This window comes from Balaenoptera ricei, chromosome 2 (assembly GCF_028023285.1).
Source record: "Balaenoptera ricei isolate mBalRic1 chromosome 2, mBalRic1.hap2, whole genome shotgun sequence".
Classification (NCBI taxonomy): Eukaryota; Metazoa; Chordata; class Mammalia; order Artiodactyla; family Balaenopteridae; genus Balaenoptera; species Balaenoptera ricei.
In genome coordinates, this window is record NC_082640.1 from 172265385 (window position 1) to 172553742 (window position 288358).

At 40.4% G+C, this 288358-nt stretch overlaps 2 protein-coding genes and 1 pseudogene across 7 annotated transcripts; 2 read left to right on the forward strand and 1 right to left on the reverse strand.

Moving 5' to 3' along the window:
* Positions 1-33341: 33341 nt before the first annotated feature.
* GALC (galactosylceramidase) lies at positions 33342-200643 on the reverse strand. Of its 6 annotated transcripts, none has more exons than XR_009500974.1 (20): positions 200073-200643; positions 183408-183476; positions 183084-183147; positions 181397-181510; positions 179228-179367; positions 177297-177335; positions 172790-172920; positions 165384-165539; positions 164303-164427; positions 162800-162927; positions 157910-157999; positions 157103-157189; positions 154889-155039; positions 153698-153878; positions 149590-149753; positions 148094-148170; positions 142098-142481; positions 139820-139875; positions 109475-109584; positions 33346-33420 (listed from the first exon to the last, which is right to left on the reverse strand). XR_009500974.1 is itself a non-coding variant. In XM_059914777.1 (17 exons), exons 1-17 carry the CDS (start codon positions 200265-200267, stop codon positions 142335-142337), a joined length of 2058 nt encoding a protein of 685 aa, XP_059770760.1. In that variant the 5' UTR covers positions 200268-200643; the 3' UTR covers positions 140923-142334. The 6 variants fall into 6 exon arrangements, 1 of the variants encoding a protein (XP_059770760.1); XR_009500975.1 differs by lacking the exon at positions 33346-33420 and adding an exon at positions 108491-108722; XR_009500976.1 differs by lacking the exon at positions 109475-109584 and having other exon boundaries at positions 33342-33420.
* A 20318-nt stretch (positions 200644-220961) lies between these two features.
* Positions 220962-222030, forward strand: GPR65 (G protein-coupled receptor 65). The gene has a single exon (XM_059915810.1). It carries the CDS (start codon positions 221005-221007, stop codon positions 222028-222030), a length of 1026 nt encoding a protein of 341 aa, XP_059771793.1. The 5' UTR covers positions 220962-221004.
* Positions 222031-250401: 28371 nt separating this feature from the next.
* On the forward strand, positions 250402-250845 carry LOC132360187 (trafficking protein particle complex subunit 2-like; annotated as a pseudogene).
* Positions 250846-288358: the final 37513 nt, after the last annotated feature.

Here is a 288358-nt window from a genome sequence, read left to right on the forward strand (position 1 = left end):
ATGGACACTTCTCTTTGATATCCTATAACTTAAATACTGTGATATAAACATAACTATTATTAATACATCTTACATTAGATGGTAAGGGAATGAGAGAGGAAAGAAAACAAAAATATTATATATCTGAATACACACACGCACATACATACACACAAATGAAAAATTTCATAAAAATTAGGAAGAAACATTAATAAAAATTACAGTCTTTGTTTCTGCAATTGGCCACGTGGTCATAGCTAGAACGTATAACCACTTTCTTCCACAACCCATTCCATATTCTCTTTGCCTCTGCAAACATCTCAGCTGGTCATGGTTTTTAGCTTGGTGAGGTGACCCAAACCTTCATTCCTAAAGAGTCTGGGCCATTAGCAATCTGGTTTGAATTAGTCATTGCGTTTTCCATTGACTTGAATCACAGGTCATGGTAGTACTAAGAAACAACCTAAGGGATCTCCTGTATCCTAGACATAATCTTCCTTAGCTTCACTGTGTAGTAGCAGCGCAATTTCCCCTTGGTAGTCAAGATCAATACACCCAGCCAGCACAGGACTCCCTTCTTTGCCTGTTGATTCAGAGGCATGAGGAACAAAAGTGGCTTAGTAGCAATCTTAACCTCCAGTTCAGTGAAATCACCATTGTGTCTCCTAGTTGGAAGCATTCCTCCCTTTAGAACTAAGACCTCTAGAACAACAGAGAGTAAGATCACAGGGACATGAGCAAAAGTTTTGGTGAGGATCATTAGGGATGATAGTAAATAGTGCCATTTCCATTTCTACCCCTTGTTTCCTGACATGTTAATACTGGCTATTAGGAAAATGGCATCATACATTAGATGATGATTTAGAGCATATATAGCCTGCTGGATAACACTGTTCCAGCCCTGCAAGGTATTACCGCCTCACTGGCATTGTAACTGAGTCTTCAAAAGGCCATTTTATTGTTTAATCAAGTCACCTGCTTCAGGAAGATGGGGAACATGGCAAAGCTCATGATTTCCACAAGCATAGGCCCATTGCTGCACTTCGTTTACTATGAAGTGATCAGAAACAATTCTGTGTGGAATACCATTATGGGAGATAAGGAATTCTGTAAGTTCACAGATGGCAGAAGCATTGTATGCATGGAAGACAATCCATGTCCAGGGTAAATGTCTGTTCTAATAAGAACAAAGCACTGCCCCTTCCATGGTGGAAGTGCTCCAGTGTAATCAACTTGCCACCAATTAGCTGGTTGATCACCCTGGAAAATGGTGCCATACTGGGGACTCAGTGTTAGATCTGCTACTGGCAGATTGGGCACTCAGTAGTGACCATAGTCAGGTTGACCTTAATGAGTGGAAGTCCATGTTGCTGAGTCCCTGCCACTGTACCCGCTCTGTTCATGAGTTCATTGCACAGTGACAGGGATGGCTGAGGAAAGAGGCTGACTGGTACCCATGGAACAGGTCATCCTATTCTATTGATTATTAATATTCTCCTCTGTAGAGGTCAACCGTCAGTGAGCATTCACATAGGACACCAATATCCTCGTGTTTTTCACCCATTCAGAGAGATTCATCCACCTATCTCTTCCCCAGATATTGTCACTAACTTTCCAGCAATTTTTCTTCCAAGTCCCTGACCAAGCCAAACCATTGGTGGCAACCCATGAATCAGTATAGACTCATACCTCTGGCCATTTCTCTTTCCAAGCAAAATGAGTAACCACTGAGAGGATTTCTTTTCGCCACTGTTCTTCAGGGATGCTGCAGGTGTCCACTTGTGAGCGGTGCCTGATTATCATGCAGAATTGTCTATAAATCAAAATTTTTTTCTCTTCTTTGGTCAGTTGGTTCTAGGGAACTCCCTATTAGGCCATTGGTACAGATTCGGAGAAAGAAGGTAATATAGCAAGAATAAGGACCATGGGCATTTGTGGCACTTCCTCATGTAACTTATTATGCCTTCAGGGTCTGATCTTGTACATACTACTTCCATTTGATAAGGGAATGCATTCCATCTTGGCTTGGGTAAGTCAGAAAACAGCAAATTCATGATGCACAGGTCAGGTCAAATGGAAACTTAGTGACTTATGGTTAAGCATTCAGCCTCTATTAAGGCCCTGTAGTAAGCCAAAAGATCTTTCTCAAAAGGAGAGTAGTTATCTACAGAGGAAGGCAAGGCTTTGTCCCAAAATCCTAAAAGTCTACACTGACCAATCAGCATAGTATCATCAGCATAATGGATGTGACGTACAATGTGATGTCTTATAGAGGGCAAAGTTGGTCAAGGTCCATGCAGACTAAATTATGACATAGGAATGGAGAGTTGATATACTCCTGTGGTGGGACAGTGAAGGTGTATTGTTGGCCTTGTCAGCTGAAATCAAACTGCTTCTGATGGTCTTTACTAATGGGTATCCAATAAAAGGCATTTTCAGCTCAAGAGCTGCATATCAGGTACCAGGAGATGTGTTCATTTGCTCAAGCAATGAAACCACATCTGGAACAGCAGCTGCAATTGGAGTGACCACGTGGTTAAATTTACGATAACCCACTGTCATTCCCCAAGATTCATCTGTCTTCTACACAGGTCAAATAGGTGAGTTGAATGGAGATGTGGTGGGAATCACCACCCTTGCATCTTTGAGGGCCTTGATTAGAGGCACTAATGACTGCAGTCCTTCCAGGAATGCAATATTGTTTTTGGTTCACTACTTCCTTAGGTAGCAGCAGTTCTAATGGCCTCCACGTGGAATTTCCCACCATAATGGCCCTTACTACACAGGTCAAGAAACTAATGTGTGGATTCTCTCAGTTGCTGAGTATATTCATTTCAATTATGTATTCCAGAAATGGGGGGAAAAAAACCACAGGATGGGTTCAGCAACTCTCTGAATCCACTGTGTTCTGATCTGCACTAAAACTCCGTTGACCACCTGGTCTCCATAGCCCCTGTTCTGTTTGCCCACTGTGATGTTTCAGGTCTTCTGGAATTAGTGTTAGTTCAGAGCCAGTGTCCAGTCGTCCCTAAAAGGTCTGATTATTTCCTTTCCTCCTTTTCTTCTCTTTTATCCTGGTAAAAGATCATAGATCCCTTTGGGGAAGGCTGGGAAAAAGCTTGAAAGTATTAGCTTTTGGCAGTATAGCAGGGTCCTTTCTCAAGGGGTTCTGGCCTTAACTTGCTCAAGTCTGGGAATTGACTGAGGACCCCTGACTCTCTTACTTTCCTAGGGCCGCCATAACAAAATACCACAGACTGGGTGGCTTAAACAACAGAAATTTATTTTCTCAGAGTTCTGGAGGCTGGAAGTCCAAGATCAAGACATTGGCAGGAATGGGTTTCCCTGAAGCCTCTCTAGTTGGCTGCAGATGACCACCTTCTCTTTGTCCTCCTATGGCCTTTTCTCTGTGCTCACACATCACTAGTGTCTTTTCCTCTTCTGATAAGGACACCACTTATATTGGATTAGAGCTCCATCCTTATGACCTTATTTAACCTTGATTACCTCTTTAAAGGCCCTATCTCCAAATTCATTCAAATTAGAGCTTAGGGCTTCGACCTCCAATTTCAGAGGGACACAGTTCAATCCATAGCACTCTGTTTCGGTGATTCAAGTTAGACTTCTTTTCATTCAGCCTAGAACTCCTCAACTTATACAGATCAAGTAAGAATTTAGTAGAATGTCCATCTATTCCTTTTCTAGAGACACCATGATCCACTAGCCAGCACCATAGGTCTCTGTGAGTCAGATTATTCTAATTACTGTTTTGAAGGCAGCAGATTCCATTGCACTTTCTGGCCTAAAGAGAAGGGTGACCACAGAGCTCTTCAAGGACACTGGGACTGCCCTCAAAATTTATTTCTCACAGTCATCGTGAAAGGTGTGTCCTCTACATCCTCCCCGGGTGGATGAACAGGTCTTCTTATGTGATAAATCCACTCTAAAATTCCAACCTCCCTAAGCCTTTAAATACCTTCCTCTACAATACAACAAGGCAGTTCTGGCATTTCAACTTAAGTTAGAGCAGGCAACTTTTTGGTCCACATTTCAGCCAATCAGACAAACAAATCTAAAGCCCTTTCTAAATCCTCAAGTTAAAAAATTGAATGCAGAATCTCTGCTCTGTGGGCACATGTCAATGAATTCAGCCTGATTCAACTTTATGTTCCTTCCAGTTTATCCCACACATTTAATACCCACTCTCACACATAAATTGGAAAAATCATGCAGTTCTTTCGGTGTGTATTGCATCTCCCCATGCATCACACACTACATATCACCCTCTGGAAATTGAGTTTAGTTATAATTTTAGAAGCAAAGAGGAGTAGGGTGTATGTCCTAAGGAAGATCAACAGTGCCTTGCCAGGGAACTACCTCAAGAGAGACCATTACAGATTCTTCAGACAAAACAGAGTTAACCTCCTCAGACAGAGAAGGGAGGGTGGTTTCTACTGGCAAAGAAGATTCAGCAGAACTTAGGAGTTCAATAACCTCAGGGTCATTGGGATCTGTTTGTAGATCCTCATTCTAATTTTCAGGATCCCATTCCTTCCCAATCAATGCTCTCACTTTAACAGAAGAAACTCTATAAAGTTGGGAATTCAGTTTCTGTTTTATTATAGCCACTCACAGGATGAAACTCAGGGTTTGGCTTTCAGAAATCTCAGCCCTCCACTATAGAAGATAAAGGTTGCTTCCAGGGCAGATTTAGAAGTTTTCAGGTCATGCATATGGAGCTTGAGCTAGGAATTCAGAGCTCTGAGTTCATTCTTTTATTTCTCCAGTTTCTCCAGGGTAGTTAGGAGCAAACAGCCAATCTCATTATATATCTTAGTTTGACTAAAATGTTCTAAGCTATCAAATACATGGTCACTGATAACCTTGCCTTTTATACACACTTGATAAGGAGTATCGAATGATGGTATTTTGTGTATTTCTATTGCTATATCATGCCACGGACCTCCAGTGCCCTCTTTACCACTGAAAATAAGTTATTAGTGCCTTTAAATCTAATCAATCTAATCAGATTAGAGAACCAATTCCAGAAAACCTAGAATAATTCAGAAACCTATCCTAAAGAATCTGTGCTTCTAGAACCACTCTTGCTACCAAAATCTGTATCCGTCAGGGTTCTGAAAGAGATGGAGAGCCAGTTTAAAGAAGATAGATTAAAGAAAGTTAGAAGAAAAGGAAGGAAGGAAGGAAGGAAGGGAGAGAGAGAGAGATGGAGAAAAAAATTAAGGACTGGCAAATCTGAAATCCATATGGGAGGCCAGCAGACCAGAAACCTGGGCAAGAGGTGACGCTGTCATCCACAGGAGTAATTTCTCCCTTCTCAGAGAAACCTCAGTTCTGCTCTTAGCCTTTCAAATGACTGGATGAAGCTCACCCAGATTATGAAGGATAATCTCCTTTACTTAAAGTCCACTGATTGACTGCCCACAACTACAAAATACATTCAGAGCAACACCCAGATTAGTATTTAATTGAATAACTCAGTACTCTTGCTTAACCAAGCGGAGACATAAAACTAACCATCACACTATTGTCTGCTCAGAAAAGTTGGAACATTAGAACATGTGACATTTAAAGAAAATGAAGTCCATGTGATTGTCCCTCATTCCAAGTACTGCTCTGGCATTGAACTCAGTCCAGGTAATTCTGGAAATAAATCAAAATCCAATAACTGAGATGAAACCAATGTTGATCTGTCAAAGACAACACCAGAGCAATGAGACCTGCCTCTCAATATAGTTAAGCCTTTGGGAATGGGCATTGGTCACTCAGCGGGTGAGTATTAAGGGGGCTTCCTGCCCTAAAGTAGTTCTGTGACATTAAAGCACACTGTTTCCAGGAGTCTCTTTTCAAAACTATTCCTGAGAGTGTTCATATTATGTCATTAGTAAGAATTATATAGAATATTAAACAAGACTTTTGGCAAGAATCCAAGGAAATAAAACACATGAAAATGTGGGTTCTTTTTTTTATCAAAGCAGAGAAAGGTAGGAGGTGGCCCTTGGTTGAACAGCTATTTAACTTTAAGACTACATTACATCACTTTACGTTAATTCATCTTATCCTCAAAACAACCAGGAGCAAGTGTTATTATCACCATTTTAAGTAGGAAAATTGAAGCTAATAGTTGGTGCTGAAGGTTTCTCCAACAGTCTGGCTCAGGATACACTTTCCATTACATCTAGTTACCGTCCAATCAGAATATATCCCCAAGAGATGCAGAGAGAGCCTGGGGGCAGGAGGAGGAGAGGGAGGAGCAGGGAAAGGAGAGGTCGAGAAGAGACCTGGAATCTTTTCCACCTCTGGCGTTGACTGCCCGGCTGTAATTCCATCCGTCTCCAGAGAACAGGTAAGTCATCTTTGGGGATATCCAATCACGTCCAACCTAACAGCAGCCCAAATTCACAAAGCCTTCTATACCCTCCCAACAGCCAGTTCCTGCCAGTCTCAGCCCTAATATTTGCAGGGCCTGTTGCAGGAGTACAAATGAAGGGCCATGCACCATATCTCTAGACTTTTAGATGTGAGAAACGAAGCTAACAACTTTTATGTGAGACATATTCTATCTGCCTACCTTGACAAGCATGCCTTCATAATGACCTAGAAGGCCAGTTTAACTTCACCCATCGCAGACTCGGAGTTTCATGCTAGAGCAGGGTGGCAGTGAGGGGGAAGCTGGTCTGGCCCTCAGCCCAGAGCCCACCTCACTTTTCTCCTACCCCCACCTCCCTGTTGCACCCTGAGAAGCATCACACGCACATGTGCGGACACACCATCCAGCGGCAAAGCTTTGGGCACACCTCTCCTAACAGCCTTCCCCGGACCATACCAGGGACCTAAAGATTTCTACCTGCAGAGTGGCCTCACCACCTCAGGAGGATGGACTCCTGGAATAGACCCTGTAAGGGGGGCTGGGACTATTTGAGAGGGAATTCCAGGTACCAGGCTGCTTGAGAAAGATCTAGAAGGGATGAGTATAGCATAGCTCCTTGCTCTCGAGCTCTGAGCCCACTGGGGAAAGACACAGATGGAAAAGGACCAGAGCAGGACCCTCTAAAACTTGCGAGCAGGGGCAGAGACCCCTTTTGCTTGAGTAAAGCACAGTATAAAGACTCAAGATGGCCTGCCTGATAAACTGCAGCTCCCAGCCCCTCGGCTACTACTGTACCCGGCCCCCTCGCTCAACCTGCCTCTCTCACTCACTGCCAATTCCAGACCCATTAAGACAATGTATTGTCGCAATGTTCATTTCACAATAACGTACGCAAGGCATGATTTCACAGTCAGCAAGTCTAAGTACACTCCCAAACCGCTATTGCTAGAAGAAATGGTCTGGTGGGGTTTTGCACTGTAATATTTATTGTGGCAATAACACAGAGCCTCCCACCAACACACACACACACACACACACACACAAACACACGCATATACATACTGCATCTGCTTGTTCCAGAATCCAAAAAAAGGGAGCAGCATATAAAAAGAATACATTTGATTAAAGTCTCTAAGAACAGGCTTTCCCTTAAAAACAAAAAAGGAAAATAACTAAAACAGCCGAATTTGGTTAGGCTTTTATTTCTCTGGATCACAAGGCATAATTTTGTTTAAATAGGATCTTGGAAGGTTTAGAAAAAATTTGTAACTTTCCTAAATATTTCTGGGCTCCTAGAATCTCAGGGGTTGATTCCTGATTCCTAACATTCTAACTAGGCATTCTAGCCTCAAACATTGTAATAGCAGAGTTTGCATATTGGGAGGGATAACTTCTGTAGTTGTATTATGGGAAGTTGCTGGCCAGTGCCCTGCAGATGTTCACAAAACTCACAGAGGAGGTTGTGGAGCCCCTGAGCCCTGTATGTGTGTCCTACTCCTGTCTGTCCCACCAGGACATTTTTAGCACTTTTAATCTTTCTCATCACCTTGTCTGAATTATCTCTTTCATTTTCATCCATGATTTATTTTTATCACATGGGGTAGTCTCTCATTTTCTATTTCTTGCTAAGTTACAATGACGTTCCTATTGTAAAATCATTTTTTTTTTTTTTAATTTGACCATGCTGCAAGGCTTGTGGGGTCCTAGTTCCCCAACCAGGGATGGAACCCAGGCCCTCTGGGGCGAAAGCGCGGAGTCCTAACCACTGGACCACCAGTGGGAACTCCCGTAAAATCATTTTCACTGTCACGTGAAAAGCCCACATATGGCATTCTTAAGCCATGGGCACTAGGATGTGTCCTGTACCCAGGAGACAGCCTGTCTCCATGCCTTACACCATAAAAATCACTTCCTTATTATAAGTAAACACAACAAGAATTAGAAGCTTAGAAACACCACGCAAAGAACCAATCATTCATTGGGTTAAATGAATTGATCCCTACCCCTGGAGTGAAAGAGACGTTCAAAAAACATTAGTTTCTTCCCTTCCACTTGAGTATAATTAGTTAAATGTGCACTAGTAGATATGACATAGGTGCTATTGAAATCTGTAAGACCAGGGCTCAAATTCTACTATTTGCTGTCCAGCCTTGGGCGAGTTACCCTCCCTGAGCCTCAGTTTCTCCATCTGTAAAATGGTACCCACCTCAAAGGGTAAAGAGGTCATAGGTATGGGATCCTTTGGTAAGTGCCAGACACAGAGTTAAGGACTCAGTAAACTTCAGTATAGCTGAGTACATGCAGTGACACAGATCAAGTTTCACATACTGACCCTGTCACTTACCAACTGTGTTACCTTGGGCAAATTAACCTCTCCAAGAATTATTTTCTTAAAATAATAATTCTTACCTCACCAGTTTTTTATGAGGTTGATATTCAATAATATAAGAAAAGTGCCACATTCAGAATGTGGACATATTAAGCGTTACTAAATGATAGCAATTATTAATACATTTTTAAAGGAGAGATTAAAAGCTACCAGGGGAAGAAAACTATTAGATCCCTATATTGCAGACTCATATCATTAAGTTGGAGAGAAATAGGCACGATTCAGAATCCAAAAATAGAGGTAATCTGAAAAGCTGTTTCAGGAAACTTTCTTTGATAGATTCCATAAGATAGATAGATAGATAGATATTCCATAGTATATTTTATATATATATTATATATACACATATACAATATATATATATATGTATACACACAGAACACTAGTGCCCTAGAATAAGTGTTGAAGTGAATTGGGTGAACCCTGCAAGTTCCCCTATCAAAGCCCCCATCACCCTGTACGGAACAGTGAGCGTTCTTGAAGGCCCAACATAATACCCTTTCTCCCTGGATGTTTACCATAGAGCCTGGTTCACAAAACTACTCAGTAATTTTTAAATAAATGTTTCTGCCTCTGTAGGTCTGTTTCCCTATCAGAACATAAGTGCCTGAAATGCAATGTCTGTATTCCTTGCATCTGATACAGAACCTGGCACATAGTGGGTCCTCCACAAGCCTTGAACCATTAATTCATTCATTCATCTCAATCAATTTAACTAAATTAATGAAACTGACAGCACAGCATTATGTGTGTCACTGGACTCCTCTGAAGCATGGGAATCCAGCCACGGTATTTCCTTGTTTACATGCCTATCAGTCAAATGCGAAACGGCTCGGCTGTACAGACAGTGGTAAAGCAGTCTTGCTATTGCTCTCTCCTCCTACTCTTGTAACAAGCATCTCCTAATAGACGTCCCTTTCAGCAAGCTGCCGCGTGCTGTGAGTGCACCAGATAAGCCGGGGTGGTAATAACAAAGCTAATGTTTCAGAGATTAAGTCCTAGTAGCCCACGAGAATGTTGGGATGTTAGAGGCAGCAATCTCCCTTGTAAGCAAGCACTCAAAAGAGGAGCGGGAGGAAAGGAAGGGGCTGCATAATGATCCAGGAGAACCTGTCTCTGTGTTTCCAGCCCAAGAAGTTAAGGACGCGCAATAGGGGGTAAGACCCGTAGGGGAGAAAGCCCAGGAACTGTGAAAAGGGCAAAGCTTCACCATTCAGAATCTTGTGTTTACAAAAAACAAAAATAAAATTATAAAACTGTGACTTTTGAATCATCTTCATTTCTTTGACAAGAAATCTCATTGTTTCACGGTCCAGTCTTCTCTTCCCCTCCTCCCCCAGGACTGTGTCTAAGTTCTAGGGGGGGTTGTGCAGAATAAGGGTGTTTGCAGGTTCTAGAAATGGCTGCCTGGACCTCATTTGTGACCTGCCCGCCCCGGCATGGGACATGTCCCTGTCCCCAACTGGTGTCCTGTCCTCAGTCTACACTGCTCAGTGCAGCATCGGCCCTTGTTCCTGACGTCAAGGCTTCTTTGGGTCCTGCTCTCTCTCCCTCATTTTCCCTGATCCTCTCAGGGGTAGGAGGTCTCGCTGCTCCTCCATCAGCCCGGGGTCAGACAGCTTCTGTGAGGCTGGCACCCTTTGCCTCTGGTACCCTACTCTCGGGTGCAGGGGGACGACTCCGTTGATGCCATACCTGCTGGGGCTGGAGGGCTGCGTGAGTGAGGTTGTCACAGCGCCACCTGCTGGACATCTGTGCAGCCACCTCTGTTCTGGGGCCTAATGCCTCCCGGACCTGTACCTGAGATTCCGCCTCTGGATTGCAGGCTTTCTTTCCCCTCTCAAATCCTCCGAACCCAACTGGGGTTTATGTAAACCTACCCCTTCCCTGGTAAAAAGCTCAGTCCCCAGAGTGAGTCTTTCCTCTTCCTTCCCTTCTATTTCCCCTCAGCCCAAGACTCCTGAACAGCGAAGCTGGTCCTCTCTCTTTTGTTGCTGATTTTCCTCAAGCCTGAGGTCTTTGAGACTCAGAGGCAAAAATCGGGCTCCTTTGTCATGTTGTCTGTCACGCCCTCCCTTCCAGAGGCCATGAGGGCTGCTCCGTAGGGCAGCTGCCTGCACTGTGGATCATACAAGAAAAAGCGGGGGAAGTCCGCACTCAGAGATGGGAACAGCAGCTCCGACTCACCCTGGTGAGGGCACACGGCCATCCTAAGCAACCTCCCCACAGAATCTCCAATGGTTCAAGCTTCATTTTCTCTGTCCCACGAAAACAGGGCATTCCAGAATGGGTCTAGCTGAAGAGTGGCTTGAAATCAGACGTTAATAGAGGATGCAGATGAGTTGGTGTCATTCAGGAATCCTGACGATGAGGCTGAGGCCAGGCTGAAAGCTGCAGATAAGGCGCCAAGGCATCAAGTCCCACCTGCAGGTTGGGGTGGGCGCCAGAACCCACACTAAGCAGGCGGAGGGTGGTCAGGTGGAGGCAGATTCCAAAAGTAAAAAGACTTAGGTGAGAATTTAAGCCAGAAAAATGGACAGGATCTGGAGTTCTGAGCCCTAGGCTGGGAAAGAAGACCTTCAGATTAGCACATCGATGCTGACCCCTGGAGAGGCTCCTTCTTTGTTCTGCCCTGGCTTGACGTGACCTTCCCAGGGTAGGGAGAAAGAGCTGCAGGTCTGAGCTCAGGCTCGGAGGTCGGAAAGCTGTGGTTCAAATCTCAGCTCTGCCCCTGACGTAAGCAGGTGTTTTAACCTCTTGCTGCATTTCTGTTTCCTTATTTCTAAAATGAGGTGAACTTTTCCCCCAGCTTCAAGTTTTTTGAAGTTGTCATACACACACACACACACACACCTTATACAAACAGACTCAGTCACCTGCTCAGCCAGTGTTCTCCCCTCAGCGAATCAGGAGCTCAGTGGCTGCTAAGTAAAATCAAAACAACTTCCTCTGGGCTTCCCCCATGGAGACATCAGTTGGCTTCCCCAGAAGGGTGACGTTGACTCTCTTCCTCCTTCCTGACATCTTCTGCAAGCCTTCAAGAAAATTAAACTCTTGATTTTGTTCCCTGACAGTCACAACGCCACCTAGAATTACAGTACTAAAGCTATAGTTTCATTTAGGGAGCTTTCCTAATTATCTGGGTGGCTGCAGACTCATGATCAATCTCGGACCTACACTAATCATCATAAAAGATAACGGCCTGCCATCTAAATGCACAACACATGCCCAGTGGAGGCCCATGGTGGAGGTGAAATGGCACATGATTATTAACTCATCTCAGAGATTCATGATATCCTTTATTTACTTTCTCTGTTTTTTCCCCTTATGAAGACCTAACACGAAGAAGCAGCACTGAACAATGAACAGAGCCTTGGGGTGGGAAAGGCAGAAGCAGGAGATCTGGGTGCTAGGCTTGGCTTGCAACCTTGAGCATTCACATCCCCCATTTGTACGTGGGCAGATTGAGCTGGATCAATGGCTCCAGTGTCCAATCAACAGAATCACTTGTAGAATAACAACAGTAAAAAGATTCCCAGACTATCTATCCACCTCAGCCCAGTTGTATCAGAATTTCTAGAGCTGGTGCCCAGGAATCTGTATTTTTCAAAGTTCTCCAGGAGATTCTTAAGATCTGTCATGTCTGAGAACCACTGGACTCTATAGATAAAACCCAGACCCTTCAGCTTCTGTAATCACCTTCCATTGCATTTACATTTTTTTGTGCTGCCATTATGAGATCTTGTTACAATGGGTAGGGTCCTTCAGTATTTATTATCAACTAACTCAAGTTGGGAGAGCTGAATGGTCCATCTTACAGGAAAATAACTTCATGTCACATAGAAGATGTGCTGGGATGGTTCTCAGAAACTTGAGCGTTTATTTAAGTCAAAAATGTTCTCAAGAGGTATTCTATTAGCATTTTGAGCCACTTCACCTTTTAGGAAACTGTTCCATGCATTTTAGGACATAGAGCACACCTGACTTCTATTCCCTAAGTACTTAAAACACCCTCATATTCACCATGACTATCAAACATATTTCTCAGATGAGGAAACTTATGCCCAGCTTGGGGGTGGTGGGGGAGGGAGGAAGTAATAATAACTCCTACCTTACAGGAATATTTTGAGAATTAAATGAACAAACGCATGTAAGGCACTTATTAGCACAATGCCTGGCACTAAGAAGTGTTCAATAAATGTTTATTATTATTATTCCAGAAACAATAAATTTTTAAAAAGATGAAAATTGATCTACGAACATAAAATAGAAATTACAAACCAGTCGAAAATTGATCCAGTCTTCCAGGCTTGGTACAAAATAAGACCATACTTGTCCATTCATACAGGAATCCTCTTCCCCTCAGCCCAGCCCCCCATCATTGTGTCCTGCCACCGTCAATCTAATACAATGTATATATATAGGAATGTGCTGCCCAAGTAACACCTTAGGGATAATGGAAAGAAATGGAATTTTCAGTAAGCTACCTCAGTACGTATTAATATCATATTTTAAACTAAATTTCCCTGACTATAATTTAGCCCCCTTCCTATTTCCTTTGCCCTCCTATACGGTGAGGAAAATTGCCTTTCACTATGTCCACTACATCAGCACGCCTATTTATAGAGTTATTTCTCCCCCAAGTCTTCTTGACACAAGGCTGAACATGTTCAGTTCTCTTACCTCCTCCTCAAGGGTCTTATTTTTAAAACATTTCATCATTTTTGTTGCTCTTCACTGAGCTTCCCTGGATCTCTCACTATGAGGGAATTTGTTTCAAATTGCATCACTCATGAAAGAGAATTCCAGGGTGGAAAAAAATGTCAAGCCAACACTGAGCGCTCACGTGGCTCTTCACACATTCAGGGGTTTGGCTCTCATTATGGGATGGCTGTGGATGCTCTTTTACAAGTTGGCCCCGAAGAACCAAGAAGAGAATATTCAATCAGTAGTAAAACACTAACACTGCAAGAGGGAATCACTGCACATGTTAGCATTAGTTCAGATATTTAATAGATCAGCGTAGGATAAAGAAAAATTTAAGAACAGTATAGGAGGACTCCATTGTTATGGTTATAATCTTTTTACTGAATCTGCACCAGTGAAAGATAGATTCTGAAGTGTAAAATCAAAATGAAAACAGCAAGAACCAATGGTTCCAAGAGAAAAGCACGTTTCATAATTGAAATCAAGGTGGTAACACAATGAAGTTAATGGAAATATCTCAGGACTGAGGGTAAGGAGACTATAATACTGTGTTTAATATCCTAGAATGGGTTCATATTACCTATGTGGCCTTGGGTCAATTACTTAAACTTCCTGAGTGTCAGCTACTTTATCTGTAAAAGAAGAGGTAATAGGATTGGCCTAAATCTTTCAGGGTTGTAAGGACTGAATGACACAATGGACACAAGGCAACAGTAGCACACAGTGGGTATCAATGAATGGGTATTGTTATTATCGTTGTCATAAGTATTTCTAGCAATGGGAAAGTGTATAGCACAGTAGGAGGTATATATCAATAGTAGGTGCGTATGTGAGTTCCTCAGCTATGAACTCTCCATCTCATTAGCCTGCATGGGCTTCATTCAACTGCTTTACCTACAAGTGAAAAAGCTAATGAGAAACAAACTAAATAAAAAGAAAGGTGTTTGAGAGGAGGCAGTCAAGATGCTCCTTTTATTATGTTTAGAGAACAACGTATGTGAATCTCTCCTGTGTTCTCATTCTGTCACCTTGAAGTTCAATGACCAGGTGCTAGGAAAATTCATTCTGCACTAGAAGCAGGACATCTCTTGCTTCTAGTAGAATTCACTTTGAGTCGGGATTTTTTAGAGCTCTGTCCAGAGTGAAGTCCATGCAGGATCTTATTGTAAGATGACCTCATCTTTATCTTGTTTCCACAGACAACTCCTCCAGTGCCATTTTCTGAGGCCCCAGAGTGTAATCTATGTATTTACTGACTGCCAAGAAATTCAGCTCTTTTCCTTCCTCCAGTTGCTCACTAACTAAATTGATTGTTCTACTAAGTCAGGCAACACCTCGTTTTTTTTATTAGGACCTGGTCTCTGATCACACATCTTAAAAGCATTGAAAAAGTCATTAGGCATTTACGTCGGAAACCACACTGCCTCATTCTACGCTGCATTCTCTATGCTCACTGGCAAGGTTAAATAAGAAATGGAACACTCAGGGGAAAAGTCTTCCCAAACATCTGATTCATCAGGATACTCTGTTAAAACCCCTTATTTTATTTGTAATTAAAAATAGACTTTTGATTGTTTTTGTCATATTACAAAAGCAATACATGTTCCTTACAGAAAAACAAATACAGATAAGCAAAGAGAAGGAAAAATATCCACAATCTTACACAAACAGATTACCAAGTTTAACTCTAAGGGTGATGCATTATTTATGGTTGCTGTATTTATCAAGACCAAAGGGGGCGCCAGAGAGTAGTACCAGAAAAGGGCCATTTTCCCACTACGGGAGGAGGGCAGGAGAGATTCACAGTAAGGACCTTCACCCATGGCGGATGGATGTAAAAGACTGAGCTTTCAGACTCTGCTTTGTCAACTTTCCCTCTGCGATATGACATCCCAATGCTAAAGTCTCCTGCACCCGGTAGCCTAGCAATTGGTAGTATCTGGGAAGGATGGAGGGAACCATGGAAGGAAAGTGGCCTTGGTGCCACCACTTCTCCTCCAAGGCACGATGGTGGTAACAGCAGCACAGCCAGCAAGGGTGCTTGTCTCAGAGTTCCAGAAGGTGACCAGCAAGGAGACACTAGCCCAGAGCAGAAAGCAGCTATTAAGAGAGAGCAGAAGTACTGCAGGCAACATGTTTAATGAGGAAAAAGATGAGAGAAAACCTCCCCATTTTCAAAAAAAAACACACTGAAAAAGAAGTCACATTTTGAGGGTGTAAAGAGACTAAATCTTTAGTCTATTACCACAGAATACAGCCCAACGAGGTGGCTGGTGCCCGTGTTCCACATACCTTTTTTTTTTTTTTTTTTTTTAACAAATCATTCTTTTTTTAATGTATTTATTTTATTTTTGGCTGCATTGGGTCTTCGTTGCTGCACGGGCTTTCTCTAGTTGCAGCGAGCGGGGGCTACTCTTCGTTGCGGTGCGCGGGCTTCTCATTGCGGTGGCTTCTCTTGCTGCGGAGCACCGGCTCTAGGCACGTGGGCTTCAGTAGTTGTGGCCCGTGGGCTCAGTAGTTGTGGCGCACGGGCTTAGTTGCTCTGCAGCATGTGGCATCTTCCCAGACCAGGGCTCAAACCCATGTCCCCTGCATTGGCAGGTGGATTCTTAACCACTGCGTCACCAGGGAAGCCCCGCATACCTTTATAAGGTAACATTCAACTACTTTCTGTGAAGTGTGAGTGAACAAGCTACAGTGCCATGGTAGATGGTTTCCAGAGGTGGCCACGTCAGTCCCTTGCACGCACATGATGCCTCACCCGTCAGGAGGGAGAATCTGTTTCCCCTTGAATCTGAGTGGCCTCATGACTTGCCTTGAACAATAGAATGCAGTGGAAGTGACACTGTGCCAGATGGGGGTGCCGATGGCCCCTAAACAAAGACTACCAGGAACACACCTGTGGTCAAAGAAAATTGGGTTTGTTGACCAGCTGCAAGGAGGGAGAATGCACACCATGGGGAGGCAAGGAATGTCTCCATAAGAGGGTGTTAGAAAGGACTTATTATAGAGACTGGGCTTGCAGCGGGCGATTTTGGAGAGTTCAGGAAGTGGGGCTTGTCTCCGGGATGGATGCTGTCAGAAAGTGGGGTAATCCTACGATTGGGGAACCTTAATGATTTTGATCTAGAAGCTAGAAAGAATAGAATGAGGCATACGTTATAATTAGAGAAGAAGCAGCAGTCACTGGGAGTAGCCACGATGTTCTTAGTTTTGTCTGCATTTGGACATGATTATGGAGTGTTGTGAGGCTTTAGGGGTTTTGGGCTTTGGTTTTGGGGTTTTTCTTTGGCTTTTTGTCTTGCTCCATCTTGGTCACAGAGTGACCTTGTCTAATGTTAATCTTCAGTGAAAATGTTTATATTTAATAGAAAAGACCATGGTCTAACAGTGAGCGCAGGGCAGCTCCCAACATCAATGTTTAGCTGAGAGCGCCCGGCCGGCTCCCAAAGGTCAAGGATTCTTTCTCTCTTTGGAAGGGACGTAAACTTTAAGGAGCCTGACAACTTCCACTTTTGCTTGAGATAAACCAGCCACCGTGTGAGAAGTCCAATTACGGGCATACCTCGTTCTCATCTTATTGCGCTTTGTTTTACTGCGCTTTGCAAATATTGCATTTTTAACACATTATAGGTTTGTGGCAACCCTGAGTCAAGCAAGTCTCTCGGCACCATTTTTCCAACAGTATCTGCAGTCACTTCATGTCTCCATGTCACATTTTGGTAGTTCTTGCACTATTTCAAACTTTTTTGTTATTATATTTGTTATGGTGATCTATGATCCATGATCTTTAATGTTAATTCTTTTTTTTTTTTAATAAATTTATTTATTTATTTATTATTTTTAGCTGTGTTGGGTCTTCGTTTCTGTGCAAGGGCTTTCTCTAGTTGCGGCAAGCGGGGGCCACTCTTCACTGCAGTGCGCGGGCCTCTCACTATCGCAGCCTCTCTTGTTGCGGAGCACAGGCTCCAGACGCGCAGGCTCAGTAATTGTGGCTCACGGGCGCAGTTGCTCCGCGGCATGTGGGATCTTCCCAGACCAGGGCTCGAACCCGTGTCCCCTTGCATTGGCAGGCAGATTCTCAACCACTGAGCCACCAGGGAAGCCCTTTAGTGTTATTCTTGCAAAAAGATTATGACTCACTGAAGTCTCAGTTGAAGGTTAGCATTTTTCAGCAATAAAGTATTTTATAATTAAGCTATGTGCATTGTTTGTTTAGACATAATGCTATTGCACTTACTAGACTACAGTATAGCATGAACGTAACATTTATATGCACTGGGAAACTAAAAAATTCATGTGACTTGCTTTATTGCAATGTTTGCTTTATTGAGCTGCTCTGGAACCAAACCCGCAATATCTCCAAGATATGCTTGTACGTTGAGACCACTGTGCTGTAAGGAAACCCACACTAATCACATGGCAAGACCATGCTGAAGAAAACCATGAAACCCAGCTGAAAGAACTGCGGCCCTAATCATATGGCTGTAGTCAAGCCATCCCAGGAAGCGAATGTGAACTTCCTTAGCTGATCTTGGAGCAGAGATAAACTGTGCCTTCTATGCCCTAATGGAATTCCTGACCCACAGAATTCTGAGAAATAAAATGGCTATTGTTTTAAACCACTATGCTTTGGACTAATTAGTGATACAGCAATATATCATGGAAATAAGTAGCAACCAAGGTTCTATTATGCTGGTAAGATAGGCCTTGCTTTACCTAACTGAAAGTAAAGAGTTGGACACTGGGAAGACCATCATTTAAAAATTTTTAAAGATTAATCTCAGGTTGATGCGAATAATAATTCCCTCATCTTTATGTATAAGAGCAAATTTCACTACATTGTATCTCCTTGAAGAGTGTGACCATACAATCATCATCTAACTTTGTACCTGTGAAAATATATAGTACACCATTGTGAGAAAACCAGGCAAAAAGAAGGCATCTAGCAACCTGTTGAAATCAGCCAAGCACACCCCAAACTGCAGAGATGAGGGTAGATCCAGAGTCACCACGGGGTTTTCTGACTCAGGCCAGATCAGCCCTAGGAGGCAGTTCTGAAAATGACGAGGGAATGTGCAAGAGATCGGAGCCAATATTAAGGTCCATTCCAAGAAGGCCTATCATGATTGGGCCATGTCCAGAGCTAAGCGTGTCCTCCAGGACCAATCCAGAAATGCCAGGATCGGGTGGCCCTCAGCTTCAGTGTCAACTCGGCCACCCAGAGCACATCCATCACATCACAACAACAGCCCCATTTCACCCAAGCCTTTCTCAGGGCCTCCTGAGAGACTATGTTCTCCACACTCATTATTTTCCACTCCAGAGCACCATGGCAGCCAGCAGAAAGTTGGGAATTTCTGGCTCAACTTCAGCTGGCATGTCAGCTAGATTCAGTGGTGGCTGAGTTCTAATTACAGCAGAAATGGAGGGAAAAACATAGGCATATTTTTCAATACCAGGCTGTGTTTGCAACAGGGGTAGTTTGGGTGGGAGAGGTTATCTTTTGCCTTGTGGATAAAATAAGTTGTACATGTAGCAAAAATGTGGACTCAGACAAATTTCTAATACTTCCTTGTTGTCATTTCTTTGCCTCCCTTCTCCCTCTCTGGGTTCTACCCTTGTTCCCCTCATGAGCATTAGCTCTTCAAGAGCTTGCTACTCTCTGTGCTTGAGTTCAGCATAGTCCAATGAAACATAGTGCAAGCCACAAATGTGAACCATCTGTGGAACTTTAAAAGTTATGGTAGCCATGTTGAAACAAAGAGAAACAGATAAAATTACTTTTAATAACCTTTTATTTAACTTAATATATCCAAAATGTTGTCATTTCAACATGTAGTCAATAAGAAAACATTTAATGAAATATTTTACTTTTTTTGGTTGTTCTTATAAAAATCCAGTATGTGATTTATACCTACAGCGCATCTCAATTTCAAACTAGCCACATTTCAAGTGTTCAGTTGCCATATGTAAATATGGCTACCATCTTGGACAGCACATCTCTATTTAATTGAAATTTACCTGTCTAGTATTCCCATTTCAATGTTTATCTGGTAATTCTGTCCAATAAACTAATCCAACTATGAGATAGACTCACCTGCAATGCAATATATTGGCATGAACAGAAGTATACAATGCCTTGATAAACATTTCCAGAATTATGGCAATCTATCAAGTGCTCAATCACTGTGTCCCTCAAATCATACAGGTGGGCTTCTATGCCTATATATGATGTCATTATGAAGGAGAAAATAAGAAGCCTAAGAAAAATTTTTACAGGGCCCAGAACTGATCCTGATTGGGTTTCACTTTAAGGTGATTTCTTTTTGTAGAAGAATTTGCAGAGTAATAGGTAAATATCAATACATCCCTGAGGAATCTCTAAGTTATAACAATGGTATACATTTTAAAAACTTACCTTCTAAAAACCCAGAGAGTCTTTAAGAAATTTTCCTGAGCAAAGCAGCAATATCTGTAAAAAGCATAAATTGGAGAAGGGCACATCAAAAAGCATGGAGGACACCATGTGGTTGTGAGAAGAGCATGAGCTCTGAAGTCAGGCAGACTTGCATTTACCATGCAAACATGGGCAGATCCCTCCTGGGCACCAGTTTCCTTGGGAGGTGGAAAATCGCATTTTCCTTGCAAAGTCACCGAGATCTGCATATGCCTAATACCATGTGCGACCCTAAGTAGACACTAAATGCTTACTTGCATGTTGTTCTAGAGTGAAGATCGATCATCTTTGCAAATTTTTTTTTATTGTAGTATAGTTGCTTTACGATGTTGTGTTAGTTTCTACTGTACAGCAAAGTGAATCAGTTATATGTATACATATATCCCCTCTTTTTTGGATTTCCTTCCCATTTAGGTCGCCACAGAGCACTGAGTTGAGTTCCCTGAGTTATAGAGTAGGTTCTCATTAGTTATCTATTTTATACATAGTATCAATAGTTTATACATGTCAACCCCTATCTCCCAGTTCATCCCACCCCCTCCTTTCCCCCCTTGGTATCCATACGTTTGTTCTCTATGTCTGTCATCCTTCCAATTTAAATAGCTACTGTTTTGGTCTGTGAAAACCCCAAGAGTGAGACAGTAAGCCATAGTGCATCATCTGCCCATTCAAGCCCAAATGCTGTCCTTTGGGCAGCTCCAAGGCAGGCTGGGGAAGGTCGTTTCAGAAAGGTCAGCTCCCTTGGGAGCAAACAAGCTCTCACAAGCTATGGTTATCTTCTCAGTCATAATCCTGGTTCCAGGAATCAGTATTTTCTGGTTAAAAAACACTGCAAACAAACTATTATTTTGCTACTGACACAAGTCATAGGCTTTTGGCCAGCCTGTGGAGTGACGTCTCCTTGGCCGGGTGTTCACCCTCATCCAATCAGCTGTGGCCGGGCTGGGGGTGGGGTTCTGAAGTCAGCTAGATGTGTGGGCAGGAATTCATCGCAAAGGTGAGAAGGTGGAGTGGGCAGACAATCTCCTGATTACTGTACAACATCCCACAGATGAGGGAACTGAGCTCAGAGAGGATAAGTAGACTTGTCCAGCTCACTCCTTGAGCTCAGGGGCTGTGTCTGGCTGCCGTTACGGGGCCCTAGTACCCCCTCCGCACCCCACTGCCCGGGTTACTGAAGAGTGCTGCAAATATTTGTTGAAAAAATAATCGCAAGGCCAAGGAACTCCAAAACTCAAGCTTGGTCTCCCACGCCTATTTTTCCAAATCTTGGCTGTACATTTGAATCACTGGGGGGTTTTAAAAACTGCCACCCCAGAGACGAATCAAGCTTTGGGATATTTAAAAAGTCTCCCCAGATGATGCTGGTACATCCAGTGTTAAGAACCATTGCACTAGTTCAGTAGTTCTTAACCTTGACTGTACATTAGCATCATCTGGGGGGCTCTTAAAATCCAATTGCTCAGGCCATACCCCCAGGCCTACTATGGTTCTGATATGCAGCCAAAGTCCAGAACCCTGGTCCAGAGCAGCTCTTCTCAGGTTTCAATTTGCACTGAATCCCCTGGGGATCTTATTAAAACGCAGACTCTGGGTCAATGAGTTTTGGATGGGCCTGAGAGTCAGCATTTCTAAAAAGTTCCCAGGTGGGACTAATGCGCTACTGATCTGAGAACCACATTTTGACTCTAAGGTTCTGGGAAAGCTGCTTTAATGAAGTCAAGAATGATCTTGATTTAGTTGCTTATCTATTGATTGTAGCAAATGGTTGCTTCCAAGCCACCTTAAAGATTCTGCAATGATCATTTTCAGGAACTCTCTTTCCCCTAATAGCTACAGTGAAGATGAATTTCGTGAATTGTTCATGTGGAAGTTGGGGTTGCTGAGTGGTTAGGAGCACAGACAATAGGTCAGATATCCTGGCTTGGAAACCCGCCACTGTCACTTAATAGCTGTGAACTTTGGGTAATTTCCTAAACTGTTCAATGCCTCAGTTTCCTTATATGTATATTGGAGAGTTTAAAAAGTACTTATATGCTCAACCTCACCAATCGCCGGTGATGATGTTACTCATAACAAATCAAAACCACAATGAGGTAACACGTCACCCTTTTTAGAGTGGTTATTGTCAAAATGACAAGAGACAGCAAATGCTGCCAAGGATGTAGAGAAAAGGGAACCCTTGTGCACCATCGGTGGGAATGTAAATTGGTGCAAACACAATGGAAAACAATATGGCAGTTCCTTTAAAAATTAAAAATAGAACCACCATATGATCTCGCAATCCCACTTTTGGGTATATGCCTGAAGGAAGTAAAATCACTATCTTGAAGACATATCTGAACCCCCATGTTCACTGCAGCAATATTCATAAAGCCAAGATATGGAAACAATCTAAGTGTCCATCAGTGGATGAACAGAGATATAGATATAGATACATGGAATATGATTCAGCCCATAAAAAGAAGGAAATCCTACCACTTACAATAACATGAGTGAAACTTGAGGGCATTATGCTAGTGAAATAAGTCAGACAGAAAAAGAAAACACTGTATGGTCTCACTTATACGTAGAATCTAAAAAAAGGCAAAATCACAGGAACAGAAAGTAGACTCTCTGAGTAGAGTTGCCAGGTCCTGGAGGATGGGTTAAATGGAGAGATCTTAGTCAAAGGTACAGACTTCCAGTTATAAGATGAATACGTGAGGGACTGCAGCATGGTGACTGTAGTTGACAATACTATACAATATACTTAAAAGTTGCTAAGAGAATAGGTAAGTTCTCAACACACACACACAGGCACACACAAACGGTAATTATGTGAGGTAATGGATATGTTGACTAATTTTACTGTGGTAATCATTTTGCAGTGTACACGTGTATCAAATCACCACCTTGTACATCTTAAACACACAGAGTTATGTGTTAATTATATGGCAATAAAGCTGGGAAAAAGTATCTATGAATAAGTACTTATGGATATCAAATGAGTTAACACATGCAAGAGACATAGACCTGTGCTACACTGTAAGTGCTTAAGTAAGAGTGAGTTTATTGCTATTTTTCACTGAGCATTTGCTGATCTTTCTGGAGCTTCAAAGGTCAACAGCTCTGGAACACGACCACTTGGATTCAAATGCCACCTCCACTTAACTGTGAGGCATGGGTGATGTACTTTTCCTCTCTGCACCCCGGTTTCTTCATGTGAGAATGGAAATAATGATAGCATCTGCCTCTTAAAGCTGTTGCAAAAATAAATTATGTGCAATGCACTTAGACTAGGGCCAGACGAAAGGTAAACATGCAACAAATTTTGTGACTGCCCTCGTTATCGTTATTAAAACCGTGTGCCAGGCACGGGGGAGACATAGGTAAATGAGGAACTTCAAGCAGAGCCCTTGTCAGAGCTAAAAGGAAACTGCAAATGTAAAACATTTGATTTAATGAGTTTTTACGGTATCCAGTCATCCTTGAAAAGAAAGTAGGAAAAAGGAAATTCTGTCAGTTAATATCTCCTGTATCTAGAGTCATTCTCCTGGTTTACGGCAGTTATTTTTCCTCTTTGCTTTAGGCCTCTCATTTGCTTAAAACTGATGGCTTGAGAAGGGAAATTCATCTGGATTCCTTCACCGAGCTGACAGTCCACTGCCACTGTTATTACAATGATTTATCGGTATTCTTTCTCTGCTGCTTTTGACAAGAAAAGAAAGGGGTTTGCTGTCTTAGGCTTTGACTTTGATAGACACATTCCCCCAAAAAAGCAGCTTATGTTTTCTGATCTCACATCCTAAGAGCTATATTCTCTGGTCCAGCTAAGCCAAAACCTCCCGAATATGCCCTACATAAAGCACAGACTCCTACTTATGTAAATAATTACCAGATATGTTACACAGAAAAAAAACTCGGTCTATCAAATAGTTACCAAATAGTAATGACTACCATGCTTCAGCCTGTCTCCTAAGTACCAGCATATTTATGATAGAGATTTGGGGAACAAACGCCCAATTCCTGGGAATATCTGCTTTTTACAGAGCACACTTGGTAATGACTCTTCCCTGGGTTCAGCAGTGCTGAGAAAATAACCCTTATGGATAGGGATCGATGCCAATAAATGACTAAATAGACATTTTTCGTATTATTTGTATTCGTTAACACACACACACATTCACCTGTGTAAGCTGGCAAAAATAATGACTGAAAAAGAAGCTGGGTATAAGTGTAAGCTGGAGTTTGAGATTTATCTGTATTCATTTCCTAGGGCTACCATAATGAATCACCACAAACTTGGTAACTTAAAACAACAGAAATTTATTCCCTCACACTTCTGGAGGCCAGAAGTCAGAAATCAAAGTGTGGGCAGGGCCGTGCTCCCTCTGAAGGCTCCAGGGGAGGATCCGTTCTTCACCTCCTTCAGCCTTCAGTGAGCCCTTGGCTTGTGGCTGCATCACTCCAGTCTCGGCCTCCCTCTTGGTATCCTCTCTGCGGGTCTCTCTTTTGTGTGTCTCTTACAAAGACACTTGTGAAAATCCAGGATGATCTCTTGAGATCCTTAATTTAATTACATCTACAAAGACCCCTTTTCCAAATAAGGTCACATTCAGAGATTCTCGGGATGCGAATGGAGATATACATTTTAGGGGCCACCATTCAACCCTCTACAATATCCAAGGAACAAAATGATCTGTAATCATAATTAATTAAAAAGTGATTAAAATATCTGTCATGTCAGGGACCCTAAAGTTACAAAATAGTGAGCAGGAAAGACGGGAGGGCAAAAGACCCGTCACTTGGACAAGGTGTAACCTCAGCGCTAATGGTCTCAACTCTTGGATATTGCTTCATTTTCAGATTACAACCAAATAGGACCATTTTTTAAATTGATCCCACCACAGCAGATCGGAGCAGCTCATGGATTGTCTCCACCTCAGATTTCACGAGGAACACATTTACTTCCCTGTGCATTGCAGAGAGACCAGCAAAGCCACTGAGACACATCTCAGCATCTGTGGGGTCTCCAGGTCTTCCACTGTGATGTACAGTCCAGATTCTTAAATGCTTGCATGTCCTTCTCTCTCTCCCTCTGTGCCCTGTGTCTTCTTTCTGTGGGTTTTCTGCATAAATCAGGAAAGAGAAAGAAACTAACAGTCCTCTAACAAAGCCATACTACTTCCATTCATCTGTGACTCCTAAGAAACCATGAAAGAAAATACGGTAGTCTACTCCAGAAAGAGAAAATGTTTAGGAATTTAAATATGGGTTTTGGAAAATTAAAAATAACCCTTATGTTTCAAGAATAGATAGTCATTACTTTTCCCATCCTATAGATGAAGAAAGAACCTAGGACTTAGAAGGTTAGGTAACTTCCTCAAGACACAGGGAAGCTGGGAGCTGGGAAGAAAACACAGCTCATTTGGTCCCAAACCCCTTCTTTTGGGAATCAATCTGACAACTGTTTCTGAACTCCTCTTCCAGGTGTGTGAAGGCTTTCAGGCTGACTCTGGGGTGTGCAGGAGGAAGAAGGGGAAGTGGAGTGAAGAGCCATTCTCTGAGGCATCTGAACAGAGGGAGGGACCCCCCTGGTGCAAAGAACAGGGAAGGGGCTGATGGAAGAACGCTGAGCAGCCTATGCATATGGCGTCTTTACTCTAATGGGAATGATTCCCTAGGCTTGTTGGGAAGACCCATATAATGGAGTCCAGAAGCAATCACATGACTCCTGGGACCCTGGATACCACGTGCTCTTAATCCCTGACCAACAAGCTGCACTGCTCTTAAAAGAGAGAGGCTTTGGCATTTCACTTCATGCCGCCCATTCACTCAGAGGGGAGGGCTGTGAGCCCAGGGGCCAGGTCAAGACACTGCTGGGCACAGACGGTGTTGCCCCATCATCCCCAGCCAGCCAGTGTCCAGGGACAGAACAGCTCCACTCTCTGTAGATGTCCATCTCCTGAATCCTCCTCTCTCAGCAGCCGAGCCCAGGTCAACCAGCCAAGAGTCACTTTTGTCCAATAGGGTACTCTGTGCAAAAGCGCACCCAGCATCAAGCTAATGACACTTATGCTGCAGGGACCCTTGAGCAGCAGGGACCTCTCTCAAGGGGGCCACAGGCCTTTCATATCCATAATCTTTTTTTTTTCTTTGAGTCCCCCAAATTGTAGCTGCTTCAGGCCACAAAAACCTGTATCTGTCACATCTCTTATGCTACAGTCATACCTGGTTTCATCGGGCTTTGCTTTGTTGCACTTTGTGGATACTGTGTGTTTTACACATTGAAGGTCTGTGGCGGGCCTGCATCAAGCAAGCCTATCAGCACCGTTTTCCCAACAGCGTTTGCTCACTTCCTGTCTCTGTGTCACATTTCGGTAATTCTTGCAATCTTTCAAACTTTTTTCATTACTATTATATTTGTGATGATGATCTGTGATCAGTGATCTTTGATGTCACTATTATAAGAAGATTACAACTGAAGGCTCAGATGATGATTAGTATTTGTTAGCAGTAAGGTAGTTTTTAATTAAGGTATGTGCATTGTTTTTAGACATAATGTTATTGCACACTTAATAGACTACAGTATAGTGTATACATAACTTTTATATGCACCGGGAAACCAAAAAGTTCATGTGACTCGCTTTATTGCAATATTCGTTTTCTTGCGGTGGTCTGGAAACAAACCCAGAATACCTCTGAGGTGTGCCTGTATATCCAATGGCCATTATAATTTATAGAGCACATAATAGGGGCTTAATAAATATTAATCAAAATAATATAGCATCTATTATGCAGCAACACTAGTCACAGGCACAATCTTTGCCTTAGAGAAGTCCAAAGTATAGTGGAGAAGAGAGATAGAACAGAATAATCACCGAAGAAATGTAACATCATGGCTCAGATAAATACCATGCAGCTGCACAGTTTTAGGAAGGGACAAGTGGAGGACCCGACCTTAGGCAGAGAGGTTTCTGAAGAAGCAACAGTGGAGCTGAGATCAGTAGGGAGTAAGAATTAACTGGGCGGACAGCAGAGGAGTGGGGAGAGAGGACAGAAGTGCTATCAAGGGAAAGAACATGGTGTGTCCAAGGAACCGAGAGAAGGCTAAGTTTGCTGCAGCCAGAGAGCGAGCCGGATCTTGGCAGTAAATGAGTCTGGGAGGCAGGACCTCGTCAGCCATATGAAGGTCTTTACCTTTAGTATTATGAGAACAGCAGGAAGTGAGGAAAGGCATTTAGTTGGCGTGTTGGGGTGCCGGTGGAGAGCACGGATAAGAGGAATGACATGATCAGGGTACAGCAGGTTCCAGAGAAGTCAGGAGGTGATAGAGAAGAGCTCACAGGGGAAGGAATCGGCTGAAGGCAGGAGGAGGGACATTCCTCTGTTGTAACAGGAGCGGAAGTGGAGGAGATGGAGGGAGTGAGTTTATAGGGGAAGAAGGTACCCTCTGATGCCTTTGTTTCCCTGCTGAGAAGAAGGGACATCAGGAAGAGGGGGCAGAGGTTTGTGAAGAATGTGAGATGATCTGAACCCTGCAGACACCAGGCCACGTTGTCAGCAAGATCCTCACGCCAGCAAAAGGCTTTTATTTCCCAGACGCCCCCCGCCCCGCGCCCCCGTGAGGCCCTGTGAGGCTTCACGGCTCTTTCCCACAGTGCTCTTGGCTTGTGCAGAAGGATTCACACTAACGGAGGGCCTTGGCAGGAGGACTTTATTTCAAATCTCCAGGCAGGTTTTTGTTTTGTTTTGTTTTTTGTTTGTTTTTGTTTTGTCTCAGCAGTTTTGGTGATGTTTAAGCCTCTTGGAGGCAAATGGTTTCTCACGTCCAAGAAAACCACCAGTTTTTCTTGAGGAAAACTATAAAGTTATACTCACCTGAACACAGAGATTTCAGTGGCCCAGCGGCACGTTCTCCGTGGTGGGGTAAACGGGTGTGTACAGCTGAGTCAGAAGCACACTTCGCTGGTCCCTGGCTGGTCCCTGGCTTCGGGGAGGGAGAAACGTCTCTGTGGTCTGTTTGGATTCAGATGACACTGGGGCTATGACCTGTCACTCGTTCTTTGGGGATGTTTGCATGCCTATTTGCATTTTTATTCTGATTCAGGAGGCCAGACTAATACATAAGGGTGCAAATGGCAAACTGCCCGGGGCATGCGGTGATGGAAGTTGAGAAGAGGGAGAGGAGAGGGCGTGTTGCAGAGGCCGCAGCAGCCGTCAGGGAAGTTTCTAAGGAGAAGAAGGTACTTGGACGAGGCCTTGAAGGACAGAGAGGGTTGGGACGTGTGGGGTTAGGACAGCGCATTTCCCATGAAGGGAGCAGCTTGCCTTGATCTCTCTGCACTCTGGTCTGGCTCCGTCACTTACTGGCTATGTGACCTTGAAAAAGATGACTTCACCTCTCTGTGCTTCCTTTTCCTTAACTGTGACAAGGTCATATTCATACCGCCTGTGAGGCTGCACTGAGGCTGAAACGAGGTCATTCTTACAAAGGTCTTACCACAGTTCTTACACAGATATGAAGTATGCTGAAAATATTACCAGTATTTTTTTTGCTTTTATTATTATTATGTGTTAGGACATTAAACGCCAACTACTCTCACATTCCAGAGTGAACTTTGAGAGCACCCAGCGCGACTTGCCAGGAGGGTGTAAAGGGACACTTTGCAACTCCTAGCCCCTCACCTACACTGAGGGTAGGTCTAAAAAGGATCACAAACAGGCAGTTCCAGGAGAAGAGGAGGGTCTCTTTCAGAGAGCTGTGTTCTAAGTTTACTCTCCCAAGGGTAACGGTGTCCCTCAACTCCAGCTGGGGAAAGGGACTGCACCAGGACCCCAGGGAGAGCTTGCTATGTGTCCCCCGCAGATGGGGACACAGGAATCTGGTGTCTGATTCACAGCTGAGAAGCACAAAGAGCACAGACTTCTCTTTTCGAGCGGTGGAGAGGAGAGGCGGCGCTGGATTGGCCTGCCTCCCAAGAGCTCACTGGGGCAAAAGGCACCAGTTTCCCTGTTGACCACACCCAGGCCACATGCTAGAAGGAGCTAGCAAGAGGGTCCAAGAGGGTTCCCGGTAATGAAAACCTCAGAGAAATAAGCTGGGAATGCCTAAGATTGAGGAAGGAGCCATACGTGACAAACTGGAACAGAGATGCATTTGCCCATATAGAGGAAAAACTAGGTAAAGAATTGCTAATCAAGGTATATTTTAGGAGGCTGGGAGGAAAGGGTGTGGGAGGGAGGAGGCATTCTCTGAGGGAAGAAATTGGAAATCAACCCCATGAGAGGAAGAATCCACTGTTAACTGGCAAACCCAACTCAAGAAAATTAGTTTAGTGTATTAATATAGTAGCTTCCTATTGCTGTTAGACAAATCACAAACTTAGGGCTTAAAAACTACAAAATTTATTATTTTACAGTTCTGGAAGCTAGAAATCTTAAACTGTCTCAATGGGCTAAAATCAAGGTGTCAGCATTAGCAGCTGTATTCCTTTCTAGAAGCTTTCAGGCAGACTCTAGCGCTTCTTGCTTTTTCCAGCTTCTAGGGACCACCTGCATTCCTTGGCTCCTGGCTCCCTTTCATCCTCAAAGCCAGCAATGGCCAGATGAGTTTTCTCCAAGTCACATCACTTTGACACTCTCTCCTGCCCCCTTTTTCACTCACAAGGACCCTTGTGATTACTCTGAGCCCATCTGAATAATCCAGGATAATCTCCCATCTCAAGGGCAGCTGATTAGCAGCCTTAATTCCATCTATCACCTTAATTCTCTTTTTTTATTGAAGTACAGTTGATTTATAATATTGTGTTAGTTTCAGGTGTACAACATGGTGATCCAGTATCTTTGTAGATTATATTCCATTATAGGTTATTACAAGATAACGGGTGTAATCCCCTGTGCTATAAGGTATATCCTTGTTGCTTATTTATTTTATATATAGTAGTTTGCATCTGTTAGTCCCATACCCCTAATTTATATCCCCCTCCACTTTGGTAGCTACGAGTTTGTTAATTCTCCTTTACTATGTAACCTAACACATTCACAGTCTCCAGGGATTAGTATTTGGACTTCTCTGGGGAGCCATTATTGTGCCTACCGCAGTAAGAATCTCCTTGCCCTTTAACTCCTCTCTCTGACTTAAACTCAACCCTGGAGGAGCCAGAGGCAGCCTGGCAAGCGGTGCAGAAGGAGGCTTCGAAACAGAAAAGGAGCATCTGTATATCCACAGCACCAGCACAGTGCCTGGAATACTGTGAGTTATCAGTTAAATGAATATTCAGTGAACACATGCATCAACATCCCACAGTAACTGCGGGCCAAGTATGATTCCTAATGGAAGCAGCTCTCATTAGATGCCCCCAATCAGATCTTCCATCTCCCAATAGGGAAAACACTTTTTCAAACCTCAAACGCTCTCTTATTCTGTTTTAAATTATAGTCATTATTTTCACCCTGAACTCCCGAATTGTGTAATTATACCTTATAACATATGGCACACCCATCTCCCTGAGAAGAGGGCCCCATCAAAATTTATAAGGCAAAGAGTTTGCATCTCTGATTTTAAATGGGCTTAACCACTGAAATTAAAATAGTTTTTCTATTCCAGAGAGAGAAGCGTGTTTAGAAATTCCAAGAACGATCAGGGCAGCGATACCCTCCAGTCAATGTCGTATTCAATCTCTGCTCCACTGGAACCGAAGGTGAGGTGGAGGCATGTGTGGGCTCCTGAAAGAGCAGAGTGAATATGTCAGCTGATCAGAGCTGACTTTTGATTTTTCACAGGAAAGGGAGAACAGGGCAACATGAAAGACTGAGAGCCAAATACAGAGAAACAATAAGGTGCCTCCTGAATGAAGAGGTAAAGCGACCTTCTCAGAGAGAACCTGAAAGTCAGCGCATAACCATGTCAGCAGTGCCACCCAAACCCATCACCCAGCTGCAGGGGCTCAGAAACATTCAACAGTAATGGAGGAGACATGGGAGTTTCCTCAGGCCTGACTGTGACTAAAGAAAGCTTTAATCTAGGCAATTCCAGCAAGAAGAATAATGCTAACTAGATGGTCTCTGTAGGTCTAGAAAGGAGAGTCAAGGGCAACAATGTGTCAGGGTTTAGCCAGGGCAGAGAGACAGTGCCCAGCAGATGACAGAGGTAGATCCCGTTGTAGGCCAGGGAGGTTCATAAGATCTTCCAAAGGCCTGGATGAATGGTCCATCAAAAGCATCTATCCTATGCTCACCAAACAGTGTTCTGATTACCAATTTAGTTTCACGGATTTGAGGAAAGAGTTTGGAATAATCCAGGAATTAACAATTAATAGTCTCCTCTAATTTAATAAACTTGTATTTTAGTTTATATATCTGATCTTAGGACAGCCTGAGTCATTCTCTAAAAAAGTCTCTGGGCTTTCACAAATCCACCATACTGTGGCCATCCACTGAGGGCCATCCAGTGTAGCCAGTCACAGCTGTCTCTCTGAATTCTACTCTTGATTCCCTGAACTTTGATCTATAGATCATTCAGAAATATTAATATTCTGGTAACCACACACACCTCATAGAGAACTCCTACTCATCCTTCAAGGCCCAACTTAAATGCTACACCACTGAGAACTTTTTTTGGGCTTACCCAGTACTGCTGGGGACCAGGGGGATGGAGAAGGGAAGCAAAATATAATTGGTGGAATCTTAGAGATCCTCTGGTTTTCAAACCTTTTCAGCTGAAGAACCCTTGTTCAACCACAAGAGGATATGGAAGCCAATATGTAAAACATAAAAAATGGATCTCCTCTGGTTAAAGAAGGAATAGGAGGCTCAGTAACTGATCCCTGGGCTTCCTCAAGGTACCCCCATCACAGGGAAACCTCTCACATCACAGTTTGAAAACCACTTATCTAGTCTCTCACTTTACAAATGAAGAAATTGATACAGAAGCTGATGTCAGAAAACAGTTTATACAATTGTTTCACGTGGTTCTCCCAAACCATAGACGATAAATAACATGCCATTAATACTGTCCCTTTCCAGCCTTGGCAGGCACAGCTAATCAATCCCAGATGTGGCCTCAGAATCCTTCTCAATACAGAGTCCCAGTAAGCTGCTAACAATTTACCATTCTTATTCTAAATATTAATGTATATATCCTAAATGTTAACATATATTATTTTATATCTATTATATTATCAACTGAAATCACTAATATGTAAAAATATATAAAAGGCTTAATATGACACCTAAGCTAACAGAAATTGCCTTTATACTTCACCTCTTCATTGAAATAATGGCCTTAAATTTTATATTTTGGTAGTTGACCTTCCAAATCTAGTGGTATTAAGTAAACAATTACTATATTATTACATTTTCTTTACTAGATTAAAACATAAAAATAAAGGCGCTGGATCTAGTTCTTGTTGGTATTGGGTAATGCTAGCTCAAAAATTAAAATGCTGGGAGGACACCATTACTTTGAACCGTCTCGGGTTTGGTTGATTCAAGCTGGAAGTGAAAAAGCATGGCAAAACATTCCAAAATCTGATGCTGGCTTAGCCATTCTCATTTTCTAAATATTCACTGCTTCCTCATTACGATTTGCCTTTGTGAGGAGAGAAATGAACGTCCTTTACCAATCAGCAGAGCTGATTTTCACATATCAGCTACGTTCAAGGCATACGTGAGCTTGAAGGCACAGCAGACAGCACGCCAGCTGGATCTGTGAACCAGTCTCTCTCCTTAGATTCCTGTGATGGCGTTCAGGACATGCTACCCCAAAATATGGCATCTTGTTATTAAATATCTTAAGCTGAGGAATTTTTTTTTTAATGGCAGAAGCAGGAAGGGCACTCCGACCTCCCCCTTCTCCCACTCTTCTTCCCTGAAACAGGTCGTAAAACTCCCCTGTGAAAGGTGCCCTCTCTGTTCCAGGAGAAGGGAAGACTTTACCAGAAACAGGGAACTGGGGGGCCGAGAAATCTGTCCAAACATACCGTGTTAAACTAACCTTTATCTTCCTAGTTACTTCTTCACCATTTACCACCCCCAGCCCAAACTCCTTTGTCTTGTCAATTCCTCACAAATTTATTGTTTCTTTGTCTAAATGATATAAAAGCTTCCTGCTCTGATCACTTCTTCAGGTCTTTACTCTCTTGTGAAGGCTTCCATGTAAATGTAAAAATTCAATAAAATGTCACACTTTTCTCCTGTTAATCTGTCTCTGTCGATTTAATTTTCAGACCCAGCCAGGAACCCTAAGGAGGTAGAGGAAAACTTTCCCTTCCCTATACCTGCCTAGGAGCTTTGCAAAGGAAAGTGTTCCCTCTTGGAAGAACTTAGGAGAAAGTCATTGCCCTCCTGACCACCTCCTTTCTCCACCTCTCCCTTGGAGGAGGGGTCATTCATCTGCTTGGGCAGGTGAGGACAGAGCACTTATACCCACCTGGTCAAGTCTTCACCTGTCTCTCTCCACCTGTCTCGCTTGCTGAGCTTGCTTGAAGGGAGGCTCTTCCTGTGTCTGGGCTGGAGAGTTCAAGGGCAGGTGGAGGAGAGAGCAGAGAGAGAATAAAGGGGAAGCCCTTCTGGGCCTCAGGTTCAATTCACAGTGATGTCCAATCCAGCCTATCAGCAATACAAATGACAGACTTTGACTTCTTGGGGACCCTCAGTTGCAGAATTTGGAGGGGAGAGGAGAGTTATCACGTAGTCTCTTCCGGAGCTCCAGCACTGCCCAAGATGGGGCTCTGTGCGCATGGTGTCTGTGTGCATGTGTGCTGTCAGCCATGGTTCTAGACACACATAAAAACTTCCAAACTTCTGGTAAGACAAACTTCAGGTGGTCTTTATTATCAACGAAGCTCAACCAATCAAGGAAACTTCCATTCTCCCCAAAGAAGAGGTTGTCCAATGTGATCCTCCGTCACCTCCACCAGCAGCACTCACACCTTCCCCCAATACACAGCTTTATGGAGCTTTACCAGCATCGCTTTATTCCAAGTCACAGCAGGACCACGCAAGATAATCCACCCTCACACTGTCACTGCCCTCGTGATACATCCGCTGCCTTCTCCCTGATTCAGCTTCCCATGTCTCTTATAAGGCTAGACTGTGAAACTAAGACTTCTGCTCTCCCATCCGCAACAGCTCCATGCTCTCTTCTGGGTGTGTCTTTGTCTAATCATTACTAGGAGTGATCAGGTACTATCTCAGCCCCCTGAAGCTGACCACAATCAGAAAAGATGGGACTTTCCCTTCTCTAGAATTAGGACTGGGCAAACCTTCCTGCCACTCGTCTCCATTTCTAGCAGCAAATCAGGTTTTTGGCTTTACAGCATGAGCCTTCAAAAGACTGATTTCTTGGGAGTATGACAAAGTTCTCATTAGCTACCATGTATATTGATATATACACCATGGTGAGGAGTGGGAGGAGCTTCAAATCTTCAGGTTACCTCTTAAATCAGAATATACATCCTACTGCAACTGTTTCAGGGCTAAAGTATCTATTATAATAAACTTTCTTCCAAAAATCTGCTTTTCAACTACTTTGAGCCCTAATTCATGCATTTTTTTTCTGGGATCTTGGAAAGCTTTAGGGAAAAGTTTTCACTTCTGTTTTTCATAACTTATTAAATATAAAGAAATATATCCATAAAATAATGCAAATTCAAATAGTACTAGATGGCTCAAAATAAAAAATAAGTCTTCCTTCCCTCTTTGCAACCAAGAGTCCCACTCCTCAGATGTAACCACTCATAAATGCTTCTTTTGTGTAATGCTTATGGGCTTACCAATACTAAATCATATGCTTTATTTTTTAATCTGCTATATTTTATACTTTACTTTTTAAATTTGCTAACTGTAAGCCTTATATATGGATTCCCTGAAATGAAAAATGAGGAGTTTTTAGTTCGTTAATACTGCCTTCCCTATTCATCTTCAATATTTCTGCCAGTCACTTTGTTTTTTAATTTTGTAGGTTATGTTCACAAGTCTAAATGATGCATTTTGAGTCTTTGAACCATTGACTTTACACAATATCTTGACCCATTAACTTCAGACAATATGTTAGGACGAGGAAATTAGTGCCCCTACATTTGCCTTAACGTCTCCTCATAGCCTTCCAATTCCTGCCTCCCCATCTGCCCCTTAGTCCAACATGCTGTTAACTTTACATGCTCAATGTCAAGGTTTATAACATTTACATCAAAGTCAAAATATAACTAAGGCTTTCATGCTTTATTTATAAGTTGATTCTACATTGAAAGCCAATAACTAGCATTAGCAATATATGATTACGTATACATTATTCACTGCAGACCATAAAATACATAATTGGACCAGCAGAGAAAATACTGTAATCCTACACCACTAAACGTGTTCTGCTTATGTATCCAAACCTCAGAGGAGTAGAGAAGGAGGACCAGCATATTCCAATTATACATATATAATAATTACATATATAAAATAATTTAACAATATACTTTCACTGTATTACTAAGATCACCCAGTCTTTTCATTCCACTGTTGGTTGAAAGGACCAGCTTTCTTCATTCAGCTCTCCAGGAATTTTACTGTTCCCTGTTTTTCCTTGTTTGTTTTTGTTTTATTTGTTTGTTTAATCTTTACAACTTTATTATAAAAAGAACTATTGATTAAATCACAGCACCAGTTCACATATCTTTACATTCTCTTCTCTTACTTTGAACATTCATGGGTTTTGGTAAAGTTGTGTTCAATTATTTCTTATTTTATCTTTAAAAATAATTAGTATTAATTTATTTTGGCATACTTCTGAATCCTTAAGTGGTTTTTGTTTTGTTGTTTTGGTTTTTTAATGGATTAAAACATTATATAATTTTCATGTGTGCAATATTATATTTCAATTCTTATATACACTACAGCATGCTCACCACCAAAAGTTTAGTTTCCATCCCTCACCATAGGGTTGCCTCCCTTTACCCATTTCACCCTCCATCGATCCCATCCCCCTCTGGTAACCACTACTTTGTTCTCTTTATCTATGCGTTTGGTTTGGTTTGTTCACTAATTTTGCTTTGCTTTATTTTTTCTACATATGAGTGAAATCATGCAATATCTGTCTTTCTCTGAGTTATTTCACTTAGCATAATACCTTCAAGGTCCATCCACATATGGCAAATAGCAAGATTAGCAAGATTGCACCCTTTCTTATGGCTGAGTAGTATTCCATTGTGTATATAGCACATCTTGTGGTATAGCATCACCTACTGGAAAACAAAAGAAAGCCCTCTACACCGTGTTTTTTTTTTTTTTTAATATCTTCATTGGAGTATAATTGCTTCACAATGGTGTGTTAGTTTCTGCTTTATAACAAAGTGAATCAGCTGTACATATACATATATCCCCATATCTCCTCCCTCTTGTGTCTCCCTACACCATGTTTTAAAGTGGACTGACTTGGGGACTAATGCATACTTATCATCCTAGGATTCCTTTTTATTGTATTCCTGGGTTGCATCCACTTTTTCTTGCATCCATGTCTTCAATTTCCATGGATTTTTAGATTATTATTATGAAACTTTTGATTTTAAGATAATTGTAGATTTATATGCACTTATAAGAAAGAATACAGAGAGATCCCAGGTAACTTTTACCCCAAAGTAACATCTTGCAAAACTACAATGCAATATCACAACCAGCATATTGACATTGAAACAATTAAGTTACAAAACATTTCCATCATCACAAGGAACCCTTATGTTGCCCTTTATAGCCACATTCACGTCACTCCCACCTTAACCCTAAACAACTGATAATCTGTTCTCCATTCCTATAATCTTGTCTTTTGAATCATGTTATACAAATGGAATCATATAGTATATAACCTTTTGGGATTGGCTTTTTTTCACTCACTATAATTTTCTGAAAATTCATCCAAGTCTCTCTCTCTAAAAATAGGTGAGAGATAGATAGATAATAGATAGATGATAGATGATAGATGATAGATAGATAGATAGATAGATAGATAGATAGATAGATAGATATGTAGAAATATAATTATATACAATACAATTTGTTCCTTTTTGATGTGTTCCTGGAATAAACCCTATGTGGTCACTCTTATAAACTACTGAATTTATTTGTTAAATTTTGTTAGGGATTTTTGCATGTATATTCATTACGGGTATTGGTCTCTAGTTTTCCTTTTTTGTACTGTCTTTGATTTTTGTGTCAGTGTAATACTAGGTTCATAAAGTGAATTGAGAAGTGTTACATCCTCTTCTATTTGTTGGAAGAGATTGTGTAGGATTCTTCTTTAAACATTTGGTAGAATTCTCCAATGAAATCATCTGTGCCTGGAGATTTCTTTTTTGGGAGTTCTTAAATTATAAATTTAACTTTCTTAATAGTTATAAATTTATTCAACTTATCTACTTAATATTAATTGAATTCTGGTAGTTTCTGTTTTTTGAGGAATTGATCCATTCCATCTAAGTTGTCAAATTTATGTGTGTAGAGTTCTTATTGTTCATAATATTCAGTTATTATCCTTTTGACATCAGGAGGGACTGAAATATTCCCTATTTCATTCCAAATATTGACAATTTGTGTCCTCTCTTTTTTTTGTCAGTTTTGCTAGATGATTATCAATTTTGTTGATTTTTTTAAAAGAACCAGGCTTTTGTTTCATTAATTTACCTCTGCTGTTTTTCTGTTTTCAATACGATTGATGTCTGCTCCTTCTCTTTATTTTTTTAATAAATTTATTTATTTATTTATTTATTTATTTAATTTTTGGCTGCGTTGGGTCTTTGTTGCTGCGCGCGGGCTTTGTCTGGTTGCGGTGAGCGGGGGCTACTCTTCGTTGCGGTGCGTGGGCTTCTCACTGTGGTGGCTTCTCTTTTTGCAGAGCACAGGCTCTAGGCTCACGGGTTTCAGTAGTTGCAGCATGCAGACTCAGTAGCTGTGGCTCGCAGGCTCTAGAGAGCAGGTTCAGTAGTTGTGGCACACCGGCTTAGTTGCTCCGCGGCATGTGGGATCTTCCCGGACCAGGTCTCGAACCCGTGTCCCCTGCACTGGCAGGCGGATTCTTAACCACTGAGCCACCAGGGAAGTCCCTGCTCCTTCTCTTTATTGTTTCCTTCCTTCTGCTTCCTTTGGATTTATTTTGCTCTTCTATTTCCAGTTTCCTAAAGTAGCAGTTTAGATTATTGATTTGATACATTTCATCTTTCCTAATATAGGCATTTATGTTACAAATTTCCCTCTGAGCACTGCTCTAGCTATGTTCCAAAACTTTTATGTTGTGCTTTCATATTAACTCAGTACATGTACTTTTTATTTCTTTTGTGCCTTCTCCATTGGCCCGTAGATTATATATGTTATTTAGTTTCCAAGTGTTTGGGGAGTTTCCTATTATCATTCCACTACTAGTTCTCATTTAATTACATTATGGTCAGAGAACACACTCTGAATGATTTTAATTCTGCTAAATTTGTTGAGGGTTGTTTTATGACTCAGGATATGGTCTATCTTGGAATATGGTTCATGGGCACTTGAAAATGATGTGTATTCTGCTGTTCAGTGAAGTGTTGTATTAATTTCAGTCAGATTCTGTTGATTGGTGGTGTCAAGCTCTTCTCTATCCTTGCTGATTTTCTGTCTAGTTATTTTTATCAGTTTTTGAGAGAGGGTGTTGATGTTTCCAACTACACTTGTGAATTATCTATTTCTACTTTTAGTTCTATCAGTTTTTACTTCACATATTTTGCAATTCACTTGTTTGGTGCATATACATTGCATATTTTTAGGCCTTGGTTGTCTGACCCTTTTACAATTGTGAAATATTCCCCTTTGTCTCTGGGAATTTTTGTTGCTCTGAGGTCTATTTCATCTGATATTAATATTTATCTGATACCTTTTGATTAATTTTTGCATGATATATCTTTTTCCATCTTTTACCTTCAATTTTCCTATATCATTATTTAGTGAGTTTCTTGTAGACAACATACAGTTGGCTCAATGTTTTTTAATCCACTCTGCCAATCTCTCTAATTAATGTAATTAGACTATTTACATTTAATGTAATTATTAATACATTATGGCTTAAGTCTGCCATTTTATTTTTCATCTTCTTCTCTTTCTCTGTTTTTTCAGGTCTCTGTTTTCTTTTTCCTGTTTACCTGATAGTTACTTGAACATTTTTTTTAGAATTCCATTTTGATTTTTCCATAGTGTTTTTGAGTAGAACTCTGTATAACTTTTTAGTGGTTTTTCTAGATGTAACTTTATGTGTATGTAACTTAATTATCACAGTCCACTGGTGTCATAATTTTACCAGTTTGAGTGAAATGTAGAATACTTTCCACCCTTACATCCCTTTACACCTTCTGTTTATAGCAAAATTCTCTTAAACATTTCCTCTACATGCATTTAGAACCATATCAGACAGTGTTATAATTTTTGCTTTAAACATCAAACATAACTTAGAAAATATAATAGGAGGAAAATCTATTATATTTACTTATATTTTTGCTTACCATGTTCTTTCTTCCTTCTTAATATTCCTTTTATTGTTTCCTTTCTCTTAAGAGATCTTAAATTCTTATAAGCATTATTTTAGGGTAGGTCTCCTGGTGAAAAAATCCTTGTGGCTTTCCTTTATCTGAGAATAAATAGATTTTCCCTTCATTTCTGAAGGGCATCTTTACTAGGTATAGAAATCTGGGTTGATAGTTCTTCTCTTGCAGCATTAAAAAATACTGTACCACTTCCTTCTGGCCTTTATAGTTTCTGATGAGAAATCTCTCATTCAAGTTCCTGTTCCTCCTTAGGTAATGTATCATTTCTCTCTAGTCACTTTCAAAATTTTTTTCTTTGCTTTTAGTTTTCAAGACTATGATGTGGGGCTTCCCTGGTGGTGCAGTGGTTGAGAATCTGCCTGCTAATGCAGGGGACACGGGTTCGAGCCCTGGTCTGGGAAGATCCCACATGCCGCGGAGCAACTAGGCCCGTGAGCCACAATTACTGAGCCTGCGCGTCTGGAGGCTGTGCTCCGCAACAAGAGAGGCCGTGACAGTGAGAGGCCCGCGCACCGCGATGAAGAGTGGCCCCCGCTTGCCACAACTAGAGAAAGCCCTCGCACAGAAACGAAGACCCAACACAGCCAATAAAAAATAAAAAAATAAAATAAATAATAATTAAAGGTGCTAATAATTTAAAAAAAAAAAAAAAAAAGCCAGGGGGGGAAACAGTGAAATCCCCTTAAAAAAAAAAAAAAAAAAAAAAAAAAAAAAAAAAAAAAAAAAAAAAAGACTATGATGTGTCTTGGTGTGGATTTCTTTGTTGTTTATCCTATTCTGAGTTTTTCATCTTCTTGAATCTGTAGATTTAGGTCTTTTGCCAAATTTGAGGAGGTATCAGCCATTATTACTTTGAATGCTTTTTCAGTCCTGCCTTTTTTCTTCTTTCCTTCAGTTCTCCAATGATGCAAATGTTTACTCTTTTGTTTCCTGGTTCTTGGTATAAGTGTTTTGAAATCTGGACATTTCGGTTATGTCATGATACTTTGGATCTTATTTAAATGCTTCAGGTTAGCTGGCATCACTCTGGCATGGGAAAGGGGAAGCATCATCTTGTTATTGCCAACTGGCAGTAAAAGTCCAGATTTTCTACTCAGCCTCCAAAGATACCTAAGGAAGGGTGGTCCTCATCACTGCTGGGCAGGGTAAGAGATCCAGCTCCCCACTAGGCCTCCGCTGATCCTATCCTGGTCAGGAGGGGTAAGAGTGTCTTGTCACTGCTCCCCACATAGTTTTCTTAACACAGAGAATAAGGTAAGGGGTGGCCTCATTACCATATGACGATGGTGAAAGTTCTGGCTCCCTATTTGGCCTTCTCTGACACCATATTGACGGACTCTTGGGTTGCCTCATTACAACATGACAAAATAGGAAGTCTAGACAGTCCCTGCTGATCTTCGCTGGCATGGTTGGTGGTGGGACATCAGGTTATCTCTGTGTTATTTAGCTTGGGAAAAGCAGTTACTATCTAAAATCTTCTGTCTTGCTAGGCTTCCCCTTTTTTGGTCCTTTGTCTAAAGAGAACAGGCTTTGGTTAGGTCTCTCTTTTTTTCTGTCTCTCTTGTTTATGTTACTGGGTGGGTTATCAGCTTCCTCAATCCCTGGGATATATGAGGCAAAAAAAAATGTTTCAAGTTGTTTTGCTGGTCCTTCCAGGTTTCAGAGTTTTCTTCTGTTTGTTTTATATATAATGTTCAAGATTTTTAGTTGTACTTAGTAGGGGGAATAGAGAAAAGTGTGCCTACCCCGTCTTCTGAAAAACAGAAGTCCGAATTTCTTTTTAATTTTACTATTTTTTTCAGACAATATGTCTAGGTAGTAAAATATCTGAATCTTTGCATGTAAAAAAATATCTTTACCCTTACTAAATACATAATTTATCATGACACTAAAAAAGACTTCTATGCTCAGGGACTTTTAGTTTTAGCTCCAATATATAAGGAGATTGGAAGTTGTCACCCATCTTTACAATGTGAAAAAAAAATGGGAAAACTGAAAATCAATGACTTGTGGACCCATCAGAGAACTGAGGTCTCAAGGAAAACCATCACCCTAAAATCTGGGGAGATGAGTGAATCCAGAGAGTCACAGCAGAGATCTGCTTACCTGGAGTAGAAGCCACTGAAGCCATAAACTGATAGAAACACTTAAATGGTAATTTTGATGAGTTGCTGGAGGCTGGATGTACTAGCATTAGAATGAGAAACTCCTAAAGGCCACAATCTTAGGGGTGCCCTCATACTTTCTTTGGTTTTACCTCTTAGAGCTCCATCATGTTCTCATGGTGAAGAGCCAAGAAATATCCCCTAGTGGCTCTTACAGGAAGAGGGGAAAAGTTACCATTGTCAATATTCTCCATAACAAAGACCAGGAGAAAAGACTTCACCAGAGTCTTACCCCTCTTGATGGAAGGACAATCTCCCACTCCAGCCGTCTTGTCTCACCTAAGCAGCAGGGGAAAGCTAAGATACCCTTGTGAAAGTCACAGCCTTGAGACACAAACCCACTATAACCAACTGAGATTTAATCATAAGATTATATGATTATAATTCCACATACCTAATCACCATACCACAAGGGTTCCAATATAAAGAGCAGATTACAGCTGAAAGAATTGCAAGACACAGACTCTCCCTGAAGAGGAGTGCTTACAGAAGCCCAAAACCAACAGGAGAGACAAAAACTAGGATGCTAAAGGAATTTGAAGTCTCAGGCACCTGCAGCTACAGCAAACAAACACAACTCAGCTCCTCACCAAATTAGCATAAAATATCACACTAAAGGCCTATTCACCTCAGTTTCTATTATCCAACATCTTGGGCTTTCAACAAAAAATTACACAGCGTGCAAAAAGGAAAAAAAAAGTCTGAAGAGACAAAGAAAGCATCAGAACAAGACTTAGATGTGACAGAGATGTTGGAATTATCATACAGGGGATTTAAAATAACTATGATTAATATATTAAGGGCTCTAACGGAAAAAGTAGACAACTTTCAAGAAGAGATGGGTAGGGCTTCCCTGGTGGCACAGTGGTTGAGAATCTGCCTGCCAATGCAGGGGACACGGGTTCTAGCCCTGGTCTGGGAAGATCCCACATGCCGCTGAGCAACTGGGTCCATGAGCCACAACTACTGAGCCTGTGCGTCTGGAGCTTGTGCTCCGCAACAAGAGAGGCCGCGACAGTGAGAGGCCCGCGCACCGCGATGAAGAGTGGCCCCCACTCGCCGCAACTAGAGAAAGCCCTTGCATGGAAACGAAGACCCAACATAGCCAAAAATAAATAAATAAATAAATAAATTTTTAAAAAAAGAAGAGATGGGTAATGTAAGCAAAAGTGACTATGCATGTTCTTACGACCTCCTGCCTAAATATTAATAGTGTCTCCTTTGTCTTTCAAACCTGTCCAGGAAAAAAAAAAAAAAAAAAAACCTGTCCTGGATTAGGTAACAAAACACATGGTCATCCTGCTGATATGTCAACCTAACAGACCTCAGATGTTTATCTCTAAAAACATTTAATTCAGTTTTACTTTTTGAAAGCTTCTTGAAGAATAGATACTCTACTGCTGCTGATTTGGGTTCTTTTGTTTTGTAGCAAAATTTGAAACTTTCCAGGTGTCTTGATTATCCATCATAACTATCCCAGAACGTTCCCTAATTTGTAGAAATCGAATTGTTTATTGTTTCAATTCTTCACCCAGAAGTCTAACAGTCCTTAAATGGAGCCATAGATAATAGAAGATCATTTTTCTAAAAGGTATAAAAACTACTAACACAAAGTATAGAGGATACCAAGGTATAGAGGACTATTTGCTTACCCTCATTTATCTGGCAACTTCTTCCCTCCCACTGCGGCTGTGAAAGCAGCTATTTTGTACAATAAGGCCCTGCCTACTGCCTACAGTTGATTGGTCCAGAGGCAGATACTTGACCTACTCTGGGCCAATCAGAGTCAACCTGAGTCCTTCCCAGGAATGTATTTATTGGATCTCAAAGAGAGTCTATGATTCTCTGGGTACTTAAAGCTCCATGATGTACAGCTTTGGATGTTGTCTGACCTGGTGAAGAAAGAGAAAGAGGGAAGGGAGGGAAAAAGAGAGAAAGAGAAAAAAAAAGAGAGAAAAGACTGAAGTCAATGACAGCAGGAAGTAAAAACTGGAGACAAAGGAAAAAGCCCTGATGACATTTAAACACCTGCTTCTAGTCATTTCCGAGCCTAGCTGCCTTCTTATCTTTCTCCTGTCCCTTGACTGTTTTTATCTTCCACAAAAAACCCAGATTCCTGCCAATAAATTCCCCTTTTTCTTTAAGTAGAATGAGTTTGCTTTCTGTCACCTTTGATCAAGGAGTCCTAACTAATACAAGAGGTTAATGTATATGTCCCATTTAAGAAGACTCTTATGGCAGGAAGTTCACAGAGAAACTACACAGTTAAAAGCCTCTACTTTTCAGCTGACATGCCCTCTGACCATCTGCTGCAATTTCTCTACTTATCATTTAGGAATCTAAACACAATTTTTTATATCGTCTCCTCACTTTCTATGTATCTCTAGAATCATTCAACCACCCTTATCCTTTCAACAGTTTCCATTAAGGAAAATAGCAGATACTTTTAAAGAAAAGGGTGTTTGACTTCATAATCCCCCAGATTAAAAATCTTTCTTTCTTTCTTTCTTTATTTCTTTTTTTTCTATGAAGACCATTTCCAGCATTTACTTTTAAAGCGTCAAGTCCTGACTTAGAAGCTCTTAACTCCTTTGCAGGTTTTGTTTTGGGTTGAATTGTGTTCCCCTCCCCAAATTCATATGTTTAAGACTTAACCCCCACTGCCTCCGAATGTGACTATATTTGGAGATAGGGTCTTAAAGAGGTAATTAAGTTAAAATGAGGTCACTAGTGTGGGCCCTCATCCAATATGACTGGTATCTTTATAAGAATAGGAAATTAGGGCAGAAGTGTACAGAGGGAAGATGATATAAATGCAGGGTGAAGGCAGACATCTACAAGCCAAGGAGAGAGGCCTCTGAAGAAACCAACTCTGTCAACATCTTGATCTCAGTCTTTTAGCCTCCAGAATTGTGAGAAAATAAATTTCTGTTGTTTAAGCCACTCAATCCAGAGTACTTCATTATGTCAGCCCTGGAATATGAATACCATCTCTATTAGTGTTTTCCAGAGAAACCAAACCAATAGGAAAGATGGAAAGATGGAAGGATGGATGGATAGATAGAGAGATAGGGAATTGGCTCATGTGATTATGGAGGCTGACAAGTCTTGTCTTATGATCTGCAGTCAGAAGCTGGAGATCCAAGAGAGCCAATGATGTAGATACCCACAGGCTCAAGGCCCAGGAGGAGCTGATGTTTCAGTTCAAGTGAAAAGCAGGAGAAAAGTCAATGTCCCAGCTCAAAAGCAGTTAGACAGGATTTCTCTCTTACTTGGACAGGGTCACCCTTTTTGGTCTATTCAGACCTTCAACTCATTGGATGAGCCAATCTCTTTAGGAGGATGAACTGCTTTACTCATTCTAACCATTTAAATGTTAATCTCATTCAGAAACACCCTCAGGGACACACCTAGAATAGTGTTTGACCAAGTATCTGGGCACCCCATGGCCCAGTTAAGTTGACATATAAAACTATCACATCATCTTATAAAATGAAATCTATAACTTAACTTAACCACCTGATATCCCAAATTATTGTAAACAAATTCCACCCAAGTTCTTTACAAGTACAGTTGATCCTTGTCAACGTAGGGTTTGGTGCACCCACCTTCCAAGCAGCTGAAAATCCACGTATAATTATAGTCAGCCCTCTGTATCCATGGTTCTAAATCCACAAATTCAACCAACCTCGGATTGTGTAGTACTGTCGTATTTACTGAAAAAAATCCATGAACAAGTGTATCCGCGCAATTCAAACCCATGTTGTTCAAGGGTCAACTGTACATTAGATAGTCATTTAAGTAGTAAAGTCACCTGATACCACCAGGATCCATAGATTAAGCCACCAAATTACGTAAAGTTCCAAGAGAAGCTGTCCAGCTGGTAACTTTAATTTCTGATTCTGATGCCATGAGGATGCATCAGAGGTAACAGACCTGTGAGGAGAGAGCTCTTGTGCAAGAGGAACTTCACTTTTTAAAACCCCCTTTACTCTTTTTCCTTTAATCTAGTGTATCTTATGAGGAATAAAAGGAGTTTTCATATTAGAATCCTCATCAGCAGCTTGGCATATGCCTCACTGCCTAAGAGGGCAATCAGCAAAGCCGTTCTCCATTCCACTTGCCCCTGTGGTTTGTCAGCACTCTTGTCCACTTATTTTTGGCCACCATCTCCCTGCAGCATTAACATGTATTAGGGTAATAGCTAATTATCAATTGCAGCCCATGAAACGTGGTTAATTGGGCATAATATGCAGGTCTGGGTAAAGACAGACTTGGCTAGGAACTTTGTGAATTATCAGAAAAATTATTAGACCAGTGCTTTACAAGCTGAAAATGCCAGAAGTTTAGCAACATGGGAACAGAAAGACCTGGCATCCTCCCCTAGATTCATTACTTTCTGCCCCTTAAGTACCCTGAACTTCTTTCATCCCCAGACATCACACTACTTATTATTTCATCCTCAAAGTGCCTACTCGCTGAAACTTCTTTAGGAAATAAGAAAATGATCGATTGTTAGAGATGTCCATTTTGTTCTCATATCCAACACCACAAGTCTATTCAAATACTTGAACTACCTGGGGAAATGCTAGATCATTTAAAATAATTGTCAGCCAAATATAGGTAGGGATCAATATATACAGAACTCTTTGAGAAAAAGAGAAAGTGGCTGAAGAATCTGTAAGCTCACCCAAAAGATGTTGAAATAAATGGGATGGTTTGGGCAAAACTTTCTCCTGGCCCTGTGAATATCTTGGTGTATAGGTTGAGCATGCATCAGACTTGCCTGGGACAGGCCTGGCTTGCCCATGATCTCCCTTTGTAGTTATTAATAGCACTTTATTTCACTCTCAAAATTGCTTTCATTTAGATGATAAAATCTATGGTGGTCCTATTGATTTGACCCTGTAACAGAACCCTTAAGGAAATAGGCTCTCAAGCAAGAGGATAATCTTCCTGATGGGAATTTGAGGCTCACCTCAGATCAGACCCACTAGATGGCTGCCCTTTCCAGCTATTCATGGGCCAGATTTAGCCAGTCTCAGCAAGACAGTGCCAAGAGAGATTTGTGACCCAGCTCAGGCTCTGACACGGAGAGACCTCTGGAGCCCTGGAACACAGCGCTCCATGCAGCTCCTCCTCCTCTGACTTCTCAGTGTGAGTGTCCCTCACAAGGTTCTGCCTTGTCGTTGCTTCTCTGTCTCCTCCACAGTGTTCACTGGCCATACTACCTGAGATGCCAATCTCTCTGCATCTCTCTGAATTATCCCCTTAATCCATAGGTCCAGCGTGGCTCCCAAGTCCCAGCCCCAGCTCCTACGCCAACAGTACTTACCCACCGGAATAGCCCAACTCGCTTTTCAACACGCCTGTGTCTGAATTCATTCTTTCCCACAATACACATTCTCCTCTGGATCACTACTTCTTTTAAATGGTATTCGTTTTTTATTTATCCTCCTTAAAGTTATTTATGCCTTTCCCTCTTCTTTTACCTGTCACACCCCCATCCAATCCTCCACAATTTCTCTTTAATGAGTTCTCACACATGTATTCTTTCTCTCTCTCATCACGACTGGCACACTGACCTAGAGCTCCATTTCCTCAGTTGATGGGACTCCCGTTATCCTGCTGTGGCCTTCTTGCCATTCTCAAATTCGTAGCACCAAAGCATTGCTTGGTCATGACACCCTCCTGCTCTAAAAGGTTTCCCATGAATCCCATTTGCTCACAAAACGAAGTTCAGGGGATTTACTCAGGGAACCAAGACCCATCACCACCTTGCCCCAGCTCCCCTTTGGCTGGAATTCCTAAAACTCCCACCTTGAAGAGAGAATTGCGATGACTTGTGTTGTGTGCTGCAGTTTACAAATGACTTTCACAGCCACGATCTTAGCAGCTCAAAGAACAACCTGTGAGGATAGGGGCTTCAAGCAGGACTCCCAACGTCCCTCGTCCTTCTCAGCATAGCCCCCAGCAACAATGTGGGAGAAATAATTAGCTTTTCATTGACATGTTACCTGGCATTAAGTATATAAGATACTCTGTTTAGAAACCGTAACCTAAAAATAAGAGAAATTGCTACCTGCTTCCTGGCCCCCATATTTCTATAGCTTCTCCAGCCTCAAAGTATATTTCAAAAAAACCCACAATGTCTTCTGGTTATTTCGTTTATGACACACATATGGACACATGAATTGCAACAAGTTTATGTAAAGCTAATTAATATCTTTAAACAGTTTTATATGTATGGAAAATTGCAAAGGTGATACAGAGTTCCCTATACCCCACAGCCAATTTCCCCTATTATTGGCATCTTATAATTTGTGATAATTAATGAAACAATATTCATAAATTACTATTAAATAAAGCCCATACTTTGTTCAGATTTCATTAGTGTTTACCTGCTTTACTTTTTCTGTGCCAGGATACAATCCAGGATACCTCACTATATCCTGTCATAGTTAGGCTCTTCCCAACTATGATAGTTTCTCAGGGTTTCCTTGTTTCTGGTGACCTTGACAGTTTTGAGGAGTGCTAATCAGGATTACATAAAATGCCCTTCGATTGGAGTTTGTCTAATGTTTTTCTTATGACTACACTGGGGTCATGGGTTTTTAGGAAGAAGACCACAGGGGTAAAGTAACAGTTTTCTTGCATCCTTGCTATTAGCATGACTTATCCGTGTTGGTGCTGACCTTGATTACTTGGCTGGGATGGTGTTTGTCAAGTTTCTTCTCTGTAAAATGACTCTTTTTTCCGTACTTCCATACTGTTTTCTTTGGAAGCAAGTCACTCTGCACAGCCCACCCTTAAGGATGGAGAGTCACACTACATGAACTACAAAGAATCTACATAAATTATTTTTAATTCCTCTCTATGAGCTGTCTCTTCCTCCCATTTATTTAATTATTCAATCATTTAGTTATATCATTATGGACTCATGGATATTTATTGTATAATTTGGGTTATAATGAAATACTATTTTATTATCTTATTCATATTGTTCCAGTTTTGGCCATTGGGAGTTCTTGTGTCCCTTTGACATATGCCCCTCATTATGGTGTTTTTTGTTTGTTTGTTTGTTTGTTTTATGAGCACTTCCTTACTTTCTAGCACTACAAGATGATCCAGGCTCACCCTGTGTATTTCTTCCTCACACCTAGGATCAGCCATTCCTCCAAAAAGCCCTGGATCCTTTTACTGAAGAATAATATTAGAAACCAAGATTTGGGCACTAGATGTGTACCAACTAAATTTGGATTAATCCAGATCCAAATGAATTTTTAAGAAAGCTTTGAATACAAGATTATTTCTTACACATAAGTGGTAATAAATAGGTAAACTAACTTCCTTATTTTATCTACAGGTATGAATCAATTTTGGCCTTTTTTATAAGGGGGCTTTAATCATAGCTCCTACTGATTGGATAACACTGGTGAGGTAAATAAAATTAAAATGATAATGATTACAGCTATAGGGAAGACATTAAGCTAAATACTATATACACATTGTCTTATTATATCCTAATTATGTCTTTGAGACTTAGGCATTATTATTATGCCATTTCATAGATGATAAAAGTGATATCTGCCTTGATTATCATTCTGAGAATGAACTGAGAAATCATTGTAAGCCCCCAACACAGAGCATGTAGCAGTTGCCCAATACATCATTATTTTCTCACTCCTTTGCCTCTAGATAAAAAGAAAATAGGCAAACCAGTAACACATTAGCTATAAAAGTTCAGCTCAGTTCTGTGAGATGAAAAATATAGGGGTTATATTAGCTCATTTGTTTTCTTTGCTGCTATATAAATGTGATCTGATTCCCAAGAGCTAAAGAAATCAACCTGCTCATAAAAGATCTCAAACAAAACAAAGTCATATTTATCTGACAGTCAACTCTGTTTACAGAGTTGTCTATTATACAACCCAAATTCTCAGATATCAACAAAACCTATACAACAATTTTGTAGATATTTACATAGTCTAAGGCACTTTTCCAAAACTTTAGTATTTGAATTAAGATGGAGAAAACATTAAATGAATCCACAACACCTCCTAAACTTATAAAGTTCTGAAATGGTACAAAGTTACAAAATACCTACATAACATGCAGAAAAGGTCTGGAAGATATGCCTCTCCATGGGAGTAATTTCACTATTGTTATAAATCTTGGGCTAAGAGGTTGAACCACATGCAAATTTGCAGGCTTTCTTAGAACAGATAGAATATTATGAAAAGTGAAAGGCTTCTCATTCTCCATTGTTTCTTCCAACCATTTTCTCCTCTTAATGTATTAGGAAGACAAAACTTGAGAGTTGAAGGAAAAACTAAGGACATATATCTTGTAAGCAGCAAGAGTGGCATCTAGAATTTAGATCTGCTCTGAAAACACTCTTTTTAGAGCCTCTGTGCTGCCTTCGCTTCAGCAAGAAGCTTTATTCACTACAGATCCAATTTCAAACTTTTGGAAGTGGCATTCTCCACCTAACGAGCCCTCGACTTCCTCTCTCACACTCCAGATCAGATCATCAGTTTACAAGGAGGCATAAGCCCTACGTCCACCCAAAAGTCGCCCCAATGGGCACTCAACTCCCAGTCTTGGAACTCCCCAGATTTTCTTCCTTGGACCAATTGGCCATACACCCTTTACAACAGATGTACGTCCAGTGCCCCAGATAAATTATAAGGTCCCTCAGGCGTGTTGCTGTGTTTCAATTCTCTCACCTACTAAGCCTAGCCCAGACGGTCTCAATAAATATTTCTGAGTCCTTTTCATGGATTGATTATTCCTGGGGTTATTGCTATGGTCTTTGGAGGAAAAACCAGGGCAAGGATGTTTCCTACCCTAACTGTAGGCTGGCAGGGGCCTCAGAAGGTACCTGCCCTCAGCAAAGGTTTTCTCTAGGCTGGCATTTGGCAAGCTCCAGAGCTCTGAGAGTGTTCCTTTGATCAGATTCTTCTGCAAGAGAATAATGGAGCTTAAGACATTTTTTTTTAATAAAAGATCATAAAAAGTGAATTTAAAAGCAAATGGGCCAAGGATTTTCCCTGGGAAGTCTTTCAATTTCACACCTAGCAAATTCCTATGGTATGGAACTATTAGAAATGCTTTTTTTTAGTCTCTTTATACATATTTATTATGTTCCTCTGTGGCTTTGTTATTGCTTAATTTGACACCAAGCCTCCAAAGCCACATCTTCTTTCTTCTTCAACTATTAAACAGGGGCAAAATATTTTAATCATGAAGCTCTGTATAATTTAAAGATTATCTTCTGTCTGCGTGAGTTACAGCAATAATCAAAGGGAGGCTGGGGATTTATAAAACTAAGGCACTAATTTTTTGACAGGTGTTCTGTTTGGTATGGAATTAACCTCTCTTCACATCTTATACATACATAAGAGCAAATCATTAACTGTATCCTTGGTACACACAGGCAACAAAGAGGCAGAATACACTAGATGAGAACTACCCCAGCACAGCCCTGAGCCAGGCTCAGTTCCTCATGGATGAGAGGAAAAAATGATGGAGGATTCTATCAGCCAAAAAGAAGATTGGGAGTGGTTCCTGGGACCTGTACTATCTCCCAGTGTCCAACCAGTTTAGTGCAGTGATGAAAAGCACAGCACCTGAAGTCAGACAGAACCAGGTTTGAATCCTGGAACCACTACCTGCTAGTTCTGTATCCTTTGGAAAGTTACATAACCTCCCAGAATTCCAGTCTCCTCATGTATATGACAGTGACATTCATCACATCTACCTCTGGGTTGTGTAAATGAGGTAACACATGGGTAGCACTTAACAAGTACCTGGCAAATAGCAATTGCTGAATTAATGACACTTCTTCTCTGGCAACCTCATTGGTATCTTGTTATCCATTCAGTTGTTTGTTCACTCATTGAACAAATAGTTTTTGAGCCAGATACAAAGTACCAGGTAGTGACTATGTCTTGGTAAATAAGATAAGACTTGTTCCTATATTCATGGAACTCACCATCAGGAGGGGATATATGCATAAAACAGTATACAATATTTAAAATTATATATAACTATAAGTACATGAAGATAAAATAATGTTAAGTGAAGGAAAATAATGGGGGGAGGGAGATGTACTTAGATAGAGTACTATTTCAGTCAAGGTCCTGGCAGGAAGCAGATGGCAAACTCAAGCAGAGTAATTGAGGAAAGTTTAGAAAAAGACTATGCATAAAAAAGTGTGAGGAGAGTTGAGAGAAGCTAGCAAGGAATGGTGAAGTTCCTTGGTGGGGGAAGGAAGAGAAAAGCTAGCAGTTTACGTTTACTAACCCAAAAGGGCAAGGGGAGGAATTTGCCTGTGGTTGTAGAAAACATCCCCCTGGCAGAAGCTTTCAGTAGAGGTACACAGCCCACCCGTGTGACTCATCAGAGACGTAGTCCAAGGAGTAAATACCCCAACCTCTCTCCACCCTCTGACCTTCTGAACCCAAGAGGAAGCCAGAGGGCATGGAAGCTTCTTAGTACCTCTCAGAGCATAGAACTGGGTAGAGAATGGTAGAAAGTGCATCTGAGGAGCAATCAGAAATAGCCATCACAGGCAATCAAGAAAGGCTTCTTTGAGAAGGAGACCTATAAGTGGAGGAAAAGAGATTAGAAATGAACCAACCAAGCCAAGTCAGGGAAGGATATTCAAGATAGGTGACTGCACGTGTAAAGGCCCTGAGGAATGGAAGTTGGTGGGTCAAGGGACAGAAAGAAGGTCAGTGGAACAGGACCACAATGGGTTAAGGGGAGAAAAGAGCGTAAGGAGTTTAGAGAAGTTCTCAGGGACCATTGACCTACCTGGATCCTAGATCAAAGCAGAGAGATTTTCCTTCCCCCTGATTTTTGGCCTCACAACTAGTAGAGGCTGAATATTTAAACTTACTATAAGTTAAAACTTTAAGAAGCCTCCTGAAAATTTCTATTTCCAAATAACATTCTATCCATCTGAAATACTGATTCTTCTCCTCCAATCTATGCCCAGGGCTGACTCCAAGATCAAGCTTGAAAATAATGCTTCCTTGAAATCAGCCTGGATTAACCATATTGATGAGAAGGATAGGTATCTGAAGCAATACCAGGTTGTGCTGAAAAATAGTCCAGGGAACGCTGATTAAAATATGCCCTTCCCCCTTCGGTGGCAACTAGGAAAGTGGAAGTTCACCAGAGTTAGTGACATCTGATTTCTTGCCTTACCATCTGAACCCAGGGATGTTCCATGATAGTGGTAGTATGGGCAGTAGCAGAGGGGTCCTCAGATTCCAGGTACCTTCCATGGTGATACAGGCAGGCCATGAGCATGGACCAGGACTACAGTAGCTGGTGTCATTGAAGAAAGATTTAAAAAAAGTAGTCACATCAAGAGGTTGCAGTAGAAGTGGTGGGAGTAGTTGGTTAAGGATGAGAACTGGACAGAAAACTTTATTAGAGCTGACTGAGCAACAGATGAGAGGTGGAACGGTAGTCGCAGATGTTGGAGTATTTCCTGATTCTTCATTCCCTCCTGTTATAGAATTAAACATCCATGATCTTTGTCCTGTAACTTAACAGCATCCCCCAATACTGTAGGCTGAGTATACTTCCCTGCCTCTTTGATGTTAGGCTTAGCCATGTGACTTGCTTTCATCCGTGGAATATTAGCAGGTATAATGGAGCAGAGGCTTCAAATGCACCTGCGCGACTTGGCTTGATCTCCTGTAACCCTGTGATGTCCCAGGAGAAGAGCATGCCCCGAGATTCCACATGAGCAGACCTGAACCTGGCTGGAGTCCAGCCTGACTCATCCAAATTCAGCCTAGATGAGGCAAACTTCAGCGGACCTGCAGATCAATGTTTAACATACAGCTTTAGGTGAGAGGTTTGTTACTCAGCAGACACTGACTAACACTAGATTTCCAGCAAATGTGTGGTGGCAGAGACTGGGGTTGGTGAACAAATATGGGCAGGCTGGGGTGGTTTCTAGCATATATACATGTCAGACAACACAGACTATTACCTCAGAAACTGATTGACTACATCCTTCTCGGGGCTTCATCTATTTTCAGTAAGTTCGTGCATGTAAGAGCACGGCACTTCAACCAAAACAACTATTCCAGAGCCAGAGGGATTCTACTGACATCAGTCAGAAGAAATACTGGGATCATGTTTCCCTTGTTCTTTGTGGTCCAAACTGTTCATTCCAAGCCATATGATGTGCCAAGATCTTATTCCCTCCTTGGGGTCCCCACATGTCAGGTAATTGCAGGTATTTCTTTCCTCCCAAAGTGCTTAACTTCCCACCCACCCCCCAGAGCCTCTCTTAAATAAATCAGACTGGCTGTATCTTTGGCCATTCACATGGTTTTTGTTCCCCACTCCACCCATCTGGCTACATCTGGCTCATACTTCACCATATTCCTTCAGACATGATCTCACAAGAAAGACACCAGAAAGTCTCTACAGGATGTTTGCAATAACGCACAACGCACAACTCAGGTGAAAATATCTCATGCTTTCCTTTGAAACAGCTGTAAAAGGCATTGGGAAAGAGCTTAAATTATCCAGATCCTCCATTTCCCTTTCCCTACTGAACCCAAAATACAAATAGCAAAAGGAATAACTCTGAGAGCGTCCAAAAGAACTCATACTAATGTGCTGCCCACTGGTTGTCTAAAAGCCCCGCTATGCACCCGACACCACTGTGCAAGGCGCTAGAAGGAGTAAGAGGAAAAAAATAAATAAATGTCCTGCCCTCGAAGAATTCATAGGTAAAAAGAAAACAAAAAGGCTTAAGCAAATGCTACTGTTTAATGATAACAACTGACAATAAACTGGCCAAGGCCCTTTTTATAGAATATGTCATTGAACCCTTGCAAAAAGCCTGCTATGGACCAAATGTTTGCATCCCCCCCAAATTCATGTGTTGAAACTCTATTCCCCAGTGTGATGGTATTTGAAGAAGGAGCTTTTGGGAGGTAGTTAGGATTAAATGAGATCATGAAGATGGGGCCCTCATGATGGGACTAATGCCCTTATAAAAAGAGAAGACAAGAGATTCTTTCTCTCTCTCCCTCTCCCTCTCTTTCCTCCTCCCTCCCCGTGCACCCACTAAGGAAATCCATGTGAGGACATGACCAGGAAAACAGCCCTCACCTATGACTCGACCATGCAGGCATCCTGATTTCAGACTTCCAGATTCCAGAATTGTAAGAAATACATGTTTGTTTGTTGTTTAAACCACCTTGTCTATGGTATTCTGTTATAGCAGCCCGAGCTCACAAGGACAATGCCCATTTTATAGCCAGGACAGTTGAGGCTTGGAATGGTCTAAGGAACTCAGCTAAGGTCACATAGCCCAGAAGCGGTTGATGTAGAACTTAGGCTGGATTCCTGACTCTGACCATGAAGACCATGTGCTTAGCCACTGCCCTTCCTACCTCTGCATGGTCACATTGCAACAAGACAAGAGCCCCAATGAAAGTGTTTACCAAGTGAGTTGACCATACAGAGGAGATAGTGGCTCTCTGGGGGTGGATAGAACCATATCACAAAGATGAACAATGAGTAGAATATTGAAGAATGTATCCAATTTTACAAATACAAATAAAAGGAAAAGGCATTTGGTCAAAGGGAACAGTATTTGCAAAAGCAGGATGGTATAAAAGATCATAGACCATTCAAGGAGATTATTGGGAAAAGGTGCCGGGGGATTGGGGGTAGACAACAAATAGGAAAGGATGACTCAGACAGAGATAGAGAGATAGGTTGGTACCCAACTAAAAAGGACTCTGAAGCATCTTGCAAATTAAGTTCTTAGTGGCCTTCTAGGGATCATTTTTTTCTTTTATTTTTTCCCCTGAACTATCCTAGTTGGCATTTTTTTGAAAATGAATCTCATTTTGCTGTTTATTACCCATATACTGAACTTGTCTATATCTCTTGGAATAAATTCTATCCATCATTCTTATTGGGTTTATTCCAGCATCACCCCAGTTTGTATAATTTGCAAATTTCATTAACAGTCTCTTTACTTCCTCTTGGAAACCATTAATAACATTGTTGCATATGGTCAGGCTTAACACCAATCTCTTTTGCACCCCTACTAATCAACTACCTCTGGCTGGATGTCACACTATTCATCACCATGCCTTATTTACAGACCCCCTGAAAATTATCAATCCCTATGACACTGTTCATATCCAAGCCAGTGTCAATTAATTCCATAAGTAAATTTTTGTGACGTGGTATCAAATACATTACCAAAATCAAGATGAATTGTAGTAACTTTGTTCCCCTCCACTGTGAATTTTAAACAGCTTTCAGATCGGTCCTAGATGATTTATTTGTGGCAACACCAAGCTGCTTATTCACTCATGATTCCATTACTTCTTGGATGTTCTGGGCTATTTTTCTCCATACAATTAAACTTCCTAGAGGTAATCTCAGGGATCATTCCTCTTTTGAAAAGATAGACGAACACATTTGTTGCTGGCCTGAACTCCTGTGATCTCTGCAAATATGTCAAACGTTTAAAAGGCAATTCCTTTTTTCCTCATCTGGCAGCTTTTATGAGGTAGCTGGGTGCCTATACTAGCGCTGAGCTATTGCCCCAGTAAGGTGGTGTTAGGTGTCACTAGCTGGGGCAATGAGCATGTGTTACTGCTTATGGAGACAAACATCATGGTTTCAGGGGCTCCTTCAGGTCTACCTGTGCCTCCATTCCGGAATTTATTCATTCACTCAGCCCTGGGTGCTAATAATCTACAGCATGAAATATACCTGGGCAATGTACCTCACTGCCAGTCAGTGCTCAGCAGATGCTGTGGGCTTTGGGGACATAAATAAAATCAAAAGTAAATGATTAGGAGTATAAATCTGCTCTTTAAAAATTAGAATGTATCCATAAGCTGAATCCAAGTGATTTTTGGCACCGAGAGCATCGTGCTTTGTTGTACTTCTTTCTCATTTGTCCCTGACTTTGACTCCCACCTTCACCATCATTGACAAAGATAATTGATAGACAATAAGATCTAAGTATGAACATTAACAATTTCTATCCAAATGTCCTTTTTGTCTCAAAATAAGAAAGGAGAAAATATGCGTGGGAAAAGCTTACAAAGGGAAAGAAAAAAAGGGACCATTGGTTGGACACGCTTGTGAGAAGGAACAGTTTACAATGAATTACATCAAAATTCAAGTGGGCTTAGGTAGGGCTTCAACGATTTTTAAAGAATCATTCTTAAACCATCCAGGCTACATCTCCCAAGTATTTATATGACCACTTTGCTGTTGACTCATCCTGGTAGACACAAGAGACAAAGTTTCCAATTTGCACACTGTTTACTGCTGAGACCAGGCTGCAGCAGGCACTTGGTAAAAGCTGCCCTAAGTGCTTTTCTGAATAAGATTGGCCTCCCTCTAATACATGATTTAGAGCCCTGGGGCCTCAGCCCATGACTAGGAGAGGCTGAAATAAGTCAAATGTGTCTTTAAAAAATTATGTATATGGCCACATGAGTGTGTGTGTGTGTGTGTGTGTGTGTGTGTGTGCACGTGTATTTTCTCTGCCTCTGTCCACCCGTGATACAATGTGATTGTGTTCATGGCAGCTGACCTTTTACTAGGACAGAACCACATAAAGTCTCAACTGAGCCTCCCTCAATCTAGTACCTAAAGGGTGTGGCTTTCACTGTAAAGCAGATCTTCAAGCCTGTCTCTTGCTAGGGCACAAGCCTCCGGCCTCAGCTTGGCTGTCCTCATGGGACATGTGTGGCCACTTCATGGAGCCTGAGCTACTGGACACTGTAGGATCACCCAGCACACTGCACACATGAACTGCTTTGATCCCACAACCCATCAAGAGATTAAATCACCTCACCCTCATATTCTTCCATATATGCATTTGTCAGCTATGTTTCGAACATCTATTATATCACTAGACACTTTGGTGCCCCAGAGATGAAGATGGTTTGGTGTCTACCCTCCAGGAAGTAAGAGTGATGGTGGGAGGGATCATAGGACACATACACCCATAGAGAAAAACACACAAGGCCAGATGTGGTGTAATGAGGATCGCAAACATGGGATTGTGAGAATTCAGGGGAGGAAGAGGGCACAGCTGGCTTTGGGAAATCTAGAAAGGCTTCCTGAGGGAGGTGGGATTTAAAGGAACACTCAGCAAGTTGAGATGGGGAGGAAGGCTTTGCAGCTGGAGAGACGTTCGTTCATGGTGAATCTGGGTCCACTCAGAGAACAGTGAGCAGGCAGATGTGATGGTCTAAACTGAGTGAGTGTAAATGGGTGACATTACAGGGAAAGGCTTTGAATGTCAGGCTGAGTCTGAGTTTAATTCAACTGGCAGAAAAGCTTTCAAGGAGGTATAATTTAACTACACATCCCCTGTCATTAGAGTTGACCTGTTGACGCATGTTTCCAAATCCTGTGTAAAACTGTGCTCTTCATGCCTTTTCTGCCTTCATTCATGAATGCATAATTTACAGTGCTCCATTATGGAAAAGGTGCCACTAGGGTACCTACACAAAGACAGATCACATAAATTCTGTCTTCAGTCTTACTCAAACGAGACCAGTGAAGGTGGGTTCAACTGGGTTAAATTCTACATGTGCTGAATTTAAGCCAGTAGAACCCAAGCCTCTTACCAACATCCCCTTCTCCCTTGCCTCCTAGGGAGCACGTTCCCCTTGCTCTTCTCCAGTCACCTTGAATACCTTTCTCTGTCTCCTTCCTTGTGTCTCATCCCTCTGCCTGCCTTAGAGTAGATTTTCTTCTATTCCAGAATCCAACCACTGCCCCTTCTCTCTTTTCACACCTCATGACCCCTTTGAAGAAGCTCATCTATTTCCATGGCTTCACCCGCCATCTGTGTGCCAATAACTGCTGTCCAGTTTTAACCTGTCCTCTGACCTCTGACACATATTTTCTAATGCCCCCTGATTATGTCTGCCAGTAAATGCTTCAAAAACAACACGTTAAAAGCCAAGGTCTTTCTCTTCCCCTTCGAGAGTCCAGCTCTGCTCGAACCTGTTTTCTTAATGACTTCCTGCCTCAGTTAATAGCATCATTGTACACTGCAGTGTTCACACTACAAACATGAGAAAACCTGTGAATCCTCCTTATTCCTTAACCCCACATACTACTGAGGATACTTTCAAGCATCTGTAGAATCCATACTCTCTTTTCATCCAAATCTGAGCGTGTCAACATTTGTGTCCTGAGTTATTCCAACAGTCCTATGATTGGTCACCATATCTATGGATTTCCCTACTTTAATGATGAACTGGTGCAAGGGTGATCTCTCAAAAATACAAACTTAACAGCAACACTAGGTGAAACCAGACTCCAAGATTTTTTTAATCCTTTTCAAGGGGACACCAAAAAGAAACTGTCATGATTCAACAGTACGATGTGGAAACGAATCAGACCTGGTCCCGATCTTTAAGCACCTCCCTCCTCTGGTCTGGTGGGAGGTAAGGTGAGGGAGACAGACAAGGAAATGATTGGACTACATTGTAATTAGTACTATGAGAAAAATATGTATAGGATGCTGAGCTGAAAGAACACCCAGAACATTCAGATGAGAGGGTCCAGGGAAGATTTTCAGAAGAAATAATATCCAATCTACACTCTGAAGAAGGTGTAGGCACCAACTTGGCAAGCTGGGGAGCTGGCATTCCAGCAAGAAATGGCATCCGTGGTATTAGGAGAAGTACAGACAGACCCAGTTGTGTGTGAAGCAATGTCCTAGAAGTTTGGCATGGCTGCAGGGAAGGGCTCGGGTGGAGGAAAATCAAAGGCTGGAACTACAGAGGACAGAGCAGCCAGGTGAGGAAACATCCTGTTCACTAAGCAAAGTAGTTTAGATTTTGCCTCCTCATCACCATCACACTAACTCTGGTTGGTGATTCCAAAAACTAGAAATGCCTGCAATATCTAAACACTAAAATTTGGTATTCTTTTTTAAATCATTAAAGAGAACAAAAGAAAGAATAGAAACACTAATAATAAATAGGACATTAGGTTTTTAAAAATGGATTTCTAAAAGAATCAAGTAAGACAAAAAATGAAATACACAGGGATTGAAATAAAAAATACAATGGGAAAATTAAGCAACAGATTAATGAAGAGAAGGCATTGACACAGAAACCATCAGAATGGGGAGCTTCAAGATGGTGGAAGAGTAAGACGCGGAGATCAACTTCCTCCCCACAAATACATCAGAAATACATCTACACGTGGAACAGCTCCTATAGAACACCCAATGAATGCTGGCAGAAGACCTCAGACCTCCCAAAAGGCAAGAAACTCCCCACGTACCTGGGTAGGGCAAAAGAAAAAAGAAAAAACAGAGACAAAAGAATAGGGATGGGACCTGCACCAGTGGGAGGGAGCTGTGAAGGAGGAAAGGTTTCCACACACTAGGAAGCCCCTTCGCGGGCAGAGACTGCAGGTGGCAGAGGGGGGAAGCTTCGGAGCCACGGAGGAGAGCGCAGCCACAGGGGTGCGGAGGGCAAAGCGGAGAGATTCCCGCACGGAGGATCGGCGCCAAGCAGCACTCAGCAGCGCGAGAGGCTTGTCTGCTCACCCGCCGGGGCAGGCGGGGGCTGGGAGCTGAGGCTCGGGCTTCGGTGCTAGCCGGGAGGGAGTCCGGGAAAAAGTCTGCAGCTGCCGAAGAGGCAAGAGACTTTTTCTTCCCTCTTTGTTTCCTGGTGCGCGAGGAGAGGGAATTCAGAGCGCCACCTAAACGAGCTCCAGAGACGGGCGCGAGCCGCGGTTATCAGTGCGGACTCCAGAGACGGGCATGAGACGCTAAGGCTGCTGCTGCCGCCACCAAGAAGTCTGTGTGTGAGCACAGGTCACTCTCCACACCGCCCCTCCTGGGAGCCGGTGCAGCCCGCCACTGCCAGGGTCCCGTGATCCGGGGACAACTTCCCCGGGAGAACGCATGGTGCGCCTCAGGCTGCTGCAACGTCACGCCGGCCTCTGCCTCCCTCCCCCGGCCTGAGTGAGCCAGAGCCCCCGAAGCAGCTGCTCCTTTAACCCCGTCCTGGCTGAGCGAAGAACAGACGCCCTCAGGCGACCTACCCGCAGAAGCGGGGCCAAATCCAAAGCTGAACCCAGGAGCTGTACGAACAAAGAAGAGAAAGGGAAATCTCTCCCAGCAGCCTCAGGAGCAGTGGATTAAAGCTCCACAATCAACTTGATGTACCTGCATCTGTGGAATACCTGAATAGACAACGAACCATCCCAAATTGAGGAGGTGGACTTTGGGAGCAAGATATATTATTTTTTCCCCTTTTCCTCTTTTTGTGAGTGTGTATGTGTATGCTTCTGTGTGAGATTTTGTCTGTATAGCTTTGCTTTCACCATTTGTCCTAGGGTTCTGTCTTTTTTTTCTTTTTTTTTTAGTATATTTTTAGCGCTTGTTATCATTGGTGGATTTGTTTTTTGGTTTGGTTGCTCTCTTCTTTCTTTCTTTCTTTCTTTTTTTATTATTTTTTAAAAAATGTTTTAATAATTTTTTTTCTTTTAATTTTAATTATGTTATTTTATTTTATTTTACTTCATTTTATTTTATCTTCTTCTTTCTTTCTTTTTTTTCTCCTTTTATTCTGAGCCGTGTGGATGACAGGCTCTTGGTGCTCCAGCCAGGCATCAGGCCTGAGCCTCTGAGGTGGGAGAGCCAAGTTCAGGACATTGGTCCACAAGATACCTCCCAGCTCCATGTAATATCAAATGGGGAAAATCTCCCAGAGATCTCCATCTCAACGGCAAGACCCAGCTCCACTCAACGACCAGCAAGCTCCAGTGCTGGACAACCTATGCCAAACAACTAGCAAGACAGGAACACAACCCCATCCATTAGCAGAGAGGCTGCCTAAAATCATAATAAGGCCACAAACACCCTAAAACACACCACCAGACGTGAACCTGCCCACCAGAAAGACAAGATCCAGCCTCATCCACCAGAACACAGGCACTCGTCCCCTCCACCAGGAAGCCTACACAACCCACTGAACCAACCTTAGCCATTGGGGACAGACACCAAAAACAACGGGAACTATGAACCTGCAGCCTGTGAAAAGGAGACCCCAAACACAGTAACTTAAGCAAAATGAGAAGACAGAGAAACACACAGCAGATGAAGGAACAAGGCAAAAACCCACCAGACCTAACAAATGAAGAGTAAATAGGCAGTCTACCTGAAAAAGAATTCAGAATAATGATAGTAAAGATGTTCCAAAATCTTGGAAATAGAATGGAGAAAATACAAGAAACGTTTAACAAGGACCTAGGAGAATTAAAGAGCAAACAAACTGTGATGAACAATACAATAAGTGAAATTTAAAATTCTCTAGAAAGAATCAATAGCAGAATAACTGAGGCAGAAGAACGGATAAGTGACCTAGAAGATAAAGTAGTGGAAATAACTACTGCAGTGCAGAATATAGAAAAAAGAATGAAAAGAACTGAGGACAGTCGCAGAGACCTCTGGGACAACATTAAACGCACCAACATTCAAATTATAGGGGTCCCAGAAGAAGAAGAGGAAAAGAAAGAGACTGAGAAAATATTTGAAGAGATTATAGTTGAAAACTTCCCTAACATGGGAAAGGAAATAGTTAATCAAGTGCAGGAAGCACAGAGAGTCCCATACAGGATAAATCCAAGAAGGAACACACCAAGACACATATTAATCAAACTATCAAAAATTAAATATAAAGAAAAAATATTAAAAGCAGCAAGGGAAAAACAACACACAAGGGAATCCCCATAAGGTTAACAGCTGGTCTTTCAGCAGAAACTCTGCAAGCCAGAAGGGAGTGGCAGGACATATTTAAAGTGATGAAGGAGGAAAACCTACAACCAAGATTACTCTATGCAGCAAGGATCTCATTCAGATTCGACGGAGAAATTAAAACCTTTACAGACAAGCAAAAGCTAAGAGAATTCAGCACCATCAAACCACCTTTACAACAAATGCTAAAGGAACTTCTTTAGGCAGGAAACACAAGAGAAGGAAAAGACCTACAATAACAAACCCAAAACAGTTAAGAAAATGGTAATAGGAACATATATATAGATAATTACCTTAAATGTAAATGGATTAAATGTTCCTACCAAAAGACATAGACTGGCTGAATGGATACAAAAACAAGACCTGTATATATGCTGTCTACAAGAGACCCGCCTCACCTAGGGACACATACAGACTGAAAGTGAGGGGATAGAAAAAGATATTCCATGCAAATGGAAATCAAAAGAAAGCTGGAGTAGCAATTCTCATATCAGACAAAATAGACTTTAAAACAAACACTATCACAAGAGACAAAGAAGGACACTGCATAATGATCAAGGGATCAATCCAAGAAGAAGATATAACAATTGTAAACATTTATGCACCCAACATAGAAGCACCTCAATACATAAGGCAAATACTAACAGCCATAAAAGGGGAAATCAAAAGTAACACAGTCATATTAGGGGATTTTAACACCCCATTTTCACCAATGGACAGATCATCCAAAATGAAAATAAATAAGGGAACACAAGCTTTAAATGATACATTAAACAAGATGGACTTAATTGATATTTATAGGACATTCCATCCCAAAACAACAGAATACACATTCTTCTCAAGTGCTCATGGAACATTCTCCAGGATAGATCATATCTTGGATCACAAATCAAGCCTTGGTAAATTTAAGAAAATTGAAATCATATCAAGTATCTTTTCCAACCACAACACAATGAGGCTAGATATCAATTACAGGAAAAAGTCTGTAAAAAATACAAACACCTGGAGGCTAAACAATACACTACTTAATAACCAAGAGATCACCGAAGAAATCAAAGAGGAAATCAAAATATACCTAGAAACAAATGATAATGGAAACACGACAACCCAAATCCTATGGATGCAGCAAAAGCAGTTCTAAGAGGGAAGTTTATAGCAATACAATCCTACCTTAAGAAACAAGAAACATCTCAAATAAACAACCTAACCTTACACCTAAAGCAATTAGAGAAAGAAGAACAAAAAAACCGCAAAGTTAGCAGAAGGAAAGAAATCATAAAGATCAGATCAGAAATAAATGAAAAAGAAATGAAGGAAACGGTAGCAAATATCAATAGAACTAAAAGCTGGTTCTTTGAGAAGATAAACAAAATTGGTAAACCATTAGCCAGACTCATCAGGAAAAAAAGGTAGAAGACTCAAATCAATAGAATTAGAAATGAAAAAGAAGTAACAAGTGACACTGCAGATATAGAAAGGATCATGAGAGATTACTACAAACAACTATAGGCCAATAAAATGGACAACCTGGGGAAGAAATGGACAAATTCTTAGAAATGCACAACCTTCTGAGACTGAAACATGAAGGAATAGAAAATATGAACAGACCAATCACAAGCACTGAAATTGAAACTGTGATTAAAACTCTTCCAACAAACAAAAGCTCAGGACCAGATGGCTTCACAGGCAAATTCTATCAAACATTTAGAGAATTGCTAACACCTATCCTTCTCAAACTCTTCCAAAATACAGCAGACGGAGAAACACTCCCAAACTCATTCTACGAGGCCACCATCACCCTGATACCAAAACCAGACAAAGATGTCACAAAGAAAGAAAACTACAGGCCAATATCACTGATGAACATAGATGCAAAAATCCTTAACAAAATACTAGCAAACAGAATCCAACAGCACATTAAAAGGATCATACACCATGATCAAGTGGGGTTTATCCCAGGAATGCAAGGATTCTTCAATATACGCAAATCAATCAATGTGATACACCATATTAACAAATTGAAGAAGAAAAACCATATGATCATCTCAATAGATGCAGAAAAAGCTTTTGACAAAATTCAACACGCATTTATGATAAAAACTCTCCAGAAAGTAGGGATAGAGGGAACTTTCCTCAACATAATAAAGGCCATATATGACAAACCCACAGCCAACGTCATCCTCAATGGTGAAAAACTGAAACCATTTCCACTAAGATCAGGAACAAGACAAGGCTGCCCACCCTCACCACTATTATTCAACATAGTTTTGGAAGTTTTAGCCACAGCAATCAGAGAAGAAAAAGAAATAAAAGGAATCCAAATCAAAAAAGAAGAAGTAAAGCTGTCACTGTTTGCAGATGACATGATACTATACATAGAGAATCCTAAAGATGCTACCAGAAAACTACTAGAGTTAATCAATGAATTTGGTAAAGTAGCAGGATACAAAATTAATGCACAGAAATCTCTTGCATTCCTATACACTAATGATGAAAAATCTGAAAGCGAAATTAAGAAAACACTCCCATTTACCATTGCAACAAAAAGAATAAATATCTAGGAATAAACCTACCTAAGGAGACTAAAGACCTGTATGCAGAAAATTATGACACTGATGAAAGAAATTAAAGAAGATACAAATAGATGGAGAGATATACCATGTTCTTGGGTTGGAAGAATCAACATTGTGAAAATGATTATACTACCCAAAGCAATCTACAGATTTAATACAATCCCTATCAAACTACCAATGGCATTTTTCACAGAACTAGAACAAAAAATTTCACAATTTGTATGGAAACACAAAAGACCCTGAATAACCAAAGCAATCCTGAGAAAGAAAAACGGATCTGGAAGAATCATGCTCCAGACTTCAGACTATACTACAAAGCTACAGTAATCAAGACAGTATGGTACTGGCACAAAAACAGAAATATAGATCAATGGAACAGGATAGAAAGCCCAGAGATAAACCCATGCACATATGGTCAACTTATCTTTGATAAAGGATGCAAGAATATACAGTGGAGAAGACAGCCTCTTCAATAAGTGGTGCTGGGAAAACTGGACAGCTACATGTAAAAGAATGAAATTAGAACACTCCCTAACACCACACACAAAAATAAACTCAAAATGGATTAAAGACCTAAATGTAAGGCCAGATACTACCAAACTCTTAGAGGAAAACATAAGCAGAACACTGTATGACATAAACCACAGCAAGATCCTTTTTGACCCACCTCCTAGAGAAATGGAAATAAAAACAAAATTAAACAAGCAGGACCTAATGAAACTTAAAAGCTTTTGCACAGCAAAGGAAACCATAAACAAGATGAAAAGACAACCTTCAGAATGGGAGAAAATATTTGCAAATGAAGCAACTGACAAAGGATTAATCTCCAAAATTCACAAGCAGCTCATGCAGCTCAATATCAAAAAAACAAACAACCCAATTCAAAAATGGGCAGAAGACCTAAATAGACATTTCTCCAAAGAACATATACAGATTGCCAACAAACACATGAAAGAATGCTCAACATCATTAATCATTAGAGAAATTCAAATCAAATCTACAATGAGATATCATCTCACAGGGGTCAGAATGGCTATCATCAAAAAATCTACAAACAATAAATGCTGGACAGGGTGTGGAGAAAAGGGAACCCTCTTGCACTGTTGGTGGGAATGTAAATTGGTGCAGCCACTATGGAGAACAGTATGGAGGTTCCTTAAAAAAATAAAAAAAGAACTACCATATGACCCAGCAATCCCACTACTGGGCATATACCCTGAGAAAACCATAATTCAAAAAGAGTCATGTACCACAATGTTCATTGCAGTTCTATTTACAATGGCCTGGACATGGAAGCCACCCAAGTGTCCATCAACAGATGAATGGATAAAGAAGATGTGACACATATATACAATGGAATATTACTCAGCCATAAAAAGAAACGAAATTGAGTTATTTGTAGTGAGGTGGATGGACCTAGAGTCTGTCATACAGAGTGAAGTGAGTTAGAAAGAGAAAAACAAATACTGTATGCTAACACATATATATGGAATCTAAAAAAAAATGGTCATGAAGAACCTAGGGGCAAGACAGGAATAAAGACACAGACCTACTAGAGAATGGACTTAAGGATACAGGGAGGGGGAAGGGTAAGCTGGTACAAAGTGAGACAGTGGCATGGACATATATACATTACCAAATGTAAAATAGATAGCTAGTGGGAAGCAGCCGCATAGCACAGGGAGATCAGCTCGGTGCTTTGTGACCAGCTAGAAGGGTGGGATAGGGAGGGAGAGTGGGAGGGAGATGCAAGAGGGAAGAGATATGGGAACATATGTATATGTATAACTGATTCACTTTTTTATAAAGCAGAAACTAACACACCATTGTAAAGCAATTATACTCCAATAAAGATGTTTTTAAAATAGATAAATAAATAAAATAATCAAATGCAAAAACAGAAAAAAAGAAACCATCAGAATGTGCACAGGCATATAAAGATGAACAATGCCAACAAGAGATTCAATTGATAGTGAAAAGAATGAGACAATCTAACCTATACCCAATAGCATTTGCAGAAGAAGAAAATAAAGCAGGAAAAAGGCTACATTTGAATATCCTAGAACTGAAGAAAAAATTAAGTTCCCAGATTGAAAACTGAAATTGAGTTCTAATTTTCATGAATAAAAACCATAAGAGAAAATTATTCTTTTCAAGCCTACATTGATCTAATAATTTTAAAAAATTATTCTGTACAAGTCCACAAAAAGGGATCTTGACAAATTCCAAAGACTCAACATCATACAGATCAAGTTCTTTGTCTGTTCTTTGACAATAATATTTTTTTAAAAAGCAATAACAAAGAGATGGTCAAGGGATTTGGAATTTGTACCCAAAGTTTTGGACAGCCATGGAGATTTGAAACAGGAAAGTGACCTGACCAGATATTATGTTTTAGAAAGTACTCTCTAAATATAGCATGGGGGATGGCTCTGAGAATGAAAGCCTGACTGGAGGTAGAGAGGGATCTAAAGGAGAATAGCTGGGACCAAGACAGGCACAGAAGGGGTGGAGAGAGGGGATGCAGAGAGGCATTTTAAGAAGCTAGAAACTGATGACTTACTGATTGGATATGGGGTGGGGGGTGAAAAGGATCTACAACTTAGACTTCTAACTGGATAAATGGATCTGTGGGGTCTTTCAGGGAGGTAGTAACCACAAAACAAGTGAGCACCACTGTTTGACCCCAGCTCAGAACACTGCAAGATATTACCTTTCACATTTCATGTAAGTGGTAACTAAAGACATGAGTTCAGATGAGGTTACCTGGGAAAGCACGTGGAGGAAGAGCACAGGACCCAAGAGCACTCTGACAAACACCAACTCTCAAGGTCTCAGCACTCTTGAAAGAGATCGAGGAGGAATAGCGAGATTCATGAGCAGAACCAAGATTTCACAAGAGGAGGGAAGAGCACGTGTAAAGGAGGACCGTATAAACAGAGACTATTCTCAAGAGGAGTCACACAAACCAAAGAGAGAGTGTGTCCATTGGATTTCCAATTTCCAAGGGTCTTGCTGAACTCGGCAAAATGGCAGGAGTGGACATGGGAAGGGTGTGGATTGAGGAGTGAGTGGAAGCTGAGGAACTGTAAGTGGTAACTGAGGTTACTCTTCCATGAAGCTTGACTGTTCAGGGAAGGAGGGAGACAAGGTAACAGCCGGAGTTACCTTGACTCCAAAGAACACCAATCCTTTCAAATGGGTGAACCTGAATATAGTAATTTGTTGGAAGGAAGTAAGGGAGGGAGAGAGGAAGGAAGGAAGGAAGGAAGGAAGGGACGGAGGGAGGGATGGAGGGAGAAAGGAGGGTCATTTCACCGAGATTTAGTTCCTGGTAGAATTTTGTTTCTGCAGATAAATTTGTATCTTTCAGAAAACTTACATTATACAACTCATCTCATTCTCATTCTTATATTGTTTGAAAAAATGTGTAGGAGTCCTCCTATTCCAGTGCAGTCAAATATTTTCAGTGTGGGTGCCTACAAGCATCTACTACTTAACCTTCATTCAGGTCTTCTAACCCTTGCTTTATCCTTCATTGTGATTCCAACAGAGCATCTTTAAAGCACTTACGAAGTGGACAGCAGAATTCAAACCAGGGAAAGGACGGTGGTGCTTCTCCTTCTGTCCTCACTCCAACGGAGAAACAATTCCTCAACAGATTAAATGAATTTCACTAAAGCCCACCTCTCCTGGGAGTAATTGAATTGTAGGGATACAATATAAGGTGGCCTGCCTGATGGTCAGTTACAGATTCTTTTAATAGGTAAATGTAAGGGCTCCATTTTTTTTTTTACCTAAAGCCTTTTCCATCAAGAGTGATTAAATAAATTCAATAAATGATGACATCTTAAAGTTCAGGGAACATTTTTGTTTTGTTATGTTTTTGCTTATTTGTGTGTTATAAAAGTGACAGAAGGCTTATACAAGTGTTCACCCCATTCAATTGTGACTAATATTTATTCGTGAATACAATAGAGGTTTGGGGTAGAGGTTTTAATGGGAAAAGCAGAAAAATACAGTATTAACAACCCACTTAGAGTCATGATTTATTTCACTGATTTGGATTTTCAGCCCTTTTCTGGAAAAAAAATTGTAAATATAGTTGAAAGCATTTATCACCTGAGATACACCATTTGGAAAAGAAAACAGGAGAACGTATTTTTAAACTGTAAATTTCTACCACGTTCACCCCTCACATAAATAAGCAGCCCCCCCAGCCTTTGCAAGAAATATTAAAGTTCATTTAAATTGCAAATCTGACCTTATTAAAATGGCTTTCTCAAAGAGCCATAAACAAATAGAGTGCATTAGTAGTACTGCCAAACAACAGAATACATTCTCAACCAGTTCTGTAATTAAAGTGGAAAATAGAATTTTCACGGTTCTTAATGACTCAGAGATGAAGAAGAAAACATGTTATGACAAAAACTTGAGGTGGGGAGAATGCATCCATCTGGAGGATCCCTCCAAAAAAACCTCTCAGCACAATTACTCTTTGAAAGCCAATATAAGTTCCTATGAACAGCTTGGAAACATTATTATATTGCTGCTAAGTTAATGGGTTTTGAATACTTTTTTCCTACAGCTACCACACTCCCTCTTAATGTTGGAAGCATAGCCATTAAGATTTACTATGTTTAGGGTAAGAATAAAAATGAACAATTAAGAATGAGCTGGTAGCTTCAAATGGCTAGGAAGAGCTAATAAATTTCAGAATTAAAAGCCAAATGGGCTGGGCTGGTTACCAGGTTTATGGAAAATCCACACCTGAAGGTATATTTAAATTAGTAAATTGTCAGCAAGCAAATGGTTTCCTTTTACTTAGAAAAATAATCCGCGGTGCAGTAGGTCATAGAAATCAGATGGAGTTGAGTTGAAACTTGACTTGGTTCTAGCTGAGTTTAGCAACTGTGGAGTTATGGCTAAGTACTTCCAGGCAGATCCAGACCAAAGTGATGAGTTGTGTTTTTTTGTTTGTTTTGTTTTGTTTTGTTTTTGTTTTTTAATAAATAAAATAAAGGTGCAGATTGGACCACAAACATGTAAAGCTCTGCATTGACTTGAAATGAAATCACCCCCAAAAATACTCTAACTTCTTTAAAATTCATTATGTCCTATTTAGATGTGTTTTTGGTGCATTCATTGATTCATTCAACAAATGCTTATATAATATCTACTCCGTCCTAGATCCAGAGTTGGGTGCTAAGAATGCAACATGAACGAAACAGACATGATTCCTGCCCTCACGAAGTTTAGGACTAATTTCATATGATCTGTTTAAGAAGGCAGGATAAGTTTCACCTCTTTTTATAAACATTTCTATCAAAAATAGTTAAAACAAGTTTGATGCTTAAATAAGTTGTTTGCTTTATGTTGTATCTTTAATAAGAGGTGATTAGAGCGTGTGTACATTTCAAAGGCATTTTCATTTGTGGATATTCTCGGAGATTTTAATGATTCCAAGTCCCTTTCTCAGAGAGCAGTTTGACTCAGACAATCTGACAACCACCCAAAGACCTATGTACCAGAATGAGAAAGGTTCAATTGAGACTTTCTCTGGATCTGTCCTGGTAAGGTGTCAGGCACCATGAACACATTACATTGTATCACAGGTAGACAGCAGAGAAAATACACACACACTCACACACACACTCATGTGGCTGTATATATAATATTTTAAAGACATACTTGACTCATTTCAAAGTCTCCTAGTGATGAGTTGAGGCCCCATGGCTCTAAATAATGTATTAGACGGAGGCCAACCTTATTCAGAAAAGCACTTAGGGCAGCTTTTACCAAGTGCCTGCTGCAGCCTGGTCTCTGCAGTGCCTAAAGGGTGTGTCTCTCGCTTTAAAGCAAATCTTCAGGCCTATCTTTCACCAGGAACAAGCCTCTGGCCTCAACGTGGCTGTCCTCATGGGACGTGTATGGCCACTTCATGGAACCTGAGCTACTGGACACTCTCTAGGACCACCCGGCATACTTCACACATGAACTGCTTTGATCCCAAACACCATCAAGAGATTAAATCACCTCACCCTCATATTCTTCCATATATGCATTTGTCAGCTATGTATCGAACATCTATTATATCACTAGACACTTTGGTGCCCCAGAGATGAAGATGGTTTGGTGTCTACCCTCCAGGAAGTAAGAGTGATGGTGGGAGGGATCATAGGACACATACACCCATAGGGAAAAACACACAAGGCCAGATGTGGTGTAATGAGGATCGAAACATGGGATTGTGAGAATTCAGGGGAGGAAGAGGGCACAGCTGGCTTTGGGAAATCTAGAAAGGCTTCCTGAGGGAGGTGGGATTTAAAGGAACACTCAGCAAGTTGAGATGAGGAGGAAGCTTTTGTAGATGGAGGGATGTTGGTGGGTGTTGAATTTGGGTCACTCGGAGAACAGTAAACAGGCAGACGTGATGGTCTGAACTGAGTGAGTGTGTAAACTTGCCTTGTGTCCACCAGGATAAGTCAGCAGGATGGTCATATAAATACTTGGGAGATGTAGCCTGGAGAGTTTAAGAATAATTACTTAGAAATCATTGAAGCCCTACCTAATCTCTTCACTGCATTTGCCCACAGCCCTTGGTAAATAGACGTGCTCCCTGAAGTTCGCTATTCACCAACTTCCTATATTGTCCCAGAACTAGCATGTGAGGCCAAAATTCCAGTGTCACGTTAACATTTTACAGCACGCTGTCCTGAGTGGACATAGAAATGTCCCTTAACTTTCCTGGGCCTCAACTTCCTTATCTGAAGTGAGAAAACAACTCCAATGTCCTGTTATTGTTCAGAAGACTACATGCACTAATGCAAGAGAAAGCTTGTGTAAATTCCCATCTGTAGATGCTGTTGCTGCATCTACCACTTTCACAAACTATCATAGTGACCACAACTACTATGGCTACCTCAGATACTACAACTAGGATTATAGAAACCATGAGGAACCTTGATAAAGCAATCTAAATTAACCCAGAGGACCTTAACCTGAGCCCATTTGCATGGGTCATTGCAATTTCCTAGAGTCAGTGCACTGGCAACTATGCAAGTCTCCTGGAAATACCAGGGAATTCTACAATCTGATGGACCCTGTCAGAACAGGGAAATGTAGGGGAGGAAATATTTTTCCTCTACTTAGCTTAGGTTCTTCGTTAGGGGTCTGTAATAAAAATAGATGCACCAGAGAAAAACAAACATGGTTATCAACATGTGTATTGCACACATAACACATGAGAATAGCCAGAGATGAGTAACTCAAAGATGTGGCTTGGAATTCAGGCTTACATTGCATCATCAACAAAGAACAATAAATCTATAGAGATATGACAGGACAAAGGAAAGCTATTTTAGGCTTCTAAGTCTGGCAAACTGTGGGAAGGTAAAAATAAAGGAAACTGATAGTAGATAAAGGCTAGATAGTAAAGTTATGTAGATACCTCTGGTGCCATCTCCAGGCTGATAAGGGTTTCAAGTCATCTCCCATGATTAACTTTTGTCCTTCCTGGTAGAGAGGGGAAGAGGGACATCTTTGAAAATGTATGTCCCACTTTTAGGCAAATGGGGGAGGGCAGGGAGCTTTTCTTGTATCTGCTTCTTCTCAATTGCCTTCAGCTCAAAATAATCCTTATGCCAAAGTGGCATATTCTGGTTTCCTTCAAGGACAATGGCTCCCTGCAAACCACCCAGCTGTATGTACTCAGCTGCTGAGCATGGCCTCAAAGTAGGCTGAGGTTGTGTGAGATAATAGAAAATACATATTGGTCTCTGACCCCAGCTCCTGGCACAGAGCTCCTGAAACGCTTGTGATTTTCTGGGTGATAAGAGTATCTTTTGTTCTAAAAAGGCAACTCTGGGTAGACTCCTGGATGGTTTCTGGATGGCAACTGGTCACCAGAGAGAGTGAGCCATGATTAGAAGCTTGGAATTTTCAGCTCCGTCCCCATTCTCCTGGAAAGGGAGAAGGGCTGAAAAGGGAGTTAATGAATGATCATGCCTGTGTGAGAAAGCCTTCATAAAATCCCAGTAATATGGTGTTCAGAGAGCTTCCACATTGGTGAACACGTGGAGGTGCTGGGAGAGAGGTACCCAGAGAGGGCATGGAAGCTCCACACCCTTTCCCACATACCTTGTCCTATGCACCTCTCCCATCTCGATGTTCCTCTGCATCCTTTATCATATCCTTTTATAATAAACCAGTAAACATGAGTAAACTGTTTTCCTGAGTCCTGTGACCCATTCTAGCAAAATAATTGAACCTAAGGAGGGGGTCATTGGAACCTCCTATCTGTAGTCAGTTGGTCAGAAGCACAGGTGATAACCTGGACTTGCAACTGGGGTCTGAAGTGTAGGGTGGGGTGGTCTTGAGGGGCTGAGTCCTTAACTTGTGGGATCTGATGCTATCTCTGGGTAGGTGGTGTCAGAATTGAGTTGAATGGTAGGACACCCAGCTGGTGAGAGCACCCCTTGTTACATGCGTGGGGACTCCACAAACACACACATTGAAATACGGTCCAGGAAACCAAAAGAGGTTTCAACCAAGCCACCTGGTAGGTGTATCTCTCTGACACTGACGTAGCTAAAGACAAATCAACAATCTTCCCCAGAATTTTCCGAATATCTGCCTTCATGCATGTGGAGTTGAGTGTCCTTGTTTGAGTGTTTGAGCCCACTCAGTTCAATAATCAAATGTGAATTGAGCATCTCCCTTGAATCATACTAGAGAGTTAGATTTTATTATAGGTGCCACAGGGACCCATTGGGAGTTAATATATAAGCATATGTACCCAGGCCAGTATGTGTTCAATTACTCATAGCTCCCACATAATAAAAGATTTGAATACGACAAAGCTACTAAAACAGAAACAGAAAACAGAAAAAGAAGCAAACCACCAGGCTAATAGAGTTACTGAACGTAAGCATTTCATTTTGTTCTATACAAGCAATTCAGAGCAAGGAATGTGCTTTAGTTCTTGTCATTTTTTTCTCTCGGTAACACCAGGAGAGAAAGTTTCAAATGACTAATGACTGAAATGGCCCCAGATTTCTCATTCAGAAAGGACCATTCTCTATGTTTGAAATGTAATGAGAAAAATATCCATCAATGCTAAATCGCTTGAGTGTGGCTATTCCCAACTAATAAATCACAAACCTTTGTCAATCTGTTGATCCCAAAGCCTGACCTGGGAGATTGCCATGTTCCTCCCTTTCTCTACTCTGTCCACACAGTCCCAGGCCTCACAGGCAATTGCCACGGTGACCCCCAGGCCCCAAGCTCCCTCCTCCATTTATAGATGGATATAAATATGACTCATGACTCATGGTGCTATTACTACATCAAATTACTACCAAATTATAACCACCATCCCGATCTAACAATGTCTTTTATTATCACTCACAACTCTATCCTCTCAATGCAACCCAGTAATGTCAAGACTCAAGGAAATCAGGAGGTAATTCACTGTGAGAGGAGGCTGGAGAAGCTGTTTGAACAGAATTCCAAGTGATCTGATTATCAGTGTTAAAGGTGAGGGAAATTGCTTCTGCTGTAGTTTGCCCGAAAGCTATGGGCGAGTACGTGAAACTGGGAAGGGAGAGAGAGTTTGGGGAAGGAGGCAAGTACTCCTTCGGCATCAGTTACCTCGGTAAACAGCCTGTTGACTCCACTCAGGCTGTGAATGTGCCCTTTCTTCTACAAATTCCGGCTCAGGAAATAAAATCAAGAGACTGGAACTGAGGGACAACAAGAGGCAAACTTGATTTAAGCTTTGATTTTCCATGCAATACGGCTTGAAAATAGCAATCTCTATGACTCCTTGAGCAGATAATAAAGGACGTGATGCATTTCTCAGAAGGCTTAGAAAAAGGCTCCCCAGTACAGTATATGATTTGATTTTCTAGAAATTCTGAAGAAAACACTCTTCCCATCCATGCTGCTATTTTTCTACAACTTATGCCACTTCCTAGAAATGCCTACTAAGCAATAGCTACAGGATAAGGCTATGGTCTTATCTGAAAGCCAGCTGGGTCGGCAGGTATTTATTACCTACTGTAGGCAGTGTAGGAGCCAGGAAAGGTGGAACTTACAGAAGAAACTCAAACATTCTTCTCCCTGGAGAAGTTAGGTCAGGGTGGAGAAGCAGCACCTACATATGTGAACTCAGAGACCAAAAAAGATGAGCACAGAATCTAGTAGTGGGGATCACGCAAGGTGTATGTGTAGTAGAAATAAAGGTGGTCAGGACAGAAGCAAGGCAACAGGAGAAGGCGTCATGGGCCGGGCAAATCTGGGTAGGGTTGGAAGAATGCACAGTGTTCTGCTGCTGGGGTTCCGGTCACTATCTGGGGGCTTCCCAACCCAGAGTTGCAATCTACCCACAGTCACAGGAAGCTAGACTCAGACTTCCGGATTCCGGACACCTGTTATGTGTCTTTCGAAGAGCCTGTCCAGGACCACAAAATCCCTACCTACTCAAAAATCTCAGGGTGAGCAAAACTGGGCACATTCCAACTAATGGGATGGTGTATAGTGGCAAAAATTATCCAGGAGGTGGGGGAATGGGGCAGAATTTGACTAGGTGTTTTTCAAAACCTCAAAATATGCCTTCTTTGACTCAATAATTCTACTTGAAAGAATGTATGCTAAGGAAAAAACAAGCCTGTGCATAAAGATTCAGCGGTGTCTATTTTTGTATATATAATGAAAAGTCTGAAGCAGCGTAAACAACTCAGAACAGGGAATCTGTTAAGAAAATTATGCCACACTGAAATGAGGCGGTATTATTTAGCTATTAAAACTGAAACAGATAAATAGGCATCGGCATGAAAAGATGTTCATGACATATTAAGCATTCTACAAAAGTTTCTGTATAATATGATTCTAATTTAATTTTTTTTAAAGTGTGTATAACACACACACACACACACACACACACACACACACACAGACCACACTGTTATGTGTCCTTGTGTGTGTGTCTATAATTGCAGATGTGATACAATGTCAAGGTGGTTATCTCTGGATTGTGGGATTAGGGGTGCATTTTATTTTCAGTTATCTTTTTATTTAATGTATTATTTGTTTTATTTATTTTCTATTTATGTTGTTTCTGTTTAATTATCTGCATTTTATGATGTTATGACATGCCTGCTTTCCTTTGAATATTAAAATAAAGTACTTTTTATTTTCAAAACTGTTACAAAGCATACTCTCAGGGGAAATTAATAGATGGAGCAAGTCTTAGAGCCACAGCAATGAGCCCACAATATGGTCTGTGAGGGCCACAGGTGGATGTACAATTGTAATTCAACTCCAGGCAAAAGTGCAGCAGCAGAAACGAAATTCATTTTAATTCTCAGTTGGTCGGCTTGGCCATTTCATCCAAGGCACCACCCTAAAGATGGGCTGGAAAATACAGTTCACAGCCACTGGAGCTCAACAGACTGTAATGACTTCAAGTCATTGCTTGTGAGTCAGATGAAAACGAGAACAGATGCAGCAGGGGCCAGTCAGGTAGGAAGGCGGGAGGTCAGGCTTGATTTTGTTGGACCTGAAGAGAGCTTGAAGTCCATCGCTTACCCTGTGTGAGCCAACAGGGAAAGGATGATGGGAAGACCCCCTGGAACCCAGCCGGAGCCTTCTTGGTGGATGAAGCGCCCGCCCTCAGAGAAATGACACTATTACTACACAGCTTAATAACAGTTTTTAGAAGGAATGACAGAAAGCACATTGAAACCGCATTACCTACTGAATGGGGAAAAAAATAAATAAAGCAGAGTTTATTAACTGGTGGAGAAAATGATTACAGGGTAAATAAAAATGACTCAGGGAAATGGAGATGAGGACGAATTAAGGAAGAAAGAAAGATATTTCAGCCAAAGAGGATCTGTGAAATGAGGTGGGGAAGGTCAGGCTGTCTACGATGAAGCAGAGAGGAGAGGTTGGCTCTAAACACAGAGTGAAAACTCCTTAACACAACGGCGGGTGAAATGGGAAATAAAGGGAGCTTGCTCGTGCACACACTGTTGCGAGGTGCAGAAATCAGAGCCAGGCAGAAGTGACACAGGAAGGGGTGAAGGCCTTTATGAGAAAGAATCTACTTGTGGGCTGGAAAATGGCAGAAAGCAGACTGCACGGAGAAAATAAATGGCTCCTTCGAGCAGTTTCTTACATACCTGTCTGCTATGGAACTGAGGAATATAACCCACAGCCTAGTGAAGAAATAATCCCCATAGAGCCCAACTATCTGCCAACGCTGCCTGAGGGCTTAGGACTTGCTTTTCTTTTATGCATATTCCCGTCCATCTCCACTGCTATCCTAGAAGAGATTCTCTGGAGATAAATCGTGTCTCTAAAAGTCCCATCAGAGACACTGACCCCAATCTACCAAGATCTTATGGCTTTGGACATATGGGTGTACAAATTCCTACTCCACATGGCATATCCCCAAGTCTGGCATTTTATCTCAGATTTTGTTGGTGAAAGGAATAATATCCATGCCCCAGCTACAGCCCTTCCAACATTTATCTCCTTCACTTGAGAGACACCTTACTTTCTGTACTTTTGCTGGTGCATAACTCACGAAAAGTAGCCTGGACTGTCAACAACCAGGCTTTTCACAGCCTTGAGCCCTTGAGGCGATGCTCCCTCTTTAAACTACCAGGTTGCACCTTGCTACCTCACAGACTAAACTCCTGTGGCATTTCCTCTCAGGAGACTTCTGGGTCACCCCTTCCTTACTCTGGGTAGTGTTCGTAGTGACCTGTCGTAAACTCCTGCCATTACTGGACTGACAGTTCCCTGAGACATGGATCAAGTCTTTTTCTACGTTCACGTTTGTCCACCAAGCCTAGAGGCTGGCACTTAGATGATGCCTAATAAATGCTTGATAAATAAGTGAGCAATTGAACATCTAAATAGTTTCCTCTCAGAGCCACCATCTCCCTCCTTTTGTGCATGTTTTGGGAAGAATAATACAGATTCAGGGAGAGAATGACTGACATATTCTTGTACTGGTGGTCTCCTACCCTTCCCAACCTCCTTGCTGTTTACTCATCCATAGAGTATGTATAAAGTGCTTACTGGGCTCAAGGCCTCTCTCTGGCACAGTGGATCCCAAGTGCCCTGCCCTTTAGGAGTCTATAATAGAATTCCAGAATGATGGTTCATAGTACTCATGCAGGGTTTAAATATCAGCACTCAATTATTTGACACCTGCTACTAACTCCCAGCTGGTCAGGCCCCCTTGGCTGCCCTTCAGACCTTGCCAGCCTCGTGAGCATTTTGGCCCCCTGGTTTCCAGTGGTTAAGCCCCGTTCCATTACCTCTCTTACTGCGGTGCTCCTTCATAAATGGATCTTCTATATAAGTTACTTCCCTCCAAGCCATGCAGCAGTATAATTCCCTTTTCCAGATGAGAAAACTAAAGCACATAGACATTACAAAACTCACTACAGGGCTCATGGTTAGTGGATATCTGAGTTGGAATCAGAACTACTCTTTCTCTCTCTCTCTTTCCCTCTCTCCTTAGATCTCTTAACCTTTTTCTTTGTGACTCCTTTTAAACATTAAAAACACTACACAAACCAGTAAGATAGCTGTCATAAAACAGAATAGCAGGTGGTAAAGGCCAAGCTAGTGGCCTAGGTAATAATAGCTCTGTGTTCTCAAGTTGGAGAAATCACTTTGGCTGAGGGAAGGGGCCGGTCTCTTTATAAACTAGTTTATGAACTCTGCACTTGGAGTCACATTGTCAGGACAGGGAAGGATGGCAAACTGCTTCAGAAGGAAACAGATCAATGCTGAGTCCCTGGGAAAGGGGTTTGATTTGTTGCATCCTCACAAAAAGAAGTGTCCCAGTGAGGAGTTGATATTTCGAGATATTGAGAGGCTTTCTTTGGCAAAACCTACTTTGCTGAAGAGCAGACTGAAATCATTGAGTAAGAAAATATCTGAGATGACAGTGGAGTAAATGTGGCATCACCTCCTGACGTGACCACATCTCTGCCAGCTACCGAACACATTTCACTCGGCTGCTTTATACTGACAGAAGGAACATGTGATTTGACCTGCATGTTAACACAACATTGTAAAGCAACTATATTCCAATTAAAAAATCTAGAAAACAAGAAGAAAGAAACTAAGCCAGAAAAAAAAATTAAAAGGGGGAATAAAGGAAAAACAGAGAAAACAAAAAAAAGGAAAGAAATTTGTCAGCGCTAAAAAATAAAAATAAAGCAAGACTCCAATGGAACAGCCACTCAGCTACGTGCATAAACGAGAGACCCTGTCGTCAACTTCTATTGTGTTAGTTTGGGTTCTCCAAGGTATAGATGCCAATAATGGGATTAGATGAGCAAGAGATTTATTGGGGAAACTGCCACTGAGGGAAAATGGGAAAGGAGTAGGTGGAGGCTGGGAGAGCTGTCAGACCACAATGCAGGTCTGACCCGTCTGAAAAAGAGACAGAAGGAAAACGTTCGGGTGAAGTGTCTTGGACTGCCATGCAGTCTAAGGAAAGTTCCATCAGGCTGTCAGGGAATCCTTGAGCCAATGTTACCTATCAGAGGAGCGCTGCATCTTGCAGAAATGGAACTGCATCTGTGTCCCCACTGTGCTCAGCCATTGGCTGGAAGAGCCCAGGGAAATCTTGTGGAAATAACAGCTAAAGGTGTCCATGGAGCCTGTGGGCCAACTGTGAGCTAGACTTTACCCAGGACATCATTTATTACCCCGTCACTGTAACAGGGAGCCATGATGTGGTAGGCAGAATTCTAAGATAACTCCCATGACATCACCCTCACATAATCTCCTCCCCTTGAGTATACGGGATACCTGTGAATATCATGAGCTATCACTCCTGTGACTATGTTACATTATAGAGCAAAAGGAATTCTTGCAGATGTAATTAAAGTTACCAGTCAGCTGACTTTTGGGTTGATCAAAAGGGAGATTATCTGGGTGAGCCAGCGTTTTCTCCAGCTGTGGCAGAGGAAGGAGTGAGAGTAATTCAGAGTCTGAAGGGGAATTCAACTTAAGGGATTCTGCCACCACTGTGATGAGGTAAGATGCCCCGTGATAAGGTTGATGACAAGAAACTTGGCCCCTAGTAGCTGAGAGCAGCTGACCTCTGACAGCCAGGAAGTGGGGACCTCAGCCCTACATCACAAGGAACTGAATTCTACCAACAACCTGAATGCACTTAGAAGCACACTCTTCCTCAGAGCCTCAGAAGAGACTGCGGCCACCTGAGACCTTGAGTGTGGGTCCCTGAGCAGAGAATCCAGTTGAGCCATGCTGAACTTCTGAGCTAAGAAACTGTGAGATAATAAATGGCATTGTCGTAAGCCACTGTGTAAGTGAACTGTTATACAGTGAAAGAAAACTAATATACCCTTCCCCTCTCCTCCCTCAAACATACAAATTAGTTATGTATGTATAAGGGTAGTTACATAGATAGATAGATAGATGGGTAGATAGATAGATAGATGATAGATAATAGATAGATGATAGACAGATAGATAGATAGATAGATAATGCTTAACAATGTTCTCAAAAGCTCGTGTCCTCACACAGGTTACTTAAGCTCTCCCACAACAGTTTCCTTATGTGCAAAAAGTGAGGATGAACAAAAGCAAAAGACAGGTTACCTTGTTAACTAATCTCTACGTTTCTTTCCAGTTCTAAGATTATCAAGACTCTATTGTTGTAATGACGTGCATAACTTGACAGATCCCATTTTAGTTTACTAACCTTCCTTTATTAATGTTTATTCATAACAATTTTAATAAAAATAGTTACCCTTTCTTAAGCCTTTACTGTGCACCAAGTACATATATCATTTCATTTACTCCTCACCAAAATCCTATAAAGTAGAAATCCTATCATGGAGAATGTAGAAATCATCCACTTTCTTATAGGTTTGTTTGTTCACAGTATTAATCAAGCACCTACTATATGCTGAACACTGATATGCTGAACACTGAAGCCCTAGGGATACAGTGGTAAATAAAGCATTAAAAAAAAAATCTTGCTGCTTTCATGGAGCTTATTCTACTGGGAAAGCTAAACAGTAAATGAGTAAACAAGTAAATGAATATGATAGTTTCAGATTTGATAAATGCTATGAGGGAAATAAAGCAAGGTAATGGGACAGTGAGTGACTGAGGTAGAGGGTAGCCTCTTTGGGCTGAGATCTGATTAATGAAAAATATCCCATAATGCAGAGTTCTGGGGGAAGAGCAGTCCAAGCAGAAGCTACCATGAGGACAAAGGCCTGAAGCAAGAAAAAGCTTCGCATAGTTACAAAAACAAGGGTCAGTGCAGAAGCTGAGGCTCAAATCAGCTAAGTTGCCAGGTTCACCCAGCTAGTAACTTGTAGAACTGGGATTTGAATTCAGGTCTAGCCCCTGGGCCTGGGATATTACCTATAATGCTCTTCAGCAGGGGGTTGGCAAACTGTGGCCCCTGGGCCACATCCAGCCCATCACCTGTCCTCGTATAGCTCAGGGGATACGAGTGGCTTCTACGTTTTTTAAATGGCTGAAAAAGTCAAAAGAAGAACAATATCTCATAACATATAGAAGCTCTATGAAATTCAAATTTCACGGTCCATAAATAAACTTCTGTTGGTACACACCCATGCCCACTGGTTTATGAATTGTGTTTGGCTGCATTGGCACTGCAATAGCACAGGGGAGCAGTTGTGACAGACACTGCAAGGTCCACAAACCCTACGATATTTACTATCTGGCCCTCTACAGAAAAAGTCTGCAGACCCCTGCTCTATAGCCTCTTATCACACCATTTAAATCAGTAGGAAATATCTGCAACAGTGAACCACTATGATCCCCATTGTAAAACCTGGGAAGGAGATCCAGGAGCCAAGCTTTTCCACTGCTGGGGCTTACAGGCAGGCAAGAGCAGCTGACAATCTGTAAATAGAGGTCTTGTTTTATTGTTAGGATTATTTGTGCTACTTTGTCATCACCATATCTTCAGCCCTAAAGGGATGATTAAGAGAGGGGAGAGAATGAGGAACAAAGAGATAGAAGAAAAATACACAGGATAAAAAGGAGCATGGTCACACTTCCTAAATGGGGGGAGGTGAGACAAAGCACTTATGATCATGAGGAAGAAAGTTAGGAAATACAGCATATAATTTTTTTAATTTTTCTTAAATTTTTTAAAGTTGATTTACAATGATGTATGTTGTGTTAATTACTGCTGTACAGCAAAGTGATTCATATATATATATATATATATATATATATATATACACATACATATATATATATACATTCTTTTTTTATATTGTTTTCCATTATGGTTTATAATAGGATATTGAATATAGTTCTCTTATCCATTCTATATATAAAAGCTTACATCTGCTCCCCCCAAGCTCCCCCTCCATCCTTCCCTGCCCACCACCCCCGCCTTGGCAACCACACGTCTGTTCTCTATGCCTGTGAGTCTGTTTCTGTTTTGTAGGTAGGTTCATTTGTGTCATATTTTAGATTCCACATATAAGTGATATCATATGGTATTTGTCTTTCTCTTTCTGACTTACTTCACTTCGTATGGTAATTTCTAGTTGTATCCATGTTGCTGCAAATGGCGTTATTTTGTTCTTTTTTATGGCTGAATAGTATTCCAATGTATGTATATGTGTACCACATCTTCTTTATCCATTCACCTGTCGGTGGACATTTAGGTTGTTTCCATGTCTTGGTGATTGTAAATAGTGCTGCTATAAACATAGGGGTGCATGTATCTTTTTGAATTACAGTTTTTTCTGGATATATGCCCAGGAGTGGGATTGCAGGATCATATGGTAAGTCTATTTTTAGTTTTCTGAGGAACATCCATACTGTTTTCCATAGTGGCTGCACCAACTTACATTCCCACCAACAGTGTAGGAGGGCTCCCTTTCTCCACACCCTCTCCAGCATTTGTGATTTGTAGACGTTTTAATGATGGCCATTCTGACTGGTGTGAGGTGGTACCTGATTGTAGTTTTGATTTGCATTTCTCTAATAATTAGCAATGTTGAACATCTTTCCATGTGCCCATTGGCCATCTGTAGGAAATACAGCGTTTTAAATGGACTCCCAGAAGACCCTCTGAGAGTGGCTTTGAAGAATCACAAGGAATCCTGGCCTCATTACTTACTGGTCAGCACAATCGTGTTAATGACCCTAAGCCCCAATTATCTCAATTGCAAACCCTATTTGGGGAGGGGCCCCTGCTGTTCATTCTCAAATCACCCTCTACGTGCAGCCTGGCACCATGAGACCTGTGTGCTCACCTTGTAGACCCAGCATCTGACCTATTTTCTGCTTATGGGTAGGCACTTAATAAATGTAAGCTGAATGACTAAAGGAATGCTGTGACAATTTAATGAGATGCATGTCAAATTAGACCTAAATTAGATGTATGTTACAGCCCATAGCCTATGATTAAGTCTGTTCAAGAGCTGGATACATATTAGTTTCTTTTCCCCCTTCTCCTTCGTGTTTGAAGGAAGCCAAATCAACTTGCCCCTCTCCTTGCTGGCTGTTGCAATTTCACAAGCTTGTCATGCTAAACACCAAAATGCCACCTGCTGAAGTTTCATAAACCCTAGGGAAAAAACTAGACTCAAAAGCAGTTTCTTTGATAAATTACCCTGGGCGTTTCTTTCAAAGCTGTTTGCCGATGACATAATCACTCATAAGAACTGACTCTCGTTCTCAGCTACCATTCTCAGATACAATGACTTATTTCCTAGAGAAAACTGAAGAAAGAAAAGTGTGTCCTCCTTTTCTGCAATTCCTCATGAAGAACAGACATTCTCCTTTTGTTGTTTTTGTAACTTACATGGTCTGGTCTCAGAGTAGCAGGGCTGAAAGAATGAGTACAGCCACTAAAAGAGATTTCACAATAACTCCCATTCTTTATGTGAATTTCCAGACCCCTTGTAGATCACAACAAACTTCCTTTAAAACCCCCCTTTTCCTTCTCCCTTCCACTTCCTTCTCCAATGGCAGCTGCTCCCACATCTGCACAGGTGAAACTGGAGGTAGCTGAGTTTTACTTGTTTTAAAGGCCAAAAGGAGGTCCTGAAAAATTAGTGGTTTGTCTTGCCACTTACCCGCTGGGATACTTTGGGAAAGCTATGTAACTTATCCAAGCCTCAGTTCGCTCATCTGCAAAATGGGCATACCGATGCCTATATCACAAACTGTCATAATGAACAGATGAGCTAATGGGTATGTAGGCAAAGTGCTTAATACGTTGCACTCACTAACTAGGGCCTTATTACTGTCTTTGAAAATTATGTTAATGATGTGATTAGAAGAAGTCTCATGCTATCTAATAATAGCTTTCACTAACTGAGAGCTTACTACAGGCAGACGTCGGAGACATTGTGGGTTTGGTTCCAGACCACCTCAATAAAGCAAATATCAAAATTAAGTGAGTCACGTGAATTTTTTGGTTTCCCAATGCGTATAAAAACTATGTTTACACTATACTGTAGTCTATTAAGTGTGCAATAGCATTATCTCTAAAAAAAACAATGTACATATCTTAATTTAAAAATACTTTATTGCTAAAAAGTGCTAACCATCATCTGAGGGTGGAGGGTTTGAAATACTGCAAAGAATTACCAAACTGTGACAAAGAGACATGAAGCGGGCAACTGCTGTGAGAAAATGGCACCAATAGACTTGCTTGACACAGGGTTGCCACAAACTTTCAATCGGTGAAAAATGCAGTATCCAGGAAGCACAGTCAAACAGGTCTGTCAGTATGTTTTAAGCACTGTTCTAGGAGTTTTTTCCATGTTTTTATGTTATCCTTGCAACAGTTACAAGAGGAAGTTTTATCATCCCCAGTTTACTGAGGAGAAAACTTGGCCAAGTTTATCCACAGGTGAGCACTGGGGTTTGAACCAGAGCTACACTTGACTGCCAGTCTGGACTGCTCGCCTTGAAAACACCACTGGGGTTTATAGTCCAGAGAGACTCACAGAGACACTAACTACCAACTGGAAAGAGAAAAAAGGTTCTGACAGTAATGACATGTGTTCTTATTAAATGTTTTACAGTCTTTTGCTCTGATTTCCAGAAAAGTGAGCTCCACTCCTTGGACAATTTGCCCACACTTCCATAAATTCTCAATAAATATTCATTTCACATAAACAGAAAAAAAGAATCATGCAAATGATTTTGTGTATTACAATGTAATACAACTAGGCAAAATCCAAACACTAAAATAACAAAGCATAGAAAAACAAATGGAAAGAAATACTCCAACATGTTGATAATTGTCATGTTCTAAAAGTGATTCCTACCCTACTTTCTATCTTCCTGTATTTTCCAAATTGCCTATATATTCCCATGCAGCACTTTTATGAAGGAAAAAAATATTCTTTCATAAAATGAATATGACCTGTTTTATCAGTTGATTGCACAGAAACCAGCATTTCTCTTAATATCTGAACTATACAGTGGAGGCCAACTGCTCTTGTTTAAATACTTCAAAGTTCCCTTAAACACATAAAAAATTAACATCTTCTACTTAAATTCAACAATCTATTCTCTTCCACTTTTCACATGTGCTGGTTTAAGCCTGACGTTTAGAAACCGCTTGAAACCGTTTCTGGAATGGAATCCCGCCCAAGAAATAAAAGTTTATTTTCTCTCTGGTTTTATGCCATTGGACTGCTTTGCCCTCTCTCATCCAGTTGTTCTACAAAATTCTTGCATATGTTTACTAGTCATTACCATTGTGCTAAATACTAGACAAACATCAAACTGATAATAGAGACAAGTAAACTATATGAAGTGTCGTTCTGCATCAGACCTAAAAGCCAGCAACACACCACAGTCAGAAAGCTTTGAACAGTCATCTTCTAAAATGTGCCACGAGTGGGACTAGGTGCTTTCACAGATTGTTAGTATTCTGAAAAGCCTGTTGTATTAGTCAAGGCTCTCCAGAGACACAGAACCAAGAAGAAATATAGATAGATACGAGAGAGAGCGAGATTGAGTTTAAAGAATTGGCTCACACAGTTGTGGAGATGCAAGTCCAAAATCTACAGAGAAGGCCGGCCACCTGGAAACCTAGAGAAGACTTGCAGTCCAGTTCAAAGGCCATTTGCTGGCAGAATTTCTTCCTGCTCAGGGGAGATCAGTCTTTGCTCTATTCGGGTCTCCAGCAACTGGATGAGGCACCTCCACATCATGGATGGCCATCTGCTTTACTCAAAATCTACCAATTTATTGCTAATCTCATCTAAAAAATACCTGCGTAGGAACATCCAAAATAATGTTTGACCAAATATCTGGGCACCATGGCCTAGCCAAGTTGACTCATAAAATCAACCATCACACCTGTGATGGCAGCCATGGTTCAGAAATGAACCTCAAAGCATCTCTAATTCCCCTTACAAAACCCTTCTGTAGTTGCCTTTTATTAATATTTTCAAAACCCCTGTGTCATCTGTTTATATTTCTAGGAATGAAAATTCTTGAATATAAAATTCAAACATATGAAAAGAAAGCTGTCAACACTGAAATACAGAATAATCTCATTAATTAGATTGATTCTGCAAAAGATCCATCAGAGAAAATAATCCTGAATTATTGGATATTTAAAGATATGCAAGCTTATTAAGTCCAGCTATATATTTTAGCCCAAACAGGATTGCTACAAAGTAGCAAGTCAATTTCTTTCAGGATCTGCTTTAATAATCAGATTTAAATGATCAGTAAACAGCACATCAATTACTGATATGGAAATAGGTGCCGAATGGATTTTCAAATAATGTGTTCTCAGGGGAGGTCAACCATGTACTCTGCAGCTAGTTTTTGTTATTGATAAATGTAATTTTTCAAGCTTATGTCTGACTTGAAGTAGATTCTACATTAGTGAGGTCCAAATTATTAATGTTCTTCTAAGTAGGGGTAAAGCAGGGTTTGCCTAACAATTTCACTGGGTATCTGGGCTTTTTTTTTTAAGACACAATCCTTTCCATTAGTGCAATTCCAGGGAAGAAGCCAGAAAATGCCCCTTGTCTTCCACCATGAGGGATGCCCCTGTAAGAAACTGGTCAGTGGAATTCTACAGGGGAGAAATATCTCAGAAGGACATAGAAGCAAATGTCTAGTGCAGGACCTGACTAAGTGGCCGCTGGATCAGAATCTGCATCTCCTACAAGGCCAAGCTGAAGAATAATTTGCAAGTTGATTCGAGTGCAAACCGGTTTCACGATAGGCTCAAGGGAGACAGAACAAATGAGGGCAGTTTATCAAATGGAGAATGAAGAGTTATTCTAATGATAAAACTAGATTGATGGAGTCTCCTTCCAAAGAAGTTTTCTTTCTAAAATTCCAAAGCTCTTTCACAAACGTGACTTTGTTCACGTGGAGTTTGTGGTCACCCCCTTTTAATAACAGTGAGATAGTCAAATGAAAAACTCTTTGAAACCTCTTAGCACATTTTACATACAGGACTTGTCCAGGCTCACTCCTCTGCATTACCACACTTCATGCTTTTCCTTGATGGCCAGTCACTGCCCATTCAAGACTCCATTTTTCTTTAAAGCTTCAAATAAATAACTTATAACACAATCACTACAGTTGGCCACACTCTTCTCGATTTCAGTTTATCCTATTCTTCATCCTTTTTGCCTTGAACCACACTGACTGATGACGATCAACCTCACATCCTCCCCATAACATGCTGGCAAAGAGACTGGGACTCCATTTCCGATGAAAAATTGCTGGGTAAACATGGGTGTGGTTTGAGGCCCTCTGCAATTATTCTGCTTCTGGATACGGCTCAGAGCTGAACAGCTTTGAATATATTTGTTCAGAAAGGCCCCCCAAATTCAGGAGCAGGCGTTTCCTGGGCATCTCCTGGGGTGATGAGCAGAAAGTAGACTGGGGTCCAGGAAAACTTTGCTTCAAACACTTGCTTTGGCACTGAGTAGGTTAAGTTATTTCGGCAAACTGGAGTCTCAGTTTCATTCCTTGTAAAATGGGGATAATTCCACATGTCTTGCAGGCTTAACTAGAGACACTATAAACATAAATGGCTGAGCGCAGTGCCTGTCACATAGTAGGTACTCCGTAAATGTTGAATCCTCGATATTAGAAAAGGAAAAATTGGGCTATAGAATTCAGGTAGTTTGAGAGAAAGGTTGCGGGAAGAGATCTACTGAAAAGAAAATAATTTATTCTTCATACTGATGCAGCATTTTTATAAGAAGTTTGACACATTCACTTTCGGTTTTAATAAAGAGAAAAAAGACATATTTAAACTGGCTGCCTGTGAATTCAGCTCAGCTCAGCTCAGCTCTGTCCCTGAAGGCCGTGCTGACTCAGAAAAACCTGGGCTCCTCAGGGGGTCTTTCTGTACAAGAAGCAGAGAGAAAGACGCACATGTCCTCCTAGGCAGGGGCCAGAGTGGTCTCAGAAAGCCCTTGCTGACACCAGCTGCCAACACCACGCTCTTCCCACTTTTCTTCATGGCACCACCTACCTGCTTACCTTCCCCGCCTCCACAGGTGATTGCTCAAGTCACCTGGAACGTTAAAAGGCTTCCACCATAAGGGCTCAGAACATCAAAGACCATCTAAACTTGGGCCTTCCTCACTGATTGTTGGAACATGTCTGCCCACCTGCTTTCAACATCAGAGCTAAAAGAATCATCTGGCAAAGGCAACCCCCGAGAGGGAAGAGCCTTGCACATTCTCTAACGCTGAACTGTTGATTGTACAGAGGTAGATGCTGAGATTCGTTTGATGTATTTATGGCCCTTACTCTTTCTCTTGCCTTCAAAGAATGCGATGACCAAACACCACAAGGCTTCCTCAGAAACTCACCGTGGCCCCAATAAATACATACAGAATATGACATTTCTTTGACATTTATTGGCTTCCCTGAGGCTCATGGTATATGAAATACAGGCCACTTGAATTTTAAACAGTATCCTACTGACCCAGTTTGGGTTATTGTTGAAAACTACTTTACCTATGGACTATCCCCCCAATACAAGTAAAATAAAAGAAATGGGTATCGAGGAACTACACACATGGATATTGGCAACTGCTTGAAAGTTGATGGAGACAGACGCCTATTTCTTCCCCGAGAGATGGAGAAGCAGACCCGCAGAAGGTGATCCCTCTTCCAGGAGTCTGACCTTCCATCTTGTAAGAAGGAGCCCGTTGCTCTAAAGGTTTAATGGCGTCACTTCATTTGGGGTGAATTTAACAGACTGCATTAGCCAGTACGTAAACGCCCTCCCTTCATATAGGTGACAACTGTGCTAAGAAAAACTAACATTACTGCAGGGCCCAGAGTCAAGTTTTTCCACTGGAACCACCTGCACCAAGAGTTAACCTAAAATCCCCCAGGAAAAGCGCTAGGCTGCAGCATTGGCATGCTTCTGACATCTTGCACCAATATGCTCCAACCCACCGAGGAAGCCATAGCTCATCTTCAAATGGCTGAGTTTTCTACTGCAACTCTTAAGAAATGCTATTTGTAATTGTAACCAGATTGTCCCCCCAAACACGCCATAGAATCTGGTAATAAAGGTAATGTTCTTCTATAAAACAACAGTTTCATAAAATGATCAGAGCCTGGCCCGGTGTCCTAAACACTTACCTACCCCCTTAAAGTGTTGGATTAGATTAAAGTGCCATGGGGACATAACTGATGTAATGTTTCAGAATCATAAATGCAGGGGGAGGGATTTTTAAAGCTGGATAATGGAGAGAATGGAATAATGCAATAAAAGCTGGCTCAAACGCTGAGCCTGTGATGCTTGATTTATTGTTTTAATATAATGCTGTAAAGGCCATGCTTGATTATACAGCAGTATTTTATTTATCTGATAGCCATGATCCTAACAATGGGCGTTTAACAACAGCTTTATACAGGGGATGGTGGCACACACCGATGAAGCTGGTTTCAGGATGTTCCCTGAGAAAGGTAACAAAGCAGCAGGGAGAGGTCCCTGAGAGCCCCTCTGAAAAATAGAATTCCTCACCTCTCCAGCATGGCTCTGTGGCTTTAGAACTGCCCCTCAACCCTGCAAAGCTCAGCAAAGTGGACACAAGATGGAGACCTGGGTGAACAATCACAGCCCTGGCCCTGAACTTACAGTCTGGGTCCTCCCTGAAGCTAGCATTGGGGAGCATACACAGCAAGGGAGAGAGTGCCCCAGGAAGGTAGGGAGAAAGAAGCACCCCCATCTTCCCCATCTCCCTAAAGGCCCAGCTCTGCCCTCTTGGAATGTATGAGAGAAAATGCCAAGCCGTGGGGCCAAAGTTCCACTTCATTCTGGGGAGCTTTTCAAGTTGTCCTCAATTGAGAGAGGGAGGATCAAGCTTGGTACATTGGCTGACATCCTTCTTTCTTAAAAAATTCAAAACCCACCACCTGTGAGCTATTTCCAGCAGTTCATTGTCAGACTGTCCAGTGGTGGGGTTTTTGAATGAACTACCGTATATAACCAGTATTGTTGGAACAAGAGAGTTTCAAAGGTTGTAATCAAAACTCAGAGCTTCTCTTCAGAATGTATTCAGTGGGAGAGGTTTTTTCTTTGCAGTTGATGGAGGTCTGTCTGAACCCTGGCCCACAACTCATGAGCCTTAGATGATAAAATCCATCCAATCACTTCTCAAATACCATCTCAATTCAGAAATGGGAAGGTCCGGTTCTAGACAATAGTCACGTGTGACTTGTTTTCGAATCTTCTCCCCTCGGCAAGCCAGTGTCTATTGCACAAAGACTCTGTCCCTCTAGAGGGTCCTCTTGGGTTGTCTCCTTCTAAATGACCTTAGACCCAATATTCCCACCAGTCTGCGTCTCTGGCCAACTATTCATGTACTTTTCTTTGACCTGCTTCCCTATTTCCTCCTCCCTCCTGCCCCCTCTCCCACGTCAGACCCACCCAATCTCAATGTGCCCCCAAGTTGCCAGCACAGACAATCCACTCTCCAAGTAGTCCCACTGAAGCCCCCAGTTGTGGGGGGAGGAGGGGGAGGAGTTTGGCATCAGCTGTCTCCAAAGAAATCCTCTTCACAAATCCGCTCTTTCTACCCTTTACATCCTACGGGTGGGTGTGCCCACCACCGAGCCCCTGCTCCTTTGAAAATCTGCATTTAGTCTGGCATCTCACTTTGGAATTTCACGTCTATGGTATCCTGATGCCTTTATTGGAATTTCCAGTTTACTTCCTATCACATGTGCGCATTTGCCAGCACATGCCAAGCATGTGCTTAATAAATAAGTACTTACTAAATGCATCTACCTATAGTAATAATGTGAACATAAATTACAGCACACTAAAAGCACATCAAGTGATATCAAGTCTGAAACACGATCAGGGCATGTCTCCACTTGGCTAAAACCCTCAGCGGCCTCTCATCGCACTTAGGATCAAACGCCCTCCCTATCACACACCGTCCAGCTCCTGCCTGACTCCCAAGCGTCATTCCCTTCCCGTCTCCATGCATTTTTCCTCCAGCCTCACGGGGCTTCTTACGCTGTTCTTTCCCCAACACCCCAAGCTCTTCCCCATCTCAGGGCCTTCGCCCTCCTGCTTCCATGGCCGAAATCCTCCTCCCAGATCCTTGCTCTCACTCAGATTCCAGCCCAAAGAGGCCCACCCTGCCTACCCAACTGGAGTAAATTTCTCTGTCCCACCCCCTTCCCAGGCACAAACAAGCCCATTCTTATGAAACATTTCCTTCCTGGCATTTACCGCACTCTGAAACCATCTCTTAAATTTTCTGTTTGCTAATAGCGTGGACTGAATGTTAGTGCTCCCCCAAAATGTATATGTTGAAGCCCTAACCCTCAATGTGATGGTATTTGGAGGTGGGGCCTTTGGGAGAGAATTAGACTTAGATGAGATCATGAGAGTAGGGCCCCTACGATGGGATTAGTGCCCTTATAAGAGGAGGAAAAGAGACCAGAGCTCTCTCTCTCTCTCCCTCTCTGCCATACGAGGACACAGTGAGAAGACAGCCATCGGTAAGCCAGGAAGAGGGCCCTCACCAGAACCCAACCTGGTGACACCTTGATCTCAGACTCCAGCCTCCAGAATGGTGGGAAATAAATGTCTGAGTTTAAGCCATTCAGTGTGGTATTTTGTTGTAGCAGCCCGAGCTCACTAAGACAGCTTGTTATCTGTCTCTTTTCCTCCCCCAAGCAATGAGTGACTCCCTTACAATTTCCATCCAAAGAAAAACATCTCCCTCTTCCCAAATGCATGATGATCTCCCAAGCCCATAAGCTATGATAAGGGCATAATAATAACTGTTAACATGTATTGAGTACTTATGTGGGAGACAAATGGCTGATGGATATTAACCATTTAACAAAACCTTATAAGGTTGTTACCATTATTATGCTCATTTTCTCCTGAGGAAACTAAGGCACAGAAAGGGTTAGTAAACCTGGTCATGGTCACACGGCTAGTATATGGTGGTGTCAGAATTTGAACACAGACCATCTGGCCCCAGAGCTTCAATTGTTACCCACCGTGCGGTGTGCTGTCTTGTACTTCTCACCACCTCTGTGAGCAGGAGGGAGGTCCGCCAGAGGGGAGACGGACACAGTCATCTCCCACCACCACACCCACTCTCTGCCTTTCCAAATTCTCATCACAGTTACAGATTTAAGGTTGAATTTAAAGGCACAGAGCAAAGGCACAGAGCAGTCATAAATTTACAGATGTAAGACGCTAAGATTTTCCCACTCAAATTCTTATTCGCTTAATCATCATTTTATGATGTTTCTCTGAATTTTTTTCTATCAACATCTGCTTGGCACTAACTTGAATGCTAGTCTATGAAATCAGTTAATTGCTTACTGGCGGTGTCACCCGCATGTGCGTGGCTCAGCCACAGGATGGATGTGACTCCCACATCAAGTCAATAAGAACATCTCCCGCTCTCTTCTCTTTCCCTTTCTTCTGTGTCTTTCTTATTCTGAGAGAAAGCAGAGCAGAACTACAGGAGTCGGACTCCAAAACATTTATTTCTGGGCTCTATAAAAAGAGTAATAGTGACCATTTACTGAGTACTTCTTGCAGAGAGGCAGTGGAGGACAGTGGTTAAAATCTGGGCTCTAGGGCTTCCCTGGTGGCGCAGTGGTTGAGAATCTGCCTGCTAATGCAGGGGACACGGGTTCGAGCCCTGGTCTGGGAAGATCCCACATGCCGCGGAGCAACTAGGCCCGTGAGCCACAACTACTGAGCCTGCGCGTCTGGAGCCTGTGCTCCCAACAAGAGAGGCCGCGATAGTGAGAGGCCCGCGCACCGCGATGAAGAGTGGCCCCCGCTCGCCGCAACTAGAGAAAGCCCTTGCACAGAAACGAAGACCCAACACAGCCAAAAATAAAAATAAATAAATAAAAATTTTAAAAAATTAAAAAAAAAAAAAAAATCTGGGCTCTAGAGCCAGAAAGGCTTTGAACACTCACTTGAGATTTTGAGAAAGTTATACCCCTTCTCAGTTCCCTCATCCTCAAAAATGGGGATACATCCATCATAGAATATTTTGAATATTAAATGAGTTAAAGTATATAAAGTGTTTAGAACGGAGATGGTATACAAATGCTATATAAGTATAATAGGCCTGTCAGTTTTGAGCTAGAGAGTATAAAAGAGAGGAGTGTCAGAAGAATGGGAGAACCCCAAAAAGAGTAGGAGAGGGGCTCAACTGGCTTGTGGATTAGTACAAGTTGGCCGAAACATAACCCCAAGAAAATGCAATTACAGATAAAAAGTTTGCTGAGTTGAGATGAAACATTACAGCACAGGGCAGAGAAGAAAAGAGAAATTCTTTCATTTAGGGGTGGTACAATTTTCCCTATTGTCTTTCATTTATAATCAGTTTCTAAATGCTCATGTGTCCCTCCCAAATAGGCGTCCAGCCAGTACAAGAATCATGCTCTACCATTCCCCGCCCCCAAGATGTCCATGCCCAAATCCCCAGAACCAATGAACATCACTTCGTATGGCAAAAAAGGACTTTGCAGGTGTGATTAAGTTAAGGAGTTTGAGAGGGGGAGATTATCCTTGGTCATGCAGGTGGGCCCAAGGACTCACAAGTATCCTTATTAGATGAAGATCTGAATACGGAAATAGACAATTTGATGATGGAAGCAAGAGACTGAGTGCTGGGAGGAAGGGATCACAAGCCAAAGAATGCAGGTGGCCTCCAGAAGCTATGAAAGGCAACAAAATGCATTCTCCCCTAGATTCTCCAGAAGGAACCAGCCCTGCCAACATCTGAACATTAACCCACCAATTACTTAAAGTGGTTAAGTAATTTGTCCAAAGCTGTAAAGCTAATTCCTAGCCAAACGGGACTTCAAACCCAGTTTGAGTCCAAAAATAATTACATTGAATTTAACATCTAAAACTATATAAAAGATAAATTTTCTCTCAGTATTCTTTCTTATACTTTGGGAATCTATTATCACATGTCTGCTGGTGTGTGCTAGCAGAGGACCACACAAAAGAACTAGAAAGAATTGATATTAACAGCAAAGCTCAGGATCATCAATGCCCAAGATACAATTGCTTAATTAAAAACCCTAGGTATTTGGACCTGTGATTATAATGTTATCATGTTTTATGGAATGTATCGTTTTGTTATATTCAATATTTCTAAGCATTGTAAATGGGAACAGATAAGAGGTGACTTACATGCAAAGATGCTCATCATTGCTAATTATTAGAGAAATGCAAATCAAAACTACAATGAGGTACCACCTCACACCGGTCAGAGTGGCCGTCACTAAAAAGTCGACAAATAATAAATGCTGGAGAGGGTGTGGAGAAAAGGGAACCCTCCTACACTGTTGGTGGGAATGTAAATTGGTACAGCCACTATGGAGAACAGTATGGAGGTTCCTTAAAAAACTAAAAATAGAGTTACTATATGATCCTGCAATCCCACTCCTGGGCATATACCCAGATAAAACTCTAATTCGAAAAGATACATGCACCTCTCTGTTCATAGCAGCACTATTTACAATAGCCAAGACATGGAAACAACCTAAATGTCCATCGACAAATGAAGATGTGGTGTGTGTGTGTGTATGTGTGTGTGTGTGTATACATATATATATACATACCTATAAAATATGGAATATTACTCAGCCATAAAAAAGAATGAAATAATGCCAGCAGCAACATGGATGGATCTAGAGATTATCATATAAGTGAAGTAATTCAGAAAGACAAAGACAAATACCATATGATATCACTTATATGTGAAATCTAAAATACAACACGAATGAACTTATCTATGGAACAGAAACAGACTCACAGACATAGAGAACAGACTTGTGGTTGTCAAGGGGGAGGGGGAGTGGGGGAAGGAAGAATTGGGAGTTTGGGGTTAGCAGATGCAAACTATTATATATAGGATGGATAAACAACAAGGCCTTACTGTATAGCACAGGGAACTATATTCAATATCTTGTGATAAATCATAATGGAAAAGAATATATATATATGTATAACTGAATCACTTTGCTGTTCAGCAGAAATTAACACAACACTGTAAATCAACTATACTTCAAGAAAATTTTTTAAAAATAAAAAAATAATAATAAGGTGTGCCTTTTGAGGTTGCCATCTATGTAGAAGGCCCCAGGCCATGATAAACATTTAATTATAACAACTGTACAAATACACCAGTGATTTTTATTTTCCTCATTTTACAATTGAGGAAACTAAGGCTTGGAGAGCTTAAATAACTTGCTTAAAGTCACCCATTTTATGAGTGGCAGAGTCTTGGGTGGAACCAAGAGCAGTCTGCTTCCAAAATCCATGCTCTCTTCTGTAACCCCACTGAGCGGGGAGAAAACTATCAAACTCTATCTGCCGTCCCCTCAAAATACTGTCATCCAGAAAAGCGTTCCACCCCATCCTCAGTCCCTGATGATGACTCAGTTTGAGGGTAGCATAACAACTAGCTCTGGGGAGAGATGGGGCAGAAAGGCTGGAGGCAGAGTGAGAACTGCTCAGCCCATCGTTTTGTGCTGCTCTGCAAAGAACACGATGACTTCTTGGGATGAGCTAGAAAAGCATTCATTTTGTTGAGCCCAAGTCTGTCTGCACATGACCTCAACCCCGTTCCCGTTCCCGATCTCTGAGGTCACAGAGAACAAACCTATGCCCCCTCCAGGCGATGAAGCGTTCCTGCCTCCTCCCTGTTTTTCTTTGTCTCTGAGCTAATCACATTCCTCTTTTTCAACCACCCTTGGTGAGACCAGGTTTCTGTGTTAGGATCTGTCAGAACCGGAGATGACTCCCTAACTGGCTGCCGCCTTGATTTGATTCCTGCCGTCTCAGCAAGACAGACGCCTCGGGACACAGAGAGAGAAGCTGGTCACAGATTCGGGGTTTGCTTTTCTTTTCCTTCAGTTACTACTCAAGACAGTGCAATGCAATATCTAGCTCTTCTAATCGCTGCTTCCAGCCCACGGTCAAGGGAGTGATGACTTGAATGAAGGACAGCCGTGGTCCCCTAAGCTGGCACCGCTCACTTACACACAGGGGGCGACACACAGTGGTAGCCCACACCCCGCAGCCAACCCCATGCATGACCAGGAAGCTGCTTCAATGGGGTAGGGGGAGCATGACCTTTGGTTTCCTCCCCAGGGCAGAAACATTCCTGTCTCATCCAAGGCATTCAGGGGAGGTTCCTGTCCATCTCCAGAGATGCAGGCAGACATAACTTCCAGACACGGAGCCCCCTGTCGCAGGAACGCCATAAATATCCCAGGGGAAAGGCCCTGAGCAAAGGGATAGTGACCATGCTGGGTTAAGCCAGTTTGTTCTCATGAAAAAGGAAGAGTTATTCCTTCCAGGTGAGCCCCTGTGGGGTCTTCAGGCCCCTGAAGGGAATCTGACCCATGATCTCCTATAACAGTTTCCATTTTCACCATCTTGGCTCTTCTGTAGAGAATACCATTTACGATGCCCTAATTCACAAAGCAATACAATTGAGATGGCACCACCTCCTTCAAACAAAATCCCCTAAAACATACCTGTGCTAAAAGAAAAGCGCATAGACTTGATCTGGATCTTATCACAAAACAACCGATTTCAACACATATTGACCTAGGATGATGCTACCACCTTGCAAACCAGATGCAGGGCTCCTGCCAAGAAATCTCTGACTTTCCAACAGTACGCTCTGGGCTCCAGGGTCCTCATGGACTTTGGTTCTGTAACCATTTCCACCAGGGTCTGGGAGCCCTGAGGTCTGTGGAACAAGTAGAATCAGGAATCTGGGGTTCAGGTCCTGTCTCTGCTTGTTTTCATTCTGAGATTTTGCACAAACCCCTCAGGCTTCTGAGCTTTGACAACCTCATCTGTGGAACGACTATCACTTCCCACAGCAATACTTGCCTCCCGGGTTATTGTGAGAAGTAATGACGGAAGCACTGTGTCACACAAACATAACTTGTGGGATATGATCAAGGGGCAGATTCAGTTCTCACCAGCTCTATGGGTTCATCTCCCAGAACTGGTTTTTTCTTGCCCCTGTATCAGATTTAGGGCAAGTCTCATGATTCTTCCAGACACCTTAAAGTAATGAAACAAGTCTTGGTTGGGTAATTCATATCTTTGGGTCTGAATGTATAAATAAAACTTTTCACTTCTTTGTTCACTCACAGCTTCTCTGTGTTCACTGTGGGCAAGAAGATGGGCTGCCTGCCTGGGAGGAGGTAGCGTTTGCCTTCTCTTTCCCATCCTGCACATTCATCCCTTCTCCTCAAGCTTGTTAATCATGGTTTCTGACCCTTCTGGATCAGAGCTTGAGGGAGGGAGGGAAGAAAAGGAGTTTCATCTCGGGATGACCTGGCGTGAACCCCCAGCTTCCCTCCTGGGGCTCTCCCCTGAGCCTCTGAAACATGCTCTCCCTGGCCCCATAGCTGGGGGTTGCTCTGCTGTAGTTCTGTTGACTTGGACAAATGCCTCTCTTCCAGCCGACATTCACACATCCTGCTTTAGCCCCTGGAAATCCAGACCCCCCACTCCTCTCTGGTGGGAGCCACCTCACCCCTGCTGGTTTTAACATCCTGGTTAAAACCTAAGACAGCCCCACCGTCCACAAGCTCGGCCCCATCTGCTCCATAGGGCCCGCTTCCTTTGCCTAGAGAAGTGCTGGGAGTGCAGCTGACCCCAAGGCAGCCGCAATCTCTCCATCACTCCATCCTCTCAGCAACTGGCCAGTCTCTCGCCCTCTGGGATCCTGGAGATGAGTCGTGTACCAGTCTGTGGTATCCACCAAACTGCCAGAGACACATAGTACATTCTCTGGGTAGACTCCTTACAGCCCTCCTCTCTGGACCTGAGGTGAAGCACCCTTATGAGACCAACTCACCACCCCCCAACAACTCCATCTTCAGTTCTCTTTTTCATCTCCTACCCTCTTGCCCATCTTTCCAACTTCTTTGAGGCTGGAGGTGAGTGGTTAGGAGGAAGTCAGAACCCAAGTTTAGTTCACAGTCTTGCCTGTGGTTTTCCACCTTACTTTGGATGGTAGCCTCTATTAACAATAATAGTAACAATGGCAGCCAATACTGATCAGTCACTAAGATGTACTGGGCACTGGACCAAGTGCTTTATGAGTATTCTCTCATTGAATCCTCACTACAACCCATGAGGAAGTTGTGCTGTTTGCCTCACTTGACAGATGAGGAGACTGAAGCTCAGAGAGGACCAGGTGACTTGGCTGGGATCACAGAGTCCATAAGGGGCAACGGTTGGATTAAAAAGCTCATTCTGAGGCCAGCACCCCAATCACTCTCCTCATTAGACACTAGAAGGCTTGTGTAACCATCAAATCAGTCATTTATTTGATAGTCTATGAGAAAGCCTTTTGTAAAACGATAAAGTATTCTTCAATTATTTATATTGTTATTGTAGTTGTAAAAAACAGTAATTTTTATTATTCCCTTCTATTGGTACGGCTTTGGGCTGCTTATATAAGACACATTAAACACTCCAAAATGATTTAAACTGAGGCTGGGAATTGGGAGGTGATAGAATAAGTGTTACAGCAGCCATTAAAATGTCTTAAACATTAAGATTCCTAAAAATGGAATATTTAACTATATTAAGATCGCCAAGTGAAACTGGCTATTTTCCCAAGCACAATCTCTGGTAATTGCCACTTGACTGAATAGTGAACCGAACAAACTGACACGTAGGCAACACAAATGATGTTCAAGCCCCCCCCCCACACACCATTAGGTACATGGAGCTTCACTGATTGCTCAGAAAAGATAATGCCTATGCTTTGTTTTGGATACATACAAACATTAGAAATATTTGCACAGGTTTCCCCTCTACCTAAAAGAATTTAAAAAGAAAGTTTTCCATTCAACCATTACATGGGTGAAAAGGATAATAATGTCAGCAGCTAACAGGAAATGAGTCGCTGCTCTTTGCCGGGTGCTGGCCTGAGCGCATCAAAAGAAAGGCTTCCTTCAACCTTCTCAATAATACTCTGAAGTAAAACCAGGAGGATTCCCGAGTTACAGAGGAGGCTTAGGATAGTCACCATGGTAGGCAGAATAATTCTCCCCAGAGATGTTCACATCCTCATCCCTGGAACCTGTGAGTAAGCTACATGGCAAAAAGACGTTGCAGATGAGATTAAGTTCAGGATCTTGACATGGGGAGATGATGATAGATGATCCAGGTGGTAATCACAAGGATCCTTGAAATCACAATGGAATCACAAGGAGACTTAAAATATGGAAGAGGCAGGCAGAGGGTAAAGTCAAATTCAAAGGCAGATTTGAAGATGTTACATTGCTGGCTTTGAAGGTGGAGGAAGGGGCCATAAGCCAAGGAGTCCAGGCAGGCCCTAGAAGCTGGAAAAGGCAAGAAATGGATTCTCTGCCAGAATCTCCAGCAGGAACACAGCCCTGCTGACACCTTGATGTTAGCCCACTGGGACCCCTTTTGGACTTCTGACCTCCAGAACTCTAAGATAGAAAAACTGTATTGTTTTAAGCCACTACCTGTGTGTAACTTATTACAGCAGCAATAGGAAACTAACACAGTCACCTCACATTAGTAAACAATGGAGGCTGGATTTGAACTGTGGTGTGCCTGACTCCAGATTTCATCCTGTGCTTCCTCACTGTTGTGGTTTGAATTGTGTCCCCGCCTCCCTACCCTCAAAAAAAAAAAATAATAATGTTGAAATCCTAATCCCCAGTATCTGTAAATGTTACCTTCATTAGAAATAAGGTCTTTGCAGGTGATCCAGGTAAATTGAGGTCATTAGGGTGGGCACTAATCCAAAGTGATTGGTATCCTTATAAAAGGGGGAATTTGACCACAGACGTGCACAGAGGGAAGATGATATGAAGAGACATAGGGAGAAGACAGCCATCTACAAGCCGGGGAACGCCTGAGGCTACCAGAAGCTAGGAGAGATGCCTGGAACAGTCCTCACACCTTCAGAGGGAGCATGGCCCTGCCAACAACTTGACTTTGAACTTCCAGCCTCCTGAACTCTGAGACAATAAAACTGAACTGTTCTACGCGACCCAGAGTGTGGTACTTTGTTTCAGAAGCCCTAGGAAAATAGCACACCCACAGTGCAGAACAACCTCAAGGCACTTGAGTCTACAGTCTAAGGGAGACACATTCTCCACAGCCAGCATTAAGGAAGCTACTAATAAGAAACTGGAAACAATACCAACTTACTTGTGTGCATAAGTTTTTATTTTATAGGCACTTTTTACCAGTATAAACTTATCTGATCATACCACAATCATGTAAGCAAGGCAAGGATTGTGTCTCTAGCATGGCTCTCCCATAGCAGTATGTATGTTTCAGACACCAGCCTTAGACTGTGCAAATCCTGCCCCAGTCACTGACTCAGGAAAGTTACTAACCTTTGATAATCCTCGGTTTCTTCATCCGTGCAATAGAAATCATCATAATAGTTCCTGCTTCATGAGGTTCTTGAGATGGTTAAATTAGAGAACACATGTAGAGTTCTTCATCCAGCCCCGAAGAAGCCCCCAGAAAACCCTTTTATATGATAGGAAAACTGAAGCTCAGAGAAGTTAAGTGATTTCCCTAAGGACATTTGGCTTCTAAGTCACAAAACCAGGACTAAAATCCAAGGCTTCTAAATACTAAGGCAGGGGCTTCCCTGGTGGCGCAGTGGTTAAGAATCCGCCTGCCAATGCAGGGCACACGGGTTCGAGCCCTGGTCCGGGAAGATCCCACATGCCGCAGAGAACCTAAGCCCATGGGCCACAACTACTGACCCTGCCTTCTAGAGCCCGTGAGCCACAACTGCTGAGCCCGAGTGCCACAACAACTGAAGCCTGCACGCTCTAGGGCCTGTGCTCTGCAACAAGAGAAGCCACCGCAATGAGAAGCCCGCGCACCGCAAGGAAGAGTAGCCCCTGCTCGCCGCAACTAGAGAAAGCGCATGCGCAGCAGCGAAGACCCAACGCAGCCAAAAATAAAATAAATAAATAAATTTATAAATACCAAGGCAGAACTCTTTGCACCATAATATCCTGTCTCTCTATTACCTTTCATTTTCATTATTCTTTGGGTTTAAATAAATCTGAACCTTTTTATCTTTTGAGCAATTCTAAATTTAGTTCTGCTTCCCATGCCCACCCCATCAGTCAAGAAAGATTACAGTTTCTATAAACCACTGTCTTCTTGCCCAATTCTTTTACAAGACCCTTTATGCCAAGAACTAAGTCATCTTATTGCCCAACAGCAAAGTAGTTCTCTCAAGATAATTCCTTCTCTAGATAAAACACCGACACGTAAAAAGATGGAAGACACCGCAGCCCCTGCTGCCAGCCCCCAAACTGCTGACTCCCCCAAACCTGCCATATTGTATTCCAGAGTCACCATGGTTTGGCAAGGCAACCCTGATAACTCACGAGTTCTTCTGGTGTTTGTAAATAAACTCAGCACCCTGCAGATTGAAAAGCTGCCTTGGGACCTCACTTTCCCCTTATTATATTTTCTGCATTTATCCAACCATCTCAGAAAGTGGTTCTCCTTAAAACTATGAGATGCAGAATGAAAAACCCATCGGGATTTAATGACCATATTTCAGCATCTTATTGCTTAAAGGAACTTGGCTTTTTCAGCACTTTTGCAACTGTGCAAACAGCAAGCAGATCAAAAAGGTAGAAGGAGAATTTGATTTTTTTTTTTAACCTCCACAAACCACCCATCAAAGTTAAACTATTGATAGGGAGAAAGGAGAAGGTAGGAAGAACCATGGGTGAGGAGGATTGGAGAATATTAAAAAAGACAATCTCTCAGTCTAATAAAATACAATTAACTGAATTTCATCAAGGCCTCTATAAAAAATACACAAAGAATCAATATTAGGCATAAAATCCAAAAGTGGGTTGTTATCTCTAAACCAGAGAAAACATTTCATTAAGCTGAAGGGTTTTATACTCCCATTGGGAAAATTGCTTTTTCCTCACACCACTCCTTTGCTCGCTACAGAAACTCAATTGAAAAGTCAATCATCGAAATCACTTAGCAAATGTCAAAAGGTACTGCCACTTTCTAAATACATTTGTTTATGGAAAATTCAACCCCTAGAAACCCTGGCACCTTTCCTCTGAACTGACTCACACCCCTTCAGCATTTTGCTGTTTTTACTTTTTTGCAGATTTCTTTTTCTGTTTGCTTGTTTTTGTTGTTGGAAACAGAAAGCCCGTTTTATAAGGTTATGGCGAACAGCTTTTCCCTCTAACACTTCAATGTTCTTTCATAGCCACTGCACCGCCGAGCCCTCCTGCTGCCCCGAGTTATAAATAAGCATCGCTCTTAAGTCCCACTCGCCACAGCAAGAAAAGCCTGTTCCAGGCTAATCACATGCAGGGTAGTCCTTCCATACGTCTTCTCTGGAAAAACCTGTTGTTTAATTTACCCTCTGCCCAGTAACAATACTGGTTTGGTTTCAGGTCCTGCCAACCCCAGCTGGACAAGGCACGCCCCCTCCTTCACGACTCACCAAAACACAAGTGGAACAGATACACAGAGACCCCAGGAGCAGAATGTGAAGATCAGGCACACACACACAGTCAAAGCTGCAACTTAAAGAATCACTGGAGACCTCAAGTCCTAAAGTCTTGAACCAGATGGAGCATGATGTAAGATTGCTGTGCCTGGATACCAATGACCTGACTCCTAGTAAATAGTAGCCACAGTAAAATAGCAGTTGATGGGGTACCTCCGATGGGCACTTGACATGTTTTATCCTTCTACTTCTGAATTCTTTCTTCACTGGCAGCTGGGGCAGATTGCTGCATTTTCTGGACATAGTGTTGTTAAACTCACATGTAATACATCTGAACACGCTTTATGAACTATCAAGTGCTTTAAGACAGGAAAGAATTATTTTGCCTAGCACAGCTTGCTCTATTTGTCACCAGTCTGTGTGTGTATTCATTTATTCAGCTAACTAAATTCACCAGACTGTCTACATATTTCGAACATTTTGCCTTGTCCATGTGGATGTCTCCTAAAGATGACAGATGGTGACAATAGCGGACAGCTGCAGGACAGTCCTGGCCCCTAAAGAACATGTCTGGTGTCGGTGTTCTCCTAATAATCCTTAAACTTGGAAAGCCACCTCTGATGCTGTCAGGTCCAAACCCTTTTCCTCATCACCCAGCTCTTTCCAAAAGAACTTTCCATCATCAACAGGGAAAGTATCTAAATCTTAAAAGGACTTGTAAAAAGGAATTTACTTAGTACTGAAGGACGTACTTTACCTACGTGTCGTGGTATATTTCATTAGCGTGTAACCGCCATGAAAACCTTGGTCTGCATTGCCAACAGCTCACACGGCCTGGCACTCACTGAAAACATAATGACTTAACATATTGCATCCACGAAATATCAAAAATCGGACTATAGTTAATATTAAATTGTGGTAGAAAAAGAAGCAATTGACTACTACTATCATACAACTGAGTGAAAATTAGGATTGACCAGTAATTAGCAGGATCACAGAGGTGTGGCTAATGTACACTAAAGCCATTTAATAAATTAGCATTTGAAGAACAAAGGCAAACATTGGGATTATTCAAGTAAGGGTGGTGGCAGCCAGCAAAAGACTTTTAGTCATAGCATTAAACCTGCGTAAATCACACATGGATCTGAGTAATGATAATACGAATTATGGTAAGAAAGCCAATATGATACTTCACACAATAATAGTAAGAATTATATATTAGATATATGTAAATATATAGTTTAGTTTATAATATTTTAACAGCATATTCGTATCCATAAAACCTTTGACTTCCAACCTCTGATCAGAGTAATAAATGCCCTTTCCCGTGCCAGAGAAAGCTACTGAGACTTTAACCATAGTCATGCTGTCATCTAGTGGACATCCCTTAGAACTGCTGTTCTTCCATCTCCTGGAAATTGTTAAGAAAGGATTTAAAGTGCTAAGGTTCGTGTCAGACATCGCTTTTCCCTTAGGAGGTTAATTTGTGGAATTCCTTTATAGATTTCCTAGAGTGTATTTCAGAGAATTCTTACACTATCCCTTTCTCCTGTCTTGGTAGAAAGATATTTTCAAATATGTCAGTGACACTCGGTGAGTCAGAATAGAATTTCTGTTTATCTGCTTTTGTCTAAAAATGAGACGCTTCTCACAAGAGAGAAGATGTCCCCTGGAAAGAAGCACCATCAGAGGGGCAATCGCCTGCCTTTTGTTGAGCTCCATGGCATGTCTTTGAGGAGCTAGACCTCAAACGGAAACTCTGGCCAATCGCTTCCTCTTTTTTTTTCTTTTTGTTGTTGTCCTGAGACATTTATGAACATTGTTGTGTGACAAAAGTGCTACTGTTTGGAAAGAGATGTTTTGCTTTAGCCCCTTTACATGCATGGCTGCAGGACTGAGGTCACACCACGGAGGAGGAAGGACGTGAATGAAAAAGCAGAGAAGCTGGGCTCCTTCCCCAGCTGTGCACCCTGAAGGAGTCCTCTCTCCGAGCCTTAGTTTCTCCTTCTGCCAAAAGGGCAGGGGCATTAGATGATGAAAGTAACTCCTCACTCAAAAGCACATTCAGGTACATCTACCTACATAGGTGAGCTTTACTGCCCTATGAACAAAGCAAGTACTGTGCCAGGATTACAAACATATATAAATAGATAAACATGTAATATGAATAAATACATAACATACACAATGTATTAATTTATACATTGCCTGCTATACATAAAATAATATATAATGTATAAATATTTACATATATATATATGTGTTTGCCAAAGTGATAAGCCAAAATATGCTGTCTTTTTATTATTTTAATTAACCTATACATTTTCGTGATATCTCCTGTGCACTAGAGCAATGCAAGTCTCACACGGTGACCATCAGAATGCTTTGGTTGACTTGGTCTCCGCTTGGGAATGGCAGCTAAGGTGGCTTCCTTACCACAAACTGCTACAAAGGCCATTCTCCGTGGATCCTGCAGGCTTTGCAGAGGTCCTCAAGGGAAGAACTGTTTTACCCGCACACCCCGGGGTGCTCTGTTCTGAAATTCATCACCCTCCAAGGCAACACTCCTGAGGATGTGACCAACCACTGCTGAGCCCCTGGGGCCATCTTGTCTCTGTTTGCTCTGCGGTGTCCCCATTCACTCAGCAGGAAAGGCGAGCTTTTGGTTTTAATTGTAATACAGAACTGGCCCTTTACTGGTCGAAGGCTGTTCACAGGACTCCCAGAGGCACTCAGATGGGTGCCCCTTAAGGATCTGCAGCTCCCAGCTTGGGGAAGCCTCGGGAGCTGGACACACACACACACACCCACCCAAGGTGTCAGCTTCTTGACTTGGGCTACTTACGCCACCTCTCTGTGCCTTACTTTCTGCAAATAGTACTTTACAGGATTAAAAGAGCTCACTTCGAAAGTAGCAGAAGCAGAGGGTGCCTCCAAGATGCTGACTCCCTCTCCTCCTTACTGGAAGGAACTTCTGCCCCTGTTCCCTGGGTCTTTTCCTTCTCTGCTGAAGTGAGTAGGTCCACCTAGAAGGCAACCTTAAGGTTCCCTCTGCCTCTCTCCATAACCTGCAGCCTTGTATGCCAGCCCAGTGGGGTGTTCTCCTTTGGAAACCCCAAGCCCACCCCCACTGCTGCTGCATCTCCTGAAGCACTCAGGAGCCCCAGTCTTCCCTCTTGAAACACCTCAGCTACAAAGCCCTCTGCCCAGCTCTTTCAATTCTCCAAATCTAGAATCCCTTGACTCCTTCTACAAAGGATATTCATCTTAGGTGGCCGAAATAGCTCAGTTGGGAGAGCGTTAGACTGAAGATACTCATCTCTGCCATGTATATAAAAACCAGAAGCAATCAAAATGACTAAAAACAGGGACTATTAGATTAGGGTCCACAACCTCAACTGAATGTAACATGGCCACTAAAAATTACAATTATGAAGCCACAGAAAAATACAGTACATTTTACAAAATTGCAAACTATAGAATAATGCTTTGAAGACTGATTATGACGATGTCAAAATGTGCCTATACATGGGCAAAGGAATCCAGAAAGAGGAAAATTGCTTTGTTGTCAGGATATAAGTATTATGGCGAATTATTTTAAATTTTTAAAATGTCCTTTCCATTGTTATAATGTGTTCTTATAACAGATAAAATTTGACCTAACAAGCACGAAGAGCAGAATTTATTTAAAATTTCCATCTTAAATGGTTAAAATAAATAGAACACTAAAAATAACAGTGTTGAATTAAATACACGTACTACAAGTTTATAGTAATGATAGCTCTCATTTCCAGAGTACTTAGTATATGCCATGCGTGCATAATCTCATTTAACCTGATAACCATACTTACAGGATTAATTTACCTAGTTTCACACATGAGGAACCTGCAGCCCAAAGAAGGGAAGTGTTGTGCCCAAGATCAGAGAACAAAAGGCAGAGGTGAGGGAGGTCTGTTTGGATTCCCAAACCCAACGATGGGGGGCAGGGGGCGGTCACTTATATTGCATGATTCATTGCTAACGCAGCCGAGCACCTATGGAGTATTAACATAAAAGTTTGGTAAAGTTTTCTGCCTTGTTTAACAGAGCAAGCATGCCCAAATACTTCATTTGGGTAATTTATATTAGTGGAAAATGCTTAAAAGCAGATTACACTTTTCACTTTGCCTATCTCTGAAACGCAGTTAATGGGCTACAGGTAAACTATGTGATACTTATTAAAATGGACTTTTATTGCATCCTAAATAGCTGTGGTAGCTTCACTGTGAATTTTAAAAGTGCACTGCTTTTATTTTCACTCTGAAAATATAGTTTATATGATTCCTTGCTAATCCATTTCTTATCTGATTAGTATTTGATGACTCAAGTTCAGCGGCTGACGCATACTAATGATTCTGTCTACAACAGTGGAATAGGGAAGGGGTGGTGTGACCCACACGAAAAGAGTGCCTGTGATGTTCTAGACTAATTCACATCTGCAAAGCCATTTAAGTCTTCGAGAAAACACTGTACTCGTGTTTTGTCATTTGGCCACTCAGAACCTTGCATGAAAATATAATTCATCTTACACAACTGGTGTCCTAGACGTTCCAAGTAAAACAAGTTGCTGTTATTGAATTATACTTTTTGGCCCCCGAAAAGTATTGAAAGGGCCCTGCATCCCAAGCCACTACAGAAATCACACCCTCACCCCCAACAATTTTGTCTGCTAAAATTAGGTTAAAGTGTCTTTGATAAATGAGGAGACGGGAAGTTGTCATAAAGATGATAACTACAGAGGAATATAACGGTAGAAGAACAATCCAGATTATTTGCTTTGTTGAGAGTGGAGGGCAATTATGGTCAGATTATCAATCTTTTAGCCTCAGGCCTTTATATTCTACCAAAAGTTAATGGAAAATCCATAACACATGGAGAATTCATCACTGGCATCACCATGTCCCTGATAATCCAGACAAGATTGGCTGTAACTCCCATTTCATTTCAACCATCCACAAGATTTCTGGGGATTCATGCCTTTCCATGGCCTCTGATTTAGAGTCCTGCTTCTGCCGAATTTGCTAAATTTCTGGATTATCTCCTCATCTGATCCCTGTTCTGCTCGGCACCAGCCCTCCCCGGGGACATCGCAGTTTCCTGCATCTGCACAAACCACCTTTTCTCTTTTTCTGTCTCTCTCAATTTCTCTCTCTCAGACACACACATGCTTACATACATCATACATGCATACACACAACCATGCCTGCATTCACATGCACACACATGCACGTATACACTCACACAAGCACACCACATAGAAAAAGCATACGCTTGGGTGCACAGTATACTTCACCAAAGATTTCAACAAATTGGGAAGGGGGGAGAGCTACATTACTAACATGCAGCCCCTTGGTGTTGAGCATTTGTCATCTCTGTGCATAAAATCCCTTCGAGCTCCTTACCAACAGGGGTACCATGATGGTTAACTGTATGTGTCACCCTGACAAGGTCACAAGATGCCCAGATATCAAGTTAAACATTATCTTGGGGTGTGTCTGTGAGAAGGTTTCTCAAAGAGATTAGCATTTGAATCGATGGACTAAGGCAGATGGCCCTCCTCAGGTGTGGGTGGGCATCATCCAATCTGTTGAGGGCCTGCATAGAACAAAAAAGTGGAGAAAGGTTGAATTCACTCAGCCTGACTGTTTGAGCTGGGACATTGGTTTTCTGTCTTTGGTGCTCCTGGTTCTCAGGCCTTCAGACTTTGACTGGAAACTCCATCTCGCAAAGAGCAGATCATAGGATTTCTCAGCCTCCATAATTATGGGAGCCAATTCCTTATAATAAATCTCTTTCTAGATTTACATATACATGTACATGTACATATACATATACATCCATACCCTGTTGGTTTTGTTTCTCTGGAGAACACTGACTAACAGAATAGAAGCACCTCATACTTCTTTGGCCTCTGGCCCCCTCTCCAGCTTCACCCTCCCTTCTCCTTCTCCCCAAGTCCTGATACCTATACACAACACTTTTGAAATTCCTTGGGTTGTCTTGACTCCTAAAAACCCTCAGTGCTTCCACCTTCATTCCCAGATGACTTCTCAAGATACTTTCCTAAAATAGCTCCCTTCCTGGGAATATTTCCAGTAGCAGATGTTAAAATAATACATTCTTTCCCTACATGCTTCTCTCTTCCCTACTTTTTTCATGCCTATTTTCTCCCTGACCTACTTTGTCCTGGTAGCCAGGACAATAAACAAAAGCCATATTCTGGATTTGATAAAGCCCAGTAACACAAAGAATCATTAATTAAGTTTAAAACCATTCTATCTTTATGGGTATCCCACTAATCTAAAGGACTTCACTGGCCTAGGTTGTGTTAAACACAAAGAGTTTACCTGTATATTCCTTGGCTTGGGATCCAAACCATCCAGAATCCCCATCGATTCCATGGCACTCAGTTCTATTCAGGGACAGCTGGTCAACCCTCAACCACAAGATTTGAAGCCTAGAAGGCAGATGTTCAGTAACCCAAGAAGAAAGAAAAATTAAGAAAATAATCCCATTTACAACTGCATCAAAAAGAATAAAATACCTAGAAATAAATCTAACCAAGGAGGTAAAAGACTTGTACTCTGAAAACTACAAGACATTGATAAAAGAAATTGAAGATGATGCAAACAAATAAAAACATATATCATGTTCATGGATTGCAAGAATTAATATTGTTAAAATGACCATAATACCCAAAGCAATCTACAGATTCATGAAATCCCTATCAAAATATCAAGGGCATTTTTCACAAAACTAGAACAAATAATTCTAAAATTTCATGGAAACACAAAATAACCCAAATAGCCAAAGCAAGCTTTAGAAAGAACAAAGTTGGAGGTGTCACACTCCCTGACTTCAAACTATCAAACTATACTACAAAGCTGAAATAATCAAAAAAATATGGAACTTGGGGGGACCTTCAAGATGGTGGAGGAGTAAGATGTGGAGATCACCTTCCTCCCCACAAATACATCAAAAATACATCTACATGTGGAACAACTCCTACAGAACACCTTCTGAACGCTGGCAGAAGATCTCAGACTTCCCAAAAGGCAAGAAAATCCCCACGTACCTGGGTAGGGCAAAAGAAAAGAGAAAAAACAGAGACAAAAGAATAGGGACAGGACCTGCACCTCTGGGAGGGAGCTGTGAAGGAGGAAAAGTTTCCACACACTAGGAAGCCCCTTCACTGGTGGAGATGGGGGGGTGGGCGGGGGGGAAGCTTTGGAGCCATGGAGGAGAGTGCAGCAACAGGGGTGCAGAGGGCAAATTGGAGAGATTCCCGCACAGAGGATCAGTGCCGACCAGCACTCACCAGCCCGAGAGGCTTGTCTGCTCACCTGCCAGGACGGGCAGGGGCTGGGAGCTGAGACTCAGGCTTCGGAGGTCAGATCCCAGGGAAAGGACTAGGGTTGGCTGCATGAACACAGCCTGAAGGGGGCTAGTGCACCACAGCTAGCCGGGAGGGAGTCCAGGAAAAAGTCTGGACCTGCCTAAGAGGCAAAAGACCATTGTTTCGTGGTGCACGAGGAGAGGGGATTCCTCCCCTGTGTGCCCACAGAAGTCAGAGCACTGCCTAAACGAGCTCCAGAGACAGGCACAAGCCGTGGTTATTAGCTCAGACACCACAGATGGGCATAAAACGCTAACGCTGCTGCTGCAGCCACCAAGAATCCTGTGTCCAAGCACAAGTCACTATCCACGCCCCCCCAGGAGCCTGTGCAGCACACCATTGCCAGGGTCCCATGACCCAGAGACAACTTCCCCAGGAGAACACACGGTGCAACTCAGGCTGTTGCAATGTCATGCCAGCCTCTGCCACCACAGGCTCGCCCTGCATTCCAGTTATAACTACTGTACCCCATCCTCCCCCCAGGCCTGAATGAGCAAGAGCCCCCTAATCAGCTGCTGCTTTAACCCCATCCTGTCTGGGTGGGAATAGATGCCTGAGTGTGACCTACATGCAGAGGCAGGTCCAAATCCAAAGCTGAACCCCAGGATCTCTGCAAACAAAGAAGAAAAAGGGAAATTTCTCCGTGCAGCCTCAGGAGCAGCAGATTAAATCCTCACAATCAACTTGATGTACCTGCATCTGTGGAATACCTGAATAGACAATGAATCATTCCAAAATTGAGGCAGTGGACTTTGGGAGCAACTGTAGACTTGGGGTTTGCTGTCTGTGACTGATTTCTTTCTGATTTTTATGTTTACCTTAGCATAGTTTTTAGCGCTTGTTGTCACTGGTGGATTTTGTTATTGTCTTTGTTGCTCTAAATTTTTATTTTATTTTTTCATTTTAATAATTTTTTTTCTTTCCTTTTTTCTCCCTTTTCTTCTGAGCCATGTGGCTGACACGGTCTTGGTGCTCTGGCCTGCTGTCAGGCCTGAGTCTCTGAGGTGGGAGAGCTGAGCTCAGGACATTGGACCACCAGAGACCTCCTGGCCCCATGTAATATCAATCGGTGAGAGCTTTCCCATAGATCTCCACCTGAACGCTAAGACCCAGCTCCACCCAACAGCCAGCAAGCTCCAGTGCTGGACGCCCCATGCCAAACAACTAGCAAGACAAGAACACAACCCCACCCATTAGCAGAGAAGCTGCCTAAAATCATACTAAGTTCACAGACACCCGAAAACACACGACCAGAAGCAGGCCTGCCCACCAGAAAGACAAGATCCAGCCAAACCCACCAGAACACAGGCACCAGCCCCCTCCACCAGGAAGCCTACACAAGCCACTGAACCAACCTCACCCATTGGAGGCAGACATCAAAAACAATGGGGAATATGAACCTGCAGCCTGGCAAAAGGAGACAACAAACACAGAAGTTAAAAAAATGAGAAGACAGAGAAATATGCAACACATAAAGGAGCAAGGTAAAAACCCACCAGATGAAACAAATGAAGAGGAAATAGGCAGTCTACCTGAAAAAGAATTCAGAGTAATGATAGTAGAGATGATCCAAAATCTTGGAAATGGAATGGAGAAAATACAAGAAGCGCTTAACAAGGACCTAGAAGAACTAAAGAGCAAACAAACAGTGATGAACAATACAATAAATGAAATTAAAAACTCCCTAGAAGGAATCAATAGCAGAATAACTGAGGCAGAAGAACGGAAAACTGACCTGGAAGAAAAAATTGTGGAAATAACTACCCGCAGAGCAGAATAAAGACAAAAGAATGAAAAGAATTGAGGACAGTCTGAGAGACATCTGGGACAATGTTCAATGCACCAACATTCGAATTATAGAGGTCCCAGAAGAAGAAGAGAAAAAGAAAGGGTCTGAGAAAATATTTGAAGAGATTATAGTCAAAAACTGCCTTAACATGGGAAAGGAAAGAGTCAATCAAGTCCAGGAAGCACAGAGAGTACCATACAGGATAAACCCAAAGAGAAACACACTGAGACATATATTAATCAAACTATCAAAAATTAAATACAAAGAAAAAACATTAAAAGCAGCAAGGAAATAACAACATAACATACAAGGGAATCCCCATAAGGTTAACAGCTGATCTTTCAGCTGAAACTCTGCAAGCCAGAAGGGAGTGGCAGGACATATTTAAAGTGATGAAAGGGAAAAACCTACAACCAAGATTACTCTACCCAGTAAGGATCTCATTCAGATTTGAAGGAGAAATTAAAATCTTTACAGACAATCAAAATTTAAGAGAATTCAGCACCACCAAACCAGCTTTACAACAAATGCTAAAGGAACTTCTCTAGGCAGGAAACACAAGGAAAGAAAAGACCTACAAAAACAAACCCAAAACAATTAAGAAAATAGTAATAGGAACATACATATCGATAATTACCTTAAATGTAAATGGATTAAATGCTCCAACCAAAAGACATAGACTGGCTGAATGCAAACAAAAAAAAAGATCCATATATATGCTGTCTACAAGAGACCCACTTCAGACCTAGGGACACATACAGACTGAAAGTTAGGGGATGGAAAAAGATATTCCATGCAAATGGAAATCAAAAGAAAGCTGGAGTAGCAATTCTCATATCAGAAAAAATGACTTTAAAATAAAGACTATAACAAGAGACAAAGAAGGACACTACATAATGATCAAGGGGTCAATCCAAGAAGAAGATAAAACAATTGTAAATATTTATGCACCCAACATAGGAGCACCTCAATACATAAGACAAATGCTAACACCCATAAAAGGGGAAATCAACAGTAACACAATCATAGTAGGGGAACTTAACACACCACTTTCACCAATAGACAGATCGTCCAAAATGAAAATAAATAAACACAAGCTTTAAATGACATATTAAACAAGATGGATTTAATTGATATTTATAGGATATTCCATCCAGAAACAACAGAATACACTTTCTTCTCAAGTGCTCATGGAACATTCTCCAGGATACATCATATCTTGGGTCACAAATCAAGCCTTGGTAAATTTAAGAAAACTGAAATCGTATCAAGTATCTTTTCTGATCACAATGCTATGAGACTAGATATCAATTACAGGAAAAGATCTGTAAAAAAATACAAACACATGGAGGCTAAACAATACACTACTAAATAAACAAGAGATCACTGAAGAAATCAAAGAGGAAATCAAAAAATACTAGAAACAAAGGACAATGAAAACATGACGACCCAAAACCTATGAGATGCAGGAAAAGCAGTTCTAAGAGGAAAGTTTATAGCAATACAACCCTACTGCAAGAAACAAGAAAAATCTCAAATAAAGAACCTAACCTTACACCTAAAGCAATTAGAGAAAGAAAAAAAAAAAAAAAAAAAAAACCCCAAAGTTAGCAGAAGGAAAGAAATCATAAAGATCAGATCAGAAATAAATGAAAAAGAAATGAAGGAAACAACAGCCAAGATCAATAAAACTAAAAGCTGTTTCTTTTTTTTTTTTTTTTAATAGAAACATGCAGTATCTATCTTTCTTCTTTTTTTAAATTAATTTATTTATTTTTGGCTGCATTCAGTCTTCGTTGCTATGCACGGCCTTTCTCTAGTTGCGGCGAGCGAGGGCTACTCTTCATTGCACTGCGCGGGCTTGTCATTGTGGTGGCTTCTCCTGTTGTGGAGCACAGGCTCTAGGAGCACAAGCTTCAGTAGTTGTGGCTTGCACGGTCTAGAGCACATGCCCAGTAGTTGTTGCGCACAGGTTTAGTTGCTCCATGGCATGTGGGATCTTCCCAGACCAGGGCTCAAACCCGTGTCCCCTGCCTTGACAGGTGGATTCTTAACCACTGCGCCACCAGGGAAGCCCTAGAAGTTGGTTCTTTGAGAAGATAAACCAAAATAATAAACCATTAGCCAGACTCACTAAGAAAAAATGGGAGAAGACTCAAATCAATAGAATTAGAAATGAAAAAGGAGAAGTAACAAATGACACTGCAGAAATACAAAGGATCATGAGAGATAACTACAAGCAACTATATGCCAATAAAATGAACAACCTGGAAGAAATGGACACATTCTTAGAAAAGCACAACTTTCTGAGATTGAACCAGGAAGAAATAGAAAATATAAACAGACCAATCATAAGCACTGAAATTGAAACTGTGATTAAAAATCTTCCAACATCAAAAGCCCAGGAACGGATGGCTTCACAGGCAATTTCTATCAAACATTTAAAGAAGAGCTAACACCTATCCTTCTCAACCTTTTCCAAAATATAGCAGAGGGAGGAACACTCCCAAACTCATTCTGTGAGGCCACCATCACCCTGATACCAAAACCAGACAAAGATGTCACAAAAAAAGAGAAAACTACAGGCCAATATCACTGATGAACATAGATGCAAAAATCCTCAACAGAATACTAGCAAACAGAATCCAACAGCACATTAAAAGGATCAGACACCATGAGCAAGTGAGGTTTATCCCAGGAATGCAAGGATTCTTCAATATATGCAAATCAATCAATATGATACACCATATTAACAAACTGAAGAATAAAAATGATATGATCATCTCAATAGATGCAGAAAAAGCTTTTGACAAAATTCAACACCAGTTTATGATAAAAACCCTCCAGAAAGTAGGCATAGAGGGAACTTACATCTACACAATAAAGGCCACATATGACAAACCTACAGCTAACATCATCCTCAATGGTGAAAAATTGAAACCATTTCCACTAAGATCAGGAACAAGACAAGGTTGTCCACTCTCACCACTATTATTCAACATTGTTTTGCAAATTTTAGCCACAGAAATCTGAGAAGAAAAAGAAATAAAAGGAATCCAAATCAGAAAAGAAGAAGTAATGCTGTCACTGTTTGCAGATGACATGATACTATACATAGAGAATCCTAAAGATGCTACCAGAAAACTACTAGAGCTAATCAATGAATTTGGTAAAGTAGCAGGATACAAAATTAATGCACAGAAACCTCTTGCATTCCTATACACTAATGATGAAAATATCTGAAAGTAAAATTAAGGAAATACTCTCATTTACCATTGCAACAAAAAGAATAAAATACCTAGGAATAAACCTACTTACGGAGATAAAAGACCTGTATGCAGAAAACTGTAAGACACTGATGAAAGAAATTAAGGATGATACAAACAGATGGAGAGATATATCATGTTCTTGGATTGGAAGAATCAACATTGTGAAAATGACTATACTACCCAAAGCCATCTACAGATTCAATGCAATCCCTATCAAACTACCAATGGCATTTTTCACAGAACTAGAACAAAAAATTTCACAATTTGTATGGAAACACTAAAGACCCCAAATAGCCAAAGCAATCTTGAGAAAGAAAAACAGAGGTGGAGTAATCAGGCTCCTGGACTTCAGACTATAGTACAAAGCTACAGTAATCAAGACAGAATGGTACTGGCACAAAAACAGAAATATAGATCAATGGAACAGGGTAGAAAGCCCAGAGATAAACCCACACACATATGGTCACCTTATCTTTGACAATGGAGGCGAGAATGTACAATGGAGAAAAGACAGCCTCTTCAATAAGTGGTGCTGGGAAAACTGCACAGCTACATGTAAAAGAATGAAATTAGAACACTCCCTAACACCATACACAAAAATAAACTCAAAATGGATTAAAGACGTTTAAGGCCAGATACTATAAAAGTCTTACAGGAAAAAATAGGCAGAACACTCTATGACATACATCACAGCAAGATCCTTTTTGACCCACCTCCTAGAGAAATGGAAATAAAAACAAAAATAAACAAATGGGACCTAATGAAACTTCAAAGCTTTTGCACAGCAATCGAAACCATAAACAAGATGAAAGGAAAACCCTCAGAATGGGAGAAAATATTTGCAAACGAAGCAACTGACAAAGGATTAATCTCCAAAATTTACAAGCAACTCATGCAGCTCAATATCAAAAAAACAAACAACCCAATCCAAAAATGAGCAGAAGACCTAAATAGACATTTCTCCAAAGAACATATACAGATTGCCAACAAACACATGAAAGAATGCTCAACATCATGAATCATTAGAGAAATGCAAATCAAAACTACAATGAGATATCACCTCACACCGGTCAGAATGGCCATCAACAAAAAATCTACAAACAGTAAATGATGGAGAGGGTGTGGATAAAAGGGAACCCTCTTGCACTGTTGGTGGGAATGTAAATTGATACAGCCACTATGGAGAACAGTATGGAGGTTCCTTAAAAAACTAAAAAGAGAACTACCATACGACCCAGCAATCCCACTACTGGGCATATACCACAAGAAAACCATAATTCAAAAAAAGTCATGTACCACAATGTTCATTGCAGCTCTATTTACAATAGCCAGGACGTGGAAGCAACCTGTGTCCATCGACAGATAAATGGATAAAGAAGATGTGGCACATATATACAATGGAATATTACTCAGCCATAAAAAGAAACGAAATTGAGTTATTTGTAGTGAGGTGGATGGACCTAGAGTCTGTCATACAGAGTGAAGTAAGTCAGAAAGAGAAAAACAAATACCGTATGCTAACACATATATATAGAATCTAAATAAAATTTTAAAATGGTCATGAAGAACCTAGGGGCAGGATGGGAATAAAGACGCAGACTTACTAGAGAATGGACTTGAGGACACAGGGAGGAGGAAGTGTAAGCTGCGACAAAGTGAGAGAGTAGCATTGACATATATACACTACCAAATGTAAAACCTATAGCTAGTGGGAAGCAGCCGCATAGCACAGGGAGATCAGCTCAGTGCTTTGTGACCAGCTAAAGGGGTGGTATAGGGAGGGTGGGAGGGAGACGCAAGAGGGAGGAAATATGGGGATATATGTATACATATAGCTGATTCACTTTGTCATACAGCAGCAACTAACACAACATTTTAAAGCAATTATACTCCAACTAAGATGTTAAAAAAAAAAAGAGGTACAAACCGCTTATAATAAATAAGTCACAGGGATGTAATATACAGCATAAGAGATGAGTTCAATAATGTTGTAATAAGTTTGTATGGTGACAGATGGTTACCAGACTTATCATGGTGATCATTTCATAATGTATGCAAATGTCAAATCACTATGTAGTACACCTGAAGCTAACATATATTATATGTCACTATATTTCAATTTTTAAAAAAGACTTCAGGTATTAGAAATATCTGGTAAAGAATATAAATTATATTTGATGTTTCTCTAAAAGTAGGAATTGAAACATAAATAAGAATAATCTAACAAAATGACCAGCATAAAAGTTTTTAAATAAATTAAGAATATGCTCGTACTATTAAAAATATTACCTTGTGATGATGGATGTTCATACATTAGGTTTAAAAATAATCTTCTCTCCAGAAAGCAGTTTAGTTTTATTAATTTGGGGGGGAAAAAAAGCATCCCTGTAATAGTTTATTTAATGATTTAAAAGATAAAATTCCAATTTTCATTTGTTTCTTTAACTTGCCAGCCAAAGAAACACATAGCTGTTACATTCGCTTCTTCATAAGTATGCCAAAAGTAAGTGTATTGGATATAAATTGAATAGCCCGAAATACTGAATTTAACGGAAGAGATTGTTTTAAACAGGAAGACACGTGATTATCTTCTGTGAGCTAGCTTATGCTTTTTTCCTTTCCTGTTCTATTGTCAGAAACGTTGTCCTCAAACACATGTGAATTCTACATCTCTGACCAAAGACCTAAACTCTTCTCTGTTTACACAGAAATAATTCCCTAGGTTAATGCCTGCAAATTACATTTATTAAATTAAAAAAAAAAATCCAAGAAGACTGTTGGGGGGCGTGGAGTGCCAAGTGCATGATTCCGTGTCAGAACAGAAGCCTGCCCCAGACTCTTCTTAGGGGGAACCAGAGGGGATCATGCCAGCAGGAGGGATTTCAGGATAATTCAGGAGAAGTGGGCACGGAGGGGACAGCTGGAGTGTCGCTTTCAAACCTCAGTCCCTCATGCCAGACACCCGAATAGAACAGAGTAGGAAAAAATTGAACAAAAGCATGAGCAGATGTGAGCCCAGAATGCCAGGTGTCATCTTTGTTGTGATGGAAAAAGGAGAGAGGAAGGAGAGGACCAACTCCCTGGATCCACGACCTTAAACATGGGGCCAGTTCTCGGTCACAGATACTCAAGATGATACACAAAAAGCCTGCTGCCTCCAGTTTCAGGGTTTCTCCCTCGGTCTTTCTCCTCTCGCCGGCCTCCTCGCGCCCCCGGGCCCTTCTCTCTCACCTCTGTCCACCCTCCCTCTCACCCCACATTTGCTCTGTGCACACAATCACAGGCTCAGAAAAGACCATTCCTGTTGCTCCTGCCTCCATGGGAAACTGAGGATGCTTCCCACAGCCCTCAGGGGAGCTGCGTTTTCACCCTGTAAGGGGAAAGCTGCTCTCTTGGCCAGGAGAGTTCATCCTGCCCCAGGACATAGGGAAAGGGGGTGGAGGGTATATGATGTGCCTGTATTTTTGTTAGAAAATGTTCCTCTTTGTTCCAGAAATCATTCTCTGGCTCTGCTGGCTTCCTTTTTTCAGTACAAAAGGAGTCAGCTTAGCCAAGGATTATGAGCAATTTGGGAGGTACGATTTCCCTGCCAAGTTGCAAAGAAAATGCAACTGGTGAGGCAATAAAAGGATCAGGGAAGAGTGATGGCCTGGGAGTTTGCTGAAAGCAGCAGCCAGAACCACAGGGGGACATGAAATGCAGAGTCCAAGAGGCAATGCAAAGAGCTCTCCAGCTGAGCTCCAGCATCTAATCACAGGAAGCCCCGGGTGCAGGGCTTAAGAAGCAAATGTTCTCAGCCTGCATCCCGGTAGCCCCACCGGCAGCCCCACCAGCAGCATCGGGCATGCCATTCATGTCCCCCGCCCTGAGCCGGCTCTCCCTTGCCTTTCTGCTATCACACTGCCCTCCCCCCACCCCACCCCCACCCCTCAGCCTCCTTGGCTGATTTCTCCTCTCCCTGCTCTCCTCTTCCTGACCTCCAAACTCAGAACATCCCAGGGCTCAATCCTTGGACCTCTCTTCCACACAATTCTCACTCTTTAGCTGATCTCATCCACGCTGCAAGGACCATCCACATGCTGATGACTCTCCCCTTTATCCCCGACTCATCTATCCACCTGCCTGCTCAGCAGCTTTATTTGGGTGTCTGACAGGCATCTCAAACTTAACATGTCCCAAAGAGAACTCTTGGTCTTCTGACCAAAACCCATACCTCCTCCCCTCTTATTCATCTCAGTAGATGGAAAAACCATTCTTCCAACTGCTCAGACTAAAATCTCAGAGTCATCCTTGAACTTCCCTCTTTTATTTAGACCATCAGCAAAGCCTATTGGTCAACTTCTAAGTCTATCTAGAATGCAACCGCTTGTTACCACCTCATCACTCCCATCCCGGTACCAACCTCCACCTTTCTGCATCTGGACCATCACAATAACCTCCCTACTGGTCTCCAAGTTTCCACCCTTTCTGCAATGTGCTCCACTGGACCTGGGAGTCAGAGCAGACCATTTCCCTGTTTAAATCTTCCAAGGATTTCCAATCTCACTCAGCATAACTTCCTGCACAATCTGTCCTCTGCTGTCCACCATGTCTTGTTTTTATTCTTAGCACTTTGTCATACCCGCCATGTTAAATATCTGTTTTATTGTCTAGAACAGGAATCAACAAACTACAACACCCAGGCCAACCATCTGTTTCATAAATAAAGTTCTGTTGGAGACAGTCATGTCCACTCTTTTATATTTTATCTATGGACGCTTTAGTACAGAAACAGCAGAGTTGAGAGTTGTACCCAGAGACCCATGGCCTGCAAAGCCTAAAATATTTATGGTCTGACCATTTACACAGACCATAAATATATTGACAGACAGCCCCTCACACAACTCCCAGAATTCCCCTGGGGAGGAGACGCCTATGGCTTAGACAGTGCAGAACATTACAGTGTGGGTACTTGAAAAGGAAAACATGACCTTATTTTGGATCACATTTTTGAGACCAGGACATTTACCTTATAATAAAATTAGCAATTTAAAGGTTATTATTTTAATGATCACCATCGAGTATTCGTGTATTTATTCATTCAATATATATTGATTGTGTGCCTGCCATATGCCCATTATTGGGCGGGTAACAGAGATAGAATAATAAGCCCAACAGACATGGCTGTGTTTTTGGAATCTTGTGGTCTAGTGGAGAAGGCAGACAAAAAACAGAAATTAAACAAATGTTTATGTGCTTGTAAATTCTACGAAGGAGAAGCACAGGGAGGGAAACACAATGAAAGAAAGAGAGGGAGGTAGGAAGGAAGGGAGGGAGGGAGGGAGGAAGGGAGGGAAGGAGGGAGGAAGAAAAGAAGGAAGGGAGGGAGGGAGGAAGGAAGGGAGGGAAGGAGGGAGGAAGAAAGGAAGGGAGGGAGGGAGGGAGGAAGGAAGGAAGGGAGGGAGGGAGGAAGAAAGGGAGGGAGAGAGGGAGGGGGGAGGAAGAAAGGAAGGAAGGATGGGAGGAAGGGGAGAGGGAGAAAGAAAGGAAGGAAGGGAGGGAGGGAGGAAGGAAGGAAGGAAAGGAGGGAGGGAGGGAGGAAGGGAGGGAGGAAGGAAGGGAGGAAGGGAGGGAGAAAGGAAGGAAGAAAGGAAGGAAGGAAGGAAAGGAGGGAGGGAGGGAGGAAAGGAAGGGAGGAAGGAAGGAAGGAAGGAAGGAAAGGAGGGAGGGAAGGAGGAAGGATGGAAGGGAGGAAGGAAGGAAGGAAAGAAAGAGAGAGAGATGGAGAGGAAGGGAGGAAGGGAGTAAGAAATGAAGAAACAAGAAAGAATGGATTCTGCAACTTCTCCACACTCCTAATTTCATCCGACCCACTGTGATTGTCTGGTCTAAGGAACGTGCCTTATTCATAGCTAATTGGCTGGGTAACTCCATCTTACATTCCTAATCAATCTCCTTCCTTTGATCCGGAAAAGGACCCCACTCTTTGCAGGCCCCCAAGGCCCATTCCACACAATCATGACACCACACCCATACAGTAAGGAGAGATCTTCTCTTCCCAACCTCATTCACCAGACCGGGTGACTTCTAGGTGACTTGCTAAAAATGGGAAGATGATCCAGCCTCCCAGCAGCCTCCATGACCATGACAGTACAGTTCCATGGATTCATTAGCTGTTTTATAAATATATCCAAAGAAGCCGATTCTCTGGTGGTCCCACTCAGTGGTGATACGAACATGGAATGGACTTATTTTCTCCAGTAACTTCCCTGCCCCAAAAGAATCTGCTCTGCAAATATCTCCCTGCTGGAGAAGGGGATTGTAATAATATCTCAGCCCATTCCATCACTTTTTGGTCACTTTCAATTATTAGAACAATATAGTTCCAGTTCCTGAAGACTCAATCTTCATTTTAACTCTTCAGACTCATACTTGATTCAAAGCCCTCTCTGCAAGGCAGCCTAGATCCTCTGCCCTGTGGGTCCCCCCCACTCTCTCTGTCTCTTTTCTGTTTCCTACTGCTGTGGTGTTGGAACAGGAGGACAGAGAGCTGCCTGGGGCCGAGGACCAGCCCCTCTCAGTTGGTGGCCCCTGTTTCTCTGTCAAAGGCTGACTAGACATCAGTCGTCTCCAGGGGATGGGGCTTCAAAACGGACTCTCAGGAGCACATTTGTGGATTCTTGTGAGGGAGAGTAGTCCTCAGGGCCTCTCCCCCCAGGAAGTCCTGCTGGGTCTGTCCTTATCCCGGCTCCCTCAGCACCCCCAGAGGAGGCACCCCAGAGGAGGCTGCAGGGACCCATCTCCAGTAGGTACTCTCTCTCAGGGAGATCTGAGAAAGGCAGCCAGCCACCCCTTCTGGGCCATGTCCTAGAACAAAGGATGTCCCTGCCGGGCCCACAGAGGTTGTGCAGGCAGCTTCAGCGGAGCTGTCTCTGGGAATTCCACCTGCACAGCCCAGCAGCCTGGGAGCCCAGGCGGAGGAGACCACTAGTTCCCACACTAGTGGGAGACGGGATGGTTTAGACTCCTTCTTTGGATTTGGGAGCCTCCTACCCCTTATTTTGGGACAGAGAGCAAAAGGAATAGTCTCTCTTCACCAATAATGCTCACACACACATACACACATCAAGAGGCTGCCTCTCCCTTGCCCCCAGCCCCTCTCCACAAGGAGAGGGTTAGGGTGACAGGATAAGGCCACTTCTCCAGCTGGTGTTATCTTGGAAAGCCCTGCAGTGAGGGGCTGGGTCCACCTGCTAGCAGTTCTCTGAATTTGGAACATGGGGTCCTTAGCATCATTGGGTGTCAGCCGTGGGGCTTTGTGGGCAATTCTAGGGAGAGATGATTGCACTCCACGGCCAACACCAGGCTGTTACACTATTTTAACAGCTCAAGGCCAAATGGGTGAGAGCATCAGAATTCAAACATATCACACTGAAAAGATGGGAAAAGCCCAAGGGAGGACCCCCTGGTTCCCTGGTTGGAGCCATCAAAGCTCGGTGACATCTCAGCTGGTAACAACTCATCTGTCAGCAGCTCAACCACACACTCACTAACAACCAACAGAACAGGAATGTCACCTTAGGTGGCACCAGCAGGGGCACCAGACATGGGGGGCTTGTCTCCCTGTTCTCAGTGCCAGCCACACCGAACATTCGACAGTTACCGAGTCCCAGAGTTGGATGGGCACTTGGGAATCAAACATGGACGGCACCCCACCACCACCACCTTGAGTGACTGTGAGCCTTAGGGGGGAAATGGATCCAACAACAAACCCCCTCGCCATAGGGGAAAGCGCCACAGCAGAGGCTGGCAGCTCCCGAGAGAACCAAGAAACCTTCTCAGAGGCATAGCATATGTCCTGATTTTTGAAGCATAGCTAGATCAAGAGGGAAATGTCAGGAGGAGATGAGCCGAGGAGACAATACATCAGCTTTTCAAACAAGACTATAAGGGGGTGTCTGCTTCACCTTCACATGCCCAAGACCTGAGGACCCCGGAAATCACCTCCACAGACAATAAATGGATACCATTATCCAAAATGGTCCATGCCAGCCACCTTTCTGTATTTGAAAAGCTTTGGAGTGGGACAAGAATTACACTTCCTGGAAGTTGATTCTGACCTAGAATTAGAAACAATTGGTGGCAGTTCTAGAAAGGCAGATTTGGGGCTCAAAACAACTAATTTCTAATGATCGTAACTTTCCTACAATGAAGACATCTCCAGGCAAGTAGGGACACCTATCATTAGAGGGATCAGGCAGCAGCTAAACCATCACAGGTCAGAGCTGCAGAAGCAGGGGTTCTCCTCTCATCCAGCCTCCGAAACACCTTCCAAGTAACTCGAAGATTTGCTGATTCTGTTCTGAAGAGAGTACCACTCGTTTGGATGCCTCATTTCCAACACGTGTATTGAACAGTAATCTCTAGAGTCCACAGATCATCAGAACAGGAAAAATCTGCCAAAGAGCACTGTTTATGAAAAGAGCTTATATGTCAAATTATTCATTATTTGCCTGCACCTATGGCCAAAGGACTGGAATTCTTGCTTTGAGGCTTCAGTGATGGAGGAAAGAAGGTTGCTGTCAAAAATATTTAAAATATAACTTCTTATTTTTATGTCACTAATGATAAAGAGAGGCGCTTTCTTCCCGCAAAACTACTTTTTTTAACTTTCCATTGTGGTTGCCATGGTGATTTGAGCTGGTGCCTGACTCCTGCTATGAGACCCGGGCTCCCTGCTGTGGTCCAGCGTGTTCATGGCTGACACTCCCAGTTTCTCTTCAGGGACCTTGGGGTTCTGTTTGAAACGCTACATGGTACATTATAAACACACATACCTACACATACACAAATACAAGACAGTGCAAAGTAAGTAAAATCACCAGAAATCCCATTCAAAGAGGACTTCTGTTAATGTTGTGAACATACTCTGGAAAATTCTCTTGTTGCCTCTATTATTTAATGTGTGTGGGCTCACATGTACACCGCTTTTTACATAAAATGGATCATAATGTACTTGATCTTTTGAAACCTTAATTTATCACTTGAAATGTCATGTGATGGTCATTGATCTTGAGCAACAAACATAATAACATCTAATATTCATTGAGAGCTCAAAAGGAGACATTGTATTAACTCATTTAATTCTCATAAAACCCCAGTCAAGAAGGTTATCTATTATGTCTACTTTGCTGTTATTATCTCTATTTTCCAAATGGCAAAACTGAGTACATTCCAAGATCTCAAAGCTAGTAAGTGGTAGAATCGGGGTTCAAACCCAGGCTCTCTAGTTCCAAAGCCTGTGCACTTAATTGCCACATGACACTGTCCCTGAGAATGCCCCTCTTTTTCAAAGGCTATTTTGTGGTGTAAATGCACTGCCATTTATTTCCTCAGTCCCCATTTGATGGGCATTTAGTTTGCAATATTTTGCAACTGAAAGCAACACTCTGATAGCAGTACTCTGATGCTTGGATATGCCTCCTGTTACCGTCGTGAGATGATTTCCTTCTTTGGCAGAGACTCCTCAAAGCAGGATTGCTAAATCAGGGGATTGATCTGCCTTTTACAAAGGTTTTCTGACCTTACAGTGGAATGAGGGTGCCTCTTCCGCCCACATCCTGGCCGATACCAATTTTGTCATTGGTAATTTCAGTTGCAGTTTTTGACTGTAAAAAGGTTGACAGCTTTTCATTTCTATTGACCTCCTGGTTTTCTTCTTTTGAGTTACATGTCTTTTCCTTTGCCTGTTTTTTTAAATTAGCACCCTTATCTTTTCCTGGTTAACTTCTCACAGCTCTCACTGTGTACATGCCAGGGGGCATCAATATGGGCAGTAGATTGGCTCCTTCAGCACCTACCCTAACCTCCTCCTGTTCCAGGAGAGCTGAAAACCACACTTTCCAGACCCCCTTGCAGCTAAGATTGCAAATGTGCTATTGTTCTACCCCTGGGACATGCTGGCAGGAAACTTGAGAAATTGAGTCGGCACACCAGGTACATGTGGCATTCACGTTTGTTGCTCTGGTGTCACTGGGCTCCATGGGGCTTGTGAGTCAACAGTGCTGGCTAAAGCTTCTTGATCTTTGGCTCACAACAGTGACCCTGGGATCCAGTGACCATGGCAGGAGACAGCAGCTTCCTCTGCAGCTTCCTGGGTGAACCAGAGCAGCAGTTGCCCTGGCAGGCCAGCTCTGAGATCTCCTCCGTCTGCCCTCCCAACAATTCAGGAACCGCTTAATTCCTTGTATTAAATCCCTTCCTGCTTAACGAGCCAGAGTGGGTTCTATAATCTGCAACTGAACCACTAAATGTTAAACCATGCTAAACATGTCTTAAAATATTTTTCCAAGTTTGCCATTTAACTTACAATACTGTTTCTGCTGTTCCCTTGCCATTTAAACAATATTTTGTTTGTAGTCATATTTTAAAACTCTTTATCTTCATTTATGGCATCCCTGGAAAAAGTTTTTCCATGGCAAGTTGATAAATGCTATATTTTCTTTCAGTACAATTATTACTTACTATTTGCAATTTGTATGTGTGTATTGGAGGAGAGAGGGGCACAAGAACTATGACAACTGCTGTAATCAAATAATCCCGGTGATTTTTAAATGTCATCTATAGACACTTGAATGCAGACTTCATTCTATCACAAGGGTTGGCAAATTTTTTCTGTAAAGGAACAGACAGTAAATATTTTTTGGACTGCTCAAATGGTCTCCGTTGCAACTACTCAGCTCTGCATTTGTACCATGAAAGTTGCCATAGATTATATGTAAATGGATGGGCGTGGCTGTATTTGGCCTGCTAGTCTTAGATTACCTACCCCTGTTCTACATCCCCTATTTGTTTATTCCTGGGCCATTATCATGCTCACTGCATGACTACAACTTTAAACTCTTTCTCATTATACTTCTTTACAAGTCTTTTCTGGCTATTCTTGAATATCTATTTCTCTAGAGGAACTTTAGAATTGTTTTTTCAAGAGAAGAAAATCTTACTGGAATTACAATCAGAGAATTGCTTAATTCATTAATAAATTTAGAGGGAATGTCATCCTTACAAAAGTATCTTCCAATCTGCATTTATTCAAGTCTCCTATTATCAAGAATTTTGTTCCTAAAGGGGCAATGTAGGCACAAAGTCCAGTCCTAGTACTATCACTTCCTGGCGGTGTGACTTTGGGCAAGTTACTTCTCTGTGCTTTTATTTTCTCATCAGTAAAATGTGAATAGTAGCATTTCTCTTGCAAGGTGTTGGGAGAATTCAATGATTTGCCTGGAACATAGAAAGCATTGTTCACCTGGTGCTCTAAACTTGTTGTCACATCTGTTAAATCATATTGGTTATTGCTGTGGGCATCCCATCTATTTCTAACTTTAAAAACTGGTTCTAGTGTTTCACCATCAAGCATAATGAAAACCTATTGAAATTTCCCTAATGTGATCTATTACTATTTTACTGTTTTATTTATCCAGAATATATACTGACTTTTATCAAATGCCTTTGCCACATCTATTGAAATCACCATACTTTTCCCTCTTCTTTATCCATCAAAATAGACAATTACTCTAGCAGATTTCCCCTATTGATCCATCTTTGATTTGTTAAAATGAACCTCTCTAGGCCACGGTGCTAACCTTTTATGCATTGCTATGCTTTAGTTGCTTATGCTTTATTTGGGAATTTTATATCAGTGTTCTTAGGAAAGATTAAATTGCTTAACTAACTGTTTTGTTTTTTTTTAAACATATTTATTGAAGTATAATTGCTTTACAATGGTGTGTCAGTTTCTGCTTTATAAAAAAGTGAATCAGCTACACATATACATATATCCCTTAACTAACTGTTTTTAAGAGATACCCTCACCCATTATTTTATACCAATGGTGTGCTTGCTTCAGAAAGATAATTCAGAAGCTTTACTTCTTTTTCTCTGTTCTAGAACCCTTTTAAACAGCCTTGGAACCATCTGGTCCTCAATATTTTAAAATTATCCAAGCGGACACTGTTTGTGCCTGATGTTTTACAGCAAATGGCTCAATTTCTTCCATGATAATTGATCGCTTTCTTTTTTCTTTTCAATTCATCTTGAGTCAGTTTTATTAAGGCCATTTCTTACAAAAGCATTCATTTAGCCTATTTTTTCCACTTGTTAGAAGATAATCTGTGCTCAGATTTACTGGTTACAGAAAAGCCATAAAAATTTTCTAGTTCACATTTGTTTAGCTTTAATTATTTCTTTCCTTAGGTTTATTCATTAAGTTTTAATTAAAAAGAAAAATAGTCCACTGTTATATATACCTCACTCTGTGATTTCATAGAAGCCTTCCGTGCCCTGTCCTCCGCACCCCAACCGAATGCACGGTCTTTAACAGTCCTTACAAATGCCGCCCAATATGAGCAGAAGCCCCCAGGCTACATGAGCCAGGACACAGGAAGGGGAGAAAGGCAAAGAAAAACAATGGTCACTGGGGCAGGAGCCCACAAGAATGACTCTCAACGCCGACTACACATCAGAATCACCTGGGATGCTTTTAAAATAAATGCCAGTGCCTGGACCTCTCTCCAAACTACTAAAACCAGACCCTTAGGGGTGGAACCTGGGCATCCATATTTTAGGTGTCCTCAGATGATGATTCTATGTGCACCCATGGTCCAGAACAACCAGGCTCTAGAAATATGGAGGGAGGGAAAAAATAAAACCTTTAAAGGAATGTGGCATCATGGTCTCCAACCCACATCCACTCAAAGACTTGAGCCCTAGATCAAGTCAGTCCCATGGATCAGCTTTAGGGGTTCTGTTCCAGACACAGTGGCTTAGGTCTCGCCGTAGGAGTCTGACAAACAGGATCTCATCCTCACCACCTAACACAGACTTCTGGCATTAGTAATGCCTCAGGGGGAAAATAAAAAATCCCATACACAAAAATAGAAAAATTCTGTCCCAACAAGGTGGAAGAGCAGTGCCTGAGGCATAGAAACCAGAGTCAGTTCTTGGGGCTCACTGCTCTCCTCTGCGTCTGCGCAAAGGCACCATTTCCTCTGAAAGGTTTAGCATCATGGGAATAAACCCTGGAAATAAGATTTCAATGTCTCTCATCTATGATCTAGAAGTGATACGCCACAGGATGGCATTTTCAAATGGAACATACGGTTCGGAAGAAAGTCCCTTGACTCTCAAACAAGATAAGGTAGAAACTTTATTGCACAATTATTCTCCACTCAACCTCATTCTTTTCCTCCCCAAATACCCAACCATCTTTAACTAACCCAGCAGGTCAGTCTTTTCCTATTTTATTCTTCCATTATTTTTTAAGGCTCAGTAACTTATCTTTAGTGCTGGATAACATGTCAGCTAGTCAGGCTTTTACAATTCCCCACATTTAAGCTAACAGTAGTTTTATACATTTCATATGATAATCAATGGCAACCCCGAAACCTCCAGCCTCCCTAGTAATTCAGGATGGAGTCAGACAGAGTAATCCACGTCCTAACACTCACTATGTTTCTATCCTTGGGCACGTTTTCAAATTTTAGTTTTAAATATTACCTACATCATGGGATAGTTATGAAGATGGAATGAGATAACTCATGAAAAGTGCTTCAGACAGTGCCTGCCGCCTCGTAAACCCTACGTCCACTCATCCAACAGCTATTTATTTGTTGTGTTCTGTAGTATGCATCACGGACTGGGCTAGGCACAACGGATAGAGTGATGAGGAAAATCAAACTTGATCCCTGCTTCCATGGAGCTTACAAACTAATTCTCAATAGATGCCGGCTTTTATTATTTCAAGATGCTAAGAGTGGGAATGATCCTTTCGCTGCTAAAAATAAATAGTGTGAGCGGTACAGTAGGAATTTGCAGCTTTTTACTTGGGCTTGCTTATTCCCAGATGGCAGGTATTTGCAGAGTTAAGTTTCATGGAAAGAAACAAATGCAGCCCTGAAGGGCTGGATAGCTTTCTGACTTCAATTAAACTTGAAATGACAGGGTTTGGGGCAGGGGGTGGGTACAGGTATAGGCTGAGACAACCAACTTCCTGCTTCCAAGAAGTCTTCGCAGTGCATTATAACTTTTAAGTCACTTCGCGTCTCTGTGCTTTAGTTTCTTCCTCCGCCAAATGAAGATAATGTGCCAGACTCTAAAATCCCTGCCAGCTCCAACATTTTCCAGTAATTTTAAGTGTGTGTATGTGGCTTTTGTTTTTCCCTAAAAACAATGATGATTCAGGTCTGCCAGATTTAATATAGCAGTACTGAAAATCACTAGGCAAAATGCTTTTCCACAGATTGAGATCTTAAATAACACTAACAAAGATAAGCACCAGGTGGCAGAGGCTGGTAGCTGTTGGCCCCAATATTCACTTGCCCTTTCTCCTGGGCAACTGAACCCAAATTTATTTGGAGTGTCAAAGTGCACAGCTAAAAGACCTTAATTCCCAGCCTCTCTGGTGACTCTGGCTAGAATGTTACTAAATTCCAGTCAATGACATGTCCATTGGTCTTTCCAGTACACCTTCTCAAATGGGAAGGGCCAGGCCCTTTTTCCCCTCAGGAAGAGCAGTCAACAAGAAGCATATATGGGAAGAAAAATGCTACTGAAACATGCAAAAGAGTAATTTTCAAAAGTCAATTATTTTTAGCAAGCTTTTTACTTAAACATCACCATAAGCCAACAAGCCATATGCACTCTCTTTAGAGGATTAGGTAAATGGTTCTTACACCCTTTATACTGCTAGGGGAGGGAAATGTCATCACAGAGTAATTGTAGGCTTTTCATTCGACTTTCATTCACAAATGTTTATGATCATTGAAGGTTTCCCATACACTCTTCTATCCTCTATAAAAAATAGCCAAAAATCCTTGTGTCTTAAGTTACATTTTTATTAGAAAATGTAATGCAGTACTCCAAATGGAAGATTTTATCTACTTCCATTTAAGAATGCCAAAATGCACTTCTATGATAAAGGCATCTGTATTAGAGCTCTCCAGAGAAACAGGACCACCATGATGTATACATCTAGAGAGAGAGATCTATTTTAAGGAATTGGCTCGCACAACTGGGAAGGCTTGGCAAGTCCAAAATCTGCCGAGTAGGCCAGCAGGCTGGAGACCCAGGGAAGAGTTGCAGTTTGAGTCCAAAAGCCATCCACTGGCAGATTTCCCTCTTCTTCAAGGAAGTTCAGTCTTTTTTTAAATTAAGGCCTTCAGCTGACTGCATGAGGCTCATGCACGTTATGGAGGGTAATCTGCTTCACTAAAAGTCTACTCATTTAAATGTTCGTCTCATCTAAAAAATACCTTCACAGAAACATCTAGAATAATACTTGACCAAATATCTGGGTATCATGGCTTAGCCAAGTTGACACATAAAATTAAACATTCTAGCATCTTAGGTAATTTTCTTTGCAAACCTTAATTATTTGCGAAGGTAATCACAGTTTATGTAAATCTGTCACAGAGGGTATGCAGGAAGAGACTTTGGGAGGCTCTGTGGCCTGGACTGGCCAGGGGAGGCTATACCTGAGAAACTGATCTTCAACTTACCCAGTCTTACAGGAAATTCTCAGATGATCCTGGGGTTGTTACCAGTTACACAGAAGGAGTAGCCAGGCACACCTCTAGTCTCCAGAGCAATTGGAAAGAGACAAGAGGGTAGAGATACCCTGAATCCCATTTGTAAACAATCTGACCATATTCCCACCCCTGTTAGACAGTATCAAAAACAGCTGAGAAATCTTATGAGCCTTCAGGGCCAGAAAGTGTGCAACCCCACCTGGGAGGATGCCATAGTGTCCCCCACACTGAAGAGCCATACACAGGTAAGTTTAGTATCATTTACATACTTTAAGGGAAATTGTATCCTCTGCCTATGTCTAGTAGGGTCTTGCAATTGATTGGCTGACAGCCTGTTTGTTATGAAACAGAGCAGTAAATCCACTGCAGCAATATCATAAATGCCAAAGTCCACACTGATTCCCAAAGCACATGATACCACCTTGCATATCAATCTTTAACACGGGCTTAAAAACACTCCCCACATTGTGTTCAATACCTACCACACAATTCAAAAACATTAATCAGTGCAATCTGTTAAACAGATGCAGAAAGTAATAAACTGTCTTTCCAGTATAATCTTCAAATCGCTGAATTTCATGCTTCCCTCCCTCAGTGAATGTGAAAATTATAAATATCCTGTTGGAATAAAATCACTTCAAGCTTCTCGCCCAACAATCCCCACAATTCCTCAAAGTGTTTGCATTTTTTTCTAGTTGAGTAACAATTATCAAGTATATGGAGCATCAAGTTCAATTTTTTTGGAGAAGGAAGGAAAGAGGGAGGAAGAGAGAAGGAAGGAACAATAAGGTGGAAAAGGAGGGAGAAGGAGGAGGAGAAGGAAGAGGAAGGAGAAGAGGAAGAAGGAGGGGGCTGAGGAAGAAGGATGAGGAGGAGGAGGGGGAGGAGAAGGAGGATGATGGTGACGTGATGATGAGGAGGAGGAAGAGGAGGAGAAAAAGAAGGAGAAGAAGGAGGAGGAGGAGGAGAACGTGTTTTAAAACAGCTTCAAACTATCCATGGGCTAGAATAAAGCAAAAAGGCTATTTTCAGAATAATAAAATCAAATTATAATACTTCTGACATACAGAGAAAACAAGTATTTCTTTCAAGTGAAAGAAAAATATCAAGATAAGAGAAAAATCAAGTGTTAGAAAGAATCCACCTATGAGCAAAACTGGGGCTTCTAAATCATGCCTCTTGATTACCGCTTGACTCTAGTCTAACTTACCACAATGTTTGGACGCCATGATAGTTTGAAATATTACTAATAGTCCTGTGAGAATGATAAACTAGTCTTTTTTAAGCAGGTCACATATCTCGAAGAATGGCATCTGCCATAAAGCTTATCTATGTTACTTTAGAAGGAAGTAAAATACCATTTGCAAAATGATTTCACTCGAGGAAGCCATTTTGATGGAGTGAAAACGTACAAGGCATTGTATGGTCATCTGCACTATGGGAAACAATGGATAGCAAACCGTACTGATTTGGAAAAAAAATTACCTCTTCAGGTAAGCAAGATTTGAATTAAATAAAGAAACGCAGATTTACAAGCCACAGAATTACAGAGCAAGAGCTGGAAGGAGTCTCAGCAAGCAGCCTCGCTTCTCTGCTTATAGAAACAGCAGCTTCAGCCCAGAAGGCTTAAGAGATTCAATCAGCCAATGAGTAAGAGAGCAGGCGTTGAACCCAGACCTTAGGACTCACGTTCAATACCGTTATCGTGGCGCTCCTCCAAGTGTGACTTTTAGGTGTCTGCTATGATCTGAATGTTTATGTCTCCCCCAAATTCATATGTTGAAATCCTAATGCCCAATATGATGGTATTAGGATGTGGGGCATTTGGGAGGTGATTAGGTCATGAGGGTAAGGGATTATTATTTTCATAAAAGGGCTCCAGAGAGCTCCCTAGCCCCTTCCACTGCATGAGGACTCAGTGAAGAGCCGCTATGAGCCAGAAGGGGAGCCCTCACCAGAAGGGGCGCATGCTAGTGCCTGGATCTTGGACTTCACAGCCTCCAGAACTGTAAGAAATAAATGTTTGTTGTTTATAAGCCACCCAGTGTGTGGTGTTTTGTTCTAGCAGCCAAATAGCTAAGACAGTATGTGAAGTAACTTTAGCCATTTACAAAGTGTTTTCATCTAGAGGCTTGGTTTGTCTGCTTTAATAAATACAATTCATGGTTCCCAGTACCCATATATAAACACAGTGTATCAAATCAAACCTGACCAGAAATCAAGTCCTTGCTGAGCACCTATTAATACTGTGCACCAATACAGGGAATGCAGAAGCATGAGACATTCCTCACCCAAAGGGTTAAAAGCTACTCGAGAAGATCATACTGCCACCTGAAACAGCGTGAAAGTTATAATGACATGTGGTTCATATTATTAGTGTTAAAAGATTTTGGAAAAGACCATGAAGGCTAAATATTAAACGAATGGAGAGTTCCATTTTCAGCCATGAAAGAATAGTAACTAGAAATGGACCAGTCCTTCCGCTGTAACCGACTGTTTCAGAAAGTAGACAACACACCCCAGGACTGTGATCCCTGAAAGAAGGGAAATAAATGAGGCAAGCCCTGTGATCCCCTATTTCTACGTGGAGGAATTTATCAGATTCCAGTACACAGAGGGGAAATACAGAGTATGGGGGCGGGGTCTTATAGAGCCGTGGAGATAAGGTTCAGAGTTGAAGGAGGCTGAGACACCTGAAATTTGCAGTGCAGAGCACCTGGGAGAAGGAGGCTACGCAGAATGAGGTCCAGAAATCTGCAGAGGGGTCCATTTGCATCTTTGGCTCTAGGCTAAGCTATGTATTCATAGTGTGAATCTCCATGGGCCAGGCAAAGCATCACCAGGGAGAGAATAGTTACAAAGGACCTAGTAGCTGAACAACCAATAAAATTCTCACAGAGCTGGGAGATCCTCAAGATCTGAACTATAGTGGAGCTGTATAGTGGTGAACTCATTCAACTCCCAGAGAATTCCACGCTTTAAGAACAGAGCTACTCCAGACCTGGAGTAAAGGCTACTCTGGATCTGCCCTGACAAAGCTCTAAAAGCTCCAAAAGAATCAAACTGTCAGAGCTGAAAGGAGAAATAGAAAACACAATTGTATTCAGAGACTTTAACACTCCCCTCTCAATAATTTATAGAACAAGTGGACAGAAAATCAATAAGGACATAGACTTCTTAAACAACACTATCAACCAACATGACTTAATATTTTAAAACATTACAGTCATACACGGCAGAATCTGTATTCTTTTTCAAGGGGACATCAACTAAGATAAATTGGGTCATAAAACAAGTTGATATATATTTTAAATAATTGAAATCAAACAGAATATTCTCTGACCAAAGCATATTCTCTAACATAATGAAGTTAAATATCAATAATAAAAAAGAAATCTAAAACATCCTCAAATAATTGGAAATTAACCACCATGCTTCTAATTAACACAAAGGTCAAAAAACACAAGGGAAATTAGAAAACATTTTGAACTGAATGAAAATAAAAACATGACATATCAAGATATGGGAGATCCAGTTACATTAGTGGTTAGAGAAAATTTTAGTATTAAATGCCTATATCTAAGAAAAAGAAGATCCAAAATCAAAAATCTAAGCTGACATCTTAAGATGCTAGAAAAAGAGAAAATTAAACCCAAAGTTGAAGAAAATAAATAACAAAGGTACAAGCAGCAATCAATAAAATAGAAAATAAAGAAACCTAAGGAAAAAAATCTAAGAAACCAAAATCTCGTTCTTTGAAAGATAAATAAAATTTACAAAACTCTAACTATACTAATAAATATAAAAAGAGAAAATGCACAAAGTGGCCATATCAGGAATGTCTTACAGACAATAAAAAGGAAATACTGTAAACCAGTTTATGCCAATAGACAATTTATATAAAATGGACAAATTCCTTGAAAAACACAAATTGCCAAACTGACATAAGGAATTTAAAAATTGGAGAACCCTGTTTCTGTTACAGATTCTCAGCCCCAACTCCTCTTCTTTGACCTGCTTTGTGATACTGGAGCTGGGGCCTGTTAACACTTCTCTTTTGCCAGAGAGCAAGGAGGGTAACGCAGGGACATTCAGAGGAAAGGAGCTTTCATCCTTGAGACCATGTGCTTTCTTCTTCCTGCTCCTGTGGTGTGGGGCTAATAGCAGTCCTGGCGACACCCTGTGATGCACCCCTTCCAGTGAGGGCTGGGACAGCCAGTACTTACCCTCCAGTGATTTTCACCAACACTCCAAGAGTTTTCCCAGAAAGTTTCACCAGCACCACAAAAGGTAACTTTCTAGAGAGTTTCAGCAGCATCCCGGGAGGCAGTTTCCCAATGAGTCTCAAATACAGCCCGGAAGGCAGTTTCCTGCTTGCCAGACCCAGTGCTCACCATCCCAGCAAACTCCTATGCCATCCACAGTGCCACAGCCGTACCGCCTCCAATGAGATCTGAATCCCAGCCTTGCAAGGAAGCCCTCTTCCAAATGTGCTCCTTCCTTGAGCACTTTGCCCCAGTCAAGGAAGTGGCTGGTCTCTACATCTGCCATTTCTGTATTCTTTTGGGGTCTCCTTACCCCTTAGTAGTTAATCCTGTTACTAGTTAGTAACTCTTTACGTTAAGTTTTTCCTAGTGTAGCTTCTGCCTCGTGACTGGACCCTGACCGATACAACTGATGAATTCCATCTAAGATTTAAGAAACTCACAAACTCTTTCAAAAAATAAAGAAGAGGAGGGAACACTTCCCAACTGATTTTATAAAGCACCATCCTGTTACCAAAACCAAACAAAGACATTATACGAAAAAAAAAAAAAACTAGACCAATATGCCACATAAACATAAGACACAAAAACCCTTAACCAAATACCCAGAAATCAAATTCACTACTATATAAACAGGGTAATAAACCCCAGTTGGTCATGCTATATCTCAGGAATGCAAAGTTGTTTTAATATGTAAATATCAAATATGTGATATACCACCTTAATAAAATAAAGGAGAAAAATCATATAACTATGTTATTAGGTATAGGAAAAGCATTTAATAAATTAAATCTCTATTCATAATAAAATTCTCAGCACACTGTAAATAGAAGGTAACTTTCCTTAGATAAAGGAAATCTACAAAAAAGAAACTCTACAGCTAACATCACACTCAATGACAAAAGACACTTTTCTCCTAAGATCAGGAATAAGGTGAGGACATCTGGTCTTACCACTTCTTCCCTGCCTTGTACTGGAAGTCCTAACCAGTGCAATAAGACAAGAACATCAGAAATAAAGCAGACATACTGGAAATGATAGGGACAGAGTAAAGGGACAAACTAGGTAATTAAATAGTTAATCCCATTAGGGTATTGTAAGTAAAAAAAAAAAAAAATGTATGGGAGGCCCCTGTAAGTTAATGATCACTCAAGAAAGCAGGTTTACTTAACCACAAAACCAAGCAGGCCTGCCTAGCAGCAAAACCATGCAACAAAAGCACAAGACATGCCCCAAAACAATAAAACAATGGTGGCAGGAGACTCACATCTTGCCCAGTGAGCTCAGTAAGTTAATGATCCCTAGGACATGCTCTCTGCACACATAAAAAACAATAATTTATGGAAAGGTGCTCATTGTACAGAGACCTGAAATAATTTTTACAGTCCTGGCTTGACCATGTAAGGCCAAAAAACTCCCCTGCCCAACCTGGAGGAGAAGCTGATGATGAAAGCATGACGTCTACTCAAGAATGAAGAAAGTGGTCTTTTCCCCTCCCCAATTTTCCTTTGATTATAAAGCTGTAGCCCACCAAGTTCTAGGGCACAGCACCCTCTTGCCCACCCACTTGTAAGCCTCAAAAACGTCCTGTTCTAATAAACCACTTCTTATCTATCACTTTGCCTCTCACTGAATTCTTTCTGCACTGAGACATAAAGGACTGGGCTCCTCAGAGCCCCCCGAAACGACACCTATATGTTTCAGAAAGGAAGAAGTAAAACTATCTGTACTCACAGATGATATTATTGTACATGTAGAAAATTCTAAGGATTTTATTTTTTTTTAATGCTACTAAAATAAGTGAATTTAGAAATGCAGTAGGACTGCAGGTTGACAAAACAAAATCAACTGTATTTCAATGTATGCAAAACAAAGAACTGAAAAATAAAATGAGAAAACACCATTTACAATAGCATCAAAAAATAAAAGATTTAAGGATAAATCTAATAAAATATGTGTAAGACCTGTACACTGAAAACTACAGAAATTGCTGAGAGATATTATAGAAAGCCTAAAAACATGGAGATGGAACATGCTCACGGATTGAAGGGTCAATATTATTAAGATATCCATTCTCCCCATCTGTACTTTCAGTGTGATCCCAATCAAAATTCCAAAAAGGCCTTTGCAGAAATGAGTCTAAAATTTATGGAAGTGTAAAGGACCTAAATTATCCAAAACAATTCTGAAGAACAAAGTTGGGGGATTTAAACTGAGTTCAAAATGTACTATAAAGCTATAGTAATGAAGACAATGTGGTATTTGCCTAAGGATAGACACACAGATCAGTAGAACAGAATAGAGAGTTTATTATTGGTTGTACACATATATGGTCAATTGATTTTTGACCAAGAAAGGTCTTTTCAACAAATGATGCTGGAAAAACTGAATATCCATATAGGAAAAAACTGAACCTCAATCCTCACCTCTCATCATGTACAAAAATAATGCAAAGTGGATCACAGACCTGAATGTAAAAGCTAAATATATTACACTTCTCGAAGACAAAAGAGAAAATCCTTGTGAACTTGGGGCATACAAAGATTTCTCAGAACACCAAAAAAACACCTACCATGAAAGGAAAACATGATAAATTGGACTTCCAAATTAAAATTTTGTACTCTTCAAAAGACATAGACTTGGAGAAAACTGACAAAATACATAACTGATTTAAAAGAAAAATTGCACCTGGAATGTATAAAGAGCTCTTACAACTCAGTAATAAGACAGAGAACCACATTTTTTAAATGAGCAAAAGATTTGAACAAAAAAAAAAGAAAAAGATTGGAACAATCATTTCACAAAAAAAATATATGAATGAGAAATAAGTCCTTGAAAAGATGCCCAGCAGCTAATGCACCTACTACAAACTCACAAGAAAGGGTTAAAATTAAAAAGAATAACAATAGGAAGCACTGTCAAGAATGCAGAGCAACGGAAACTCTCAAACATTTCTAATGGGAGTGTAACATCATACAATTATTTTGGAAAACAGTTTGATAGTTTGATAGTTTCCTATAAAGTTAAACATACACTTTCCAAAAAGATCAAGCAATTTCACTCCTTGGTATTTACCCAGAAAAAGTGAAAACATATGTCCACACAAAGACTTGTACACAAATGTTCACAACAGCTTTATTTGTAATACCAAAACTTGGGGGGACAAACTGTGGTACACCCCTTCAATGGAATACTCTTTGAAATTAGGAGCAAACCTTTGATATACACAGCACATAAACAAATCTCAAACACTTTATGCTGAGTAAAAGAAACCATTCATAAAAGGGTACAAAGTGTATGATGCCACTTTTATAATGTTTTGGAACAAAGAAAACTTATCAACAGTAATAGAAATCAGATTGATGGTTGCCTGGGATCGGGGTGGGGATGAGGGGAAATGACTGCACAGGTATACAAGAGAACTTTCTGGAGTGATGGAAATGTTCAATATCTTGGTTATATCCATTTATCAAGACTCATTGAACTGTAAACTTAAAATGGGAACATTTTATTGTATGTAAGCTATACCTCAATAAAGTTAATTTTAAAAAATATGTAGGGACCTAAACTGGAAATCACTTAGACTTGGTTTTAATTTTAAAATTTTCTCTGTAATCTGATTTACTCTAATATTTAGCTTCTTGTCTCCAATAGTAATACAAAACTTCATGTCAGTTTAGTCTACATTAAATCACTACAAATTCCAAAATTGTAGAATTAGTTCAATAGTTTTAAACTTTCATTATAAAAAATTCCAGAATTTACTTTATCCACATGAATAATTGATTTGCTTCTAGGAGGTACACTAATGATTAGATATAAATTATACTGCATGAGAAATATGCTCACCTATACTTAAATATATTTGTACTTTAACAAAAGAAATGCTTCGGGGCTTCCCTGGTGGCGCAGTGGTTGAGAATCTGCCTGCCAATGCAGGAGACACGGGTTCGAGTCCTGGTCTGGGAAGATCCCACATGCCGCGGAGCAACTAGGCCCGTGAGCCACAATTACTGAGCCTGCGCGTCTGGAGCCTGTGCTCCGCAACAAGAGAGGCCGCGATAGTGAGAGGCCCGCGCACCGCGATGAAGAGTGGCCCCCGCTTGCCACAACTAGAGAAAGCCCTCACACAGAAACGAAGACCCAACACAGCCATAAATAAATAAAATAAATAAAGATACATGAAATTGCTAAAATTAAAAAAAAAAAAAAAAAAAAGAAATGCTTCTAACCACACAAAATATTAGAGGATGATCCAATTCTATGAACTAGATAGGTGTTCCTTTTATTCCAGGCATGAGGAGATAAAAGTGTTCATTAGTTATTTTAGTTTGTCACCAGTGCCACAAGAGAAGACAGACCATGAAAGGCACAATGAAATGAAACACAAGAAAACTGCTACAATTTTACCTTTGGACCCACTCACAGCACTGGCTACATAGGGTTTTCTTCCTCCTTCCAGTCACCTGGGAAAATAATCACAGAGAGTTATAAGGGTCACGAGACTAAAAGTCGGACCCAAGAGAATTAAAAAATGCAGATAACCTAATTAATCTGCTAATATTTATTACTGTAGAAATAGCTTTAGAGGTAGTTTATTAATGGGGCATTTTTCAAATCATCCCACTCCTTATATCCATAATTCAAAAGCATCATCTTAAAAAGGAAAAGAAAAAATACTTTTTAGAGTGTAAGCATAACATGTTGAAGTGGTTTTCAAAAAGCAGAATTTCCAAATTTCACAATTTGTATGGAAACATAAAGACCGCGAATAGCCAAAGCAGTCTTGAGAAAGAAAAACGGAGATGGAAGAATCAGGCTCCCCAACTTCTGACTATACTACAAAGCAACAGTAATCAAGACAGTATGGTACTGGCACAAAAACAGAAATATAGATCAATGGAACAGGATAGAAAGCCTAGAGATAAACCCATGCACATATGGTCACCTTATCTTTGATAAAGGAGGCAAGAATATACAATGGAGAAAAGACAGCCTCTTCATAAGTGGTGCTGGGAAAACTGGACAGCTACATGTAAATGAATGAAATTAGAACACTCCCTAACACCATACACAAAAATAAACTCAAAATGGATTAAAGGCCTAAATGTAAGGCCAGACACTATCAAACTCTTAGAGGAAAACATAGGCAGAACACTCTATGACATACATCACAGCAAGATCCTTTTTGACCCACCTCCTAGAGAAATGGAAATAAAAACAAAAATAAACAAATGGGACCTAATGAAACTTCAAAGCTTCTGCACAGCAAAGGAAACCAGAAACAAGATGAAAAGACAACCCTCAGAATGGGAGAAAATATTTGCAAATGAAGCAACTGACAAAGGATTAATCTCCAAAATTTACAAGCAGCTCATGCAGCTCAGTATCAAAAAAACAAACAACTCAATCCAAAAATGGGCAGAAGACCTAAATAGACATTTCTCCAAAGAAGATATACAGATTGCCAACAAACACATGAAAGAATGCTCAACATCATTAATCATTAGAGAAATGCAAATCAAAACTACATTGAGATATCATCTCACACTGGTCAGAATGGCCATCATCAAAAAATCTATAAATAATAAATGCTGGAGAGGGTGTGGAGAAAAGGGAACCCTCTTGCACTCTTGGTGGGAATGTAAATTGGTGCAGCCACTACAGAGAACAGTATGGAGGTTCCTTAAAAAACTAAAAATAGAACTACCATACCACCCAGCAATCCCACTACTGGGCATATACCCCAAGAAAACCATAATTCAAAAAGAGTCATGTACCACAATGTTCATTGCAGCTCTATTTACAATAGCCAGGACGTGGAAGCCACCTAAATGTCCATCGACAGATGAATGGATAAAGAAGATGTGGCAGATATATACAATGGAATATTACTCAGCCATAAAAAGGAACGAAATTGAGTTATTTGTAGTGAGGTGGATGGACCCAGAGTCCGTCATACAGAGTGAAGTAAGTCAGAAAGAGAAAAACAAATACCGTATGCTAACACATATATATGGAATCTAAAAAAAAGAAAAAAAATGGTCATGAAGAACCTAGGGGCAAGACGGGAATAAAGATGCAGACCTACTAGAGAATGGACTTGAGGATACGGGGAGGGGAAAGAGTAAGCTGGGACAAAGTGAGAGAGTGGCATAGACATATATATACTACCAAATGTAAAACAGATAGCTAGTGGGAAGCAGCCGCATAGCACAGGGAGATCAGCTCAGTGCTTTGTGACCACCTAGAGGGGTGGGATAGGGAGGGTGGGAAGGAGGGAGATGCAAGAGGGAAGAGATATGGGGATATATGTATATGTATAGCTGATTCACTTTGTTATAAAGCAGAAACTAACACACCATTATAAAGCAATTATACTCCAATAAAGATGTTAAAAAAAATTATTTTAAATAAAAATAAAATAAAGGTAATACGAACAACAACAACAACAAAAAAAGCAGTATTTCCAGTGTTCTTCAGCTTCCTGTTACAGCAGCATTACCCACGACGAGGACACCAGCTCACTAGATACACAGTCAGCATGAATAGATACATCACAGTGATGATCAAGTCCTTGCCATCTGCATGATCATGTGCAAATAAGATGACGAGAGCTACCTCAGCATTAACACAAGCCTTCGAGGTCTGAACACCCAAACCACTCTGCAGGATGGGACCAACGTACCTAGTGTCCTATCTACGGGACGTATCAGGTCATATTAAAGATTCATCTGTTTCCCCTTGGAATTCTAAAAAAAAAAATCTTCAAGATGATCAAGCAAAAATATATTTTTCTCCTCATTTACTCTTCATTATTTGTAGCTTCCAAAAGGCTCCTATATTGATCCATCAAAACCAGAAATGGCTCTGAACCAAAACCAAAAAGAAAGAAAATCCAGAGAGTGTTCTATGGCACTCTGTATTAGTGTATGGCTTCCACACGAAAGTTATCAAACTGTGCAAATTCAAAGGAGTGAGTTCCAATCGCAGCCCAGCCATTCTTCGGGAAGTTCACAGAGACATTCTTCCAGAGAGGCTTGCCATTCAGCGTGCCAGAAGAGAAACCACCCTGGAGTGGGGAGAAACACATCCCTTAAAAACATGTGAAACTGATCCTCTGAAGTCTGTTTCTTAATGGATGGCCCACCTACTTAGTGCAACAAATATCCTTCTCACTTAAGATTTACCACAGCAAAATGATTCCACAAGTTTGAGCAAAAGTTTGAAATACAGAAAAAATTTTCTCAAAGGAGATTCTTAACTATTTATATAAACAGTTTCCAAGGTACAAGAATACCTCAATAGTTCCTTGTACTCCACCAAAATGCTGTAAAACCTGCAGAAATGTAACACTTTTCATAACATTATGATAAAATTTTAGATAAAAGCTCACTAAAATAAAAAAACATTTGTCATTTACACGTAGTAGCATGTACATGCATTGTATTGACAGCTTACAGCCACCAGCTCTTCAGACAGGACTGCTGGGGTCAAAGTGTTTTATTTATTTATTTATTTTAAAGGCTTTTCTTTTTTATTTATTTATTCATTCATTCATTCATTCATTTGGTTGCACCAGGTGTTAGTTTCCGCTTGCCTGCTGCAGCTCGCCAGCTCCTTAGTTGTGGCATGCGAACTCTTAGTTGTGGCATAGCATGTGGGATCTAGTTCCCTGAGCAGGGATCGAAGCCAGGCCCCCTGTGCTGGGAGCGCAGAGTCTTAACCACTGCGCCACCAGGGAAGTCCCTCAAAATGTTTATTTAAGGTCTTCATTAAGGAGCCTCAGCCCAGCTGGGAGAGGAGTAATTAACCTTTGTTTTATCCTCATGTACAGAATACCACTTCAAAGTTGTATCAAGAGCCTACCCATAAGTTAGAAAAACAGTAACCATCAGTTAAACTGATGACTGGGGAGAGGCGGGGGGTTGAGTGGATAGAAGAAGAGAAATATCCACAGAAACAACTTACTAGTCACTGACAGAGAAAGATAAAAATAATGTCCTCCTCAGACAGCTGCCATTCCTACTCAGCTAACCTGGCACACAGCTCTTACTATCATTATTATAGCATGCTTATGAGCATATATCCACAGCACACTCATTCCAGCTACATTTAAAACTAGCTAATTTCAAAGGGTGAAGAGCGAAAGATCCAAAGGACTAGGCCAAGAATCAAAATAAAATCTGCTCTTAAGTCATAAAATTATAATGGAAGGGGCCTTCATTTACTTCTTTTATTTTATGGATGGAGACACGGTGACTTAATGAGACTAAAAATCAAAGTCACAGATTTACCAGCAACGCTAGGACTTGAATTTGAGTTGCCCAACTCCACATTCAGAGCCACATACATTTCTGTTACTACACACCTGCACAGCTACCTTCAGCTCCAGAAGTGTTTATTGAACATCTTCTGCCACTTAGGGGATAGTGAATATTAACACTGAGCCAAGGAGCTTATGTACACAAATTATATTAAGCACTAAAGCCCATCCTCCCCCTGCCCCTCACCCCCCAGGTGTCAGCCAGCCTAGCCTCTGGCAGCTCGTCACACAAGGCCAGTCACAGCAGTGCCCTGTGCGCAGACCGCTCTTCCCACCACTCAGCTCTCGGCTCAAACATCACCCACTTCAAGAGGCCTTCCCTGACCTCTCTATCTAGAGAATCTGGCAGGGAAGCTACTTTATCTCATTATCTCATTTTTCCTTCATAATTTTGTTTATTTGTTTATTTAGAGCAGGAGTGAGCCAACCATGGCCCACAGGCCAGCCACCTATTTTTATAAATTAAATATTATTGGAACACAGCCACCCCCATTCATCTACCTACAGTCTACGGCTCCTTTCTCACTACAAAAGCAGAGCTGAACAACTGCAACGTAGACCATAGGGCTCACAAGGCCTAAAATATTGACTCTTTGGCTCTTTAAAGAAAAAAAAAAGTTTAATAATCCCTGTCCTAGAAGAATACAGGCTCTGAGAGAGCTGGAACCTTGTCTGTCTTGTTCACTGCTGTATCCCCAGTACTTAGAAGAGTGCATGTAACAGATGCTATTAATAAAAATGTGTCGAATGAAGAATAAAAAACATCTAACTCTAGAACAACCTACAGAGCTTACCTCCATTTTACAGATAAGGAAACAGAGGCTCAAAAACGTGAAATAACTTGCTGGAAGTCTCAGCATATATCAGTAAGGAAATATGAATGCTGACCTGTCTGGTTCCTAACACACCTACCTACTCCTAAGAATATTAACTTGACTCATTAAAGTGCTCACCACATATTGGGTACTGTACCAAACTTTCATGTATATATATTTATATATGATACCATTCAATCTGCATAAGGGTGTGTCTTCATGAGATTATGATGGTAAAACAGAAGCGGAGCAACATAAAATATCTGCAAGTGACTATTAATAGACTTCAAAGTGTATCGTTCTAACCCCCACGCAACAGCACTAAGATAAAGCATCTGATGTGTGCTGAGAAGAATTCAAAAATGGCCAATTTCAAAATCATAAAATCCTCATATTAGCAGTAATTTGGAAAATGAACATCATAAAAGATGTTGTTTTGTTTTGTTTTTCATTTATGCAACAAATATTTATATGCCAAATGTTGCTTAAATCCCTGGGAATTTAGGATGAACAAGAAAAACAAGGTCCCTGCTCTTATACAGCTTACATTCTAGTAGAAGGAGACACACAAACACACACAATACCTAAGAGCTAAGCGATAAGTGGCATGTGAAGAATTAAAACAGGCTGATGTGATGATGGGTGCCTCAGAGACCGCTCTGGATTATGTGCACAGAGTTGAGACGCAAGGGAGAAGCAGAATGCCCAGAGTTGGTGGAACAAGAAATAATGGGGTAGGGGGTGGAGCAGGTGTAAGTCACCAATATCTCCGTCCATCCCAGTAGCAAGAGCGGAGCTAATTTCTGAAAGTAGTAAATCACTTTATATAAAAGACATACCAGAAGAAAACAGCTGAAATAGTTCAAAGTGGCTGTGTCAGAGGAGCAGAACACAGAATGGGGTGAGGCGGCAGGAACAGCCGTGAGGAAGGAGGCAGGTGTTTTCGATAAGCCCTTTTTTTAAAACATGTATGCAAAATATCTAATAAAATTAAGGAAATTTACCTTTTTAAATCCTATTCAAAATTTCAAAAAATTCATAAAATTACTAAAAATAAGCCTAACAAGTAAGGTGGAAGAACTACAAAAATAAAACTGAAGGACATAGTGGGAGATCTTAATAAATGGTAAGATGCAGCATGTTCTTGCTACCATGTTCTTGAATGGGGAAACACACTATTCTTTTTTTTTAGAAAAAAAGTCTTTACTGAATTTGTTACAATATTGCTTCTATCTTATGTTTTGGCCTTTTGGCCACAAGGCATGTGGGATCCCAGCTCCCCAAACAGGGATCGAACCCATACCCCCAACATTGGAAGGCGAAGTCTTAACCACTGGACCCCAGGGAAGTCCCTGGAAACACATTATTCTAAAAGAACATATTATTTTTGCCCAAATTGATGTATAAATTCAGTGTAATGCTAGCAGCATTTTTCATGGAATTGAAAAGATGTTTTAAAAATTCAAATAGAAGAGTAAATATGCTATTGAAATAGCAAAGGTAATTTTTAAAAAGAAATAATGAGGAACTTGCCTCACCGGATATCCACTCATTCATTCTACAAGGGCTCTTGCTCTGGCTGTGTGTGCACCAGGCACTTTTCTAGGTGCCAGAGAGCCAGCAGTGAATAAAACAGACGCCTGTCATTAAAGGAGCCTGGTTTTAGTGAACAGAGCAGGACAAACACACAGCGATCAACAGAACATGTAAGATGTCAGGAGGTTAACAAGAGCTTCAGAGAAAAATTAAGGAAGGGAAGAGGGGCAGAGAGTGAGACGGGGTGCTATCTTATATAAGGTGGTCAGGAAGGAACTCTGAAGGAAGTAAGGGAGTAAACCATGTAATCAAAGATTTTAGAAAGTAAACACAATTTAAGGTGTGATGTTGGATAATAACAAACAAAGCAATTAAACAGAAAAAAGGCTCAGAAATAAGCCTATGTACACATGATGATTTGTTATGTCGAAAACATGGCTTTTAAATCATGGGCAAAAGGACAGTCTATGTAATAAATATGATGGCTATCCACTTGTTTTTAAAAAATTATGTTGGGCTCTTCTTATGATCCACAAATACATTCCAGATGGACTAAAGACTTAAACATTTAAAAAAATCCTAAACTTTGTTTGGTTTTGGGGAAAAAATGTTCCTGACCTTGAGAAAGGGGAAGGCCTTCTTAAATAAAACATAAAAGCAATGAAAAGAAGTGAAATATATGACAGTAGCAAAATTTAAAACTTCTATTCACGAAACATACCATAAGCAAATTGAAATACATGTGACAGAATAGAAGCAAATATTTGTGACATATATAACAGACAACGAGTTACTACCCAGAATATATAATGAATTTATACAAATCCATCAGAAAAAGACAACACAATAGGAAAATGAGGAAAGAGTGTGAATGGGTAACTTCAGAGAAGAAAAAACACAAATAGCCAATAAACATAGTAAGATGTTTAACCTCCCTAATTATCAAGGAAATAAAAATCATGTCCATTAATTTGAAAAAAATCTTTAAAATCAGTAATATCAAATATTATTATAACTGCTATAAAAATTGATATCGTTTGGCTAGCAATAGGGGCAGGATCTGTTAAAATTTAAAATCCAATTCCAAGACCTAATATCTGCCTAAACAAATAACAGCACATGTGTACCCCCAAGAGGCACATAAAAGATGCCTCCCCTCTATCTGCAGGTAAGCCAGCCCTTACTGCCTCAGTTCACTGCAAAAGGGAAGAACTAGGAACAAGGTTATGCCCATCAAGTGTGGTTATAGTTATATAAACTGTGTTACACCCAAACTGGATTTTCAGTACATATTGTTACTGCCAGAAAAATTAGTACTGTCACTTTTGGTGGTTGAGTAAGAGAAGAGAACAAGTTCAAAAAGTTATTTGAATTCCATTTTTTATCTCTATTGTAACCTAAACAAAATTATGACAGAACTGTCTTGGCAGAGAGCAGTATATTATACAGAAGAATTGATCTACACAGCATCCCTTGGAAGCATGTCAATCAATAACTCATGATCAACCAATAATTTTGACAAATATTTTTAGATTTCCATGATACTACAGTCAATCTGATATCATCTCTGACAAAGAGTCATGGAAACTAACTTCTAAAAAAGTGTGCTTATAGCTGAAAACCAAATCATTCTTAACCATCAAAAAATAAATGTATGTGACTTTGCTTATACCTATTAGCTCCAATAATAGTCTTGGTTTAAGAAAACTTGAAAAAAAAATAGTTCAATTATTGACTCTGCCAATTACTCCTGAGTTTAAAAAACAAAAACAAAATAAAAAAAAAAAAAAAAAAAAACACTGGGGGTGATAAAGTCAGCTGCTTCTCGGGTGGGTTTACCCAGACACACGCTATCATCCCAGGGACTGGTGGTTTGCTGGTATCACGGCAGACTCTCTGCCTATTTTCCACTATTTATCTTACTTTCCCCTTTTGATAACCGAAAACGTTAGAAAAGCACAAGAAAAGAATATTTTTACCTCAGGCATTCTGATCAGCAATACTTACATTAATAGTTAAAGTGAGTGTATACCATTTTTTTGCTGTAACGTCAGCATGTCCTGAAGTATATATGATCCATCCAGCTGTAACACAAAGAGATTATCCCAGTTGATGTATTTTTAAAATCTAAATCACAGAATCCCGAAACTCAGTGGGGGTTCTTAGGTGCATTTGTATGTAAATAAATAAGTAAAGTCAGCCTTGATAAAGATCGACATTTCCATACCTACAATTGACTTAAAACAAAACACCCTTCATTCAGGCATCCATCCAGCATGCAGAGAGGTCCTACTCTGAGCCATATGTGAGCTCACAAGAGAACGAGCAAAATAAACTTACAAACCAAGCATGGTGCAATGACGCATTAGCGTGTATAGTTCAGGTCTGCATGTACACCTGGTTGGATTGAATATGGAGGATAAGGAGGAAGAGTCAAAACCTACCATAAGATTTCCAGCTAGTGTACCTGGCTACGTGGTAATAGCATTCGCTGAGAATTAGAGAGAAAATAATAAGCTAATTTTTGAATGTATTACATTTGAATGCCTGAGAGAAAGCCAGGATGAGCTGTCCAATGGGCAGTTTAAGACACAGAGCACTGGGGACTGAAGTCAGAGATTTAAATCCCTAGTTCCAATTCTGCCACTACCTCATTTTGGGACCTTGGGTAAAGCAATTAACCTCTCTGGCACTCTCTTTTGGATTGGAAAATGCAAGGTACCTTCCAGATCAGTCATGCTATGATTATGCAATTCCTATTCTAATGTCCTCATTACCCACTCCCTCTTTAATTTTTATTTTATTATTGGAGCCCTTTTCACCTTAGGAAGAGGCAAAGGGGAACAAACTATAGGAGAGAAGATTTTTTATTAATGCAGGACAAAAGTCAAGAGACTATGAATCAAGAAGAGTCACCACCAATAAGGTCTAGTTTCAACAGAGCGGTGTGTACCCAAACCAAAGTGAAGTGGATGGAATTCAACTTGAACGGATTCTAAGCACCTATTCTGGATAAAATACTATTCTACATAAGACAAGGACTGTTAAGATGAATGAGAAAAGTCCAGCTGTTTTCAAGTTATTGACTAAATTAGGAAATAGGAATTCTCCATCTTAAGCAAATCAATCCTTCCTTTTGTATTTCCATAAGCACACAAGCAACATTCTTATAGTCCTGCTTTTATTTAGTGTTTCCTGAGTATTCTCTCCCTACTACTACCACCACACCCCAATCTCTGGTAATCCTACTCTGACAGCCTAGCTCAACTCTACAATACCCAAAAAGCTTTGCACAATTTTCTCTTTCACTGAGCTGCCTCTGTCTGTACTAATTAACACTATAATTTTGAATCGTTTGGCGTTTGCTTACACATGTTGAATCTCTTCTCAGTTAGATGTTCGAACACGATGAGGTATAAAGCTCCTTCATTACTCCCATAAGTAACAAACAGATATAGCAACGTATCACGTAGTAACCATGTGCTATAGAAGAAGCCACTTACCTAGATCACCTGTAACTCTGTAGATTCCATTTGCAAATATCCAGAAGAAAACTCCCCTGGCACTTCTAATCAAAATACCACCTTTATTCACTCTTCCAGCAATGAACACACCTCCCTTCTCAGGGGTCTCTATGTACACATCACACTTTACCGTCAAATTGGACCTGCAGAATCAAAGTGTTAGTGCTTTTAATTATGTCATTTCAAATGTAGCACAAATGGTTCATTTCACAGTCACATGCTTCCAAACTTCTAATCAAGGTATGTGATTTGCTAAGTCCACACTTATACAGGGATGGGCTTCATTGATGATGGTTTTTTAAAGTTTTACATGACTGAAGTCAAGTCATTTCATTGTCTCTTTTAATGACTTACTCTTGGAAAATAATATTTACTGTTTTTAAGCTTCTTAAGAATATATTTCCTATCTTTCTTAATAAAATAATTTCTCATTCTAAGAATATAAGAAGCAGCCATTTTTTCTAGGAATACGTAAAAGATAAGTTTCCACATAATTCTGAACAAAAAGGTTTATGACATTTCCATCAGCAAAGAGAAGCAGTGGAGACTATGAGGAGCCTCTGGGAGAACAAAAGCTGCTTTGAGGCTAATTTTTACATTTAACCCTAACAAGACACAGCCAACTCTATGTTGACTCTACAGTAGGGCTTTTCAGGCTTGAGCAGTATTGCAATCACCCTGGAGGGCTTATTCAGTTCAGTGTGGGGCCCGACCCCTCAGGGTCCGATTCAGTAGGTCTAGGGTGGGCCCCTCGATGTGCAAGTTTAACAAACTGCCAGGCGATGCTGATGCTTCTGGCCCAGGAATCTCACTCGGGGGACCGTTTTCCCCTACAGAGTACCTAGGTCTGTGCAGAGGCAGTAAAACCCCGGTTTTGGTATCACTGGCAGGAGATCAAAGGACGAGAAAGGTTCAGCCAACCAGGAACTACCAGAGCTTTAACAATGAGATCTGCTCCGGGCTTCCTTTTACAAATGCTACTGGATTCCTTCTGCAATGATACAACCACCCCAATCCAATACGACCTCTGAAAATAATTCCCCTCCCACTCAAATTCTAAGTGCAAATGGAAAAGAATTAGAAAGCTTGCACACAGTCAAGTAATAAAGCAAGCAATTTATCTAAAATAAAACTAAGAATGCCAAGAAATATATTTTGGAAATGGGGAGAAATTGGATCCAGAATTATGTGACTTTTACATTTCTCAGAGTTTCCTGTCAGTGAATTTTGCACAGTGAAATTTTACTTTGTAAAGGAAAACATAAAAAAGAAGCACCTACAGCAGGTACACAACAATCAGGAAAATCTACATTTAATCATTTAATCAAAGCTGGGCTACTTTACGGGAAAATCAAATGCTAAGTAACTAAAGCCCAGTCTCTCTTGTATGTCCTGCCACAGCAGAGGGAGTTTTTCTCTCTGTAGATTATCACCAGCATGAAACCACCAAGGATCAGCCTTGTTCCTTACATCCCCTACCTCCCTGCTGGCTCATCAGAAGTTTGAAAGTGCTACAGATCCTGTCAGCACCAAAAACTTATTCTATTTAGAGTCAGAGTGAGAGAAGATCAAATGCTTTCCTTTTTCACATCACAGTCCAGAATAAGTGATTCTTGCATCACAACTTACAGGCAATTTTACAGATAATGAATAAAATAGAATAAAAGTTTGGTTTAGTCTTCCACAGCCATAATCTCTTGGAAGTGCTGAGAGAACAAAAACCAGCCAACATAATGAAGCAAATTTGATCAAAAGGATGCAGAATTCAGGTCTGTGCAGCGAAAGATAATTTTGTGATTGTCCTCAGATCCCAACCAAAGCTAACTAACAAGATGGAAATCTTTAACAGCTTTGGTAAAGTCTACCATTTATAGTCAAATTACTGTGCTGATACTTAACTAAATCTAAATATGAGAGAAGGTCTGTCGTAAACATAGTTCTAAGAACTGATGGCACCGTGCTCACATAGAGCCGATTTACTAGAATAGCACTATGGATAAACTCCACTGACTTACTGACTTTCCCTTTCCTACTCTCAGGAAGAAGACAATGATGAAAACAAGGCTGTGAGGTATAGTCCAAGAGCGTGGGCTACAGCACCAAACAGACCTGGCCTCTTGCCCTGATTCTGGAATTTAAAAGTATGGGATCTTGAACAAATCTTACCCCGAAGCCTCTGTTTCCCAGTCTATACGGTAAAGAGGATGCTACCTTTGCCAAAAGGTAGCTACGGGAAGCTCATACCAGTGTTTAGTGTTACCCAGTTTTCATTCCCTCCTTTCCCTGCAATAAATGGGCATCACAGCCAGAGAACAGGAATGAACATGGGATGTGTGTACATCTCTAAACAGATCTGGCTCCCTTGAATCCAGGATAGGATAATGGGAAATAACACAAAATAAATAGGGTGAGACTAAATTTTAAAAGATCTTGGAAGTCAGGCATAGAAGTGCAGATCTGGTTCGGTAGCAGGAAAGAGTCACTGCATATTCTTGAGCAGAGAAAGAACATGATGAAAGTAGGGCTTAAGAAAGACGAAAACAGTCCTTTCTTGACATGCATAATTGCCATTTCGTGGTTCTTTTGCTTTCAGAATATGTCACTCTTTCCTTCTCTCCCCACTTTCCCCCATCCTCCTCTTCTCCACCTCCTTACACACTGCAATAGTAAAGATTGAGTATTGCTATTTAAATACTGCAAAACCTTCAAAGTTATGAAGAGTTTTGTCTAATCTGTAGATGGTGCTCTACATCATCTCTCTACTACTACAATGAAAGAGTCTCTCAGTTTTTCTGGAGTCCCAGCCAGAAACAATAGATTTGGGGTTTAGAAAGAGCCCTATGTAGTGTTCATGAGCGTGCGGGATATGGGCTGTCACAGAAACTTAAAGGTTTTCTATGGTGGCTGGCTTCCAGACCGGTGATCAAAATAACAGGGTCCATCCCTTAGACATTTAAACGCAGCCACCTGTCTTACTGTAAGACCATTAGTAACAAATGAGGAAATCACAAACCCCGCTGACATGACCAGAATGTCCAGATAAAGTGTCTGGTACAGAGATGTTGGGATAAACAGTATTTCTGTTGTAAAAAAGATAAGCCATTGAAGTTATTCTAAATTAAGCAAGAATTCTTTACTCTACCCCCAATAACTCTCCAAGGAGCTGTAAGGGTTCTAGAAACTCTGGATAGGAGTTTCTTAAGACTTACTATCTGAGCTTGGGCCTAGAATTGGGATTTATACCAGGGAGTAAGGCAATACAGAAAGGATAGAGACTTTCTGCAGCATTCTACAGATAAACAATTTAAAGCTCTTTTCCAAATTATCTTCCCTTCCCTGTCCAATTTCCAAGCTACAGATATGGCTATTTGGTGACCTGACATTAATAGTTACTATCACTAAGCCTGAAATGCTTGTGTTTTATGTTTCACAGTAGCATTACACTAGTTAAAAGAAAAAATAGAAAAGAAACACCTAAAACAGTTATAATTAGTCAGTACATTGGAATTCCATAACTGACTTCTCAGTTTTGCTTTGGCCATTATATTTTGCGTGAAGAATAAATACATCTTCTCTCTTTATCAAATGCCTAAATAAAAGAGTGGAATTCTCTAGCCAACTAAAAGCTGATTTGCTTTTTACTGTTGCCATCTACTGTCACCTGGTAAACAGATTTTCCACAAAAGCTAAAACAATGTAATTCAAGTATGAATCCAGCAGGTGGCAACACCATTTCAACAAATCAACTCTCCGGCAAAAACAAAAACTTAAAAACGACATGCAAATCACAAAGTCTGCTTATAAATAAATTTTAAATTATAACTGGGTCCAAAAGTCCTCAATTTTTATATCAAAATCAATCTGATCCTCCAACAATTACTATTAAATTGGGGCAAATCTGAGGGAAGGACACTTAGGCAATAAAACAATTGGCTGGTTTATGGCCACCGCGATATTCAACAATTATAACACACCTATCAGGTTCTTGGACAGGAGAACTGTTGAAAAGTCCTGGCTTCAGAATGTACCTGACGACCTTACAAGGTTATTTCAGCCAGACCTACATAAGGATGTCAATTTTACATACCATTTGTAATCTCCTATAATACTGATGGTGTTGAATGCATCAGCAGCCCAAGTAATGGGCCTTTGATTGAGAACCTGGCGCAGCGTGAAGCGATGCTCTCCAGGGTCTTCAATATTCATAAAGTATTCAAATACACCAGTCTGATCAGCAAAATTCGGAGCTTCACTAAAAAATGGGTAATCTGTTCAGAACACAATAAATTCTTTGTTTAGTATCAAATCTTACAGAATCTCTCCTCTCTGATATTTTCTGGTACATTTTGATATACTTTTGAAAAGTTTTAAATAAGTAAATGATACTTATAAACAGTCAAAGTTTAGGGTTTAGGTTACTAAAGAGCTATTGACTTTTATATCATCTTTATTAAACATCAATGGGATCAGTTTGACCTACAGACTTTACATACTTAATCCATGCAACTGCTTAAGAGGAAAGATCATGAGTTCTGGAATAAGTAGACCTGGGTTCGGATTCTAGCTCAGTCGGTTCCCCAGGCAAGTTGCTTAACGGCCCTGAGTTAACAAGTTTTCAGCTTCTCAAAGGTATGAAAGCAGTATGCATTCAGTAGAAACTGTACCTCAACTTCTGAACTTTGATCAGGATGCCCTCCTGTGACGCCGGGGAGTGGCAGCGAGCTGCAGTGAGCCACACCCCCGTCAGCCATGCAATCACGAGGGCGAACAACAGATACACTCAGAACCATTCTGTACCCAGACAGACACTTTGCTTTTCTCTTTCAGTACAGTCTTCAATAAACAACATGACATATGCCACACCTTATCAGGCTTCGTGTTAGATGATTTTGCCCAACTGTAGGCTCACGTAAGTGTTCTGAGCACAGGTAAGGTAGGCTAGACCAAGTTCTGAGGTTTGGTATTTTTGACTTATGATATTTTCAACTTACGATGGGTTTACCAGGACCTAACCCCACCGTAAGTTGAGTAAGGCCTGTATAACTTTCATTCCAACCATAACCTCTACATTTTTTCTGGCACTGAAAATTACAGGACCCTCAAGTTGCGATTTATTTTGAAGTAACACAAAAATTAGCTCCCGTTTACCACGTAGAGATTTAGAGCTAAATTAATGTAGTTCTCACAACCACTCCATCAGGCACCGGTTTGACAGGGAGAAATCTACCCACGACTGCTGAAAGTGGAAACCAAGTTAAGTTTTAGCACAAAAACGTACCGACATTGAAGTCATCCTTATAGACGCGGGGAAAGGGCTGGGACCTCGGAGGCAGCGGGTGACTGCCTTTGCTGCCGGTGCTGAGCGTGGTGAGCGTGAGCAGCCCGTCCTCCTGCAGGTCCAGCGTGAAGCGGCCGCCGCTGTCTAGGAGCTGAGAAAGAAGCGATGCTGCGTTCAAGCCAAGGGCTTTGGCTCATCCCATTCGGGTCAAACAGTTTTTTAAAAAATAAGCTTAAGACAGGCCAAACTCATTTCTTTTAGAATTTCCTAACTACTTGTGAAGGACACACTCAATATCAAGGCCTTTGGAATCTTTTTTCTTAAGTTATTTATAAGACTTTATACAATTAAACATTCTAGAGAGGATATGAGAAGAATTCCTTTTCACAGAAGGAAGAAGGACTAGATGATCCCCAAATCCATTTCCATAACTCTGTCTTTTCCATTAGACTGTACTATCCTTAAAGCCTGTGTATAATTCAATACATGTAACTAAGAGATGTGCTTATTTATTTTTTAGGACTTTGCTAAGGTAGAAAAATCCATAAAATCTTATTGCTGACTCAGCTGTTAAACACAGAAAACGTTTACTATATAAAAAAAGTCCTACTCATTACATGTTCAATACGTATTTCAATTAACAAATTACATTTATGTCACATTTATGACCTTGGCATATAAAGCCATAATCTCTTCATCTATAAAATGAGGGGAAGAAAACATAGTTCATAGGGTTATTGTGAGGATTAAATGAGAAAATGTTTATAAAGTTCTAAGCTCAGTGAGTGACCTACGAGAAACCTTCCCTACATCATAGGTGTCCTATGGTAAAAGCAGGCTTCTGAAGACACTGAAGTCCTTTGCATAATTGACACAGGCACTAAACATTATGTCCACTTTACGAAATCTGAGTAGCTCTTTATTTCTACTTTATATTAGAAGTGTATATCATACCTTTGCTTTAATAAATTGTTGGTCAGATCTATGAAATATCTAATACCATATTCTGGCTTAGGAAGAACTCCAAATGATATTATTTTTCCTATGGGGAAAATCAGTTTTATTATGCTGTTTCTAGCAATGTGTTGTGCAAAAATTAGAGACTATTCCTTTTTTCAAATTTAATATACAATGGGCATTCAATTATTGATACTGACTAGTTGAGTCACAGAACTTTAATAATTACCATAAAAAGTAGCAGATTTGTGTCAGTTAGGTGAAGTGATGTGCTTGCATGGGCCAATTCATTCTTTGAAACATTTACTCATGAGAAACCACCATTTGCTAAGCTCTACACTAGGCACCGGGAAAAAAAGGTATATAAGGCTGGGACCCAATCCTCGAGGCATCCAGTGTAGTGGGGAAAGTGTTTACTAGGTAAGTACATATCCCTAGGTGGCTATGACCTAAGGCTGGTGGGGAAGGCTTCAGAGGAAGCAACACTTGGGCTGAGTCTTGAAGGATGACAAAGATATGAACAGAAGGCATTCTAGGACGAAGAAAAAGCATGTGCAAAGTCACAGAAGTAATTAACTTGGCATGCCATGCTCTGAAAAATGCAAGATGTTTAGTCTGTGAGGAAAGGTCAGTTTAGTAGGACATGCATCTAGAAAGGAAAGCAGTCTTTTACCTAGTGAGGTGATAACGTGGGTCACACGCCACACTAAGGAATGTGAACTTATAGGAAAAATCACTAAGGCATTTGAGCAGGGACTGACAAAAATCAGATCTGCATTTAGACGCATCATTCTGGTAGCAGTGTGATGGGTGGCGGGGAGACTGAAAAAACAAGAGATGGTTTCCGAAATCCGAGAGAGACATAATGAGGAACTGAAACAAGCAGTAGCCGTGGGAATGGAAAATAAGGAATGGGTAGGAGAAATATGTGGGTGATACTGTCTATACTTGATCACTGATGGTATACAAAGAGTGAGTGGGAATGACAGTCTCAAACGAGACTCAAATTTCTGACTTGAGCAACCGAGTGATGGTTGGTACCATTCACCAAGACAAACTAAATACCAAGAACAAACACATCTACTAAACCATACTGCCTTGAAGAGGACTTCTATTTTAAAAAATGGGGGGCAAACTTTACCTCTATTATGCTTCAGCCATAAAATCAGTTATGAAATTAAAAATTAATTCATTAATCAAATTTCTGTTCCCTTTACTGTTGCAATGCTCACACTATAGGAATTTATTTAAAACTACCCATAGAGAATCCAGTTGTTTGAAAAGAAATCTCTCTGATGGTTTTCCAAGTTTGGTATACCACACCTGCAGCTCTGGTATTGCACTCTAAGGAGAAAACACAAAGAAAGCATAGTTGAGTGATTCATCATCTCCTCTGAGGATTTCTAAAATTTGTACCAGCAAGAATGAACCAATGACAACGTGCATTCTATTTCTATTTACCGAAAGATCCACCTCAAATCTTAAATAGTAAACATTTTGAAAGTAGGAAGACATTATTCAAGCAAATACTTTATTTCCTAAAAACACTGGAGATTTTTGGCAAATGTTCAAAAAGATTTTAGTGTCTTTGCTTCAAAAATACTCATTATTATACCTATGTAAAAAGCTTTTTAAGAATTTTCTGGCATGAAAAAACAATTCTTACACGATTAGTAGAAAAGAGCACTGTATTTCTGTATTCAAATCTAACAATAGGTAGAAATAACAAGAATCTTGACTCTTTTTTTTGTACAGAGTACTGTAAAGATCAATGTTTGAAAGTTCCCTCAACTGCACAAATTATGCTCTACCAAAAAGGACAACTTTCTTGCAAGTGACCTTTGTTAGGATTCTTCAAAACCACAAAGAGCATTACCTCCTAGTGGCTTCTGTATGTTTGACTCAAACTAGTCGGGAGACATAAGACACCAAGGCATTTACCCATTCATACGCAAATTCTTAATCACCTGTAATGTAAGACTTCACTTAAGAACTGCTAGCCCATGATAAAATATATAAATTCTCAAATCAAAATCAAAATAAAAGTTCCACTTATTTACTTACAAAAGAACCCTTAAGAATGAAGGTAGCAAATTGTTGTGAAACATTGAAATAGGGAAGAAGTGGTCGTATACACATGGAATGCTTATGACTCTGAGTAGAAAAAAAAAAGAATCATGTAAGTTATCCGAATGATATACAAGCCATTTTGGGGGGAAAAAAACAAACAAACATTTAATGCCTATAGATTAGCAGAAATGACACATAATAGGTGACAAATAACAGTTTATTTCAAACTTTTAAAGACTTTCTTCTTAAAAACCTTTATTGAATGCCTATTGTGTATGCCTAGTCAAAGTAAACCTCAATGGCATTTTGACTGAATCAAACTTTGAATTCCAGTCATTTGATGGCACACAGATTAATTTTTATGTTCTGTTTTCCAAGTAATATACATCAAAAAAGAAGTAAATCTTGGGACATTTTCACTGAAAAGGCATCTCACCTATATATAACCTTCAAATACACAACTGAGGTCAGCTAAATACATATAACAAATCTCACTGCCAGCATCATTTTTTTCAAAATAATCACTACAATGGGCTGGGATCAAAAGAAGTCTGAGACATCATCCCTACTTTAGGGGATTCAACAATCACAGAGGACTTACAATATAAGGTTCTGGGACAGGCTTTGTGGGAAAATTTTAAATTACAATTATAGTTAGAGATTTCAATACCTTTCCTCAATAACTGATATACCACTAGACAGAAGATCAACAAAGACACAGGTGATTTGAACAACACTACCAAGTAACTTGCCTGGACTGACATCTATAGATCACTTCATCCAGCAATTGCAGAATGCATATTCCTTTCAATTGCACAGGGAACATTTACGGAAGTACACCATAATCTTAGCCATAAAAGAAGTCTCCATAAATTCAAAAAGATTCAAGTCACAGAAAGTCTGTTCTCTGACCACAATAAAACTAAATCAGAAATGAGTAACAAAAATCTCTGGAAAAATTCCAAAATATTTAAAAACTAAATAACAAATTTCTAAATAATTCATGTCTCAAAGAAAAAAATTAAAATAAAAGGTGAAATTGGAAAGAATTTTGAGCTGTATGAAAAGCAAAACACAACACATCAGGATTTGTGGGATGCCACTAAAAGAGTAGTTAGAAAAAAATGTATAGCACTGAACACCTAGATTAGAAATGAAGAAAGGATTTGAGACTTTAGCTTAAGATACTAGGAAAAGAAGAGCAAATTAAAACCAAAGTAAGCATGGGGTATGTATGGGATTAAGAGATACGAACTACTATGTATAAAATAGATAAGCAGCAAGGATATACTGTACAGCACAGGAAAATATAGACATTATTTTTTAATAATTTTAAAGGGAGAATAATCTATAAAAATACTGAATCACTATGCTGTGCATCTGAAGCTAATATAATATTGTAAATTGACTACATTTTAATTAAAAAATTTAATTAAATTTTTAAAAAAACAAAGTAAGCAGAGGAAAGAAAATAATAGAGATGAAAGGATAAATCAAACAAAAAACAGAAAAACAAGAGAGAATAATTGAGAAACAAAAGCTGACTCTTTGAGAAGATTAATAGAATTGAATAAACTTCTAGCCAGACTAATTAGGAAATCAGGATAAAAAGAAAACACAAATTGCAATTATGAACATTAAGAAAGGTGACATCAATACAGAGTATATAGATATTAAAAGAATAGTGGGGAATAATATCAATAACTTTGTGCCCAGAAATTTAACAACTTAAACAGACAAATTTCTTTGAAGACACAAAAAAAACCCAGTGCTCACTGAAGAAGACATGGACAAACTGAATAGCCCAATATCTGTAAAGGAAGTTGCAACTGTAGTTAAAAAGTTTCCCACAGAGAAAATTGTGGTCCCAGATGGCTTTACTGGGAAATTCAAGTCGACCTGGGAGCTTTGCTCAAACAGGAAGTAAGAGCTAAGGCAGAGTTGTAAACCACCTGCCTGAGTATTGAGGTATGCCCCAACTATGCACACAGAGCCCATCAGCAAAGGCTGGAACACTTGCTAGTTCCAAACATAAGGAAATCTGTACAATCATGATCTGACCACTAAGATAATTGAGCAGAGGCTTCAGTGGCCACAAATGATAAAGCTTACAAACTACAGAATTTGTTCAGGAAAGTCACAAAACAAATAAACAGCAACAACCACGACAAAGAGCAACAACCACAAATGCTAGATAGGAGGAAGAATCTGATCTCCAGAGTCTCCATGTTATTTTATGTAATGTGTCTAATTTTCAACAAATCATTATGAGATTTGCAGAGAACCAGGAAAGAATGGCCCATACACAGGCATAAAAGCAGTTGACAGAAACTATGTCTGAGAAACCCCAGTCATTGCTTATTAGATATTAGACTTCCTAGACAAAGACATTAAATCAGGTATTTAAATATGTTCAAAGAACTGAATGAATAATGAATAAAGAAGAGATCTGCTTCCAGAATGGCAATGGGAGGAGCTCCATGAACCTGCTCCCAGTGAACCTGGTGAAAATTATTTAAATAATAATTACAATAAAGTCTCTGGAAATGGTCCTAAGGCCATGCAACAAATATAGAAACATTTATTCAATAAAATCTACTAAAACTCATGGCATTTAAACCATGATCCACTCCCTCCCTGTCCCTCTCAGCCTAGAGTGACAGAAACTCCATGCCAAGTAGGTACAGCCAAGAACACAGGGCTCCCTCACTCCCAGCTCCCAGGTGAAGACAACAATATCTTCGTGAGAGAAGCAGAGTATCAGCATTTCTCTCCCCCCTTCCCCTCAGCTACCTGATGCTGAGGACAAGTAGCCATAAGTGTGGCCAAGAGGCTGAGGGTTCCCTTCCTCTGCCCAGGTTCCATTCACAGACTCACCTTAAACAAGGCACACTGAGAATATGGGGGTTCCAAACCCCCACCCAGCACCATACTCCTAACTCAGAGGTGTCACTAAGAGAGAAACGCACCCTTGTCCCCATCCCCAACTCCAAGCTTCAGCTCAGAGATTTTGTCCAGGGAGAGAGACAGGTCATAAAACAAAGAGTTCAGAAAGTCTCCCCAAAGAAATTGATTGTACTTAATGCAGAGCATGGGGAAGTTCAAGAGTAAGGGTGCTCTTAAATTATTTATTTAGTGGAATAAACTTCACTAAATTACTCCAGCTAATCACTAAGCAAACAAGCAAGCAAACAACAAACCCCAGGAAAGGAGGGAATCAGTACCCAGAGTTACCACAATATATTATATAAAAGGTCTGCCTTTCAACATAAAATTAGGAGACATTCAAAGCAACAGAAAAGTGTGACCCATACACAAAAACTAGGCAACAGAAACCACCTATGAGAGCAAGCAGATGCTGGATTTAACAGTTGAAGACTTCAAAGTAACCAATATAAATACATTTAAAGAACTAAAGGAAACAAGGCTTAGAGAAGTAAAGGAAGATATAATCACAATGTCTCATCAAGTAGACAATATCAATTATGTGACAAAAAAATTTTTAAAGAACCAAATGGAAATTCTGAAATTGAAAAATATAATAACTGAAATGAAAAATTCACTAGAGGGGTCAACAGTAGATTTGAAATAGCAGATGAATTAGAGGATTTGAAAACAAGTGATAGAAATTGTGCAACCTGAGGAACTGAGGGGAAAAAAAAAACAAAAGATAAAGAATAATGAACAGAACCTCAGAGAAATGTGGGATACCATTAAATACACCAAAATATATACAATGGGACAGTAGAAAACAGTGGAGAAAGGAGCAGAAAAAATATTCAAAGAAAAGTAGCTAAAAACTTTCCAAATTTGATGAAAAACATTAATCTACAGATCCAAGAGGCTCAACAAACTCCAAGAGGAATAAATACAAAGAGATGCACATACAGACACCCAGTAAAAATGCTGAAAGTCAAAGAAAAGAAGAAAATCTTGAAAGGAACAAGATCATTTACAAGTGAACCTCAATAAGATTGACAGTTGGTTTATCACCAGAAACAATGGGAGACAGCACATTCAAGGAAAAACTGTCAGCCTAGAATTTTATATTAAGCAAAACTACCTTTCAAAAAATGAATATCTCACTGGAATGCAGTTAATATAAATCTGAAGTAGACTCTAATAAGTCAAGATTTCTACACTAAATCCTGGAACAACCACTTAAGAAAATAACTCACTAAAATATAGTAAAAAAATAAAATAATTTAAATATTACATCACAAAATATTGACTTATTGCAAAAGAAAACAGTAACAGAAGAATAGATGAACCAAAATAATGAGATGTATAGCAACTAAAAAGTAAGCTGAAAGATGTAAATCCAACTATATCAATATTAACATTAAATGTAAATGGATTTAAGCAATTGAATCAAAAGGTCAGACTAAATTTTTCAAAAAGCAAGATCCAACTATATGCTGTCAAAAAGAAAGACAACTTAGATTCAAAGAAACAAACAGAGGAGGTTGGATCAAGATGGTGGAGTAGGAGGATGCGGAGCTCACCCCCCCCCCACAAACGTGTCAAAAGTACATCTACCTGTGGAACAATTCTCAAAGAAAACTAACTAGGAACTGGCAGAAGAACTTCTATACAACCAAAGCTGCAAGAAGGATTTCCACGTAACTGGGTAGAATGGAAAAAAAGGCATAAGGTTGGGTCCTCCACCCCTGGGAGGGATCTGAAAGGAAGAGAAGGTTTGCTCTCAACCTGGAGAGTGAGCAGGTCAAGCCACAGACTGGCTGTCCCAGTCCTGGGATCCTATGCAGAGGAGAAAAGCTCCCCTGTTTTTTTTGTTTTTAAAAAGGTGTTCAGTTGTGTTTTATGCTATATTTTCCAATACTAACAAAGTGAATTAATCCAATAAAAACAACAAAGAATTACCATAGTTTCAATGATGATGGTGAGGTTACCTAAGCCATCCGTCAGAGCTACATAGCTTCCTCCTTTTTCTAAATGGCCAACTGTCTTCAGGTAATACCAACCTGGTTGAGTAAACTGAGTGGTATGAGCTATAGACAAGCAGAGAAAGACCCAAATAAGATTAAAATTGTGATAATAGGATTTCATCAAAAAATAAAAAGCTGTTTACTGATTTGAGTCTGAAAGAAAACAGAACATGCCACCCCAAAATGTGCCACTTTAGCATGTGGATTATTTTGAGCTGATGGCAATCAAGACCTAGCAGACAAAAGAAAAACTTTTCTCTCTCCTTTAACTGCCTGAAAGAATTTAGATAGGGGACCTGGCACAGAAAGACAGCTACTACCAGAGACAACTTTGTATCTGAAAGATTCACCTGCATGGCAGGGAAAACATCTGCTCTTCTCTTCCTGTGAACTGTCTTCCTCCCCTTTGAAGCTCCAGGTCCCTATTCCATTCCTTAGCTCAGGATGGCATTATAAACCTCAATTGCCTGACTGCAAATTTAAGTCTCATATTTTTATGTACAAAATTAAATGTAGTTTTTTTCCTGGTGATCTGCCTTATATCCATTTAATTATTAGATTAGCCAAAGAACCTAGAAGGGTAGAAGGAAAACTTTTCCACCCCAAGTCTGATTGAGTCTAACAGCTATTTTCTATTTTGGAGAAGAATACTTGCCAGTCTCATGTTTCAACTTCTAGTTAAATGGTACAATTATGGGAATATTCTTAGAATGACTGGTGAAAATAAATGAACCACACTCTGTCAGTTCAAGACTACTGAGTAAACCTTTTTTTTCCAAGAGTAAAAAATAAAGTTATCCCCTCCCAACTTTTGATGATCTCTATTTAACCCATCCTAATATAACTACAAAGAATATGGTTTTTAAAAAGTTAACAAAATATTCCAAAAACTAAGCTTTATGGTTTCAAACAAGTTTATTTCCACAATATGTATTTATTGGGCACCTCCAAAGTTGGTCCTGAAAATGTACTGAGCAATATTCCTTGTCCGTTTTGAGAGGTGACACAATTAACCGGTGACAAAATTAGAAAAGTACATTAGTTCATGTAGATAATGTGGGACCAACTATTTCAACATTTAAGGGGTTAACCAACCAGGATATACAAATCCAACTTAACATTTCCATATTTTTGAAAGAACAACCTGAGTTTAGAATAATGTCATGGTTACATAATGTCATGACTACAAATCTCTGAGAAAAATATATCAACTAAAAAAAAGCCTGGTCTTAGAATAATTGAGAATGGAATACAGAAAGTAGCCTAGTTACCCAAATGATTCTTACAAAACACTATGACATATCTTGCTTGAAACAGAGACACACTTAAAACTAACACACACGCACACACACAGTGTTCATATAATCCCCTCTAAGTGTTTCCTGCTTTGTCTCTTAGAGAGGAAGTTAGGGATTGAAAGGTGGAATCTGAACCATACCTGCTATCCAGATAGGAGCTTCTACTACATAGTGCCCGCTCCAGGGCTCCTGAGCAGTCATCAGTCCACAACGCCCGTACGGCAACTGTTCATAGTAACTAGCCACCAAATTCCAAGCAATTGTGCTAAAAGATTTGTTTGATAAAAAGGAAACACCAAAGAAGCTTGTAATAAAAAGGTAAATATCTACAAGCCTATAGTAAAAAAGACCTTATCAGAGTTTACACAAATATATGTAAATGACAAAAAATTACCACCCAAAACAAGAAAATATAAGTTGCCTAAAGTTCACCCACATTTTGAAGAATCAAGTGTTGGATGCATCTAAGTATTTTTAATGGTGAATCATATAATAAAAAATACAAATGTATATGAGGTGTATAATTTTACTGACGAATGGTGTAACCAGAAGATGAATCATGACCTACCAGTACCAGACATGTCACAAATGTGAGTCAAATACAAATAAAGGCTTTATCCATACTTGGCTTTCCTTTTGACGGTCAGCATTCTAAGTGCCCCAATTTCAAGACATAATTTTATGAACTTCACTCTGAGCTGTTGCAAAGTTTTACAAATGAGAACTCTTAGAGTCAGACTGCCAGGGTTCAAATGATGGTGTAGGCAGATAGGGTAAGGGTTCCCCAGAGGAAGAGAACCAGACATAACTTTCTTGACATAAGAGAAGCCACTTTAGGCCTAAGCCATTTTGTGATCTAAGCCTGGCCACAATGCTTGCCCTTACAGAACAGGTCTCAGTAGTAAGTGATTTTAAGGGAGTAAAAGAACATAAGAACAAACAGCTATTATCAGGCCAGGGAGATAACTTAACCATATCTGAGACAATATATCAGACTCCAAATAAGCTCTATTATTTGCAGCTTCTTGCTTTTTTTTTTTTTTTTTTTTTGAGTTGACACAGCTTAGGTATAGATATAGGTATAGATGAAGAAAGTAAGGCAAATGTTTACAATCATTGAATTTAGGTTGTGAGACTATGAAAGTCCATTGTACTTTTTTCTACTTATTGTGTTTTGAAATTTTTCAAAATAAAAACCTTTAAAAGTTTCTAATAACTTACGCAGTCATGTAGCCATTGATATAATTCTGATTCAATATGCGACCCCAGCAGCCTGCACCCACATCACTATTTAAAGTGCTAAAATCTTCAGAAGACCAAAGCTTCTTCCCAGTCAACCTAGCATCCTTTACTGTACGGGTCCCAGGGTAATGAGCTCTAGAAAAGAAAGGGTGGGAGGAAATGTAAAAAGGTCAGAACATGGCACTTGTAACTATTTATTGAGTGAATAAAAATACATATCTTCTCCAAGATTTCTATTTTAAAATAATGGGCAGCTTCCAGGTGGCTGTCAGACTGTAAGCATCCTCTTCCCACCCTTGTGTCTCAGAACACCCTTAGAATGAGATAAACCTATAACACACAGAATGGGAAGGAAGATAGCAATGGATGAGAAATTTCTTTCTGGAAACCATAACATGGAGGGAAGCATGTTGACAGGTGGAGGCAGCAGAAGAGGCCTAGAACACTCCAAAGATGAATGAGGTGGAGACAGGATTTAGACTTCCCAGGGGAAATAGAGAGCTTGGACAGTAGGAAGGAAACCAAAAATAAGACTAATGAGTCTATTATGTAATGTAGTATCTCCTCCCCTGCTCCCACCCCTCGTAGACAGAGAGGCATTTATTGTTTATTCCCAGGTAAAAAGAAAAACACTAAAACAAACAAAAATGCACAGAGAATTCTTCTTTGAATAAAAAGAATAAACTATCTTGGGAAAACTAGAAGTTATTATCCCAGAGCAGTGTAGTTCTCAACTTGAATGCTTTTTGCCTGGTGGAGAAGGCAGGGCAGGGCAGGATTTGCTATTGGCATCTAGTGAGCAGAGGCCAGAGATACTGCTAAACATCCTGTAACACCCATGACAGGTCCCAACAACAAAGAATTATCCAGTGAAAAATATCAGTAGTGCAGAGGTTGAGAAACCCTGCACCAGACTAATGAATCCCTCCCTTGTTCTAGCATTTGAGAGGAGTCAGCCTAAATATAAATGTATATTTATTGTTCCAAGCGTAAAATACTGCCATAATGATGATTGTGGAAGTGACTGATTATTGAATATAAAAACAATTAAGAAATTTCAAATGGAAAATAGAAAATAGACCAACAGTTAGTATAAGAATTAGAGAGCACATGAACCAAATAACTTTAGGGACAGGAGTTATATTTTCTAGGCCAACAACTATTTACAAATAAGTTAACAATAATACAAGCAGAATAACGCAGATTGGATTATATCATAATTCTAATCTTTGTCGTTTGGTGTACTAGTATTCATAACATTAAAAGAATGATTGTGAAAACCTATTTTAGTTTTTACTTATTTAATTCCATTTAGATCATGAATCTTTTAAGAAAAAAATATCCTACTTGGGAATTAATTATACTAGTAAAGACGAATTAAGGCACAACATTAATTTGGCATTCCAGGATTTCATAAGGAAGAAATGGATAAATAATAAAGAATATAAAGAATTAGGGAAAAAATGAGATTCCACCAAGATTTTGTTGAGTCACTGAACCCAGTTGAAAACAGGCATCTATTCAGTATTGTAAACATATACAACAGAGACCCCAAGAGCAAGCCAGCACCTAACAGGGTTAAGAAATTATTGTTTTGGTACTACAATTCCCAACTTGGAAAATCTGACTACTATTCTTTGAAATTATATAATTTTAATAAACTTTTACATTTTAGATTTATTCTATATCCCAGAACTTCATTCTATGGTATGATATTTGGTTTTGACATCTCAACCAAATACTAATTTTAAGACTCATCTAGTTATCACTCAGCCAAATGTATATTTGGTGTGTCTCTGGTAAAAAATACTTATATAAAAAAAACAGGCTGGAAAATAATATATTATGTTATTAATGATCTCTAGATATTAAGATTATGAGTAAGTTCTAACTCTATCTTTATGGTTTTCTACATTTTCCAAATTTTCTACAATGAGCAGGCACTATTTTTAAAATCTGAAAAAGTATCTCTTTTAAAGTTACAGAAATAGGTATTATATCCCTCATTCAGAAAACAATGAAACTGTTACATTTTAAACCTGATTGATTTATCAAATGATCTGAGAAAAGAGGGGCAGAACTGATACTAAAATCCAGGTCTCTCCCAATGTCCAGATCCATAGTTCAACAAAATTTAAAAGTTCTTTAAGAATATAATTTTTTAAATGCATATAATTAGGCAAAAACATCTCCAACATTTCATGGCATGATTTTTCAAACTTTAAATGACAAGATTAAGATCAATGAAAGTAAACCCAAGTTTATCCTAACAGAAAAATATATGTGTATTAAAAGAAAAATAGAACTTATGAATGAGGTGGATCATGGTAGCCTACTTTCTGAAACTCCCCCAGCACTCCTCCTGAAACCAAACAGACCAACCTGATGACGGAAAGTAAAAACCCACAGACAATATCCGCATCAAAACTAGGTGACAGGGAATCCCCGCAAGCCTTGCAGCATCAGGCCTGGCCGGGATCAACACACAGAATATGGAAACAGTGGAAGTGAAAGGGGACTAACAGGTACTCACCCACCCCCAGGAGCAGACTCTATCCTGAATGGAAGAATTGAGGACAACTGGCTAAAGTGAAAATGTCTTCACAGGCTTGAAATTGGGGCCAAGTGCCAAAAACAGTAAATTCACTAAGAGATTAAACACAGTACTGTGACAGTTTAAACCAGATTTGTCCAATAGAAATGCAATGTGAAGTGTACAGATAATTTTACATCTTCCAGTAGCTACATTTGTTAAAAAGCAGAAGAGAAATTTTAATTATATACTGTTTAACCCAATATATCCAAAATATTATCATTCAACATAAAATCAATATAAAAATTATTAATAACTTACTTTTTTATATTACATCTCTACAATCCAATGCATACTTTACACTTATAACATACCTACATTCAGACTAGCCATATTTCAAGTGCTCCATAAACACATGTGGCTAGTGGTTACCATATTGGACAATACAAGTTAAACCCTTAACTATTTCAGAAATAGGTAGCAAACAGTCCTTTCTGCAATGGTAGAGTTTCACCTTAAGAATAAGCTGCTTAAATTAGAATCCAAATTGAATAAGACAGGAACACCTTAGGATGAGGGAGAGACAACATTTAGACAGTAGGGAGAATGGGGCCCAGAGGAAGCAGACCCCAGAAAGTACTGTAACTGCAAAACAAAAATCTGCAAACATAGCGCAGGTCAAGCACAACATGAATGGGGCAGGGAGGCATACTCTTTCTATGGAGGTGGGAGCCACAGAATAAACATCTCCTAAACAAAATTCCATTGTACCACAATAGCCAAAAATTGGAAACAATCCAAATGACCTTTAACAAAGAATAGATGGATAAATTGTGTTATATTCCTACAACTGAATTTGAAACAGCAATTAAAATCAACATGAGTTAATCTTATAAATATAGTGTTGACCAAAATAATAGATACTCTAAGATGCCATTTAAATAGTTTTTAAACAGGAAAAATTAGTCTATGATAATAGAGGTTAGATTAGTAGTTGCCTTTGGTGCAAAATGAGAGGCTACTGATTAGAAAGATTTCCAAGAGGAGAGCTTCATAGATACTGATAATTTTCTATTTCTTGACCTAGGTGGTAGTTGTATAGGTATGTTCACTTTACAATAATTCATTAAGCTATACTCTTATGATCTTCTGTATGTATGTATGTATGTGTGTTTGTATGTTATACTTAATAATTTGTAAGGAAATGAAATTATTAGACAACAGAGGTATATAAAACTAAAGTGAGAGAATTACAGAATAATTATTTTAAAAAGAAAAAGCATTTTAGAAATGACGACTAAAGTAGAAGGAACACAGATTAGACACTGTCTAATAAATAAAGAGATAAAAAAGATTTGAGAGAAATATAGAATAAAGACAATATGCAAAGGAGATCCAATATGTGTAACTGGGCTTTCTACAAAGAAAACCAAAGTAATGGAGCAGGATGATTATTTAAACTAAGATTTAAGTAAACCTTACTGAAAAAAGAAAATACTGAAATATAGATATTCAAAGGGTGCACACTACTTACTGGGAAATGGTAAACAGTATAAAAGTAGTAGACTCTGAAGTTATGGAGAAATATTCTTTGGACATACCAGAATTATGCCAAGTCATTTATAAGAAAAAATAAGTCTGGCATCAGAATTCTCAACAGCAACATTTTATGTAAGTAACCAATGGAGCAAATTTTATGATACTCAAGAATTAAGAAAATATGAGTCAAGGATTTTATACCCAGCCAAACTGTCCTTTGAGTCTAAAGGCCACAGATATATAGTAATAAATATGTAAAAGCTCAAGAAATATTGTTTCCATTAGCACTTTCTGAGAAATATAGCTCCTGACACTCAAGAGACTAAAGGAGATACTTCAGCAAAAGACTTACAGGTGAGCATTGAATATGCTTAACAGTAGAGCTCGAATAAAAGAAAGGGTAATTAAATAGTACATAAACATTACATTTTCTAATAATGTATAACTAATATAGTTGACACAAAATAAAAGGAGGAAAGAAAGTGAAATGTAAACTAAGTTTGCCAGTTAGCTGGGAGTAAAAGATTACAACTTGCAGCTGACAAATCAAGATCATACAAGCTTATGTTCATGTAAAAGCACAAAGATTAAGAAACTCTGGTAATTAAAATTCCATTGTAGGAGAGAGGGGGAGAAAGAAGTGGTTATAAAATAATTTTAATATTAATTATAGTAAATGAATAGACAATATCTAAATAGAGAACCAAGATTATTAATATAGAGCAGATCTCAACTTCAGCACTACTGATATTTTGGCTGGATAATTCATTGTTGTGGGGGAGTTATCCTGTGCATTGGAGGATGCCGAGAAGCAACCCTGGCCCCCACCCATCAGATGCCAGTAGCACCTACACCAGTGACAGTTAAAAATATTTTCAGTTATTGCCAAATGTTCTGTAGGAGGCAAAATTATCCCCAGTTGAGAACTACTGGTATAAAGGTATCAGCATAAATGTAATCAATAGAATCAAAACTTGTTAAATAACAAAAAAGACACTTCATTTAAAAAGAGCAAAGAAAACAAGTCACATAGCAAAAGAATGTGTGTGGGGGTGTATTATATATATATAAATATATATATATATATATATATATATATATATATATGGTACAAATCATTAAATAAGAAACACAGTAGAAAAGAAAACAAAACCTTCAGTTATATCAATAAATATAAATGAGTTAAACTCACTAAAATATGAAGATTTTTAGAACAAAATCTAAACCTATGCTATATGCAGCATCACCCCTAAAACAAAATTACCTTGAAAGGTAAAGAATAAAAGTATGGGCAAAGATCTATCAGGCAAATACAAATGAAAAAAAAAAAGGCAGAGTTCTCTATCTTAGTTACATGCAAAGCAAAATTCAACCAAGAAGCATAAAGACAAAGAATGACTTTTTCTAATAATAATAGTTACAAACCATAATAAAGATAAAACATTACTAATACCTATGTACCAAATAACACAGCAACAACTTTCAAACAGCAGAAATTGCATGAGATTGAAAGGAAAAATAGAAACTCACTAATAAGAGGAAACTAACACTCTTAGTAAACGTGGATAGTTTAAGTGAGCAGAATAATTAGAATACAGAATAGTGAAACAATGCAATCAGTAAGGTGGATAATACACACTCAGTTCTCGTATCCTGATAGAAAATATACCCTAATATAATAAGATAAAAAGAAGACCTTGGGAAATTTTATGAAAAAAATTAAATAATACATTCAGCATCAAATGACCACAATGCAATAAATTAGAAAATAATGATAAAAAAACAGACTCTATGAGATAGACCTAAAGCAGTGCTCAGAGGAGAATTCATTGCATAAGATACCAACATCAATAAAGATAAAATGAATTAAACATCCAACTTCTTCATGAAGATACACTGAAACCCATACTTTCATTTATTTTTTCCTAGCCAAATATATTCAAGATCAACACAACTTTTTTCCCTCAAGATTTGAGCTATTTATGCAAGTTTTAACAATAAAGGCAAAAATTACATTCTAATTTCAATGTATAAAATATTAAAATACATTTTACTTTTCTTGCCAAAAAATAAATAAATAAATAAGCCTAAATCTAATCTAATCACGCCTCTACCAATTTCTAACAAGAAACAGGACAGATGAGCATTTTAAACTTAACTACAAAGATGAAATCAGTAAAATCCAGACTGTGAGAGCTTTACAGGACAAACAATCCAGTTTCTTCAACAAATAAAAGGGAAAAAAAAGAGATGGAGCAAGAACCAAAAAATTAGAAAAGACTTAGATATCAACTAATCATAATGTATGAATCTAAATTGGATCCAGATTCAATCAAATAAAACTATAAAATAATAATAACAGATATTTGATAATATCAAGAAACCATCACATATTTAGATGTGATAATGGTATTATTTATGGTGAAACGAAAGAGTTTTTATCTTGAGAGATAAATGGTAAAATTTTTATGGAAGAAATAATATAATGTCTGGGATTTGCTTCAGAATAATGTGAGGAGGAAGAAAAGAGGAATGGATAGGCATGTGAATGGAGAATTGTTCATGGGTTCATAGTTATGGAGGTTGAATGATGGGAACATGAATATCTACCATATTATTCTGCCTACTTTTGTGCACACTGAAAATTCTTCGTTAAAAAAAAAAGCACACATAGTTCAAGTACAGCCTTCACACTGAATAAAGAACAAACCCCACATATATATGTATTCTATTTTTCAAATGTTTATATACATTATCATGATAGACAAAATTCAAATACACTTAAAAAAAAAAAAAAATACTGCTGGAACCCAGTGAGGTCGAGGCCCCAAAGGCTGAAAGGCAGAACTGGACTAAGGAGCAGGGTCAAAGCCATACTGCTAAGGATATGTGACAAAAGTCACGGTCAGTGATCATACCATACCATTTACCTAAGTGTTCATGAACGCCCAAGCACAGGAAGTCTGAGGGTTAGGAACTAATTTCACAACACTGCCTTTATAATTTCTAAAATGTAAACACTACTCTGCCCCTTAATCTAAACAAAGCCATGTTTTATTACTCCAAACATTAAAACAATATTTTAAGTTACCAGTACATTATTCCATTGTCATAGAAAGATTCCCTAAGTATAAACACTTCAAAGAAAAAAGGAATGAAATATCATTCATACATGCTTTGGTTAAATAAATACAAGAAAGCTACCTTCTGAAAATATAATCAAATAGGGAGAAGCAGGCAAAAACAAAGGCACAGTCAATATCCACAGCAAGCAATCAGAAACTGTTAGTTTTCAAAGTAAAACATTCCTTACCCTATAACATCAATCACCTTCAAGAGCTCAGAGTCAAGCAGCATAGAAGCAGAAATGGGCTCCCAGAGATTATCACTTGCTATGATTTTCACTTGCTGGAGACCTTGATAGTTCAGCATTCTTCTTAACACCTTTCAGAGAGATAAGCAGAACACAGGAAAGATTAAAAATGAGTTTTCAGCGGCTGAATTACAACGAAGAAAGCTAAAATGTCTTCAAACTCAGCATCCTGGATGATAGTGTCAATATGATTCCTCAAAAGAAATGTGCCTCGTGTTGGGGGGGAAAAGTATTATCACTAAGATAATCTACTTCATGGGAATGTAAGGAGAAAATAAAAAAACTGAAGAGGTAAAAATGTTTTAGAGGGATTTTTCCCTCTGAATTTAAAATTATGTTTAGCCATAGAAAATTTGGGTGCAAGGGTGGAAATTTTTTTAAAAAAATCAGAGCAGTACTACCCATAAAAAAAACACTCTTATCCTGGTATGCATTCTTTCATGAATTCTCTTATGCAGACACAATAAATTGGGATCAAATTAAATATACCATTTGGTAAATAAAATGCTTTAACTTAGTTTATTTTGAGTATTTTCCAATGTCTTTAAATATTCTGCCATTACTGAAAATATTACAGTTCTTAGTATTTTGTACCATACTAGAAGTAGAAATAAGAAATATTCTGCTGTTACCCTCAAGTCTTTAATAGGTATACACAAGACAGGCAATAAAATCTGCCTGTAGGACTATCCACCCACCAGATTAAAAGTAACAAGCTAAACTGTAACAGGAAGTAAATGAACAAAGCACAGAGTGCCTACTCTGGTATTTAGTTCTGTACCTGGGCCCCATGAGGACTCCAAAAAAAGCACAAGATGGGGTCCTCACCGTTAGGTGGCAAACACTCACCAGGACACTAAAACTAACAGAATGTCCTAGAAAATCAAAGAGTAGTATATACTGAAATGTATGGATTGCCAATACATAAAACAAGACAAGAGAAAAGAAGACATTATTTCACCTAGGAGAAGGAGGTTCAGATTTTGAAACAGAAGTTTTTGTTTTTTTTTTTAAATAGATCTTTACTGGAGTATAATTGCTTCACAATACCGTGTTAGTTTCAAAACAGAAGTAGTTCTTTTTTTTTTTTATAATGAAGCTGCTTTTCTTTTTTTTTTTTTTTTTAATTTTAGGGAAGGCTCTTTTATTTATTTATTTATTTATTTATTTATTTATTTATTTATTTATTTATGGCTGTGTTGGGTCTTCCTTTCTGTGCGAGGGCTTCCTCTAGTTGCGGCAAGCGGGGGCCACTCTTCATCGCGGTGCGCGGGCCTCTTCACTATCGCGGCCTCTCTTGTTGCGGAGCACAGGCTCCAGACGCGCAGGCTCAGTAGTTGTGGCTCACGGGCCTAGTTGCTCCGCAGCATGTGGGATCTTCCCAGACCAGGGCTCAAACCCGTGTCCCCTGCATTGGCAGGCAGATTCTCAACCACTGCGCCACCAGGGAAGCCCCAGAAGTAGTTCTTGATGAATGGGTGTGAATAAACCCACTGCTATACCCCCAAGCACTCTGAACTGTCAGGTTCATAGTAGCACGTGCTCAATAAACATTGGTTGAATTAATTAAGGTAAGAAAGAACAAAGAATTTCACAAGCTCTCTTTTCACTTTCTAACTTTTCTGAACTAAAGAAATTTCCAATTAATGTGCTCTTTTAGGAGGCAAATAATGAATCAATTCCACTCTGGAAGAAATCTGAACAGATCCTTAATAGTAAATAAAGACCAACTCTCAAGATTCAGTAGGATTGAGACTCCCAAGCTCTCTATTAGGAGACCAATCTTGAGTTTCATCACCCTGAAATTCTTTCTTATTCTTACAGAGAGGAAGGAGAACAACTTAGTCACATTTGCATTTATCGCAATATTATATCTATTTTTCTAGTGCTATTCCTAGACCATCACCTCTAAGATTGCTTACTTTTAAGTAAGTATATATTCAAATAATACTCCAAAATATACAAGTCTATAAGCTGTGTTTTACAATAGATTGCCAAAATCAGTATGAATAGCAGCATTCTTTGAGCAAAGTTTCATCTAATGTATTCCAAATGTTTTTGCTGTGGAACCCATCCCTTTCTGCCCCCTAAAAAGCCTAGATAGAAACCCTACCTATAAGATAAATGAAAAGGAAGCTGTTCTGATTGGACTGAATGAGGGTCCAGAGACTCACACATCCATTTCCATCCACCACCCTCAGATCCTAGACAGGATTTTCCAGACACAATTTAAAAACATCACTGAAAACCAGAGTAAATCATAAATACAATGTAAATAGCAAAAATAAAAAGAAATAATAGGCTTGCCACCTTTACATACATTGCTTGTTTGTACTGTATTTATTTCTACTCTTAAAAACAAATCCTCATTATTTCCAGGGGCCATCTTATTATACTATATGGAATATGTATTCATTAAGCTTATCGAACCTGAACACCTACATTCATCTGCCATTACTGAACCCTTTCAATAGGCATTTTAACAAACAGGACACAGATTCCAATAAAATCTTGCTACAAAAATGGCAAATGCAAACTAAAATTATTTCCTGAGACATGTTACTGCAGGTAAACTAAAGTTTCAGGGAAAAGGAAATGAAGTCTGAACTGTTTGAAACACTGATGATGAGTCTTAGAACAGGAACTACAGTCTTTCAAATCAGGTAAGCTGAATTAGAATGCAATGGAATCAGTAACAGACTCTTAATAGTAAAAAAGTAAATAAATAAAATAAAATAACCACCTTAGTTGCAGACCATTAGGAAACTTTCCAAAAGGAAACTAAATTCTAATGCTTCTCATGTTTCCATCAAATGAAATGAACACAATTAAAGAGACATGTATAATCCCAAGGAGAAAAAAAAAAAACTACAAAATGTCAAATTTGGGAAAAGGAAAGTCCATGACTGCAGCAACATGGTCCACCTGATGATAGGGTTACCCAGGACACAGCCACTAACTTGGCTTCTGCTCTGTCCTCCTGCTGCTCTCATCAGACCTATACTCACAGCAGTCATAACTTTCTATGAACAACTCTCGTGCTTCAATCTTACACTAGTTCCACTGTCCCACCTCCACACCACCACACTCTCATCACTTCACTGGTAAGGCCTACAGCATGGAGTTAACTTTGAGTTACCTGGCTCTGGCTGCATTCAGTCCTCTAAATCTATGCCTTCTCCTCCCCACAACTAGTGATTAAATTGTGCCGTTACTGCAGTGAACATAATGGCCTACTGATGGCTCAGTGCCCCCACTTGTCTAATCCATCTTTCTCCACTTGCTCTTCCCCCAAATCCCTTTACCTCCCAGTCTTCACTTCTTATCAAAGGCATGGCCCTGCCTTAGCAACTTGGGGAGTTCCTATCCATCCCACCTTGAAGATTCCAACTAGTCTTCCAACAGACTTCCCAAATCCACTCATGCAGAGGTGTCACCTCCTCTCTGTACCTTCTGACAACCCTGTGCATTATTGTGCCAAAGAAATTATAGCTGATATCTTAGTTGTTCATATGGGACTCTAGTCCCCAGATGTTAACTCTTTTGGGGCAGAAACAGTACTTTTTATCCTTGTATTCCAAGCATGTACACAATGCCTGACAAACTAGGTGTTGAGTAAATGCTTCCTGGTAGACTGAATGAATAAATAAATGAAAGAAATTTAGTGGATATTACCTGCCTAAAAACATAAGACACTCAATTTAAAGAAAAAAATTTTTAAAACTGAAAGAAAATATAACCACAAAATTATATTTCTTAGAGAAAAGACACATAAAACAAGACAAATATAACCATAAAGTAAACTAAAGAATATCTCCACCTGAAAAGTTAAACTGCCATTTGTTTTCCAATGACAGAACGGGTTATTATTCTCAGGTTTTCCTTTACTGAAAAATAGAAATAATAGTAGTTACCTCATAAAGGAGGTAGTAAGAATTAAATAGAGATAAATATTTAGGGAAAGTGCCTCAAAAAGTAACACACTTTGCAAATGTTACTTGGTACCTATTTGCTAATCACAAATAGAAACATCCAACACACTCCAATATAACAGGCATTCCAAAGAAAACAAGAATGAGATTATATACTATAAATTTTGATATATGACAGTGAAAGAAAAATCTACATTTCTTGAAGTCCTAAAAATCTAAAATGATACAATTGTTTTTATAACGATTATCATAATTCCACAAATAATGAATATTTAAGTAGGAAAACTCAACACAACTCTACGGACAAAGGCAATTTGGGGCATAGAGGGAATTACATATGCTTTAATCAGGAATATAAATATTATTAATATTTTGCTTGAATTTTATGTTATAACTAGCAAAACAAATAACTGTGCTATAAAAAATACGGTGTTCCTACTACTAATTTCCATGGAACCATAAAGGAATTTTTCACTAATAACTTAAAGATAAAAAGATTTTAAAGTTGTACAGACCTTGATATAATTGATGTCAAATGCCCTCTCATTCCAAATCTGCAAAACAGAAAGTCAAAATGTCAGAATTGAAAGTTTTTGTATCAGAAAGCAAATATTATCATTAATATTAAACTTTCCCCATTAATATTATCTCTCATCATCTTTCTTATCATCTGAAAATCCATTTTTCTTACTTAAGGGAATGTCCTGTTATAAAATTGATAGATATTTACAAGACAACATAATTTTTAATTAAAATATTATTTTTAAAAACCTTAAAATATTAGGTGGGTATTTTTCAAAAAGTCACTTAATTCCAGAGATTTCTAAAAATGGAATATCCATTCAATCATTCAACAAAGATTGACAAGGCAATGTAAGCCAAGGACTATAGCAGGCACTGGAGACCTAACAGACATGGGATTGTTATAATAATTCTTATAAGACCCCTACACACACACCCAAAAGCCAAGTATTAATAAGGACAATGTACAGGAGTAATATTTTTAGCGCACACACAGAATCACAACGATGTGCTACATAACAAAAGCAAACTCTTAATGAAGACAGATAAAAGGAACATGCAGAAATCTCTCAGGCTTAGAATCATGTAGCAGGAGGTTTTAGAGTTGAAAGAGAACTTCCACGACTTTCAGTTTGCAGCTGAGAGATGGGCCTAGCCTCCAGGTACTCTTTTCAGCCTCCACTGATACTGGAAAGTGTTCTTATCAAAGAAGCTTCCTCACCATAGATTGTGATTATCAAGAGTCTAAAAGAGATGTGAATAACCCATTATTTACCAGAAACATTTTCTAAGTGTGACTTTACCATAGAATGCTGCTCGACCCAAACCTACATTTAGTTTCGCTATGGGTTAAACATACCCTGACATTTAAGAAAGTTCTCAAACAATTTTGTTGTAATCTGGGGAAGGATAACAAAAACAAGTATATTCTTGCTTCTGGCTTCCTAGAGCCCTTGGCTCATCCTAATGTCCTATATCATGTCCTGTGATACTGTACTTTATCTGTTCCAGTGTCTGCCTCTCTCACTGAACTCCTCAAGAGCTTATTAATCTTGGTATCCCTAAAACATAATAGTCACAATGCCTGCAACACAATAGAAGCTCAATAACTGCTTGCTAGTTGCACAAAAACTTTTAAAATCAGTTTTGACAGACAGCATATTAACAAGCAAAAGTGTATAGAGACCCACTATAAGTGTGTGTGAGGCTCTATGGGGTACAGTGCAGGGCGACGTATCCCTCCAGCCTGCCAACAGACCAGCTAGAAATACAAGATATCATGTCTTACATTCTTAAATCATTAAAAGGTGTTAAATAACTGTTTAGGAAAAGGGTAGGCAGATTTCTGCCACCTTGCCAAATCTGGCCCGCCATTTGTACTTTTTACAGCCTGAAAGCTAAAAATGGATTTTAACAGTTTTAAGTGGTTACATTTTAAATGGTTATATAATTACCTACATAATATCCTTAATATTGCCTTTTGATCCACAAAGCCTAAAATATTTACTCTCTGGCCCTTTAAGAAGAAGTCAGCCACCCTCTGGTTTAGGACCACGGAAGACTCATGGAGCAAAATGAGAGTAATCATTCATTAAACCATACAGTAAACACAATATTGTTGTAAGAACTAGAGAAACTAGGGAAAGCTTGGAAGAAGGAGAATTTGAGCTGGGGTAGTACCAATAACAAAAACAAAGAAATAGTTCCGGGAGGCATATACTAAGTACAGTTTTCGAAAGTGGGAAGAATTTGGATGGGCAGAGAGAAAGAATAAATGGTGACATGTAGTTAATTTGTTAATAGACACCAATAGAACAAATTAGTCTCATGACACAAAGTAGTCAACAAAGTGCCACAAATTACTTTAAAAAATTGTAAATAAATGTCCAAAGGTTAATCATGTTCTAAAAAATATATTACTAACTCCGATATAATCAATGTTCAGATCATGATAATGCTTGGCGCCCACAATCCAGGTCACGACGTAGTAGGCAGTCAGCTGAAGATTTACATAAGGCCAGTTGAAACCCTTCCCCAGCCATCCAGGGAACGACCATGGCAGCCCTGCAGAGAGGAAGAGGCAAAGTTGGAGTAGGTATAACAGTGCTGGCACTATTAAAAACAAAGCAAAATAAATCAAAAAGAACAAACACAGGCTAAGCCAAAAGCCAATAAAGATCTGACTAAAGGAAAGATTACACACCATGCACAAATTCTCAAAATCCCTTCCAGTTTATGAACACAGTAATTCCTCATTGATCCCAAGAGTCAGGTTCCATAATTCCAAATGCTCTTTCAAGAAAAAGAAATAAAAACAAACACCTCTCTCAATGATATTTACCAATATAAAGAAATGTAACCTACAATTTAACTTAACTTCCCCACCTCCTGCTAAAAAGATATGCAATGTTCAATTTTTGTTCTCTAAGGTCAAATCAAAGAGTTTTGAAAGGCTTATGCTTAACTATTTCTGTGAGGTAAGTACAATACAAATTCCTTATTCACTAGTGCATCTTCTTACAACTTGAAGCTATTTAAAGACTAATTAGTCAGGTAATCAAATTTAACAAAACTAGTTTGTCCTATGTCAATACAAATGCCATTGACTCAATAGGGAAATATACCTTTGTTACACGATATAGAACAAATAATCCACATTCTTCCAATACCCCAGTTATTATTAATCAAAAAAAAAAAAATGAGAAGAGTAGAGAAGCACTAATTGTGATTCTAAATCCTAATTCTCTTACTAATATATTAATATTAAAATAAGGTCAACATTAAGTTCCTTAACTGTTAATATATATTACCAATCTAGTTCACCACTGAAAAAAATTAAAATCAAAGTGACAAAATGCTTATTTTTCTAAACTCTAGAAGAATGCCTAAGTGTATCTACATAATAAATGTGACATTAAAATAATGGAATGTTTTAAGACAATGAAATGCCAAATACATTCTGAAGGCCCACCACGTGAAGTCTTTGTTAGGACATGGCTCAGCATGCCAGATTTTCTGCATTTAAATGAGAACTGACCTTGAAAACAGCACAGTGGGCAAGTATGTGCTGAAGTCAATGATGCTTTTTTACTGCTCAAAACATTTCTGGAATCTCTTACAAAAGTCCATTTAGAAAGAACACACTGACCTCCTCATTTTTTTTAACTTAGAAAAACTTATGCTTGTCCTTTAACTGGATGGTTGAAAATGATTTTAAAAATAACTTGAAATTAAGTCCTATAAAATGGATCTCATTAACTCGTGTAATTTAGCCTGAATGTGTAAGCCTGTTTAAAAGAATCAAATTCAAAAAAAAAAAAAAAAAGAATCAAATTCATTTCAAATGATAAAAGTAAGTCACCACTGTGTATGTGTGAAATCTTCTATAGGTCTGTGCACTGCTACAGGAGAACAGTGCAAGGAGTACAGTCCCATTTAAGAAACCATCCTGCCACCGGAATCTAAGCTCCACGAGGACAGGAACTGGGGGGCTGGATTGTTCTAGGCACCCCCAATGCCTAGAACAGTGACCACCACATCCTTGAGGTTCAAAACAAACAAACCTACAAACCAAAAAACACTTTTGTATGTACCTCATCTAGAAATGGGGTCTACTACTGCAGGTAGCACACAATTTTTGCAAATAGTTGGGATATACTGCTGCATACAGTATACAATTGTATAAATAGTATTGCCCTTTTACAAATTTTGATGAGAAATTTTGTTCAGGAAATTAGTATAGCACCACGAAAAAAACAAAAAATCAAAAACAACAGAATAAGGTTCTAAACCTGATTCTGACATTTACTAATTTTCTGACCTTAAGTCAGTGGTGTAAGCTCTCAAAGCCTCCACTGTTTCTGTAAAATGAGAAGAGTAATGTCTTACTCCAGAGATATGATAAATATCAGACACAATATGTATGAGCAAAGAAAGAATCATGCCTGGCACGTGCTTTGCTGCTGGTAGCATAGTGGTAGTATTAACAACATTATTAATACTACAGTATTAATAGATACTCCACATACATGATTCAGAATTTAAAAATTAAAGGAAAACAGACTACAAAAGTACATCAAACTTCACTTCTTACCCATGAGTGTGATATTAGGGTTCCGCTTCTTAGCTTCCTTCATTAACCACCACTCATATCCTCGGAAATAATTCTCATCTAATTCATAGTGCATGTGGGAGGGCTCGGTGCCATCTGAATGGGAGAGAGCAAAACAGAAAGGAAACTATCTGTTAATGGTGCTTTGTAGGCCACTCTCCCCTACACACATACACACATTTCAGAGAAGTAGTATCCCAGATCCAATCCTGATGTAGGGCACATAAGAATCATCTTATATAACTTAAGGATGGATGATCAAAGCATATTATTTCATTTTTTCATTACCATAAGCATCATAAAGGTCTTAAATAATAAAACCATAAGTTTCTATTGTAAGCAGTGTTAAGAGAAGTGTTATCAACTCATATAACTGAAAATTCCTAGGACTATATTCTGCTGGGATTTGGTCTCTCTGGGGTTTTCAAATCCCTATGTCCAACTTTAAGTTCAGATCACCTCAGCTTCCAGCTTCTCAATCCTAGATGTGAATCCTGGGCTCCAAAGCCCCAATTTCCATACCCCATGCCTTGAGCCTGTAACATGCCTTGTTAAATCAAGACAACGGAATTTTGAGAAAAAAAGGAACAAGTACACTTTCCCACTGTAAGAAAATTCTATACTAACCTCTACAGGGTGTCAAGGTAGGTAAGTGACATCAGTCCTCACGTGTTACCACATTTCACAAACATCTGCCCTTGTTAAGAAGGGCCTCAGAAGGAGAGGGGCCCTAGCTCTTTTCTTCTTAAAGGTAAACATCAGAATTCACAAGAACTACCTGCTTCTGTATCTCTACCTCTAATTTAGCTTCAGCAAATGAAGATGGCCAGTCATTATCAATTCTGCAAAACAGGGTTTGACAATAAAATGCATGTCTTCTTATAACAGGTTGGGGATAGTTTTGTTATGGGATTTTCTTTTGTTTTCCATTTGCATTGTTTCCTTCAGCATGAATTAAATACCAATTCCACTGCACAGATATATCTATTTAACAAAAGTCACTTCCAAGTCACTAACAGGTACACGGGTATATAGACAATACTCTAAGGTTCACTATAATGGAATCTAACTGATAAAAAGTAAGTTATATACAATCACTGAGAGAATTTTCTTCTTCCTGAAAACCAGAGACCTATAAATTTTTTAATTGACTACATGTACTACACAAAGCCAAAATTATGACAATGAAGATTGAAAATTTAGTGGTTAAAAATGATTTTATTTTTAAAAGACAAAAAAGCTGTATCTCTGAAATATCTCTGAAATTACTTATATTTTTGCCACATATTTTATTTAAAGCTAATAACATCTTACATATTTTATACATTAAAATATTTCTTTTTTTAACTTCTGAGTAAAATTCCAAACTCTCCCTATGCTCTGTCTAGTAAATATTAGTTTATAAAAAACTGTGGATTTGTTTACTACTTAAGTACTTCAACTAAATAAGCAATCTAAAATCCACAAGCTGCTTTGTATGGAAAAAATGCATATTTCGATATAATATTTTAAAAATAATTAGAATGAAGAAGGAACAATAAAGAACAATCTAAGCAGTAATCAACAACAAAAATGTTGGCATTCTTTATATTCTGAAACCACAGTCCATAAGTTTAAGTATAGGTTTAAATATTGGGGGAAAACGATGCCATTCCACAAATACTCCTACCTGTTGTCTGCCCATCACCACCTATTTCAACTTTCAGAATATGCAAAGAGGCACCGAAGTTTGGCTGGGGAAAGAAGTAACAATATTAACACTGTGATTCATTGTACGAAGGACAAAACACTTTAAGACAATTACTAATCACTGCCTTTGGTTTTGCAGATGAGAAAACCAAAGCAAAACTTCAAATAAACAGCATCTTATTCTAAAAGTAATTTGCCTAGTTTTTTAAAAACTAGAATTGTGAAGGTACTAAAGACTACTGGTGAAATTCACCACAGTTTCTAAGATATCACAGATACCATTAAATAATTATTTTTTCATTACCTTAAAGAGATAATCCAGTATTTGAGAACGATAGGGCTCTGGGTAATTTACTAGAAGTCGGGAGGTGGCCTAAAAAATAAAAAAAGTTTTCAAACGTATGAATAAAACAAATCCAATAATGAATACCTTTTCAGAGTGCTTATGCATGCCATCTAGCATGCCCATATTTAGCCAGTTCTTGGGCAGCGCTGAGCTGTGGAAAGTCATTTCCCAGGTTATCTGTTTGCCTGTCTTGGTTTTGCCCATCATTGGGCAAATACGGCTGTTGTCTGTCCCATAGCTAAGACATAGGTTCCAAGCAACAACCAGGTTTCTCTTCTACTGAGATGAGGGTTGGCTGGGAGGTAAGCTTGCTAAGTCTATTGATGAATCTCATTATTACAAATTTATCTTGAGGAGCTTGACTCACAGAGTGGTTTTTAGAAGAAATGAAACAGTTTCTCTGTCTTAAGGCTGTTTGTCAACTACAATATCTGGGGGCCAGAATGGGAAAGATGAATCTCAGGTAATTTTTCCCCTCAACATCTTGCAAGAAAATATTACAAGCAGCACTGCTTAAAGGAACCTCCACTCTCCTCATTCTTATTAGAGATTTATAGGTGTTACCTCTTGCTATTAAGAATGACCACACAGTGATTCCCCAGGCCAGGCTGTACTAAGGAAACCTCACACAAGACTTTCCATCAGAATGGAAAAAGAGAGGTGGAAGATGCAGGAAATAACACTTGATCACACCTAAACCATGGCTGATGACTGCTTCAACAAAGAAACCACAAAATCAGTAACCCAGCAATTATGTATACTTTGGGGAGCAACAGGAGCTAGGGCAATAAAGAGATAGGTTTTAACATGAAACAACCAGCACCGTGCCAGGTGCATGCCAAGGGCAAGACTTGACTTCCATGGGGCTTGATGTTCTATTTGACTCTCATATATGCTACCGCTGACATTCTGGTGGTGTCTCAGACCCAGGACCTTCCCAGCCCCTGCCACTGACACACAGGCCCATGGAGCTACTCTCTAGCCACCTCAAGCTCAACACATCCCCAACCAAACATAGCACTTTTTCCTAAATCTGTTTCCTTCTCATGTATTTGCTATCTTAGTAAAGAACAACACCTGTCTGAGCCATAAATTTAGGGTCACCCTTTCATCAAACTTTCCATCTATCTTCAGTCACCAAGACCTCCTTAATATCTCTCAAATCCATCCCCTCATCTTCAACCCCACTACCTTCATCTAGGCTCTCCTCAATTATTAGAACAGCCTAAATGGTTTCAGGGTCTCCCATCTGCCTCCCCATATTTTACCCTCCATACTACTTGCCAGATTAATCTTCCCAAAACAAAAACCTAACCATGAAACTACTCTGTTTAAACCTGCCAAGACTTCCCTCCCCCAAGAGCTTTCAGGATAAAGTTCAGATTGTTCAGTTTTATACCCAAATCCCTTAATTATTTGGATTCTAACTCTAACACTTTACCCCTTATCACTCTCACACCATCTATCTAGGTCTAACAAACTAATTTTTCTCTTTCTTCTGTCTGGAGTGCATTCTACACCCTCATTTGGCCAAATCCAATTCATCCTTCAGCTTTCAGGTCAAACGCCACCTCTTCAAGGAAGAATACCTTCTTGACTTAAGTCAGGGGTCCCCAACTCCCGGGCCACAGACCGGTACAGTCGGTGGCCTATTAGGAAGGGGGCTGCACAGCAGGAGGTGAGTGGTGGGCGAGTGAGCAAAGCTTCATCTGTATTTACAGACGCTCCCCATCGCTCGCATTACCACCTGAGCTCCACCTCCTGTCAGCATCATGGTGAGTTGTATAATTATTTCATTATATATTACAATGTAATAATAATAGAAATAAAATGCGCAATAAATGTAATGCACTTGAATCATCCCGAAACCATCCCCCCTCCCCCGGTCCATGGGAAAACTGTCTTCCACGAAACCGGTCCCTGGTGCCAAAAGGGTCGGGGACCGCTGACGCAGATTGGACTGTGGACTCCCTCGGCACAAGGTCCACGTGGCTACCATAACTCTTCTGTCCCTGCACCCTCATCACTGCTTTACTTTTCTGTTTCACCTCTAAGTTCCTTGAGGACAAGGACTCTGTCTTATTCAAGTTCACATCCCCATTTATTCTATTATTCAATAACCATTTATTTAATATCTTTTATGTTATCATTTGTCGCACTGCACAGGCAACATAATATAGGCTTTGCGTCCATGAAGCTGGTATCCTGATTACATCATTTACAAGCAATGGGACCAAGGGCAATTTATCATAAAGTGGGTTATCTTATTCATTCAGCTGTCCTAAGACTAAAATAAGGTATATGTAAAGGACTTAGCACAGTAGCTGGCACATAGTAAGCTCCCAAGAATTGACAGGCACTGTATACACAAATTGTTTTTAAAAATAGAGTCACTTTCTCAAAGAGCTTACGGACTAGCAGAGGCTCAAATAGTAAAGTGAATGACTGCTGTATATGCACACTAACCTATCCTTGACCCCAGGTAAACAATGCTGCCTGCTCTGCATTATGCTAACGATATACATTGTTGTTAGAACAATGTGTTTCACTGTTTGGCGGTTATTTTGCTCTCTGTGCTCTTGTATCCCTAACACAGAAAGTGCCAACTTTGAGTAACCACACCACATCATTACTCTATCGCAAGCCTATAGTCACACCCAATGCAAAAGCATTAGTCAATGGCAACAGTCAGTTAGGAGCAGTACAGCCAAACGTTTAATTGTACCATGAAGCAATAACAAATTACCAAATTACTAATCACGCTCCCTGAATAAGGCCTGGAGCTCTTTACAAGCAGCCCAGGAAGCCTTAGCACAGTAGCTGGAACATAGTAAGCTCTCAACAAATGGCAGGCATTGTATAACCAAACCGGAACACGTTTTTCATTTAAAATCCTTGGAATAACTTCCTCCCCACTAATCTAGGAAACAGAATGATATTAACCAAAATTAGTCATGTGACAGATGCCATCCTGTGCTTTGACATCTATCCTCACAATGTTCCTACCAGGTAGGTATCACCGTGTCCCCAGAAAAAAACCTGAGATACAGGGAGGTTACATAACCTGCCCAAGGCTGTACAGTGAGTGGCATGGCCCAGAACAGATCCCTAGCAATCTGCTCTTAAGTCCACGTGCACCATACTGCCTTCCCTATCAAATATCAAGATTCCAAACACTTACTGCCACAAACTGTGCTAGGTACCAGGGACTTCAGAAAGAAGTTGAAAGTGGTGTACAAATATAGTGTTGCAACCATTTTCATTCAATCGGCATTTACCGAACTTCTAAGATGAGTGATGCATTACACATAAGGACACTATTAGAATAGATAACAGTCTCCTATTCTGAGTTATGAAACAATTCTTCTCATTTTAATAATTTTAAACTGAGTTAATAAACATAAAATAACAAAACATTTCCATTTTCAGCAAGTTAAACAATGGATTTAATATCAAAGTAAAGATATTAGGACATTATGAGTCCTCATTTTATGAAATACTGGCTATTCCAGGTTTAAACCACAAAAATAAAAAGGAGGATGGTAGTAGTAAAGAATAAATACATTAGCCCATTAGTCTACTGTTTACCTTGAAATATGCACCAGCACCTATGAGTGAGGTTGCAACATTAGGAAATAAAAGTGTAAAAATCAGCTGGGTTAGGGAAAAGATTTTTTTTCCCACAGTAGAAGGTCACATCTGTGATCAGACTGCAGACCAAGTTATCCACTGGGTTTTCCTTCTTGTAATGCAAATGCATAACTTAAGCTCTGATCGCCGAGACATCCACTTTTCAAAAATAATTATGTTTTATGGTATGTCTACTTAAAAATAGTCACCCAAATCTCATTGGTAACTTGAAACCTTAGAGTTTTGCTAAGTTAAATGATGGAAATTCATTAAATATATAGAAAATTTCCAAATAATATAAAATGCTAAAACATTAATTACTGAACATAGGTTTATCTACTTTTGGTTTCTTATCACAGAGAAACAAAAGATATTTAGATCTGTTAGTAAACATGTCTTGTGCTACAATGAAAAACTGTACAAAAAAAGAAGCATATGCTTCTAGAAATTATAAAATGTATTCATAAATTTGCCAACCTACAGAATACTGGTATAACAGCTCACAATTGTTTACTTCCTAGTTTTCACTAGAAATTAAGGTTTATAAGAGTCAAGCATTCTAACTAATATATGTAATTAAAATACTAGAAATAATAAGAGAAACAATTCTATCAAGGAAAGTAGGATGTATTTTGGCTAAGAAAAGGTATGAGGTAGGGAGATGTATTTTTGTTAGGGAAATGAAAGTAATTTTGTCCTAAAGTAGACAAAATGAATGGATATAGAAGCTGGGGAAAGAGAAAGACAGAGAGAAGAAGAGAGGGAATTTTACCTGCGTAGTCAAGCTAGCTAAAAATGAAATAAATTTATTAGAAGGATTTTTTAAAATAAACTTTAATAGTGTACTTATGTAAAACTAAAACTTAATTATCTTTCATCTGCTAAAAAGACAAATTTTTATTAGACTATTGGTCTGCCCTTGATAAGCCTGTGAAAGGTTTTTCTTTACCTTTTAAGTAACCTGCCTAGGAAATAAAGATTCTGTGTTTTATCAAAATAATATTCTATGCTTCACATTATCTTTACTGAATCTTTAATTACTTAAAAAAAAAAAACAAAAAACCTGAGTCTTCTCTATTAAAAGAGCTAAGGTTGTGTGTTTGGGGTGGGGGGGGGGCGGTTAAACTGGGATTAAAATAAGTAACTTTTTGTATTTGCCTGTGAAGTTCTTGTCATTTTGGTTAAATGGATAACTAAGTATTATTTCACAGTGACCAACAATCCTATTTAATCAAGTGTTTTAACACCTTTTGATATTTTGACAAACTTCCCAAAATCAAATTCTAAATGAAGTCTTTTTGACCTCAAAATAACTTTGAGATTTTCCAGATGGGCCCTGGAACATCTCAAAAGATGTGGTCTTTCTCCTTATAAAAAGACAGACATTAAACTAATTAGGCTTATTTGGTATGTTAAATTGCATGGGAAGCACTGTCAAAGACATAATGCTAAACCTTCTTTAGGTTATATTTGTATTGATATATGTTACTAATATATGTGTTTCAGAAATTACATGAAATTCCTAGATACCTGCTATATCCTGGTATAATGTTATCACTTGTAATTCTAGTTATTATATTAAAATGTTGTATGTCACAGAAATAACCTAATTTCCTTGTCATTTGCATTATAATAAACTTTATCAGATCTTTAACATGGTCGTGTTTAAGTCTTTTTGCCATTTACAGACAGTTATTGTTTTACTCTGATGCTTTTGCAAAAGTGTTCTTCAAAAAGCACTTCATCTTCAAGAAGACTTGTGGAAAGGACTCTAACTTAAAGTACAGGATTCTGATAATTTTCAGATCATATTGCTCAACTGGGTAAGAATTTACAGAACTCTAAGGTAAAAAAAGATTCATAAAACTGCTAACTAAAGATCAAGATCAATCAGAATTAATTACAAGGAACTGAATGAACTGATGAGGATAATTATAATTTTTATGATTTTTTATCTGAAACATTGTTAGTTCTTGAATGGTTTTTTTTTTTCCCCCCAGACTTAAGGAAACCTTTTTTTCTAAGCTGTCTATGACTTACAGCAATTTGGTAAAGTGTACCCTTGTAAACAAAGATAAAACAAATTTCTCCCTACCTGATCCCTTAAGAATTTAGAAACTCTTAGTGAGTATTCTCATTTTCATAGCAATATATTTATTTGCATAAGTTCCTAAGAATCTGTCCTCCTTGTAACAGGACACAATTGGAAACATTGATTATATTACCAAGGTTTTAACTGGAATGTCATATTTGAGAGAGATGCACATAGACTCAGATATGACCAGGCAGAATTAAGGAACTAAGGTTGACTCATGGAGCCAATAAAGCTCCTTGGAAAAATCAGCCTGGCAACTTGCTTACAGAAGCCTTACCAGGTGAGTAAGGAAGGTCGCTTCCTGGCAGATGTAGGAACCTCAGGATATTTGGCAGACCTCGAGAAGAAAGGAATTCACCCAAATCTATCAGTACTGCAGGGAAAGTCTGATGGTAAGCTCATAGCTTGGCTTCCTACCTTGAGAGAGACTTCTAAGAGTCCAATCTGTGATTCCTTGTGTGAAGGTCCAGCAGAGTATACTTGAAAGAGCCTATATGGTCTATCACTATTCTTGTTGCACTTAATAAATAATAAATAAATTAATTATTAAATAATCAGGCCAGACTTATTTTGCAAGTAAATTAGCCTTATTTGGGTTATCTCTGATAAAAGGTGGGGGGAAGGGGAAACTATAGGACACCCTGTGGATATCAGATTTTAGTCCTGTTAATTGCCTTTGAGGTTTGTTTTCTACTTGTAAACTGGACTGAATACTGAATTCTTCTCACTTCCTCTAATATCTGGCTACAACTCTCCAGATATTGTTTCCAATTTTTTCCCACCTTTCTGACTTGGAATTATTGAGAACTAAAATTGCCCTTTTCCTGAAGCCATGCAAGCTAAAGTGGGACAACTACATATAAACTCCAGAGAAATCACTACAACAGTTCATGTATGAACAATCTTCGTGCCTCTTGCTGTATGGACCACTCAGAAAGAACCCCACCACCACCAGAGATATTCAAACTACAAACCAGGAAAATCTATGACCACCACCATCTGTCCCCACCCCGTCTGAAGATGCTTCAAGTCCTACATCTAGAAATCTCAACTGGCTACCCTCAGGACTCAGACTAGGTTTATAATCTGCTCCAACCACTAACCATTGTTTTTCTTTTGTTTCCGTAGAAATGCCTCTTATGAAATAACCTGAATCAAATATTTGCACCATAGAGGCCTAACTTTATAAACACACCTGCATCGCTGCCTCCTCAAATGAGACACAATCCTTTAATTGAACTGACCTATTCTAAGAGAGTGGTTGGGTGCGATATGGAGCAATCCACCAACTCAGCACAGACTGAAACCTACTTACACCAGATGTCCCAAGATGTTAATCATAACATTTTCTAATCTTTGAACGGATCCCTAGGGCCCCAAGATCACTGACCTCGTTTCAAGGTGTGACCCTTTAAGCTTGGGTCAATGGCTACCAGCTGGATTTCAGGACTATCGTTTGTACAATATAATTATTATAGGAGTGCTACTAAAATCCTTTCTAGGTTACAAGAGGCCCTTATCCCTGACTTTTAGTAAATCAGCTACTCGGGCAGTTAACGTCTTCACCGCTGACTCCGATGCCCAGGCACCAAGGGTGGATTGCAGTGCGGTCCCCAACAGCCGGTTGCTCCTTGTTTGTAACGGGCAGGACTGAAGCTCTGACTGCAAGGCATCCACCCAGAATTATCCACTTCACAGGCACCTATCTCAGATAAACACACTGCCAGCCACAGAACCAGATAAAGAGCCAGGCCGGGGTTGGCGGGAGCGGGTGGGGGGGATTCTTTGTTTTAGCGATCTTGGTTGATTTCAATAACTGACCATCATTAGGGTCACTTATTTTTTCTCTTCCTGCACTAAATTTCTACTCTTAAGTTTTGAACTCACCAATAAAAAGTAAGCCCACAAAACCCTAGGCCTCACCCTTGGCCCTAATGAAAGCAGAACCCCAGGCCCACACCCCCCTCTCTACCTACAACCTCCCTGTGTGGCCGAGGTATGCCAAGTGCTTTCCAGGACCTGTGAGTAATAAACTTTTTATTTTCAAAGTTTTCTGACGGTTATCACTGAGGGCATCTTGCAATCATAGTAAAAAGCACACAGAGAAGCTTCAAGATGACAGAAGAGTAAGACGTGGAGATCACCTTCCTGCCCACAGATACATCAGAAATACATCTACATGTGGAGCAACTCCTACAGAACACCTACCGAATGCTGGCAGAAGACCTCAGACCTCCCAAAAGGCAAGAAACTCCCCACGTACCTGGGTAGGGCAAAAGAAAAAAGAAAAAACAGACACAAAAGAATAGGGATGGGACCTGCACCAGTTGGAGGGAGCTGCGTGAACACAGCCTGAAGGGGGCTAGTGGGCCACAGCTAGCCAGGAGGGAGTATACGGGAAAAGGTCTGGAACTGCTGAAAAGGCAAGAGACTTTTTCTTGCCTATTTGTTTCCTGGTGCACGAGGAGAGGGGATTAAGAGCGCTGCTTAAAGGAGCTCCAGAGACGGGGGCAAGCCGCGGCTATCAGTGCGGACCCCAGAGACGGGCATGAGACGCTAAGGCTGCTGCTGCAGCCACCAAGAAGCCTGTGTGCAAGCACAGGTCACTATCCACACCTCCCCTCCCGGGAGCCTGTGCAGCCCGCCACTGCCAGGGTCCCGTGATCCAGGGACAACTTCCCCGGGAGAACACACGGCGCGCCTCTGGCTGGTGCAACATCACAGTGGCCTCTGCCACCGCAGGCTCGCCCCGCATCCGGACCCGTCCCTCCCCCCGGCCTGAGTGAGCCAGAGCCCCCGAAGCAGCTGCTTCTTTAACCCCGTCCTCTCTGAGCGAAGAACAGACGCCCTCAGGCCACCTACACACAGAGGCGGGGCCAAAGCTGAACCCCGGGAGCTGTGCGAACAAAGAAGAGAAAGGGAAATCTCTCCCAGCAGCATCAGGAGCAGCGAATTAAATCTCAACAATCAACTTGATGTACCCTGCATCTGTGGAATACCTGAATAGACAACGAATCACCCCAAATTGAGGAGGTGGATTTTGGGAGTAACGATATATATATTTTTTTCCCCTTTTCTCTTTTTGTGAGTGTATGCATATGATTCTGTGTGTGATTTTGTCTGTATAGCTTTGCTTTTACCATTTGACCTAGGGTTCTGTCCTTTTTTTTTTCTTTTCTCTTTTTAATAAACTATTCAGCACTTGCTATCATTGGTGGATTTGCTTTTTGGTTCAGTTGTTCTCTTCTTTCTTTCTTTTTTTTTTAATTACTTTAAAAAAAATTTTTAATAATTATTTTTTGGTTTTTATGTTAATAATTTTTTTATTTTATCTTATTTTATTTTATTTTATCTTTTTCTTTCTTTCTTTCTTTTTTTCTCCCTTTTATTCTGAGTGTGGATAACAGGCTCTTGGTGCTCCAGTCAGGCGTCAGGGCTGTGCCTCTGACATGGGACAGCCAAGTTCAAGACACTGGTCTAACAGAGACCTCCCAGCTCCACGTAATATCAAATGGCGAAAATCTCCCAGAGCTCTCCATCTCACGCCAAGACCCAGCTCCACTCAATGACCAGCAAGCTACAGTGCTGGACACCCTATGCCAAACAACTAGCAAGACAGGAACACAACTCCACCCATTAGCAGAGAGGCTGCCTAAAATCATAATAAGGCCACAGACATCCCAAAACACAACACGAGACATGGACCTGCCCACCAGAAAGACAAGATACAGCCTCATCCACCAGAACACAGGCACTAGTCCCCTCCACCAAGAAGCCTACACAACCCACTGAACCAACCTTAGCCACTGGAGGCACACACCAAAAACAACGGGAACTATGAACCTGCAGCCTGCAAAAAGGAGACCTGAAAACCAGTAGGTTAAGCAAAATAAGACAAGGAAACACACAGCAGATGAAGGAGCAAGGTGAAAACCCACCAGACATAATAAATGAAGAGGAAATAGGCAGTCTACCTGAAAAAGAATTCAGAATAATGATAGTAAAGATGATCCAAAATCTTGGAAATAGAAATGAGAAAATACAAGAAACGTTTAAAAAGGACCTAGAAGAACTAAAGAGCAAACAAACAATGAGGAACAACACAATAAATGAAATTAAAAACTCTCTAGAAGGAATCAATAGCAGAATAACAGGCAGAAGGATGGATAAGTGACCTGGAAGATAAAATAGAGGAAATAACTATCGCAGAGCAGAATAAAGAAAAAAGAATGAAAAGAATTGAGGACAGTCTCAGAGACCTCTGGGACAATATAAAACGCACCAACATTCGAATTATAGGGGTTGCAGAAGAAGAGAAAAAGAAAGGGACTGAGAAAATATTTGAAGACATTATCGTTTAAAACTTCCCTAATATGGGTAAGGAAATAGTTACTCAAATGCAGGAAGCACAGAGAGTTCCATACAGGATAAATCCAAGGAGAAACACGCCAAGATACATATTAATCAAACTATCAAAAATTAAATACAAAGAAAAAATATTAAAAGCAGCAAGGGAAAAACAACAAATAACATACAAGGGAATCCCATAAGGTTAACAGCTGATCTTTCAGCAGAAACTCTGCAAGCCAGAAGGGAGTGGCAGGACATATTTAAAGTGATGAAAGGGAAAAACCTACAACCAAGATTACTCTATCCAGCAAGGATCTCATTCAGATTTGACAGAGAAATTAAAACCTTTACAGACAAGCAAAAACTAACAGAATTCAGCACCACCAAACCAGCTTTACAACAAAGGCTAAAGGAACTTCTCTAGGCAGGAAACACAACACAAGGAAAAGACCTACAATAACAAACCCAAAACAATTAAGAAAATGGTAATAGGAACATACGTATCGGTAATTACCTAAAATGTAAATGGATTAAATGCTCCAACCAAAAGACACAGACTAGCTGAATGGATACAAAAACAAGACCCGTATATATGCTGTCTACAAGAGACCCACTTCAGACCTAGGGACACATACAGACTGAAAGTGAGGGGATGGAAAAAGATATTCCATGCAAATGGAATCAAAAGAAAGATGGAGTAGCAATTCTCATATCAGACAGAATAGACTTTAAAACAAAGAGTATTACAAGAGACAAAGAAGGACACTACATAATGATCAAGGGATCAATGCATGAAGAAGATATAACAACTGTAAATATTTATGCACCCAACATAGGAGCACCTCAATATATAAGGCAAATACTAACAGCCATAAAAGGGGAAATTAACAGTAACACAATCATAGTAGGGGACTTTAACACCCCACTTTCACCAATGGACAGATCATCCAAAATGAAAATAAATAAGGGAACACAAGCTTTAAATGATACATTAAACAACATGGACTTAATTGATATTTACAGGACATTCCACCCAAAAACAACATAATACACTTTCTTCTCAAGTGCTCATGGAACATTCTCCAGGATAGATCATATCTTGGGTCACAAGTCAAGCTTTGGTAAACTTAAGAAAACTGAAGTCGTATCAAGTATCTTTTCTGCCCACAATGCTATGAGACTAGGTATCAATTATAGGAAAAAATATGTAAAAAATACAAACACATGGAGGCTAAACAATACTCTACTTAATAACCAAAGGATCACTGAAGAAATCAAAGAGGAAATCAAAAAATACCTAGAGACAAATGACAATGAAAACACGACGACCCAAAACTTTTGGGATGCAGCAAAAGCAGTTTTAAGAGGGAAATTTATAGCACTACAATCCTACCTTAAGAAACATCTCAAATAAACAACCTAACATTACACTTAACACAATTAAAGAAAGAAGAAGAAAAAAACCCCAAAGTTAGCAGAAGGAAAGAAATCATAAAGATCAGATCAAAAATAAATGAAAAAGAAATAAGGAAACAATAGCAAAGATCAATAAAACTAAAAGCTGGTTCTTTGAGAAGATAAACAAAATTCATAAACCATTAGCCAGAATCATCAAGAAAAAAAGGGAGAAGACTCAAATCAATAGAATTAGAAATGAAAAAGGGGAAGTAACAACTGACACTGCAGAAATACAAAGGAACATGAGAGATTACTACAAGCAACTATATGCCAATAAAATGGAGAACCTGAAAGAAATGGACAAACTCTTAGAAATGCACAACCTTCCAAGACTGAACCATGAAGAAATAGAAAATATGAACAGATCAATCACAAGCACTGAAATTGAAACTGTGATTAAAAGTCTTCCAACAAGCAAAAGCCCAGGAGCAGATGGCTTCACAGGAGAAGTCTATCAAACATTTAGAGAAGAGCTAACACCCATCCTTCTCAAACTCTTCCAAAATATAGCAGAGGGAGGAACACTCCCAAACTCATTCTATGATGCTACCATCACCCTGATACCAAAACCAGACAAAGATGTCACAAAAAAAGAAAACTACAGACCAGTATCACTGATAAACACAGATGCAAAAATCCTCAACAAAATACTAGCAAACAGAATCCAACAGCACATTAAAAGGGTCATACACCATGATCAAGAGGGTTTTATCCCAGGAATGCAAGGATTCTTCAATATACGCAAAATCAATCGATGTGATACACCATACTAACAAATTGAAGGATAAAAACCATATGATCATCTCAATAGATGCACAGAAAGCTTTCGACAAAATTCAACACCAATTTATGATAAAAACCCTCCAGAAAGTAGGCATAGAGGGAACTTACATCAACATAATAAAGGCCATATATGACAAAGCCACAGCCAACATCGTCCTCAATGGTGAAAAACTGAAACCATTTCCACTAAGATCAGGAACAAGACAAGGCTGCCCACCCTCACCACTATTATTCAACATAGTTTTGGAAGTTTTAGCCACAGCAATCAGAGAAGAAAAAGAAATAAAAGGAATCCAAATTGGAAAAGAAGAAGTAAAGCTGTCACTGTTTGCAGATGACATGACACTATACACAGAGAATCCTAAAGATGCTACCAGAAAAGTACCAGAGCTAATCAATGAATTTGGTAAAGTAGCAGGATACAAAATTAATGCACAGAAATCTCTTGCATTCCTATATACTAATGATGAAAAATCTGAAAGTGAAATTAAGAAAACACTTCCATTTATCATTGCTACAAAAAGAATAAAATATCTAGGAATAAACCTACCTAAGGAGACTAAAGACCTGTATGCAGAAAATTATGACACTGATGAAAGAAATTAAAGATGATACAAATAGATGGAGAGATATACCATGTTCCTGGATTGGAAGAATCAACATTGTGAAAATGACTCTACTACCCAAAGCAATCTACAGATTCAATGCAATCCCTATCAAACTACCAATGGCATTTTTCACAGAACTAGAACAAAAAATTTCACAGTTTGTATGGAAACACAAAAGACCCTGAATAACCAAAGCAATCCTGAGAAAGAAAAACGGAGCTGGAAGAATCATGCTCCCAGACTTCAGACTATACTACAAAGCTACAGTAATCAAGACAGTATGGTACTGGCACAAAAACAGAAATATAGATCAATGGAACAGGATAGAAAGCCCAGAGATAAACCCACGCACATATGGTCAACTTATCTTTGATAAAGGATGCAAGAATATACAGTGGAGAAAAGACAGCCTCTTCAATAAGTGGTGCTGGGAAAACTGGACAGCTACATGTAAAAGAATGAAATTAGAACACTCCCTAACACCACACACAAAAATAAACTCAAAATGGATTAAAGACCTAAATGTAAGGCCAGATACTACCAAACTCTTAGAGGAAAACATAAGCAGAACACTGTATGACATAAACCACAGCAAAATCCTTTTTGACCCACTTCCTAGAGAAATGGAAATAAAAACAAAAATAAACAAGCAGGACCTAATGAAACTTAAAAGCTTTTGCACAGCAAAGGAAACCATAAACAAGATGGAAAGACAACCTTCAGAATGGGAGAAAATATTTGCAAATGAAGCAACTGACAAAGGATTAATCTCCAAAATTCACAAGCAGCTCATGCAGCTCAATATCAAAAAAACAAACAACCCAATTCAAAAATGGGCAGAAGACCTAAATAGACATTTCTCCAAAGAACATATACAGATTGCCAACAAACACATGAAAGAATGCTCAACATCATTAATCATTAGAGAAATTCAAATCAAATCTACAATGAGATATCATCTCACAGCGGTCAGAATGGCTATCATCAAAAAATCTACAAACAATAAATGCTGGAGAGGGTGTGGAGAAAAGGGAACCCTCTTGCACTGTTGGTGGGAATGTAAATTGGTGCAGCCACTATGGAGAACAGTATGGAGGTTCCTTAAAAAAATAAAAAAAGAACTACCATACGACCCAGCAATCCCACTACTGGGCATATACCCTGAGAAAACCATAATTCAAAAAGAGTCATGTACCACAATGTTCATTGCAGCTCTATTTACAATAGCCAGGACATGGAAGCAACCTAAGTGTCCATCAACAGATGAATGGATAATGTGGCACATATATACAATGGAATATTACTCAGTCATAAAAAGGAACAAAATTGAATTATTTGTAGTGAGGTGGATGGACCTAGAGTCTGTCACACAGAGTGAAGTAAGTCAGAAAGAGAAAAACAAATGCTAACATAACATAACAAATGCTAACACATGCTAACACATATATATGGAATCTAAAAAAAAAAAAAAAAAAAAATGGTCATGAAGAACCTAGGGGCAAGACGGGAATAAAGACGCAGACCTACTAGAGAATGGACTTGAGGACACAGGGAGGGGGAAGGGTAAGCTGGGACAAGGTGAGAGAGTGGTAGTGTATATATGGACATATACACACTACCAAATGTAAAATAGATAGCTAGTGGGAAGTAGCCGCATAGCACAGGGAGATCAGCTCGGTGCTTTGTGACCAGCTAGAAGGGTGGGATAGGGATGGAGGGTGGGAGGGAGACGCAAGAGGGAAGAGATATGGGGATATATGTATATGTATAACTGATTCACTTCGTTATAAAGCAGAAACTAACACACCATTGTAAAGCAGTTATACTCCAATAAAAACGTTAAAAAAAAAAAAAAGAAGCACAAGGGCCAGTCCCTCCACAGCACTGGTTATCAATAGGCTGAGACCAGCCCAAAACATCCACCCAGCAAGCAAGCATTCAAGCTGGTTCTGAATTGCATCTAAGGATACAAGCACCAATCTGACTCAACCCAACAAACAACCCATTCAACCCATTCAAGAGTTCTGCCTTACCATTTTCAAATAAAATCAGTTCTAGCTATGATCTGGGGTATAAAAAAGAAAATCCCTCTCACCCAAAGATATGCCACCATAAACCCCATGGACCCAAAAGCTATAAACACAAGGGGATAAAACAAAGACAAGACAATGGTTACAAAGAGCATGAGACAGGACTAAGTAAATTGTTAGGAGCCAAGAACAATCATGCTACTGTGGCCAGCTCCCAGGCCTAGGAGCCACCCATCAGCATGACTAGGGAACTAAGGAAATTACCAGCTGTGCCCACACAAATTTTGCATTAAGCTGGAATGGCCCTCATGTCTCCCTTAACATAAGTATTTTAGAATGCCCAGATAATACGAACTTATCCCAAGTGACACAGCCTAGAAAAGACTAAAGAGACATGCCAATTAAATGCAATAAGTATCCTGGATGGGATCCTGAAACCGAAAAAGAGCATTAGGTAACAACTAAGGAAATATAAAAGGAAGTACAGACTTTCATTAACGTAATCAATATTGGTTGGGACAAATGTCCCGTACTAATGTGGGATGCTGGTAACAGGAGAAAACTGGCTGCAGGGTATATGAGAACTCTGTATTGTCTTGGGAACTTTTCTGAAAATCTAAAACTATCTTTAAATTAAGATTTTATTTAAAAAACAAGAAACCGCTTGCTCCAGAGATCCTTGAATAAGGAAAATAGTTCCCTCAACATTTAGTATGAGAAGCCACTGGCGCATTTGTTAAAAAGCAGATTCTCAGGCCCCACTCCAGAACTGTAAAGTCAGAATGGGAGCTGGCGGGGAGGCCAGAGTCTGCATTTAAACAAACGGACCAGGTGATTCTTATGCATCTTAACGGTGGTGAGTCACTATCTTGACTGGTGACCCATCGTTTCCCTCTCCTCACACACATAAATAGCCACCAATGAGGCATTGCCCCTTCCAGAGGGCAACTCACCCCCTTAGGCCTTTGCCATCCGAGGGGAAAACAATCCTCCAACAGTAAACAATCCTAAACTATCAGTTGGTACTGGTGTAGCCTATCATTAGAAAAAGATAAAAAGTCCCAGAGAGTTTCTAGCCTCTCACCTTCCTAAAGAGGCCTTGAGATACCTGCTGTGCCTCCAAACAAAAACTTATCCGGTACCTGACCCTTTGAAAGGGCCCAACCGCATCCTGCAGTACGGGTCCAGGACTCCCCGACCCCCCTCCCTAAAAAAGAAGAGGCACAGCCAAAGCATCCGACTGGGGCATCCTCTTCAGCAGACGGATGCTCCTCGGCTCCCTGGCCGTCTCTGGAGCGACCCTCCCAGAGTGCCCTCTCCAAGGCGAAGAGACCCCCCCCACACACACACACACACACACACACAGGCCCAGCTGCCCAGGGAAAGGAAGGGTTTGGGCCCCAGCCTTGTCACTATCTAGACCTGTCACTTACTCGGTGGACGCCCGGATCTGTTAAATCTAACTGGCTCTACAAGTTCATTTTACACCAGCAAACGCAGGTTCCAGCCCCGCGGCCGGCGGGTCTGGACAGCCAGGCGAGGGGGGCCCGCCGGGAACCGGGCCGCGAAGGGAGAGCGTCGAAACGCGGGGCTACGCCGCGGGGGCTTGTGGGGCGAGACGGAGCGGTCCCCTGACGCCACCCGCGCGTCCCACCTCCCCGCTGCTCACCCCGCCGCCGCTGACCGCTCCGATGCCGTCGAACTCCCGGCCCAGCCCGTCGGAGTCGTCGAGCACGTACGCGCCACCGGGCGCCAGCAGCGCGCACAGCAGCAGGGGCACCGCGGCTTGGCCCGCCGAACCCGCGGCGGCCGTCATGGCTTTCACTCGGCGTTGCCGGGAAGCCTGGAGTAGGCGCTCAGCCATTGTGTGGGTCACATGACTCCGGCGCCCACGGAGGCGGGTCCGGTTACCGCCATGATGGAGAAGGGCAGGAGGCCGCCGGCGCCGCCGCCGCCATGTTGAGTGTGGGCCGCAGCTCGCTGACGCAGCCGCAGTAGTGTTGAGGGAGGGCGGAGCGAGCCTTTCCTAGTCGGCCCAAGTTCAGGGTCCGAGTTCAGCCTTCGCGTGTATCCGTTCGCTGCCTCTCCTTCGGCTTCACCCACTGGAGCACTTTATCGAAGGGGAGGTGGATGTCCAAGGCCAAGGGAGCAGGGCAGTGCATGGCCTACTATGGACCTCCCCGGACATCTCCGGGCGCTTCTGCCACCTGCCAGTACGTGGCAGAACGAGAAAGAGGAGCGGGCTTGCAGTCTCTATCCTAGTCCGCGTGCAGCTGTCACCTTGGTGGAGTCACTTAGCTTTCTGAGCCTGAGTTTCCTCTTACGTAAGATGAAGCAAGAAGAGCAGCCGCATGGGGACATATGATTAAATGAAATACGAGTAAGGCAACAGACAGGCAGTAAATCTTAGCTGAATGCGTTACACACTTAGCAAGCCTTAGCTGACATGGTTCTTCATCCTGGTAACAACTTCATCCTGGTAACAACTTCATCCTGGTTGCTTTATAAGGTACTTGCCGCTGCCAGTTGAAATGGTTCCAGGCAGATAACCCTAAATTGGCAGGGAAGTTGTGAATTGTCCTGGGATTCCTGCCACATCCGGCATTGTTCTGAGATTTCTGATTTCCTTGGTATTGAAGCAAATTGAAGAGACTACTGAGAGGCTTCAGAGAAAGCATCTCTGATCCCCAGATCTGATTGTTTTGCCCCTTAACTGCAAACGTAAATTTAAGTGTCAAGACTACGATTATACCAGGAGGAAAAATTTATCTGGGCAGTCCCGTAAACACTCGTCAGGCCCTTACGATATCTCTAGGTTCTTAATGGACAGTATGCTTACTCTTTCCATCTTCCTAAATTACTATAGGTCTATTATGATTTACCAAGGACAGTCCCAGCTTGTGTCTATTGTCCTAACATAATTATTAATAGTATCCCTTTCACCCTCAAAAATGTTCTAGCTTGTATGATAAATTATATAGTTCCCTGTATATTGGCCACTTGTTTTCTTCCATTTCTTCTTTTCCCCATACAGCACTTATCTGAACTACCTTCCTTACAATCACCATTCTATGATTCAAGTCAGTAACTAGTCAAGTTCCATAGATTTACCTTCTCTGAACTCACTCTGATCCATCTGTTCTAATAAAATTTTAAACATGAGCGGAGCACCAGTGGATGCAAGACGTGGCTGATAAATCAAGTAAATGCTAAGCTTCCTACCAACCCTGAGGTTTTATATCTGGGATATGCATGTAACAGCTGCATAATCATGTAACTAGAAGAAAATAGAGGAAAAAATACCATACAAGCAAAACTGGGAAGTTGAAACCAGAACCCAGCATATGTCATTCTGTAGCACACTGTTGCACCTTGTATTTGGAAGGCACACCACAAATATTTGTGCAATGTGTGATATTTGTAAAAGAGGAAACAGAATATTTAACAGTAAGTATGTACCACTAGTTCCTATTAGTTCATAACCAAAGTAATTCCTTACCAGGGAACATGTCTCTTGTTGCAAATTTCTAATCTATGCTAAGGAAACCATTAGACAAGAAAGTTTCTAATAAAAAAGCAGTAAATACAAGCTGAGAAAGAGACATCCTTGAACTGCTGGGCACAGCACTCAGATGTGCTCAAGACGTGAGATAAAGGGAAACGGCCGTTATCAGACAAGTGATTGTGTGTTTGGCTTCCCTTGCTTCTGTGGTTTCAGGGTCCCTGAAATACACCAGACAGTAGGAAAGAAGCATCTCACAGTTCTCAAAAGTCAGATGAGTTTAAAAAGTAAGGACAGTTTTTCTCTTAAATAAGCAATGTTTCTGAGTATCATAGCTGTACTTCAGCCACGGCAAATTTCTCAGTTTTCTAAAGTGAAAAATGTGATCAAAATCAGATGGTCTTGAGAAAATTGAGCGATCTTGCCTTTTAATGAAACGTTATTGATAAAGTCTGTTGTCTCACTTTAAGAAATGGCTTTACTTTTAGAAGTCTGAATTAGGCTGCCACAAGTTCAAGGCCAGAGGCCAAGTCTTCTTCTTCTTTGTACTTCTTAAGTGCAGTGTCCAACCCATGGTGGGTACTCAATATATATATATATTAGTTAAGTTGAACTTAAAGAAACAGAAATCACTGTGGTGATGGTGCCTTAAATCACTGAAAAAGGATGGGCTTTTTAAAACATGATATTGGGACAACTGGATAACTATTTGGGAAAAGATCAAATTTTACATCTATACCTCACACCACACATAAGTATAACCGCCAAATGGATAAAACTCTAAATGTAAATAAATGAAACTTTACAAGTTCTATTAGAAAACATGAGTAAATTCCTGTATAACCAGGGGTCTGGATAGGACTCAGTATCTTGACACAACAAAATAAAAGTTTGATTTTTAGAAAATGACTGAATAATCATATAAGGGGGTAAGAAAAAAGAATTATTTATAAAAGAAGTTGGAAACATTTCTTAAAGTAAGAGTCCTCTGGGGCCAAAAGTATGAAGTATTTTCTTATCATGAACTATCCTGTAACATCTGTCATTTATCTGATCTTTTCAACTTGTACGCAAGTTGCTTGATTGCAGTTGTTAATTACATCACCCCCTATTCAATGACTTCTCTCTGTAACCTCAGGGCTTTATATATAAAGACAGTAAAGATGATTCAAAGGACAGAACCCACATAATGGAATAAATTATATATTGCTTCCTAAACATCTTCTTAAGTATAACTACAGATAAAAATTGCTATAGTAAGGAGAAGTGTGGTATAGTAGTTAAACCATCAGCCCTGGAGCCCCAGACTACACAGCTTCAAATCTCTCCTACCACCCACTAGCTGTGTGATTTTGGCCAAGTTACTTTACTAATTTGGGCTTCAGTTTAACCATCCATAAATAGAGGTGATGATAGAGAAGTTGATATGAAGGTTAGCAGAATTAATATTTATGTAACATTTAGAAGAATGACCACCATATTTATATATATATATATATATATATCACACTGCATGCTATAAAAGCATTTATTATATAAATAATAACATACATAGAATACAGATTAACTATAGTGTAACTCTTGAGTTTATTGCTCTCCACAAAACTAAGACAGTCCTGAGGAAAAGGATTCTTCCTGTCTTTGTACTGGTCTGAATTTTTTTTTCTTTTTTTGTTGTCTACACTCATCCAAATCCATGTCCCGTGTGGCTGATTCCCCTCATGTGAGTCTTGGTGGGAGGCAGATTCCACCTCTTTCAGGAGTTAAGGCGCCACATCCTCCCTCTTCTCACCCCCAGCAGCATGGACTCTAGAGCCCCAGTGACCCAGCTCCCTCAGTCAGTTCCCCAAACCTGTGACTTTGATCTTGGAAGAGTGATTAGATGTATGGACAGCTGAGAAAGCACCCTGGAGCAGTGTCAGAGTGCAGAGGAGGTGGTGGCATAGAGGCTCCATCAGATGGGCCTCAAGTGCCAGGAGCAGTAGGGTGAGAAGTGCCATCCTAACCTATTGCTCAGGCAGGATGACCTGGGCTGTCTTTCTAGTCCTTTGGCTCTAGCCCATTTCCCAAGATGGGTTCTGCAGCCTCAGCAGCAATTCTGTGCCATATCTTGATATCTTTCTAAGTCTTTCATTTTTGCTCAGGTTAGCCAAAGATGGTGCTGTTGTCTGCAGCTAAGAACCCTGACTGAAACACCAGGTAATAATCAAGACCAGATGTGATCATCGCAAAGAATTCTCAGCCTCTGGGTCTGCATTTACCCCGCTTTAAACACTGCCTTCACCACCTGTAGTTCTTTTGTTGGTAATTTGTTGGTTTTTTGGGGTTTTTTGTTGTTGTTGTTTTTGGTTTTTTGTTTTTCTTTTGGCCGTACTGCACGGCATGTGGGATCTTAGTTCCCCCACCAGGGATTGAACCCACACCCAGTGCAGTGGAAGCGCGGAGTCCTAACCACTGGACCGGCAGGGAAGTCACTGTTGGTAATTGTTAATGCGTGGATTAGTTCCAATAAAGGAACTCCAGGAAGTTTTGCTGTCCTCCTGTTTCACCTGTGATATGTCTATTCTTCTTTGGGTTGTCAATACCGCTTTCTGCACTCCTACCAGGGGAAGAATTCTAGAGTCCACCTAATTTCAAGTCTTAGGCATGAAGAAAATAAGAGTACAAGAGGTTCCCATGGCTCAAAAGATTTTTTTTAAACATCTAGTACAATTCTGTCCAACATATGTAAGGCAAAGCACATACATAATTTGAAATTTTCTAATAGCCACATTAAAGTTAAAAAAAGGTGAGATTAATTTTTGATGATACATTTTATTTAACCCCAGATATCCAAAATATTATTGATAAATATGTAATCAATATGAAAATATATTAATAAAAGATTTTGTGGGGTTTTTTTCATATGAAGGTTTCAAAAATCTAGAGTGTGTTTTACACAGATAGCACACCTCAATTCAGATTAGCCCCATGTCAAGTGCACAATAGCCACATGTGGCCAGTGGCGCCGGGGTTGGACTGAGCAGATCTCATGTATGCCAGGCCCTGGGTTAGGCACACAGTAAACTTTTGCCTCTGGCTGCTAAAGATGAGATTGAAGAATATCCACTCTTTGCTGGGGCTGCCATAACAAAGTACAACAAAACAGTGGTTTAAACAACAGAAATTTATTTTCTGAGAGTTCTGAAATTCAGCATCAAGGTGTTGGGAACTTGGGCTTTTTCTGAGGTCTCTCTCCTTGGCATGCAGGTGGCCACCATCCCTCTGCATCCGCACACGGTCTCCCCTCTGTGCATGCGCATCCCTGGTGTCTCTTCGTGTATCCAAATTTCCTCTTCTTATAAGGATACCAGTCAGATTGGATTAGGGCCCATGCTAACAATTTCATTTTAACTTAATCACATCTATAAAGGCCCTATCTCCAAATACAGTCACATTCTGAGGTACTGGGGTTAGAGCTTCAACATACGAATTTGAGGCGGACAAAACTCAGCTTGTAACAATATCTAACAGTGGTTCAGTTATAACAAACTGGTAAATGTCAGTTAAATGCTTTCCTGAGTTCCGAGAGCCATTCTGGCAAATTATTGAACCTGAGGAGGGGGTTGTGGGAACCCCCAGATTACAGCCAGTTGGTCCGAAGTACTGGAGACTGAGGTCTTGTGACCGGCATCTGAAGTGGAAACAGTCCTGTGGGACGGAGCTCTTACCTTGTGGAATCTGGTGCTTACTCCAGGTAATTAGTGTCAGAATTGAACTAAATTGGAGGACATCTAGCTGGTGTCTGGAGTACTGGAGAACTGGTTGTTGCTGGAAGGAAAACCCACACACACTGGGTGTCAGAGGTGTCCTGCAGGGAGAAACAGAACAGTAGTGGCCAGTCGTCCCAGGCACCAGCCTGCAGCAAACATAACCCCACTATGTGCATTCATGCCTATTTGTAAGAATTACCTACCAGTATTTGTTCTACATTCACTGCTGTGATCTTCCTCCCTAGATTTCCGACTCCTGTCTCCATACTCTGACTGTCAGTATTGTTTTGGGCTCTCTCCCTCCAGTCACAGGCTACTTCAGCAGCCCAGGCTTCTCACTTTGCTTAATTGATTTTGACACCAACAGTTTGGATGAAAGACCTCCCCCTCCTGCATTCTGACCCCAAGGAAGCCTCAGATGCTGTTTGGTTTCCATCCCCCACTCACTGCACTTCTCCCCAACCTCAGGAGAGGATAATTTGGACAACAACCTGCTTTCCCACCCCATCTCAGACTTTGATTACTGGCTAAATTGTTTCCCTCTAAAATTCATATGTTGAAGTCCTAACCTCCATTGTGACTGGATTTGGAGATAGAAACTATAAGGAGGTGATTAAAGTTAAATGAGATCATAAGGATGGGGCCCTGATACAATAAGATTAGGGTCCTTATAAGAAGAGACACCAGAGTGCGCTCTTGCGGGCTCTCTCTCCCCCCTCCCCCTGCCCTCGCATCCTCTCTCTCTCACTTCATCCCTTCTACCCCACCACCTCCACCATGTGAGAACACAGTGAGAAGACGGCTGTCTGCAAGACAGAAAAAGATCCCCTACCAGAAACTGAATGGCAAATACCTTGATCTTGGACTTCCAGCCTCCAGAAGTATGAGAAAATCAAGGCTTCTACTGTTGAAACCTCCCAGTCTATGGTATTTTGTCATGACAGCCTGAGATGACTTATAAGCCTACTGTCTGTCTGTACTGCTTGCATGTCTAAACCATAGGATTAAAATTTCTTTTTTTTTTCAGACAGTAGTCTTTTAATCAGCAATAAGTAACCATGATTATTAGGAAATTTTGTTTAAAATGAGTTAAGTATATGCCATAAACCCAGAGAGTTAACAGAGTATTTTGGTTATAAAAAGGGAAAATTTCTTGAATACTGACACTTGCCTGAATTAATCCCAAGTTCATAATTTATGTCTACATCGGACTACTGGCACCCAGTCTCCATGTCCCAACATTCACATCAATTCAATAATATATATACTGAATTTGTTATCTGTTCCTGTGTCACAAAGTATCCAAAGTTCAGTAGCTGAAAGCAACAAATATTTAGTATCTCTCAGTTTCTGTGGGTCGGGAATTCAGGATCACCTTCACTGAGTGGTTCTAGCTCAGGATCCCTAGTGAGGTTACAGTAGGGATGTTAGCAGGAGCTGTAATTATCTGGAGGCTTGAAGATGTACTTCCAAGATGGTTACTCAGTACTGTTGGCTCACTCAGATCCCCACCACGTGGACCTTTTCTCACGACAGGGCAGCTGGCGTCCCTCAAGACCAAGTGAGCAGAGAGAAAGAGAGCAGGAGGAGGAATTCACAGGATTATTCTGACGTAGTCTCCAAAATAGTGCACCATCATTTCTGCTTTATTTGCTAGGAATGAGTCATTTAGTCTAGCCCACACTCCAGGGGAGGGAAATAGGGCTCCACCTCTTGAAAGGAGGAGTGCCAAGGAATTTGTGAACATATTTTAAAATCACAACACTTACCCATGATGCATGTCAGCAAACCACTCATATGATGTAGTATTAAATATTGCAGTAACTAATATTTTGTGGGCTTATTCATAGAATGAGTACGATAAAATGACATAAGGGATTTACTCAATTACTGCACATTTGCAAAGATACTTTAGCATCCTCTAAAAAAGCACCAAGGAAAATAAAGACTCTAGCATTATTTTCTGTAAAATGACAGGTATTCCTATCACTCTTGGATTTTCACTATAATCTCTGCTCTGCTCTGCTCATTCTATGGATTCTGGTATGACCCACAGCTTTGGGTAACAGAACCTGCCTTCCCCAGTCCAGATGCCGTAGAACCCACAACACTTAAGCTGGCTTCAGATCCTCCCTCCTGTCTGTCCCTAGCCCCTCTGCCCCAGTTGACTCAATTTTTTGCCAATCATTTCTGCTTCTCTGCCCTATCCTTTGGATTGAACCTCCTTAAATATTAGTGCATGTCTTGGTTAAACCTAAATTCATGAAATATTTTTTGGATCCTAAATCTTAAATGATTAGCTGGTTATCTCTACCATAAGCAAACTCAACAGATAATTCCACAAGGACTTACACTTATTATCCTGACTTTAAAAATTAAGCTAATCAGCAGTCTGCACATCCGCAGTACATCAGAGGAAACTATTTGGAGTTAATCTTCTTAAATTTGGTTATTTCAATAAATGAGTATAACAAAGGCATTAAAAGGCATTTATGTAATTTACAGACATCATGAAATACATATTAGATCTTCTGAAAAGGTATTTAAGATATTAAAGACTCTAGTCCTTAGTTTGATAACATATCTCCATTTTAACTGTTACTATACTTACGTTCTGACTTAAGCTTTAAGTTAAAATCATTTACAAGTCTGAAATGAGAGGCTGTATTAGCTCAACTTTTTTGAAAAGGACAGAGCCAAGTGAACTAATGGTACAATGATGCTGAATGGAATTTAAATACTGATGAAGGGATAATAGGGCTGTAGGGGAACAAAATCTGCCACCCCAAAATGTGTCTCTTTGGTATGAGGATTGATTTAGACTGACTATTTTTAAGAAACAGAAGACTTGGGAAGTTTTTCTTGCTACCTCCCCCCTTAACTGTCTAAGGGAATTTGGATAAAGGGCCTGTTCCCAGATTAGAGCTATCACCAGAGATATCTGCAAATACGGACTAAGTGTGATGGGGGAAACTCAGCAGAGCCTAGAGATCAGAGTCCTCTCTGTGCCCCATTGTCTCTGCACGACCCAGCAAACATTTGTTTACCAAACATTTGCTTTTCCATCTCCACATGAATTGCCTTCCTCCCTTTTGCAGTCCTGAACAACTACCCCCAACATCCTCTTTTGTCTTTAACTGAAGATAATACTTAAGGTGAGGATTTCAGCCATTTTAGTGAGTTACTCAGTCTTCCTGGGCCTCTCCCATGCATACATGCTATTAAATTTTTGTTTTATTTTCTCCTGTTAATCTGTCTCATGTCAATTTCATTCTTGGACCAGCCAGAGGAACATAGAAGGGTAGAGAAAAATTTCTTCCTTTCTGACAGGGTTAAAGTACCAAAACCAAGCAAGAATTTGAACATAAAGTGTTTCCATACTCTTCCCTTTTTAGAGGTTCTGTTCTCCCTGCCTCTCTACCACCCACCTCCCCAGTCTCTTACCCAGGCAACCATCCTGTACACCAGTTGTTCTCAAACTTTGGGGCATCTGAGCCCACGTGGCACAACTACTGAAGCCCGCACGCCTAGAGCCTGTGCTCCGCAACAAGAGAAACCACCGCAATGAGAAGCCTGCGCACCGCAACAAAGAGTAGCCCCTGCTCGCCTCAACTAGAGGAAGCCCTCACGCAGCAGCGAAGACCCAACACAGCCATAAATAAATAAATAAATAAATAAATAAATAAATAAATTTATTGTAAAAAATAACTTTGTTCCTTAAAAAAAAAAAATTTTTGGAGCATCAAAACTACTTGGAGTGCTTTTTATAACGCACATCACTGAACTCCAGCCCCAGAGCTTCTGATTCCCTGGGCCTGGGGTGAGACTGAGAACTTTAATTCTCAAATGTTCAGAGGTGACATTGACGCTGCTAATCCAAGAAGCACACTTGGAGAACCATTGATGTAAATGGATCTCAGGGAGCTTTGCCATGATGTAGAAGCCAAGTAAGGTTTTATCTGACAACTTAATATTCCACCCCCCCCCAACACAAGGAATATATTTACATCTTTAGAAAGGAAGCTTGCTGGTAAAAGTTTCAAGACCCCCCCAAAATAAAAGTCACCTAATCGTTACATTTTAGGCCCCTTGACAAGTAATGAGAAAAATATTTTTGCTCAGTAGTCCTATTCAAAGGCTTAATAAATATTTGTTGAATTACACCTTTTAGGTCAAACACATGAAGTGGATTCCAATCTCAGGCCATAATCAGAGATGCAAGAAATAAAATATTCTTTATCTTTCTGTAACTCAACTAAAATTCCATTTCAATACCCCATTCTACCAAACTGGTGGGCACTTAATCACAGTCAATTCAGGATCCTACCTCTTCTTCCTCTGGATTCTGCCTGTGTGTACTTTGCTAGGGCTGCCATTACAAAACACCACAGACTGGGTGGTGTAACCAACAGAAATTTATTTTCTCACAGTTCTAGAGGCTGGAAGTCCAAAACCAAGGTGTCAGTAGGGTTGGTTTCTTCTGAGGTCTCTCTCCTTGGCGTGCAGATGTCTACCTACTCTCTCTGTCCTCACCTGGTCTTTCCTCTGTGCATGCGCATCCCTGGTGTCTCTTTGTGTGTCCAAATCTCCTCTTCTTATAAGGACACCACCGATCAGATTGCATCAGGACCCATGCTAACAGTTTTATTTTAACTTAATCATCTTTTTAAAGAGCCTAACTCCAAGTACAGTCACATTATGAGGTACCAGGGATTAAGACCTCAACATATGGATTTTGGCAGAGAGGTAAGGGGATGCAAGTCAGCCCATAACACCATCTAGGATCCAGGGAGTTTGTATGTAGCTAAGGCTGGAGAGGTTTAGCTCAACCCCCAATTCTCAAGGCTGCCCTCTGTGCATGCTGGCCTCTCGTGAGACGTCCTCATTCCCTTCTGGTCCTCAGTAGTTAGCCCATGCAGGACTCACCTGGGTTGTCCCCCATCAACGGGGACAAGGCTTCTTCTGTGACACACTGGGCCATTGGAAGCACCATGAGGTGGGCTGAGGCCTTGCATCACTTCTGTGCGCCCCTCATGTGCCCTGACCAGCACTGTGCTGGGCACAGGGGAATGTGGTAAGGCTGTCTCAGGCCTCTCACACGTGTAGTCCGGAGACAGCCTCCTATCTGGACTTCACCCTGGACATGAGAGACGAGATCACCCTCCTCCCCACATCATGCAGTTCATCAGAGTGACTGTCACCCCACCCCCACCTCAGGAATTGCAGGGAGAGGGTACAGGCATTCAGGATGCAGTGTCCCTGTGTCAGGCCACCACATCTGAACTCTCGTGACTTCCTTTCTCACAACCCTAAGCCCCAGCCCCGCCAGCAGGCAAAACCTTTTATCTGTTCTTGGGGGCCGGAAGCTTTGCTTTAGCTCAACAGATATTCTTCCAAGCAGATTGTCTGCACCTCAGTCTTTTTCATTCTCCTGAGTTGCATGAATCTTTTGAAACTCTAAGCCTAGGATTGTCTTCTCCTCCCAACCCCATATTTTTCTGCCAAGAATTCCTTCTCTTGAGGCAATAAATGCAAAATGGCTAATCGAGTGTGTGGGGGAATAGGGATGGGGTAAAAGGAAGTAAGGCTGGGGAAATAAATCAGTATTTCAGAATGTCCCCTGCCATGTTTAGTCACTGCTTTAACTAGTGAAATTGCAGCAAGTGGAAACTTTTGATGCAAAGGACCCTTCGTCAGCAGATTAGGTTCTTCCACTGTCTGCCCCACGGAGAAGTTGGAGCCGAGCAGGACCACATTCGCTTCCCCTTTTCCCCATGGGCAGCCCAAGTGCCCTGCCACGGGCCAGTGTTGGGGGTCCATTCTGTGGCCTCAGAAAACCAGATACCGACATGCCAGGAACACCAAACCCCTCAAGGTAGTATTCTGAATGCTGCTAGTTGGCTTTTTCTCACCTTGGAGTTGTTTAAATGTCAGAGACTCAACGCTCTGAAATTTCCATCTCTTCATCAGCTGGCTCTGTAGTTGAAAATACAGTATTGTCAAATATTCTGGACTAAATAAGAAGCAGAGTTATTAAAGGTTCTTAAGTGTCTTATTATGTGGAACTGACAAAGTTTCAGCATAGGGTAGCCACAATTTTTCTGCTAATTAATCAGAAGTGAAAGTTTGCGTTTCCTGGGTTTTTTAACAACATCCTTTTTTTCTTTTGAAGAGCAAAATACATAAAAATCTGATGTGGATATTAAGATGCCATTTCCCTAAAAGCAGAAGTATAGTCTATTTAGGTAAAATAAGAAATTGTGAGTGTCATGAGACACCCATGTATAGAAGCCACAGATGAGTGGATGTGCAAAACCAAACAAAAATGAGAATTTTGGATTAGAGTGACGAGTAAACTGAAATCATTGCTTTCATTTTTTTTTTAAGGCTTGTCTTACTATTAATTTTCTACATTGTACTTAAAATTTTTATTATTTCAGTAAAAATAGAAAGCATACTGAATTTTTAAGTTCCTATATGCTAAATTACTTTGCAAATGTACTTTATAAATCTAAATGATTACATTTATCACTTTCAATAAAAGACCTACAAAGGAAGTATAGGAAACCCATTACACTCGTTACATCCTGAATAACCTCAAGGTTAAAAGTCTTGGTTATATCATGAGATCATCTTTTCCAGTTCTGGGGAGAAATTTTAAAAACCCTACCAACAGGAACTTCTAATGTCCTTTTACAAAGGCGGGCTCAAATTGTCATGATTACAGTTTTAAAAATGAAGTTAAATTTTGCCATCCCAAATTAATTCTGTCCTTATAAAGTAAAAATTTCCCCTTCATGTGTAATAAAAGTTTATTAAGGCAAGGTTCAAAAGTGATGTCTCTGGCTTTTTTATATCTCAAAATTTCCAGGAGCTAATTTCACTTCACATTAAATCACTTACAGATTTGGCAACAACTGTCAAAGCGTCACTATACTAAGTGAATTTTCATTGTAACATCCCATGTCTTTCTCAAATAAATGTTCAAGTCTCATAAAATTATTGATTTGCCTAAGCCAGTTAGTTCAAGTGGCTTTAGCACGGTTTAGCAATTTCTGATGGAATCTTCTCTTCCAAGAGGAAAATCAAAGGAGAAAATGGTCCTACAATAAAATACTATACAGCTAATATATAATCCCTTTTAAAAAAAACAAAAACAAAAATAAAAAACTTTTACCTAGTTGGCTACCTTGACGCCACCATCATGCCATTAAGCAATGCACATGCTCTTTATACACACATCTGCATTCTCTCCCTGTTGTTTTTCTCCCAGGATGTTGATCACCCTGATTCCATCTACAACATCCTCTCCTATTCCACACATCCAACGACTCATCCTATCTTTTTGTACCTCTCTTGGAGTATTTATCCATTTTTACCATCGCATTGCGGTTATTAGTGCTTTCTCCTTCACTAAGTGATAAGCTCCTTATGGGTTAGGGCCAGGTCCTATATATCTCCCAGCACAGTGGTCTCTTAGGAGAGGAGGATAGATATATGTGTTGACAGATAAATGAGTGAGGGAGGGAGTGAATGAATGAATGAGATTCTAGTACATATTCTATCAAATAAAGCACATATAGTATCAGTATATAATTGTAATTAAGATGCAAAGAGAAGAGTGAGTAATAAAAATTATACTACAGTAAATAATACATAAAACATCTTTTAAAATACTTAGGAGACTTCTGTTGCTCAAATTTGGATAATGTACAAGCTTCTCATTAAGATGCTGCTTCCTCATTGGTTTGTGACGAAATATGAGTGCAATTTCCTGTCCCCTCAATAATGTTGGTTTCTCTTCTGGGTGCAAGCAGATTTATCTGGCTCCTCGGTCAAGAAAATCATCATCCCAAGAAACATGGGTAAGTGTAAGATTAAAAAATAAGACTTTAAGTAGATAACATACTTTTGAATGATTGTCAGTAATATTTGCAACATTTTTTCTAGTATGGGCTCTATAAATGTGGTCATGCAAAGTATTATAAGACAGGGAGAAATGAGGATGACACATGGTTTCTCTACTTTGAGCAGTAGTAAAGGATGTCAAAATTTACATTTAGAAATAGGTAACACTATCAAAATATAAAAGAAGAATGTTTATGCTCCATTTCCCCTACAGGAAACAGTATATTGGCAAAATGAAAATTAAGTGGTTTGGGAAGAAATGTACCAACTCCTGGCTGTAGAGCTATCTAGCACCACTTCCTCATCAGTATAAAGGTCTAGTGATATGTTTTTATACCATCAGAAACTATGTGAAATTTGAAAATAATATTTCCAGTATTAATTAATAATATTTCTAGTATGTATTAATTAATTAATAATTCTTAATAGATGACTATCACATTGACACACAGTAGAGTCTTAATAAGTAGCTATTCAACTGATAAATGAAGGCAAATGTTTCCTATAACATTTTATCTTCTGATCATTGTCGTCAATGGTTGGTACTGTTTTAGGAGCTGTGGATTATCTTCTTTGGGCATCAGGTAAAAATTAAAATCAGAATTAAAAACTTATCCAAATTTCTCAGCACTGGATCTAAAAACAGTTTTCTCAAAATATGATTAAAGCGATCAAAGTAATATCTGAAAAGATGTATGAATAATAAGAATTATGTATTCTGTTAAAATCTCAGATTCACACAAATTAATTTAACAGCTCTCCTCTGCAGCGTTTGGTATCATATGTGAAATGTTATTATATAAATTATATTCTGAGTGCCTGTGATTTCTCTGCTATGCTCTGGCTAGATGGCCAAACATGATCTGCTTTCAGGAAATGTAAGGGACAACACAGACTACCAGTGTTGTCATTAGAACAATATCAGTTAACATGTCATGAAGGCTTACCATGTGCTAGGTACTGAGCTTCATGTGTTATTTCATCCTCACAAGAATTCTATGAAATGGTTGCTATCTAACACCTGTGAAAATTGAAACTTACAGAGGTGAAGGAACACATATGGTCACAAATCCCCCAAGAGCTGCTGAGAGCCTTTGAGTCTCCAGAGCCCTGGAGTCACACATGTAACCACAAGCCTCCAGAAACACTGCCTCTGTTGCCCAACCCAGAAGACACCCAGTATCTGCTTCGTTAAACCATTCAGTCTTATGGTTGTTTTAGTTAAGGCAGGAAATATTTCTACAGAGAAAGAAATTTATTCCACTGAGAATTTTGTAAGTCCTCTCAAAACTATTTTTCCATTTGACCCTTCTTATCTTTTTTTTTTTTAAGATGAGTATTTGTGGAGTAACATGGACAAAGCAGGAAGGGGCACCTTCCTGCTCATCACCCAGCTCTCCCAGTCCTCCTTCTAAGGAAGAATATTTTCATGGTTTAAGTGTTCTTCCCCAGACGCATGAGTCTAGTGATAGACGTGATGTTGCGTAACCATCAGAGTTCCACCCTCTGTAGCTTTTTCCATTTTGTGCATCTCAGACATTTTTTGAGTGTCATTTTCCTTCTTCGCTTACGTTCTTTAGAAGTCTCTTTAATGAGGATTTTGGGGGTCAATGTTCTCAGTGGTAGTTTATCTTAAAATATCCTTATTCGTGCTCTCATTTTGAAATTTAGTTCTGTTGGGTATACAATTATAGGATGACATATATTTTCATAACAATTTGCAAGTATCAATCCACTGTCTTCTGGTTTATGTTATCATTGTTGAAAATGTCTTTGTCGGTCGAAATTTCATCCTTTGTAGGTAGTCCATTTTTTCTCTCTGGCTCTTTTGTTCCTTGGTCTTTGGTGATCTGCAGCTTGATTGCAATGTGACTAAGTATAGATTTCCATCTCTGTTTGTTTGTTTCTAATCTTATTTGGGGTTTGCTGAGCTTCATAAGTCTGAGGATGCCATCTCTCAGTCAGCATCTTTTCTAATATCGCCTCTCCCTTACTTTCTCTCTTCTGTCCTTATGAACTTCAATTATACATATGCTGACCTTTTCACTTTATCCTCCATGTCTCTGTGGTATTTTCCCATCTCTTTAACACTCTGACAATTTTGTGTTATTTCTTTAGCTCTATCTTACAATATACTAATTTTCTCCTCAGCTGGAGCTAGGCAGTTGGTGAGCCCCTGTGTTAATTTTTTTTTTTTTTTAAAGAAATTCACGTTCTTTTATTTATTTATTTATTTATTTATTTATGACTGTGTTGAGTCTTCGTTTCTGTGCGAGGGCTTTCTATAGTTGAGGCAAGTGGGGACCACTCTTCATCGCGGTGCGCGGGCCTCTCACCGTCGCGGCCTCTCTTGTTGCGGAGCACAGGCTCCAGACGCGCAGGCTCAGTAGTTGTGGCTCACGGGCCCAGTTGCTCCGTGGCATGTGGGATCTTCCCAGACCAGGGCTTGAACCCGTGTCCCCTGCATTGGCAGGCAGATTCTCAACCACTGCGCCACCAGGGAAGCCCCCTGTGTTAATTTTTAATTTTAAATTATTGTATTTTTTATTTCTGAAAGGTCTATTTCAACCTTTTAAAAAGTATGCCTAGTCATCTTTTATAGTCTCTTGATCCTTACTCATGTGTTCAGATTCCTTCTTTTATTTCTTTAAATGTATTAAACGTACTTGTTTTGTGTTATATATCTATTAATTTTATCTCTAAAGCTTTTGTGGATCTAGTACTCTTCTTTCTTGCTTTTGCTGAATCTCACACATAGCAGCTAATTTCTGTATGTATGTGTGTAAGTGTATGTGTGTGTTTTCTTCTAGTGTGGTAACAGGATATTTGTTCTTTTTATCCATCTATTTTTAAAAGCGAGTGTGTTTAGGGTTGGGGTGTTTTAATCAGCTCATATTTGTTAGAACGCGATCTGTGAGAATTCTTTAAAGCCTGGGTTGAGGGAGCTTTCCTCAAGGCATGATTTGTATTTACTTCCTCCACGTGCCTAGAATACTTATTCTTTCATATGGTAAACTTTTATTGTGGGTGAATTTATTTTCAGATTATTTAAGTTGTTTATTGTTTGTTTTGTTGTGTTTCTATAAATTACTTTTTATATGTCAGGAAAGAAGTGAAATCATATCATTTCTTAGGAAGACATATATGCTCTATCTGCAGGTTATTCAGATGTTAATTGTCAAGATTCTTTACATCTCATCTCACATAGCCTTTTGATTTCACTTTTTAACCTTAATTGCAATATAACCTGCATGCAGAAAAAAGGAACATATCCTAAGTGTACAGCATGATACATTTTTACAGACTGAACTTGTTCATGGCATCAACACTCATATCAAGAAACAAAACGTTACCCAGTTCTCAGAAGTCCTCCTGGTGCCCTCTTCCTGTCATCACTCACCCACCCACACACCCCCAAAAGATAACAGCCACCTGACTCCTCTTTCTCTGTTTTTTTATAACAACTAAATGTTTAATATGACATTCTACATGGTTGTTTGCAACAATGTAGGTGGGCTTTGTTGAGAAGAAAGGGAATGCATGATGGTTCTTCCCACTTCCAATTGGTCTTATTTACATTTTTTTCATTACCACATTGTGAGTGGTGAAAGATAATTAATTTCGGCTTTAAAACAATTCACAGATGTTTCCTGATCTAAACAATAGACCCTTCAAAATTCAGCCTCCTGACTCAAAAAACTGGGAGATCTTCTCCTCCCCGCCCCCCGCCCCCCGTGGTAGCAGGATATTTGCTCCTTTTTAGCCATCTGTTTCTAAAATCAAGTACAGGAAAAATAAAAGCCTAAATAAAATTGTTGCCTTATCCATTATATAAATTACTGAAAAGGAACATGTTTAACCTTCCAAAGAAAATGTGTTGACAGATATACGGAAACATAAGGACACATTGTCAGAGTGTGAGACATGATGTAAGGTTATGATTTTCACAAGTTTATTTAGAGTCCACGCAGTTTAATAGAGAACATAAAAGTGACGTCTTTTAGAAAATGTAGGGTTGATTATTTTATATCTAGTTTGCAGAAATTTTCATTCACGTCATTTTCTTTAATTAGAAGAGCTATTATAGTTGAAAGACCTGTACTAATCCATCAGTGCTACTATTTAGGTGGAAAGTAGAAAATATTCTCTTCCTTTTCAACAAAGCCAGTCTGTGCTGTTGCAAAAATACCTCAGACGTCTAAGGTATTTTTATGTAAAAGGCAGAAGACAAAATAGTTGAGTCAAGAGGCTTTAGAGTTAAACCTAGGATTGCAGCCAAGTTCTACCAAGATTAGACAGGCAATATGGGGCTAATTGCCTAATATGTGGCTCAATTCTTCTTTGTAATATAAGATTGTAATAAACAGCACAGAATTACAGTAAAACATAAATTATAATAAATATGCACGCCATTTTACATGGAGTCCAGCACACAGAAAGCCCTCAGTAAATGGATTGCTACCCTGATTTCTGACAGCATAGATTAACACTACCTGGTTCTTAATCAAATAATATGTACCCTTTCTGCCTGCCTTTTTCTATCCCTCTGCATTGTTTCTGAGCCTCAACCATGTTATTGCATGTAACAATAATTTGTTCATTTTCATTAGTGTATAGATTTTAATTGTGTTAATATACCACAATCTATTTACCTCTCTTAATGCTAATAGGCATTCCAGTTGGGGAATATTACAAATAGTGCTACTGTGAACATTCTAATTCTACCATACGTCTTTTGGGAACCACATGCATGTATTCCTGTTGAGCATATACCTAGAAGTAGAGTTGCTGAACCACATGATTTGCATAAGAGCCAAACAGTTTTCTAGCCAACAGTATATGAGAGTTCCAGGTGCTCTACCTCCTCACTAAGACTTGGTATTTGCTGTCTTTTTCATTTCGTTTATTCTGGTGGGTGTGTAGTTGTATCTCTCTGTGGTTTTAGTTCGCAGATTTCTGACGACTAGTGAAGTTGAGCGCATAGATCCAATATTAATTCACTATTGGCCTGAAGTTTATGGAACCGGATTAATAGTATAGACTCAGACCCCATTCCCAAGTGAGGACAGCCAGAGGCCATGAGTACTCAGGGATTGTTTTTTTTTATGATAGCTCCTCACAGAAACAAAGCTAAGACAGGGAACTTGCCAACTTTCCCTGCTGTCTGTCTGCAAATATCTGTAAAGTTTGTTATTTTATTTTGTTTATTTTGATGGCTGAGGCTCCTGGATCCCAGCATGAGTGGGATGTCGAGGACCCCTTGCTACCTGTGTGGGCCCATGCTCTATCACCGGCCCATGCTCTGCCACTGGCCCATGCTCTGCCACTGGCCCATGCTCTGTCACTGGCCCATGCCCTGCCACTGATCCATGCTCTGTCACTGGCCCATGCTCTGCCACTGGCTCATGCTCTGTCACTGGCCCATGCTTTATCACTGGCCCATGCTCTGTCACTGGTTCTCTGCAGTCAAAGCTCTAGTTAGTTCCTCCAGATCCACGTATGCCTTAGGGTACCCAGAGCTTTACTGCTCACTTACCTCTCTGATCTTAGCTCCTGCTTCCGTTTTTTCCACTCTGGAAGGTTTCCCTATTTATTTAAAGGCTGTTTAAGAGGGGAAGGGATAAATTGGGAGATTGGGATTGGCATATAAACACTACTATATATAAAATAGATAACTAATAAAAACCTGCCGTATAGCACAGGGAACTCTACTCAATACTTTGTAATGGCCTATATGGGAAAAGAATCTTAAAAAAAAAAAAGAGTGGCTATATGTATGCGTATAACTGATTCACTTTGCTGTACACCTGAAACTAACACAACATTTGTAAATCAACTATATTCCAATAAAAATTAAAAAAATAAAAATAAAAGGCTGTTTATTCATATTTTTAGGTGTGGAAAAACTAGGTGATTTCAGGAATTTTAGTTCTCCATTTTGTGTTAAGAATGACATATCCTGTGGGCTCTGGATATGGTTTAATCTCCCAGCAGAATACTGGTGCCTTGTGGTGGCGGGTCTCTTTTGTGCTAAGGGCTTATCAACACTTGGAAGGGGGCAGTTTTGAGGTCCTGTAGGCCTCACAGCACACAGGAAGAGGACATGTCTTCCTTCCCCTACATGGTGACTCTACAAAGCTTTCTGTGAAGATTCCCCTCAAATAAATCATCCAAAGCACCAACAGGCCTCACTAGCAGAGGAATAAAGATAGTATTTCTCTATTCCAATATGGAGAGAAGGATGGATTCTCTGTTCCTGCATGAATGTACATCAGACGTTTTTAAAAAACGAACCTAGTAAACAATCAGGTATAGATGTAGAAACTGATGATCACAAGATTTTACCCAGAATGGAGCACATTCTGCCCTCTCTTTCACAAGAGTACGAGAAAGTTAAAGTAAATTAGCCCACAAAGAAAGCAAAGGAGAAACAAATGAGGTAGTGTTGTCTAATTATTTACAAAGTTTCAGCAAGCTGTTACATCTTTAAGTGCTTCACTTTATCAAACTTCTTGTGACAACTTTTTCTTGGCTAATAAGCATATTTTGAAAATAAGTGCCTTATACATAGATTGCATATGAAATAAAAAATTTGAAGTCCTATAATCATACAGTTTACCATATACTCAAATGCATTTACTGATTACAAACAAATAACTGAATTCGCCATCTTTTTTAAAATTAGCTTCTAAAATGACTTTTAACTTTAGTTTTGTGTGCTTAGATTGTGTCTAGTGAGAAACATAATTCTCTCTAACCTAGCATCCCTTGGATAATCCTTATTTGAAAAAGGTCAAATATCTCAGCCTGATTTCATTTACTGAAGTCAATTAGACAATTTTCCCTTTTTAAACACCTTCATTGTATGCAATTTAACGCATTTTGATATCCTCAATAAATGAAATAAAATAAGATTGTTTCAAAAATCATGATGTCTCTTTTAAGCATCCAAACTATTCTAGTTTGTCTTTCATTACAGAAACGAAGGCATTTTAAAAAGAGATGTCAACCTTTGTGAAAATAAAGCCTTATATAGTCACGTTTGCACCAATCTCCTCTGAGTTTCGTGAAGAAAACCAAACTGAAGACAGCATTCTATGAAAACTGATGGATAATGTGGCGAATCCTCCAGGGTTCTTCATCAGCAGGCTGTGAGAATAAGCACATGGACTTCTGCACATTAAAATCGACTGATCGCTTTAGTAACTGCCAGGAGGCTGGATCCTGACTTCCAGCCATCGATATCTGTGTGAAAATTGATCTCCATTCATCCTTTAAGACCATTGATGAATCAATCAGAACTTTTGAAAGCAAAGGAAAACTGAAGAAATCTTAGTAAAAGAGAGTTAGGTGTTGAAAACAAACTACCAAGAGGCAAGACTTATTTTGCTACTTACTGTCTAAGAACGAATATAAAATCAGCACCTAAAAAAGAAAAAATGAACAGCACATGTATTGAAGAACAGCATGACTTGGATCACTATTTGTTTCCAATTGTTTACATCTTTGTGGTAATAGTCAGCATTCCAGCCAACATCGGTTCTCTATGTGTGTCTTTTCTGCAAGCAAAGAAGGAAAATGAATTAGGCATTTATCTCTTCAGTTTATCCTTATCGGATCTGCTGTATGCCTTAACTCTCCCTCTATGGATTGATTATACTTGGAATAAAGACAACTGGACATTCTCTCCTGCCCTGTGCAAATGGAGTGCCTTCTTCATGTACATGAACTTTTACAGTAGCACAGCTTTCCTCACCTGCATTGCGATTGATCGGTATTTAGCAGTTGTCTACCCTTTGATGTTTTCTTTTCTAAGGTCAAGAAGATGTGCGTTCATGGTGAGCCTTTTCATCTGGATATTGGAGACCATCTTCAATGCTGTCCTTTTGTGGGAAGACGAAACAGCTGTTGAATATTGTGATGCCACAAAGTCTAACTTTACTTTATGCTACGACAAATATCCTCTGGAGAAATGGCAAATCAGGTTTAACTTTGCTAGGACGTGTGTAGGCTATATGATACCTTTGGTCATCATAATGGCTTGCAACCAGAAAGTCTACAAAGCTGTGCAGCAAAATCAAGCCACAGAAAACAGGGAAAAGAAGAGAATCATAAAACTACTTGTTAGTATCACGTTGACTTTTATCTTGTGTTTTACTCCCTTTCATGTGATGTTGCTGATTCGCAGCGTTTTAGAGCATGATATGAACTTAGATGAACATATGTTTGACCATAACAAGCCTGGGAAGCAGAGTTATAAAATCTATAGAATCACAGTTGCATTAACAAGTTTAAATTGTGTTGCTGATCCAATTCTGTACTGTTTTGTAACTGAAACAGGAAGATCGGATATGTGGAATGTATTCAGAGTCTTTACCGAGAAGCTTAATAAATCAAAAAGACGAGGAAAAAGCATACTTTCTATGTCTACAAAAGATACTGTGGAATTAGACATCCTGGAATAGAACCAAGGTCTATTTTTTTAAAGATATGCAATATTAAACCATCAAGATTATATTTTCAAAAGGAAATCTCAGCAAGAGAGGGGACTAAAGGTTCCCACTGAGGGACTATTTTAATCCTCTCTGATGGAAATATTTTAGACGTGCGTTCTATAGCTCCCTGACTTTTATTAAACAAGAATTAAACAAAGTTGAATATTTTCCTAATGACTCAGGATCATCACTGTAGAATGGCAGTTGCTTTTGTATCTGTGCTCTAATCTCTCAGCGGTTAGTAAGATGTACGGGACTGTGTGTTTTTAAATTGGTGAGCTTTGTGTCTGGTTGTTGTGATTTTTCTCACTCTTTCTATGGATCTCAGGCTATCATTTCTCCCAGCCAACAACACCAACTACTAAATACTGCTTCTAATCTTCTCATTAGTTAACAAACATTTATTGAGCCCACTCTCTGTGCTAGGTTTTGTGGTAAGTACTGGGGTTACAACAGAAATGATCTCATAAGCCTTTTGAAGCTTATATCAGTTTGGAAACATAGCCACTGAGCTTGTAAGTGTTCTTGACAAAATAAAAGTAAATAGTCTCTGAGTGAGAGTCTGAAGGCCTCATCCATGATATAAAGGACATGAGCTTTGTGAAAGTTCTTTCAGTTAATCAGAGAACTTTTTACTTTCTTTAAAATCACAATTTTTAAAATTTTGATTCTTTCAAACTTTGCTGTTGAGTACAGTATGGGTGAAATTATTAGAAGTTTAATGTTCAGACAAAAAGATATACTATAAACAAAAAAGACATTTATTAAATTAAATCTTACATTCAGAGACTTCTTTGGGGGTTCAGAGTATTTAGAGAATCTTGATATAATATATTCTTTTATATTTATATTTTCTCATTACAGAAATTACTCTGCCTAGTTTTAAGTAGGCATCAGGTAAACATTTTTCTTAACCCAAGTATTATTTAAGATTTTCGAAGATTTTTTTATCCTACTATTCTCCTTTTCTCCTTCTCTCCCTTCTCTTTCCTATCTTTTCCTTCTAGTCCCCAAAATTGATCAGATAGCAAATGTCTTGGTATCATTTGTGCCCTCATATTAGAAAACAAAAATCTGATAACAAAAAAGACAAATAATGAATTTCTAGATTTACACTGAAAAAAATCAGTTAGTGCACAAACTGACTCCGTTTTCTATTAAAGTTGTCCATGACTGACAGTTTGGGTACACAAGAGAAAACCACCTTGCTTTGAGGTCCTATGTGCTTTCTCTGTCCTTTGCACTTTTCTCATCATAAAGTTTCTGGAGAATTAATAGATTGAGTCTGGCACCCCGAGATACACTTATACATACTTAAAGGCTAAAGATACACCAATGAAAAGAAAAGGAACTAAAATAGTTTGGGCTGTTCGATTCTTTCCTGATAAATTATTGGCAGCACATACATTGAATATGTGTGAAAGTAAAAGATCCAGGAACAATTTTGCCCGCGTTGGAAACTCAGATGCAGATTGTCTTGTCTGAGATCACACAGTTCGTCGGAAGCAGAGCCACATCTTGAGTCCAGAAACACCGACTTCCCTCCAGAGTTGCTTGTCCTCCTTCATGCTTTTTTTTTTTTTTTTTTTTTTTTTTTGACATTTCTACCATTTCTTTCTTTAGGGATGCAAAAGACATATGTACATGGAGAGTTGTTCAAGATAGTCGTTGGATTTAGATAAGAATAAGGAGGAGAAGGGGAGTTATTTCATAAATTAATACCTCTGGAAATAAAATAAGTCATATAGATAGCAATTAAGCTGATCTATTACAGAGAACTGGTTAGAACTTGACCTCAGTTGGCTATATCAAGAGATGTGGCAGATACAAATTCGTGGCCCCCTTAGTAAGAAAGTTCTACTTAATAATTAACAGCAAAACCATTGATCTAACATTTGAGTAAGTTCCAAAATGAACCAGGCTGCCAAAACCTTTAAGCAGGGCCAACCACGGAGAACCCACATTAGGAAGATGCTCATGTGATTTAGGGCAAATCACTCTAGACGTGATCTAAAATTATCGACAATCCCAACATTGGAAAGTTAATCCTTCAGTCTTGAACGGCTTGATAGGTTCCTGATTAAGGTTCTCCATTAAACTAAAAGGATTTCTGGAAGGAATAAGACCTTGTAGCTATTATTACCTGGGACGCCTTTGTCAGAAGACCTAGATTAGAACACCAGCAATTATCCACTTATGAACCGTTTGACCTCAAAAAATGTTCACGTTCTCCCTCAGGCTCAGTTTCTATAAACAGCAGGAACGGTAGCATCACTTGCTTTTAACAAGTAGATGTGAAAACACTTTGTAAACTATGATGAGTTTTCTAAATGTTTATTATTATCGGTTATTCTCATCTTCATCATGATTAGTGGATAGCTACCCACAAGATAGAACAGTCCCTGGAGGCACTCTGAGGGTAGGAATATAGCAGCGTGAGCTAGTAGGGGCTGGCTCTCACACACCACTGCTACGGTTACTTCTCCCAGATGGTTCAACAAGTCCATTACGGTCACTTAAGGGCCTTTATTGTTGCTTCCACATTCTCAATAGTGCCTGCTTCTAGGAGTTCACATTTCTGAGGAGACACATGCTATGTACATCACCATAAACAGGTAGAGATCCATTTTTAATTTAAGTCTTTGACCTTTTGTTCCTTATTCAGAATGTTATTTTTTATTTCAATGAACTCAATTAGACATCTTGGATAGGTCAGTGAAGAGACTGAGAACAGCTTTTTAAAACCTCCATTTTCTCTACCTAGTCTGGGAGAAGCTTCATGGGTGAAGAAGTTAAAAGACATTTAAAAAATCACCTCATTTTGTTCAAATTACATAACATCACTTCCCTACGAGCATCCTGAGAAAATTTGCCTCTCCGACCTGATTTATTCCCTTTTCTCTTTTTAATTTAAGCTAAATGTTCTCCCCAAGAAATTATATTTCCAATCCTTAATGTTATGATCAAATACGTAGTTATTTACCAATTGCTTCTGTTGACTTCGCCTGTTTTTAACTAGACAGTACCTATTTTAAAACAGAATTTGTGATACATAGCGTGTAGGCATTTCTGTTTAAAACATGTTTATCTTGCCCTGGGCTTCCTTTCTGCCCAGACATCACTGTCATCATTCTGTCATTTATGCGTGGGCCTCTCTTCAGGTGAAACCCATCCACAGGTTGCTATGGAAACACATCAGCTGCAATAACACCCTGACCCATAAAGGCCTTTGTGATTAGAGACTTCTTTTTCTAGGTCCATCAGGTGACCCTGCTGTGAATCAGAAGTCTGTTCCTCCAATAGATGTTACAACACACAAAGAACACATATTCATAGACTCCAACAACCTGCCTCACCTCACAAAAACAAACAAACAAAAATTCCTTGGGACCTTTTAACCTATGTTTGTACTCTTTTGCAATATGTCTAATATCAACAAGTAGAACACATACGGCCTCTTTGCCTTCTGAAATGATGCACACGTGAGTGTTTTATTTTCTTCTTTACTGAGTCAGCAGCTGGGAGACACTGTTGAGATTCTTCCCTCCCCTTCCCTCCTCCCTTGTTTCTCCTTCAACCAGAAGTGGCTGCCAAGGAAGCCATGGTAAGAAAACTTGTATCTGCATTGTTTCCATTGCTCTACTATTCTGGAAAAATCCAGTTCTGACTGGGATGTTTTATTTACATGTCCTGGGCAGACAACCTTTGGGGGAAAATAACAGAAGGTTAATTTAAACGAAAGCAGGGATGTCCTGTTTTATTCTTTGTTCATGGTATAAACACTTGATTCAATTCAAGTTAAAAAAAAATTTTGACCCCTATTATTTCTTTTATTCTTTCACATTTCATACAGCTTACCCATCATGACAGGGTGATGGTCACATTTGTTAGTTGCATTAGCTGAATGCCCCTTGTTTGCAGGAATAAGGTGGCAATGGCAACATCGGGTCAAACTTGGATGAGGGAAAAGTGATGTGGGAGCTAAGATTCCTCTTCTTTTCCAAAGATCCTTTTCTTACGACATCACTTGTTGCTGGCCAAGAAAAATCACACTCAAGACTTGTCTGTGACCACTAGGTGTTGATCGTGTTCTATTCAGGACCTTGTAGTTTACGGCTAGCTGCCACTCCCCAGAAGCAAAGAGGAGCTTAGAATGACATTTTTCCATCCAAGAAACAAGAAAGATTCCCTATGAATTGGAAATGAATGGGGGCAAATGCTGAAATTCAGTTTGCATTATTTATTTCTCTGCTTTCTAGAAAGCTCAGTAACCATCAGATAATTTCACTTGGTTTAAACTCCCTATGTCATTCTAATATTTTTTTTTTCCATTCAGTTAAATTGGTCAGTCTACATGTGAGAGAATGTAGGCTAAATCATATAATTTCTGCAGGATCGTGGGTATAACATTGATGACTTGTTCTAATTCAGTTAACTTACCCACTGAAGAAAATACTAGCCACCTTTCCCATGAAGAGAAACATAAAACATATGAGCTGTAAGCAGTTTGCAATTTTGTCTACTGTGATGAAATTATAATCTATGAAAGTCAAGATGTAATTCAATATATGTATGACTTTCATTTCTAATTTATTATTGTTAGATCTCAGCACTAAAAACTTACATCTGTTATTTTGAATTGTTTAAATCTGTTCTTCCCCAAAGAACAGTAATAAAATCATGTTCTAGTTTAACAGCATTTGCATATCATTAAACATATAATGGCCTATAATCTACTTTTCTTCTGCCTATAATTTTCTTAAGCTCTTTATGAAGCACCAGTAGGTTTTTACACATTTAAAAAATAGGTTATGATTCCTCAAATAATGTTGTAATTAGGTGTTCAAAAAGCAAGCCAATAAAGAAATGGGCTAGGGAAGTCTGCATGTCATTGTTCAGTGCAAACTTTTTTTTTTTTTTTTTTTTTTTTTTTCACACACACACTGTATTTTATTTTTACAAGAGATAAATCGACTGACACCAAGCATTGTACATGGATGACCACAACAAAAGCAACAATGATTGCAATTACCAAACGTGAAACACACTCATACTATGTCATAGTATTGACATTCAGTCCAGTAATCCTCCACTGTAACAGCTCCTTTACTTTGCAGTGAAAATTGATTTGTATATTCTTTGCCTCTGAGTCCTTGTGGAATTTTTTTTTTTTTTTTTTTTTTTTTAATTCAGACAGAAAGTCACAAAAATTATACTCATCCTCATCAGTTCACTCAGTCCCATGTAATTAATTTTTTTTTTCGTCTTGATCTTTTGTTAGCACTTTTATGAGTTCATCAGTTTTTCATTAGAGTTCTGAAAATGCTTATTCATTCAGTTCAGCAGTACAGTCCGTTACCAGAAACCTGTACTTGTCAGAGTCTTTTCCATGTATTTCTTGAAGATGAAACCCTTTTATAGGAACATATTTGCAAAATCATCAGAGTACACCCAGAACTGTCTGTAAATGACAAAAGACTTAAAAATGACCACGGTTAAAGATTTGATGACAGTTCATAATAATGCAGTTGACAAGAAAATTAGTTATTTCTGAGATATACATTTTAAAGTAATAACTAGGATTATTACTTATAACATTATACCAGAACATATAAGATTTTTAGAAATTTCATGTAATGTCTGAAACATTTATATTAACATATTTCCATACATATTTCCATACAAGTACAAATATAAGATTTTTAGTAATTTCATGTAATGTCTGAAACATTTATATTAACATATTTCCATACATATTTCCATACAAATACAAATATGATTTTTACAAATTTCATGTAATGTCTGAAACATTTATATTAACATATTTCCATACATATTTCCATACAAATACAAATATAAGATTTTTAGAAATTTCATGTAATGTCTGAAACATTTATATTAACATATTTCCATACAAATAACCCAATGAAAGTTTAGTATTAGTTGTTTTGTTTGTTTTTTTATACTGCAGGTTCTTATTAGGCATCAGTTTTATACACATCAGTGTATACATGTCAATCCCAATCGCCCAATTCAGCACACCACCATCCCCACCCCACCGCAGTTTTCCCCCCTTGGTGTCCATATGTCCATTCTCTACATCTGTGTCTCAACTTCTGCCCTGCAAACTGGCTCATCTGTACCATTTTTCTAGGTTCCGCATACATGCATTAATATACGATATTTGTTTTTCTCTTTCTGACTTACTTCACTCTGTATGACAGTCTCTAGATCCATCCACGTCTCAACAAATGACTCAATTTCGTTCCTTTTTATGGCTGAGTAATATTCCATTGTATATATGTACCACATTTTCTTTATCCATTCGTCTGTTGATGGGCATTTAGGTTGCTTCCATGACCTGGCTATTGTAAATAGTGCTGCAATGAACATTCGGGTGCATGTGTCTTTTTGAATTACGGTTTTCTCTGGGTATATGCCCAGTAGTGGGATTGCTGGGTCATATGGTAATTCTATTTTTAGTTTTTTAAGGAACCTCCATATTGTTCTCCATAGTGGCTGTATCAATTTACATTCCCACCAACAGTGCAAGAGGGTTCCCTTTTCACCACACCCTCTCCAGCATTTGTTGTTTGTAGATTTTCTGATGATGCCCATTCTAACAGGAGTGAGGTGATACCTCATTGTAGTTTTGATTTGCATTTCTCTAATAATTAGTGATGTTGAGCATCTTTTCATGTGCTTCGTGGCCATCTGTATGTCTTCTTTGGAGAAATGTCTATTTAGGTCTTCTGCCCATTTTTGGATTGGGGTGTTTGTTTCTTTGATATTGAGCTGAATGAGCTGTTTATATATTTTGGAGATTAATCCTTTGTCCGTTGATTCATTTGCAAATATTTTCTCCCATTCTGAGCGTTGTCTTTTCGTCTTGTTTATGGTTTCCTTTGCTGGGCAAAAGCTTTGAAGTTTCATTAGGTCCCACTTGTTTATTTTTGTTTTTATTTCCATTACTCTAGGAGGTGGATCAAAAAAGATCTTGCTGTGATTTATGTCAAAGAGTGTTCTTCCTATGTTTTCCTCTAAGAGTTTTATAGTGTCCAGTCTTATATTTAGGTCTCTAATCCATTTTGAGTTTATTTTTGTGTATGGTGTTAGGGAGTATTCTAATTTCATTCTTTTACATGTAGCTGTCCAGTTTTCCCAGCACCACTTATTGAAGAGACTGTCTTTTCTCCATTGTATATCTTTGCCTCCTTTGTCATAGATTAGTTGACCATAGGTGCGTGGGTTAATGTCTGGGCTTTCTATCTTGTTCCATTGATCTATGTTTCTGTTTTTGTGCCAGTACCATATTGTCTTGATTACTGTAGCTTTGTAGTATAGTCTGAAGTCAGGGAGTCTGATCCCTCCAGCTCCATTTTTTTGCCTCAAGACTGCTTTGCCTATTCGGGGTCTTTTGTGTCTCCATACAAATTTTAAGATGATTTGTTCTAGCTCAGTAAAAAATGCCATTGGTAATTTGATAGGGATTGCATTGAATCTGTAGATTGCTTTGGGTAGTATACTCATTTTCACAATGTTGATTCTTCCAATCCAAGAACATGGTATATCTCTCCATCTGTTGGTATCATCTTTAATTTCTTTCATCAGTGTCTTATAGTTTTCTGCATACAGGTCTTTTGTCTCCCTAGGTAGGTTTATTCCTAGGTATTTTATTCTTTTTGTTGCAATGGTAAATGGGAGTGTTTCCATAATTTCTCTTTCAGATTTTTCATCATTAGTGTATAGGAATGCAAGAGATTTCTGTGCATTAATTTTGTATCCTGCAACTTTACCATATTCATTAATTAGCTCTAGCAGTTTTCTGGTGGCAGTTTTAGGATTCTCTATGTATAGTATCATGTCATCCGCAAACAGTGACAGTTTTACTTCTTCTTTTCCAATTTGTATTCCTTTTATTTCTTTTTCTTCTCTGATTGCCGTGGCTAGGACTTCCAAAACTATGTTGAATAATAGTGGTGAGAGTGGACATCCTTGTCTCGTTCCTGATCTTAGAGGAAATGCTTTCAGTTTTTCACCATTGAGAATGATGTTTGCCGTGGGTTTGTCATATATGGCCTTTATTATGTTGAGGTAGGTTCCCTCTATGCCCACTTTCTGGAGAGTTTTTATCAGAAATGGGTGTTGAATTTTGTCAAAAGCTTTTTCTGCATCTATTGAGATGATCATATGGTTTTTATTCTTCAATTTGTTAATATGGTGTATCACATTGATTGATTTGCGTATATTGAAGAATCCTTGCATCCCTGGGATAAATCCCACTTGATCGTGGTGTATGATCCTTTTAATGTGTTGTTGGATTCTCTTTGCTAGTATTTTGTTGAGGATTTTTGCATCTATATTCATCAGTGATATTGGTCTGTAATTTTCTTTTTTTGTAGTGTCTTTGTCTGGTTTTGGTATCAGGGTGATGGTGGCCTCATAGAATGAGTTTGGGAGTGTTCCTTCCTCTGCAATTTTTTGGAAGAGTTTGAGAAGGATGGGTGTTAGCTCTTCTCTAAATGTTTGATAGAATTCACCTGTGAAGCCGTCTGGTCCTGGACTTTTGTTTGTTGGAAGATTTTTAATCACAGTTTCAATTTCATTACTTGTGATTGGTCTGTTCATATTTTCTATTTCTTCCTGGTTCAGTCTTGGAAGGTTATACCTTTCTAAGAATTTGTCCATTTCTTCCAGGTTGTCCATTTTATTGGCATAAAGTTGCTTGTAGTAGTCTCTTAGGATGCTTTGTATTTCTGCAGTGTCTGTTGTAATTTCTCCTTTTTCATTTCTGATTTTATTGATTTGAGTCCTCTCCCTCTTTTTCTTGATGAGTCTGGCTAATGGCTTATCAATTTTGTTTATCTTCTCAAAGAACCAACTTTTAGTTTTATTGATCTTTGCTATTGTTTTCTTTGTTTCTATTTCATTTATTTCTGCTCTGATCTTTATGATTTCTTTCCTTCTGCTAACTTTGGGTTTTGTTTGTTCTTCTTTCTCTAGTTTCTTTAAGTGTAAGGTTAGATTGTTTACTTGAGCTTTTTCTTGTTTCTTTAGGTAGGCTTGTATAGCTATAAACTTCCCTCTTAGAACTGCTTTTGCTGCATCCCATAGGTTTTGGGTCGTTGTGTTTTCATTGTCATTTGTCTCTAGGTATTTTTTGATTTCCTCTTTGATTTCTTCAGTGATCTCTTGGTTATTTAGTAACGTATTGTTTAGCCTCCATGTGTTTGTCCTTTTTACGTTTTTTTCCCTGTAATTCATTTCTAATCTCATAGCATTGTGGTCAGAAAAGATGCTTGATATGATTTCAATTTTCTTAAATTTACTGAGGCTTGATTTGTGACCCAAGATGTGATCTATCTTGGAGAATGTTCCGTGCGCACTTGAGAAGAACGTGTAATCTGCTGTTTTTGGATGGAATGTCCGATATATATCAATTAAATCTATCTGGTCTATTGTGTCATTTAAAGCTTCTGTTTCCTTATTTATTTTCATTTTGGATGATCTGTCCATTGGTGTAAGTGAGGTGTTAAAGTCCCCCACTATTATTGTGTTACTGTCGATTTCCTCTTTTATAGCTGTTAGCAGTTGCCTTATGTATTGAGGTGCTCCTATGTTGGGTGCATATATATTTATAATTGTTATATCTTCTTCTTGGATTGATCCCTGGATCATTATGTAGTGTCCTTCCTTGTCTCTTGTAACATTCTTTATTTTAAAGTCTATTTTATCTGATATGAGTATAGCTACTCCAGCTTTCTTTTGATTTCCATTTGCATGGAATATCTTTTTCCATCCCCTCACTTTCAGTCTGTATGTGTCCCTAGGTCTAAAGTGGGTCTCTTGTAGACAGCATATATATGGGTCTTGTTTTTGTATCCATTCAGCCAGTCTATGTCTTTTGGTTGGGGCATTTAATCCATTCACGTTTAAGGTAATAATCGATATGTATGTTCCTATGACCATTTTCTTAATTGTTTTGGGTTTGTTTTTGTAGGTCCTTTTCTTCTCTTGTGTTTCCCACTTAGAGAAGTTCCTTTAGCATTTGTTGTAGAGCTGGTTTGGTGGTGCTGAATTCTCTTAGCTTTTGCTTGTCTGTAAAGCTTTTGATTTCTCCATCAAATCTAAATGAGATCCTTGCCGGGTAGAGTAATCTTGGTTGTAGGTTCTTCCCTTTCATCACTTTAAGTATATCCTGCCACTCCCTTCTGGCTTGCAGAGTTTCTGCTGAGAAATCAGCTGTTAACCTTATGGGAGTTCCCTTGTATGTTATTTGTCGTTTTTCCCTTGCTGCTTTCAATAATTTTTCTTTGTCTTTAATTTTTGCCACTTTGATTACTATGTGTCTCGGCGTGTTTCTCCTTGGGTTTATCCTGTATGGGACTCTCTGCGCTTCCTGGACCTGGGTGGCTATTTCCTTTCCCATGTTAGGGAAGTTTTCGACTATAATCTCTTCAAATATTTTCTCTGGTCCTTTCTCTCTCTCTTCTCCTTCTGGGACCCCTATAATGCGAATGTTGTTGCGTTTAATGTTGTCCCAGAGGTCTCTTAGGCTGTCTTCATTTCTTTTCATTCTTTTTTCTTTATTCTGTTCTGCAGCAGTGAATTCCATCATTCTGTCTTCCAGGTCACTTATCCGTTCTTCTGCCTCAGTTATTCTGCTATTGATTCCTTCTAGTGTAGTTTTCATTTCAGTTATTGTATTGGTCATCTCTGTTTGTTTGTTCTTTAATTCTTCTAGGTCTTTGTTAATCATTTCTTGCATCTTCTCAATCTTTGCCTCCATTCTTATTCCGAGGTCCTGGATCATCTTCACTATCATTATTCTGAATTCTTTTTCTGGAAGGTTGCCTATCTCCACTTCATTTAGTTGTTTTTCTGGGGTTTTATCTTGTTCCTTCATCTGGGACATAGCCCTCTGCCTTTTCATCTTCTCTATCTTTCTGTAACTGTGGTTTTTGGTCCACAGGCTGCAGGATTATAGTTTTTCTTGCTTCTGTTGTCTGCCCTCTGGTGGTTGAGGCTATCTAAGAGGCTTGATGGGAGGCTCTGGTGGTGGGTAGAGCTGACTGTTGCTGTGGCGGTCAGAGCTCAGTAAAACCTTAATCCACTTGACTGTTGATGGGTGGGGCTGGGTTCCCTCCCTGTTGCTGTGGCGGTCAGAGCTCAGTAAAACCTTAATCCACTTGACTGTTGATGGGTGGGGCTGGGTTCCCTCCCTGTTGGCTGTTTTGCCTGAGGCAACCCAACACTGGAGCCTACCCGTGCTCTTTGGTGGGGTTAATGGCAGACTCTGGGAGGGCTCACGCCAAGGAGAACTTCCCAGAACCTCTGCTGCCAGTGTCCTTATCCCCACGGTGAAACAGAGCCACCACTCGCCTCTGCAGGAGACCCCCCAACACCAGCAGGTAGGTCTGGTTCAGTCTCCCCCAGGCTCACTGCTCCTTCCCCTGGGTCCTGATGCACACATTACTTTGTGTGTGCCCTCCAAGAGTGGGATCTCTGTTTCCCCCAGTCCCGTCAAAGTCCTGCAATCCAATTCCCACTAGCCTTCAAAGTCTGATTCTCTAGGAATTCCTCCTCCCGTTGCCTGACCCCCAGGTTGGGAAGCCTGACGTGGGGCTCAGAACCTTTACTCCAGTGGGTGGACTTCTGTGGTATAAGTGTTCGCCAGTCTGTGAGTCACCCACCCAGCAGTTATGGGGTTTGATTTTACTCTGATTGCGCCCCTCCTACCGTCTCACTGTGGCTTCTCCTCTGTCCTTGGACGTGGGGTATCCTCCTTGGTGAAGTCCAGGGTCTTCCTGTCAATGATTGTCCAGCAGCCAGTTGTGATTCTGGTGCTCTCGCAAGAGGGAGTGACAGCACGTCCTTCTACTCCGCCATCTTGGTTAATCTCCTCAGTGCAAACTTTTAAATAAAAATACAAATTTCATTATCTAGGAAATGTGTGTTCAGTTAATTTCAAAATCAAATACAATCAAGAAATCTTGTTCTGCAATGACTGGACTTTCCCATGATATGAAAAATATTAACTTCAGTTCTCAGCCTTTCATCAGTCCTTCTTGGAAATGTGATTGAACTTGTAAACATCCTTCTAAAAGAATCCTTTTCAAAATTATTGTAAAATTCCTGGTCTTGCTTCTAAGACTATTGGCACTTACTAACAAATACATTAACTTGGAAACCCTGGTTTCTTTTGACAGTTAAATGGATCAAATCAAAGAATTGCACTAATGGACTAAAAAGTGCCTCTGTAGGAATGCCACAGAGCAGCGTACCAGCAACCTTAAAAGCATGTGCATAATAAGTGCCAGCTCTGTTAAGCTTTATTACTGTTTTAAAAAAATATATAACAGGGGTGGGATAGGGAAGGTGGGAGGGAGACACAAGAGGGAGGAGATACAGGGATATATGTATATGTATAGCTAATTCACTTTGTTATAAAGCAGAAACTAACACACCATTGTAAAGAAATTATACTCCAATGAAGATGTTAAAAAAATATATATATATATATATATAACCAAAAAAAAAAAAATCCTCTGTCATACCACTCACCCATTCATGGAAGTGACACTCGCTGATACTAAGGAAATCTGTTTTGAATCTTTGGGACAATGTCTTCTGTGCTTCTCTGGCAGTTCACCCAAGAAAGAAGCATGTGACACCCTGTGTTCAAAAAGACTATGGGACAGGGACTTCCCTGGTGGCGCAGTGGTTGGGAGTCCGCCTGCCAACGCAGGGGACATGGGTTCGAGCCCTGGTCCGGGAAGATCCCACATGCCACGGAGCAACTGAGCCCGTGTGCCACAACTACTGAGCCTGCACTCTAGAGCCCACGCACCACAACAAAGAGTAGCCCCCGCTCGACACAACTGGAGAAAGCCCGCGCGCAGCAGCGAAGACCCAACGCAGCCAAAAATAAATAAATTTATTAAAAAAAAAAAAAAGAAAAAAAGACTATGGGACAGAAAGACCTAATGCCTTTCAGCACTCATCCACTTCCCCTTGGATGAAAGAATTGCCAAGCCAAATCAGGGTCTGGAATAAGCAGAGATTCCTTCTCTTGCTCTACACATCTTGTTCTGACTCCTAAAAGGACTATTGTTAAGGGTGTTCTCACTGGTAATCGGAATTGTTTGTTAAGTGAATAAAGTTCATTAACGGAATGAACTAAAAATGGTACAATTTCACTCTTTGTCCTAACCTCAGAGTTTCAGTTTCTGAAACCCTTGGAACTATTTGTACTTTCAGTTGAAAAACTTTAAGATTATAAGGGAAAATAAGGTTAAGGAGAAATAGTTTTAAGAAAGATTTTATTAATATTTCTTACATTTGTTAAAGTAAAATAGAAACAAATATTTTCAATGACATTCATTTTAAATTGGTAAAAACAGGTATTATATTGATTAACATCTATCATTCTGTCCTCATGAGAATTTTTTTTAGGTTGTTCTTCCCTTAAATTTTTAGTCAGCTGTTCATATATGGACTAAATTTTGTTGCAGACTATACAATGACGTGACTGCCTCTATTCACTGACTCAGTGCTACAAAAAAAAATTATAACTCCCAGCCCACATACCACCAAGCTACAGGAAATTCCATCTCAGTCATTACTGGGCTGTCCTTTTTCAGGTTCCCACCAGAATCAGGGAGGTTTACATGATGTTAAGAAAAAGGAGGAGGGACCTTTGATTTCCAGTCTAACTATCACAGTTGATCAATGACATTATCTAAGCTTTCAGTGGTTCTTTGAACCTCAGTTATTCTTTGCTGCCTCCCTGATTATCCTGGGGCCCAGGGCTCATTGACAAGACTGACTAGAAGCCAGCTAATGACCCAGAGTCCTGTGCATCAGGTCGACATTCTCTTCAAAATCCACGTGGTTTCTTAGGAGTGGCGCATGTACCTAAGTTAAGCCAATCAAAATAGATTAATCCCCTGGAACGATTGGTTCAGTGGTGTCCAGGTGGCTTAACCTGCTTAGAATGCTGGGACAAAGGCTCTTTGTTTCACTCTGGATGATGTCAAATGACGATGAGCTTCCTGGAATCTCCTGGCCATTTTGTGATCGTGAAATAGCCAACACATGGAAGAAAGGAGAACTCAGGGAATCAGAGCACTGGAGCTGGGTCTTCTGAGACAATGATTCTCCGCACATGGCAGTTACGTGAACCACATCAGCCTCCTTATTCTGTAAATCAGTCCGAGTCAGATTTTTTTTCCCTTCTTGAACCCCAAAGGGTCCTAATGGAACATGGCACACGGAAGTGAAGGTGATGTAAGTTACAGACTAAGATTGTTGAACAAATAGGGCTGAAGAGGTCTGAAGGAAAGGAGAATGGGGACAGCTCTAGCTTATGAAGTTAGCAGCCCTTGTTATTTATTTTTCAACATCTTTATTGGAGTATAATTGCTTTACAATGGTGTGTTAGTTTCTGCTGTATAACAAAGTGAATCAGTTATACATATACATATATCCCCATATCCCCTCCCTCTTGTAGATACACCCTCCCACCCTCCCTATCCCACCCCTCTAGGTAGACACAAAGCACCGAGCTGATCTCCCTGTGCTATGCGGCTGCTTCCCACTAGCTATCTATTTTACATTTGGTAGTGTACATATGTCCATGCCACCCTCTCACTTTGTTCCAGCTTACCCTTCCCCCTCCCTGTATCCTCAAGTCCATTCTCTAGTAGGTCTGTGTCTTTATTCCTGTCTTGCCCCTAGGTTCTTCATGACCATTTTTTTTTTTTAGATTCCATATATATGTGTTAGCATACGGTATTTGTTTTTCTCTTTCTGACTGACTTCACTCTGTATGACAGACTCTAGGTCCATCCACCTCACTACAAATAACTCAATTTCGTTTCTTTTTATGGCTGAGTAATATTCCATTGTATATATGTGCCATCTCTTCTTTATCCATTCATCTGTTGATGGACACTTAGGTTGCTTCCATGTCCTGGCTATTGTAAATAGAGCTGCAATGAACATTGTGGTACATGACTCTATTTGAATTATGGTTTTCTCAGGGTACATGCCCAATAGTGGGATTGCTGGGTCGTATGGTAGTTCTATTTTTAGTTTTCTAAGGAACCTCCATACTGTTCTCCACAGTGGCTGCATCAATTTACATTCCCACCAACAGTGCAAGAGTGTTCCCTTTTCTCCACACCCTCTCCAGCATTTGTTGTTTGTAGATTTTTTGATGATGGCCATTCTGACTGGTGTGAGGTGATACCTCATTGTAATTTTGATTTGCATTTCTCTAATGATTAGTGATGTTGAGCATCCTTTCATGTGTTTGTTGGCAATCTGTATATCTTCTTTGGAGAAATGTCTATTTAGGTCTTCTGCCCATTTTTGGATTGGGTTGTTTGTTTTTTTGATATTGAGCTTCATGAGCTGCTTGTATATTTTGGAGATTAATCCTTTGTCAGTTGTTTCATTTGCAAATACTTTCTCCCATGCTGAGGGTTGTCTTTTCATCTTGTTTATGGTTTCTTTTGCTGTGCAAAAGCTTTGAAGTTTCATTAGGTCCCATTTGTTTAATTTTGTTTTTATTTCCATTTCTCTAGGAGGTGGGTCAAAAAGGATCTTGCTGTAGTTTATGTCATGGAGTGTTCTCCCTATGTTTTCCTCTAAGAGTTTTATAGTGTCTGGCCTTACATTTAGGTCTTTAATCCATTTTGAGTTTATTATTGTGTATGGTGTTAGGGAGTGTTCTAATTTCATTCTTTTACATGTAGCTGTGCAGTTTTCACAACACCACTTACTGAAGAGGCTGTCTTTTCTCCATTGTACATTCTCGCCTCCATTGTCAAAGATAAGGTGACCATATGTGCGTGGGTTTATCTCTGGGCTTTCTATCCTGTTCCATTGATCTATATTTCTGCTTTTGTGCCTGTGTACTGTCTTAATTACTGTAGCTTTGTAGTATAGTCTGAAGTCCGGGAGCCTGATTCTTCCAGCTCCGTTTTTCTTTCTCAAGATTGTTTTGGCTATTCGGGGTCTTTTGTGTTTCCATACAAATTGTGAAATTTTTTGCTCTAGTTCTGTAGAACAAACAGAACTAGTTCGTTGGTAGTTTGATAGGGATTGCATTGAATCTATAGATTGCTTTGGGTAGTATAGTCATTTTCACAGTGTTGATTCTTCCAATCCAAGAACATGGTATATCTCTCCATCTGTTTGTATCATCTTTAATTTCTTTCATCAGTGTCATAGTTTTCTGCATACAGATTTTTGTCTCCTTAGGTAAGTTTATTCCTAGGTATTTTATTCTTTTTGTTGCAGTGGTAAATGGGAGTGTTTCCTTTATTTCTCTTTCAGATTTTTCATCATTAGTGTATAGGAATGCAAGAGATTTCTGTGCATTCATTTTGTATCCTGCTACTTTGCCAAGTTCATTGATTAGCTCTAGCAGTTTTCTGGTAGCATCTTTAGGATTCTCTATGTATAGTATCATGTCATCTGCAAACAGTGACAGTTTTACTTCTTCTTTTCTGATTTGGATTCCTTTTATTTCTTTTTCTTCTCTGATTGCTGTGGCTAAAACTTCCAAAACTATGTTGAATAAAAGTGGTGAGAGTGGGCAACCTTGTCTTGTTCCTGATCTGGAAATGGTTTCATTTTTTCACCATTGAGAACGATGTTGGCAGCCCTTGTTACTAAATGGTAGCAAAATAACTGCTTCAACTGTTTTCTGCTATGTCCTGGGACTCAGAAAATGTCTACCAAGGCTCTCGCATTAGGGAATTGTTAGGAAAAATTCAAGACATTGGCGTCTTTGGGCTTCTTTTTATAGCCCTCAATAAGGTCCCACAAGAGAAAGGTACAATAATACAATTTTTTGTGAGATCTTTCCTGATATATTTTCAAATCTTGAAAATATTGCTGCCCAAGGGGCCTATCCTCTGAAGCAATGTGTCTTCATGCTTCAGGAAAAGGGGGAATTTTAGCTAGAAAAAGGAAGCCAGTATTAATTGTGCATCACTAGAGAGCAGAGTCTCAAAAGCCAGACATTATGGAGAAAGAAAAGAATTTTTAAAATCCCTTGGGCTCCCATTTCATATCAAGAACCAGGCCTGGATGACTTAAATTTGGATTTTTCTCTAAGCCAAGGGAAGTGATGATGCAGTCATGATGTAAACAGAAGTTCCTGTTATGCAAGAAAATGGAAAGGCCTGGCCACCTGACTCCAGTGGACTGTAGGGAGGAGGTAGTAAAAATTACAATGAGGACATCAGAGACAAATGTGGAACCTCATGGCCTGAGGAGCAGCAGAAACTTCAGAGTGTGTAGGGGAGAATAGTCAATGCTAATAATCTGCTTTCCCTGCAGGGAGCTGCAAGTCTCTGGGAGAAGTCCCGTATGCATCCTGATACACAGCAATGTGGTACAAAACTAGAGATTAGGCTACAGTTGTGCAGGTTGAGCACTGCACAAGAAATCCATGTCTGTAGGGCAACACTCATTTCACATACATCATAGATTCATACATTTATTATGGCAGTTTTAGAGCATATGGCAGCAACGTGTTCTAACAAAATCAGTGTGACAATGTTCCAACACTGGAAGGAGAGTGTCTTAAGGAAGACTCATCTTTTTCTAATTTGCACAGAATGCCAAGGAAGACTCATCTTTTTCTAATTTGCACAGAATGCCATGTGAGCAGCTTAACCCTGCCTTCCCCCTGGCACCACAAGATTATATAAGCATCTTCCATTCCACAGAGCCTTCATGGGAGGAGCTAGGAGAGGTGGAGTATATTTGAAAGATTGAACATCTACCCCAAAGTAACTGAGTTAACCCAATGAGACAGTTTAAGCAGGAATAAGTGGATATATCTTTAATTCACAAGGAAAATAATTTTTTGCACCCTGCTACCCAGCAAGTTGGTGATTCAGACCAGTGTGATCATTGTCTCTCAGATTCCCAGGTTTTGACTAAAGGCGGTCCACTGGAACAGAGAGAGAGGAAAACATATCTTTCTTTAAAATAATCCTGTCTACCTGTGACCTACAAGCCAGGTTGACTACAGGCCCAATCACAAGTGCAATGGTTCTCAAACTTTCATGTTTATAAGAATCACCTGGAAATCTTGGTTTAAAAGATTTGTATTCAGTAAATCTTAGGTGGACCCTGAGATACTGCATTTCTAACAAATTCCTAGGTAATGTCAATGCTGCCAGGCCCTGGGTCCGGGTGTTGAGTTGCACAGTTTTAGAATCTAGAAAGTGGTTCTCAGACTTTCACGTGCAACAGAACCACCTTGAGGGCTTGTTGAAACAGAGTGCCAGGCCCCTGTGGTATTGTGATTTATAGTAAGAAATATCTGGTCTTCATCCTCGTTTCCAGCACAGAGCTCCTAAAGCTCTTGTAATTTCCTAAGTGACAAGAGCACCAGGAGCATCTAGTGTTCTAATATTTGGCGTTTGACCCCATCCCTGAACCAGGGCTCCTGAAACCCCTGAAATTTCCTTGGTGATAGGAATTTTAATGAGGTGACTGGGTGGGGTCCTGAATGGCTCCTGGATGAAGGTTGGTCACCTGAAAGAACAAGCCATGATTAGAAGCTTAGAACTTTCAACCCCACCCTCCTTTCTCTTGAGAAGGAAGAAGGGCTGAAAATGGAGTTCATAGTTCATCATGCCTACATGAGGAAGCCTCCATAAAAATCCCCAAAATATGGGGTGTGGAGAGCTTCCAAGTTGGGCAACACATCCATGCCAGGAGGGTGACACACCCCTACTCCACAGGGACAGAAGGTCTTGCGCTCAGGACCCTCCCAGACCTCGCCTGTGTGTCTCTTCATCTGTGTTCATCTGTATCCTTCTCCATATCCTTTAGTAAACTGGTAAACCTAAATGTTGCCCTGAGTTCTGTGAGCCACTCTAGCAAATTAATCAAACCTGAAGGAGGTTTATAGGAACCTCTGATCTGAAGTCCAGCTGGACAGAAGTTGTGGGTAACCTGGGCTCCTGCTACTTGTGACTGGCCTCTGAAGTGAGGCAGGAGGCGTCTTCTGGGAATGACCCCTTAACGTGTGGGATCTGACTCTCTCTCCATGTAGATAGTATCAGAATTGAGTTAAACTGGAGGACACCCAGCTGGTGTTGCCGGGAATTGCTTGGTGTGGGGAAAAACCTCCACATATTTTGTGACCAGAAGTGTCAGAAGTGGTGTTTTGTGTGAGTGCTAAAGAAGACACATGGAACACACATAGTAAAGGAAAAACTGGGTATGTTTTTTCTTTAAAGCCCCAATTCCCAGAGATTCGGATCCAGTAGGGTTAGGATGGGGTCTGAGAATTTGCATTTCTGACAAGTTTCCCAGTAACCCTGATGTGGGTGAGCTACACGCTGAGACCCCAGCTCTAATCTCATGCCACTCTCTCCCAGGATCTTCTTTGTCAATTACCACCTGCCAGAGGAAAACGTACTGCCCCTCCCACAGTGAAGGTACAAATGTATACAGCCTGCAGGCAGGGAGTATATCTGTGGGTCCCTCCCACTCCCAAGGCCAGTCCCTACTTGCAGTTTACTAAGAGATAGAAATCATTAAGTTTCAAAACCTGTGTCCAGGTGGGTTTCTGGCTGTGCTTTCTAACTCGCAGAATTGAACAGAAGCAATTAGACTGAAAGCTGCCAGGTTTTAAGGGCCTGTATAGCCTTTCACCTCTCTGGTCTCACGGCACTGAGGTGGAGGCTACATTTGGTTCTTTTGCCAATAGTGCTCTCCTGTGTCTCCTCCACCAGGTCAGAAGCTGCTGGAGAGTAGAAACCGCATTTTATTCATCTCTGTATCTCTTCCAAGCCTGTGCTCAGCTCCCTTGCTAGAAATGAACATAAAGTTTTGCACATTCTAGATGTAACAGGAATCATATTTAGAAGATATTAAACAGCTACACTTTCTATTCTCATATGACTGATGTTCTCTCAAAGCCCATCCATCATTAAAGCTCAGTTTACTGCCCAGGAACAAAGAGGGAGATATCAAAGAGTCATAGTTCATGAAAGAAGATATTACTTAGTGATGTCCCACTGAGTAGAAAGCTGAAGCAGATATACCTTCTGATTCTAGGAGGAAGCCATGAGGTAGAGAAAGCTAAAGCAAGAGAGAGGAGAGGCCCCTGGGGTCAAATCAAGAGAGGTCAAGGAGGAAAGGCAGAAGCAGAGGGGGCTTTCCCGTTTGGGGCCTGAGGTGGAGACCACCTTCAGAGAACTCCTACAAAAAAAAAAAAAGAGAAAATGGCAACAGAAGAGAAAAATAGACATGGTAGTATGCCATGAGGATGCAAAAAAAGGTATCTGGGAACAGTCAGCTCAGGTGGGGCAGGGAAGGTATCCAAACACTCTGACATGCTCCCAGAGGTGGAAAGGTATGGAAGAGTGAGGAGGGCAGTGGGAAGAGCGGGGGGAAACTGACCCTGTGGCAGAAGCTATATGGTGGAAAACCATAGACCCAGGATGGAGGGAGGTGGCTGAGACCCAGAGAATCTGCAGCTTCAGTGAGGACCAAGGTAAGGGAGAAACACTGGACCCCAGGAGGCCACCACATCACAAGTCATGCTGACTGCAGTGTCAGCCATTTCTACCAGGAGGATCCCCAGTGGATGGACAGGACATCATCTCAAAGACTAGAGGGGACCAGAGGACAGCACCAGGACCCGCAGGTGGACATCACCCCTTTCCTCACCACCAAGAGGACAGCTAAGCTTCCCTTCCACCCAGGAGTCATCGTGTGGATATCTAAGGCGAGTCCTAAGAGGAAACAGGAATCTTGACTTTGACTGAGTATTTATCCAAAAGATACTAAACAAATCTCTAAAAGACTGTTTAAGCAGCAGAGCCTGAAATACCCTCACTGTGCAAATTTCCGTTTTTTCCCCACCTTCAGTGGGAATGGGGGGAGAGGATGCCAATAGTTTCTTCTCCACATCCAAATGTCCATATAAAAATGTGTCCTTGAAACTCAACAAAAATGTGACAAAGTGTGCAGGATTTTGCTGTTACATTCATTTTGTATAAGCTTAGTTTATTTAAGCTAAAGTTGCTTCCACTGGAAAATAATAGCAGAAAATGGAGCTACTGGGAACAGCCCAGAAACAGTATCCAGGACACTGTACAGTGTGGCAAGATTGGATGGATAGATAATAAGCAGGATGACCTACTCTTCAAAAGTTTCCTTCCTCTTTACTTCAAAACTCATTTCCCCCCCCTCTGGCATTCATCTGTTGAAATGAATTGTCCCTCCCAAGGAGGATACACATAAAGATAGAATGCTAATAACCACAATACCTAGCACCTCAGCTTACTTACAGTAGGCATTGAATATTTATTTGGTCATTCGATGTGCTAATTAGATTTGAAGAGCGATATCATGAAAATTATGTGGTGTACTTGGTTGATTTAAAGAAGGGAAGACAAGATGAGAGCTCCTAGGAATATCAATGGAGCTAACAAGCTCTGGGTATGGTCGTTCTTTGTAGTAGCTGCTATTGGATGGAGAGCAGGGTTACCTGTCTGCTGTCCTAGATGTGCTGGGAACAGAGGATGAGCTCGCTTTGAGACATGACTTTCCTCTTAGTTCCAACTGAGTTGGAAGGTTGGCCTCTTCTTCTCCTTCTCCATATTCTGCTCTAGAAAGGCATTTGAAGAACATCTAGAACAAAATCCTCCTATTATGGATGAGGAATCTGAGCTCACAAAGGTAAAATAACTTACACAACTTCTAAATGACAGAGACTGAAATAATTTTCAAGTCTCCAAGGTCAGGAGGTGTTTCCTTTACTGCAGACTCTTCCGGATGCAGGCAACAAATCAAACTGTCAGAGGGGGAAAAAAAACTTATTGGCCCAGAGAAGTAAAGTCCAGGGGCAATTTCAGGTATGGCTGAATTCAAATGCTCAACCCAGTTTGCCAGGAAGACATATTCCACCATCGTTCCTTTCCACCTTTTGCTATTTTGGCTTTTATATCATGTCAGAGATGGCTACTGGCATCTCCAGGCTGAGGTTCCACAACTTAGAAAATCCAGTGGGAAGAGAGAGTCTCTTTCTTGACTCGAGATTCTGGTTCCCCTGCCTTTGTTCCCTACTTTAAACGAGTCGCCGTGGTTAGAGTCTCTCTCATAGATGACACATGCTCCTGGAGTATAAGACAGTCACACCTTAAGCTCAGAGACTGAAAGGAGAAGAGAGAGTGGCTTCTCAACGGAAAATCAGAATACTGTTACCAAAAGGAGGAGGGAAAAGAATCTGTTTCTATGACAACATCCTTCTAGGCTGTGTGGTCTAGATATACCTGTGACATCAGACACACACCTTGCATTATTCTCAATTGAAAGGAAGGTTAGTTTATTTAATCTTATGAAAGGGGAGAAAATGGTCTTCTTTTCATAGAGAATAGACACCTTGCACAACGTTCACTCTGGAAGGTAATGTCAGGAAGGATCCTGGCAGGCAACAGGGGCTCACTCCAATTCAGATAATCTAAGAGAGTTTGATAAAGAGAGTAAAGAGTTGTAAAGAGTTTTGTAAATACAAAAGCAAAGGGTGTAGGGGAGGCACAGAGATGGTGCAGTACCTGGGGGTAGTAACGTCTGGGCTCCCTGATCCCCCTGGCCCTGAAGGGGCAAGAGGATGGGGTGATCCCTAAACCAGGAGGCACAGAGGACTGTCTGGAGAGGGCAGCTGGACTGAAGCTGTGACCTTTAGTAAGGATACAGCCTCAAAATGGGAGCTGGGGAAACAACAAATTCCCAAACCTTCCTCTCCTGCCTCCCTCCAATTTTCTGCAGAAGGTCTCTATCGGGTGACCCATCAGGAGGCCAGAAGCAGGAATCTCATCATTGTGGTTCATAAGGTCAGCCTCTCAGAGCACAACGCTGGACAGACAAGGATCAAGATTGGGTCCAGAGGAGGAACAGACAGTATTCAGTTTCTCAGTTACATTTGCACTCTATTCATGGGCCATGAGATGTCTGACTGTATGCCCTTGTCTAAATTCCTATACTGTAGCATTGCCCGCTAAACATCTATAATTGAAATCCTTTGAAACACGTGGGATTGTGAACATACATGACAACAGCAACAGTGAGGTCCACTGGGGCTTCATTTTGGTTTGGGGTCATAAGACTTGCTCAAGTGTTTGTTCCTTTGTTTGCTAGCTTTGTGGCCTTGAAAAAGCCAGATAATCTCTCAGAGATGGAGTTTCCTCATCTTTAATATGAAGATAATATTTCCCTTGCCCATCTGATGGTATTTGTCATTCAATACAAATGAAATATTAGCTATAAAAGTGTATGGGCAATGACAAAGTACTAATTTCATATTGATCATTTCAGCCTTTGTATGTGAGCATAGGTAATATAATATGTTTTATTTATGGCTGTGCAGTTTTGTAATTCTTACATCAGGAAAAGTTCTAAAGTGCATTTGATGCATTCTCTATGTGGCAGTATATTTTAACCATGTGAAATTTGAAATGAATTAATGAGAAATTAACCTCCAGTTTACTCCAGGATTGCACTGAGGAAATGGTTTACTGTGATTCTGCTTATTGCTGGGGGAAAATAAAAAAGGTTAATCAAGTTTTCTACCTGACAAGTGAGTCACTGTGCTTATTATCTGTTTATGAGTAGGCAAAAGCACAAAACATTCTTGCGTCCCACTGAGTTCTGCGAGTCCTTTAAAAACTGTACATTAGCCATGGATCTTCCTGCTAACTCTCCCCTGCAGTTTGCTGAGGATATTTTCCATAATATAACTAGGCTTATCACAATTTATTTCTTCACTGCTGGCTCCTAGGACGATTGCCTAGATTTTCAAACCCCAGATTGGAAGCTGTGGTTTGATACAAACTACTTTGGAGAAAATGGACACACTCCCCTCATCCCCTCTTACCTCCCCCCTTTCTTCTCAACCCCCATCCCTCTATGAATATTCTGGTTCCTAAGACTCTTTTGATCAGATTCCCTTATTGTCCCAGTTTTGTGAGAACTCATCAGTGACAGCTTCCAGGGGTGCACTGAGAGTGTACTATGTGTTGAGAACTCTACATCCAATATTTTACTTAATCTCCCCAATATCATATGAAGTAGGTGTTATTATCTCCATTGTACATGAAAGGACTGAAGCTTAGAGAGGCTTACAGCAGAAGAATTTGAATCCAGATGTCTGAGTCCAAAGCCTGTGACCCTAACCACCATACTGTATAGCTTATCTGTTTCCATGTTGTTCTTTCTCTCTTACAGTAAAATCCGAGTGATCCTCATAGAAGAATGGGTCTTACTTGGGTCAAGATGCAGAGGGAGTTTTATTCTTCTCATTTCAGAAGACACTTATGTACCCATTACAGATACATTGCAGATACTTTTTTGGGAAAGGGACAGCCACTATCCCCTGAGGACCCCATGTTAACAGCTGAGAAGGGAATAGCTGTATTGAGCTGCTGTTCTCTGTTAGTCACCATGAAGTCTAGATTCTAATTATTGTGATATCACATAAAATTCAAGGCCATCTGCAAGACAAATGGTCAAAAGGCAGAGTGCTCAGCTTTGCAATATACTATTGTGGTAAAAATATAACACAGGATTTTTTTAAATATAAAAAACGTAGGAGAATGCTCAGTGACTGAGAATCTATATATGGAATTTAATCTATTTTTCCTAAATGACGACTATAAAAGGTTAAGCCCAATGATATAAACTTTACCTTGCTAAATTTCCCCATCAATTTCATGCTGTTCATATTCCATTTCTTTTTACTTCTTAAGCACATTGGAGAAGTATATGAGAAAAAAATGCACACTCATCTTTTTAAATGATATAAGGGATAGTGAACAATAGAAAGAAAAGAAAAACACTCAACCCATTTATTAATTCTTTTAATGAATTTTTGTCAAGTGCTTAATTTTTGCTGGGTTCCAAGAGTACTGGGAAGCTTCTAGTCTAATAGGGGATCCAAGGACAAGCAATGTAATATAGTGAGTATTACAGTAAGAGTTAAGTAAGAAGAGTGAGTGGGCATGACCGCTACTGACTCAGTCTCAGAGGGTCTAGGAAAACATCCAAGAACACTTGCTGTCTCCTATGAGACCTAACGGCTGAGTCGGCCTTAATCAAGCTGGGGGAGGGTGTTTCAGGCTGAGGTGCAACACAGACAAAAGCCTGGCTCCAGTTTAAGGAAATGAAAGTAGTTCAGCGCTGTGGGCACTGAGAGGGAGGAAGTGAGGGCAAAAGATAAAGAATGGAAAGAAGCAGAAGCTAAATCTTAGAGAGTCTCTTAGCTCCGTTAAATAATTTGGACTTTTCTATTAAGGTCAATAAGTAGCTATTAAAATTTTTAAACGAGTGAATGACACGATCAGATTTGTGCTTTAGGAAGATGATTACTCTTGACTCCAGGTCCCAGAGGACACTTGTCTGGGTTGGTGTGCTGGTGCAGTGACACTGACCTTCACCTCTGAGGAAGCTGAGCCTTTGTTTTCCTTGCCTTTGTTGGGCCATAGATGTTGCAATACAACTATGTTTAGACTCTACATACAGAAAACCCATATGCAAATAAAATATCAATTCCTGTAAGGACAAATTCCTGTCTCCCCAGAATGGAAGATGTCTGTTGTAAACAACCTGCTACCAAAACGCTGGCTGATCTCCTTGGTCTCCGCTGCTGGCAGGTTGGGCATTCAAGAGCAGCATTAGCTAGATCAGTGGCGACCCATCAAGGCTCTGCCACACGCCCACTCTGTTCTTGCGCCTTTTGTCCAGCACAGAATCATCCTTCCCCACTGGTCGTTGAGAGACCCCTCTGCAGTGGATGTTCCCTGGGGGACAGTAATATCTGCATACTTTGTGCCCATTCCTATAGGTGAATCAACATACCTCTTCCCCAGACTTGCTTGCCCCTAGTTTTCCAGTCCTTTTCCTTCCAGCCGCAAGGCCAATCATCCATACAAAATGGGTAACCAAGCTTACTGTTCATCACTTTCTTACTGAGTAATTTCCTATCTCTCCCTTGACTAATGGACAGGTCTAAGGTGCAGTTTTTATGTCTTCTCAGGGGATGGACACACAGAATTGAGCGATCAGTCACACCTAGTGGCAGCCTGCTTGCTAACAAATCCTCATGTTGGCTCGCCTTACATCTGCTTTCCCCTTGTCCTGATCTCTGGGATTATTCTCAAACCTTTAAGCTGTGCTTCCTAGGGAGCCCAGGCTAAATGGTTGGCATCAGGAGTGACCCTAGAAATCAAACCATAAGAATGGGATTTTCAAATCTGATTACTAGTGATAGTTACTATTACCCTGCACTGGGTGCATCAGAGTTGGTTGAATATTCATCCAGGCTGTAAAATTTTAGCTGTGACATCACACCAGTGACAGCTATAAAGAAAGTGCCTAAATGTTCTAGATTCATTTTCCCATTCTCACAAGCTGGGAGTGCAATGGGATAAATTACTATGTTGTCACACTTTTCTGAACAAATGGAAGGAAAGCTGTTGGTGATCAGGGGGATAGCTGAATAGGTGCTGTGGGTGCTCAGGTGTATTAGTTCCCTGTGAAATATTTCAGCATTTCTTCTTTCTGATGATTTGGTAACTGATGGCATTTTCCACCTTCATTGATTCCATGCTCTAAATCAGTGAAACTCTACCCTGATGTGTACAACTGAATTGCCTCAGTGCTTAAAAAAATCAATGCATGTATGGACTCCATCATTTAAATCAGAATCTCTAAAAGCGGGGCCCAGATATCTGTGTTTTAAAAGCTCCTCACTGGGGCTTCCCTGGTGGTGCAGTGGTTGAGAATCTGCCTGCCAATGCGGGGGACATGGGTTCGAGCCCTGGTCCAGGAAGATCCCACATGCCACGGAGCAACTAAGCCTGTGCACCACAACTACTGAAGCCTGCGCACCTAGAGCCCGTGCTCCGCAACAAGAGAAGCCACCGCAATGAGAAGCCCGCGCACCGCAACGAAGAGTAGCTCCCACTCGCCGCAACTAGAGAAAGCCCGCACTCAGCAATGAAGACCCAACGCAGCCAAAAATAAATAAATAAATAAAATCTATTAAAAAAAAAAAAAAAAAAGCTCCTCACATGGTTGTAATGTGCAGCCAGGGTCGATGACAGCACTTCCAGACCAACAGAGAGGGGAGGGTGGAGGGTGACTTACATTCATTGAGCAAGCACTGCCATTGGCATCTTCCCTTTTTATACATATGCAGTTTCAATAACAGTGATATGGGAAAGAGTAATCAGATTTCTTCTTGAAGGAACATGCCAACAGTTTGGTAGAAATACTTATATTTGATGCTTGGGGTAAAAGGTGAGTCCTCCCAAGGGCATGTTCAAAACAAAACTGTTTCCAAAAATCGCAGGCATGTGACAAGGAGAGGAATTGGATGGCCTTTGTGGGACTGGGAAAGAGAATGTAAAGAAGAGGGATAGGAAAGAATAAAGCACAAAGTAGCCTGCTGTGAGCCTCCAGATCTTCCACAACTCAACTCCCAGCACTTGGGGTTAGGACACCTTGTTGACACAGTAAGTGTTAAGGTTTCTGCCCAGGTGACATGATCGGTATGAAAACAGCAGCTGGATGGTCAGGAATGTCTCTCCCAAGGCCTATGTCTCAATGTGATAATAGCTAATATTCACTGAGAGTAATTTTAGACATTCAGGAGTTGCAAAAAGAAGTTGAAAGATGCTGTCTGTCCCATTGTGACAGAAAAGAACCTGCTGATGTCAGGAGATCACCTTGGTGATGGGCTCACAGCTAGCGCTACACTTACGGGGCTCCACAGAGAGCCAGTGGGACCAAAAATGCCCCTCCAGGGTGCTAAGCTCTTGAGAGTAATCATGAACCAGCACTTTCCAAAGGGTGTTCTGTGGAACTGGAGTTCCACGGATGTTAAATGAAAAAAATGTACAAGGGTTTCGTGGTCAAAGATGTTGGGCAGAAGGGCTAAATGAAAGGTCTTCCAAAGCCTTTAGTTTGCTAAGTGAGCCTGGTGAGGGTCCAAGAGGGGAAACAAGACTTCAGCTCTCCTGCACGTTCTCATGAAATACCTCAAAGACCCCAGTTCCCTGAGACTCATTTTGGGAAACATTCCTACAGGCCTATGTATGAATGACTGATGACAAATAGATGTTTTGGCAAGAAATGAACAGATATAAGTACACGCACTTATACATTGTAAATTTGCCTTCTTTTTAAATCAGAAACAAAAGTAAGTTGTTTTTCCTTTTTCTAGAAACAAGCCTTCATCAAAACAAACTGTTAGGCCACAGGAACTCACTGGGCGTTTCCATTACCAGTGTCTCGCCACAGGAGCTATCTATTGAAGACAATGTCTGGAAGCTTCTACTTTGTCATTGTTGGTCACCATGATAATCCAGTCTTTGAAATGGAGTTTTTGCCAGCTGGAAAAGCAGAATCCAAAGACGATCACTGCCATCTGAACCAGTTCGTAGCTCACACTGCTATCGACCTCGTAGATAGAACATGTAGCTGTCAAACAACATGTACCTGAAGACGGGGGACAAGTTCAGTGAGTGGTTTGTTTCAGCATTCGTCACTGTGGGTCATATGAGATTTATTATGCTGCACGACGTCAGGCAAGAAGACGGAATAAAGAACTTCTTTACTGATGTCTATGATTTATATATAAAGTTTGAAATGAATCCATTTTATGAACCCAATTCTCCTATTTGATCAAGCGCATTTGACAGAAAAGTTCAGTTTCTTGGGAAGAAACACCTTTTACCCTGAATGCAAAAAATTGGGAAGTCAACAGTGTCACTACAATAAGGTATACTCAGGAATGTGTACATTGTAAGTAACTTGATTAAACAGCCTGGAAAAGTTTTAGTTGTAGTCTCAATTTATCTAAACCTAATCAAATTGCTTTTATATTTAAAAATAGTATATTCAGTTTCTTACGATTATCAACAGATTGATATTTGCTTGTGAACAGTATTATTTATGAAGAGTTCTTTATCGGTAATCTTGAAATATTTTTATTTTAAAAATTGAGAATAAGCTTTTGACTTTCCTCATTCAGATAGCTTGATCTTGTTGTAACAATCCAGAACCAAATGTCATTGTCAAGATGTGGTAGGCAGATTTAAAACCAAAAGCTTCTGCAGTAGGGAATGAAGTTGATAGCATATACATGGGCTCATCTATACATCTGAGATGTTGTGAAAACCTATAGGTAGTATACATAGAAGTAGTATATGTACACTAAGAAGCCAAGAAGCCAGAGCAGACAGCTTTGCAGTGCCAAATGCCACAGGCCTGCCCCTGTCAGAGACTGGGAACGGTGATCCTGCTGTAATCCTAGAATCCTAGATCCATGTTTGTAGAGTGGGAGGCTAGGACCAAAGTGACAGGTTATGTTCTTATGTTTCCTTTCCCTCAGACAGTAAACTAAAGATTAAGTGAACCCGTTGATAGCTGTACTAGTAAAAAGTTATAAGGCAGTTTTAGAATTGTAAACAAAGAAAAGCTTGCATCACATTAACCCTTGCGCTCTTGGCTGTTTAGGCTGTATACCGGAGGGGGTGGGAGTGGCTTCTTTTGTACTGTAGCAGCGTGGGATCTTACAGTAAACCAGTAAATGTCCATTGAAAAGCAAGTAATATAACGGTATTTTCTGTGCTAATTGCGAGCACTTGAAGAATTTTGTTCCATTCTGAATAAACTGAGCAAGTAATTCTAAGTTTGGTCTTGTATCTTTGTGTGAAGTTGTTAGCATAACTTTTTACCATATTTATTTGATATCCTAAATAAAGATGTTTGTCCAAGAAAAAAAAAACCAAAAAACAAGCTGTTAGCCTGCACGAGGCATTGTGTATTCCACGGATGTTTATCCCCCATTGGTTGTACATGATGTAATGGCTCTGCATAGTTGTTTCACTGACTCCTTGAACCTGCAATTCCCTGTTGAGAGTTGAAGTAATATATGCGAGAACAGTAGGGAGCCCGAAAGTAAAGAATTCATCCCACTGAATTTTTTCCTATTGTACGTTCATGATGTGACTCCACAAGTCGACCGCAAACCAAGAAGCTGTTCACATTTACTAGGGGGAGGTTAGAAACAGCTTGTGCTTCTGGGTCAAGTTACCCTTACTGAAGTGGAGAGAGTGTGATGATGTAGCTTTGGAGTGGGAGGCAAGAGACCTGAATTCTTGTCCCAGTCATACATACTCTTGCTATGTGACCTTGGCCAAACGCCTAGTTGTCTCATCTGTAGAGTGGGGCTTAGATGCTCTTGCAGGTCTCTTCCAGTTTGAATCTAGGTGTATCTGGATAACTGCACGATAATAAATGTAAGCCATTCCAAAGTGACTGGAGAAAACCTTGGAGAACTTAGAATGTACAAAAAGGGCCCTCCTTAGGAAAGACCCCTTCTTAAGAACGAGGCTCCAGAATTTTTACAGCCGTTATTCTCTGTGGGCCTGGGGGTAGAGAAAGCGAGATGCCTAGTTTGAGAAAGCTTTACTCATTCCTAAGGCTCCTTTTCTTACTCTGTTGAAGGTTACACGATGCTGGGAGAAGGCCGAGGGGTCCAGGCCCTGAGTCTCTACGCGATGTTGCTATCCAGCTCTGGCCCCTCACATGAGTGTCCAGCCATGACGCTCCTGCGCTCAGCTGTGGGGGCCAGGGCTGTGCGTCTCCATGCCTGCTTAGTCCTCTCTTGCACCCTTGCAGCTGTCCCTGACTTGAAGTTTATATTGATACCTTCTCTCCCTCTGCCCTTTACTTCCTTGTGGACTACGGGGGTTCTCAAGGTGGAGCAAATATTTTTCTGAGGGTTGTGACGAGCTCAGTCTGTACAAGACCAACAATCTCTGTCCCATCGCCCAGGAATGGTCAGCATAACTTTCCTTAGAAGTAGTAAGACAACAATATGTTTGAAGTTTCATATGCTGTCATATTAAATTCTCAATGATTCACCTAATTTTGTCTCCCTGTTAGAATTTCTGATGTCTGAATTGGAAGGTTGGCGTGGCCAGGATGTATATAACTTGAACAAAGCTCTCCATGTGATTCTAGCGTTCTCTCCATCTCTCCACTCCCCCACCCCAAACATGAGGCCTCTCTCCTTCCTTGGTCCTTTAGCTCTAAACATAGAGAAGCAGGACATTTTTGTTGACCTTAGCAGTGTTTGAAAGGTTCATTTCATTTGCGGCTTTAGACTTCCTGTGTGAAATTATGGGAAGAACCGTAACAGAACACATTTTTGTTCATGTGACCTTTTACCCATTTTAGGCATATCCTTCTAAAATGTCTCTCTCATAATACTTCCCCCTCCATAATTCAAGCCCCTGGACAACTTGTAGAACCTCCAGCGTGGTCTTTCCTGCGTCTCCTCATCCATTCTTCATACAGCAGCTAGAGGGATCTTCTAAGAAGTCTGATCAGAACTCATCCCACTGAAAACTCTCTTGGCTTCTACTGCTCTTAGGATAGATTCTAAAACACATAACATGGCCCACAAGAGCTTTGTGGTCTGACACGGTCCTAACGATATATCAGATCTCAACTCTGGCCACTTACCCCCTTTCCTTAAGCTTCCATCACACTGGCCTCCTGCTTTTTGCCTTGCTCCTTTCTGCATCAGGGCAAATGCTGGTCCTTCAGCCTGGGACCATCTTTGCTCCATTTCTTCATGTTCCCAGTTATAAATCATCATGTAGGTGGATAAGAATGCCACTTTCTTAGGTTGCGGAGTCTATGATTATTAACTTAGAACCCTCTCTGAAACTTTAGTTTAATGAGTAGTGTGTGTATAAAAGTTAAAATATCTTTATTTTTTTCACATGGGAAGCCGATTTTTTGGCACTGTTAATTGAATGGCCATCCCTCCTGTACTACGCAATGCCACTTCTCCCATATTTCTTAATTCTGGTGTGCACCTAAGTCTGTATCTACACTCTCTCCTCTTTTATTGAACTTTTGTGCCTATTTCTATACCATCACCACACTGCATTAATTACCATATAGCTTTATAATAAATCTTTATATCTGGTAAGGAGATTCTCCCCCTCCTGACTAATTGTTCTTCAAGAATTTTTTTATTCTTGGCCCATTACACTTCCATTGGGCCTTTTGGACCAAGTTATCAAGTTCTGTGAGGAGACCCTGTTGAAATGTTCGTTAGAATTGCATTGAATTTTACAGGTAAATTTTGGGACATTTTACATATTTATGACTTCTAGGAAGTTAGCATATGTTTCTATTTTGTGTAAATCTTCTTTCATGGCTTTCAATAAAGTTTTATAATATTCTCCATAAAGATCTTAGACATCTATATTAGATTTATTGCTAGGTCACTTCTAGATTTTATCACAAGTTTTTGATACTGCAAATGGCATTTTTAAAAATTTATCCTTTCATTGGTTGTGGTTTGTGGTTGAGGCACAAGAATAAATTCATTTTTCATAAGGTAATCTAGTATCTAGCAACTTTGATGAAATCTCTTAGTAGCTCTAGTTTTTGCCTTTAAATTCCTTTAGTTTCCTATGTAGAAATTAATATTTTGCTCAAAAATAATGACAATTTGATTTTTCTTTACCTATCATTTTAACTTTTATCTATTTTCATTTATTATTCTGCTAACTAGGTCTTTCATAATAATGTTGATTAAAACTGGCATAACAGACATCCTTGTCAGATTTCACTATTAAGTGTAATATTTGCTCTTGGCTTTCTTTGTGATTTCCTTTCTCGGGTTAAAAAATTTGTTATAAGTTCCTATTATAAATTAGTATTAGCATTAATAATTAGTATTAGCATTATGAATGCTTTCTCTTAATTTTCAGAGATTACCATATGGCATAAAATGAGATGGAATATTTTCCCTCTTTTTCTATTTTCTAGACCGGTTTGTATAAGATAAGAATTATTTGTTTTTTGAAGAACTGTTGGAACTTGCCTGTAACGTGATCTGGACCTATGCTTGTTTTTTCATTCCTTATTTATTTCTCACTTCTGCAGATTTTCTTTCTATCATGAGAAATTGGGAAGCACACTTTTAAAAAATTTCTATATATTATGTATAGTATCCTGAATTTCTACATGTTATGCAAGTTTTTTGTATTAACGTGGTCCACCAGCTTTCTAAAATCAGAAGTCTTGGATTAGTCCTTTAAAAAAATTTTTCTGCTGGGCTTCCCTGGTGGCGCAGTGGTTAAGAATCCGCCTGCCACTGCACGGGACACGGGTTCGAGCCCTGGTCCGGGAAGATCCCACATGCCACGGAACAACTAAGCCTGCGTGCCGTACAACTAAAGCCTGCGTGCTGCACAACTACTGAAGCCTGCACGCCTAGAGCCCGTGCTCCGCAACAAGAGAAGCCACTGTAATGAGAAGCCCGCGCACCGCAACAAAGACGCGGCAACCAGAGAAAAGTCTGCGCACAGCAACGAAGACCCAACACAGCCAAAAATAAATAAATAAAATAAAATAAATTTATTTAAAAAAAATTTTTGTTTTGCTTACTATTGTAAGATGAGGTCTCTATTTTATTATCTATTCTTGCTAGTTAATACTGGTATATAGGAGGCATATTTGCATTCAGTTCTAATCACTTTGCTAAGCTCTTTAAAATGTATCCAGCATATTATCAGAGTCAGCAGTCTGTGACTGCAAAATAATATTTTATTTTCTTTGGTATTCAAGATACAAAGAGTACTAGGCCTATTGCATGGACTACCAGAAATCTATTTTTCTCCAGGGTTTCACTTTGCAATTGATTTTGGAGAAGCTCTAAGGAATGTATCTGCATAAATGGTTCTCTGTTGGTGGACTCATCCACTTGTTCCTGCAGCCCATGCTCTGAACCACTGCTTCTCCAAAGCCAGGTAGAGCCCCTCTCACCACCTCACAGAGCATTCCATATCCTTACCAGATTCCTCCAAGCTTGGACATGATCCCCTCTCATAATTCCCAAAGTATGTAACAAAACTTATTTGTGAGCACCTAGAGGAGATGATCAAGTGGCTTACAACAGAAAGAAAATTTGTCTGTCGTTAGATTTTCAAAAACAACCCTCCAGAAGAAAATGAAACAATATATTTAAGACACTCAAAGAAAAAGAATGTGCTCTAAAGGTTGTATAACCAGCCAAATTGACTTTCAATATCAAAAGCTCTAAACTTAGTATTAACATCTAAATATTCAGGGAATATTTTTCCCTTAACCCTTTCCTGAATCTACCAGAGATCAACCTTCAGACACACAACATGTCTAGGACTTTGTCATAAATACTGGCATATAGTTATTTATAGAACTAAGTTGAAATGAGAGTAAAAAGACAAGATTATAGTGTGTAATAGTTATATGTTCTAACGATATAATCACAGTCTAACTAAAAAATGCCTGGGGAGAGCATCACAAAAAAGCTTTTAATTGTTTTCATAATCCTTTGATGGATAGTATTGATATCAGTAATACGGGACAAACATTGTGTATGACATAGGATAAAACAAATTAGTAATTATGACCTATTCTAATTCTATTATCCCCGGTGTTCTAGAGAACCAGGATTCTCAGTATGGAAAAAAGAAGAGACAGATGTAAGCTAGAAGAGGGTAAGTAAAAACTCAGTTGTCCTGAATTTGAATTGAATGAGTGTATATTAGTAGGATTCAAATTTATACTTATGAATATATATGTATGTATATATATTTAAGGAGCTCTCATTTCGAGATCACAGTCTGGGTGCAAAGGATGCTCAGTGTCAATGGGCTGGTCCTAAATCTGCCCACTGAAAATTTCTGGAAACAAGGACACAACCCAGTAGCACTGAGCCTCCATAACACCCACAACATGATTTGAAATGGGGGTTTCTTAGACATGTGACTAATTTCAGGACAGTGGCAGGAAATACACAAGATGATCCTGGACCATGTTCTTAGCGCATAAGGGTCACGTTAAAAGGAACCAACTTGAAGAAGCTCCTCAAGGCCAAATATGGGGTTATTTGAGTTTTAATAAAGATATTAACTACAGTGGATTAGTACATATCAAATGTGCTTAAATATATGAGTTTTTAAGGTTATCATACTTAGAGAAGGATTTGGGAAACCAACTTATTATCTTGAAAACTAATCAAGGGGAAAGCATCAAGCACTCATCCTATCTTTCCTGTATTAATTGTATCTCTGTATCTAAATAGTAGATCAGTAGAAGTGACTCTTCAAAGGAAGATTCCAGTCAATAAATTAAGAAGAAGTGAAATTCCCCCTTTGCAGCCCCTACTTAATTCACTGATCTAGGCATTGATCAGCAATAGCTGCTAATTTCACAAAAAGAGAAGAAACCAGACAATCTGTGTCCCCTGATGAAAGAACACAATACCCCTATAATCTTGCCAAAACAAGCAAACAAACAAACCCAAATCTGACGCAATTATCAATTTATAGGAAATACAGAGGACAGAAGAACATCTTAAACTACACCGTGATGATATAATCATCTTATGGGAATCTCTACAGGTCAAACAACCTAGATTCTTCAACAAATGCTTTACAAGGGATAAAGTGGGAATTGGGGAGAAACATTAGTTTAAAAGACAAATCTAAAAATAGAAAAAAAATAAACTATAGCATTTATGACTGTAAGATTTGGTGAAAAAAAAATGATCTCTTAAAAAAGGAAAGTGATTACAATAAAAATCAAGAGAGTGGTTACTTTTAGGGAAGAGGGATCCAGTATGTGCAGGGCTTCTGAGGTAGCTGACAAAGTTCTATTTCTTGACTTGGCAGTGGTTACAAGAGTATTTGCCTTTTAATAAATCATTAAAGTATAATTTTGTATCATGGAGTTTTTTGTATCTAAGTTTTCATTTTACAATGAAAAAAAATTTTTTTATCTTTATTGGTTGCTTAGGGGATAAGCTTTCTAAATATGACTAAGTGTTCCTAAAACTCATTACTTTGGGGGATCACAAGCCAAAATCTAACCTTTGCGTTCCTGTCTAGCCCCTGCTGGGTTTCAGGGGAGCAAACTAGTTCAAATCGAACGCGGCCAAATACGTAGTAAGCCTCTTTAACCTTCTCCCCACCCTTTCACATCAATAAGACCCTTCCCCAGTCTATTCATTCATCCCTGTCCCCAGAATGATTGGCAGTGGAAACATCAGTTTCCTTTCATAAACTCTCTCACCTCCACTCACAGGGTGTAACCTGACCTCAGGGCAGCAAAGGAATTATAATGACTGTTAGCATATTTCCCAAAGTCTGGGTTATTCAATAAAATCACACCACATGGGGGATGCCACCGTTTGAGTCCAGTTATACAGTCAGAGAAAAATCTTTTTTTTTTCTGAAGATTTTTTTGATGTGGACCACTTTTAAAGTCTTTGTTTAATTTGTCACAATGTTGCTTCTGTTTTATGTTTCAGTTTTTTGGCCTCGAGGCATGTGAGATTTTAGCTCTCCAAACGGGGATCGAACCTACACCCCCCGCATTGGAAAGCAAAGTCTTAACCATTGGACCACGAGGGAAGTCTCAAAAAAATCATTTCTTTAGCTGTTCAAAGCATACCCTGTTTAAGGCTGACCTTAATTCATGTCATAAGCAAAGCATTGTCATTTTATTCTGAAATATAATTGAGGTGTATGGTGCACTGTTTTCTCCTTTAAAATGAGCTACCTTGCTGTGGTTTTTATTCTCAAATCTTCTCTTAGGGTTTTTTCAAAACAAAGGAAATCTCAACTTCTAGAAATGGAAAAACCAACCACTTTCAAAAGATAGTTTTCCCATCTATCTCTGGTACTGCAAACCAGATCAAATCAAAAAGTTTTATCTTTATTAGGCACTTGTTTTAATGAATTCCTGTCATTGATTTTTTTAAAAATCCCTTCATTTAACCCTTGGTTTCTTCTAGAAATCTTATAACCTCTTCTAATTCTTCCCATGAAGTAATGACACTTCAAAGACATTAAGGCGTTCTATAGGAAGAATTAGTCCCATTTATTTGTTCTCACTCTTATTATTGTGTGTAACAGACACCACAAGCTGGCCACCTAAATCCATTCTGTCCTCCTTCCTGGACCCATGGCTGGAGTAGATTTCCCGATTTCCTTCGCAGTTGTTTTATGTGACTCGGTTCTCACCATTGGAATGTGAACAGAAATAACATGTACCCCTCCAGGGCTCATTAAAACCCCCCACTCGTGCTCCTCCGTGTGCTTTCCTCTTTCTGGTTGACTGGGAAGGTGACCATAGGAAACCTTGGTGGCCATGTGTGGGAAACGGCAGACTCACCATCACACCTGGATCCTTGAGAAACTATGCCACTGCTGCCGCTGACTTAAACTCCCTCAGTGAGAGAGGAACACATTTTTATTTAACCCACTGAACTCTAAGGGTTTATTTGTTTACCATACTCCCTAGTCAATTTCCTGAAATCATTACCTGAAAGTAAGTGCCAGAGTAAACACCTAAAATGTATGGAATTAGCTGAGTGTTCAGAATGAAGGAAGAAAATGGGTATCAAAGACTGGAAAGCTAGAGCCCCGTGTTATCCATGGGGGAAAAAACTTAATAAAATTATCATCTATGATAACTTGGAAGGCAGACCAAGAGCCTATTAAGCCTGTAGCTCAAGGGAAAGCAATTGGAAAAAGCAAGAATAGTATTGTATGTTGGCTCCTATTTATCACTTTTAGCAAAGTGTTACAAGAAAGAGATGAACTCAGGCAAAAATTGTCTAGTTTGATAGCTGAAGTGGAACTAAATAAAAAGACTTTTAAACTTCAGGGTTTCCTAGGGCTGGGAAAACTGATGGTTTCTGTACCTCAAATACTAGAAGATAAGATTTGTATGTCACAAAAAAAGGGGGGAGACCCAGCCCAGTGGCAAAGATAATATCAAGGATGTTGCCTTACCACCTAAGAGGATTGTTTCAGAGGTCAATGTAGATTTCATGAGGGCAAAGTGGATGGGCTGAGCAAAAAAAAACCAAAAAAAAAACAGACTTTAGAACAGATCTAGAAAAGAATTCGGAGCTTATTTACTTCTACGTGAAACTGACTGGAAGCAAGTAGGTCAGAAGCCTGTCATGTTTTTGAGCAAACTGTATTACCCAGAAACTACAAGCTTCTGTCTGTAAAATTACTCTCCTACAGCAGCAGAAAGTGGGCTTTGAAAGATGTACAGCTTATAACCTACTCCCCGATATCCACCCCATAGGTGACCATGAGCATAGTGGACAAGAATATTCTCCAGGCGGGCAAAAACTAGGGCCACCAAGAACAAGGACGAGAAAGCTCCTTGCAAAGGACAGACACAGAGTCTAAAAGACATTTCCTTCTAAGGGTTGGGGTTCTTCATAATACCTCCCCCTCAAACAGGATTCCATCATTGCTGTGGACCAGCTGTGGACCATCATTGCTGTGGACTGCTTTGAGGGCTTTTATTATGGTTATCTCGTCCACTTTTGTATATTAAGTGAGCAGATAGAGCACAGGTAACTTATCTCTTGGTACAGAGGGTGCCTGACCTGGAGGAACCATATCTGGATCTGAAGGAGTGGTCTGAGCATCACCCGGAGATCCTAGACTTTGAGACAGATATAATAACTGGATGAAATTTTGGGTTTTCTCCCCTAAAGAGTATGCATGTTTTATGTAAGGGATGATGGTGACCAAAAGGGCTTAATTGTGACAGAGATTGCTAGAGGTCTACCAAAATCCATTCTCCCAGGACTTCCCGGGTGGCGCAGTGGTTACGAGTCCGCCTGCCAACGCGGGGGACACGGGTTCGAGCCCTGGTCCGGGAGGATCCCACATGCCACAGAGCAACTGGGCCCCTGCGCCACAACTACTGAGCCTGAGCTCTGGAGCCCACGAGCCACAACTGCTGAGCCCGCATGCCACAACTACTGAAGCCTGTGTGCCTAGAGCCTGTGCTCCGCAACAAGAGAAGCCACCACTATGAGAAGCCTGCGCACCGCAATGAAGAGTATCCCCTGCTCGCTGCAACTAGAGAAGAGAGCCCCTGTGCGGCAATGAAGACCCAATGCAGCCAAAAATAAAATAAATAAATAAATTTATTAAAAAAAAAAAAATCCATTCTCCCCTTCTTTCCAGGCACACAGCTAGACTTCACTTCTCAACAACCCCAGAAGAGAAGTGACTAAGTTCTCTTCAGTGGAATATTATTAAAGTAATACATGTCACTTCCAAGCATGGCCCATAAAAGCCTCTCACACTTGTCCCTCTATGCCCTTTCTCCCTACTGGCTGAGTGACATGGCAAGGTTTTGGATGACTCCCAGATGTCACATGTTGAAGTTGGCAGGGCCACTGTCAACCTGGATTCTTAAATAGCTGTGTGGAAGAGAGGTGCCATACACTCAAATGCTATCATAGTGGCTTTTTGATTTTTAAGCTACCGAAATTTGTATTTTATTTTAACTACAGCCTAACATTCTCTAACACATCATGCTAAAAAGTAGTAATGTCTATTTTTGCACAATTTGTCAATTTTTCTAAGAAAGGCTATAGTTGATCCATTGAATCCAAGACCTTTACACTGTCCCTCATCACCATCCATCCCTTCAGGACGAGATTAGATTGCATGGTCTCTTTTTATTTATGATTCCCTTGAATAATCCACTCTGAATCTCTTCTCTCTCTCTCCCACCACTGTTCTCTCTCTCTCTCTCTTTCTCCTTATCCCCTGCTCTGCTTACACCCTACTCTCTACCTACTCCCATACTCACAAACTTTAAATTCATGACTACTGAAGTAAAATAGGTCCACAGTGGTGCCCAGCAATCTCATTACATTTCCATAGTTCATTCGCTCATCCAGTCTCCTATAGAACTAGTTCATATTTTCTTCTCCCTTCACAAATCGCCGGTTCCTCGACCCTCCTCCTCACTCTCAGCTGAGGAGTTTGACTTCTGTTTCAGTAAGAAAGCAGAAGCAATCAGGGAAGAATTTCCACTAGCTCCCACCAGGCTTCTACTGCCTACCTTCATCTGTTCTCATGTAATTTGTCTTCCCTCCCGAGTGAATTGTCTGTGCTCCTTTCTAAAGCCAAAACCTTCATATGTGCACTGGGCACCATTTCCTCTTATCTACTCAAGGGTCTTACTCCAAACAACTCTCTCCTTTCTCTCCTGCTCATCAAATTTTCCCTCTAAACTGGATCTTTCCCATCAACACACAAAACATGCTGCAATATATCTCATTTTAGAAAACAAAAAACTTGACTCCACACCCTCTTTCAACTATTATCTCATTTCTTTGCTAGTTTTTATATATCTTTGGGAAAAAAACTGTCTATATTCACTCTTTCTCTAATTTCATTCTCTCTTGAACCCACTCCAAACAGGTTTCTTCCTCACCATTTCACTGAAGCAGCTGATATCATGATCTTTGATGACCTTCATGTTGCCAAACCCAATGGTCAATTATTAATCTACATGTTACTCAACTTGTTAGCAGCATTTAATACAGTCTATCATTCCTCTTTGAAATACTTGATTCTCTTGGCTTCCAGGGACCCTTCTGTCTTGGTTCTTTGCCCTCCTGACTGGTCACTTTTCCATCTCCCCAGCCTCTAATGTTGGAATGCCTCAGGCTCAGTATCTTATGTTTATTCTTTCCTATGTACACTCATTCTCTAGAGGATCTTGTCAAGTTTCATAGCTTTTGAGACCATATCTATGCAGGCAGATCCCAAATTTCTGTTTCTAAGCTAGATGTTTCCCTTTAACCCCAGGCTTGTATATCCAACTGCCTTCCTGACATCTTCATTTGGGTATCAAAATTAACTTTCCCAAAAATCAAACTCATGATTATCCTTAAGCCTGCTCAATAAAAGTAGCTCCATATTTGAGTTGCTTAAGCCAAAACCTTCATCCTCCTTGTCTATTCTCTTTCTCTAACACTCAACAACCAGTGCATCAGCATAATCTCTTGCCTCTACCTCAAACTATATCCAGAATCTGATACCTTCTCACCACCTCCGTCACCATCATCTCTCACTGGATTACTGAGATAGTATCCTGTGGTCAAAACTGCTTATTTCCTCCCAATATCTCTATTCCCTCCTTCTATACTGATAGAATTTTTAACTGGGTACCTGGTCTTCCAGAATTTAGATTTCCTAACATTTTTTGCAGCTTGGTGTAGCCAAGGGGATGTAAGCAGAAATGTCTGTGGAACTTCTAGGAACCTTCCTTAAGAGATAGTTGTAAGGTACCTTTTGTAGCTTCCTCGTCATCTTTTTCTCATCCTGCTTCCTGCTGCACAGATAACTCTTTAACCCACAGATAGGTGGCAGCCTTAAGTTTACTCTTCCCTCTCAGCACTCACACCCTAGGTAAGTCCTTAGAGCAATGAGTTGGAAGGTTCTTGAATCCCTGAGGACTTGGTAAATGAAGCTGCCATCTGCCTCTAGATTCAGACCTCTGAACTTATGAATGAGAGAGAAACCAGCTTCTGCTTAAAGCCTCTCTTATTTGGAGAACACTGTCTCTGCTGAACTTCATTCAAGACAATATGCCTTCTGATTTTTTCCCTGCTTCTGCTCCTTTATAAACTATTCTCCCACAGCATCAGCCAGAATAATACCAGGTTGGCTCATGCTACTCTTGTGATCAAAGCATTCCAGGGGCTTCCCATGCTACTCCCATCATGGTCTCATCAAAGCCCTCACTAGAGCTGTCTGCACTTCCATGTCTGCCCCCCTTGCTCCTCCTCTGCCCTCATCTCCATCCACTCTTCTCCCCGCTTGTTTTATTCCAGACACAATGGCCGCTCGCTGACTCACAAGCACACTGCTGCTGAAGGGCTCTGCACTCTTTTCCTCATCCCTTGTTATCTCATGGTTCACTCTTTCTCAATTTCCTCAAGACTTTACTCAGATGTCACCTTATCAATCAGGCTTTTTCTGACTTCCTGATCTAAACCTTTACCACAAACACCAGGACATTTCCCATAAAGGTTGGGGTTTTCAGCTTCTTTAGAAAATGCAACTGCTCTGACAATACTGGGCCCAATTTTCACAGGGCAGAAATGGACTTGAGACAGGAATAGCTTCAAGGTGGGTCTTTGGAGAGCTTCAGTTATTCTTCCCATATAATTTCCATCTGTACTTTGTCTCCCCCCCCCCACTTTGACATGAACAAAGGATGCTGTGTTTATTTTATGTAAACTCCCATGCCAGCTTAGCTTCGAGCACCCAGCACCCTTGACTCCATCCCATCCCCAGCCCCAGTTAGATGGTCATCCTTCTAAAATATAAAGTCTAAAGTAGCTGCTGGCCAGAAATCGGGAGGCATAAGCATCTATAGTTCACTTTCCCCACCGCCCCCGCACCAACTACCTGTTGTCATGTATCCCCCTACTTCACAAATTCATAATTTTGTCTGGTTGCTCAAGACATGCTGGCTTAAAGTATTTAGTTCTCCCAAATTTATAGGGGAAAACGCAAAGATTAAGAAGCTTTTTGAGACCCAAAAGATTGACCCTTTAAGAGTGGAACTCAAGAGACAATCATTGCATACAACTTTCTATACCTGATGCTCTTAAGGCCGAATTCTGTCTATCAGATTATTTTACAAAGCTGTATGGCTCAGTCTTGGAGAGTTGTTTGATTTGGTTCACAGCACGAGTCTGTTTTCTTTTTAAATGTCAAAACAGGCCAACCAGGCTTTGAACATGTGCAGAGATCAGGGCAAACAGATTAATCTTTCCTAGTAAGGGATCTAACTTTGTGTGAAAGAACAATTTCAAACAACTAAAAGGTGAATTGCATTACTGAGCTGGTGAATGCTGTATTTAGAAGTTACTAAAGACAATTGCTAGTTCAAGTGAAGTTCAAATTCCTCAAAGTGAATAACTTCTAATAAGTTTAGGTAGAGCTTGGTAGTGCCCTGTTACATACTTATATCAAGTTTGTATTAAAGAAAAGTGTTGGTGTTTCCATGTTAATTTTACCATGTCTTTATAAATGTTTTCAAAATCAAATTTTTGGAAAATGGTAATCAAAACTACTTTGAATGCAGCTCATGGACTTTTTTTTTTCTTTGTTCAGGATTAAGAATTATCATAAAATAATTTCATTCATTCATTCATCAAAAATCATGCAACAAATATTTATTTAGCAATGCTGTTCTAGGCACTAAATTTAGAGTAGTGAACAAAAGAGCCAAGTCCCCAGTCTCATGGAGTTTACAGTCTTGTGGGATAGAGGGTGTGGGGAGAGAGAGTAAACAAGTAAATGTATAAAACATCAGGTTACAAAGAAAAGTGCCAGCAAAGCAGGCAGGGATGGAGTTTTATGCACATTTACATCACCAGCATTTGGAGCTTTGAAGGAGCTTAAGAGGATGAATGGATTAATGACTTAATTTGATAAACTCTACCTGCAGAACCTCTGATCAGACAGAGCATTTGCTCTACAGCCATGAAATGGGGTGTGTGGGGCATGCATGCCTTAGTTCCATCTCCCACAAACTGAGGCCTTGTGCATTGGCTGCAGGTGGTTCCCAAAGAAAAGCCTTAAGAGACAATGTCCTTTCTATGACCTCTGCTTGCAACCCCTCTCGCAGTCCCATATACCAAGGGCTACAGAGAGACTTCACCTCCTCTAAGAGGTGGAGATTCTTGTAAAGTTGAGAACTCCCCCAATTTATCTACAGCAAATTAGACCTCTCTTTAAAAGAAAGGCTACCTTGTTGGGAAAGGCATCTGCAAGTTAAAATGTTTTCTGATAAGCTTTCTTTGTCCTTGTTGAGGGAAGTAATCATTGACCAGGGTCCCCTATTACTTTCCCAGGGTTTCTTCATCCATCTGGTCATGTACACTAGTTACTAATTGTTTCATCCAACAAAGTCAGCACTTCTCTCCTGTGCTGTGCTGGCAGTTTGACTGGTCTTCTCTCTCTCTCTTCAGTTCCGGGAAGATGGTATCTTACTTGCAGACTTTGCTTACACTGAGCAGAAACAGAAATAAACAAACAGACATACCCAAATGCTGAACCCTATATCTGCGTGAAAATCATGAAAACCAGTATCACTCTTCGGCCTTTGACAAGACCTTTCCAAACCACAGCCCCTGAGATACCAGAGGATATGGTTGCTCTCATCAGGTCAATGCAGGAAGCAGGTGTAGGAGAGCCAAAGCCAGGGTGAGAGCCAGAGGCTGAGAGAAAGAAGAAAGGGGGTGACCCAATTCATGACAAATGAATCTCAGAGACAAGACTAGACCGTGAGGTCAACAAAGTTGCTCAGGGCTGCATCATGACTGCAGTGGGCTGCAGGCACTTTTATCTGTGGGGTCCCCTTCCCCCGTTAAATAATATAAAAAATTATATTTTAAGATTGTGTTGGTATAAAGAGGAATATAAACCAAACTGGGTTCACTAGTACAGATTCATGATGATTAAAAGCAGGTTTTGTTCTTCTTATTAAAAATGAAGGAGCTTCCCTGGTGGCGCAGTGGTTGAGAGTCTGCCTGCTAATGCAGGGGACACGGGTTCGCGCCCTGGTCTGGGAGGATCCCACATGCCGCGGAGCAACTGGGCCCATGAGCCACAACTACTGAGCCTGCGCGTCTGGAGCCTGTGCTCTGCAACGAGAGGCCGCGACAGTGAGAGGCCCGCGCACCGCGATGAAGAGTGGCCCCCGCTTGCTGCAACTAGAGAAAGCCCTAGCACAGAAACGAAGACCCAACATAGCAAGCAATCAATCAATAAATAAATCTTTAAAAAAACAAAATGAAATTAAAACAATTCTGTGGGCCCCTAAATGTATTGGGTGTCCTAGACACTGCTTCCTGTGCCTAGTAGAGAATTCAGCCTAAGTTGGTGCTTTAGCTCCTTTGCTGTTTTTTTCACAAAAATATCCTGGGCATCTAGTACCTTCCTGCTTCCATGGCCTGTCCTGCCCCCTGATCTCATCAAAACATCTTGGCAAACTATGGAGTGGGGAACAATGTGATAAACCAGTGGACTTCCTGTATCCACTTCCTCCTCGCCCCCATGGGACCTGGCTTCAGCTGTCACTTCTCTACGGAAACTGCCCCTACTAAGGTCATCAGGAGCCTCTAAGTTGTCAGAACTCATGGATGATGGTCAATTCTTATACTTTAGTCCTTTCCAAGACATTTGACACCATTCTTCATTTAATTAGTTTTTATTGAGTGTTCACATATTTCAGGCTGTGTGCCAGATTTTGGAGGCATGCTTATCAACTAAACAAAAGATTCCCAGCCCTTTTTGTGTAGTAGGGAATCCTGATAAATAAACAGCAAGTCAAATATGTTTTGGGATGCTGTAGAAGTACAAAGGCCCCTAACTTGAACTTGAGAAGTCAGAAAATGCTTCCTGAAGCAGAGAACACTTTACCTGAGACCTGGAAGATGAGTAAAATTTCACCTGGTAATTGGAGAGAAGAGCATTCTAGGTAGAAAGGGTAAATTCACACAAGTCTGGTGATAAGAGGATCACCTGTACACACTAGTAATAGAAAGTGACCCCATACGGTGGACGCCTAGATTGTGTGTGTGGGGGGGGGAGGTAATCTGCACTGGCAAGTGTCATGAGCACATTGGCATCTTAGGGAGATGACACCATGGTGATGGTGTCAGTGAGGAGCATGAATTCGAGTGGGGTGATACAGGGGTCAGAGAGAGCCAGCAGGAGGCTGTGGACGGGATCTGGACAAGAGACGGTACTTTCTGAACCAGGGAAGAAGTAGAGGGAAAGAAGAGAAGTGGACAGATGGAAAAGATTGCATCAACAGGACTTGGTGATAGATTGGATTTGGAGGTGCAGGGGAAGAAGGATGGCATCTATCTGAGTTCCTAGCGGTAGAAACCGAATCCTCTTTTCTGGTTAAGCAGAATGCGGTTTGTTAATAAGATATTAGGAGGCAACACGATCTCTGGGAGGGCCAGAAAACCCAGGTTGGAAGGCTCTCAGCCAGGAACAAAGTAGTCCAGAGTAATGCCCAGCCATCCCATGGCACTGTGGGAACAGAATCACTGCTGCTTTTTGCTTGGCTCCTGTGAGACACCAGCAGCTTTACCCCAGAAGAGCCGGATGCCTCCCCGTTTGTGATTGCCACAAGGGGCTACTTCCCCTCTCCCAATGGCAGGCCATATTGCTCACTTCTGCCTCCTACTCTTAAGGAGGTGTGAATGCTTGACTGAACCTGGGTCACAGGTTGAACCAGGCTGCAAGGGAGCTTGGGAAATGTAGTTCCTGGTTTTCCAGGGAGGCACACTACAGAGGGGTTGGAATGGGTGCTGAGGGAGCCCCTCACACCATCAGCCACAATTGGCGTCTTTGCACCAGCTCCCTCATCTGAACGATATAAGGAAGGTGTTAGAACTCTTTTTAGAAATGAGGCTTAAAAGTACATACCTCATACCAGGTTACTGTTGGGGCAGGGATTTGAAGCCGGGTCCAGCTGACTCCACAGCCAGGCTCTTTTTGCTCCTTCATGCTTTCAAGACTCACTCCTATCCTGACCGCCTCTGGAAAGGCTCACCTCCCCCACCTCTGTCCACAGGCTGGGTTAGATGTCCTTCTGCTGGGCTCCCCTAACGCCCTGGGCAGATCTGTGTGGTAGCCAAACTACACTGCATCCTCATTTTTAGTTAGATATAAGTTTCTCCTACTTGGCCATGATATCTATGAATTGGTTCTTATATATCTTTGTATTCCCAAATATCTAATATTTTAACAATGATTAGATAAGCATACAGAGTCCTTTAGTACAGGCCCTGTTGAATATAAAGTGTTACCATTATTCTTTTGTAGTTATTCCTTTTAGCACCTAGCGTCTAGCCCACAGTAACTGCTTAATAACTAATCAGTGAACGCATTAATGAGCCCCAAGGAATTGAGGATTGATAACAGTTACTCTCTGTTGCCCTTCCCAGGCATATTAACCTTTTTAATAAGGGATCTGTTCTTCATTGAAAAGGCTGAAGTTGCAATGGTGGAGTGCCAGGCTCAAGGACCAGACACGTGTTTTCTGGGGGTCTTCCCTAAGTCACTTCAGTTGTACACGTCAGGGCCAAATTGAGGGTCCCTCTGCTTCCAGGCCAATGCTCATTTTTGAATTATATGGTTCTGAGAGAAGCCAGTTACCAAGCAGTGCTTTCAAACACAAGCCTGCAATGTTCACGCTCACTGAGAAACCTGGGTCACAAGGCTCTCAACTTCACGGATACACAGACCTTCCGGGGCCGACCTCAACCTCACCCGCCAAACCTGCCCTGCATGTTTGTCTATTTATTATTGAAAGTTTTACAAGTGCACAAAGCAGGGAGAAGGGTGTGGTGAGCCCCCGTGCACAGCACCCAGTGGTGACGATAATCTGTATTTGTCGTTCGGTGTCCCAAGCATTCTTTACTCTAGGTTGCCATGGCCTCCCCCAGTGCTGGGCTTTGCTCAATCCCTGTCCTCTGTTCTGTGAACCTCTTCCCCTGACTCAGGAAACCTCTCGAGCTGATGATTTCATGTCCACACAAATTCCTCCTACCCCAGTCTTCTCCCAAGTACCTGAAACAGGCTCTGCTTTGACTGTGGCTCCATCTTCCCAACCCCGTGTTCCTCATTTATATAATAAAGTGGAACAACTGAATCCCTTTCTGCAACAAAATTCTAGAACAAATTCCGGAATTTTACTTTTTTTTTTCTTTTTTGCTTTAGCTTTGGCTCAAGAATAGTGCTGGTTATAATAATTCTTTTAAGTGAATTCCTGGGTGTCAGGATTTGTTCTTTTCCAATTAATGTTCCTCCTCTGGACTCCCGATGTTGGGAGCCTCTACCAACAGCATCAAGCATCCTCCGTCTTGGCCAAGGACCCTGTGTCCATCCCTCTGCCCAGCTCACTCTCATTTGCATTCATATCCTTTCCCACCAGAGGCGCCTGTGCAATTGTTTCCTAATACCTGCCTGCTGCTTCGGTCTTGCAAAGGAAAACTGTCCTTTGGGAGTTCTGACAACAGATAATAAGGATACGTAATGGGATGCTTCTCCCTAACCTGGACTCAAAAAGGGCAGAGGGGCTTTGTTAGGAAAATTTTCTCACTTCAGATCAGTGAAACCATTTTACAGCAAAGGCTATTAGCAGTGAGCACTTGAGTTGGGATCGCTCATCCCACACCATCGGGGCAATGGAACAGCCTTTCGAATGCACGACTGAGGCAGCAGATTGGAGACGGTACCCTGCAAGGGTGAGTGCCATCCTCCAGAATTTAATATGCTCCCCAAATCAATGACCAGTATATGGCAATGTGTCCCCAGTAGTTAGAACACGTGGGTCTGGGCACCAAGGAATAGACTTTCGAGGGGCCTTGTTCACTGTAATATCCAGTGACCAATGGGAAATCTGTGCTTCTGGACCCCAGTTACCCACAGCAGACTCACTCCTTATCTCCTTATTTCACCTTTTCCTGGCCTCCTGCCTTCCCTGTGTCATTTGCCAGTTCCCCACCATGCTCCTGAGATTACCTCCCACACAAATTCCTTGTCTCAAGGTGTGAACTGGGGAGACCCAAGCTAAAGTGTGGGGGTAATGCTAGTACTTGCCTCACAGATTTGTCAGGAGGGACAAGCGAGAGAATGTGCTGAGCTTCCCCTGTGTCCCAGAGGACGTGCTCGGTAAATGCCAGCAACATCAGCAGCCTCGTCACCGTCATGGTCATCGCCATTGTCAGTCTCTTGCAGGGGAACTGAGTTTGGCTTTGTTCAAAGTCCTAAGACAGGTGACATCGACATATTAGGCTTACTCCTTCCTTCTCTTTCCTCTCACACTTACTCAGTACAATGCTTAAAATGTCTATGAGCAAGGAGTAGATTATTGATAATATTAAGAGTTGTCGTTTATCGAGTGCCTGCTCTGCAGCTATGTACTGTGCTAGTTGCTTTGTACACATTATTGCAGCACAATGTTGTCTCAATGAACTTACTGGATTACAATAACCAGAGGCATAATTATCCTAATAATAAGAGACAACATATGTTGAGCTTTTACCATAAAATGGGGAGACTTCGGGGGCTTTACATGTATGTAGTGATATAGTATCTTCCCACATCAGGGGTGAAGAAATTAGGTTCAGAAAGAGCAGAGATTTGCTCATGACCACACAGCCTGGACAATGTGGAATCTGGATCAGAACCCCGACCTGAACCCAAGTGTCCATCAACAAACCAATGGATAAAGAAGATGTGGTAAATGGATACACAATGGAATATTACTCAACCTATAAAAGAGAATGAAATTCTGCCATTTGCAGCAACATGGATGGACCTAGAGAATATTATGCTCAGTGAAATAAGCCAGAAAGAGAAAGACAAATACTGTATGACATCACTTATATGTGGAATCTAAAAAAATAAATCAAATGAATGTATATAGCAAAACAGAAACAGACTCACAGGTCTAGAAAACAAACAAGTGGTTACCAGTGAGGGGAGGAAAGGGGAAAGGGGCAAGATAGGGATAAGGGATTAAGAGATACAAACTACTATGTATAAAATAGCAACAAGCATGTATTATATAGCACAGGGAATTATAGCTATATCTTATAATAACTTTTAATGGAGTATAATCTGTAAAAATACTGAATCACTATGCTGTATACCTGTAACTAATATACAATTGTAAATCAACTGTACTTCAATAAAAAAAAAGAAAAGAACTCAGACCTGGCTGACTCTAGAGCGCTTGCTCTTTTCACTAGACTACAGGCTTCTCTTAATCACTGAGATTGCTCTAGGTGGGGCTGTATATCTGGGAGATTAATACTTCTCTGGGTAATAAAACATCATCCTTCACAGGAACTGCAAAGAAGACTACCACTCAGCCCAAACAAGCAAAGTTTGCAGGAACTCTAACCCTGAGACAGTAATTTTAAAGAACAAGAAGACCTGAGTCACTCTCTTACTTCGTAGCAAGAATAAACTGTGGGATTCTGCTTACGCCAAAACAGATGCAGCGACACAGTTTCAACCGCAGGGTGTGGGAGGGAGAAATTCTGCTGAAAGTTAAGATGTCTAGAGAAAAATGGACATCCTAGACATATTAAAATTTACTATTTTCTAACGAATGCCTAAAAGAGGCGTATGTGTCTATATAATAAATTCTTTTTATATTCTACCCTTAGAAAATTGTACTTAATAATTTATGCCAACATTGGACTCATTCTCAGAAGATTAAAATTTGACCTTTTCTTATTTTCTATGTTTTTATATTACAAAAGAGTCCACTGAATCTTCCAAGTTAAAGTCATGCATTATCCCAAAACATTCTTACTATCTACAATTACAGTAAGAAAACGGAATTGTTTTACCAGCTCTTTGAACTATAAGAAACTGAATTTGATAGATTCTCCATCCCCCATTATTTTTTGCAATCATTATATTAGTTAATATTTTCTAAGGGCAGCTTGTTCTCCAGGAACTGAGCTTTGAACTTTACATTATTTCATTTAATTCAGGTAACAACCCAAAGAGGAAAGTACAATTATTATCCTCACTTTACAAAAAAAGGGAACTATGGATTTAAAGAGGTTAAAATCTTGCACCATATCACTCAGTTACTATGTGGGAAATTGAGATCTAAATCCATGATTAATTAATGTATTGTAATTTGAAAGAATGATTCACCCAAGTAGTTCCCTTTCCATGTGGACTCAAGCCTTTAAGTTCCAAAGTGGCTGAAATCAGGCTGGACAAAAGCAACTCAATGTATTACTGAGTTCTGGACATGAAGATGAAAGTCCCTTCTAAAAGTGACATCTAAATAAACTGTTCTAAGAATCAACCTCTCTAGGGGGCACATGGAGACCTCATTCTTAATCACTGTGATTTACAGATAAGTTGCCTCCCTGTCGGACTGTGAAAGCCATCACATGGAGTCAAAACAACAGACTCAAAATGTATGCCTTTCCAAAAACAAAGTCAGGGTTCACTCTCACAGTATGGACTTGCAAGTAATCTGCACCACCCTGAGACCCTGGGCTGAGCTGGGGATCAAATGTGACTCTGCAGTTGGTACGAACCAAGAAGCAGACTTTACCAGGCACCATGATCTCCTAAGTCCATCTTAGTCTATCTGACATACAAATACCAAAAGCTGTTTCCAGCTCGATTGTTGAGAACTGAAATAAAACTCTGAAGAAGTGGAGACACAAGGTACATCACGGCTGTGTCTTCATAATAAAGATCCTCAATTCTGGGACTTCCCTGGTGGCGCAGTGGTTAAGAATCTGCCTGCCAATGCCGGGGACACGGGTTCGAGCCCTGGTCCGGGAGGATCCCACATGCCACGGAGCAGCTAAGCCCGTGCGTCACAACTACTGAGCCTGTGCTCTGGAGCTCGTGCTCCACAACGGGAGAGGCCGCCTCAGTGAGAAGCCCGCGCACCGCAACTAGAGAAAGCCCACGCGCAGCAACGAAGACCCAATGCAGCCAAAAATAAATAAATAAATTTATAAAAAATTTTAAAAAGATCCTCAATTCAGCTTGATCTTGTGGTAGTGACTCTATGCTTCATACTTGGTAATTCACCCTTCCTGGGCCTGCCTGCCATTCTTAGCACAACAGTAGCCCTGCATTCTTCCACTCAAGGACCTCTGATGATTTTTTTGAGTCGTATGGCAGATGACCCCCAAACAAAGCTTGCCCACGCCATGGAAGCCACTAGCTGCAGAGGACAGGTCCCATAAAAAACAACGACCCATTAAAATCAGAGGTGTCTGTTTACTTTAAAAGCAACAGCAAAAGCCGCCACAAGACTTTGTATGGGTTTTGAGGGACGTTTGTTCTCAAGAAAGCAGTGTATTGCCACCCACAGTGAGCTACGAGATGGTGTAGTCTGCCTGCCTGGAGAGCAAACTCATCTGCCTCTCAACCCAGTGAAAGGTAACAAAGTTCTTCATCCTTAATAATCATCATATTATGTTCATGGGGTGATCAGATTTGCTTCGCATTGAGCAACTAGAGAAACAAAGAGATTCTTAAGTTACTCATTGTGGTTTACTTTACAAGGCAGAAGTTAGAATCCAGCAAAGGCTTTCTAACATTGAATCTGTTCCACTAATGGACAAGCTAGGATTCATGCATGACAGATTCGATACTAATACTCTAAATTATTCAAGCATGAGCCCAAAATAATACCATGTGTTCCCACAGATCCTACTCTGGTGGTTCTCAGGCAGAAGTGAGGTAAATCTTGTCTGGGGCTGCATGGGGGCCCAGGATCTTAAGTGAATAGATTGTCTTCTAACAACACCCCAGAATCCATCCACTTCACAGTACTGTTAAAAGCACCATGGGCCTGTATTTAAGAAGAAATGGTCCAAAGGGCATTCTAAACACCTCTTTCTCTAGAGCAAACAGGTTTAGCCCAGACTCTTCTACCACAATCTAGGTGACATTTTCAGTGTCCTTCAAATAAGAATCCATGTTGTAAATTCCTCTTAGGATTTAGGGACTCAAAAACTTATAACACTTACAAATTAGTTTATAATAAAACTCCAATGTGTTTCTCTCAGTTTTTTAGAAAGACAAAAAGAAAATGGAATCATCAACCATTTTCTTCTTCCTAAAACAATTATTTTCCCATTCTCCTGAATGATTCCAATTTTTCCTTTTATTTTTATTTACCTGCCTCGTGTATATTTATATAAAAAGCATAAGTTTCTATAGCATATGGGCATGTTTTTTATTATGTCACTACAAATCCTATCTATAGGAGGATCATTTACCTATACATGATAAATTAATACATATCTAGATGCCACAGATAGCCCACCATAAAAATGCCAGGGTGGTAGAAGCAGGCTGTCTGGTAGAAGCATCATGCCCCTGACAGAGTCCAGCTCTTCCGCTAGCGTCAGGTGAGTTGGGGAGGAGGTAAAGGTGCTCTGTATCCTAGCCTCCCTGACACCCCTCTGATTATCTATTGCTCTATAACAAATCACCCCCAAACAATGTTTTAAAAACAATAACAGTCATTTATTTTGCTCATGAATCTGGGGTTGACTGAGATCAGCTAACCAGCTAGGGGTGATTTTTCCCCAAAGGACATTTATAAATTTCTGGAGACATTTTTAGTTGTCACAACTGGGAAGGTGCTACTGACATCTAGTGAGTAGAGGCCAGGGATGGTGCCAGATATGCTATAATACACAGGACAGCCCCCACAAAAAGGAACTATCCAGTCTGAGGTTGAGAAACCCCGAGTTAGGCAGTTCTCATTTGAGGTCTCTCATACAGTTGTAATTAGGTGGTGATGGGACTGCGGTTATCTTGAGGGCTTCTTCACTCACATGTCTGGTGCCTGGGCTGGGAAGCCTCAAACAGCTGAGGACTGGAATAGCTGGGGCTCCTCAGGTCTGTCTGTCTTTCTGTCTGTCTGTCTGTCTCTCTCTCTCTCTCTCGTTATACCATGTAGTTTCTCCACAGGACAGCCTTCAGAGATTCATAGAAGCTGGGTGGCCTTTCTAACCCAAACTTGGAAGTCCCTCACTGTCACTTCTGCAGTAACAAAGTAACAAAAATCCCCTCCCCCTGGCTGTCAAAAGAGAAGAAGGGAAGAACCTGAACTCCCACCCCCATCTGGCAGTGATGAAGCAGATCAGAACAGATCAGTGAGGAAGCCAGCTAAAACACAAGATTTAAATAAGAGGGTTCCCTTTTCTCCACACCCTCTGCGGCATTTATTGTTTGTAGATTTTTTGATGATGGCCATTCTGACCGGTGTGTGGTGATACCTGACTGTAGTTTTGATTTGCATTTCTCTAATGATTAGTGATGTTGAGCATCCTTTCATGTGTTTGTTGGCAATCTGTATATCTTCTTTGGAGAAATATCTATTTAGGTCTTCTGCCCATTTTGGGATTGGGTTGTTTGTTTTTCTGATATTGAGCTGCATGAGCTGTTTGTATATTTTGGAGATTAATCCTGTCAGTTGCTTCGTTTGCAAATATTTTCTCCCATTCTGAGGGTTGTCTTTTCTTCTTATTTGTGGTTTCCTTTGCTGTGCAAAAGCTTTGCAGCACTATTTACCATAGCTAGGACATGGAAATAACCTAAGTGTCCATAGACAGATGAATGGATAAAGAAGATGTGGTATATATACAATGGAATATTACTCAGCTATAAAAAGGAACAAAATTGGGTCATTTGCAGAGATGTGGATGGACCTAGAGTCTGTCATACAGAGTGAAGTAAGTCAGAAAGAGAAAAACAAATATCGTACATTAACACATGTATGTGGAATCTAGAAAAATGGTACAGATGAACTTAGTTCCAGGGCAGGAATAAAGATGCAGACATAGAGAATGGACGTGTGGACACAGTGGGGGAAAGGGAGTGTGGGATGAATTGGGAGATTAGATTTGACATAAATATACCACCATGTGTAAAATAGATAGCTAGTGGGAACCTGCAGTAAAGCACAGGGAGCTCAGCTCAGTGCTCTGTGATGACCTAGATGGTTGGGATGGAGGAGTGGGTGGGAGGGAGGACTAAGAGGGAGGGGATATATGTATACATATAGCTGATTCACTTCATTGTACAGTAGAAACTAACATAACATTGTAAAGCAAGCATACTCCAATTAAAAAAAAGAATTGGTAAGCAAATAAAGAAAACCAGCCATAATTATTTTCATATAAATAAATACATAAATAAATAAACAAGATTCACATTCTTATCACATAAAACCCCAAGTGTCCAGGTTTCAATCAAAAATCACTTACACCAAGAACTAGGAAGATCTCAAACTGAATTAGAAAAGACAATCAACAGATGTCAACACCATGATGACATAGACAGTAGAATTAACTGACAAGGATTATAAATCAGTCATCACAAAAATGCTTTAATAAGCAATTATGAAAACACTTGAGACAAATGAAAAAATGGAAAGTCTTAGAAAAGAAATAGGCAATACAAAGAAGAACAAGATGCAGATTTTGGAACTAAAAATTACAAAAGCCAAAATTAAAATTAAAAAGTCAATGAATGGGCTCAGCAGAAGAATGGAAGGGACAGAGGAAAGAATCAGTGAACTTGAAGGTAACTAATTTGAACAACGGAGACAAAATAGATTGAAAAAAATGAAGAAAACCTCAGAGACATTGGGACTATAACAAGACCCAGAAGAAGAGAAAAAACAAAAGCTGTCTAACGTGGTACGCGGCCTTAGCTGCTCCGCAACGTGTGGGATCTTCCTGGACCAGGGCTTGAACCCGTGTCCCCTGCATTGGCAGGCAGATTCTTAACCACTGTGCCACCAGGGAAGTCCTAAAGCTGTCTAACGTAATTCTCAATGTAGGTAGAGGAAATATTTAAGACACTTAAATTATTAATGAGGGAGGGTGAAGAGATGTAAAGGGAAGTAAGATTTTTACACTTCACTCGAACTGGTAAAATGTTGACACCAGTAGACTTTGATAAGTTATGTATCTAATACCTAGACTAACCACAAAAAAACTGTACAAAGATATACACGCAAAGAAGCTATCAATAAAAACAGAATTCCAAAAATGTTCAAGTAACCCACATGAAGCCAGAAAAAAAAAAAAATTGAATTTATTGCTCACTACAGTAAGGGAGAGGTAAGCTGGTTTGACACAGTCTCTCTGAGTAGAACAGAGTATTGATGTTTTACCAGCTTTGGGAAAGCACAGAGTTCAAGGACTTGGGAGACTTTCAGAGGCATAAGGGGTTGACTTCATCTGTAGAAGCACGGTTGAGACTTCCGTGAGACTCTTGTTGATTGGTTAGTAGTCCTGGTGTATTTACCAGAGTCCATCACTGATTGACTGACTTTTACAAGCGAGAGACTAACACTGACTGGTTAGTTCACTCAGCACTGACTGCACGTTCACTGAGGGGAGCTGCCTTGATCTATGGGAACAGGTTTAAAACTGACCCTGGTAGCTACTTGTTACCATGGCTATCAAAACATCCATCTTTTCTTAAGTTTGTAGGCATTTTTAAATTCTCACGATACTGCCATTTGAAAGTATGTATTCTAAATTTGCAAGTATTTTCCCCTAATAAAAGCATATCTGCTTTTATCGAAGTAGGGTGGGAAATGTTTATGGAAAGGGATTAGGGTATATTCTTTCTTTTTGCCTGCTCGTGACCAATTGTCCCCCTTCTTCTGATAGCAATATTCATCCCTCCACACACATCCATCCCTCATATCTTTGGAGAGTTTTTTTCTTTTCTACAACAAACATGTGGTTCTGATGAGAGCTGTCAGTCTCCTAGCCAAATGGATGGACCTGTGATCCAGGCCTAGCCAGTCATAATAGAACATTTCCTTGATTACAGTCATTTGTCCAGAAATGAGCTTAAGTCAGGCCAATCAAAATTCTTCCTCTATTGTAGCACACATGGCCCTTCATTACCTGGATATTGACTGTGAGCCCCTTGAAGGCAATGACTATGTCTGATTCACTGAAGTATACCTAGTGGTGATCATAATACTGACATCTAGTAGGTGCTCAATAAAAATTTCTTGAATGTATAGATAAATGTATGAATGGGTAATAGGTCAATAAGTAAGTGAGTACTCAGCTATTCTTTGTAAAATAAATGGCAGTTGTAGAAAACTCGTAAAAAAAGTCTGGGAAAACATCTCCCCAGCTTTCCCCAAGAACCCCATTTCTGTCACAGTTGCTAGAATGGCGAGTGCATTGTGCAGGTCAAGGAGGGAAGTCTGGGCTGCTAAGCCTGGGGGACACCAGCCAGGTGTATTGTCTGAACCGTCTCTGTAGTTTCAGCAGACATGATGGCTGGAGCCCAGATTGGCCCCATATTTATATCCATCAGTCATTTTGAGCATGGATACAATTACTCCTCTAAAAACTCAAGAAAGTAAAGCGGTGGTAACATCAGTGATCAGCTGGATAGACCACAGGTATCAGGGAATCTCTGGGACTGACTGCTGGCCGTGCAACGCCGGCTGTGTTCCAGCCAGGCTGGAAGACAAAGGAACCTGGGATGACATGTATCTTCCTAGGACCCTATCCCTCCTTAAAGCTTGGAGTAAGTTTTGGAAAGCATTGCTCTAACAGGAGTGGCATAACTTGGACTCTGGTCCTAACTTTGCTGCTACGTCGCCCTGTGACCTTGAGCTAAAAGCCCACAATTGAACTGCCTCTAAGTGTCAAGACTGAAACATAGCTGCAGTCTCCAAGACTAGTACTTTGGCCGGGAGACCATCCTATGTCTGAGGGTGGTGGCATTCCTTTCCTCGGGTCTTTTGTCTCCTCCTCCAGGTTGAGTGAAAGCCTCTGACAACTTGGAGCCTGTTCGTTTTGGAAAACATCAACTTCAAAGTCATCGACTGATGAGAGATGCTACTTTAACAATGACTGGGCACCTCAGTGACGGCCTCGCTGCAACAGGAATTGTCTCTGCATTTAGGATGTTTCCTTCGGATCAATTTGCATGAATTTTTCTGAAGTTGATATATAGAATATGTACCTTTTTTGAATTTTCATAAAATTTTCTGAATGTGATATACACAGCAGTATTACTGGTAGTGTAATTATGGAGGATTGGGACAGTCTTTGATGGTGTAATTCAATGGATAATAATAGTGTTCATGCTTTATGATCTTGGCTTGCAGATGTAATTGTAATGAGGAATTAATGATGCTGACAGAAATGTATTAGAAAGTCAGTGAAGAAAAATGAAGTCCACAGATGCCAGCCCTACTCTAGATAGTATTAAAATAGTTTTTCTTAGGAGAAGGGGCTGAATTAAAAACCTTATCATCTTCACTTGCTTCAGATACATATGAAATATAAACCAAATTTGTTTTTTTTATTTCTGAATAAATGAGTGGCTTGTTGGAAAAAGAGGTGCGATGTCACAAATTCTTAGAGTAAAAAAATAGAATTCTCAGAATAAATTAAATCAATTCTTAATTTTGCAAATGAGACTGAGGTCCATATGGATGTTATGTAAGTCAAAATCAGACAGCTAATCAGTGGCCGTCAGGGCTACACATGACTCTCCACATATGATGTCTCTACATCTATATCTATCTAGAGCTAGATCCTAATATTTACACTAATACCCAATATCTAGTAGGTATCTCTATCCACTGCCCCAGTATTTCCCAAATTTCAGTAGTTCACAATTCCCAATCCGTGCCATATGCACCTGCCAACTTACTATTATTTTGTTTGTTTTCTTTAAATCAACTCACATTTTCATTTAAATTTATTTAAAAGCAACCTTTATATCACTAATGCAAATAGGAAACCAGTATCACTTGCCATAAATGGGTGGTAAAAATAATTCTTTTGTGTCTGAGTGTCAGTAGACATTTACTTTCCCAATTTTGTGAATTTCCCAGGTTGCGTTTCCTATGAAATAAAAAAAATATATCAAAATTCTTAAAAGATCAGGAATCACGGGCCTAAGATAAAAGTAATCATCAAGATACATGTGCAGCCTTTAAAAATTTGTGATATGTTGAAATATGGGGAAAAAATGCTCTCCTTTTCATTGCAATACCTGCTTTTATCAGCTCAGACAATTGGCTATTGGCTGATAGAGGTGATAGCCTTTGAAACCCTTTCTTATGTACAGCAGGGAAAACAAGTCTTGGGGATAAGCTGTAGCTGTTGCATACACAGAACACAAAGTCAGGAAGACATCCCTGGTTGGCACAATTCCGACTCTACCTCTCGCTACCTGTGCGACACTAGACTAGCTTTAGTGTCTCAGAGCCTCAGAGGTATTCTCATTTTAAAAAATGGAGACAATCAGTGCCTTTTACAGTTACTGTGAAGATTAATGAGGAAACATGCATATAACAATTGGCCTGGTATGAAGAACACAATGGACTCTCAGTGCGTTGGACTATATGGCAAGTTGGGTTTTTTCTGTTCTCCCATTTCTGGAATCTGATGTCTTCAAGGTTTTTGTAATGTAATTTGAAAATGAAAAGCAGTGAGAGTTTCTTTTAGCATTAGAATGTATAGTCCATTTTTATCCCATTTTTCAGACAAGGAAACTGAGCTGTAGGATTAGCGTGAGTAATGTGTCTGCTATGCAGGTAGTAAATGGTGAAACCAACATACTCTCTGTCTCGAGAGCTTAAGCTCCTGATGTGTAATCTGCACTACTTACCATGGCAGGTTAAGATGGCTGCAAATGCTTTGATACTCACTCCTTCCAACAAGAGGTGGATTCTATGCCCCCTCCTCTTAAATCTGGATTGACTCTGTGATTATCTAATAGAATATGGAGTTAGTGAGGTTGGACCAGTTTCCTGGCCCAGATCTTAAGAGACTGGTAGCTTCCATTTCCTCTTGCTGTAATTACTCATTCTGAGAACTGAGTCTGCCTGTAAGAAATCAGACTACCCTGGTGGACAGACCATGCGCAGAATTTCAAGACTACATAGAGGGGAAGAATGGCTCACCTGAGTCCAGCCTTCCAGCCATCCCCACCAAGGCCCCAGACGTGTGAGTGAAGGCTTCTTGAATCCTCCAGAGAAAGCCAGCCACGAGCTGAGTACCAGCGTGACCCCCATCAATGCCAGATGGAGCAGAATTATCACCAAACACAGCCCGGCCCAAATTCCTGACTCAGGGGTTGTGAGTTGTCTTAAGCCACTACAATTGGTAAGCTTTGTTACCACACAAACGGGAACGCATATATTGTCTCACGTGAATTGCACACAACCCTCTGAAGTAGGTAGCATGCTTCCATTTTACAGAAAAGGAAATCATGGCATATTAAATAAAGTAATTTCCCTGAGATTCCGCACTACTCAGTGTCAAAGCCACACTGCAGCTCAGTTTCTGGACTCAGCCCATGCTTGTCTCACTGGATGCCGCCTCCAGGTGCTGAAGAGAAAGAATCTCCAGTTTTGCCATGGCGACCCTGCATCCCCACTGGTGTTCAAGGTAACATGGTACTCTGAGGGCTCCAGTTCTCTCTAGCTTCCTCTCTACCTCATTTCTCACCTTCACATCCATGCCAGCCCCATCACCCTGGACAAGCCCACCTTTTCCTATACTAGCTGTGTGACCTGAGGCAAGTTACTGAACATTCTGGAACAAAGAAGTGCTTTAAAAGTATCAGCTGTTACTATGATTCTGAATTGCAAAATTCTTTTCACAGTCAAACATCATGAGGAATAAGAGCCCTTAGACCAAGAGGCTTCTGGGCCTACCATAAGCACTCAAAATTCTCCAAGCAAATATAAACATTAAATCTGACCAGAGGCCCTCCATTCAGTCAACACACGTAATTTATGATTCCTCTTTGTTGATGTGCGTACGTTCACTGTGTTGTTTCAGATGGATGCACAGGACCCTGTGCTGTGTGTCCACCACGTTTTATCTATTTATAATGTGTCAGGATCTATGCTAAACTCTTTACTTGGGTTATCTCATTTAGTCCTCACAAGAACACCATGAAAAATATTTTTAGTGAATTCGCATACGATTTTATGATCCCATCATCTGATAAACCATTCCAGGTGCCAAAGTCATCTAGAAAAAGAGCAAGATGACGCAGGGCTTCTCTTTGGATAAAACTATTTTATAACAAAGAATCAGGCACAGAGAATAAAGAGTCAGAAACAGAAGAGGGCGGGGAAAAAATATGATTTTTCTTCCCATGGTTCCCCCAAGGATACTGGAGATTATTTTCTGAAAAGTTAAAGGAAAACTCTTTTTAATTCGTGTTTTCATTCACTTCCTGAATAAATTTATCAAGCATCTCCTATGTGCCAGTGTGTTATTCTGGGTCCTCCAAGAAGCAGGCACCAAGAAAGGATTAAATGTGCAAGAAATTTATAAGGGGAAACATTTATGAAAGAAAATTGGGAGGGTGCCAGGAAAAGCTGAAAATGCCCTCAGACCATGATGCAGGTCTGACTCTGAGTGAAGGAAAGATGGCAGGAAGGAAACAAGTTTCAGTGGACACGTCCTAGATAGCCATGCAGTTTAAGGAAAGTTGGGCAAGGCCAGGGGGAGTCTTCGAGCCAAAGTTGCCTATCAGAGGAGTTCTACATCTCTCAGGAATGGGCCTGTTTAATATCTCTGCCATGCACAGCCAGTGCCTGGGAGCAGCCCGTGGCAAACACGGCTTTGGTGCAAACACAGTAATGTATTTCAGAGCCAAGCACCTGGAGGCCTCAGTCCCTATGGTTGGGAATCTGAGGGGCACATTCTCATGGAACCACAGCCAGGAATCTTTCTATCCACCAGAAAAGGGAAGGACTATAGCCCAGCCTGCTCCTCACCCGCTACCCACGCCCCAGAAGCCATCCTGGTGAGCCAGCAAAAGCCTGGACTTTCTCACCAGTACTCCCAAATCTGGAGAGATGCAAGCAAAATGAATTTTTTTTTTAAAGTTTATTCAACTAGATTGTTGATATTTTCTTGGCTGGTTTGTACACCCCCGCTCTCATTTACCGGGTATTGGAGAAGAGAAATTCTGTGAATTGCATTCACCACCTTAATCCATTTGTTTTTTACAATCACATCAGCTACTGTGTGGGGAACAGTTCAAGAAAGGCAAATTAGAAGCAAAGAGACCTCTTAGTGCCCAGACTAATGTGATCACACTGGAGGCGGAGAGAAGAGAATTTATTGAAAAATACAGTTTGGCGATAATCAAAAGATCACTGGTAGATTAAATGTCCCTGCCTTCAACTATTGCAGAGTTGGACAGATTACAGAAGTAGAGACTGTGAAAAGGCCATCGTAATTTTAAAATATTACACGCTAACACCCTCCAGCTTCTACCACAATCCTCCTATGGAGAGGCCCTCTCAAAAGATGCCTTGTTTTTTGTTTTTTTTTTTTTTGCTCGCTGTTTCTTTCTTTTTTTTTTTTAATTTATTTATTTATGGCTGTGTTGGGTCTTCGTTTCTGTGCGAGGGCTTTCTCTAGTTGCGGCAAGCGGGGGCCACTCTTCATCACGGTGCGCGGGCCTCTCACTATCGCGGCCTCTCTTGTTGCGGAGCACAGGCTCCAGACGCGCAGGCTCAGTAATTGTGGCTCACGGGCCCAGTTGCTCCGCGGCATGTGGGATCTTCCCAGACCAGGGCTCAAACCCGTGTCCCCTGCATTGGCAGGCAGATTCGCAACCACTGCGCCACCAGGGAAGCCCAAAAGATGCTTTTAACTCCATCCAATCACGTACCATCCTGTTGTGATTTCCACAGAAAGGCCCATCACTGTCATTTTTGATGGTTAATGTTATTTTTTTAATTTTCTTTTCCAAATGGACTCATCTATTAAGAGCAAATGAGAACTCAAAATCATTTTATAAAGCCATCTGGATAAAAACGTTAGAGCTCAGCAATTTTCAACTAAGTGGAGACAATGTCCCAAAATAGGAAGTTTGCCTGAAGGTTGGAAAGAAGTTACAAAAGCACATATGAAATGTCATTGTGAGTCTTTCACATCTAACAACCAAGACACCCCACTGAATTTTTCAATGAGAATCCAAGATTACCTTAAAAAATTATCTTTGATTTCCTTTCTGGGCACAATACCTGCTTTATTTAACCTAAATGAAAGCTCATTGTATTAGATTGAGTTCAACCTACAAACCTGCCTTCAGACTTCATTCTTGTAAAAAGTCTAGGGTGAGTCTGCAAGTGTCTGCTCCTTCCCATGCACACCGACCTTGACGTCATGCCCTTCCCGTGGGGGATCGCTAAAGTGCCTTTGGGGAAGGAAAGGCAAGTTTGCATCCAGGGAAAAGAGAATGAGCTCCATGCAAGAGAGCAGGACCACTAGGGCTGCACAGTTGGAGGAGATTCAGAAAGGAAAATCACATCTCATGAGGATGCTTGGGGCAGTCTGCTATGGGCAGTGTAAGTGCTCTCCTCCATCTCACCTGTGAATCCCTCAGTAATGTCTACATTGCACATGGAAGCAATTTAATGAATAGTCTGGACTCAGTGTGGATACAAACAGGAACAGGTTTATTTTTCTCCTTCCACTGCTTCCAGCATGTTCTGATGGATCTCCTTTCTCTAGCTTTTAAGGGTATCCTGGCAGGTCCCATGACCTTCTTTGGTTTCATAAACAATCTCCCTCTAGTTATAAAGATTCATTTTCAGACAATCCAAAGTCCTGTCCAATCTAAAACAAAACTTGAATCTCCTGTCTAATTTCAAGCTCTGTCCCTCTCCTATTTCCCCACTACCTGCCTCCACTGCCCCCCACTCCTTCCCAATCAGGCCTGACCTTAGCTGGGGGACTTGCAGTGGACACGGAACATGACCTTTGCCTCCCCTTTCTTCCATCTCTTCTGCACTTTCAAGGTCAGTACATGGAAAATATAGATTAGAGGAAGAGTCAAAAGTCTTTTCTCCCTCTCTGGTCACTCGTATGTTCTCCCTTGGCTGACACCAGGTGGTCACTTCTGTGTCGCCCCCTTTTAAATGCTGACTTTATGGGGGACACACATGTGGGTTCTTCAGAGTCACAGTGGGAACCACTGTACTGCTCTGTTTCTGAGGGGGTAATGTGCTCTCTAGTTGCTCTATTTGGACCACTTCTGAGCTCCTGCCCCCCACAGGACCTCCCAGAACTGAGTCCCCCGGCCATGCATGCTGCCCTCTTGGGAAGATTCTTTCTACATGACTGTCACAGACTGTATATTTGTGTTCCCCCCAAATTCATATATTGGAGCCCTAATACTCAATGTGGTGGTATTTGGAGATGGGGCCTTTGGGAGGTGATGAAGTCATGAGGGTGGAGCCTTCATGATAGGATTAGTGCCCTTCTAAAAAGAGACAGGAGAGAGATTGCTTCTTCTCTCTAGTGTCTGCCATGTGAGGACATAGTGAGAAGATGGCCATTTGCAAGCCTAAAAGAGAGATCTCACCAGAACCTGACTATGGTGGCACCCTGATCTTGGACTTCTTAGCCTCCAGAACTGTGAGAAGTAAATCTGTGCTGCGTAAGTCACCCCATCTATGGTATTCTGTTATAATCAGCCCAAGCTGACTAAGACAATGGCTTAAGCCTGACCACCTTCTGTGGGTGAGGGAAACGCAGGCCAAATGCGTTTGACCCTCTCTTCCTTTTTCTCCTCCCAGCCATTGCAGGCTGTACCATCCACTCTCATACCTCCAGAATGCTCCAGGTTGTAATTAAGCCCATTTTTCATATTCAGGAAGCCGCCTAATCTCCAGCATCAAGGAGTCAACCCCTCCAAGAACTCTCCCCCCTCCTCCCTGGTGGCAGGCTGGGATAGCTGCCACGCTTCTGAGCTCAGCCAAAATCCAGCTAGGGAGAGAGATGCCAGCCTCCCTTTCTAGAAGCATCCTCCCCAAAACCCTTTGACAGTTTTCTGGGAACCTTGTTACCTGAATCTGGAGATGAGAATGCCGCAGCATTCCCCACGCGGCCTAAATTCCCTACCCCAGTGAACCACTGGGTCAGCCCCCTTCTAAAGTCGCATTTTCACTTTATGCAGGATGGTTGGAGTGTGGAGGTGGGGAGCAGGTGGTGATAGCAGCAGACAGATTATCTCCCAAAGCCGTAAAGGGCAGGTCTGCCAGCTCCCTGTCACTCTCTTGAGAGCATGAGGGAGATTGTCTGCTCTCCTCAGCTTTGGGGCTTTATAAGACACTCTGAGAACACAGAGAAAGTCTCATACGTAAGCAGGTTGTGCACCCCTATTGATCGCCCATGGATCATTCACCGTACATAGAAAGAGAAGTGGAAGCTGTGTGTCAAGGTTGGCGTTAGCTGCCAGGGCCGTGGGGCATGTACGGTGAATTCACACGTAACGGAAAGTTTATAACCAGATTCTGACCATTCTTGTGTTGAGTGAGAAAAGCACACTAGAGACACATAACGAGGGCATTTTCCAATCAGCCGGTAAATACTAGCAAGAACCATCAGTGTGGCGGGCACTTTGATGGGTGCTGCAGGCGTAGAAGTGATCGGGACCCAAGGGTAGTGAAAGGGGAGCCAGGTCTCATTTGCAAAACCATTCAGGTATCTAAAGGGTAAAAGAAAGCCAACAAAATCCCTGATCACGCTCCTTCCTAAATGGATCTGTAATTGCATTCATTGGGAGCAGATTGCAATATCAATAACTACAGTATAATGAATTGACGTGCTATTCAATGTTCATGGGGATGTTTGCAGTTTTTCCATGAAACCATGAATCATATTTATTTGAAGACCAATTACCCCTCCCCACCCTGCCCAGTATTCATAGGAAGAAGTGCACTCATCGAAGAGGCTCAATTAGTCCCTCTAGCTTCCCAGCACCAGTCTCAAGAAAGCACCAAACATCATACATCATTGCCTCTGAACTGTCTCTAATTTCTCAGTGTTTTAAGAACTCTTGTAAATGGTTATCTTTAAAGATGCATCAAATTAGAGGGGGTAAAATGAATAATATCCTGGTGTTAGGACTCCATCAATTCAATCAGTGAGCATTTCCTCTTGTTGGTTGACTCTTCAATCACCACAACTACACAATTCCCGTACGTAATAACTAGGCTCCATTTGTTTGCACAAGAAAAAATATTTTGTTTTCACTTCTTCCTGGGCATTGTTCCCACGTATTAAAATCCTCCTAGGTGCTTGGAACTTTGCACGGATTATCTCTTAAAACAACCATAGAAAATAGGTAATGTGATTCCCATTTAATAGGTGAATAAATGAGGCTCACAGATATTAACTAAGTTGCCTACACTCACGCAATTAGCAAGTGTGGCAGAGAAGTTCAAGCTAGATTTGTCTAACCCAGAGCCTACACTCTTCTCCTACACCATCTCTCTAAAGAAGATTTAAGAGAAATATTCTGAGAAACGTAGCCAAGAAGTGGGAAGGAAAGCTCACAAACTTCTACTAAATAGGTCAGCAGCAGCTCCACCCATGTTGGATGTATTGTGTGTCAGATAATGGGGAGTTCTCTAAAAATCCCCAAGACGGATAATATAATTATGAATTTTCTTCATCCCAGTGGTGTTACACCAAAATGAAAATATCCACAACTCTCAGTTCTGCTGCATTTATGAGTTTCCAAAATCAGGGAATCTCAGTGTGAGGATTCTACGTCTTCTGGTCCCCAAATTCCTTCCAAGATTCTCCGCATCTCCTCCCATGGGTCATCCAGCCCCTGCTCATCCAGAGTCAAGGATGAGGACTCACTCCCCAGTCAGCCCCTTCCATCTTGGCACAGCTCTGAGAGAAGACGCTTCTCTTCATTCTGAGCACAAATCTCATGCCCTGTGTTCTCCACCCATGGGTCTTCCTTTT

Coding starts and splice junctions, on each gene's coding strand:
- GALC (XM_059914777.1), bottom strand. CDS start 200,267: ATGGCTGAGCGCCTACTCCAGGCTTCCCGGCAACGCCGAGTGAAAGCC. Junction 162,928..164,302: donor AGCTCCTATCTGGATAGCAG/GTATGGTTCAGA, acceptor GCTTGTCTATAG/CTCATACCACTCAGTTTACT. Junction 153,879..154,888: donor TAAGGATGACTTCAATGTCG/GTACGTTTTTGT, acceptor TGTTCTGAACAG/ATTACCCATTTTTTAGTGAA.
- GPR65 (XM_059915810.1), top strand. CDS start 221,005: ATGAACAGCACATGTATTGAAGAACAGCATGACTTGGATCACTATTTG.